Genomic DNA, 283,290 nt, shown 5'->3' on the forward strand with positions numbered 1-283,290 from the left:
CACATATTTCACACCCAAAAGGTCTCTCTCCTGTGTGAATTCACAAATGTACTTTAAGATCTGAATTTCTACAAAATGTTTTACTACAAACATCACAGCTTAAAGGCTTTACTACTGTGTGAACTATTATGTGGAGTGCAAGACGTCCTTGTGTGCTAAAACATTTTCCACAGTCCTCACAAAGGAATGGCTGTATTTATAAAGAACTTTTCAGTAACAAGATGATTCAAAGTGCAAATGTTTAATTTACAACGCATAACCTAATTCTCCCTTCTTCGATGTGTTGCCACAGAGCGTATCTGCCTCCATCCAGCCTCAACGCTAGATCCTGTACAGTCACAACGACTCTTTGCGTACAGGGTTTCTACCCGGTTTTAATTCAAAATTCCCATACTCAAGCTTTCATTATTCAGACATCTTAGAAGCAAAATCCTTTACCTGTTTAGATTGTAGCTGAATGTGCTTTAAATCAAAATGACATTTACGTTAGCATGAGATAAAGCAGTGTGGTAAAGGGAACTGCTTATTATTATTGGCAAGTTAGATTTGTTCCACTTACATCCTAATACTTAGGTTAAACTATCCAACACCAAGGGCAGAAGATTTAAAGCACAATTTCTGAAGGTTTTATATCTTTATTTTGTTCAGAAATAATAAAAAAAAAAAACAATAGAGGTTTTAGTGCTTCTTTCATGCTGACCCTAAACCTGGTTTTAAAACCACAAACTGGTCCATTATGAACTCTGATTTAAGGTCTAGACGTTTTAAAAAGGAATAAATGTATTTGATCTTTGTGTTGTTTTTTTACTTAGATCCTATAGTGTAAAAAGAAGAGAACAAATTTCTAATACCTGGCAAAAACATGTCATACACAGACAAGTCAGAAGGATTTCATAACACATGTAACACCAAACTGGTCAATAAGTTTGATATAAACCTCTGATATAGTAATTTCTAATTCTGTCCATTTTGGTCTCCGACCCAATGAAAATCTCAACATTTTTTGCTCTGTCTCCTGTCTTTTAGTTAGAGTAACAGTTTCCAAAACAAACATCTTAAAAGATGAACAGGATGTATAAATAAATTACTAAACATTAGGACTCAAGTGCTTATAAATATACTGGTTATATACATTGTCTTCCAATGTGCTGTCCAAAGTTGTCAAGTGCAGCAGAAAGACGATTATAATGTTACACAAGCATAATAAACTTTTTGGAGAAAAATAACAAGGGAAGTAAGTTTTTGCTTCATCTGCAAAATGTATTTTTTTTTTTAAATACCCCAAGGGTATAATGACTCACTATTATTTTACACTTGTCATAATGCAAACCAAAAGAAAAATCCATATTTCAACAGCTACAAAAGATAAAAAATACAAGTTGGTCATCATGGGCTAGTTTGGTCAGTTTTCCCTGGATCAAACTGGTTTCCTGAATGTGTTTTCATATGAGTTGTTAACTTATATTTCCGATTAAAATGTGTGTCACAGATACTACAGCTAAACCGTTTTTCTCCTGTGTGGACTCTCATGTGCTGTGAAAGAGATCCCCGCTCACAAAAAGCTTTACCACAAACATGACAAGCACAGGATTTCTCTCCTGTGTGCATTCTTATGTGTATCTTAGCATGTGAGCTTTGACTGAACTGTTTTCCGCAGATATCACATCCAAATGGCTTTTCTCCTGTGTGTACCCTCATGTGTATTTTAAGCTCTACTGGTCTGCGAAACGTTTTCGCACAAACATCGCAAGCAAAAGGTTTTTCAGTTGCATGGACCACCATGTGATTCACAAGACTTCCTTGTGAACTAAAACTTTTCCCACAGAAATCACAAATAAATGGTTTCTCCCCCGTGTGGATTCTTATGTGTGTCTTGAGATTTGCACTGCGGAGAAATCTTTTACCACAAAAACCACAGTCAAAAAGTTTCTCTCCTGTGTGAACTCTCATGTGAGTCCCACAATGTTCTTCTGCACGAAACCTTTTTCCACAAACATCACAGCTAAAGGGTTTCTCTACAGTATGGGTGATCATATGGGTCTTTAGGAGTGATTTAAAATTGAAGCTTTTTCCACAATCCCCACAGCTGAATGGTTTTTCTTGAGTGTGGTTTTGCATGTGCATCCTAAGACGTGACTTCACATTAAATATTTTACCACAAAGATCACAGCTGAAAGGTTTGTCTTTGTGGACCTTCATGTGTTTGTTAAGGTTCATCTGATAATAAAAGCCTTTTCCGCAAGTGCTACAGCTAAGTGGCTTTTCTTCAGCGTGTACTCTCAGATGCGCCTTATGGTCACCCATTCTGCGAAAACCTTTACCACAAACATCACAGGGGAAAGGTTTCTCATCTGCATGTATTTTTATGTGTGTCCTCAGTTGCACGTACTCACTAAAGGTTTCGCCACAACTTTTACAGAGGAAACGCTTTTCCCCAGAGTGGACCCGCAGGTGTTTCTTAAGGGACCACTTGTGGCGATACTGTTTACCGCACTCAGAGCAGCTGAAGGATGTTGGAGCAGTTTTACAACCTACATTATTTTTAACACCTGACTCGGGTATTACAGTCTGCTTCCAACCATTACCGGCGGTTTCTGGTTCAGATCTTGAACCGGCAGATTTTTGCCAGTAGTCGTTGCTACTTACATCAGTTTCTGAGGAGGCTGAATCATTTTCATTAGCATTAAGCTCTAAATTATTATTTGGATCAGGGTTCCTGTCCGGTTGTTGTCCTCGGCAGTACCCTCCTTCAGTTTCTGTTTTTATCAGCTCAGCTGAGCTGCTGGTCGAAGATTCTGCCTCCTTGTCTTCCTCAGTTTTGATCTGATTAAGCGGTGAGGAGGGAGGTTTTTCTTCATCATCTTCAGTCTTTACGGTTTCAGTTGTGGATGTGATCCTGACTTCCTTTTCTTCGTTTTTCATCTCCATAGTCTCTGGTTTCTGCTTGTGGAAGCTCAGGGGACCCTCTTCTTTTCAAGCAGACCTGAAAACCATGTATAATCAATCAAATATCAAACCTAATATGGTTGAAATAGTAGAATTAAATGTTAATGGCTTGTTGCTAAATTAGGATAAATTTTGAGAAACAAATGTAAGTATAAACTACAAATAAAACAAAAAACTAATCAATTTTACAACCTGTTTCAAAGATTAAAGCCCCAATGCGTAACTTTTGACCCACATATTAGCCTAATTTGAGATATATTATTCAGTTTTCCATGTCAATACACAGCACTCAGCGTGTATTGATGGTCTGTGTGGGCTGCCGTTCTCAAAAACCCAGCTATCTAACTTGGGAGGCGTGGATCCGTCACTCAGAACGTCATATGACCCAGAGCACCCCTTAAACAAGAGAGCTACCACATGCTGGTGGCCTACAGGGGCGTTGAACCTGGAACTTTCAGGTCTAGGTGGTCAAAAGTTACATATTGTTGCTTTAAATGGTTTTGGTTAATCATTGAAAGAGAGGAAAACTTCTAATTATCTTTTAATTTCAGTTAGGTGTTTAAACAAAGTCTGAGGAAATGTAAAAGACAAAACTAAATAATATTTCACTAGAGGTCTGCTTGTTGTGTGTATAGGAAGTCTCTTAGATAGGCGACACTATTTCAGCTTTGGGACGTGAGGAGATAACTGAGGGCTCATTGGATCATATAAGTTACTCTGTTTAATCTATATTGAGCTGCTGTATGTCAAGCATGGGTGTTCTACAAGCTTACTAGCTAAGAACTGCTTTCTTGTCATGGAAATATCACCAATTATAGTTGCTGATTGCTACCAGCAGCTCTTTCTGTTGAATGGCAGGTAGCAGAAACCATCTTAAGCGTACACAACACTTTATGGTGGCTTTCAACTCCAACTTTTAGTATTTTCACTGCAGGGTGATATAGAGCAGTGTTACAGCAGTCATTTTACAGTAATCCAGTTTAAATGTAAAAAAAAAAAATAACAAACACCTGAAATATTTTAGCTGTGGTCCTGTTTTTCATTCCTGTTTGGACAGACAATAAAAAAAATTACATAAAAATAGAATTAGCTGTCAAAACAGTTTCGGCATCCCTAAAAACAGAGGCCAGCCAATTCCAGGAAAAGTAGCTTAAGTTGTTCTGCCAAAGTGATCCTGCGAAAGCATCCTGATTTGATAATCCAGATGTATGAAATCTAAACTGTGCCTGGTTTCTTTGTCAGAACGTCATGCTGACAGAATTCAGATCAGCTTGACCCCGGCACTGAACTGAGGTTAAGTAGTTTCTAAATGTGCGAGAACTCCATAAAACGTAAACAGGTTTTATGTCTGTGGTGTGTATAAAACCATCTGATCTCAACCATGTTTCTTGTTTTGTTCTGATTAGATCTAAAGAAGCTGTTTGGTTGTTAAATTGTATTTCAGAATAAAATGATTCGGGTTGCAAGTCTTCAACAGCAACAATGACTTTGGAGAGCATTATGGTAAGAAAGTCGCAACATGCCAGGTTATTTCACATCTCTTCTCAGTAATGTGTTGAAGCGAAGAGGAGTTTTAGAAGTGGCCCAGTAAAAGCCAAAATATGCTTAGACGTATTGAGAAAATGTTGCATGACCTTGAAGAGGCTATTCAAGGCTTTAGTGGAAAATGACTAAAACCAGTTGTCAAAATGAATACTGCATTGTTGTTCTTTGTCTGCATTAAAATGTTAAAAGGAGATGCGAGATCTGCACATGTCTGCAGATTGAGCATCTTAACCAAAAATGTTTGGGGCTCCACTGGGGCTTAGCTCACAACGCATTTCTAAACTCTTCCAATGACTCTCTTATTGTGAACCTCATCACAGACTAGGACTTCCTGGACTAGTGCCAGCAGGTCAGTCTAGGGAAGAACAAAAAGATACTGCTGAACCGGTTTGTCACCGATTATGATAATTCTGTATCCGATTCTCATACTTGGCCTAGTTGTTAGAGTAGGGCACTTGTGTCTGGGAAGGCTGCAAATTCACCGCCTCAAATCCCAGAGACCTCCACTCTGGGTCCCTGAGCGAGACCCTCGGCCCCAGAAATGCTTCCCGGGCTGCACACAGTGGCAGCCCACTGCTCCCTAAAGGATGGGTTAAATGCAGAGTCCACATTTCATTGGAATGTATGTTGCAATGATAAATTAAGATGATCATTAATAATATTAAACTGACATCCTATTTACAAGTATAAATATGTATATGCAATTTATGGCACATTACAGATTCACATTTTAAGAACATTAATATTTTCAAGTTTATTTAGAAAAGATATTTTTTTAACAATTTCTTCGTGTGTATTTAATAGAGTCCTTTAGCTGCTGCAGCATTAACATTTCACTTTGTGGGACTATGCACTGAGGTCTAATCTTCTATTTGATCCTATCTTTGGATTTGGCATTCAATTAAAATTAAAAAACAAACATTGATGCGTCTTTGTCAGTTTTGGACATCAGGATACGTTTATCACTCTTATGGAAGCGTTAAACTGCCAGACGTGATAAATAAATTTAGGACCAATATTTCGTTAAAACGGGATAGTTATCTCGCAAGAACGAGAACGTTTCTCATTATAACGAGATAATTATGTGTTTTAACGAGATACCGTTTTATGGCATGACATCGCATTTCACAGACATTTGTATGTTAAGAAACGGAGATCGAGCCATTTTGTGCCTTTTTACTAAGAAGGAATCTGCAAGAGGATAGGTTTTTCAAAACATAGAAGTGACAAAGTAAGTCACTGAATGGTGGATGTGTGTTCATTCGGCCCAGAAAATGAGCGATCGCAGTGAATGTAGGGCATCCTGGGGAAAAAGAGACCTGCTGATATCACAACGGAAAGGTCAGGTGAGCTTTTTGCTGGCCAAACTATAGGCGGTCTATAGGCTATATCAGCAGGTTGCTAAATAAAAATTTTGTAGTAGAGCCTGAATTATGACGTGACATTTATTCATTTCATTTCCATTATCATGTAGGACTTAGTGAACCACCTGCTGAACCTGATGTCCAGAGGGAAGCCACCCTGGCGTCCTCCTCGGTGGTGGAAACGGGGACTATGTGGACAGTTGTTCAGTCTGCTGAACCTGCAGGGAGACCACAGATTAAAAATTCAATCATCCTCAAAACAAAGGACAAGTGACACCCCCCAAATAAAAAACAACAAATAGCTCTGACCACGCCTACAGTGCTGATAAAAAATTATCTCAATAAAATCCCAAAATCCTAAAAAAGACAACAATAGTGATGTCAGTGTTGCCAGATTGGGTGGGTTTGCATCCAATTAGGCTTCTTTTGAACACACTGAGCTGAAAAAAATTGCTTGTTGTAAAAAAAATTGGGAAGCTTTTCACATTTGACCTTTTTTTTTTATTTATTTTTTATTTTTTTAGAAAATCAAGACTCACCATGAAATTGTGTTGGTCGGCGTTATAAACGGCCCAAATGGAGTTGAGTTCTGCTGATCAACTTGAAAAAGGTTTCATCGCTGTGTGAAAGAGACATTTTGAGATTGATCTATACTCTGTAAGAGACATTATTTTTATATTAAGTTAGATTTACAACTCATGATTGGATGATATTGCTAAAACTTTTTCCGGTTGCTATAACGTGATTGTTAAAATGGTCTTGTGTTGTATTTGGTTACCTAACTGCACATTTTGTAGAGGGCCTGTCTACAAAATGTGCAGTTAGGTCACGTTTGCTTCAGTGCAGTTTGTGTTAAATAGTTCTATGCTTTTAACATGAGTCCAGGAGAGGCTACGATTTGGAACAGTGTTTTGTTTTCTCTCTTTTTTAGTTGGATTGGTTTTATGTTGTGTTTGGGCTGGAAACAGTCAGATCTGGTTCATTCAGTGAACTCAAAAGTCAAGCACAAACATGCGCACTGTGATAAACATAAGCGCTGATGTCAGGCTGCACACTGATGTAAAAATGAGTACTAGGAGATGTAACCACAGCAGCTAGAGGATCAGAACAAGGATCAGAACAAAGCAGTGATCCCTTCTACCTGCAAGTAACCCCGGTTTCTTTCATATGGCTCAGTCACTGCTCGGTTCTGCTCCTTGTGCTCCCTAGCTGCCACAGCTATCCCTTCGCGCATGAATGTTTACTCCAGTGTTGATTTCAGTCCTGACGATTCCAACAGAAATGAATGCTGCTGCTTTCAGCTCGCTCTCGTTTGCTCTCTTGTCATTTGTATTTATCGGGAAATACGTCTGAATATTCGAGCCGCGCCGTTTCTGTAGGCAACGACTATATAACCCAGTGAAACGCCCCTCTCTAGCTGTAATCAGATAGTGTGTTGGCTTCAGTCGTTGATTTGGTTGGCTGAATTGTATGATTGAAAAATCAAAGCAAGGACAATATAAAGTTGGCCACGCCGAGGTTAAAGAAAATAAATAAATAAAACCCCAGCTTCCAGTCCAGGGTGGGAACAGATTGGTCTGCGGGCGGGCACGCAGACCAATGAAAGTCCCGCAAAACTTACAAGGTGAATTAATTTAGGTTTATAAGCAGCCTTCAAAATGACCGCTTGGATTAAAACGGCTAAAAACCAGAAAAAGATAATCTTGTTATACCACTATCTCGTTATAATGAGATACTGCTCCTAAATTTATTTTTCACCTCTGGCAGTAAAACGCTTCCGTATTCTTTGATATCCCAAATTAATTTAATCTAATTTAATGAGAAAATGACTGATATTACTGTGCCTTCATGTAGGAACTATTGTGCAGGTTCCATTTCTTTGCTTGAATTTGAATCCTTACTATTAACTAAATGTTTCAGTGACATTTTGGATCAATTCATGTCAGAACCGGTTTCACACGCACCTGCTCATATGTGACGTCAGAAACCCTGGGTTATTTCACCGTAGGCCTATTCAAATTGCTAGGCATTTTTCCCAAGATGCAAACATCTACCTGCATGCAGCTTGTTGCAGATTCTTGCTCGTTAAAAATATGCGTGAACACTGATTACTGAACACTTATTTTGGGCTCGTAACTTACATCTGTGTTCTACAGCACAGAAACTCCACGCTGGCCTTCCTGTTTGCTTGTACCAGAGATCAGCGGATCAACCTGGTGCCAGTCGGTCTGATGGGCATCAAATCTGCAGACCTAGAGAAAAAGAGGAGAGATGTGAGTTGACCAAGTGGAGAATGTCGGAGGAGTCCCTATTTGTTGAGATTGCTGAAGTAATAATATGAACGAGCTGACGGGATTGGTCGAGTCAAAGGGAGTACCCTGAATCTAACGGTTAATAGGTTTCCCAAAGACATGGAAGCTCCACAACGCTCCAGACGACACTGCTCCCATTGAGAACATGGACTACAGGTGAGCTGCTATATGCAAACATTAAGGATCTGCTCTCCACCAATGGGTCAGATGTGGGAGTGAAGTGGAGGCCCAATGGAGAATTCATCTCTGCGGATATTGTTACCACTGAGACACAGAAAATAAAAATTCTTCATTTAATTGTTATTATTATTTATTTACGGCAAGATCTAAAATGAAATCGTTTGTGCATTCCTGCTACTCCAATCAATGTTCTCCAAAGATTTCAGTGTAAATCCAATATACATTGAGCCCCTTTTTAATTAAAAAAATAATGTATCTCCTTTTTAACCCGAGTAAAAAAATCGCAGAGGAACAGGACTCCCGTGTTGGCAACTCTGCTCACGTCCACGTTCTAACAATCAGCTCTTTACCTTTCGATCAGCATTAAACGATCCGTCTGACAAAACAATCTCTGCTTCATCCGTCATTACAGCAGGGAAATATGGCCACACCATGTTTACCTTTGTTTTCTCTCTCTCTCTCCATCTTCGCTGCTGTTCGGCCGGCCTCTTCCTCCGTTAGACGTGTTTGGGCTCCTAAAACAAACCAGACTTCAAACAGCTGCAGTCACTCAGAAGACACAGAGAAATCTCGGTTTCACCCAGGAGAGCGTTTCACCCGCTGTAAAACGATGGGGCAAAAATATCTACCGGAAGTACATGATCTCTGCCGGAAATACGTCCCCCGTTGTCTCTTTGTAGTCCCCCACATAGACATAATATAAGAGTAGACGCGTCGTTGGGCGGGTTCTGCCTATGCTGCGATGCGTCAGAGCGTCCGCCATCTTAAATGTGGCAAATCTGCAGTTACTCAGTCACTTAAACAGTATCAGAGGGACTTTAATCTTTGAATATACTTTGTATTCGTAGTATTTTTTTGTAATATTACAAGTTTATTTTCGTATCCCTTTAGCTTCATTCTCCTGAATTTATTCTCCTAAAGAATAAAAATATTTAAAATAATCTAACCTGGCCATATTACTCCAGGAGTGAAATAATTCTGCAAACTGTGATTATTCTGGAAATGTTCCCCCTTAATTCTCATAATATGATGTTTTTATCATAACATTATCACTTTTGTGTTTGTTTGTTTATTTTTACTTTATTGACCTAGGACTTTTTTTTCCTCATATTATTATTTTTACCTCTTTAATACTCACCCAAAAAGTCTGTTCCTAAAGGTTCACATGTGACACGGCTTTATGAAATAATGAAGACCACAATGTTTAGATTTAACAAATTGATCATATTCATAACACATTCACACACACGCACACACACACACACACACACACACACATACATATATATATATATATATATATATATATATATATATATATATATATATATATATATATATATATATGTTTGTGTGTGTGTGTGTGTGTGTGTGTGTGTGTGTGTGTGTGTATTTATTGCAGCACAGGAATGAGGCATCTTCTCTGATCCACGTTCACAATAACAGAACTCAACTTTTTTCTGCCACATACAATATGGCGGTGACGTTGACGTGCGAACCTGCGCCCTATGACGCTTTTGGCGACAGTCAAACAAACTCTGCGTCGCCGAGCGGCTGAATAGGGGAATTCTTGTTGACGCGCTCGCTACTCAAAACTTCAGTCCAAGCTGCGGTTAAGATCCTTTTATTGTTGTTGATCTTCAAAACACCAGTTGCAATGAAGCAAAAAAATGAATCCACAGGTTCAAGCCGTGATCAAAGGCAAAAAGTACAAAAGGCATCCAATGCTTAAAGCGGTCAGCAAAAAGTAGACATCCCCCATCACCCACTCACTGACAACTACTCAGGTGAGCAAAACAGGTGATCTTACAATCACTGCTGACACCACGTGATCAATACCACACCCATCCACCACATTCCGGCCCCTAATTATTACATCATTACACAGTAATAATTACACATCCAACACCATATACATTATATCAGAACACTGAATGAGACATTACACATTGAAATAGTCCATAAACTCATTTCCTTTTTTCTTCTTTTGTCCATATGTAGTCAGTCAGTCATAGGCCAGAGGTTACCAGCACTTAGCCTAATATAGTCAGTCTGCGATGTACATCTAGTAGTATTAAAGTCAAGTCAAAGAGTCATGTCAAACCAGGTCGAAAAAGTGTTGTCTTTATTGGTCGGATCTCTCCTGAAGAAGGCATATCTTTGTGATGGGTCTGCATAAATGGCTGGTTGGAGTCTTAACCCAGACCTGGCGTACAAGCCCCCTTTTGTCTGGTACAGTTTCTGTGATTTTGCCGATGATCCAGGAACCACGAGGTGCAGAGTCATCCACTATAAGGACCACGTCTCCAGGAACAAAGTTGCGTTTAATTTTCATCCATTTTTGGCGCTGTTGAAGCAGTGGCAAATATTCTTTAATCCATCGTTTCCAAAACAGATCAGATATGTATTGGACCTGTCTCCATCGTTTGCGTGCGTAAAGGTCACTTTTCTGGAACAAACCAGGTGGTAAGCACGGGTTAGACTTGAGCAGAAGGAGGTGGTTTGGTGTTAGAGCTTCCAGATCATTTGGATTGGTAGATTCCAATGTAATAGGTCTACCGTTGAGGATTGACTCCACTTCACAGAGAGCAGTTTGAAGTCCTTCTTCGTCCAAATGCTGTGTCTGCAGGGTGGAATTAAGGACCTTTCTGATGGAACGAATCAATCTCTCCCATGCTCCGCCATGGTGCGATCCAGCTGGAGGATTGAAGATCCATTTCACTCCCTTCAACAACAGCGTATCAGTGATCTTTTCCTGATTCCACTCTTCTATGGCTTGTCTCAGCTCACGCTCCGCACCCACAAAGTTGGTTCCATTATCAGACCGCAGCTCTTGAACTTGGCCTCGCCTTGCAATAAAACGGCGTAAGGCATTAATGAAGGAGTCTGTGTCAAGAGATGAGGCGACCTCAATATGTACAGCTCTAATTGCTAAACATGTGAAGAGAACTCCATACTTCTTCACAAGACTTCTCCCACGCTTGACTTCAAATAGACCAAAATAATCAACTCCAACAAAACTAAAAGGGGGTTTCTCAGGAGTCACTCTGCTTTCAGGCAAGTCAGCCATTTGCTGCTGGCCTGTAGCTCCATGAAGCCGTCTGCAGGTCACACACCTCGACAGGATGTTTCTAATCAAGGCTCCAGCACCAGGAATCCAATATTTCTGATGCAGCTTTGAGAGCATGTAGTTCCTACCACCATGACCCACACTTTTATGGATATGCTGAAGAATGAGATCAGCAATGTGAAAGTCCTTAGGAATTATGATAGGATGTTTGGAATCTTCAGACATGACAGCCTTGCTGAGACGTCCTCCAACACGCAGCACGTTATCCTCTAGAACAGGATTCAACTTGTATATGTGACTGCTTCGCTTCACGCTCTTTCCCTTTTGGAGACAGGAGATCTCTTCAGCATATCTTTTCCTCTGACAAAACTGGATTATCTGCATCTCAGCATCCTCAATCTCTCCCAATGAGAGAAAGTCATTACATAACTCAACCCTAGGATGAGCACATTTAGACAGAGCTGTATTAGATGCAGGCTGGAAATGTGTCTTGTTCTTCTTGCGATGTAAGAGCAATGTTTTGAATCTCAAAATCCAACTCATCACCCTGACAAGACGAGTCCAGGATGAGGTACGATGAATCAAGGAATCCAATGGATGGTCATGATCATGTGTGGGTGAGACAACCACAGAGGCACACATCTTGACTTCACGGTCTTCAGGTGAAAGTTCCTGCAAGTTCTCTGGGTTAACAGGCCAATCTGTCTCTGGCTGTGTAAGGAATGCAGGACCAGATAACCATTTAGTGTCACGCAGAAAAGATTCTGCCTTCATACCTCTGGATATAAGATCTTTCATGAACACAGTGTAATGTTTGTGGAAGTCTTTATCTCTGATGAACCTTTTCTTCAAGCTTAAGGCACGTTGTTCAGCAATTACACGGTTATCAGGCATTCTTATGTCTCTGTCTTTCAAAGGCAGGGCAATACTGTAGTGTCCATCCTTCAAGGTCACGGTCTTATTAGCCAACTCCATAAACCTAGAGTCTTCCTGTGACAGCCCCACATGCTCATCGTAGCTGCTCTCAGGGAAGTCCATCTTGAACTGTTGTTTCCATAACTTGTCCAATGTAACAGCAGATATCCTGTTGGTAGTGACTGTTAATGGACAATTTGGTTTTCCACAGCATTCTTGTTCAAGTGGCCCATTCACTGTCCAACCGAGCATCGTTTTAATGGCAAAAGGTCCGTCACCTTCACTTCTGATGACCTCCAAAGGTTCTAGAGCTCTGGGCATGTTCATGCCAATCAGAAGCTCCACCTGTGCTTTTATCTCCGGTAAATGAACATCCTTCAAATGTGGCCATTTATCCAGGTCGCTTTGCTTTGGGATGTTACTCAGGTCTACAGGCATTCTGTGCTGAGTGAAGAGGTCAGGCATGTCACAATACATATTGCTGTGCAATCCAGCGATTTCCAGTTCAGGTACAATAAAGCTGTCCATCACTTTCTCTTGTCCCATAGTGCGCAAAAGAATCTTTGTTTTTCTCCCAGTGAGATTCAGCTTGTCCATAAGACCCACTGTACAAAAGGATGCTGAACTCCCTTGGTCTAGAAAGGCATATGTTTCCACTGTTCTTTGACCTTTCTTTGATTTTACTTTGACTGGCACAATGGAAAGCTTACAGTCTTGTTCCCCGGCCCCAGTAAGACCACTAGTCTGGACTGTGACAGGAGTGTTATCTGCTTCAGTGTCAAGTTTAACCTTGTTCTTCTTGTGATGGATATGAAGTATGCTTGCATGTCTGAAACCACAGATTTTACATAAAAGGCGATTTCTGCATTCTTTGCTGATGTGCCCTGTGCACAGGCAACCAAAACACACATTATTCTTCCTAAGAAATAAAATCTTCTCATTATGAGGTTTCTTATCAAACACAGAACATAAATCCAGTTTGTGTCCACCTTTGCAAAACAAACAAATCTTCACAGCAGTCTGATGTTCTTGAGCCTCTGAAGAATTATTTCTCTCGACGGCAGAGATGGTTGTGCCAAAGCTACTTCCTCTAGTTCTTGGACGAGGACAACATTTCTCTCCATCACTTTTTTTGACTGTTAAATATGTTGATGGAGCGTCACATAGATTTCCAAAGACAGGATCTGTAGTAATTTTAACTTGACGCTCAAGGAAGAAAACGATGTCAATAAATGTAGCTCTGCGATGCTGCTTCTCCTGGATGTCACATGCTGCTGTTCGCCATTTATCTTTCAACTTATAAGGCAATCTTCTAATCACAGCAAGCATATTAGCAGGTGTATTTAATTCAGAAAGATCATAAACCTCCTCCATCGCATTGCAACATGCACGTAGAAACAAACAGTATGCCTGAAGAGCTTTTCCATCTTCTGATTTAATCAAAGGCCATGAGTGAATTTTATTCAGATAAGCAGATGCAATAATATGCACATTTCCAAAGTGCTCATACAACATAGTCTTAGCTTTTACATATCCAGCACCATCAGGCATATGTTGACAGCTTTTGACAAGTTCGCAGGGCTGACCCCTAGTGTACTGTGCAAGATAATGCAGGCAATCATCCGGATCGTCTGTCTTTCCTTCAATAACCTGCTCAAATGAACGCATAAAGGCCTGGAAATGAAGAGGATCGCCATCAAAGGGTTGAATTTCTCTTCTAGGCAGCGAAGAAAGACCTTGCTGATGTACCAACATACAAGTTAACTCGTTTTGTTTCGCCATGATGGACAACAGGGTTTCATTGGCTACTGGTTGAGCTGCTTCCTGCAGAGGCATATATGAAGCTGTCCTGGTTAGAGGATCAGGCCCCATAAGAAGAGGTGCAGGTTTTTCCCTTGTCGCATTCTGTTGCATTGTTTTTACTTGTAGCTCTGCATTTCCAAAATCTTTACTTCTCCTGGGAAGTGTCTGTGAAACAAAAGTCTTTGAATCTGCTTTAAGGAGCTCCAGAGCATTTCCTTCTGTTTTGAAATAGGATTCCATTCCGTTGGATTTCCGTGAAGCTGTGCTTTGCACTGAAGATCCAGTTTTCAGCACTTTTACTTTTGCAGCAGTTGCAGCTATTTCTGCTTCAAGCTGAAGCTGTTCTTTCCTTTTCCTCAGTTGCTCCTCTTGTTCTTCCAGAGCGTGTTTTTCTTTGAGCATATTTTGACGCGTGAGCAAGGCGGCCATTTCAGCTTCTGCCCTGAGACGTGCAGATGAAGTTGATGATACTTTAGAGCTTGACCTGCTCCCTTGATTTGAAACACTATCAGATGGCAACACATCCTCGTGGTTGTCATGCTGGGGATTAACAGACAATTCAGGTTCCATATGCTGTTGAACCTCCGCCTTTCCTTCTACTGGGGTTTTCTCTGACTGTAACATGCCGGAGGATGGCCTGCTTGAGCATTTATTGTTTTCAGAAAGCCATATTTCAACATCTTCAATAAACCCCTTGTTGTATTTAGTGATGCTTGAGAACCATGTGTTTTGCTTATGTTTCTCATCAAGTGGAATTAAAGTCAGCAGCGAGTCATGCAATGCATTGGCATCCTTGGAGAGGTGTCTTAACTCATCCAACTGTAACATTACTTGTGAATAATTTTCATCATCTTTCATTAGATCTTTGAGAGACACAATTACACCTTTCATTTTATTTACATGCCTTTTCCGCTCTGTTTGGATCGTTTCAATTTTATTTGCGAGAGCTTTCTCAGTAAGAACGATAGTTCTTTTATCCTTTTCAGGTTTTTCACCAACAGATGCAGCAGATGATCCACTCATTTTATGTCATTTGCCAAAATCCAAATGAAAGGAAACTTCAAAGCATCAGCTTGCTGAACTCACGCAGAGCCACGCACACACGCACGCCAAAATCCCGCAGCCACAGTCCAACAGCAAAACGTAGCGGGGGGCGGGGTGTGTCACAACAACAGCTTCACCTGGCGGAACCAAGCTGGGTTCAAACGGCACAAAAAACGCGCCGGTTACATACCCCCGTTGTCTTCTCCTTCTCCGTCTCAAGTGATCCGCTTTCGTAGGTGTAGGATGGCGGGGTTGTGCGGGCTCGCGTCACAGTTCCTGATGTGCGAGAAGCTCCGTTGCTGTCGATTTTTTGCTGACAAATTTTGGCGACAGTCAAACAAACTCTGCGTCGCCGAGCGGCTGAATAGGGGAATTCTTGTTGACGCGCTCGCTACTCAAAACTTCAGTCCAAGCTGCGGTTAAGATCCTTTTATTGTTGTTGATCTTCAAAACACCAGTTGCAATGAAGCAAAAAAATGAATCCACAGGTTCAAGCCGTGATCAAAGGCAAAAAGTACAAAAGGCATCCAATGCTTAAAGCGGTCAGCAAAAAGTAGACATCCCCCATCACCCACTCACTGACAACTACTCAGGTGAGCAAAACAGGTGATCTTACAATCACTGCTGACACCACGTGATCAATACCACACCCATCCACCACAGACGCGTCTACGTATATATGTCTGTGGTCCCCCACCCCAAAAACTAACTAAATAAAAAATGATAAAATAAAAAATAAAAATGTTTGAAAATGTCGGACCATGCACAAAACTTGATTAACAAAACAACAATGTTGGTCGTTTTTGGCAGCTGTAGGAGTTAGAAGCTTTTATACACAAGGGCAGAGGCTATGTTGATGTTAATTTGAGATTTTCAAAGCAAGAGTCTTACAAAAAAAAAAAAAATTAAATCTCAGGTCTGATGTATGCATGTATGTGAATATGTATTAATAAGCCCTATTCTCCTTAATAGCATATATATTTGACAAGAACAGCAGATTGGTAACAAATAAGCAACTATCTGAGCAAGAGTCAAAATCAATTAAAGACAAGAAACCCTCAGGTACAATGTAATGTTCAGATTCTGTCCCGAATTGCAGCAAGACTTGAAAACTATTATTCACAGACGCATTCACATTTTGATTTATTTTATTATGTGGATGTCTGTGGCAAAAAAAAAAAAAAAAAAAAAAAAAACAAAAAAAAAAAAAAAAAAAAAAAAAACCAGTGAACTAAACCTTTATTCTTTAAAAAAGCTGTTGGGTTGAATAACAATGTTAAGTGTGGGGACCACACAAATTCACATTTTTTCCCCCCTTTTTAATTTATTTTAAAATCTGATCAAAAGCTGTTGACGGATGCTAATGCTCTTTTTTTCTACAAAGCAAAACATAATAAGTTACCTAAAATGATTATAACAAGCTGTATGTAAAGAAATTATTTATCATTTAAGAGGCGTATGCCCCTTCTAAACTGTTTATTTGTAGCGTCAAACTATGTCCAAATATAATGCTGTTCAGCAAGAGATGCATTTTCCCTTCACTTAATAATGATGCAGTATTTTGTGAATAAAATTTAAGGTTGTAACATGACAAAATGTGAAACTGTAAGGCAATCGTGTTTTTTTGTAGTGGCCTGTGTAAAGAAGTAAAACATCAGGGATAGGAACCTTTAGTGAGGGTCTTTGTTGAGAAGGAATGGGGAGCAAAATAATGGTAGAACCGAGGAAGCTGGTGCTTTCGGAAGAGGTTTGCTTGTTTTTATTTCTGTTGGTTTAATATTTGGTGTAATAAGAAGTTTAAGCCAAAGTTAATGGTGTGACAAGGAGATCCCCGGCCACAATCCAATTGACATAGGAGGATGGAGGCTAAATAAACCCAGAAGGACGCTGAATCTTTGCTTAAGGATCGATGAGAGAGCGAGACCGAAGGACAAAATAAAGGTAAATACCGGCTTCTTTTCTGGCTGGAATCACTGATGAATACAGAAACATATACATAATTATCAGAGATCCCTGGTGGAAATCTGTGGAACTGAATGGGATCTCCATTTGTCACGATCTTTCTGATTGTGCTAATTAAGGGACAATAAGCCATATCGGGGAGGTATCTAAAGCGATGCCTGATTAAAATCACGTATAAACCGTGTGCCATACAGCCAACTGCTCAACTTCTTAAGGGTTAATGACCTCCATGGGCCCTGTCCAGCTCTCCCAGAGTAAAATCCTGTCTCCTGGAATCTTCTCCATGCTCCAAAGGTTTTCTCTGTTAAAAAAAAGCGTACCTTAAACTTTTTGAACAGAGTATATGCCTGTTATATAATGGAATAATGTGTTGAATCCAGCTATGGGCTTTTTAAAGCTCTCTTTTTTTTTAATTCTTAAAGGAAACTGCTTTTGTTCAAACCCGTGTAGTTCAAGCGAATCACATTATTAGCACTCCCATCTCAGAAATGTATAGGTGCAGGCTTTCTGTGTGAATAACGTTGCAGATGATAGCAAAATAATTTTTACACCAGCACTGACCTCTACCAGCATATGAGGCTGTAACAGGATTTATTTGTATGTCTGTGATTGTGTCATGTAGCGCCTGTATTGTGTCTGTTTCTGTTTGTTTCTGCAGCAAATAAGGAGGATCTTTTTGAAGCGCAGTCCAGACAGGCTCTGCTTTTAATGTTCCTGCTGAAACAAACATGTAAGTCATCAGTGAAAACATTTCTTTCTTTCTAGTGTAAATCAGAAGTTTCAGATTAATGAACAATACATAAAAGGAAATGCATGCGAGCAAAAACATGCTAAATTACTATTATTATCATTCAGAAATGTCAACAGTGACAGCATTTTTGCATTTAGAGCTTTGTTGCTCCATTTGTTTTTGGTTTTATCTCTTATTGTTTGTAATTTAGAATGTGTTACTGCTTAGGTAAAATAAATGTAAAGAAATTCTACGGTTCAATTGTTTTCATTTGCAACGGAGATATAATCCTCAGTATCTTACATTTTGTACGTAAATAATTATGTGAATGTTAAACGTTTTCAATTCATATACATTCTCTGAAATAAAAAGACCAGCCTTTAAAGACTCAACTTCCCAGAGGTCTCAGTCTTTGATGTTAATTTTGAAATATAAAATAGTGAAGTTCGATTGACATTTTACGATGGTCAGAACATGAACTAGGAAGAAAATATAGATGATGGATCGACAGATGGAGAGAAAAGCTTGCAGAGCAGACAAAAGAAAGCTGTGAGGAAGGATTAAAAAAAGGAAGATGGAATGACATGAGGAGGGCAGAAGAAATAAATACAAAAATACAGAATAAAACACAGAAGAGAAAAGGCAGAAACAGAAGAAGTGAAGAAAAAGGGATGGACATAAAGAAGGAAGTACATAATGGAGAGAGGGACGATGGGCAACATTTGGACAGGGTAACAAGGGTAATAACGACAAATATTTTTCCTCACCCTTTTTTTCATTTTTAGACCCGCCTAGAAAATACTGAAAGCAAATTCCATTTCTTTTCCAGAATTTCCTCATCTGCATAAGAAACGTGGATTAGTTTGTTTGCTTTTTTGCATTTACAGTTTCATGAAGCCCTCCTGCAACAGCACCAGTGGATTCAGCCTGCACATCATAAATTCTAAGTTTTTAAAACATTGTCAGATATGAACAAGAAAAGAAGAATTTCAGATGGATCCAGGATGTCTGAGATGATGAAGGTTGAAGCAGATCAGCCTGGAGGGCTCAGCTTGGTGTCTCCCATACCTGCAGCATCGTCATCAGAATCTGAGCAGAAACAAGACAGCAAAACTCTTAGTAAGTGACACAGATTTAAGCAGGCAGTTCCCAATCTTATAGTCAGATTTACTCTTGGAAAACGGTATTTGGTTGTCAAGCTTTTAAAACGAGGGAAAGCAAATATCACTACTGTAAAATGGATAATATATGATCATAGATTCATACCCGGAAAGTTAGATTCTTGATTCAGATAGTGGTCAGAAAGGGGGATTACAGCATGTGCTCAATTATTTAAGAGGGACAACTGTTAAGATTTCTGCATCTCAAAAATAAATATGGCCTCACAGATTAGCATTTCTGTCGATGTGTCTTTGTGTGAATTTGGTTCATTGTTGAAAGATAATTTAAGCAAATGGTCTCTCAGCCATGTATATTTGTGAGAGTATCAACCTCTAACTTGAAATGAGATCCTATAATCATAGCTGCACTCTTATCTTTCAAAAAGTATGAGAATGACTTGGAAAAAAATGGATTCTCGATTCATACATTTGTTTTGCTGATGCCTTTATTCAAAGTAAACATACAGCACATGGCCAAAGAAAGAAGAACGTAAGACATTCAGCAAAATGTTACTAAATTGGTAATCCAACCCCAGACAGCTGCATTGAGCGCTAATAGTCACTGCCTATACGGCGGCCACTCTACCGCTATACCACGCAACACTTCATAGACCAGCATTTTAGCTGCTGTATCAGCTCCACTGGTAGAAATATAGTTTAATTTGATATTGATCTGGTTGTTTCTACTGTGGCCTTCAAAATTGTTCAAATCAACAAACGTGCCTTTTGACAAACTCACGTATCAAGAAGAATCGAGAATTTGTATTGTCACCATGTGTTACCATGGTAACATTTTCTGTTAGACACTGTCTCTAGAAAAATATTCTGAAATTATGTTACGCTAGCTGTGCGTTCCTTTTTTGCTTTGGAGATCGGAAACTAACAAGTCACAGATTACATCATCTGTGCCTCTTTGCGTTCCAGTTAAAATGCTTTCTATGGTAGCTCTGTAAAAAGTTTCTAACCGCTTAGTGGAAAGTCAAGGAGGAAATCCTGAGGAAAACGTGCTTTGTCATCCCTGCTGCTGAAAAACTTCCCCACAGTGAAACATAGTGGTGGCAGCATCCAGAGATAGCTCAGGAAAACATAAGCCACTCTTAAGCTTTATCAAAGACAAATGTTTTAAGTTTATAATTAAAAGTAGACTAGATGTCTGCCTCATAGAAAAAAACTGGAAGCCTAAGACTGACAGTGATCAGTGGCGCCTCTGGCATGATAAGTTAAGTGGGGCACAAAAAGTCAACACCTAATAGCAGCAACAAAAGTTTTTGATGCATGCAACCTGACTGATCAATGTTAAATTAAACAGTTAAGTTAGCATAAACCAACACACTAGAAATACAGTTTTATACAAGCTAAATGTAATGTTTTATACAAAAAAAAAAGTTCACTCATATTGTTCATTTATTCGACCCTTCAATGAGCCAGCAAGGCCAACCAACGCTAGATGGTCTCACACTATCAGGCAGAACGTAAACATAACATGTGCAAATCCAGTATTGTGATTGGACGACCCGAGCTTAGGGCCATAGTATTTGTGACCCACAGCTGTTTGCTGAGAGCGGAGTGGGCATGCACACTGCGATTTCAGATGTTCATTGTTTAAACAAGCCTTGTTGGGCCGGCTCCAAATATTAAGGCACTTCAAGAGGATGTAGCCTACTGAGCTTGTCAGTATTCTGGCAGACTTAGATATAGACACAAATGTTTATAACAGAATTTTATTGTTAAGGGAATCTGTCCTTTTTACAATATTACTCTATAAAGAACAATCCCGTCTCATTGATTATTGTAAACATAGAGCTCCCCAGCGACATCTGGTGGTCTTTTTTTTTTTATAATATTGCTGTATAAAGAAAGATTATGGCCCCACTGGCCCCAAATGCAGAGATGCCACAGATAGTTATGCATTCTGCTTTAGTGATGCATTTTGCTTTGGAAAATGTTTAACCACGAAGTCTTCACGATGAACATTATTATATTATGTGATATTAAGCAATAAAATTACTTGTCAAGCCTCTTACTATGAGAAAATTTGTTGTTGTTTTTTTTGTTAGAAGTGTCCCACTGACAGAATTTGTTATTGTTTCAATATAGTAAAGATAAATGTTGAGTAATTTCATGTCAGCTGATAGTTTCTCTCTGCTGTATGTCTGCGTTTCAGTGTTACGTGAAGATGTCCAACAGCACACTGTAATCAAAGAAGAGGTTTCCTGGAACACTACTTTAGACCAGCACAGTTCAGAGCCTGAGCAGATAAAAGTGGAAGAGGAAGAACTCCGGATCAGTCAGGAGGAAAAACAGCATAATGAGGAACTGGGTACAGATATCAATGAATTCCCCTTTACAGTTGTTACTGTGAAAAGTGAAGTTAATGAAGAAAAGCCTCAGATCTCAGAGCTTATTCAAATTAAAACTGAAGACAGCAGAAAACCAGAACTTCCAACCAGGAAGTCAACCGAAGAGGTAAAAACAGAAAGAGAGGAAAAGAACAATGAGGGACCACAACCCACTAAAGATCCAGCTCAACTTAGTCATTCACTACCAAAGACATATGAAAAGACTTTAGACTCGTCCAACTCTACTGAAACTGAAGCCAGTGATGATGAATATTGGCAGAAATCTTCTGATTCTGAACCTGAAACTGGAGATGAAGATGGAGATGGAGATCCATCTGCACCAGTATCAGCTGAAATTGATACTCTAAGCGGGAACTCTGTAAAAATCACCTTCAGCTGCTCTGTGTGTAATAAGCAGTTTGGTTCAAAGTGTAATCTCAAAACACACATGCGAGTGCATACAGGAGAGAAACCATTTGGCTGTGATGACTGTGGGAAACGATTTACCCAAAACGCAAATCTCCTGAAACACAGGCTCATCCACACAGGAGAGAAACCATTTGTCTGTGATATATGTGGTAAAAGATTTAGTCAGAACTCAGCGCTCAAAACACACATGACTGTCCACACAGGAGAGAAACCACTTAGCTGCTATGTCTGTGGGAAAAGACTTGCTACAACCTCAAATCTTAGAGCTCACCTGAGTGTCCATACTGGAGAGAAACCATTCAGCTGTGAGGTGTGTGGGAAAAGATTTAATAAAAGAGCAAATCTTCGGGCACACATAACACTCCACACAGGAAAGAAACCATTTAGCTGCCATATCTGTGATAAAAGATTTACTCAAAGCTCTATTCTCAGAAGACACATGGAGGTCCACACAGGAGAAAGACCATATAACTGTGAGGTATGTGGTCAAAGATTTGCTACGACTGAAAACCTTGAGGAACATATGAACACCCACATCAAACCAACAGACTGTGACATTTGTGGTAAAATGTTTACTAAAACGGCAAATCTTCTGGCACACATGAGCACTCACACAGGGGAAAAACCCTTTGGTTGTGATATTTGTGGTAAAAGATTTACTCAGAATTCAACTCTCAGGAGGCATATGAATGTCCACACAGGAGAGAAACTGTTTGGTTGCAGTGTGTGTGGTAAAACGTTTACTCAAAACTCAACCCTCAGGCGACACATGAGTGTCCACCCAGGGGAAAAGCAATTTAGCTGTGATCTTTGTGGTCAAAAATTTGTCTCAACAGCAGATCTCAAAGCACACATTAGTACCCATGGAAAAAAACCATACAGCTGCGATGATTGTGGCAAAAGATTTATTCGAATCTCAAACATGAAGAAACACTTGTGCATCCAAACAACAAAACTGTCAGTTTCATGATCAGGATGCTGTTCATCTCTTTATTTAACATAAGATTTGGATACATCATCAGCCTTATTTGATCACTTGGGGATGGTTTGTTTCAAGTTTTTATGTACAAAATATATTGATTACTTATTCCCACTAATGTGAAGAAAATAAGCTTATTTGAGTTGATGTAATTTGTATATAAGAGAAATGTCACAAAACAAACAGTATTTGACCAAGAAGATAATCACCTCCTGCTGCCAAGACTCCTCTTAAACTTTTTTCTTAACACTCCATAAATTAATTTTAATTTGACTTTGTCTTCTCATAGAATCTAAGTCACTTCATTCATCAAATAAAATTGTCCCCACTGAAAAACAGGTATTATACTGAATTTGTGGATAAAAGTCAATGACCTAGTGATTAGACCTGGGTCCCTGAGTAAGATCTGTAGCTTTAGAATGGCCCCAAGGGGGCGCACAGTGGCAGCCCACTGCTTCCTGAGAGATGGGTTATATGCAGAGGATAGATTTTATTGACATGTGCAAAGTTTCAATGACAAATAAGAATAAAGATGGTTATTATATAGATTATTAGAAAAAGGGGATCACATCAAAGTACTTAAACAGTGAAACAGTCTCCTGGATTCAAACAAATAAAGCAAATCCTCCAGAGCACTTTTTCTTAGCTTTTATTAAAAGGAAAACTTTAACAGTAAAAATACTTGGCTGTATACACTCCAATGTATCTGCATTGCCTTGATTTCTGAATTGAGAGCTGTAGAATGCTGATTTTAGATTTCATTAATATAAAGGATGTGGCTACTGTTACAATCTGAAATACTTAAGCCCCGCCACCTCGAAAGCCTCAGTAGTGTTGTGAATGAAGTGCAATAGCAAAAAACGTTTAGTTTTTTTCTTTCTTTTTAATGTGGCCTGTCTGGCAGTGTAGCACTAAGAACTGCTTTCTTAGTGCCAAAGAGAGACCAACAAATTTAGTTACACAAGTGGAACATTACATAGCATTCAATGGACACAGATAAAAGAGGAAGAGAGAAAGATGAGGCAAAACATTAAAAGGGACAAATGGGGACAAAATAGAGCAGAGGAAAAAGAGGGTGCAAGATTACATCCTTGGAGTGTGTAACAAATGGTACATTTGCAGGAAACGCCAAGATTTTACATTTCCAAATGTTTTCCAGAGCGTTCTCCTTGTCTTGATCCCGCCAACAATGTTTTTACAGCAATCTCTTTGTTATTCTCCTCTCATTTTCGTCGTTTCAATTATTGCTGCCTTAATATTCCTTAAGTAAAGCAATACTTCTGTGAATTTACTTTTTAAAACTGTTTAGCAATTAAAGTTAAAAACCACTGCTGTGGTGCACCATGTCTTTGAATGGACTTGTGTCATTGTATGCATCAGTGGAATTAAAGGAGATTTATAACTTGACCAAAAGACTGAATTCATCCCGACTTTTATTGTATATAATTCAGGAGGTGCAACGCAGTTTCTTTACATTCAGATCAATAGGATTCTGTTTTCGCTGTGTGCTTGACATTTTCCTCTCTTCCATTTTCACGCCTGTTTTGAAATTAACGGTAAAACTGTGACCTATTTACTGACTTTGACTTTATGCAAAACTTCTGTTCTGTTGATGCTAAATGTGTATATTATTGGAATTGCTTATTGAAAAAAAATAGATGTTGTTTAAGCCCAATAATGTTTCTAAAGCCCATACTGATCTGGGTCCTTTATCAGATTATTTAACTCAGACAGCAACAAACCTGGATGTGAGACTGGATGATTTTAAACTTGATGCACAGATTAAACCTGTAATCAAGTCCAGCTGTTATCATTTGAGACAGTTGGCTAAAGTTAAACCTTTTAATTCACGGCATCATCATGAGATTTTAATTCGTGCTTTTCTTACGACTCATTTAGATTACTGTAATGGTCTTTATGTTGGGCTGAGCCAGTCTTTAATTAACCGACTTCAGCTTGTTCAAAACACTGCTGCACTAAACTCATACAGAGAAACAAGGACATATCACTCCTGTTGTGGCATCACTTCATTGGCTTTAAGTTCGATTCCGAATAGATTTTAAAGTTATTTTAGTTGTTTTTAAGTGTTTGCATGGTCTTGCCCCTTAGTAACTGTCCCACCTGAGTCAAATGTATGCTCCCTCACCGCTTACTCAGGTCGGCAGATCAGCCACCTGAGGAAGATGAGAGGTGTGCAAGCATTTTCAGTCACTGCCCTCAAACTGTGGAATAAGCTGCCTCTGCAAATCAGACAGGCTAATTCACTTGCTGTTTTTAAATCTTCTCCTAAAACACATTATTTTTCCTTGGCTCAGTTAGAGAAATTGTCTTTTATTTTTATTATATATTTTCATTTTATTGTTTTTAATCTATTATTATTAGTTTTATATTTCTGTATTTTATTTGTTTTTCTTGGTATACAACAACGGTGTTGTACTGTATTGTAAAACTCGATATCACTTTACAACAGGCCCAGTGTCTGTGGGTGGAATAATGAAGCAATAGTCCAGGTGGTATGCAAATTTATATTTCAAACTACCTAAACTCTAAAAGTATAAACTAGCTCAAATAAATTTTTATCTTGGATGGAATATATAATCAATTGTCACAGTATTGCACTGACTGAGTTTAGCCAATGGGTTTCTCTTCTATTTGACACGTTTCAATTTGATTTTTGTTGCAAAGTTTCTGTCATTCATGTGAATCTGTGTTAGTTATCAAAGAATGGGTTCTAAAATTTTGACTACACTTCTAATCTGGGTCACACAAGGTTGTTATTTGTCTCTAAAATCTTAGATTGCATAGATCCCAAGCTACAACATTGTCTTGTACGGTCTTTTAACCCATTCATTTAAGTCACGTGTGTGGCAGCTGGGATGATAACTAACGTGCAGTACAGTGGGTCCCCATGAACCACAAGTGAGAACCATTAGTTTAATCTTTATATTTGTTTTTTTAAGTGTTCTTTACCTCTGTTCCTACATTTGACAATAAAACCTCATTATTTATCACGTGTATTAATTGTGCTGATCAAATAAACTTGCATTGCCTTCTGCAAACATGTTACTGTGATGTGATGAATTTCACAGCTTGATCCAAACCTTCAGGTTCTGAACTTCTTCTTCTTCTTCTGTTGTTGTTTTATGGCGGATTGGCAGGCCAACGTAAAAGGTGCATTTCCGCCACCTACTGATCTGGAGTGTGGAGTGCACAATTTTGGAAGACTACAAAATTAATCAATGAGGGAAATAAGCAAATAATAATAATAATAATAATAATAATAATAATAAAAAAAAATCTACAACTAAATCCTATTCATTGTTCCTGTATCTTTTAGGTATTTGAATAATATTTCATTGACTCTTGTCTGTCTTGTCTCATTTCCTAACAACACTTTTATTGAATTACCATCAATTCCTATCCTTCTCAACTCTTGAATTACAGGTTCTGAACTGTTCAGAGCAGAAGGTGTGGAGCTGCAGGGCTGCAGGTGAACATGATGAGGGTAATTAGAGCAGCTGAGGCGCTGATATAAAGTCAGCTGCAGCCACAGAGCAGTTACAGCCCAAAGCTTTTCTCTTTCAGTGCTCAGCCTGGTCCACTTCTGTTGCCATCTCAGACGTCAACATGGTTCTTCAGGGTGGTTTCAAGTAAGTTGTGCTGCATATTCCTCAGTGGTTCATGTGTTTGGTCTTGTTCTTACCAAGCATCCTTATCTCAACAGGAGCTCCTGGATTTGCTTGCTGCTCTTCAGCATTGCAGCTTGTGCTCCTGCAAAAAAAGGCAAGTAAGCTACACATGTTGGTTCTGAGTAACTGGATTAATCAGGAAAGGTGGTATGCTTCCCTCTGCCTGCTATGGTGGCAGAAGTAAGCTTTTCATCTGAAATCTGTTTCAGGACTAGTGGCTGAATTGTCTTGTCAACTGTATTGCCTGGTTTTGTTCTCTCAGGTCACCCTAATGCTGGCTATTACTCTGGAGGTTCTGGCTACAGGAGAGTTAGACCTGGTTCTGATGCTGCTTCCTTTGGTTTTACGTCTGGTGTTGGCTCTAATGTGGGATCTCCAGCTGCACAGGATGCAGGAATTTCCCAGATGATTGCTGGTCTGATGGGCCTGAGCCCCTACGGCAGCCGACCTCTCCTCCAGTTTCACTGGAGCTCTCCCCAGGTTCCTCTGGACGTGGCTGAGAAACGTCCTGTGTACCCTTCATCCCTCATCATCCACTCCAACAACGGCTACCAGAGAGCAAGAGACTTCCGCTCAGACTCCAAATACACCAAGGAGACGTTTGACAACATTCCTCAACCTGGAAAACCACAGAACCCAGACTCTGGGTCTAAAGGACACTAGAAGAGCTAATGAGGTAAGGACTGACTCCAGTGTGAACTGGATGTTGTGTTGAGGTGGTAATGTCTGTTTCTTGCAGGTGAAACTGGAGGATAAGCCCATGGAGATGGAGGACAACTTAACAAAATAAACACATTTGTTATAAATTCTGTTTCCTGACTCAATGTTTAGCGCTGGGTATGCAGCTAATCCTTAGTCTTCAACGTTATATTTAGCTTACAACCGGTGGGGTGGTGGTTTCCATTAAATGACTGGGCTACAGCTTGGCTGAAGTACAAATGACTTTGCTTGTAAGGGTAAATCGCATGGAACAACCTAAACCTGTCCTGTGTGCCAACACTTGACAGTATTTTAAAAAGGTCTGGGCTAAAGGGTTCAAAAAATCTCTCAGCCTCTTGGCCATTTAGCTATTAAAAGGATTATCCAGCTTAATTTAAAAACTGCTATTTTATTTTTTTTTGGGGGGGGGGGGGGGGGGTAAAGGAAATGGATGGTGGTAGAATGTAATTAACTTAACCTGCAGCTGTGTTCAAACATCTGTTCAGCTGCCATTCACTGTTTAATGTAAAATTATTACAACTCCACCAAATTTACTGCACTGGATTTTAATCTTTCATGGCTATGCTTGTTTTATAAGATTGGTAAATAGCCTTACAAGTAAAGCATTTGTCTAGCTGCTTGTGCAGGCAATAATGTAGTTTTTTTTTTTTGTTTTTTTTTTTTTTTTGTTTTTTTTTTTTAGGAAGAACTTTACCTCCAGGAGGATGGAAGTTATTCACAAAACATCTTAGTTCCAAAAAACTTCAAGTAAGGACTTTTAATGAGCCTGAGTGTCTTACCCAGTGAATATGGCAGGACAGAGAAATATCCTCTGCACAGTGGACAACATGGAAATTATGACACTAACAGCTTGATCGTGCTGGGTTCATGTTAAGGTCAGGGATGAACTTCTGTCCCACCTGGTGTAACAGCATAACCCTGGAAATGAAGGTCCTCACAACATTGGTACCTGGCTCCAGGCTAAACGCAGCTGTGTAATACTGATGGGTTTGTCACAACCCTCTGTCAGAGTGATCAGTGAGACTTTAGCGGCACTGTCACAGCCTTGTATCGTGTCTCAATTCATTCACTTTACCCTGAAAGTGCAAAGTAAAAGGGCATTCATGGACATGGGTAGTGTCGTTGGCATTGATGGAGCTCATCAATACGAGGACGTGTATGTAACCAGACGTATCACAGCATCAACACGCAGATCGTTTTTGAAAATTGTCATTCTGGATGGGGTTGCAAAAATGGCCTGGCTCAATGGCAGAATCTTCTGAGACAGTTGTTTGAGAACCACTACCTGCCAGCTGATTGACACCTGTTAGGGGACAGTGGTTATCCATGCAGACCATCGCTTTTAATGCCATGTCTCCATCCAGATCCAGGACCACAACTAAATTACAACAGCTAATGTGTAAGATTGTAGCCTACATATAAAGAAAAAGCATGGAAAATATGTTTGTCTATGTGTTATGTTGTGTGTGTGCGTCCTGAGCCGGTGTCTGTCTCAATGTTTACTATGGTGCCAAAGATTCTTGGTATGATGGATTGGAACTAAAATCAAAAAAGTATGCGGAAATGCTTCGAATATAATACGTAGGAATATTTAGCTGTTATGTTTATCGTCAGTAGTTTGATAGTCAACGTGCTGTTTTGAGTCAAACTGTATTGTTTCTGGATTTATACAGGCCCCATAAGAGAGCTCGGGCAGTGGTTGAGACAAGTATTGGACAGGTGAGATGGAGCTTTCATGTGTTGCATGGAAAGGTGTACAAAGTAATAGCCCATGCAGTACTCCACAACATTTGTAAGGCCATGCAACTCCCAGAACCTTGAGAGAATGAGCCGGACGATGTTGACCGGCATGAAGATGATTATCATCAGCAACACGGGACTCTTGCTCTGACTTGGAATGGTTACAGAGCTCAATTTACTCAGTTGCACTTTAGGTAATGTCTAGTCAGTGTATTGATGGCTGTATTGAACCAATGCATGTGAACATTAGGAATGCATCAGAGCGCAGCATTCACAGAATTCTATTGCATTTTATTTTTTACTCTATTTTCAGGTTATAATATTCTTCCTTAAAAAGGAGTGTTTTGTATTGTCTGAGGACATCAATCTCAGCCTCCAACATTTTTTCCTGCAGTGATGGCGAGGGAGCAAGGGCATGCCTGTGCAAATTCTGTCAACTGGGTCCTCGCAACAGCAAACAGGCTTAAATTGGAGGCAACCAGCCTTTTGTTCAGTTCTTTCTGTCTTGCAGTCTCATCAACTCTGGATGCAGTGGGTTCCTGCATTAATGTTTTTTATTATTTGGTTTAGCTTCATGAATAAAAAATCCAGAGGCAAAAACATTCAACATGACTGTCAGGAGTGTGTCAAACACACATGGTCATAATTTGGCAAAAAGTTCATGAGAGTCAAGGAGAAATTACTTTTTCATAGAGTTTTTTGCACTCTGTTGAAAAAGAGGTTATATTATTAAAAAGGTGTCTTTCTGCAAGTGTATCAAGGACCAGAATCAAACAAAGGTAGCTTTTCATTTCTACTCTTTAGACCTCGAGCCAACTTCCCGATGATGTGAGAAATACTAATGAAGACATTGTTAATATTTACTGTAGCTTTCTGTAAAAAAAAAAAACAACAACAAAAAAACGAGGCAATTATTGCATTATCAAGGCAAGATAAGTTTATTATTATAGCACATTTCAGTAACAAGACAGTTCAAAGACAGCTGGTCATGATAAGGTGGTCTTCATAGGTAGTCTAATGATGTTTCAGTGACCTACAACAGTTTAAATTGAACATTAACATTTAAAGGCAATTCTAAACAAACAGGTTTTTAACCTTGATTTAAAGGAACTCAGGGTTTCAGGACTTTTCAATTCAATTTGATCATGTCTTGGCATTTTATTTGTGTTAAATATGCATTTCAAAATGTATGTAGTGCTTAAATTTGACTATTTTTTTTAACTTGTTTGTTGTTTTTAATACCTCTGTTCCTTTATTTGACTACGGACCTCTGTTAATTATGTGCATGAATTGTTTTGAACAAATAAACTTGCATTGCCTTCTGTTCTGAGTGTTACTGCTATTAAATTATAACATGATGAATTTCACATCTTGTTCTAAACCTTCAGGTTCTGAACTGATCAGAGCAGAAGGTGTGGAGCTGCAGGGCTGCAGGTGAACATGATGAGGGTAATTAGAGCAGCTGAGGCGCTGATATAAAGTCAGCTGCAGCCACAGAGCAGTTACAGCCCAAAGCTTTTCTCTTTCAGTGCTCAGCCTGGTCCACTTCTGCTGCCATACCAGACGTCAACATGGTTCTTCAGGGTGTTTATAAGTAAGTTGTGCTGCATATTCCTCAGTGGTTCATGTGTTTGGTCTTGTTCTTACCAAGCATCCTTATCTCAACAGGAGCTCCTGGATTTGCTTGCTGCTCTTCAGCATTGCAGCTTGTGCTCCTGCAAAAAAAGGCAAGTAAGCTACACATGTTGGTTCTGAGTAACTGGATTAATCAGGAAAGGTGGTATGCTTCCCTCTGCCTGCTATGGTGGCAGAAGTAAGCTTTTCATCTAAAATCTGTTTCAGGACTAGTGGCTGAATTGTCTTGTCAACTGTATTGCCTGGTTTTGTGCTCTCAGGTCACCCTAATGCTGGCTATTTCTCTGGAGGTTCTGGCTACAGGAGAGTTAAACCTGGTTCTGCTGGTGCTTCCTTTGGTTTCACGTCTGGTGTTGGCTCTAATGTGGGATCTCCAGCTGCACAGGATGCAGGAATTTCCCAGATGATTGCTGGTCTGATGGGCCTGAGCCCCTACGGCAGCCGACCTCTCCTCCAGTTTCACTGGAGCTCTCCCCAGGTTCCTCTGGACGTGGCTGAGAAACGTCCTGTGTACCCTTCATCCCTCATCATCCACTCCAACAACGGCTACCAGAGAGCAAGAGACTTCCGCTCAGACTCCAAATACACCAAGGAGACGTTTGACAACATTCCTCAACCTGGAAAACCACAGAACCCAGACTCTGGGTCTAAAGGACACTAGAAGATCTAATGAGGTAAGGTCTGACTGTTATGAACCACTGGACATCTATTGTGATATTGACATTACTTTTTTGCAGGTGACCTTTGCGGCTCAACCCTTTCAGACTTGGAAGAATTCTGACAAAACTGAATTGTTCTATGGTTTGTCTTTGCATTTATTAAACTAAACTACACCCAAAGTCAAGGTCTAATCTCTCTTTTATATGGGTTGCTCATGAAGAGATCAAACTGGAACACTTAACAGAACTAGAAGCTTAATATCTGGGCCAAAAGTAAAATGTGTGTGTGCTAAAACCAAAATGGTGCAATTCTCACAAAGGACTTTTTTTTTTTTTTTTTTTTTTTTTTTTTTTTTTTTTTATTAAATATTCCCCTTCTTCCCTCTCTGTACCACCCATTGCCACAACAGAGGCTGTATCATAGTGGTATGGCAACGTCACTGTGTAGATCTGGATCAGTAGTGCTATAGCCCTGTCCAGATGAAGCTGGGTTTATATGACAAGCTTTTGTTTAGTGGGTCCTCAAAATGGGCAGCCCAAAAACCGACTACAGCTGAAACCAGCTCCCAGAGTAGATAAGTTGAAGCCATGCCTCTGACAACCCTATATGGGTAACCTCTACTTTATCGTGCATGCATTGTCAATCTCCAGCAGACGCATGTGCAGTGTGGTCCTTTCCTTGCTTTGGGTACCCTGCCAAACACTGTTGCATACATATCAAACTTTTCTGTGTGACTATGGCCTAAGTCTTTTTAAGGGTGCACATATGATCTGACTAGCTTAACTGGTGTTCTACAGCACTCTGAGGCAATGCAAACTTTTATTTTTTCTAGAAATGTCTCTGGACTGAGAACCATTAAGTGGATTAAAGTTTGCATGGAACTATTGCCTCCACTAGAACCAGGCTTTAAACAATTGTCAGTAAAGACTGTCTTAAGTCTTCCTGACTTTAATCTAGACATGGTTAGATTTGAATGGAGGATATCTTTCTATTTCAGTGCAGCATGTAATGGTATGAGGCAAGGCACATTTATTTGTATAGTACATTTCTGTACAGACAATGCAAAGTGCTCTACATGATTAAAATGTAGGAAAATAAAACGGAAGCAATTGCATGTGATGCAGGGATTGGGAAATGGCTGATTAAAAAGTCCCATGTTACGCCATTTTCCATGAAATTTGGCAACTCTAGAGGGTGCTGTTTTGCTGACTCTTCCAGAACAAACATATTTCACCTCAAGTGCACAAAATGTGCAATATTACAACCCCAAAAGGAAAAATAACTATCAACCATAAGGCTTGATGACTTAATGATTAAGGGAAATGTGTTAGATTTTATCATAGGTAATTTCATTGCATAGCAGGTATCCTACAATGCTTTCTGTAAATCTGAGTATATGCTTAGTGTTCTAAACGCAAGCAACTTTTGAATTCATTATTTATGCAACTATTAAAATCTGATATGAGGTGAACATTGTTTTGCAATGGCTGTCTGCTGAAATATTCCCATCCCTCTACTGCTTTTCTGTTCAGAGTAATGGACGGGTAAGCGAAACAACACTGTCCCAGAATTTGATAGATCAGAGAAAATATATAAAAAAAATTGTTGCGATAGAAGTAGCTCCAAATGTTTTCTTTGAGTGTGATGTGCTTTAGTTCCTTTATAAGGCTCCAAAAATCAAAAGATGTTGCTTGTTTGGTTTGAAGTTTGACAAATACAACACATCCATTGTAGCATCAGTGATCAAACTCGTGGTCTCCTAATAAAAGCTGGGAGCAGGCATTCACTACAATTACTTAAACCTGTCTTGACATCGTTGGACCTTCTGAGCCTGGTTTGGCCTTTGTGAAACGGACATAGCCAGGATGCACTGGTCACACTACGTCGGGCCGAGTTTTAGCTCTTATCCTGGATTTCTATTTTCTGCTTTTGGAAACAGCCCTAAGGATAATTAGCAATTTCACACTCTCAGATCCTTTAAACAAGCTGAAGGCTCAAAACCCCAACCATCCAAAATCTATAGATAATGCCAACCCTGCACAAGCTTGGTTCCCACAGTGGGTGAGAGACCCGAGGTAAGTTACACCTGTACTTACACAAATTAAATATGGTTCAAGTCACCAGAGTGACCAAGTTTGAAAATGGCCCATTGTAAAGCTGTGACACCCGACAGGTGCTTTCTACAAATGCAAGAGGCATCTGTGACTTAAAAGCACCTTATGGTCCATGACATCAAGGGTAAAAACTGTTGTTGTGCTTCAATCAATCAAAGTTTATTTATATAGCACTTTTCAACAATCCATATGGCACACAAAGTGCTTTACAAGCTAAAAGGCAAACTTGCTGAGACAAAATAGATAAAATATAAAAATGTAGGATAGGAAAATAACAGTATAAAAAGAGATTAAAAACTAAAAGTGCATAATAGCACAATTAAAGAGTTTTACGAGCTACATTAAAAAAAAAATAGCCACAAAGGAAACGTTATCCACTGTTGTAGCTATGGTGGTAAAGCATTCCACAATTTAGGATTAAAAAAAATAGTAAAATAACGATCACTCCATCTTTTGCACCTAGTCCTGGGAACATACAGGGTTCTAAGTTCTGATGAGCGCAGAGCCCTGACCTTGTGGCGAACAGTTAAAAGTTCAGACAAATATGGAGCAAGGTGGTTTATGAGTTTAAAAGCAAACAGCAGGACTTTAAAGTCCATCCTAAAGCGAACTGGAAGCAAGTGGATCCAGGAGAGAATGTGGGTAATATGGGCATGTCTGAGAGGATTTGAGAGAAACCAAGCATCTGCATTTTGGAAGCTTGTGGAGAATGGACTGGCTTATTCTTGCATACAGAGCATCAGAATAATCCAGCCATTACAATAGTTCACAGCATGCTTAAAGGCAGCAGGGATAGTGCCCATCCTGAGACAACTGTGTATAAAATAGATGAGGCAGGGTCCAATGGTATCAATTGCCCCTATTACTATTGTACTATTGTGGACAATGTCCAATGAGCAGCTGGTGGGATTTAGAGACATGACTGGCCGTTTCAGGTATTTGAGTGAAATAGGATCAAAAATCTCAAAAACAAGTTGTACAGAAGAATCAGGCAAAATCTCAGCTCAGGCCTTGGGATTACCTTATCTGACAGACTAAACCTTGTCAATAAAGTACTGTCTGAAGGTATTGCAGGTGTGTATAGAAACCTCCCTGAAAGCATCAATGCCAGGATTTATAACATAATTTATGGTGTTTAAATAGAACTCTAGGCCAATGCTCATTTCCACAGATGACGTTAGATAGATCTTGGGACTTTGCTTTACAGAGTTTCGTTACGAAGCAAGACAATCTCGTAGTACGTTCAGTGACACGTGTAACCTGTCCTTTTTCAATCTACGCTCAGGTTGTCTGCACTGTCGCCTTAACGCATGGGTGAAGTTATTGAGCCACGGTTCTGGTGCACATTTGGCAGTTTTGTGCCTGATAGGGGCAACAGAAGCTAAGATTTGAGTACATGTAGAGCGAAAAGAAGACAGAAAATGATCTGGGTCCATGACAGATACCAAACAAGGGTTTGGGGGAAATTTCAGAAGCTGAAACCGCTGCAGTAAAGTCATCAGTTATTGTGGAGGTGATGATATGGCGGCGATGAGGTCAAATGTTTTCAGTGTAGGTGAAGGTGCAAGGACTTTGAACCTGATGAGAAAATTATCAGAGATGGGAATGTCCGATACATCAACTGCCACATCAAGCCCACGAGAGATGACTAGATCTAGCGTGTGTCCAAGCTGATGAGTAGGGCAGATAATTGAGTAAAATCCAGTGAATCCAAAAGAGCAATAAAGTCAGTCCCCATCTGATCAGAGGGGCAGCCAACCTGGATGTTAAAGTCACCACAAATCAAAAGATTATCAAATTTTAGTATATACTTGGCCAGAGAGTCAGAGAACTCAGCCAGAAAGTGTTTATTTTTTATTTTTTGGTGGACAATAAATTACTGCACATAAAATGACTAGGACTAGGTAAGGAAAGTACAAAGGCTTGAAGTTCAAAACTGGGATACACCTTGGTGGGGAATATATGACACTTTAAATGCTGTTTGTAAATAGTGGCGACCATCCCACACCTCCCCGCTGATCGTGGGGTACTGGGATATTCTGGAGGGAGGAGTTCTGAGAAAGCTCTGTTGTCACCCTGGACTTGCCATGTCTCTGTCAGAAAAAATAAATCCAGGTTATTAGCTAAAATCACAATTTAAAATGATCTCATTATTAAATGGTCTGGTGTTTAAAAGAGTTAAGCTAATTTGATCTCATTCCATATCCTTTAAGATAAACTTTAGTTCTCTAACTGCAGTGAACCAGGATTCACTGAATCACCCTGACGATGGTTTTTAACTATTTCATGTCCTTTTGTGTGTAAATAACTCCTTAGCTTCTTTTTTAATCTTAATTTCAGAGGGTCAAGTCTTTACAACCAGGTACATAGCATGGGCCTGGCTAGCTTAAAACTGCATTAGGAGCAATTTCTTTTAGCTAAATAAGCCACAGCCAGCCATATATACACACACTTTTGATTCAAGGAGGCTATTGGCACTTATATCCTGTTCCAATTAGTGTAATGTGTTTAGCAGGCACAGGCAGCTTTTAAGTAATTCTGACTTAAACACTTGTTCTTGCGCCAAACATTAAACATACCCATACCACATGGTTCAGTGTGCTGACCACTGAGCTATATAATACACTGGAGTGCTGATTTTGCTGAAAAACTGAAGTCACTAGCCGCCATCTTGCTACTCCCTACTCTCACAGAACCCCATAGGATTTGGTTGCAACAACAAGCAGTTTTCTGGCTGAGTGAAAACGTTTCATAGGTAATTCTACAGTCAGTGGATGTACTAACACTATCAACTACTAGGAAATTATGTGCTGAAATATTTTACATGTTATTCATATTAAATATATAAGTATGTGTATATACGTATACACATATGTAAATATGTTTTTGTATATTGTTATTTATACATTTATAAATGTTAAACATATATATTTAAATGAATAAAATGCAAAATATTTCAGCACATGACTTTCTCAGTACTTGATATTTTTAGAACATAACATAAAAGTATATGACATTTGACATTTTAAAAGTCTTAATCTCCCCCTGAACATGAGAAAATCCTCGTTATTCGATGCTGTAGCGCACATATTCCATAGTTACTGGGGGGGAAATAGGGAGTACCAATATGGCGGCTGGTGGCTTCAAAGCGACTCGTTCAAACAGACGGTGATTAGCACTCCAGTGTATTATATAGCTCAGTGGTGCTGACATAGAATTTAATTCTGCTACACTGTCAAAAATCAAGCAAAAACTGCTTCAACTAATATTTGTGTCAAAGGCTGATTTATACTTGGTAATATCCTTTTTATATTATAGATAAACATGGCAGTCGTATTTTGTCTGGAGTCTGGATGAGTGGCAGGTCATCAATACAACTCCTTTGCCTGTTTGACCGCAGGACTGGTACTCAACATCCCAGTCATGGGGATGTTTTACATAAATTGCCCCTAGCGACTGTAAACACGACCAACCACAAAAGGATAAGCTCCCCCCCGCCAAATCTGTGGGAAACTAAAGCCTGTGGCTTGCAATGGAAAGAGGGCCCGTCGATTACTGAAACCAGGTTGGTGGCCAGTTTCAGACAAACATTAAAAAAAAAAAAAAAAAATAATAATTCTTATTTTAGGTGAAATTAGACCAACCTTTGTGCAACAAAAGTGCTTTTAAATAAAAAGTCCCTTTATACACAGGACATGTTTATTACAGGACTGTAGTTTAGTTTCCATTATAGAGGCAATGGCAAGCCAGAGGGGATAATTCAGTTTTGTCAGAACTCAAGTCACCAAGGTCTGTTCTTCTGGGGGAGGGTCACCTGCAAGAAACAGACATCAGTATCACAATAGATGTCCAGTGGTTCATAACTGTCAGTCCTTACCTCATTAGCTCTTCTAGTGTCCTTTAGACCCAGAGTCTGGGTTCTGTGGTTTTCCAGGTTGAGGAATGTTGTCAAACGTCTCCTTGGTGTATTTGGAGTCTGAGCGGAAGTCTCTTGCTCTCTGGTAGCCGTTGTTGGAGTGGATGATGAGGGATGAAGGGTACACAGGACGTTTCTCAGCCACGTCCAGAGGAACCTGGGGAGAGCTCCAGTGAAACTGGAGGAGAGGTCGGCTGCCGTAGGGGCTCAGGCCCATCAGACCAGCAATCATCTGGGAAAGTCCTGCATCCTGTGCAGCTGGAGATCCCACATTAGAGCCAACACCAGACGTAAAACCAAAGGAAGCAGCATCAGAACCAGGTTTAACTCTCCTGTAGCCAGAACCTCCAGAGTAATAGCCAGCATTAGGGTGACCTGAGAACACAAAACCAGGCAATACAGTTGACAAGACAATTCATCCACTAGTCCTGAAACAGATTTTAGATGAAAAGCTTACTTCTGCCACCATAGCAGGCAGAGGGAAGCATACCACCTTTCCTGATTAATCCAGTTACTCAGAACCAACATGTGTAGCTTACTTGCCTTTTTTTGCAGGAGCACAAGCTGCAATGCTGAAGAGCAGCAAGCAAATCCAGGAGCTCCTGTTGAGATAAGGATGATAAGGATGCTTGGTAAGAACAAGACCAAACACATGAACCACTGAGGAATATGCAGCACAACTTACTTGAAACCACCCTGAAGAACCATGTTGACGTCTGGGATGGCAACAGAAGTAGACCAGGCTGAGCACTGAAAGAGAAAAGCTTTGGGCTGTAACTGCTCTGTGGCTGCAGCTGACTTTATATCAGCGCCTCAGCTGCTCTGATTACCCTCATCATGTTCACCTGCAGCCCTGCAGCTAAACAGGTTCTTTAATGTAGGAACAGAGGTAACAAAACTTACAAATAAATAAATAAAAAAAAATACAGATTAGACTAAACTCAGTTGTGGTTCTTAGGACCCACCGGACTACATGTGTTAGTTCCCAGCTGCCACACAGATGACTTAAATGAATGGATCAAATTAATGTACAAGACAATCTTACAGTTTGGGAGTTGCGAGGTCCAAGCTTACATGCTTATTGACATGGGGAAAGTAGTCTTTCACAAACTGGGTGGTACAGTTATTTGTGAACTAGCAAACTAAACCTATTCATCTAGATTAGACACGCCATATTCAGTGTATATTTTCATTTCTATGCCTGTGAATGTGTTGCTTACAGGTTGACTATCTCTCGAGCAAAATCATCACCAAAGTACACCACTAGTCCCACCAAAGATTTACTTCTTTTTGAACCATTAAACCAGGCCCAGAACTGCCAACACAACACTGGATGAGTCAAACGGAGGTAGGATTGGTTTTTAACCCAATGGGAAGGTTCTGTCATTCAGCCTATGATGACAGCCGGATATACTGTATCTGTTTCTGCTGATGACATTAAACTTGTAAATAATCTCCTTGAATGCCTCACTGACCAGACACGTCCTAAAGATGAGTGAGGACAAGACTGAGATTGTTCTCGTAGGCCCTGATAGTCTGAAGAACCCCATATGTCCTTATTAAGTCTTTGTTAGTCCTTGTGAGCATGCAAAGAACCTAGGTGTGTCTTTAGATTGTGATCTTACGCTCAGCCTTGATATATCATGGTCAGCATGTTTTCCACCTTAGAATCACATCCAAGGTCAGATCCATTCTGCCACAACTTGACTAAAAAAAACTTATTCATGCCTTTATTTCCAGTAGATGAAATTATTGGAATGCACAATTAAATTGACAATTGCTTATAAAATACTGCTGATTGTTTTTGAATATGCTCATAGGCAAGGCAAGGTTAATTTATTTGTATAGCACATTTCAGTAAAAGACAATGCAAAGTGCTTTACATGATTAAAATATAGGAAAATAAAACAGAATAAAAGCAAGTTGGAATAAAATGTAGAAACAAAATAGAACATGGAAAAATAGAAACTAAAAGCAAATATTAAAACCAGTTGGACTACAAAGTTGAAATAATGATGTTTCAGTAAAACAGTTTAACTACAGCAGTCGAAGTGAATCGGAAACAAGTGTGTTTTTAATCTTGATTTAAAGGGACTCAGGCTTTCAGCACTTTTACAGTTTTCTGGAAGTTTGTTCCTGATAAGTGGAGCATAGGAACTAAATGCTGCTTCTTTGTGTTTAGGTTCTGGTTCTAGGTATGCAGAGTAGGCTGGAGCCAGAAGACCTGAGTGGTCTGGATGGTTTATACGCTGATAACAAGTCTGTGATGTATTTAGGTGCTAAGCCATTCAGAGATTTATAGACTAACAGAAGTATTTTAAAGTCTATTCTCTGAGATACAGGGAGCCAGTGTAAGGACTTTAGAACTGGGGTGATGTTCTCTACTTTCTTAGTCTTAGTGAGGACGCGTGCAGCAGCGTTCTGGATCAGCTGCAGCTGTCTGATCCACTTTTTAGGCAGACCTGTGAAAACACCGTTGCGGTAATCAACTAAAAATAAACGGATAGATTAGTTTTTCCAGATCCTGCTGAGACATTAGTCCTTTAATCCTGGAAATGTTCTTCAGGTGATAGAAAGCCGACCTTGTAACTGTCTTTAGATGCTTTTGGAGGTTCAGTTCTGAGTCCATCACTACTCCCAGATTTCGGACCTGATCAGTGGTTTTTAGCTGAAGCAGCTGAAGCTGTGTGCTAACTTTTGATCTCTCCTCTATTTGTCCGAAAATTATTACTTCAGTTTTGTTTTTATTCAGTTGAAGAAACTTTTGGCACATCCATGCATTGATTTCTTCTAAGCATTTACTCAGTGCTTGAACTGGTTCATAGTCACCTGGTGACATGGTGATGTAGAGCTGTGTGTCGTCTGCATAGTTATGGTAGCTGATGTTGTTATTTTTTACTATCTGAGCTAGAGGGAGCATGTAGATATTGAAGAGGAGGGGACCCAGAATGGACCCTTGGGGAACCCCACATGTGATTTTTGTCATCTCTGATGTAAAGTTACCTACTGATACAAAAAAACTCCCTGTCCTTTAAGTAGGATTTAAACCAGTTGAGAGCTGTACCAGAGAGGCCGACCCAGTTCTCCAGGCGTTCTAACAGAATGGAGTGATCAACAGTATCAAATGCTGCACTGAGGTCCAATAGAACCAGCACGGTGGTTCTTCCACAGTCTGTGTTTCTGTGGATGTCATTAAACACCTTGATAAGGGCGGTCTCTGTACTGTGGTGAGCACAGAAACCTGGCTGGAAAATGTCAAAGCGGCTGGTCGTTGATAAGAAAGTGTTTAATTGTTGAAATACAACTTTTTCAATAATCTTACTGATAAAGGGGAGGTTTGAGATGGGCCTGTAGTTCTAGAGTAGTTGTTTGTCTAAATAGTTATTTTTTAGCAGTGGTTTGATAATTGCTGTTTTTAGGGAATGCGGTAAAACACCTGACAGAAGGGACGTGTTTATTATCTAAGTCAAATCAGACGCTATGACAGGCAAAACTTTCTTAAAGAAAGCTGTGGGGAGAACATCAAGGCAGCTGGAGGAGGAACTTAACTGCTGAATGATCTGCTCTAAGCTTTTGTAGTTTTTTTGCTGAATTGGGACATTTTGTCAAGATAAGTTCCAGTTGGATACAGCTTTGGTTCTGGTGTTGATATGGAAGTACAAAGTGATCCTCTAATTTTTAGTATTTTTTCAGTAAAGAAGTTAGCAAATTCATTGCAGACCCTGGTGGAGTGGAGTTCAGAAGCCACGGACACAGGAGGATTTGTTAACCTGTCGACTGTGGCAAATAAGACACGAGCATTATTAATGTTTTTCTTGATGATCTCAGAGAAGAAAGATTCTCTTGCATTTTTCCAGTTCAGTTGTAAGTTATATCTGTAAAGTCTCTCTTTATAGATGTCACGGTGAACCTGAAGTCTGTTCTTTCTCCACCTGCGTTCAGCTTTTCGACACTCCCTTTTTTCACCTCTAACTGCTGGAGCATTTCTCCAAGGAGATTTTTTCTTCCCAGAAACAACCTTCACTTTAACTGGAGCAATGCAGTCAATGATGTCTGAGACTTTAGACTGAAAGTTACTACTACTAGCTCATCAGCTGAGTTGCAGCCCAAGGTTGAAGTAGCAGAGTAAGCTTGGATAAAAGTTTCCGCGGCATTGTCCTTAAAGGCGCGTTTTCTTATGATGTCCCTTTGGCTAAATGAGTCACTGAATATTATGCTTTCAAAGGTAACAGAAAAGTGATCAGATCGGGCAACATCAGTTACACTGACCTTAGAAATGTTTAGACCTTTAGACCTTATAGATTATCTCCCTGACATGCCTTTAAGGTCTTCCAGTAAACGTCTTGTTATTATGCACAGATCAACCCTATAGATCTGGTCTTGGTTCTTTTGTGTCACTATGACTCCTTCCTCTGGAAACCTCTTCCACAACACTTCAGATCAGTTCCTACTGCGTCTGGCCTTGAAAGCAAACCCAAATCATACTTTTATGAAGCATTTAGTTAGTCGTGTGAATTTGGTTCCAGAAATTCATATACTGCTTGTTGTTTAAGTTTACTTCTTTGATTGTGTTCATTTTCATGTGTCCTTCCTGGACTGGCAAACTACCCAGCATGTATCCCGCCTCTCGCCCAGTCACTGATGCGGCCAGTCCCTGCTGACCCTGCAAGGATAAGTGGGCAGGGGCAATGGAGGGAAAGACATAAAGATTTATTTAATTTATATCCCGAATGGAGCGACGGATGTGATTGATCATGTGACAAGTGCTAAAGCCCTTGATGATGAAAAGGTAATGTAAAAAAAAATCTGAATAAGGTGTGTTGGAGGAGAGTCACACCTGGAACATGATGGATAGTGGCCCTCGAGGATCCACTGGTTTAATGTGATTCTTTTTTCTAATATAACTTAATGAAAAAATATTAAACTGTCAATGTCTTTTGCATTCATGTTATACTGAATGAAATTAGATTTCACATCTTGTTCTAAACCTTCAGGTTCTGAACTGATCAGAGCAGAAGGTGTGGAGCTGCAGGGCTGCAGGTGAACATGATGAGGGTAATTAGAGCAGCTGAGGCGCTGATATAAAGTCAGCTGCAGCCACAGAGCAGTTACAGCCCAAAGCTTTTCTCTTTCAGTGCTCAGCCTGGTCCACTTCTGCTGCCATACCAGACGTCAACATGGTTCTTCAGGGTGGTTTCAAGTAAGTTGTGCTGCATATTCCTCAGTGGTTCATGTGTTTGGTCTTGTTCTTACCAAGCATCCTTATCTCAACAGGAGCTCCTGGATTTGCTTGCTGCTCTTCAGCATTGCAGCTTGTGCTCCTGCAAAAAAAGGCAAGTAAGCTACACATGTTGGTTCTGAGTAACTGGATTAATCAGGAAAGGTGGTATGCTTCCCTCTGCCTGCTATGGTGGCAGACGTAAGCTTTTCATCTAAAATCTGTTTCAGGACTAGTGGCTGAATTGTCTTGTCAACTGTATTGCCTGGTTTTGTTTTCTCAGGTCACCCTAATGCTGGCTATTTCTCTGGAGGTTCTGGCTACAGGACAGGTGGACCTGGTGCTTCCTTTGGTTTTACGTCTGGTGTTGGCTCTAATGTGGGATCTCCAGCTGCACAGGATGCAGGAATTTCCCAGATGATTGCTGGTCTGATGGGCCTGAGCCCCTACGGCAGCCGACCTCTCCTCCAGTTTCACTGGAGCTCTCCCCAGGTTCCTCTGGACGTGGCTGAGAAACGTCCTGTGTACCCTTCATCCCTCATCATCCACTCCAACAACGGCTACCAGAGAGCAAGAGACTTCCGCTCAGACTCCAAATACACCAAGGAGACGTTTGACAACATTCCTCAACCTGGAAAACCACAGAACCCAGACTCTGGGTCTAAAGGACACTAGAAGAGCTAATGAGGTAAGGACTGATTACTATGAATTGTGGGACCTGCTGTTGTGATGCTGATACTTTGTCATCTGCAGGTGGAACTGGCTGAAATCTCTGACCTTGGAATCTAAAGATGATCTGAACAATAAACTTTAATAACTCACTCTGGTCTCTCCTCGAACATGTTTTTAAGGTGGAACACAAGGGTTTCACTAACTAGATCCTCCCCCAGCCTGACAGTTATAAGGTGATACATGTCAGTCTGCAACATAATGGGTCCCTGAACCTGAGGAAGTAATCTCAGTCCTCGCCAAGAGAAGATGTAATCAGACTACATATTTCAGGCAATGGCTCACTCTCAAGACAAATTAAATGGCTTTAGTTTGTACCAGACTGATTTCAGTCTACCACGTCATGCTACCTATTGATCTCTAAAGAACTTGTGAAGAAGACTAAGTAGTGTTGCGTGTTTTTTTTTTTTTTTTTTTTTTTTAAAGTCACGATACCTGGCTGTGCAGTATTGGCCGATACCATTTGTTTGAACTTGTGGTGTGTATAAAAAGAACTGCAAACTATTTAGGGTAGTAGAACTTTTTATTGCCTACCTGCAATGGGTGACAATAGTTGAATAAACTTTTGGCTCTCAAAGGCCAAAATAGTGCAACATTTGTGAAATTATAACAATACTAGTTGGGGGAGAGAAGGGTGCGTCCAAGTGACATACATACATCAAAATGGTATTGGTGCCCTATTTGTTTGTACATGCTGATGCCACCATTTTTAGTGCTGGATCTGGGCCCTGTCCAATATCTGTGCAATACTACTCTTTAGGCAAATTTGTTTTGGATCTACAATACTGTCTACATCCCTTTCCAACAGAAGCTTTATTTTTTTTTCTGCTGAGGGGGTGTTATGTGCTTCTGACTTAAATTCCACATCAAGTAGTAAAGTTTAGACATTCCAGCTTTGGACAATAGATGAGTATACCAAACTTTTTGTAATTTCACAAATGAGTAAAACTGAACTTGGCAAATAAGATTTTACGGATGAGGTTTATGGAGTTGATTTGTCAAATCCTTTAAATGGTGCACAGTAAGCCTGACCTTCATTCTCATTAATGCACAATACAGAAGCTCTGAGTGAGATAGTGTTGCTGAAACCTCTAATCTGGCAGATTGCTGTTAAACGGAAAAAACAAAATACCCAGTCAGGTGTTCCTGACTGGGTATTTTCATCTTTGATTAAAAATACAATCCTGGTCTGACCAGCAAATCAAGAGATGTCATAGTAGGAAGGTAGACTTTCTCTAATCCTAAATTGTCCTTTTTTTACTGGTACATATAAAATTTGTACCAGTAAAATTACATTTTTGTCAGATTAAGTCTGCAGATATTGGATTAAAATTTTATTAGAAAATTAGAATTGAAGTGAATATCTACATAAACTATAGGTAGCTATAAATAAACCAAACTGAGTCAGTACCCTGTCATAATCTGGGAAAAATTCAGTTTATTTTTTTTGCATGATCCTTTTTCATATAAAATGTACAACTCGGACTACTTTACAGGTTTGAATAATAAAAATAAACTTTATAGAGAACACAGACACAAAGTAAAGACGCCAGCTGCCTACTCCATAATACCTATGGTCAGGTAAAGCTCTACACCCGAAATATAAACAATGATTTACTGAACAGGGCGGATCTTCATGCTGATGGCCTTCAGGGAATACTCGTAGCCCTTCCAGTGAAACCACTCTACGCCCACGGCTCGGAAAATGCTGTGAGCGCCCCACAGGTAAGCACCGTTAGGGTTGGCGTAGTGACACGTTTTGTACCAGAAGGCTCCTTGGTACGACCTGGCACAGTTTCCCTCAGGAAGGTCGAACGTGGTGAATTTCTGTTCGCTGTGATACGTCAGAGAGTCTCCTGCAGAAACACAGAACGGCACTTTTTGTCACGTTGTTCTTGTGAGGGGGGAAAACAATGTTGGTTTGTTATCTGAGTATTTTACATTTACAGGACTGTCTCAGAAAATTAGAATATTGTGATAAAGTTCTTTATTTTCTGTAATGCAATTAAAAAACATGAATTGTCATACATTCTGGATTCATTACAAATCAACTGAAATATCGCAAGCCTTTTATTGTTTTAATATCACTGATTATGGCGTACAGCTGAAGAAAACTCAAAAATCCTATCTCAAAATATTAGAATATTTCCTCAGACCAAGTAAAAAAAAAAATTATACCAGCAAAACTAAATCAAACATTTGAAAATGTCCATTAATGCACTGAGTGCTTGGTTGGGAATCCTTTTGCACAGATTACTGCATCAATGCGGCGTGGCATGGAGGCAATCAGCCTGTGGCATTGCTGAGGTGTTATGGATGCCCAGGATGCTTCAATAGCGGCCTTTAGCTCATTTGCATTGTTGGCTCTGGTGTCTTTCAGCTTCTTCTTCACAATACCCCACAAATTCTCTATGGGGTTCAGGTCAGGGGAATTGGCAGGCCAATCAAGGACAGTAATGCCATGGTCAGTACACCAGTTACTGTGAGAATCTTATGTCGTCTCTTAACCACTACCATACTTGTGATTTAGTTTACTGAACCAAGCTGAGTGTTTTTCAAGGCTCAGGAAACCCTGCAGTGTTTCGAGTTAATTAGACGATTCAAGTGATTAGTTGAATAGCCTACTAGTATACTTTTTCACCATATTCTAATATTTTGAGATAGGATATTTGAGTTTTCTTCAGCTGTACGCCATAATCAGCGATATTAAAACAATAAAAGACTTGCAATATTTCAGTTGATTTGTAATGAATCCAGAATGTATGACATTTCATGTTTTTTAATTGCATTACAGAAAATAAAGAACTTTATCACAATATTCTAATTTTCTGAGACAGTCCTGTAGTTTTACACTTAAATATTTAATGTGTGCTGATCCTTCTTCATAACTTCTGTCTCTCACATGTTGGATAAATTTGCTAAGGAACTGTGGTCCTAATATTAACCCTTGCACTATGAAGGATCATTCTGTAAGCTAACTTGGCCCAAAAAAAAAAAAAAATCTAAATTGCAAACCCAGAAGGTGCCCCATTCCTGTTCTAGTTGTCCTCAGAGTCAAAGATAATCTGCTCCCCTTATGGTCTGAAAGCCTTGGACTCTCTTTCACAGCATGTATGTCGCTGCCAAACTTTCAGGCCTGTTTTTTCCCCCTAACTTCATCTGATCAGCTGTTTTATCTGAAGCAAAGTAAAGCTGAAAAGTGCAGAGCTGCATTGTTCTGCTAATAGTGTCTCTTCACTGTAAAATGATCCATTGGGTGAGCTCTCCAGTGACCCACCTGCGCCTCCATCACTGAACCCCGACACATGCAGCTTGTAGCCGTCCGATTCGGAATCGACGGAGAACGTGGAGTAGCGTGCGTGCACCTTGTTTCCTTCAAAGTCCTCCATGTCGACCAGCAGCTCATACTTTTTCCTCTGAGTGAGGTGGAAGAGATTCTCCAGACCTTTTAAATCAGATGGAAACATGCAGAAAGTCATCTTTCACACATTTCTGGCCTGAAGGGGCGTTTCATGTTGGGCTCTGAGTCTCACCGAGCCAGTACTCTCCAGCGGCGTTCCCAAAGCCCGTCTTGTACTGATCCCAGGGCCGATAGAAGTTAACTGAGCCATCCATCCTTCTCTGGAACACCTGAAGGTGGTAAACAGGTAGAAATGAGCAACGCTGTATCCAGACAGTCTGACTGGCCAGTTCATCCGTTCCTCACAGATTAGACCTCATCATGTTTGTCTGGTTAAGGTTCATAAACTTTTTACCATTTGAAGCACACAGTTCATTTAAGATGTGTTATACATAAACACAGGGACTTGCGTTGCATTAGGGTAACTTGGGACAGTACAGGTAAAAAGTAATTTAACCACTACCTTGAAAATTACATGATTTTAGTGATAAATCCACCATGCTAGAGAGTATTGGCATCTGAGCTTTGCTATATAATCACATCTTTTTACACTTCTTTGCTTGCAAATAGTCTTATTTTTTAGATTAGATCTTTGTTGTCATTGTCACATGATCAATGAAATTAAAAGTGCCATCAGTCAGTGCTGATCTGTTTTATGCACAAATACACATACAGAGATTGTACATTATCAGGTACATTTCATTTAATCGGGGTAGGCCATATTTAATCTGTACAGCTGTTTCACTTCTATGTCCCTTACTCGCTGCGGACACACCTGTATTTCCCTACTGTAAGACAATAAAGGACTGTTCTATTGTATTTCACTCTAATCACAGAGTGCAGATGGGAAACCAATTGGCTGAACCGTGGAAACTGAATCTGAACTTGGGGAAAAAAGCCACGGATGCACGGCTAAAGCAAGCAGAATTAGATCTCCAGTTAGACAAACCATTATTAACAAATCAGAAAAACATAATTTGAAATTTAAACTAAGGAACTGATGAATTTCCCCAGATCATGGAACCAGAAAAGTACCGAAGAGTATATTTTGCAACCAAACATTAAAACAAATGTGTCCACCGAGGCATGCCAATTATCAGCATGTGAATCATGGAGGGAGACAAATATGAACAACACTCACAGTCCACGCTCCTTCCAGAGAGTCCATGTCACAGTACACCTGCACACACACAGCAAAACCTTACGTTCAACTCTGACTGCAGCTCACAAGAAGCCCTCCGAGGAAACACGCTGCTGCTCTGGGCCTTCCCTGTTCCCCACAGCAGGACGCAGAGCAGCGGGTTTCTAACTCCTGACGGTGTGGGTGTGTACCTGGACAGCAGACGTGGCTCCGATCGGATAGATGGTGGAAACTCCGCTGGGTCGGCTGGGATTTCTGCTGTGAACGTCGCTGCAGTCCAGAGGAAGGACGAGAGGCGAGCAGAGGCTCATCCCGGGAGCCAGGAGGAGGAGAACCAGCAGCTGGAGTAAAGGAGCAGAGTTCAGGTTATTTCACCATGAAACATCATGCAGAGTGGGAGCAGCATGGTGGAGCTTCTCAAAGTCCATTCAGTGATCTGGAATCTACTGGGCGATGGTGTTGAAACAAGGAAAGAGCGTTCCAGGTAAAGTCTCTGCGTAAACTCACCTTCATCATGAGAAATACGTGGAAGTGAAATGATGAAGACTCATGTCTCTGAGCTGTACTTATATAGTGCCAGATAAATTAATAATTTGCAAAAACCGCATTTGGAAATGCCCAAGTTGAGCAATGAGACATCCATCAGAGAACACAGTGTGGCTGATTAACTCAGATAGACACCAAAGACAAATCTGCTTTCTACTATTACCAAACAATGGAAAGTTTATGGCTGAAAATCAGACGCAACGCCAGGCACAGTGCGCAGCTAGAGGATCCAGCTGCTGCAAAATAAACGCTTAAATTATTTACACTGATCAAACATCTAATATAAGAACTGAGTTTATCTGTCAACAGTTCACCTAAAGGGCGAACTGACTAGTTTTGAGATCTACGGTGATGTCTGAAAGAGGCATCTTCTTCCTAAAGCACACCCATTTGAGTCTGAACGGGATGAAATGATTGGGCCTTTATCAAGTTCATCTAAACCCTAAAATAAAAAACAAATTCCACACCGGCATTATTTAGTCAACAAAGCTGAAACCTAAATAGAAAAGTTGTATCTGAAAAATTAAGTGCACCTTATCAAATAAAAAGGCCATTGGGAAAAACACCATTATGAAATAAAAGAGGACAGTTTAAAGAATTACATTTTAAGATAAAAACTGCTGGAATTAAATGTCTCACTAACTTATTTTATTTTGAAAGATATTAATCTTTCTATAAATAAATTAAATAGTTAAATGTTTTACTACAAACATTTTTCAAAGAATGAAAAACATTTGATACTGAGAAGATACTATTACAAGCATTAAGTTATTTCACAATGTCATTGTCACTTTGAATATTTCTATCATATCTATTTAAGTAGACAGTAATTTCATAATGTTTTATTTATTTCATTTTGAGCACTATGGTGTTCCATAACTGAGGCTCAGACATTTGTTTCTGCACAGCCCTCCTGAAGTCCCCAGCTCAGCACTTCAAGCTGACAGTGGCAAAGATCCAGTCAAAGTCCAGATCTCTGTTTGTTTATGGAGCCACCTGGAACACGCAAAAACTCCTGCTTTTGTTCAGGTAGTCATGAAGATAGAATCTAGCGAATCTGTTATTTTTATTCTGTCCTAATCCAAACAGCCAGAAAACCAGGCAGTACCATTTTCTGGTATGACTAAATTTTCCAGTTGTGTTAAAATTTTTACACGATAACTCATTCAGACTGTTCAGATGATCCAGATAACAGGTTCTGATAAATATTCTAACTTCTAATAATCTAATCAAGCCAGTTAGACGTTTGGAAAACCTTTTGGCTCACATTTCTGGAGGCCCAGCTTGGTTTAACCAGAGCAGCTGCTGCCACTCCAGTATGGAGAAATTCAGCAGGTTTTCCCCTCTCAAGATGAGAAAACGTGAAATTTTCCCAACTTTTGTGTTCCTTGCCGACTGGGTATGAAATCACAGCAGATTCAGAGCAACATTCTTCTATAAAACATCACCCACTAGATGTTAGCAAAAAAACTGAGATAAAAGCATCTTCATCAGTCGTGTTCCAGCCTTCACACTGCAGCTGACGGCTCAAACTGGATGTTGTTGTGCTCGTGGAGCTTTGCAGATTCTTCTTTTAAAAATGCTAAATTTTATTGATATTGCATATTTCTGTGAACTGCCCCTAAAAAAAAAATGGACGATTTAGATTCCGTTTTGTCTTATGAAGCCAAGCTAAAACAAAAACTTGTCTAAGTGAGTTTCTCGTTCTATAAAATAAGTTTGACGCCCTAAAAATGTCACGTTCCAGCAAACTGAGGATTCTGGCCCAAAAAAAAAAAAAAAAAAAGAGGATTTTTTGTTTCAATTAAAGAACAAAAAAAAAAAAATTCTACAATCAAAAGGAAAACATAAATAACGAAACGTTTAATTGAACAAACATTTATTATTCCTAAAAAGGTTAAATAGAGATCACCAACACAGAAGAGTTTTCCCTTCGACACAGAGACGACACGAGAGCAAACACGACACAGATGGACCACACCCTATAAATAAGAAACTCAGTCCACTGATAATTTACAGAGATTGCATATTTTAAACAAAAATTATAAAATCTCCAAGAAACAGTGCAAAGATACCCACACCAAAAGATAAAAAAAAAAAAAAAAAAGGACCCTGCTCCACTTCCCACAGAACAGAAAACCCTTTGGTCTTCCTGTAGTGTTGCTGCTGCTGTCTGCGAGCAGCAGGAGAAATGCCATGAAGACGTGGGGGGATTGCTGGATGGCTACCTTTTGAACAGACACGTAAATCTCATGAGATAATACAATACAGGTTAAAGTGAAGGCAGCGTCAGTGTTTGACTGAGGAAACCGCTTCAAGTGCGCAACATTTAAAAATGTGAAACAAAGTCCGACGCGATGAAGCAAATTTCATCTCCAGTGTTTGTTGTTCCTGACTGACAGAGAAATGACACAATAATAAAAGACAAAAATGCAATAAAATCTGTTGGAGGTGACGGGAAACGGCAGCAGGAAGCCGCCCCCCCCCCCCAGGACGCTGAAAACCTGAAACAAATCAGATGATTTAACCTGACAACAACCTGACGTCCCAAACTGTTTACAAAAGGAATCTCCCTTTAACCCGGTGTTCTTTACCCTGAAGGTCATAAAAGAAAAAAAAAAAAATTACAATTTCTTGATAGGTATTGCACCAATGATGCACCTGCTTGTATGTTTACAGGTTTCTGTGGACACATCTGCAGAGACCCAGAATCGGTATTTACAGCATCACCAACACAGACAGGAGCGAAGCTGAAGAAATCCAACATCTGTGCGAAGCAAAGCGGCACCAGAGTGAAGACACGGGGTGTGAGGAACTCCTCAGAGCCGCGACGAAGTTAGAAAGGCTCTTTTCAGGCTAATCATCCATTCACAAAAAAACGAAAAAAAGAAAACAATCCTCCCAAAAAAAAAAACACTTTTCAGCTGCAGTGCTGCACGGCGGAGGGTAGGGGGCGCTGCGCTACATGTACTGGTGGGGATATTCCACAGCGGTGTCAGTCTCCCCTGGACCAGCGGAGTCAGGACACCGGTGGAGCTGCGGCGCCCCCCTCTGGATCATGCAGTGATGTTGCAACCCTACGAGGAGACGCTGAAGGCTTCAGAGACGCGCCGCTCTGGTTCCACCGCAGACGGATCTCGGTTGTCGTTTTTTCCACAAATGCAAACAAATAAAAAAACGTGTAAAGACGGGTCGCCTCCTCAAAGATCATAAAAGTCCAAAAGTTATCGGCAGACGTCGAATCCCTGTGAAGGCGCGGAGACGCCAGGAGGAAGAGGAGGAGACGTGGTTTTCGGCATGCCTGAGGAACGCCCACGCGTCGGTGCGATTCCGAGGAGGCGGAGCACCAGCGGACGAAGGTTTAAACACATGCACGGCACCACGCTGAGCGGCCACGTCCCCAGCCGGCCTGCCTCCGGGACTTTCAGAGGGCGTGCGGCGAGCGCCCGACCTCGGGCCGGTTCAGAGCTGGTGCACGACGCTGTCCGCCTGGTTGACAGAGACGGAGCCGTCCTGCCGCAGCCGCTGCCACTGGAAGGTCGTGCTGAGGGGTCCCACCACATCCTCGTCGTTTTCCTGCTCCTTGGCAAACTCCAGGAACACCTGAGAAATGTGAAGTGCAGGAAGTGATACACTATTAAAAAGGAGGAAAGTATTGTTTTAAACAATCCTCGGATTGGTAGACAAAAATAAAAAATAGAGACCCAAAGTTGAAATATGTTAAGCCTTGTTTTGCCAGGGTGAAATGATGGTCACGCATGCACAATGATTTCTAAAAATAAGACCTGTTGATTTACTGATTCAAACAATGGTTAAAGTTAGATATCCAGGCTCAAACTTAACCTGTCTCCAAGTAACGCTGATTGCTTTGTCAAGGCCTGCACTGGAAAAACAGACCTAAAAATAAGTAAAATGTTCTAAAAATGAGTTTATTTGTCCTTGATTTGAGCAGGTAAATAAGATATTTTGCCAATGGAATAAGATTTGTGGAATTAAAATAGGAACAACTCATCTCCATCATCTTATTTCAAGTGCAGGATGTCCGTCCGTCCGTCTTCTTCCGCTTATCCGGGATCGGGTCGCGGGGGTAGCAGCTTCAGTAGGGAGGCCCAGACGTCCCTCTCCCCAGCCACTTGGGCCAGCTCCTCAGGAGGAACCCCAAGGCGTTCCCAGGCCAGCCGGGGGACATAGTCCCTCCAGCGTGTCCTGGGTCTTCCCCTGGGCCTCCTCCCGGTGGGACGTGCCCGGAACACCTCTCCAGGGAGGCGTCCAGGAGGCATCCTGACCAGATGCCCGAGCCACCTCAACTGGCTCCTCTCGACGTGGAGGAGCAGCGGCTCTACTCTGAGTCCTCCCCGGATGACTGAGCTCCTCACCCTATCTCTAAGGGAGAGCCCAGACACACTACGGAGAAAACTCATTTCAGCCGCTTGTATCCGGGATCTCGTTCTTTCGGTCACGACCCAAAGCTCGTGACCATAGATGAGGGTAGAAACGTAGATCGACCGGTAAATCGAGAGCTTCACCTTTTGGCTCAGTTCTCTCTTCACCACAACGGATCGGTACAGTGCCCGGTTCACAGCAGACGCTGCACCAATCCGCCTGTCGATCTCCCGCTCCATCCTCCCCTCATTCGTGAACAAGACCCCAAGATACTTGAACTCCACCACTAGGGGCAGCACATCCTCCCCAACCCGGAGAAGGCACTCTACCCTTTTCCGGTTCAAGACCATGGTCTCGGATTTGGAGGCACTGATTTTCATCCCGGCCACTTCTCACTCGGCTGCGAACCGCTCTAGTGAGAGCTGTAGATCACGCCCTGATGAAGCCAATAGGACCACGTCGTCCGCGAATAGCAGAGACGCAATCCTAAGGCCACCAAAACGGATCCCCTCAACACCTTGGCTGCGCCTAGAAATTCTGTCCATAAAAGTTATGAACAGAATCGGTGACAAAGGGCAACCTTGGCGGAGTCCAACTCTCACCGGAAACGAGTCCGACTTACTGCCGGCAATGCGGACCAGACTCTGACACCGGTCGTACAGAGACCTGACAGCCCTTATTAAAGGGCCCGGTCCTTCATACTCCCGGAGTACCCCCCACAGGATCCCCCGGGGGACACGGTCGAATGCCTTCTCCAGATCCACAAAGCACATGTAGACTGGTTGGGCAAACTCCCATGCCCCCTCCAGGATCCTGCTGAGGGTATAGAGCTGGTCCAGTGTTCCACGGCCAGGACGAAAACCACACTGCTCTTCCTGAATCCGAGATCCGACTATCCGACGGACCCTCCTTTCCAGAACCCCCGAATAGACCTTACCAGGGAGGCTTAAGAGTGATTCCTCTGTAGTTGGAACACACCCTCCGGTCCCCCTTTTTAAATAGGGGAACCACCACCCCAGTCTGCCAATCCAGGGGAACTGCCCCCGATGTCCACGCAATGTTGCAGAGCCGCGTTAACCAACACAGCCCCACAACATCCAGAGCCTTAAGGTACTCCGGGCGAATCTCATCCACCCCCGGGGCCTTGCCACCGAGGAGCTTTTTAACAACCTCGGCAACCTCAGCACCAGAGATGGGAGAACCCGACCCAGAGTTCTCAGGCTCTACTTCCGCAACAGAAGACGTGTTGGTGGGATTAAGGAGGTCTTCGAAGTATTCCGCCCACCATCACATGACGTCCCGAGTCGAGGTCAGCAGCACACCACCCCCATTGTAAACAGTGTTGGTACTGCACTGCTTCCCCCTCCTGAGACGCCGGAGAGTGGACCAGAATCGCTTTGAAGACATACGGAAGTCTTTCTCCATGGCCTCTCCGAACTCTTCCCACGCCTGAGTTTTTGCCTCGGCGACCAGCCGAGCCGCCTGCCGCTTCGACTGCCGGTACACATCAGCTGCTTCCGGAGTCCCACAGGCCAATAAAGCCCGGTAGGACTCCTTCTTCAGCTTGACGGCAACCCTCGAACCTGCTGGTGTCCACCAGCGGGTTCGAGGGTTGCCGCCGCGACATGCACCGACAACCTTGCGGCCACAGCTCCGACTAGCCGCCTCAACAATAGAGGCGTGGAACATGGTCCATTCAGACTCAATGTCCCCCGCCTCCCTCGGGACGTGTTTAAAGTTCTCCCGGAGGTGGGAGTTAAAGCTCCGCCTCACAGGGGACTCTGCCAGACGTTCCCAGCAAACCCTCACAGTACGTTTGGGCCTGCCCGGTCGGACCGGCTTCCTCCCCCGCCATCGGAGCCAACTCACCACCAGGTAGTGGTCGGTGGAGAGCTCCGCCCCTCTCTTCACCCGAGTGTCCAAGACATACGGCCGCAGATCAGATGAAACGACAACAAAGTTGATCATTGAACTGCGACCTAGGGTGTCCTGGTGCCAAGAGCACATATGGACAACCTTATGCTTGAACATGGTGTTTGTGATGGACAATCCATGACGAGCACAGGAGTCCAACAACAAAACACCACTTGAGTTCAGATCAGGTGGGCCATTCCAGGAGGGGCACTCTCCAGTACCCCTTCCAAGGACTCCAAAAAGGGTGGGTAATCTGAACTGCTGTTTGGCGCATAAGCGCAAACAACAGTCAGAACCCGTCCCCCCACACGAATGCGGAGGGAGGCCACCCTCTCGTTCACCGGGGAAAACCCCAACGTGCAGGCACCGAGATGGGGGGAAACAAGTATGCCAACCCCAGCTCGGCGCCTCTCACCATGGGCAACTCCAGAGTGGAAGAATGTCCAGCCCCTCTCAAGGAGACTGGTTCCGGAGCCAGAGCGGTGCGTCGAGGTGAGTCCGACTATCTCTAGTCGGAATCTCTCAACCTTGCGCACAAGCTCAGGCTCCTTCCCCACCAGAGAGGTGACATTCTACGTCCCAAGAGCCAGCTTCTGCAGCCGAGGATCGGAACGCCAAGGTCCCCACCCTCTACTGCTACCTGTTACACAATGCACCCGACCCCTTTGGCCCCTCCGACAGGTGGTGAGCCCGTCGGAAGGGGGACCCATGTCGCCTCTTCGGGTGAGACCGGCCGGGCTCCATGGGCAAAAGCCCGGCCACCAGACGCTCGCCAACGTGCCCCACCTCCAGGCCTGGCTCCAGAGTGGGGCTCCGGTGACCCGCGTCCGGGCGAGGGAACACGAGGTCCAATAATCGTACTCATCATAAGGGCATTTTGGGCTGCGCTTTGTCTGGTCCCTCACCTAGGACCTGTCTGCCTTGGGTGACCCTACTAGGGGCTTAAAGCCCCTGACAGCATAGCTCCTAGGATCATTGGGACACTCAAACCACTCCACCACGGTAAGGTGGCAGCCCTCCCTGGGTTGCCACCTTACCGTGGGGGCTGCAGGATGTCTAATTATCTTATTTTAGGGGTCAAAATACTCATTCCATTGGCAGATAATCTTATTTACCTGCTCAAATCAAGGACAAATACACTAACTTTAAGAACATTTTACTTATTTTTAGATCCGTTTTTGCAGTGTGCTAACCTTTGAAAATAGCATTAAGATAGCAGTTCTGACGGTTCTCAATGATCCTGCATCATCCATGTCTGCATCTTGAAGCAGTAAAAAAAAAAAAAAACAGACGTTATCCTCCCTCTCCTCCCACTGTAGACTTTCAAAAGCTTTTGGAGCTACGTCCAAAACAACTGCCGACTCAAAGCTCTTCGGTTCAAACGGCTCTACAGACGAAGCTGGTCAGGCACGTCTTTGCCAAGGTCTGGGAGGAAAACGCTCCCCCCTCAGATGAATTAGGAAACTGGTTATGATTAAACGATGAAGGTCTACCAACATATTGGTTCATTTCGCCTCAAATCCACAGCTAGATGGTTGAAACATGGATACGGGTGGGTGAACAATGAACTCAAACACACATCTAGACCAGACTTGGATAACATAACTTCTGAAATGGCCTTCCCAAAATAGAGAATTTATGCTTAAAAAGCCTGGTTTATGCCAGCACCCAGCCACAATGATGCCAGCAGCTTGTTTATGGCTTAAAAAAAGGGCCAAAAAGCAGAGAAATATTTCTTATTATAACACTTAGTTCTCTTTGTCTCCCTGTTCAGATAATAAATAACTCCTGTTTTAGTCTTGTCAAACATCCTTTTTTTGGTATTTGCCCAGATAACACAGTAAAAAATGCTCAGTGCGACACATTCGGGTGCGTCTTGCTTAGTTTCTCCACATACCTGCTCCAATGTTGACTGGGAGAAGTTGTACTCCTCAAAGTTGAAGGTCTGTTTGGCTGGAAACGCAGAAAACGATCAGAAACGGCCGCTGCAGAGCCAGCCGTGCTCCAGATGTGGCTTTTGCTTTTTAAGCGAGAGCAGCAACTCACCGGTCTCTAACTGGGAGAAGGAATGGGCCAGCGACTTGACGTCCTCCCTGGGGATCTTATAAACCATCAGAGTGGTAAAGCTGGAGAGGAGACAGCAACGATGTATGTGAACGCAGCACATTAAAGTTGCAGCATGGCTAAAGTTGACCTCGGGGTGGGAGGGATGTTCTTGCTGAAAGGAAGCTACGTTCTGAGGTCGTGCACCAGATACGACCTGGCCTTCCCTCCAGCAGGAATCTTAAGAGGCTTTTTTGACTTGGTTGGTCGTACCTCTCCTGTCGGACGGCGTGAGGGAAGATTCGGAGAATCTCCTTGTGCAGCAGCGCCACCTGCTGGAGTCCTGTCAGCTCCTCTCTCAGTTTCACCTCCAGACTGTAGCCTTGACCGTATTTAGCTTTCAGATGCTGGATGGAGCCGATGCACCTGATTGGAGAGAAACGATTGAGAACCTGTAATCTGAAATAAATAAAATAAAAAATAATCCGATTCCAAGTGAAAGAGGAACCTCAGCTGGCCGGAAACCATGATGGCAACCCGGTCGCACACGGCCTCGGCCTCCTCCATGTAGTGTGTGGTGAGGATGGCTCCTCGCTGATGGTTCCTGAATGCAGCACGCATGGCTCTCCTGCAGGAAGACACGTGTGAGGCTAACAAAGTTCTTGTCTCAGTTTAAATCGGCGGCCGAAAGGAATTGAGTTAACGCTATTTAGCTGAAGAGTTCCAACACTGAGCTGACTTTACTGGTGTGAAAAGGCAAAAAGTGTTGGAAGAACAGCAGAACCGGCCCTTAGTTTCCCCGACTCCGCTCCATATTAACCCCTCTGCTTCAGCAAACCTCCCGCCTAAGGCCGAGGAACGTTTAGAGTCTCACCACATCCGCTGCTTAGACTTGGGATCCATTCCTGACGACGGCTCGTCCAGCAGGACGATCTGAGGATTGCCGATCATACTCAGAGCAAAGCACAGCTGTAACCGCACAGTTAGAGGCTGCTGGTGAGGACCGCTTTGCTTTCACCCAACAGAACAGACAATAAATCACACAGTTGAGCGTCCGGCCATTTAAACGGCGCTCTCACCTTCCGTTTGATTCCTGCAGAGAGACTCTTGGCCTGTTTGTTTAAATGCTCCCTCAGCTCCAAGGCGTTCGACACTCTGACAAAAACATCACGCAGCAGTTTAAACACGTGTAATCTTAGAGCTAAAACTGGGTTTAAAAAACACTCCCAAACTTAAACCCTACACGACTAAACAAGTTCAGTTTTAATAGTTTATGTTTTTCTTTGAATTTGAACGTTTTCATGCAAACCTGCTTTGGGTCTGAGGGGTTAGAAGACTCACCGTCTTATGATCTCCGGGACCTCCTGGCCCTTCAGGCCTTTGATGGCAGCGTAGATCTCCAGATGTTCCTGCAAAGTGATCCGGGGCCACAGAGGGTTCACCTGGGGACAGTAGCCGACGTGATCCAGGGGGTTTTCCACGGGACGGAACTCGGTGCTGTAGTCTCCCATCAGGATCTGGACCCAAAGAGAAGAGGGAACCTCAACGTCTCTTTACTTTACTTAAGTTGTATTATCTGGGTAAACAAAATTTATGGATTCTTTGCTTGAAAAAAAAAAAAAAAAAATTGTGTTTGGATATATCACGTCTCTACTTGTAAAATAAACAATGTGTCCCGTTTCTTTCGTTTACGTTTTTGTTTTTTAACGAATGGGGCTGGATGATAATTCAATAACAATACATATCGATCGATTGACATATATCGATGATAGAAAAAAAAGGGTAAATAAAAAGTTCAATAGAATAATAGTTTTTCTTTCTTTTGCATTCTAGCCACGTAGGTTAATATTAGAGTCATTACATCCTTCCAGCCAATCACAAACGTCCAGGACCGCTCCGCCCCAAACTCCGCCCCCTTCAAATACTTCAGAGAGCACACGGTTTTTTTTATTTTTTAAAAACTTGCAGTTTTTACTAAAAAGTTGGTTTAATAAAGGATTGAGTTTGAATATAGTGTTTGTGTGTTCTTTATCTAAAAATAAGTCACTAAGCAACAGCATAAAATGGCCAGGGCTGCACTTAAAATATGCAGCCCTGGCTGCATATTTTGCATATAATATAAGTATTTACTTCTACCTACCTTCTTTTGAATGTGAAAGTCAATACATTTGAAATAAAGAAACTTTACTCCCAGGTGTGCTAAAGACTGATAAAACTTTCAGAACTTCTTTGGCATTTTTCACAACGCATTTTTTGAAAACAAAATTTAACAAGCTTCCAACACATTATACATGTGCAATTTCGAGAATTATTCACACTGTTTTCTGAGTTCCCAGTAGCAAAAATAAATACGGATATTCAAACAAATCTGTGAATTTACTGTCAGACAAATGTCTGAAATACAGCATTTTTTTAATACATCAATGCCAGACAGATGATTAACTGTTACTCCAGAGGTAAAAGGGAAAAGAGAAGTGGCGGTGTACCTGGCCTGACGTGGGGTCGGTGTCACCGGACAGCATGTGCATGACCGTGCTCTTTCCTGCTCCGTTGGGGCCCAGCAGTCCAAGAACTTCCCCTGAAGAAAACAAGCAGGTTATTTCTCCCTGACATGAAGCCTGCACCTGAACCCCAACCCCTCAGCATATTTATTCCTCATCTTTAAGTGCAGCAGAGTTTGGAAAACAGAGAGGCACAGACGTCGTGTACCTTTGCGAACACAGAAAGAGATGTTCTTTGCGGCTACTTTAGTCTTCTTGGTGAAGGAGAAGCCTTCTTTCCTGCCTTGGTAGTGCTTACTTAGGTTGCTAACAACCACAACAGGTTTCTGAGGGAGAAACAAAATAAATTATTTGTTTGCGTTTAGTTCAAAATTTGATTTACAGACAAACTCAACCTTTTAGGCCAGTAATACTAAAACCTTTTTTTGTTTGGTCTGCTAAAAACAGCTCTTATTTTGAATTTTCGTCACCTCCTCACAAGCCTGACAAGTGAGCGCCTCCTTCACTCTGGCCTTCTCCATCTGAACGTCCTCATCTTCGTTCAGCCCTTCGTCTGGGATCCGCTCCGGTTTGGGCTTCGTCTTGGACGAGATCCTGTCAGAGTTCAGGAGTGAAGAGCCTCTTTAACATCATTACCAACGTTCTCTCTCACGGTTAATACGATCCCTTATAGCTCTGTGTTAAATTACTCTGCAGGGATCGTCCCTGTAATGCGATCAGCACCTGCAGAGCTGGTCGTTCTTCATCGCCCTCCCTCCGTATCGGATCTCCAGCCAGCGGAGCAGGAAAAGCAGAACGATGCACTGCAGATACGGCTGCGCACAAAACACACACACACACACACACAGTCTGTTGAAAGAAAAATCCTCCTGCGCGATTTCAGGAACGTCAAAAAGGCAAAAAGGAAAAACTTACGGCTACGACAGAAATGAGCAGACTTTTCCACAAGAAGTTCTCCTCGTACATAACTGGAAGGAATGTTGCCTGGGGAGAGAAAAACACGAGCAGCGATTCTTTAACGCAAACCTGGGGTCTGTGAAAATTAGCAAAAACAAAACTAAAAGTCAAAAAGGAGTTTATTCTTTGTTTTGAAATGAAGCTTTCTGCTTTTTAAATCTGAAAAGTCTGTCGTTGGCCTGTTAATTTGAAGGAACAAGAGAGCAGAAAAAGCTGCAGCGCTGGTTGAGATCAAGGACTAAAAAAAGGACCTCAGTGTTCAATTACTCTTCAAACACAGTTCAACTCTGAAAGGTCTGTGGGCATTTTCCTTATTTTTAAAGCCCATTCTCCTTTTTGAAGTACTTGTATTTATCACATTCACCTTGGTACAAGCAGAAAAGTTCGCCTCTCTGTTAGCTGAATGCATCCGGTAGTAAAGCACAGATTTTAGCTACCGTATTTTTCACAATGTAAGCCGCACCTAAAATCCTTAAACTTTCTCACAAATTGATGGTGCGCCTAATATATGATTACCGTTGTGCTTACCGACTGATTTTATGCAGTACAATGCGCTCAAATATCTGTCAAAATGACAGATTAGTTAGAAGCCGCTCTGAATGGATATTCGGAGCATTATGGTACACTGTGTCACTACCTGTTAGGACCCCTGAGCTGTCTACAAGACTGCCTGACTGTAATGTCTAAACTAGAAGTGCATTCATGTAAGGCAGGCCGTGCCAGGAGTACACACTAGCAACAATAAACCAAGTAAGTTAGATCAATATAAAGTTGGCCTTATGTTAGATACAGGGCAGTGTAGTCCAAATAATAAAAAAAAAAAAAAGGTGCTATATCTAAAAATCGTGCAGATAAATTTTATAAAAAAAAAAAACAGTAACACTGCTCATTGAGACGGCTTGCCTCTCCTCCTGTGCTTTCAGATGATGTGTATAGGTCTACTTTATATTGTATAATCATGAAGACATAAATGAAAAGACCAAAACGTTGCTCCTGACAGCGGTTTAAAGCATTCAGTGGAGAACAGCTGCCATGTTGCTCTCCACTCCTACCTTGGTGATGCAGTTGAGGCAACCCATCAGAGGATACAGGGGGTTGAGAAGACATAGGGCGTTGTGCAGAGTTCTCGTCAGGTCAAAGTTGTCGGTCACAAACGACAGCTGGACGATGGAGGCCGACACCACGCACACCTGCAGCAGAAGCCATTTATGTACTGAAAACCAGCCAGCGAACACATTAAAACGGCAACAGCAGGAAGGAGAGGCTGCATCACAGTGATAGATCCAGATGCCGCATCGCTTAAGTCTCACCATCATGGAGATGAAAGAGAAGAAGTCTCTGTTGCTCTGCACTCGTGTGAATCCGAAAGAAACAACGTACGTGAACAGGATCATGGCTGGGCCGAAGCCGACGGTGCAGAGGACCTAAGAGAGAGAAGAGGCACAGCAATGGTTAACGGTCGCCCTGCATCGGACCGGATGGGCCAGTGTTTGAAGCGGCAGCGCAGACCACAGCTGTGAGGTTGCTGGTCGTCGGCAGGTGTTCAGAGTGGAAGGAGAAGAGGATGAGGCTCATGAAGGACAGGATGATGTAGTAGAAGGGGATGTCCACGGCGGCCTGGCCGCACCAGTAGGCTGACGGCAACAGGCCCGAGATCCGCAGCGTCGAGCGACACTTTATCTGAGGAAAAGGAAACGAACGCTGTACGTCAAGTCCATGATTCAAAGCACAGATCGGTACATTAATGCTTCAGAGCTTCAGCAGGCGTTACTGTAGCAGCAGGGGCCAGAGCCGGATGACTCTGGCTTTTAACAACTTAACCAGGACAGCCACAGAGCTACCTCTAAGCAAAAAAATATATAATATTCTGTGTGTATTTCTATTCTATGTAAATGCAATGATATAGTCCCTTACAAAAGTAGTCACCCCTGCCCCCCTCAGGCTTTTTACCTGTTCGGTTACATTCTAACCTGTATTTTAAATGCTTTATTTTTATTTCATTGTGCACAAAATAGTCTAAGTTGGTGAGGTTAAAATGTGAAATATATATATATATATATATATATATATATATATATATATATATATATATATATATATAAAAAAGGGGGTTAGGGTGCATATGTATCCACCCCCTTTACTATGATGCCCCTAAAAGGTTTGAGTGTAACCAGTTACCTCCTAACCTCGCCTAATTGGTTCCACCTGTGTGCAAACCATGTGTCACATGATCTGTCAGATGTCGGAAAGGCCCCAGAAGCTGCAGCACCACTAAGCAAGAGGCATCACACCATGAAGACCAAGGAGCTCTCCAAGCAAGTCATGGACACATTTGTTGAGAAGTACAAGTCAGGGCGGGGTCATAAAACAATATCCAGATATTTGATGTTGCACTGTTTGGTGCAAACCCAATACATTCCATCACCCCAAGAACTGCATCCCCGCAGTGAAACATGGTGGTGGCAGCATCATGCTGTGGGGATATTGTTAGGCAGCAGGGACTGGGGAACTGGTCCGAGTCGAGGGAAAGATGGATGCTGCTGAATACAGAGATGTTCTTCAGCAGAACCTGTCAGTCTACCTGTGATTTGAGGCTGGTCCTGCTGGAAGGTGGAGGTTCACCTTCCAGCAGGACGATGATGCATCCTGCTAAAGCAACACTAGAGGGATTTAAGGGGAAACATTTAAATGTGTTTGAATGGCCTAGTCAAAGCCCAGACTACAGTCAAATCGAGAATCTAGCGTTAAGACTGGAAGATCGCTGTTCACACGTGAAAAACATCCAACGTGAAGGAGGTAGAGGAGTTTGGTCTTGAAGAACGGGTAAAGATCCCAGTGGCAAAATGTGGCGAGCTCACAGAGACATATCCAGAGCTATTTGCTGCAGTAGTTGGCACAAAGGTGGCTCTACAAAGTAGACTTTAGGAGGGGGTGAACAGTTATACATGCTGAAGTTTTATGTTATTTTGTCCTATTTGTTGTTCGCTTCAATTCAATGCAATTTTATTTTATTTATATAGCGCCAGTTCATGAAACATGTCATCTCAAGGCACTTTCCAAGTCAAATTCAATCAGATTATACAGATTGGATCAGATTATACAGAAACATTTCCTATCTAAAGAAACCCAGTAGATTTCATCACATCTTCAAAGTTTTAGGCATGTTCTCTAAATGACCTGGGGCAAACTGTTAAACAATCCACTTTAATTCCAGGTTGTGAGGCAACATAACATGAAAAATGCCAAGGCAATGTAGCTTATGACAAATAATGTACTGCATGGTGTGTTACCGTGTGATAATCAAAACACGCACTGAGCTGCATCCTTTAAATCACGGGTGGGAGTGATTATTACCTCACAATCTCGGGTGTGATCCATGGCAAAATATGCCGGCATTCCGGCGGCCAGCATTCCCAGCATGATGGCCTCTATGTAGACCAGAGCGTAGGACGTCACGTCCGGGATTTGCTGCAGAATCAAACACAGTTCACAGTCGTCCCTTTAAATCCCACATTGTCAATGTAGTCCCTCTTCTGTCGGAGACAGTGTTGTATAGTAACGAAGTAAAAATACTTCACTGCTGTACTTAGGAGTACCTTTTACTTTTCTCGAGTATAATTTTTTTGATAACTTTTACTTCACTATATTTCCAAACTTAATTGCATACTTTTACTCCGATACATTTTCAATGTTTGGTTTAGTTACTTGTGAGTGAGTGAGTGAGTGAGTGAGTGAGAGTGAGAGAGAGAGAGAGAGAGAGAGAGACTCAGCGGGGGCGGGGCCTGGTGCTCCCCGCAGCCAATCACTAACGCGCCTGGCCTTTGATTGAAAAGCAACTGTCTACTGGTAAATCACTGATGCACCTTACTGCATATTTGTTTACATTGTTTTACATTGTTTACATTTTAACTGCCTACTGTTCACTGCTGCACTTTTTCCGGAAGTCAATTGAAACTTATCCTGTAAGTGACTGCGATTTATCACTGCACTTTTATCCTGTACTGTAATTCACTGCAAGGTATCCTGTAGAGTTACTGCAATCTTTCTGAGCTGTGTGAAAACGAAATTTCATTCTGTATGCACTCTGTGTATACAAAATGACAATAAAGAAAGTCTAAGTCTAAAAGACCATATTTTGGCTGCAGTGCTTGCGGTTCTCTTCTGAAGAAAAGATGGCCTGGTGTGTGTGTGGTGTGGTGTGGTGGCGGCAAGTGTAAAGGGGGGGCCCAAAAAGACTGTTGCCCCGGGCCCTGGCACAGCTGTCAGCCTGCAGGTGTATCTATCAGCAGGTTTACCACTTCCTAGGTTAACTAAGCCTGGTTTATCACTTAACCATGTTTTTAGTATACACCCCCTGGTCTAAATCTTGCCTGCACTTGGTTGTGTACAATTTTAAAGTGCACAGCACTGACCTTGTTTGAAGAAGGAAAACTGAAAGCTTACAAAAAGTTTGTATTTTCTGTCTAAACTTGGTCTAAATTTCTCCAACACTTGGTTGTGTATATTATTTTAAGTAAATTCGACCTTCAAAGTTTACCAAAATGTAATTCAAACTGCATTTGCTTTGTTTTACTTTTTATTAAATTTCTTGAGTACATCTATTTTTACAGTAATTTTCATACTTAAGTACAAGACATTTCAGATACTTTAAGACTTTTACTCAAGTAACATTTCAGTCAGTGACTTGAACTTTTACCAAAGTCATATTTTGAAGAGGTACTTATACTTCTACTTGACTCTGAGATTTCAGTACTTTATACAACACTGGTCGGAGACTCACATAATCAAACGGTTTGGTCCAGGTTTGGATCTGCCCCGTTCCGTTCAGCCCTCTGAGGAGCGCGTTGCTCAGAATATTGACCGCCATGGGTAAGGAGTGGACTGTGGTGCTGTTGAAAGCCACGCTGTAGCTGAAACCCTGTCAGGACACGCCAAACAAGAGCTTTGTTAAGAGTTCTCACAGAAAACAGCCGTCCTGAATGAAACCACTAATCAGACGAAAGCTCCGGAGACCTTGGTGGAGCGGGAAACCTCTATGGCCGCGCTGTGCGGAGCTGCAGCCATGTAGTCTTCCTGTTTCATCAGCTCCACCATGATATCCTGGGATTCCAGGTTGTGGATGAAGTCGGAAATTTCAGAGTCTGCGGTGCATAAAATAACAATATTATTTTTTATCCAACAGTTTTCTTCAAGCAGAGGAATTTGTTTATCCTGCAGCTTTCTGACCAGATGAGTTTTTCACCAGGAGGCTTGTGGCGTATCTGTGTGGCGCTTGGCCCTTTTTCAAAAGGTAGCTGGGCTGAAACTGACGTTCCTGAGAGTGAATCTGGATGTTTCCCGTCACCAGCGACACGACGAGAACCGCGGAGACGAAGAGCAGGAACAGCACCACACTGAAACACAAGAGAAGACCACTCTGACACATCCTATCTACTTCTAAAAGAAGAGAGGCTGGCTGTCGGTGGCCTGGTGTTCTCTTTGCATTGCAGTGGCAAAAGCTCGCTTTTAGTCATTCAGGAAAGATTTTAATTTATAGTTTCTAAATATTTCTGATGCCAAAATTATTGCTCCACTTTGCCAGACTCAAAGGCCCAGAGATCCCAGTCCGGTTTGGATCATTTTTAAAGTTGGTATACCCAAGGTGATTCTAGAGCGATCAGGCTTTAGACAAAGATGAGACACGGATGGATGGATGGATGGATGGATGGTAGATGAATAAATGGAGGGATTAGCAGAAGAAAGGCTGGCTGGATGAATGGAGCAGGGATGGATGAAACGTTCATAATGCGAGTAGGGCTGGGCGATAAATCGATTTAATCGATCAATTCGAGTTTACATTTTGTTAAGAATACATTTTTGGAAAATCGGGATTTTTTTTTTTTCCAAATTAATCATTGGGCTTCCGTGAAGAGATCAGCACGCAATGCTGAATATATGTTAAGGAAAATATATTGTCAAAATAGTGTAAAAGGAAACCTTTTTTTTTTTTTACCGTAATGCGAGGCATTTTAATTTACTCATTTACTTATTTTTATTTAAACTTAGTTTGAAGTTACACAAGTGATGTGAAGCCTGCCCTTAAAAACAAGTTTTTACATTCATTTCTTTCATTTCTTTTTATGAAAAGAAAAGGAGGAAAAAATAAATCGATTAATCGGATTTGGTAAAGTAAAATCGGAGATTTTATTTTTAAGCCATATCGCCCAGCCCTAAATGCGAGATATGGGACCAGATCAGGGAAAACAAATATTTGAATTTAACAGGAAATGCTGTTGACAAGCTTTTCCAGACTGCATGGGAAGTGTTGTTGTTTACCGTCTGCATGTTGGATTACCTCAATGGACATGATACAAAAAGTAAACCTCTTCTTTAGAAGAACCAAACCTAAATTTAACCTCTATCAGTCCTTTTTACATTCCCCTTACCCCTTTTCTATCAACCAACAGAGATCTGGACCCTCTGTCCCTCACTAAGGTAAAACAGTCCAGGCTGAGCCGGCTTTGGGACGGTTCAGTCATGATTCTGCACCTGGACGGTTTTATCATCCTACCTACGGGGGACTCACGTGTAAACGAAGGCCTTCCACTCCCGCCGCATGCTGAGCATGTGCAGCCAGGCCACGGCGCTGAACTGCTGCCGCCACAGGGCGTGACCGGACACGGCGTCGGATTTGCTGTCCGAGAAGGTGAGCAGCCGCTGGTCGGTGTCGTCCAGCGAGGCCGCCTCGCCGTCGTCCTCTGCCTGCTCTCGGTTAAACACGCTGTAGTCTGGAGGAGGCAAATCACACAACAGAGCCGCCGTTACTCAGAGCCAGCGCTACGACTTTAAAAAAAAAAACAACGATGTTTCGTAAAACGCGCTCACCCGCTTGATCCACTTCAGCCTCCGACTCCAAACGCAGAAAAACATCTTCCAGCGTAGTCATGGAAACGCCGTAGTTGATTATCCCCAACTGCGGCTGAGAGTCGAGCTCCGAGAACAAGCCTGCGGAGATCAGATCGGGGGCCGTTTACCGAGGAGCACAGCAGAGTCGGGCACACACACCCCCCCCCCCGCTGAAGACCCGATCTGACCTGGAAACGTGTTCATGCTCTCAAAGGGCAGAGTGAAGGTCAGCTCTGCTCCGTGCTGCTGGGACAGCTTTGCTTTGGGGACGTGCTGCTTCATCAGCAACGCAACATTTTCTGCGTTACATCCCTCACTGATCGACATTCTGCAGGAGGGGCAAAACAACGTGCAACTCACTGGGCGGGCTGCTGAGAACGTACCAAAACAACAGAATTATTTTACGAAGGTTCATTCATTCATGAGGTCCAAAGGGTGAGGGGTGCATGCACACACACCTTAAAGCGGCCATTTTACCAAACACAGGGTTTCTGTTATGGTGCAGCCTCCACACAAAAAGGTCCGGGCTGGAATTCAAACCCAGGACCTCGTTGCTGTAAGGCACCACCATGAAGACGGCTCATGTCGACATGCTGCTGTGCCGGCCTCTCCATAACAAACACCGACCACCTACCTCAGATGATATCCGACACCACACTTGATCTTCAGATACAGAGAAGAGCCGACGCACTTCAGCTGCCCCTGAGAGATCACAGCTTTACGATCTAGAAGAAAGCAGCAGGTTTGGAACAGATTAAACCATTCTGAAGGGTTTGTGTATCAGACAAATATTAAGAAAGCTCATTAAGTTTCTTCTTTTTTTTAAATGCAACAAATTATGTTTAAACCCAACCAAACCAGTGTTAGTCCTTCATTTACTAAAAGTCTTTAAATGTTCTTTTTCAGGTGACTGAAAAAGTCACCTGAGGCTTAGCAAGTGATGCTGTCCTTTTGTTTTTGCCCCACGAAAAAAAAAGTAAAAAAATATATAATCCAAAGTTTTCTCTGGCAGACAACTGAACTCAGATCAGCGTCAATTTTACTTCTTTGTCTAGCATTGGTCATTTTATTTCTCTTTTCTTCTCATTGCAAAAAAGGGAATTAGAAGTAACATTTTATTGAAATGAGTGTATTTGACTTTGATTTGAGCAGGTAAATAAGATTATCTGCCAATGGGATGATTTCTAAACAATTAGATAATAATTAGATAAACTGTAGTTGAATTTTGTTCCTATTTTAAGTGCAAAATCTTTTTCCTTTGGCAGATCATTTAAACGTGCCTGCTCAAATAAAGAATAAATTACTTACTTTTAGTTCCTTTTTTGCAGTGTTTTGAAGGGAAAATCCTGAGTTTATAAAATATTCATAGCATTATCATAGTGTAGCAAGTTCTTTTGATTTTGCCACTAGTTTTGCAGTCAAGCTAGTGGCCACAAAGGTTTTGGTGGTTTCGCTTCTATATCTCTTATGATTTTTTTTTTAGCCTCCATGTTTATGATAGTTTGTACCAAAAACCCCACCCAAAGAAAAATGACAGAAAAATACTAAATAAAATATCATACAGATCGACTAAACTATGTTGAAATTGACTAGAAACATATCAGGGGGAATTAAAATTCAGTCAGGGCTAAATTTGGTTCTGTGGATCGCTGAGATAAGTTGGAAGATTAGCCGACAAAAATTAAAATTTGCATATGACGCGCATCCCCTTTCTTATCATCTGGTTTTAGAGATATCACTTAAAAAGCTTATTTAACTACATTTATAATCAAATAAAGTTATTTTGCGTCTGAAAATGCTTCTTTAATTCAGCTCCCCCCTAGAATAAATCTCTCACCAAGGTGTAAAGGAGCAATGCCATTAAATGATGGAGGCAGCATTTCTTTATGTTAGCTGATCAAAATGAAGTAAGCTTTAGTCAACTAAAAATAGCTATAGATGACCAAATTGCTACTAATACTAAATGACATTTTAGTAAAAAATAAATGAAAACGTATTAAAATGAACAGCGCTGCTTAATTTGTTTCTCTGATTTGTGTGGCACCCTGCAATAGTTTTATCTGACTTTTATAAATGGATTCAAGAAATTCTTGTTTCTCTGAATGGATTCAAGAAATTCTTGTTTCTCTGAATGGATTCAAGAAATTTTTGTTTCTCTGAATGGATTCAAGAAATTCTTGTTTCTCTGAATGGATTCAAGAAATTCTTGTTTCTCAGAAATTTTTATCTGAGACAAACAAGCCTGCGGACGAGACAAATGCTACAACTGTGTCATTGCACAACCTTCTATCTGCTACAGGGTAGATTTGTGATAAGACTCTACAGCAGAGTGCCACAGAGGTCTGTATAATTTACTTTAGCTGCAAACGCCAATTAGACTGCCGGTCGTTGTCTTCAACCAGGGACAGTTCTCACCGGCGAGGATGTCCGCCTCGTCCATGTAGTGTGTGCTGAGCACGATGACTCTGCCCGCCTGCCGGCTCTTCAACAGAGACCAGACCTGGTGTCTGGAGCAGGGGTCCATCCCTGCTGTGGGTTCATCCAGGAGCAGAATCTGAGGAACAAGCAATAAGAGCGAGCAGAGAACTGAATTAACCAAGCTAAGAGTGTGGATGAGGTAAAACTGAGTATTTTCTATAAAAAATAAATTTCAATTTATAAAAAGTTGTTTTTTTTTATATTTCAAACTTCTTTTGAATACTTTAGAGCAGGCGTGTCAAACTCATTTTGGTTTAGGGGCCGCATACAGCTTTATCTGATCTCAAGAGGGCCACATGAGTTAACTCATTGCAAGATTAAATAGAACTAATAAATGTGGACTTGTTGTTGATTTTTATATTAAATGAATTTCACTTTTACACAATATATTATGAATAACCTCAGCGTTTTTAAAAAAAAAAAAGTATGTGCAATTTCAACAATACTTTTACTCAGTTAAACATTTACTTGAGCATTATGCATAAGAACTGATCACAGTGATTATGCAATGTTGAAAAACATTTATTCACATTTTTTGGAACTTAAAAACACTGTCCTACATGACAAAATACATCAAACAGATAAAAATTAAGAAATGATTTAAATTTATCCACACCTGAAGCTTAATCTGCTAATTAAAACACAGCGCCCCCCGTGGACAATATAGGAACTGCATATTTTCAATTAAACAAAGTACATGTTTTTTTCAATAATTGTTTTATCATTCTCTTCCTTTTATCTCCTCTTTCTTTCACCTTTTGTCTTTTTTTCTTCTTGTTCTTCCTTTCCTCTCCTACTTTCCCATTGCAGTGTCCATATCATTTAAGATATTCCCCACATGAATCATAATAAAACTATTCACTTTCATAAATCAAGTGGAGCACTATGGCAAAAGCATTACTGCTCCACTTGTGAAAATCAAATCTGATGAGCTCTATTTTTTTTTTTTTTTTTTTTTTTAAATAATGATAAAGCATTTAGCCACAGGGCAGGACTAAATTGTTCGGATCTGGCCCGTGGGCCGTATGTTTGACACTGCTTTATAGGTAAGTTGTAGGTTTTTTGTTGAAGGAAACGGTTGATCTTTTGGATTTGGTTTAGAAGAAGCCCTTTGTCTATTTAGATCCAACAAAATAATGACGTTAAAAACACTCGTGAGACGTACCTTAGGATCTCCGAGGATGGCGATGCCCACTGACAGTTTCCTCTTCTGGCCTCCACTCAGATTCTTAGCCTGAGCCGTCATGATTTTCTCCAAGTCCAGGTCCTTCAGCACCCTGGTGACCTGTCAGAGAAACACAATCGGCTAAAAGGTTTCTATTTTTACTTTCTACTGCAGCCTCCTAAAGCGCGCCTGAGAATGGTCCTTTAAAAACGTTGCAACGTCGGCTTTTATAATCAGAAGTTAAAGAGAATACATTGACATATGTTTAGAGATAATCAGAAAAAGGGCACTAAATTAATGAGATTTTTGTTAAAGAAAAATTGGAATTAGTGTCCAAAATGGTAAATTAATACAATTTAGGTCTGATAATCTTAGCCTCTTGCTGGATAGGTGGATTTTGTGCAAAGTTCTTAGTTTCCTCATTTGTTTAGTGCTTTATCGTGATCTTCTGAAACATTTCAAGCCGTCTTTAAAAATAATCACATAGAAGATCTTCGTGCTTTCATCAACAGCCATAAGGTGCAAAATGAAAACATTTTAGTTAAACATATACAGAAATAAAAAATAACTAATGGAAGGAGGATGGGGGAAAAAAAAAAACTATGTAGAAACATGTCATGATTAAAGATTTCGATCACCCCGGTACCTCAGCATCAACGTCTGCAGGTGGGATCCCTTTGATGGCGGCGAATATCCTGAGGTGCTCCTCCACAGTCAGCACGTCAAAGATGATGTTGAACTGGGGGCAGATTCCCACCAGCTGCTTCATCTCTGAGCCCTCCGCGACCTCCGCCACGGGCGAGCCGTATATGGTGGCCGAGCCATTGGTGGGGGGGCAGATGCCGCACAGGATGTTCATGAGAGTGGACTTCCCAGCGCCGCTGTGTCCCAGCAGAGCTGTGATCTGACCCTCGTAGATGTCGAACGTCAAGCCTGAGGGGGGGGGGGAATTAAAGGTGCAGCGCATTGGTTAAACCAGTCACAAATCAGAACTACACGCCAACACTAACGCTGCGCACTCGGCTCTGTGCTCACCTCTCAGAGCTTCCACTGTGTTCTCCTTGTCTTTGTACACTTTGTGGATGTTGCTGATGCTGTCAGGAGACAAAGATAATGATCATTAAAGAGAAATAAAAACCAGAAAACTGCAGCTTCAGCAGAACGCTTCTTTTTAATGGGTTGCTTTACCTACAGCAGTGAGCAAAGGGTTTGATACAACGTTTATGTCTCGATCCTCTGTTGCACTCTTTTGTGACCCTATAAAGTGCTCAGTTTTCTCAGTTCTGCAGGTTTTCTTGAAAGTAGTTAAAGTTGTTTTTTTGCATGAATTGTGAATTGTGAGCTGTGTGTTGGAAAAGCCCTGTGGAATTCCCTAAGTTTAAGAGCCTTTTTTTTAAATCCTTAAATGACTTCTAGGTCAGAGTTTAGTGAATTTAACAAACATTCCACTGAAAAAAAAAGGTTTAAAAAAGTCTGAAAACCAACAACAAGTACTGTAACATTTCTGTTTCATTCTTTTCCATCGTGTTACAGCATACTTTACAGCACAGGTGTCAAACTCAAGGCCCGCGGGCCAAATTCGGCCCGTCAAGGTAAGTTATCTGGCCCTCAAGAGCCAAAAAAAGGCATATCATGTCATAAAGTAGAGGCACATATCCTTTTAAAGTGTATAAAGTGGCTAAAACTGTCCCTCCTGTAAGTGTAACTCACCCCAATATCAACTTTTTTTGCAGATAAACTGTATAAACTGGGCCTAAGGTTGCTACTTTTATGTTACTGCCAAAGTGGCCCCATATAGAAATGAGTTTGACACCCCTGCTTTACATGAAAAACCTTCAGTTTTTTCAAGCATCTCATTAGCATCTTACGCCATTATATCTCACAGATAATTACTAAACTTGGGTCAAAAAGAAAGAATCAGATGTTGTGAGTAGATGAGTATGACTGAGTTGTATTGTTTCCATTATTATCCTGGGCTTTCAAATCCACCTCCACACATTTTTTTTCTCCAGCTCAATCTGCGACTCGAGGTGACCTGTTTGACGTAATTTACCTTGTTCCTCGTGTCGTTTTTGTCCGATCAGATAATGACAAAACAAACGAACGCTCATTGTAAACACCATTCATCAGCAGGAGAGGAATTTTACCGGATTGCTTCTTTCCCCCTGAACTCGGGGGAAACGGGCTCAACACACTCGTCTCCGCCAGGAGCGCCGTTCGCCTCCGCATCGTACACTGAACTCACTTCAACGTAGCGCTTTCTGTGTTTGGACCAATAGGACGGCTTCAGGAAGTACAGCATGGACCTCTTGATTCCAAACTCACCTGCACGTCAGACAAAGGATAGTGATTTGAGTCCATTTATCTAAGACCACAAACAGGAACTCTGATCTCATAAGATACAGGCTCCACCAGGTTCAGCTGGTGGCTAATTTACAACTGCAGCCCTTAAAGTTGAAACAAAAGATGAATAAAATACAAATGTATATAAAATACTCCCCCCCCTCCCATTTTGTGACACTATTGTCTTTATATGAATTTTCCCAATATCAAGATTTTTTCAGACATAGATGATAGCATTGTGGATATTCCAATACAAAAAACATTATCTTCAAAATGCTTTAATAGTAGTATTCAGAAAATTTAATGGGCTATAATGTCTGGAAACTCAAACAGACATACTTAATTCTCTTATTTCCATTTTTTTTATATTTTTATTAGCTTATTTTTAAATTTTCTTATTGCGCTATTCAGATCTTTTTATATTTATAAGCCTGTAGGAAGCTGTTATGTATAAATCAATGCAACATGATGAATACAAGGACAAAACCGAGACTCAACCTACATTTTGCATGCATTCATCTTTTATACAGAATATGTACCTAATACTTAAAAGTTGTAAGAAACCAACAGAACCTGTGACAACAGGTTTGTCACATTATTCTAATCTAATGCATCAAACACGCTTTATCTCTAAGGTGATTTATGATGCATACAAAAATTTTAATCAATATTTTTGTCATTACAGTCTTTCCTTACCAACAAATTAGAGCTAAAACTATTCCTAAATATCTAAGTAGAAATTCTTTCCTTCAAAATAAACATCTAGAACATCTAGGGAAATGATTTGGTTGTAGTTCTGTTTAAAATAGGCAGTCATAGTATTCTTAAAGGTCAATTTGAGTCATGATAATTAAGACTAAACAGAGGAATTGTTCATTGTATGTGACAACATATACTGTATAAGTGACTTTGTCATCTGCATACCATGTAATGTCAATTTAATCACACTTCAGTGTGTTATAAACAAAATTAATAACAACTTTGTCCATATTTAGGCATTCTACAATCTAAATAGACAACAACAACTGAATAGACAAGATTTTAACTGTAACAGATTGTTTTAACAAGGTTTTATAAGCAACACTTAGTGATCAGCACAAATTATATAAGAATAAATATGCATTAGGAAAAAGTGTGCTGTTGTTTTTTTACTCACCAGGCAGCACCTGGTCTAGGTAAACAGCCAACAGAAGGTAAAGAATGCAGTCCAGAGCCAGCATAAGCAGAGGAACATAGAGTGGATGAGGCCCGTTGGTTAGGGAGGAAAACACAGCACCATCTCCCTGTGCCTCCAGGTAAACCACCTGGAAAACAAGTAAATTCCAGCCTAAATTACCGCATTAATTCCTTCAGGAGATTCAGTGAATTAAGAGACTAACATATTGGGATATTCTCATTGTTCGAGGCAACGAACTCTCCAACAAATGGCAGAAATGATGTGTGCAGAAGGAGTGTGCAGCTAAGCGATATTGCGAGGAAGTGTGCGGAGCCAACCTGTGCAATTCCGATTGAGAAAGCACTGGGAGAGAGTAGGCAGAGAAGCCAAACCAGCGGCTGTGGGAAGTCTTGCATCAGCACCGTGAACAACGACATGCAGCCGAACACCACCGTCAGCATGGAGCCCACGGTGCTGGCGAATTTCGGCTTTTTAAATAACGGCGTCAGCATGAAGGAGAAAAAGATCTGGAAAGAGAAAAGGAACTCTTAGGATGGGCGATACTGTAATATTACGTAGGTGTCAAACTCCAATAAAGTTGCAGTTGACCCTTTAACACTGGAGTTTGATAATTCCGTTGTAATATGACAGGTATTAAAAAGGCACCGCAAAACACAGTCATCTATTACTTCCTGTTTTGAGATCGACACGCATCTGCTTCATCGCTGTTAAGACCGTTGAGAGGGAGAAATAACGCTCTATGCAGACGACTCACGGATGATATTCCGTAGAGGAAGATGAGGAAAAAGATGACAAAGAAGTCGCTGTAAGGGAAGAGCGCGGTGTATGTGGCGATGACGGCCATCAGGATGGACATGGCAGTCACCAGAGCGGCATACAGGAGGCCCCATGATAACCTGTTGGGAGAGCACAAGAACTCATAGACAGGCATACGTGCTGCATTATTGTAGAGCTGAAACATAGACAGATGAGGGCTTTACCAGAAGGCTGTATCGTACAGCCCCATCATGGTCATGGTGTCCTTCAGGCGATGCTCCTTCTCGGCTGCCACGTTGACGATGAGGAAGGTGACGAAGGGTGTGAAGGCCAGCACCAGGTAGATGGAGATGAGGGCATGGGGAAACTTGTGCACCTCCACGGAGCCCGGCAGGCCCATCATTACCGCCTTTATGTCCAGCTCGCTCCGCACCGTCCGTTTGGTCTGCCTCTACACATGAAACGGCCACCATGAGGAGGGTGAAGGTTTAAAAAAAAAAGATAGTTTGAGATTAGAAAACATTTTAGAGTTAATATAAAGTGTTTATATGGAATATACCCTTTGTAGACGTGCTCTAATCTAAAAACGATCTGGTTTGTTGTTATTTTTCTCTCTTTTAAAAAGCCACACAGTTAAAAGCAATGGTAAAAAGAGTGTATTCCCTTTTTCCTCAACGGTAGCAGAGGGAGTACACTCAGCACAAAATAGAAATGAGTCTTTACCAGGTCCTAAAATTGATTGAGTTATCTGAGATAACTGCGCGTTTATGCGTTTGTTTAAAAGGGGAAATGTGTCGATAGTAGAAACAATGATCAGCAGCGCTTCTATTGGCTGTTCAGCATGGCCAAAGAACGCCCACAGTTTTTCTCCCAAGCAGAACAAGAGCTTTTAATGGAAGGTTATGCCGAATTTGGGTCATTAATTAAAACGACAGGGAACACCTCAAAGTCTGCTAAAGCCAGGAGAGAGGGCTGGCAAAAAGTAGCAGACAAATTAATGCGTAAATACTGTCCATGATAGATGTTTCTATCACTTTCTCCAGTATAAATTTTTGCATTTTAATAGTTTCATATTTTCTTTGTTCTTTTATATCCTCCATGGGAGCCACTAGAACATGGGGAAAAAAAGTGAAGTACAAGAATATTCTACAAAATGGTAGCCTTTAATTATTATACTGTATTTTAAAAAGCAACTTCTTCCTCTTTTTTAAAAGCCACTGTTAAATGAGGTCTTTGTCTGTTCATAACAGCCACCAATACGAAGGCTGAAAAAAAAAAAACCCAGGTTCTTTTTACTTTTGTTGCATGAGGAATGTTTCACTCTTTCTTTTTCCTTCACAAAATGACACAGGGTGCCATCCATTCCCTATATAAACGGCATCTTCAACAAAAAATGTAGTATTTTGACCTGAAAAAATTCAAATTAAGAGGAGAAATTGAACTCCACAACGTGAAAAATAGAAAAATTGCACTAGAGATCAAGTTGATTCAAAAGGACATTCAGAGTAAATTCTAAAACACCATTTTACACATAGTAGTATTACTGACTTTACATAACTAACTCTTATTGGAGACAAAAGATGACTTGCTGGCTTTTCTGATTATCTCTTTTCTTAAATAATTGTTTAAATAAAATGACAGGAACTAAGCATTATTTGTTTCGTATTTTATTAAACATTAAAATATGGTGTTCCACAATTCTGTTCCGTTTTCAGAAAGGTAATCTCACATTTAACTCTAGACATCTCTGTGGTTACAAAATGTCTACATCCCGTGGCCGCTGTAGATTACAGCAGGATGCAAATCTCTGAGTCTAAAGCAGCATATTAGCTAGTCATCATGACTCGTCAGAAAATCTTTGATCCCTCCAGCAATGCCAATGAATCTACAGTGCAGCATTATAAACGACTGTATTTGACCATTTAAAACAATTAAAGTAATTGCCTCAACCATGATCTGATAATCTGTGGTACACGTCACCCTGTAAACATCGTGGAGAAAAATGTGACAGTAGAAAATCATCTAAAATGTGCGGACTTTTATTTGAGAAATAAGCTGGCTTAAAGGCCTGTTTTATTTAATTTAAAAGGTCCTTTTTGGACGTCACCAGCTCAAGCATGAATAACACTGTGGTTTTGAATGCTTATAATGAAAACTAGCTGCAGTTTGGCTGTAATTCACCGCCTTAACCGCTGTAATATATATATATATATATATATATATATATATATATATATATATATATATATATATATATATATATATATATATATATATATATATATATATATATATATATATATATAAAAAAAACTTTGTGTGGAATGTTGTAAATATATATATAAAAATCAAAATGTTTGTATGTCTGGAGCGTGTAACAAAAGTAATTTCCCTCTGGGATTATTAAAGTATGTCTGATACTAATGCAAGCTTTATTTAATAAGACCCTGGATAATTTTTGTTATTCTAAATATCTAAAAATGATGGACAATATACGGTCTTTTTTTTTTTTTTTATTATCAAATCCTGTTTCACAATGACGTGTTCTTCCAGCATCATACGTCTTTTCTGAGCTCTGAATAATGATGAGGACAGAAACTGATATCATCGGTGGAGGATGATGTCCAGCATGCCTCACCTGAATGATCGCTGCATCGATCTGAGACTGGAGGCGGGTGAAACCAGAGTACCAGTAATCTGTAGCTCTGCATTTCAGCGGGGTTTTGTAACAGCTGGCTAAAGGGAGAAAAACAAAGAAACTTTAGACAAATTATTATTATTTTTTTAATCTCTTCTACTTATTGACGGGACTTTAAAAGAGTTTTTTTTACACCCGTGTAATAAGAGAGATTTATATAACGTATGCCCCATGAGATGAAATAATAGATTTTTACCAATGGACACGGTGTAATCACTGGGCTGGGGCAGATTGTGGTGCGGGAAGCGCAGTCTATAAGACGTGGCAGAGCCGTCTAAGAACACCACGCCGATGTAGCTGGACGGTTCGTACAGGCTGGCGTTCTCCAGATCCTCCTCGCTGGTAAACATCTCCAGACGATCCTGCACATCTGCGTACACAAAGAGTGCAAGCTATAATTGTCGGGCGAAGCTACTTTCTCTCCTGGCCTCCTCCGGGTGCAGACGCACACGTGAAAGTCCTGCAGGGAGCTGAGACTTACTTATGGAAACGGCCACATCTTCCATGATCTGACTGGTGATGTTGGTGATGGGTGTGTAGCCCAGGCCTTTGATGTTCTGGAAGAAGTCGACGCTCTCCAGCTCCTTTGTGGGGATGCTCCCATAATAGACATGTGGGTTCAGGGTGCTGATGAGAATAAGGAGACCCAGGAGCAGCAGAGGGAGGATCAGCTCCTGAACACACACACACACACACACACACACACACACACACACACACACACACACACACACACACACACACACACACACACACACACACACACACACACACACACACACACACGTTAATTTATTCAACAGTAAAATTCAAATTCTTTTCCTCAAAGCATGTTATGTACTTCTCATCTGATAAGAAAAAACTTTTTATTGCTTAAAAGAGTCCCTTTGAAAGGTTTTTAAAGTCTACTGCTTCCTCATACCCTACCCCTAAAGACATGAAGTCTAAACATTGATACTTTTTTTTCATAAAAAAAAAATTAATAATAATAATAATAATAATAATTTAAAAACAAACAAAAAAAAAAAAAAAACAGGTGACAAACTTAAGAGAAAACTTGTAACTCCAGAGAACCTCCGACTCCGAGTGTTGAAGGATGGAAAACTGAACAGAACCAAAGAATTTTTTTTTTTTTAAACCAGGAAATCCCAGCAATGTGTTTGTGTAAAACGAGTGTTTGAAATTTCATGAGAGATCTTGTTGCTACAGCTGTACACTTCAGGCCAACCACCCCTCATGGATTTATAATGCAGGATCCTATTAATGAATCCTCGTCATGCCTTTAACCCAAGCACAAACACAACCTCATTCAATTGTAGTCATTTCTCCTGCCTGGCTGTTTCTGTCCAAAGACGGCCCGGATCAGAGGCTTTAATTCCCTCAAATAAATAAAAGGTATGACAGAGACCTGTAATAATTTCCTCTTACAATGCTCCATGATTTATTATACTCAGATGAGGAGTCACTCATACCCCAAGTGTCAGTTTTCAAGAACTAAAAAAAAAAAATCATACATAACTCCTATAATATCACTTGAAATATTGTTGAATATTTTCCGTTGGCAGTAGTTTAGAATTTTCTCTCTCAGCTTATTCTCGTCACATCCTTGTTAAGAAGCTGAAGGGTTACTGCGTCAAATCTTCATTTGATGTTTGGTTCCTCTATTAAAATCTTGCCACAGATGGTTTTTGGTAATTTGTCAACTTTTTTGTCCCTATCCACTATCTCTGGAAAGCAAAAATACAGTACCTTGTGAACATATTTGGTAAGATCCAAAGTAAAAAATATTTTTCCTGTCTGTAAATCCTCCACAACGTCACACAGCGGAGTCTCTCTGATTGGTTGACGCCCCGCGTCCAGCTGCCAAAGTTCAGATTTTGAAACTCTTGCGTCAGCCGCTCTAGAGGCGCTAAACGCGCGTCAAGTAGGGCTGGGCGATAAATCGATTTAATCGATTAATTCGAGTTTACATTTTTTTAAGAATACATTTTTTGGAAAAATCGGGATTTTATTTTTCCAAATTAATCATTGGGGTTCCGTGAAGAGATCGGCACGCAATGCTGAATATATGTTAAGGAAAATATATTGTCAAAATAGTGTAAAAAAAAAACCACCTTTTTTTTTTTTTTTACCGTAATGCGAGGCATTTTAATTTACTCATTTACTTATTTTTTTAAACTTAGTTTGAAGTTACACAAGTGATGTGAAGCCTGCCCTTAAAAGCAAGTTTTTAAATTAATTTCTTTAATTTCTTTTTATGAAAAGGAGGAAAAAAAGAAATCGATTAATCGGATTTGGTAAAGTAAAATCGGAGATTTTATTTTTAAGCCATAATCGCCCAGCCCTAGCAAATTTGCGGCACGAAACGCGCAAAAAGCTTCGCGTCCACCACAGACTTTTGCGTATAAACCTGACGCCCTTGATGCTCAAAAGGCGTTTGGTCTGAACGCAGCACAGGGCCAAACCGACTCTCTGGGAAGGAAACGTTACTACGATACGAGCGCCACCTACAGGTGAGATGGTTTTGAGCAGAATTGAGCAGAAGGTAGGGGCAAGCGGTCGGTTTTACCCCCAGTTACAAGCAGCCGGCGTGCCAGGAGATGGAAACGTGTTCGGCGCAGACCGAAGAGCGCAACGAGAGATAAAGCAACGTTATTATTGGATCGCTGGTGCAACGTCTGAGTCATGGTTCCAGCCCAGTGAGACGCAGGTCTGGTAGCCGTGGGGAGCAGCGTTTGTGCGGCAGAGTTTATATAAGCCGTTTGTGGTGATCAAATCGTGTGTGGCGCAGGGTCAAATGCATATGTAGGGCAAAGCCATGCCTGCGTCTTCCTGTGGCGTTGTGTGCACACATATATGCACTGGTGACACTGGCTGGTTGTATTAATGTTTGAGGTTTTAACCTAGCTGGTTCAGTGCGAAGAATGCATTCTGTTCCTCACAGAGTCAAACTCACAAATCCCATTAATACACTTGCTTGAGTCTTGCCACCATTTTACCAGTGGGTCCACTGGTAAAAAGGAATTGGATCGATCCATTATAGGTTTGTAAAAGATGATTTAGTTCACCTGAGATGAGCAGACTACAAAAAAAAAAACTGGTTTCTTTTACAATGTCGCACAGCTAGGTTGTCTTTAAATCCTTGGTCAAATTCCAGACGACAGCAACAATAGAAGGCTGTCATCTCTGGGACGATGTTAACGAGACATTTTGTCGGAGGAGGAGTTTGAGAGCTCCTAGCTGCGAGTTCAAGGCTACTATGCTGGGCCATTAAAAATGCATCAGTGCAACTTAAAGCTGGTTAAAAATGCACGGCCTAGGACGGAGGAAGTGGAAATGTGAGGGAGCCACAGACATGCTTTCGCTCTGCTTTATTAAGAAGAAAAACAAGAAAACAATATAAAAAAGGTGTGCTGACTCAGCACAAAACTGCAATTTAGAAAAAAAAAAAATTGTTCAAAAGATATATGAACTGGATCTGAGGTTGGAACAGCGTGGAAACTAAGGCAAACAAACAAGCCAACAGCGTGCTGGCAGTGTGGGAATGAGCAGATTGTAACTCTGCGGTCAAACACACACACATTAACACACACACACACACGATGCCAGAGGTGATTTTTTTTTCTTTAGAGAAAACTGACTTTTAGAGGCATATACTGAATTACTTTGTAGATCTGAAGGGAACTTAAATGAAAAACACTGTTAACGTAAAGGTTTTATCCTAAAGTCAAGCTACCGTAAGTTACTGGTTTAGTTACTGGTTTAGAATAAAGCTGCTGTGCATTTAAATTAAGGCTGTACCATTTTGCCAAAAATCTAAATTGCGATATATTCAAAGATTCTTTATAGTCACTGCGTGTTACCGTTTCTTTCTGTACGCTCCAGCTAAGAGAACACAGAACGGACAACAGACAATGACCAAAGGTTACAGTTTGTTTGTTTTTGTCACATTATAGCATAGAAAAGATTAAAAAAGGATAAGAAAGATCAAAAGTTTGTATCGGAGAGCTTTGATATCAGTCCCTTCATGAGTGGTCTGAGCTATGTAACATGGCTCAGACCATTCACGGTTATTTCAACCATCATTACGATTTAATTTGGACTTTTCTCTGCATTAACCACAAGCAAAAAAAATGGCCTGTAGGGAAAAAAAAGGACTATTTTAAACAATAAACGTAACACTTTTTATCATCAGAATATTATTATTCAAGCTTTTAAGACAGTTTGACCGCTACTTAATGCTATGGTGAGATTCCTGAAAGTCTGGTTATATAAACTCTAAAACAAGTAGTAGAATTAGATTATCTCACTGCTGCAACTCTCTTCCCTTCCATATGGAGGAAAACCCACCTTAAAAATATATTACCATCGCCTAAACGATGCGTCTTATCAGTTAATTATTACATAGCCAAAAATTGCATACCTCTGCGATTGGGAAATTGTGTTTTTTTTTTTTTTTTAAAACAGCGATTAACTTATATTGCAAATACGATTAATAGTCTGGCCCTAATTTACCCACCCTCTTAAATAACTTAAAAGTAAAAAAAAAATATGCATGGGCAGCACAGAATGTGAATACCTGGAGGCTCTGCTGCTTGGTCCTCCACTTGATGAGCAGATTCTTGTAGAGAAGGCTTCGCGTTTGTGGCCAAACTCCGGCGTCTCTTCTGAAAACCGGCTGCATGCTGCCAGCCTTCCTCATGTGGATGCTGGACGGACGGGACGTGTCACTAAGGCTGGCCTCAGCTGGTAAAACAACAACGAAAATGTAGATATTATACAAACTCCACCACAACCATCCACGGCGAGACACGGGTGTAGTCGGTAACTTGTCTGGATCTGTGTGAAGGAAGCGGTAAACGGAGATGCGTTTCTTCATATTTTTCTTTCCAAAGGAAGGAAGCACAAAGAGCGAAAACACCATCTACCGGAGCCAACTAAAATGTCCTCGCTTCTATGCGTCTTCGTTTAATAATGCCAAATATCTGGTGAGCAGGAAAGAAGGCGACACCGTTAAACTCTGGCCGCAGAAATGTGAACACATCTGAGACTTTGCTGTTCCACACGGAAACCCGGTCCCCTTCAAAAGATTACACCAGACTACGTGCAGCGCAGACAAACAGAAGACTCCAGTGGGAAAATAACGAGACCATTCTGGTTGTATTAGGAGAGGTGCTCTGAGCTCGTTGGAGAAATCGATTAAATGCAATCCAGTCCATCTAAAAAAAATCAATGCTACTGGTCCAAGCACAGAACCCTGAGTAACTCCATAGCGTACTTCTGTATGTGACCAAAAGAACGTCAGCTAAACTAGCCTGCTGTTGTTTTGTTTAATTATAAAACACATTCAAACCTCTGTAGTTGAACAAGGATTAATAGTAACTTCTCAGATTCTAATTATTTTTGAATGATGTGGCTGCTGTTGGGCTTTAAAGGTTGTTGCATTTATAGAAATACCAAAGGAAATATCTCTTTATGATCAGAGGGGCGACACTGTCCCGAATGCTGTTACAAATGTAAAATATAGAAATACATACAGTGACCCAGAAATAGGTAACAGCTAAAAAACAACAACACATAAACTGGACAAAGGGAGCTTAAAAAAATAATAATAATAATAAAATCAGCCGAAAAATCACTGTTTTAAGCTAAGAATCCTCTTGGCTCTTTACCTGCTGTTAGTCTTAATCTAACACTAAATCAATGTTAATACAGTTCGAGAATCAAATTTGCTGAATCATCCAAGTTGCATTAATGCGGCTGAGTTTTTTTTTTTTTTTTAAATCAAAACATGTCAGAAACATTTAAGCTATATTCAAGATGCACTTTCAAACCTGCAACAGAGGGAGTCAATAATGTTTTATGCACCATCACGGCACCTCTCCATCCTTCTCACTCCTGGCTCAGAATAAAGCATCTCAGAAGAAAAGCCGCTGGAGTGTGGGCAGAGGGAGCTGCAGCAGCCCGAGGCGACGAGGTTTCAGCGTTACAGAAGGTTTTCAAGGAAGCTTCTCCTCATCACTTTGTATGACATGACAAAAGTATTCACTCCCCTGTTGCAGCTGCCGGAGTTCTACTTTACGAGGACTTTGCTGGGACCTGGGGAGTGTTTTCAGAAGACACCAGGAAGTGTCTGATGCAGATAAAGACGTGGGATCCTCCCATGAGTTGAAGGTCTAGTTTTGGAGTCAACATTCTTTTCCTATGAGTTTACAACATCGCAGCCAACCTGAGGTTCCCTGAGACCTTCCAGTGGGGAAATGTGGCGTGACATCTGGCATGGTTAGAGCAGATGGGTGTGTGCTGAGAGCTCTGTAACATTTTATTCTGTTCTCCCCTGGGAAGGATCAATAAAAGGGGCTGTGGGAGTGAAAAATAAAAGAATAAATAATAATCACTACAATATCCCCCCACTCTCAGGTCCACTCTGCTCTCCTTATTATTGCACTTTGCATTCAGGAGACAGTTTCATTCCTGAATGGGTAAATGAAGGCGGATTGGATGAAGCTTTAAAAGTCTTCCACATCGCTTCCAGAACCACCCATAAAGGCAACTTCCAAAGGCAACATGAACGCCTGCCTGCCTTGAAGGAAATATGAAGATGGGGCGATCAAGAGCAATGCACAGAGATAATGAGCCGAAACGTCCCTGGGAATCATGATTTAAATCATATTTGACGGATTTTCTAGCTGTAACCTGCAGTAACCGAGCTCCAACCTACAGAGAAACTGCGAATGAAGCAGCTTTTTATCTCAAAACAAACGCTTCTCCTGTTTTGCCTTCACGCCACAGAGCTAGCTGTTGTTAGCTTCCTGCTAGCCCTTTAACTCTGTCACCGACGAACATTTAAACGAGAGCGACATTGGTCTGTTTTAGTTTAATGTATGCTCCAAATCGGCCCAAGTGCAGCTGCCTAAACAGTATGTGCTGTAAATTAGCTGTCACGAGTTAAAGCTGGATTTTTGGAAGCTGAGCAGCAACAAGAGCGAAGGTAGCGCGCGTCATCCACGCTGCTTAGAAAATAAATTCCCCTACGAAAAAGCAAAGACTTGATATACTCACGTATGAAATACATTAAGGCATATCCGTCTTCAGTTTTTGACAGAACCACCTCGCAGTAGAAATTGCATGTTAAACCAAGTGAACGCCTCCAAAACGCGCTCGTTTAGACGGTTGCTAGTTCCAGCTGCCAACTACAATTCCCAGAAACCTCCGCGCTCAGCCAATCATATCTGCCCAAGCCGGTAAACGACAACTGATACCGCAAATCAGAATTTGGCCCTGGGCCTTTTATTTACGTTATTATTTATTTACGAAAAATATGATTCATTAATTTTTATTAATCAAAATATAGTATTATTTTTGGTGATTTTAAATATAAAATAAATATGTACACCAATACTTGCTTGGCAACATTAAAATTTGAATTCTAAAAAAATTAAGTACATTTCAACCACAAATCTATTCTTGTTGCTAAACAAGAAATAACATGAACAGGAATAATTTATATATTTTTTTCAACAACAACAGCAACAACAAAAAGAAAAAATCTACTATTTGCTTGGCAACATTAAGATTCAAGAAGCTTTATTTGTCACCGTATGTAATTCCTTTCAAGGCATACTCCGGCTTAGGGTACACACAATGAGCAACAGGCAATAAACAGTGAGTACAGGAAATAATATGGTAAACAGTGTACAGTTTTTTTTGTTTTGTTTTTTCCACATTAGAGCACGCAAAATATAAAAAAAAGTTTGTGTCAGAGACTGAGGGCTCTGTTATCAGTCCCTTGGAGAGTGACATGAGACCTGCTACATAGATTAGTTGTCCTTCATGAATCACAAGGAATGAGGTACAATGACTCTGAGGCTTCGTTTCCTGAGAGAAGAGTGTGCAACTAGGCAATAAAGTACAATGATTGTAACATATGATGGACTTCAACATATTTAACATTAGATGTGTTGTAACATATGGATTGTAACATATGATAGACTAACTTCCTCAACAGCTTCTTTTCACGTCCAAGCAACAGGGAACCTGAACATCTTCCTCAGCCAGAGAAGCACCATCAGCCTATCGTCATGCAGCTGCACCAAGTGACCTCCTCCTTGAAGAGAATCATCAGCAACAAGGCTGCAGGTCCAGACATGGTGTCAGTTTGGATGCTCAAATCATGTGCTGACCAGCTAGCAGGGGTCTTGCTGGACATCTTCAACCTCTCCCTGCAGCTCTCCACAGTTCCTGCCTGCCTAAAATTATCCACCATCCTACCTGTCTTAGAACAACAACCGTCCCTTCCCTCAATGACTACCGTCCTGTTGCTCATCATGAAGTGCTTTATAACTCCTACTAAAGTTGGAGTTATAAAGTTAATATCTTATTCTTAACTAAATTTAAGAATAAGATATTAAATCTGTCCTTGAAGCTAAATGTCGATGTCTGCTAGCAATCAGAATTTGACGTGGTGACTTATTTTAAATGTTTTTTTAAATGTTTAAATGTATGCCCATTTTTTCAGATGTATTTCTGTCTTTTATCAAGTTTTCAGTCAATATTTTTCTTAATTTTTTAAACTCATTGGGCTTCTGCACGATTAAACTACATTACCCTAAGTGTTTAAAGAGGAAAACAATTCATACAAAAAGTGCCACAGTTCTTTAATCAGAAACTCAAAGCAGACAAAATAATTATTAAAAAAAACATAATTTTATTTTCTTTACCACATTCGAGAAAGCCAAAAATCCTGAATATTAACTGGTAACAACATAAGGAAGTTATATGGAACATTTCCACAAGACAGACCAGTGCACATATACACTTTTTAGACAGTTATCTCTGTGGGTCCCATATGGAGTGCTATTTCAATGTGAAATACGGATCTCAACACCTTTAAATCGGCACAAGAGAAACAAAATGGGGAAAATCAGATTTACAGAACATGTCTGTGTTTGTGCGTGCTGCGGTGTCTCTCGATGCGATTTATGACAGGTGATGGCGGCGGGTGCGTGTAGGAAGGTTCTTGGACGTTCCTGAATTTGAGAAAATCACAAAGCGGAGGCGGAACAGGCAGCTGCTGGACTATATCGGTCCTCATCAGCTGATCCGGCCCCAGCACCTCCCGAACCTTCAGCCGGCACAGGTGGAAAAGACAGGGAACCGAATCTGCAATGTGGGAGGGGGAGGGGGGGGGGGGGATCCATCAGCTGAGTGTTGATGTAAACGACATTAAAGTAAAGCACAGATGATCAGAGTGTACCAAAATGAGCGTGTGGCTCCCAGGTCTTCTCTGCCAGCCTCTGGTCCAAAACGGTCTTCAGAGAAGGACAAAGAGTTGACCAGTTTACAAACTCAAGCAGAAAGTTCAACACATCACTGTCCGCCTTCTCCAGCCTGTAGGGAACAAAAGACAAAGAGCATCCGAGTTAATTCACGCCATTAATGGAAGGAGGATAAACGTGTAGAGCTAAGCGTGTTTACATATGCGGGTGCAGCAGCAAAGATGGTTCTAGTCCTTTGCTCAGAAGGACAGAAAGCCAACAGGAAGCAAACTCCACTTGGCTCAACGCTACACAGATCAGTTCCCTCAGCTCCTGTAGCTTCAGCGGCAGCTTCCCATGACGGCGCGATGCTGAAAAGCCCCCTTTTAAAGCTTCTGGCCGAGGGATCCACCTGTAGGCCAGGATCAGTTCCAGCAGGTCGGCTCTGTCGGTGGCTAGGGCATAAGTCCACTCCTCTGCATTTAAAGTTGCTCCCGCAGTGAGCAGCAGCTTTATTATATCACTTAAAAGAAAATGGACCAGAAAGACAGAAGATTTGTTATCACTCTGTACTTTGACTTGTTTTCCTGCTTTACCGAAGACCCAATCACCAAAGTCATGTGGGACCTTTGCAATCGCTGAACTGCTGATAAATTCCTCTGCATTTCTACGTAAAATATTCCAATAATGTTGCTCGCGAAGGGAAAAAAAAAAAACCCCGGCCAACGCACCTGCACGGTTTGGTGAATGTCTGATTTAACGCCAGGGAGAGCGGAGAAGGGAAACCCAGGGTGTCTTCGTATTCCTGAGCGTCTGGGCTGTAACCTTCCTGCAGCAGCAGCTCCACGCTGCCGGCCTGCTCGCTGTGGACGGCCACATACAGCGGGCTGACCATGCCTTCGCCCCGGTCGCACGTCCGGTCAGTCACCTCGATCAGCCTGCGTAGAATACTGGGTTGGCACGATTAAACAGTGGTTAAGGTCAGAAAAGAGAGCAAAACGCAGCCAGCATCTCATTGTTTTAGGATTAAATGGTGGTAAAACGCGACCGAGCTGAGAAAGGCACTGATACAGGATGGACTCTAGGAGAAGGCAGTCCGATAGAGTTACCTGACGTGTCCGAACTGAGCGGCGGCATGAATGGGGAACTGCGGCCACTCGGTGCTGCAGGCCATGTTAGGATCGGCCCCGTGATCCAGCAGCAGATCCACGCAGGCCTGGTGGCCTTCCTGCGAGGCGATCATCAGCGGCGTCGCCAGATCGGCCGCCTGCGTGTTCACGTCGGCACCTGGAGAAGAGAATTAGGTACGTTGGTATTTTGTTTCCGTTTCATTACTAGACATGATTTACTCGGAATTTTCTTTAAGCCTGAAGACTTTATCAGTGCTTGTTTCAGTATTTCAGTAGTGATGATAAATCTTTGGACTCTTAATCTATGGCCGTTAACACTTCAGCTGACAAGGAAGAAATTACAGACGCAGACAGCTTCGTCGGCAGGCTTCAACAACTGAAAATAAAACAGAAATAACTAAAACTGAGCCTGATTGGGTGGAACCGCTCATTTTATTTATATTTATAAACTTAAAATAATGGCATGGACAAAATAATAGTTTTTTTTGTGCATAGACTGCAGCGAAATGACTATTTTGTAAGAATAATAATCTCTTTGGTGGAAACTTCTGGTCTTACCAGAACATTTAGGAGCGCTGTACAAAACAAATCCCCTCATTTCACAATCTCATTTGCTTATTCTGTCACGTTCATGGAGTAGACAACTGCTTTTAACTACATCACTTTAATTTGTCTGCATCTGTACGTATTCAGGACAAAATATTGCCAATAATAATAATAATAATAATAATAATAAGAGTGAATCAACCATCACGTTGTCTCTACTATTAATGAATTAACGCTCATTCATGTACACCCATTATTAAAAGAAACATATTTACAGCTTTCAATATTTATTTATTTTTGTGTGGGCCTGGTGGATTCTGTAAAACAGGGGTCCGTTCTTCGTACGTTGCTTAAAACATCCGAGATCAAATGACACATCCAAGATGACTTCATCCGGCTAATCCTGATCCGGCTAATTGGGTTCTTCGAACACACCTGTTGTTTACGATTAGTATGGCTGGATTGAGTTATCTGAGATAACTGCGCGTTCATGCGTTTGTTTAAAAGGGGAAATGTATCGATAGTAGAAACAATGATCAGCAGCGCTGCTATTGGCTGTTCAGCATGGCCAAAGAACGCCCATAGTTTTTCTCCCAGCAGAACACGAGCTTTTAATGGAAGGTTATGCAGAATTTGAGTCATTAATTAAAACGACAGGGAACACCTCAAAGTCTGCTAAAGCCAGGAGAGAGGGCTGGCAAAAAGCAGCAGACAAATTAATGCGTAAATGCTGTCCATGATAGATGTTTCTATCACTTTCTACAGTATGAATTTTTGCATTTTAATAATTTCATATTTACTTTGTTCTTTTATGTCAGAGCCTCCATGGGACCCACTAGAACATGGGGAAAAAGTGAAGTACAAGAATATTCTACAAAATGGTAGCCTTTAATTAGTATACTGTATTTTAAAAAGCAACTTCTTCCTCTTTTTTAAAAGCCACTGTTGAATGATGTGTTTATCTGTTTATAACAGCCACCAATAAGAAGGCTGGGGGGAAAAAAACAAGTTATTTTTACTTTTGTTGCATGAGGCATGTTTCACCCTTTTTTTTTTTACAAAATGACACAGGGTGCCATCCATTCCCTATATAAACGGATTCTTCAACAAAAAAATAGTATTTTGACCTGAAAAAACACAAATTAAGTAGAGAAATTGAACTCCACAACGTGAAAAAGAGAAACATTGCATTAGAGATCGAGTTGATTCAAAAGGACGTTCAGAGTAAGTTCTCATACACCATTTCACTGTAGTATTGCTGACTTTACATAACTATCTCTTATTGCAGACAAAAGATGACTTGCTGGCTTTTCTTTATAAATAATTGTTTAAATAAAATGACAGGAACTAAGCATTATTTGTTTCGTATTTTATTAAACATTAAAAAATGGTGTTCCACAATTCTGTCCCGTCCTCTGCCACTAGGTGGTCCAAATGCACTGGCTGGACAGACTTGCCTATCTCCTCCGCTTATAAAGCTGCGATCTAATCCTGCTTACATGAAATAAGCCTGCTCACGAGCAGGTTCAAGCTTGCGCGCATGTTGCTATGACAACAAGTCCAGGATGAGTTTCGAAGAACCAAACGATCCAAGATCATGCCAAATCGTCAACAATCAAATCCTGCTAACTGAGTTAGCGACGTACGAAGAACGGACCCCTGATGTCAAATAAAAACTGGGCAAAAAAAAAATAAAAAAATGAAGGTAAAACAACCACCTGACCAGAACACAGCAAAAAGTTCTGCTGTTGCCTTGAGTTGGTCCTGGCCGACCCGCGGGGGTCTGTGTCAGTCCGCCAGCTGAAAGCAAACTGAACGCATTGGGTCGTAAAGGCAAGCTGCTCACCCGCCTGAACGAGGAGCTCCAGGCATTCCCTCTGTCCGTACTGTGCGGCCACAAACAGCGGGGAGATCCTGTGGTCATCCTGGGCCTCCAGGTCGCAAACCTTAACGAGAACACGCACAATGCTGCTGTGGCCCTGAAGGAGGGAGGACATCCTTCAGCCACAAACGTCGGAGAGGGCGCCACGGAGATCCCCACCTACGTGTTAATCTCATGAATTACCTTGTAAACAGCTTGATGCAGGCAGGTCCAGCAGGATGCGGTGTGTATCCGGTTGACCTCTGCACCTTTCCTGACCAAGAGCTTCACGACCTCCGTGTGCCCGTTGTCCACAGCTGGGGGGCAAAACAAACGAAGAGAGGCATCTGAATGCTCACGGGTCTCGTGCGATAGACATATTCATGCTAAGCTGAGAGGGTAACTCCTCACCTGCATATAAAGGACAAGAGAGGTCGTTGGTCTGCTGGTTGAGGTCAGCGTTGGCTTTCAGGAGGAGCCGGACCACCGGCAGGTGTCCCCGCTGCGCTGCCAGGTAGCATGCCGATTCCCCCTCATGGGTGGAAGAGTTTGCGTAATCCCGCCGACGTCTGGAGGAGCTCGCTGCGCACAGATCGGTGCAGGGTCACAGAGCGAAGGTTAGAAAGGATTATTACAAAGATGTCTGACAATAACAGCGGAGCTAAAGGACCTGACTGGTAATTCAATTCAATTCAATATTATTTATATAGCGCCAACTCATGACACGTGTCATCTCAAGGCACTTTACAAAGTCAAATTCAATCATATTATACAGATTGGAACAGATTATACAAATTGGTCAAAAAGTTTCCTCTCTAAGGAAACCCAGCAGATTGCATCAAGTCTTGACAAGCAGCATTCACTTCTCCTGCAGGAGCGTAGAGCCTCAGTCCTCTGCATTGTCCATGGTGATCACAAGAAATAACCATGGAAGACTAAAATTGGGGCGCCGCGATTCCAGAAAAATGCGTAAAATGCAACATCGCTGCTGGAAACGGTGAGAACGACGCCGATCACAGTTTCTTTTGTTTACCACTCGACGATGTCTCCGCCGCTATGCGTGAGCGTCGGCATCTCAGCCCCTAAAGGCGGACATCAGCTGTGGCCAGTAAGAGCACTTATGGTTCATCCAACCGGCCCAATATTTTAGCAACATTAAGAGTTTAAATGCATGGTAGCTAACATTTTTGTATCCTACCAAACATTGGGCACAAACCAGTCCTTTGCTATTCTGATATTGCACACGCTGGTATTTTGAAGATGACTGTGATTCAACATATTTTGCAACTCAAGCTAAAACAAGGTTGACAAGGTGACAAGGTTTACTGAAACTCTGGGCGGTTTGAGACTCTGGGCTTCTGTCTCTCCTGGAAATAAGACCGTTTAAGTTTTTGCAGAACCAGCTATCAATCTGATCCCGTTCTTACCGCTGACTGCAGACAACAACTCCTGCACACACTCTTTACTGCCGGCCGCTGCCGCCTCGTGCAGAGGGTTCCAGCCGCGGTTATCCCGACAGTCCACGCTGCAGCCTCTCTGGATCAGCCTCCTTAGCCGCGCCCTGCGTCCTGAGCGGGCTGCAGCAGCAACGCCGGACACCGTGTCTTCGTAGCATTCTGTGAAGTCCATCCCCTGCAACGGAGCAGCAGATGTTAGGGAGAGAACGCAACATACACAGAATATGTTTATCTCATTTCATTGCGGCACTCCTTCAGTAATATGGCAGCAAAGGGGGGGACTGCGTGGGAGCGGATAGCGAAAGGGAGCGGAGGAAGTTGTCAATCATCAGGCGGCATCATCAGGAGAATCAGCAGACTGCTACACAATTTTCTGCCTCAAGCCGTTTTGAACTGCTGTTAGGATTATTTACTTATTTACTATTTCACAACGTCCCGTGTTTTTTGGCTGTTTTTGTTTCTCCATTTAAATCTCGTTTTCCACAGTTATCTGTTGAAGATCCACGAGAAACTGTATCCCATACTATTGTTTTGCTATTAGATGCATAACTATACAGTGAAACGTCAGTAAATTGATTTGAGATTGACGATGAGGATGATTTGTGGTTAAGATTACAGTCCAGGATGATGCCACTAGGTTTGTGGTCAATCAGCAGTTTCTTCTCCATTTACGGTGATATGAATCACCAACATTTGATCGGTCTGTCTGATGACGTGTTTTTAGTCCAGCTACAAACACAGCGCAACAGATGCAAGATCTCGTGTATCTTGCCTCCACCAGCTTTGCTGCACGTAGAGACTGAAATCTCTGCCCATTATAATTTAAAAAATAGCTCAACATTAGTCTGATTGCCAAAAATCTGGCCACAGATGCGCAACTAGATTTACGGCAGGCCTTTGAACACGGATATGCTGTGATTTGAGCCATTCCTTCGCAGCTCTGGTTGTAATGTTTAGGGCCGTCGTCCTCGTGGAAGGCGAACCTCAGCCCGTCTCCAGTCTTTTGTTGTCTCTGCCTGACAGATTGTCTTTCAGGATTGATCCGTATATTTAGCTCCAATGCATGAACTCCGAGCAGCTTCCTGATCCACCATGATGAGAACATTCTTTATGTGTTTCGTCACTACTTGGATGGCATGTTCAGGTGGATTAGCAGTCTTGATGAGCTTTTCGATCTCTTTTTTTTTTTCCCCACTTGCTTTTATTCAGTTTTTATTTTTCGTTTTACGTTGACGTTTTAATCACGCAAAGCCCTTTGCATTGTCCTTATACAAACAAACGTGCCTTTGCCTTGCCTAGCATTTTGAAAAGCTGTAAACTTCGCTAGAACACTGTGGATGGCCTGCTTGGTGTGTTTCCTGGTCTTTTATGATGCTGATGATTTAACTGTTGTTCTCTAACATCGGTGGCCTTAATAGACCAGATGAATTAATACTGACACCAAAACCCATTGCACCTAATATAATACAGAGGTCCCTTCATTCGTGCATCATTTGAAATGATGCACGAATGAAGGGACCTCTGTATTATATTAGGTGCAATGGGTTTTATTCTGGAGGATCACATTAAAAAGGAGCGGAATTCAAATATTAGAGCTTATAGAAAGGAAAAACTCTCTCTAACACTCTATAATATCGCCTTGCGACTTTTAATAACAGCCAAAGGGGAAAATAAACGACTTAATTTATTCTGATACGCGACAAAATAGCAACAGATCCGCGATCCGTTGCTCTAACAGGCAAAACGCATCCAGAAAAAAAACATTCCTTTAAAAAGAAATAAGCGACAGGATAGGTTTCAATAAAGTTTAACGCCGATCTTTCTCACCACAACAAATACGCCTCGGAGCCAGTCGACGTCTGATGGCGTCACACCCCCCGCGCTGTCAGTCGCACGGGTTCCACGTCACCCACGCTTCCGATGAAGCAGGTCAGGAATCCGGGGATTGTTTTGTTTTTAATCGTATTTTCTTTCTGATCACCCCCCTCGTTTGAATCCCCGGTGGGTTGTCAGGTGTGCGTGGAGGCGTGAGGAGGATGTAGCAGCCCGAGGAGCCGAGGGGCCGCTGATCTGAGGCCGATTATACGGTAACGTGATCTGTTGGTGTTGGTGCTAGCAGCTCATGTTGTGGAGGTTTGCAGCGTTTTAAAGAAACGATCTGATTTAGAGCCGATCATAACTAACAGAGCGGCAACAAGAGACGGACCTTTAACCATCCAGCTACCCGACAGGTGTCTTCTCTGGTCAGAACATGTTATTATTCTTTTTGTTTTGGGCATTTTCTCTTAATCAAAACCCATTTAATCGTATCAGTATAAGCCTCATTCCGTAATGTTTTGTTTTTTTAATGAAACATCAAAGAAATTGATTAATGCAAATAAACTGAGCGACATAGGTTCCTTACGTCTTTGCTAGGAACCTGGCTGGCTGACACCCAGTGATCCTAGAGGAGAATTTTATATTTTATCCGGTTGAAGATTATTAATTCATTAATTATTTTTTTTAAATTTATTATATCATTTATTAATTTATAGTATTTTCAAAATACCAAAGATTTGTCTGGTTTATCAGGCCCTGGTCTGATAAGAACTATTTCCCTGATTAGAGCCAGTTGATATATAATAAAAATAAAAGACACAAATTATTATTATTTTTTTTTTTTAAGGACAGACCAATCTTTTAGAATCATGATGGATGCTGATTAAATGATTAAAAATTCCAAAGTTTTTACTTTCACAGAGTTAGAGAAACCTTAAAAATGTCCCATCCTGTTTGCAGTGGAGCACTGATTGGTTAAAGTTGCTCCATGGTTCTAAATATTCCATCTTATTAAGACACACATCCTAAAACCAGTTTATTCGCTTAATGCAGTTAAGCAACGCCCTAAATGCTGAATTGATTTCCTATTTAACCACTGATGGGCTTGTTGTTTCTTGCAGCTATGGCAGTGCCAGCCTGGTAACCGGAGGCTCATCACTTGGGCGGATCACCCTTCTTCAGTGTTTCGCTCCAGTAATCCCAGAACACCTCAGAGTGTGGCGGCAGCAGGAGGGACACCTCCCTGAGGCTTACCTTTGGCCGAGTGGGATCACATTATCATTTCCAAGCACAGGTTGGTTGTGGTTCTCTGGGAAGCTAAGATGGTCTGCTCTATAAGATGGTTGCTCCAGCCTGTGTGCTTCCTGAGCTGCGAGTGGAGAATTTGGTCTTTAGGCGTTGCATGGCTGGAAACTTGGACTGAGAGCCATGCTGGAGTCGCTGATCTTCTTAGCTGGACCTTAACAGAACAAGATTTATTCTCTACAATAATGTCCCATGAACAGAAATTGGATTTAGTTTTTAAAAGAACTAAGGTGCTCGCCTACCATGCCGGTTTTTCCCCAGCAAACGTCCTTACGATGTCAGTTGTCTCTTTATGTCTTCCTGATCTAATACCCTCGAAGGTCCAGCTTCAGCACCATGGTGGACATTGACGTGAAAAGCGGAGCTGCTTGGGTCTGTCAGACTCAGGGGCGTAACCTGGCTGACGTCCTGCTTCCTGTTCACCCCAGCGACAGCGAAAATGGCGACGATCTCAGTCAGTTTCACAAAGAAGCCGACCAGTAAGGGTTTTTTTTAACTACATGTGGGCGTTTTCCATACGGATGTCTGAGGAACCCAAGTGGCAGCTAACGGCGTGTCCACCCCTGCTCTGTCCTGTGCAGGGTCGCTCCGGTGCTGCTGGAGCAGGTGGAGGAAGGCTCGCCCTGCGTCCTGACTCTAAGCTGCGGGCCCGACTCCGCCGCTGCCGTCAGCAGCCTGATGGTGATCAGCGAGGCTCGGACCATGGAGGTCTACAACCAGCTGGGAGAATACTGTGGGACGGTGCGGGGAACGAGGGACGAGAGCATTCAGTCAGACAGGTACAGAAACCTACGCTGGGCTAACAGCAGACGGAGCGAGCGGCTTATTTACGTCCAATGCCTTGCAGATATATTTATTCTCCTTAAATGTTTTGACACAAATCAGACTTTCATTGTATTTTCTTGGGATTTTACACTAAGTGGGGCATTAAAGGGAAGCAGAAGAATAACAATACGTGGTTTTCAACATCTTTTCCCTTCAAAAAGGGGAATTTATTATCCCCCTTTACTCTGAAACCCTAGTAAGGTCCATTGGAACAACTGCATATTCGTGTTAGAATGGTCCTGTCAGGATCCAGACCAGGATCCAACTGAGAATCTGTGGCATGATGTGAAGGCTGATGTTCACACCTGTTCTTTCTCCGGTCTGAGCGTGACTTACGTTGTAAATTAGAAAAAGAAACCAATTTCCATCCACAGATGCCCAGCAAGAAATGAGCTAGAAAACCGCATTTCAACCGAAATTATTCACTCTTATCATGAACTTAACATTTGCACGATATTAAAGTAAAAGCACACCAGCGATTTTAGGATTTTTAGCTTTACAAGGGCTGGAAACATTATTATTTTGAACGTTACAAAGATTAAAATTAGCGGATCTTTTCAGGATAACTTTGGATTTTCTCCCACCGCCCCACACATGCTCTGACTGGCTTTATTTGTTATTCTTTGCATCTCATGTTTGTATCTCTTGCATGTAGGCCTGGACGATATATAGAAAAAAGCGTATCGATAAAATAGAAATCGTATTGATCGATATCGGTAATTATCAATAAATTTAAAACATTGATTTAAAGTGCAGCCCTGGGCATTTTATGCTGTTGCTTGGCAACCTATTTCTTGAAACAGAACACACACACACTGAATTCAAACTCAACCCTTTATTCAACCAACTTTTTACCAAACCTGGAAGTTTTTAGAAAAGAAAAAAGAACGCGTGCTCTCTGAACTCTTTGAAGGGGGCGGAGCGTTTCCTGGGTCTGCGTTGTGATTGGCTGGAAGGATGTAATGGCTATAATATTAAGCTACGTGGCCAGAACGCAAAAGAAAGGAAATCTATTATTCTATTAAACTTCTTACTGACCCTTTTTTCTACCATCGATATACATCTATTGATCGATATGTATCGTTATTGAATTATCGTCCAGCCCTACTTCCATGTATACGGATGTATTTTATAGTCTGACGGGCCATAAAATGTAAACTGAAACAATAACCTTGTTTCTAAGTTTGTCAGATGTTGGATGAGGTGTTTGTTTTTTGTTTGTTTTTTTGTCTCACAGCCCAGACAGAGGACCTTTCTACAGGAAACAGCTTGTTCTCGAGTGTCCGCCGTCAGCCTGTGAGGTGAAGGTGAGATCTGAAGCGGAAACGGCCAGGCGTCTGGACCTGCGGTCTCTGCCCGATTTGATCCGTTTCGGTTCTTTTTTCCCCCTCAGCTGCTCTCTCTGGCCGGCAGACGCAGCGTTCTGGTTTGCCGCGTGGTGGCGGGCCTGCAGGAGCTGCAGCCTGCTCCGTGCCGCGGCCCCGGCATAGACATGCAGCAGGTGCAGAGTCTGGTGGAGGAGATGGGGACGAGCTTGTCTCCCGGAGCTCAGAACCTCATGGACATGGTGCAGTTCCAGCAGACGGTGGGGATAAAACACCGAGGAGTTTACAGGCACTAATACATCTCCTGACCGGGGAAAAAGTTTCAAGTTAGACGTTGAGGTTAAATTCATTTGTTGTTGTTGTTTTTTTTTCCTCCCCAGAATCAGACTGGCTCTCTGGGCAGCTTCCTGCCTCTCCTGATGGGTGGCGGCGCGTTCTCTGCGTTGGTCGGAGGAGCAGGAATGTCTGCAGCCGCTGCCAGGAGTCCGCCTCCTCCTGCTGACCGCACGGTATCAGAATGATCTGCCCACCCACAGAGCCTCTGGGCCCTAACCGGGGCTGAATCAGTGCAGCCGTCTCTGCGTTACATTAGAACAGCCATGTGTCCGTTTTTTTGAATTTTTCCACTAAATCCTTATAGAGGCTAGCAAACTTATGATGAAACTTGCAGTTCCTGTGTCATTTTTGTGTATTTAAATATCTAGACAAAAGGTCTTTTTATTTTTTAACTCTATCCTCAGGTTCTTTTTGTGTATTTTAAATCAGCTAAAGCTAATTTTGTGTGGTGTTTTTTTTTAGCATAACTTTTAACAAGCCGAGCCGCCGTGGCAGGCAGAAACCACTTCAACTCTGTTTCCGGTTTCAATCGAGGGAAACGTTTAAATTCGGTGAATGATAAAACCTCCTTTGTTCTGTTTTCCAGCCTCCAGAGCCCTCCAGGTCTGCGGACCTGACTCCGTCTCAGAACGGAGGCATGTCGGAGGGCTCCACCTCCCCGGACCTTTCACTGTCCGACATCAGCTCTAACAATACCAGTAAGGACCCCGTTTTCTCTCTGGTTTACTGAAAATGCTCAGTGAATGCTCGTTTTATTTTTTTTCAGCCTATCCCCACCATCCACCAGCAATCTTCTGCATATTCACCCTCACCATATACCCTCTCCATCCATGTCCTCATTTCAATGGTGTACACTGTGCTCCCTCTGAACAAGTCCAAACCATCTCAGCCTCACCTCTCCAACTAATAACAATTTGGTTGCACATATTGCAGTTCACCGATCTTCCAGGGTTTCTACCCTGGAAACGTACAGCATCTGATTTAGGAAGGAGGTGTGGAAGGAGGGATAAATTCATGGGGATATTTATTTTATTTGCCCATTGAGTTTGGAAAAAAAACTGGAACTTTGATTGGAAAAACAAAATGTGTAGGAACCGTGATCTCTCAAACCATTTAGCTATTATATTAGGAAACCTAATTAAATGAACAAACAATGAACAAAATCATTACCACATAACTGGATGATTGTCCGGACCTCAACACCTCTCAGAAGAATAAACTCCTAAAGTTAGATATCTATGATGTTAAAAAAAAAAAAAAAAAAAAAAAAAAAGCAGGTAACTGTTGTGTGGTGTTATTTTTTTCTATTAAATTTAATTATTTCAGTGAGTTTAACTGTTCCTGAATCTTTCTGCAACTCGTCTTGTTGCTGTTCTGCACCGCCCTCTGGTGACATCTAGTGGCCAAATTGTATTATTGTCCCGGCCCAGAGATCAGAATCTGTTTGATTTTGTCTTGATTGGGGCCAAACGATGAACCGGCAGGTCAAAAAGTAAAATATCGGCTTTTCTTCTTGTCAATCAAACAGATCAACAATGAGAACTTCTTCCATTTCTGGTCTATAAACCCACTAAACCACAGCATGTACTTCTGATGCGTTGCTTTTTAACTTAGAAATAGATAAAGTTAAAGGGACGTGTGCTGTAATCAATTAATCGAGATAATCTCCTTATAAAAGGTCCCTAGACCTTTTCCGCCCTTGTAGAAAACCACTCCGTGTCTTTTCGCCACCTGCATCTTGTGGACTCAAATCTTGTCGTTCACCTGCAGCGAGCAGCGACAACGGAGTGCCGGTGAACCACGCCCAGCTGGAGGAAATGATGTCACACTTCCTGAAGGGGAGGAGCCACGGACAGGCGCTGAGCCCCGAGCTTCTGCCCGTGCTGCAGAGCGTCTGTGGACAGGTCGCCCAGCTTCGCCTGGACAATGCCGGGCCAGCGCTGGAGAGGGAGAAGATGACGAGGAACGGCACCTGGTGGGTGGAGTTCAGAGCGCACGCTCCATCCTGCTGGTCGTCATCCTTTAAAATAAGCAATGGTGACTCTTCCCTACATCAGTGAATGTAGTCATGGTTCTAATAAATAACAATAATAATAACAACAATAATAATAATAATAATAATTATTATTATTATTATTATTATTATTATTATTATTATTATTATTATTATTATTATTATTATTATTATTATTATTATTATAGCATTCTGAGGCTAAGGGTCTTGCTCAGGGACCCAGAGTCGAACCCAGAACATTGCACCCTGCTCTCTAACCTCTAGGCCAACACTCCCCACAGAGGACTGACCGCGTTCACAGCCCCCCAACCCCAAATAGGGTTCAGTATGCCGTTGGTCCACCCTTTGCTGCTAGAATAGCTTCAACTCTTCTGGGAAGGCTGTCCACAAGCTTCTGAAGTGTTTATGGTAGAGCTGGTCGATAAATCGATTTAATTCGAATTTACAATTTTTTTTTTTTTTATTAAATTTTTGGAAAAACAGGATTTTATTTTGCCAATTAGCTCATTGGGCTTCCATGAAGACAGTAGCAGGCAATGCTGAGTAAATGTCTTGGAAAATATCTTGTCAAAATATACTTTTTTTCTACCATAATATAAAGCACTTTAATTTACTCACTTACTTATTTTTTAGTTTGAAGTTACCCAAAAGAAGTAAAGCCTGTTCTTAGCTCATTGTGTAATACCACCGGCAGCAAACTTTTAGTCGTATTTTTATTGTTTACAATGGCAGGTCCGCCATCTTGTCTCACAAGCATGTTTCACGGCTTCTATTTAGCTGCACTCCCAGACGAAATGCTTGACATAAAAGCAAGTTTATAAAATAATTTCTTTAGTTTATTTTTGTGAAACGGAAAGGAGGGAGAAAAAAAACTATTATCATATTTTACGCACCATAAGGCGCACTGTGAATGAACATGTCTATGTGTGTCCTTGTCCACACATAAACTGCACCGGATTATAAAGCGCATTAAATATTCTTCCCAAGTGTGAAATATCACTCCGACCCTGCGCGTACACAACTCTCTCCTGAGAGGGAGAGCTATCCGTCTCTGTCAGGAGGACAGAGTAGTTGGACTACACTGTTTCTAACATAAGGCCAAAATAACACAGGGAGAGTCGTCTGCATTGTACATGGCTTTGCTGCAATCCCTCATACTGAGCAAGCATGAAGCGACAGTGGGAAGAAAAACTCCCCATTAACAGGAAGGAAAACCTCCGGCAGAACCAGGCTCAGTATGAACAGTCTGCCTCGACCGACTGGGGTTACAGAAGACAGAGCAGAGACACAACAAGAGAGACAAACAGCACAGAAGCACACATTGACCCAGTAATCTGTTCTACATTAGCATATGGGGACGACTTTCCTCTAGACCTAGAACGTGACGTGTGAACCGAACGGCACTTGCGCCGCGAGATGACGGCCTGCGGATGAAACAGAGACTTGTTTCTTTCCTGGGACAACGGTTTGGTTTTACTTTGGTTCGGTGTCTTACGTGGCTAGACCTGAAGCCGAAATGTGTTTTACCCAGAAAGAAAACTAGATGACGGCAGTGCGTATCTCTTAAAAAATGACAGAAGGGGTTAGAAAACCGACACACAATAGAGTTGATTTATGAGCTTTGTGTGAGTCACTAATATGTTGTGAAAAGGCCCCAAAAAGACTCTGATTGGTCCGCTGTCCCGCCTTCCTGCTCGCGCTGGTGGCCCGAGCCGCAGCTGTTTAAATGAGGCTCTTTGTCCGCGCTGAGCTTCCCCAGTGGGCCGAGAGAGAGAGAAGGTCAGCTGGGTCTGACTCCATGTTGAGGAGAGAAACGCAGCACAACGGTACGTCTTCCCTCCACAAACCCGTGAAACTAAAACTGTTTAAGAGTTTAGTTTTCATCTACTGCCTCGTGTTGCTGGGAAAACCTTCGCCGTTCTTATCATTGACACAAACGTTGCAGGGATTGGTAAGCGAACTTTCCACAAACGGCTCTCAGACGTACAGCTGCTGCTTTTGGAGGAACAACTCCTGTGTTTTTTAGAGGCTTGATTTTCATTTAGATACAGACATTTGGGGGTTTTGTCTGCTGAAATCAGTTTTATTGCAAACCAGGATTCACATTTTGGTGTTTTTTATGATCTATTTGAACCGTTCTATTTCCAGGCTGGAAGGATTATATAACATACAACTGCGATGGTTTTTAAAAACCAGAACTGGGGGCACAAGTTTGATTTTTTTTTTTTTTCTATTTTCTTATCTGCATCGTCTCAGAATTAAACGCAATGGCTTAAATGTATGCATACATCCTCACTAGTGTTTGGTTGAACGTCTCTTACACTACAAAAAGGGTACTAAAAGCAAGTAAAATATTCTTAAAATTAGCATATTTTTTCTTGATTTGAGCAGCTAAATAAGACTATTTGCCAATGGAATTAGTATTTTTACCCCTAAAATAAGATAATAAGGAATTCTGCTCTTGAAATAAGATGATGGCGATGAATTGTTCCTATTTAAAGTGCATAAATCTAATTCCATTGGCAAATAGTCTTATTTACCTGCTCAAATCAAGGACAAATACACTAATTTCAAGAAAATGTCACTTACTTTTAGTTCCCTTTTTGCAGTGTAGCAGGTTGCTCCTGGCCCATATTTTTTTGTTGCCAACAACAAGCATCTGGCATCATTCTGGTTGGATCCACTCTTCCTGGTTTTAATGGTAGAGTTTGGTTAAATTTGTTGATTTTATTTATTTATTCCCCCCTGGCAAAATGCATTTAAGCGCCACAAGTTTTCAGTTGGGCTTAGGTGGAGGCTTTAGAAAGACTTTTCCCATTACACAATATTAGCCAGCTTTCTCCAAAGTTTGTTTTTAAAGGTGTGTCTGCGATCATTGTCCTGTCACCATATATAGGGACAGTTTGGATCCTCCTCTAGACCTCATTAATGTGGCGACACATCTGAACATCTCGTACTTCTGTAAAATAGTTAAAACACGGGATCTTGGAATCTGCAATTGTTCCAAAATGGCCCCAAAATATTTACACCGCGTGCGAAATGTGCAGTTTCTTAAATCTTCAGAGTTCTCTGGACTTACCCACGACTCTAAATCATAACCACAAACCAGAAATTACCAGACGTTTGACACGTGAAATTAAAAAGTCTTTCTAGAAACTTCAGGACCACTTATTAAAACCTTTCATTGAGGGCAGATGTGTAATTTAGACGGGGGAGGGGTCTAAAATAAAGTCTGAGTGTTCAATCAAGTGCTCTAACGATTGAAGTTCTCTAAATATTCCACCTAAGAAAAAGAGCAGCTCACATTGTTTATTGAAAGGAGCGTGGCTTTAATGCCCCGGATTAACGTAAATCTCTGACCAGAACTGTTTAACCCCAAAAAACTGCATATCACCGGGTCTGTTAATGTTTCTGCTAAACCTCAAAATCATGCTCTCCGACCTGGACCGTTAAGAACAGGACGAACCTTTAGTGAGCCGTCTGCCCTCTTCCGATGTGTCCGCAGCGAGTTTGATTCGGTCATGGAGCGCCGTCTGGAGGAGATGGAGCGGAGGCTGAAGGAGCACATGGACCGCCGGCTGGACGCCCTGGAGCAGAAGCTGGAGAAGGCCCTGCTGAACGCCCTGAGCCACGGAGCTGCGGGCGGATCGCCGGGGGGAGCCGCTCCGAGTGGACCATCCGAGCACATCCACCCAACGCCGGCTGCGGACTGAGACGCGCTCACTCCGCGTGTAACCCGGAGGCCTTACAGCTCTCCAAGCAGATCTTTGTGTCAGAGTTACCAGGGATAGGGGGGGGGCAGAAGCACCCTATTAACGTGTAAAGCTGTAACAAATTTCACCTGGAATGTCCAACCTGATACTAAAACGGTCCGTTGTTTGTCCTCCTGCCGAGCCGGCAGCCGTCTTCAGCGGGATGAAGGGAAATCGATGAGACTCGGCTTTTCCAGCACCGAGTCTCCTAAACGCACCGCAGGGCATCCATCGTCTGGACAGGATGCAGTTAAACCTCGCATTGCTTCAGGAGTTTATGGTTTAAAAGCAATTAAATAATTAATAAACTCTAAATCAGAAAAAACTCCCACTGTGTGACAGGCTGCAGAGAAGTAATACAAATACAGCAGAAAGTTGTTCTTTTTAGCACAGCTGATGTATGCATAACACCAGCAGAGGGGTCGTTTTCCCACTTAACTCTTTTCACCTGTAAACATAACTACACCTGCAGAGCTGAAAACCGTTCATTGTGAACTCAGACGAGCAGCTGAGAGCGTTAACCTCCCTGAAATACAAAAAGTCAAAAAGAAAAATCCTCGAGTCTGACCTGTTGGGTTTGAACTGGTTGGTTTCTCCGGATCTCAGGGGAGCACTAAAGCAAGATGTAACTTATATTTTAACGGTCGCACTGTAAAGTTTTAAATACTGTACATGTCTGTAAGCTAGTAAACTTGTTTTTTTAACCTGGGAAGTTGAACTGTACTGATGTGAGTCGTGAATAAAAATGCGTTTAATACCAACGAGGCGGCAGTGGGGGTGTTCGGAAAGCTTTCAACGACTGGTGTTTTAAATGGAGAGAGAGAGAGAGGTAAGTTCATGGCAACGTTGGGAGAGCGGTAGCAAGGAAAGAAACGGATGTTTCACACAATGGAGTTATAATTTCAGTCTGACAGCAGCTTATCTCTGATGTAGCAACAAATGTGTGGAAAAGATCTCTGAACTGAATGGGGGGAAAAAAAGCAACATTCCCAAAAGAAACTCTTAAAGGATCTGCCTTTCTAGGCCAGGATGTCTTTAATCTACTTAGGAAATATAGACGAGTTTCTTTCTTCAGCATCAAAAAATACTTATGTTTCCACTTTTCTGATGAACTGCAGGCAGAAGGGCAGATGTGTATGAACTGCTGTAGAAAAGTTTTTACCCCTTGAACCATTTCTTATTTTCTTTCTTTTTTTTTTTTGTCAAGTGTTTTTTGGATCAGGGCATTTTTAACGTCATACAAAGATAACCCGAGTCAATACAAAAAGCAGATATTAAATCAGGATTGAAGTCCATAAAAACAGCTCTCCTAACCTGCGTCAAGAAGTAATCTGTAATCACACCAGGCCTGAGTAAATCCTAGAGCTGTAAAATAAATATGGAGATCTTAAAAAGCAACACATCGTGACACATTCTAAAGAAATCCAAAGAAAGAGACCTGGCAAAATTGGGCTCCATGAGAGACTTCCAAGGCTGCAGATAAAAAAAAGAAAATAAAGGCCTGAAAAAACAACATCTTGATAAATCTCAAGACCTTTGAGCAAGTTTCCTGTGGACTGACGGGACAAAAGTGGAAACTTTTGGGAGGTGTGCATCCTGTGCGACCGGTGTAAAAATAACAGCCTTTTTAGGAAAAGATCATAGCAACAGTCAAACATGAGGCTGCTGCTCCTGAAGGAGATTTTCTGATCATTTTATGAAGTTGAGCTTAAATGTTCTTAGCTTAAGATTCAAAGCACACCAGCAAGTGCACCTCTGACTAATAAATCCAAAATTAGGATTTTGAAATGGCCAGGTTAAAGTCTGGACTCAAATCCCATTGAGATACAGTTGCCTTACCTTAAAATCCTAGGTCAAAATGTCTAGTATAAGCCGGTTTCATATTATTTTTCATTTATATTTTTTATACATTGGACTGCTCTGAAAGGTCACACTAAACGTCTACAGAAGGGCCGATTGAACAGGAGTGAAAATCATGATGCTACCAAGGTGTTTAGCCTTTGGGTTTTAACCAAAGCCGTTAAAAGAAACATGTTGTCAATGTAAATGAGTGAAAACGTGCACTTTAGGTCATTTCCGATGCAAAAGAAGCACCAGCCTGTTGGTTCTTCAAAGTCCAGCTTCAGTGAATCCATTTTATTGCAACTCACACTCTTGCGGCTGAATTTCCTGTCACTGATTTGTTACACTGCTACCACAGCTTTCGGTCCTTCTGTCCAACAAAACAAATTTGAATTAGGAGAGAAAATAAAAGTGAGGTATCCATGTCTTTTAAAAGCTGAATAGCTCATCAAAATAAGCCTAAAAACACGACGTTTTCAGAGTTTATGTTGTACTGGTGGAGGTGTAGCCACATCCAGAGCTTAATGAGGACAAGGGCTACGAAATGGCATCAAATTTCATTTTCCCAGCTTGTCATCTCATTATCTCACCGAAAGAAAGAAAGTAGAATGATCCAAAACATCTGTAATCTGCAACCGTTGTGTCCGGCCTCCTAATGGTCTCTACAGGGAATCCACCAGCAGAGGGAGGCAGCCAGTCAGGAACTGGAGATGTACAGGAGGGATCTTCCCATATTTGAAGGCAACTCAGAAAAGAAGACCCAACTCAGAAAAGAAGAGGGCCAAAATGGGTCTGCTGCACAGCATTTAAACATTTTAGCAAAACGCCTTGTTTACCCAACTGTAGCAACGTCTACCAAACATATGGCAAAATGGACCCAATCTGTGTGAGAACTAGTATCCATAAAGTTCCAGTAGAGTTGACATTCGTTTGTCTGACCACCGTCAGTTTAGTCTCACTTCTCATGTAAGAGAGAAATAGATTTTTTTTCTTCTTCGTACCCAGGAGAAAAGACGTTTCTTCAGTTAATGCAATCAGATTCTCTGACGGCTATCAGAATATTGTGCCACTGGTAATCGTCTCCATTTCAGTCCAGCTTCTCTGCATCGTCCTTTGGAGGCATGATGATTGTATGGTCACAGAATTTGGTGCAACGGCAGCCATATTTGATGCCCCCCAGGTAAAGATGCCATAAAAAGAGGTTATGTTTGCGGCGAACAGTTTCTGTGATGACTCGGCCAATTGTTTGGGATCATCGTCCTGTTGAGAGACCCAGTGATGAGCCATTTTGAGCTTTCTGCCAAAGGCCACCAGAGTTGGATTTAAAATGTTTTGGCTTTTCCAGGAGCTCATAGCCATGCACTCTAACGAGGCCCCTCTTGGAAGAGAAACGGGGCCCACACCATGCTTAAAAGTCTTAATTTTCCTCATATTCATGTGTTGTTTCACAGCCGACCCACTCAATCTTATATGACAAAGGCATAAAGTTGCAGTAAATGTCTCAGTAAAGTTTAGCTTTTTCCTCACACGCCTCCAGAACAACCAATCGACACGTGGGCAGCATGTCGATTGGTTCTACTAGTTGTTCTGGAAACCTTGTGACGCCATGACGCCACTCTTTGCTGCAGTTCTCTAACAATCTTCTTCACTGAGTGATGTGGGAGATAAACTTGGGCCCTGATTGACGTAAAGACATGGAGCTAGGGCTGGGCAAGTTAACGCGTTAATTTCGCGTTAACTCATTAGACTATTAACGGCGATATTTTCTTTAACGCGCGTTAACGCATGTTGCTCACATGCTTTTATTTTGTGAAGGTCTGTTGCTGCGGTGTAGGGGTTTGAATCAGAACAGTAGGTGGCGATAATGCGTCAATAACCTCGCTGTCAGCCAAACCTCGGATTCAAAGAGGAACAAAAGTGCTGGCCGGAAAAAAACAAAGCTGACATGCGGAAGGCGGTGTTTCCCGCAGGAATTTGCTTAGGCGAGGCGGTGAGTTGGCGGCCGGAACAAGTTTTGTGCGGAGCGGAGCAGAGTCTGCATCGACGCCGTTGGTGAAGTCGCTTCTCGTTTCAAAGTATCCATGTGTTTTTGCCTGTTTTTCCCTGCCATTCACTATATGCGCGCGAGAAAGCAACAACAAAAAAAACGCGTGTTAACGTCAAATAAACGCAAGCAACGCAAGCATATCGAGTTAGTAAGCATTTCAGTTTAAAGTTCTTCCAGCATCGAATATGACAGAAACAAGGTAGTTGTAACCACTGCCAAGTTACACTTTGGTATTGAACATAAAATGGTAATGCTGCTCCCTGCTGTTACCTCAGAAATTGCCTGTTTTTGGTAGATTTTTTCCTCACAAAGAGAATTCCCTGTCAGTGGCAATAAGCTTTAATTTATTATTATTGCTATTTTTTGTTTTACATGTTTAAGTTGAGCTTAACCCCAAATATGTGTTACTGATAAGTGCTACAAATGTTACAACACTTTTGTTCATATGGCAGCAGAACATTAAAATAAAAGTGCTCTTTACACTACTTTTGAATTCGTTCTTGGAGTTTGTAAATACAATGCGATTAATCGCGATTAATCAGGCAAATTATGCGATTAATCGCGATTAAATATTTTAATCGTTGCCCAGCCCTACATGGAGCTCTTTGTTACATTTTCCCATAGAATCAGGAATTCATGGATTACTAACTGCAGGTTCCTAGAAATTCGGATCAACGTGGAAAAGTAATGCACAACCAAAATGCTTCAGCTCATTGATTCAAATGGATTAATGGTGGATCTGGTTATCCCACTGGTGACTTTGTTAATTGTTAAAGCAGGATTTATTTTCCTAACTGATGAATGTACGTATTGATATTTATTAATTTTTTTTACGTGGGATTACACCACTGTGATAAAAGATGAATATGTTTTCAGGCATTTGCTGATCTCAGCAACCCGTTGCTGAGATCAGAAAGCTGCAAGAACGGTCACAGAAATCGTTTTTTTTTTTTTTTTTCTCAAAAATAATTTTATTCCCCACAAAGACAAAAAGAAACACTTTAGCAAAATATTCCCTCATGAACATGAATATACAGTACATGGTGAACTACGGTGACCTGCAGTGACCTCTCTGTATTAAATATGTTATTAGGTTATAGAAGAGGAGTGGGAGGTAAATGGAGACTAGGGGAAGAGCTAACATGTTGGTGGTGGAACGCTTCAGTCTACAGAGTAATGGGCCTCTCAGAGGGGGGGGGTTAGAGAAAAGGGTGCAGCCTCGCACACAGGCACCCTCCAACGGGTGCTTGTTCATCTCAAAGTGTTCATGACTGGGCGAGAAGCTGTGAGGGCCAGCTCACGGTTGGTCGACCGCTCCAGCTCCCACGCCGTTTCGGCTGCTCCGTCGGCCGGAGAGGGGTCAAGGGTCGATCTCCTCGGGCACGATGGTTAGGATGACGTCCTCGTTGCCCCGCCTCACCACCGTCCGCAGCTTGTCGTCCCGCTTTATGGCGTCGCTGACGTCGCCGGCCGAGGTGATGGGCTCTCCGTTGATGCTGATGATGACGTCCTTCTCCTTCAGGCCAGCTCTGTCGGAGTCAAATCATACACGCTGGAGTCAGACGGCTGAGCTTCAACGCCAAGGCGACGCAAATTATACGCAAATCATGCACCGTTATAACGGTCCGGAAAAGTACCGGCCTGGTTTTAGATCGAATCATAGCAAATCCACTCTGCTACTGATTATTTGAACAGAACTCAGAGACAATATGGATCAGAATAAGGCTTCGGTGCTGGTGTTACTTTACCTAAATGCTGCTTTTGATGCTGTTAACCGCACTCTATGACGTGGTTTAACTCACATCAGCACTGGGCAAATTATTTGTAAATATAGAAAAATTGTTCCCCCGAATGTCATTATTTGAACTACAGCGTTCCCCAAGGATCAATATTAGGTCAAACACTCTTTACCGTTTTTATGTCACCGATTTCCAAAACTATGCAAATAACACACAGCACCATATATTGGATTTTTTTTTTTCCTGATGAAAGAAGACTCATTGATAAACTTCTTTAACTCTATTTTAGATCACAAGTAATGGATGCCTGAGGTTTTCCTTCCACTCAATCAGGTATAAACTCAAGTCTTTCTTATTAGCAGAGATATTTAGAGAGACAAACTCCCAGTGGAGATTTTGAATTCTGGCGAGGAATCATTCAGACCAGGTCAAAAACCCTGGTGTCATATTTGATTTCAACTTGAAGCCTTAGGAATCGCTCCCGAACACGAAATGTTTTCTCCCACCAGCCTCACATAGTCTGCCGGTGACTGAAACTGCGTGACTTGTAAATGACCTGGACAAAGAATCGGCTCAGTCCCCTCGGTGAAAACGTTTTTCGAAAAACATTCAGTCTGCTGAGAAGACCACGAACACTCACGCCTCAGCTGGAGTCCGGCTGATGACCTCGATGACGTACGCCCCCGAGGTGACGTCGGGGAAGTCCGAATGCCTCTCCTTCAGCTCCTTCGCCAGCCTGAAGGGAGGAAAAGCGGAGAGGGAGAAAAAAGAAAAAACGCGTCAACACAAACGGTGGGATTTCATGAAACTCAACAGGATGACGTTGTGAAGCATGGAAACTCTGAGGTTTTAAAACTCTGTAAATGTGCCCTGTTTATGAAAAATATGGAAATTTAAACCTGGCTTTTACATTTGTTTTACAAATAGAAATCTGAACAGTGTGGCGTGCCATTACATTCACTACTCTGACACCCCTGAATAAACCTTGAAAGTAACGTAAACAGGGGATCATCCCATTATAATCCAACCCAGCTGTTCGCTGGAGGCCTCACAGGTCTAGAGATCATTAGAGAACAAAATAGCATCACATAGATGAAGGAACACAGCAGGTCCGGGGAAACGTTGCGGGGAAGTTTCTAGAAAGTATTGACTCAATCTGGGCTAAATACAAATAGCCTCTGCACATTACGGGTGTTTATTCGTACAGAAACAACAAGAACAAAAAACGGACACATGCATTGTTTTCCTTGTACTTCCCAACTTTTTCTGGAGTTTGTGATGTGAATAACATAACAAAGAAGTTTGTGGTTGAAACGTAAAAAATAAAAAAAAGAGAAAAGTTAACACAGTATGATTACTTTGCAAGGCTATGTGAATTATGTGACAGAGGCGGTTAAATTTAAAATCATCTTTTGGGATCTGGCTGGCTCCAGATCAGAATCTGTAGCAGGCATCTAAAGCTGAATTAACACATCTTTAGTCTGATGAGAAAAAAAAAAAACTAATATCTGCAAAGTCCAGTAAGGCCTCATATAAAAGACCCCATCAGCTCACTGTGTCAAATTCAGAGGCGCCAGAAATCCAGCTGCATGTTTATTCCTGACCTTTGGAAGTCAACCATTAGCCATTAAAAAGTTTGTTTGTTGAGGCAAGTGAGGTGCATTCTGGGGCAGAAACTTACGTCGTAGTGAGGCTCATCATTCTGACACCGATGTATTTCTTCTTTGGGAATGTTTTCCCTGAGGGAAACACAAAAGAAGGTGCTATTAGCAGGCATGTTTTTTTTTTTTTTTTTTTTTTGAAAACCCTCCATTTCAATGCTACAAAGCTGGTTAAATCGAAAAGGATCATCAGTCTGCACCCTTTGCTTAAACCGCTTAAACCGTTTCGGAGACTCATCCTAAACGCAAGTCAACAAACGAGACTAAAGTGGAAAGCTTTAATGGCTGGAATAAATATGTTTCACTGGGAAAGCTGACTTTTAGCGCTGCAGCCAGCTGGGCTGATGTAAGGAGGCCTGATCCCTCTGATGATACACAGCTGGCTCAACCCCATTTAACCTCCCACCGTTGCCGGGTTTTTGGAGCTCGGTTATCTGCGTCATAGCTGCTTGGCTTGTTGAACGCCTTGTACATGTTTTGTGTTAATGTTAAGACAGCTATGAGATAAAGTGTAAGGATTCTGGGGGAAAGCTGTGTTGCTGTTTGGTATGATTTGGTGTTTTTGTTTTTTTGGCCTGCGCGCTCCTTTCCGCCCCCGCTGCCGCAGCAAATCAAAGGGTCGATGCCGAGCCGCGGAAACAGCTGAAGAGGCGAGGGGGGATCCGCTTCGGAACCCTTTTCACATTGATTCAGTGTTCACAAGGTTTAAAACAAGACCATCTTCCACTTAAAGGACATCCTGATTAGGAGGGCCAGAGGTGATCCCTCAACTTCACAACTTGTGATGCCGGATTTGGTCTAACTCTGACTCAAACACCCCAGGTCAGTCATATTAAAAGAAAAAATTGCGTCCGTCTCCACGGCTTCTGCATCTAAAATAAAGCCCAAAGAGACGAAATTTTCGTTTTCTTTTCCTTGATCTGTCTTAAGTGGTTGTGGCGTCAACAGGTGAGTGCGGCGGCGCAGAAATTATAATCAGCGTTAAATTTCCTCATCAGACAGGAGCTCAGCGTAACGGAAGCAAAACGAGTCAGATTGTGGAGCTCAATTTTGACTCTAGTAGCCGTCAGGTGATGTCTTCAATTGGAGGCGAAAGAAGAAAAATGTGATCTGAGCCTTTAAAACGGCTCGTTCATGGTGTGTCTCCCGTCTTATATCGTCCGACGCTAAACGTTCTTTGACCGTGGCTGTGCGGCTTTTCTTTTATGCCTCAAAGTTTTGTCTTTTTTGTGATCATGTGAAAGATTTTCATACAAAAAAAACACACACCCTGGAGAAAAAAAAAAGATTTAAAATGAACGTCAAGACGCCAAAACCAACTCCTGAGTAGCTAACCTGACTCCGCCTGGAAACCTTCCGTTGAAGTAATTTTGGGAAGGGGTGAAAATACTGGTTAGCTGATTGGCCTATGTTGGTGATAGACGGGCCAAATAAACCAATCAGATCAACGAAGCATATGACGTACTAACACGACAAGAGGAGCCAATTGATAGATCAAACTCTTGCCGAAACCAGTCGGGAGAAGAGCAAAAACATCTTTTCCTCTGAGAAAAGCCTCCAGAGCAGTGTTTTGCTCTTCTTTCAGTGAAGAAATACTCTGTAATTCCGATAAAACTTGCTCGATAGCCACGCTAACGCTAGTTTCATCGGCTGAAGCCGCCATGTTCTTTAGACTGAACTGTCGTGCTCCTCGTTGCGTCACACCTCAACCCGCCTCAAAGCCAACGCTGATTGGACGTTCGTTTGGTGAACGGCTCCAAATTTTCTTTAACGGAAAGTAGCCAGACTGATCTGCGAGTGAAACCTTGAAAGCTCGCGAGATCAGGATGGTCTCACGAGGCTACTGAGTAGCAGCCTCTGACTGATAGCTTTGTGTTTAATGGTTTTGGTTAGCAGCTGAATCGGCTGCTTGTTTCTGAAAAACCTGTGAAGAAAACCTTTTAAGTTTAAACCTTCTACAACAAGCTCCAGGTAACCCGTCACGATTCACACCGTGTGATTTAACTACATTTCTGGTGTCTCTCTGACATCAGCTGCGTGAGAAAAGTGCAGACAGCGCGGCGAACCTTTGGCCTGCCGGTCATGTGACTCCGCCAGGAACTGTTGGATCTTGTCCGACGGGATGGCGAAGGAGATTCCTGCAGTGACCTTCAGCGTGTTGATGCCAATCACCTCCCCATCCTGCAGGGGGGGGGGGGAAACGCAGCCTCACATCAGTTTACCAGCATTTCATGTAATGCGGCTGAAGATCAGGCTGTGGACTGATGTGGCCTGCCAAGTGTTTTTTACTAAACTGATTACTTGCTTTCCCTAATAAGGACTTAGTGGTGCTGGATGTTTGTTTGTATGAGTTGGCATGTAACCTCTGTTAAGTAATGTCTGGTTTAGGTCCAAGTTATAAAAAGGTTTGATTTTTGTTTTATAGACTTCATAAAGTCCATCAGAAAAAGGCCTTATGGGACCAAACCTCGTTTATGAGAGGAATGGGATCCAATCTGTGGAATAGTGAAAATGCTCAGTTAAATTGGAACCGTCTCTGATATCAAAAGCTAAATGTTTAAATACATGAATCGAAATCTGGTGTTCTGTAGTCTTTGAGTTATATTAATGCCAGGCAAAAGTATTCACACCCCAGACCTTTTTTTTTTTACAACCACAAATTTCCATGTATTTTACTGGCGTTGAACATGATAGATCCACACAAAGCAGCACATTGACGTTGAGTTGAAGGCAAAAGGATACACGGTGTTCAATTAGTTATTCTTTCTTTTTTGCAAAAAAAAATAAAATCTGAAAATTTTAGCATGCATTCATATTCACTCCTCTTTACTCAGACACTGAATTACAACCCAGGAGTTATCTAATAAACAGATGTTCTGTGAAGGCCATGTTATAGAGAGCATCAGTGAACAAACAGGATCATGAAGACCAAATGGACTGAACTTATATAGCGCTTTTCCAGTAATACTGACCACTCAAAGTAGGGCTGGACGATAATTCAGTAACAATATATATTGATCGATAGACGTATATCGGTGATAGAAAAAAAAAAAGGTCAATAAAAAGTTCAATAGAATAAAAGTTTTCCTTCCTTTTGCATTCTAGCCATGCAGGTTATTATTACAGTCATTACATCCTAACAACCAATCACAAATGCAGACCCAGGAACGCTCTGTCATTAAGCTCCGCCCCTTCAAAAAGTTCAGAGATCACACATTCTTTTTTTTTTTCTTTTTTAAAAACTTGCAGTTTTGGTAAAAAGTTGGTTGAATAAAGGGTTGAGTGTGAATTCGGTGTCTGTGTGTTTTGTATCTAAAAGTAAGCCGCTAAACAACAGCATAAAATGTCCAGGGCTGCACTTAAAATATATGTTTTGAATTTGTTGATAATTATCGATAAGTATGATTTCTATTTCATTGATGTGCTTTTTTTTCTATATCGTCCAGCCTTAACTCAAAGCACTGTACATTAGAGCCACATCCACCCAGAAGCACTCACTAACGTGTGCATTCAAACACTGATCAGTAGGCAACTTCATGTTAAGTACCCTGCCCACGGGCACATCAACATGTGACAAAGGGACGCTGGAATTGAACCTACAACCTTGGGCCAAGATGCCCATGGCAACTCTGAAGGAGCTGCAGAGATTCACAACTCGGGTGGGAGAATCTGTGGACACGACGGCTGATGGTAGCGCACTCCGTCAATGAAAGAGTGCTAAGAAGAAAGCCGATGTTGAAAGAAAGCCATCTGAAGTCCGGTTTTCCACATGTAAGGTACTTAAACTGGTGAAAGAAGATGCACTGGTCACCTTAGACCAGTTCAAATTTGTGTCTTACATGAAACCCTGAACGCTTTGGGGAATGCTTCTCTTGTGCTGGGACAGAGAAGCTGGGCAGAGCTGGTGGAACGATGGAGGGAGCTAAATTCAAGAGAATACTGGAAAAGTCTGTTAGAGGCTTTAAAAGTTAGGAGACTGGAGCAGAGTTTCACCTTCCGGCAAGACGACAACATTAGACATATGACCAGAGCTAAAGCCAAATGTTCTGTCTCTAGATGAGCGAAGCTGGTAGGAACAAACCCCGCAAACCATGCATCAACACGCAGCTTTGTGCTGGTCCATCACATACAATCTGAGGACAATTCACAGAAATGTGTGGTTGTAACCTGGATAAAAGTGAAAAATTCAAGGAATAGATGGTGAGTTTCTTTTAAGGAGGTGCAACATGTATGTAGGCGTATAGATATATGTATATATATAAGTATATATATATGTTTATTTATATATAGACCCCTATGAATGTAAATAAGACATCATATGCCCATTCCTATTTCTTGTTTTTTTCTTTTTTTGGTATTCTTTTTGATCCATTGTTTATATGAAGATTCACTGTATATAACTGAATGCACCTTCCCTACTCTGCACCTTCTTGTATGATCCGATGTGACGAGTGAATTTCTCCATAGTGAGATCAATAAAGACTATCTTATCTTATCTTATGGAAATGTAGTTCAATAAAAAAGTGAGTAATTTAAGGTGGCGATAGGTGTTTCTTCACATTTTCTCCACAAAGCAGATTTGGGAGTATGTTTAAGATAATTGGAGCATCATAGAAGTGTGATATATACGAGAATGTTGCACAAAAATAAATGCCAAACTCACCAGATTGACTAATGGTCCTCCTGAGTTCCCATACTGCAAGAAAACAAACAAAATGATATAGACTCAGCTCCGCATTTATTCATGAAATTTAAAAAGCAGCCGCTGTCTATAGCAGACTAGGCCTCTCCTCTTTCTCATCGGGACATTTCAAACTGATGTTATTTACAAATGAATTATAACTAAAGCTGGAAAGAAACACTACTTGTGCAAAACTTGCAAACTGCAACCGCTTACGTTAATGATGGCGTCCGTCTGAATGTAATCCATATCTGAGTTGCGGAGGCCCAGTTCCTTGCCTCCTCTCTGGGTGGTGCTGACGATGCCAGTGGTGACGGTGTTCTGCAGGGAGAACGGGCTGCCGATGGCCACCACGAACTCTCCGGGACGCAGGTCTGCGGAGCGACCGAGGAGCAGCACAGGCAGCTTCGTCTGCACCGGGCGAGCGAGCGCAGGGCGGACGAGGAAGAGGAGAGAAGGGTTAGATGAACCGTGAGGAACGAGTCAAACGGGACTGTCATAAAAATCAAAGCTTTCACTCGTCAGTCAGGTCCGAAAGAGACACAGGCGGGCTTGGCAAACTTTTGCAGATCCAGTCTTTATTTGAATGACAGCTCTTGTTTTAAAACCATTCTGATCACATCATTCGTTCATTGCATAGAGCCTTCTTAGCTTAAAAAAATGTTTTTCTAACATTGAAACATTTTCAGTGTTTTTATAACCTTTTTGCAGTATTTCTCTAGATACACCTCACCCCCCTCCAACTCCCTGTTTTTTTTTTTGGACCACGATTAAAAAACTAGCGAAAGAGGCCTGAAGATTTTGTTAGAATTAAAGACAATATCAGTGTGAATATTTATTGCTCAAACTCATATTCTATAAAAGTAAAAATAAAGGACAGGACAGGAAAGAGCTCCCCCCAGTGGTCGATGCACACCAAGCAGTAAGACCTTTTTTTTTTCTTACTCCCATGTGAGAGACAGACGCAGGATTCGTGTGAGAACGCCAAGTCGGTTTACCCTCTGGCCTCTAAATCACCCCAGCTGATGATACGCACTGAGGGAAAGAGGAGAGAAGCGGGAGGAGCTCAGGGGCGCGGGATTCTCGGAATGATCAGGACGTCCCGGCAATTCAGGAATGACGGTCCAGCCCAGGGGGCTACAAATCTCTGGAGGATCTTCCCTTCAACTGGTCGGGACAGACTGATCCGGGAAAACGGCAGATCAAGCCCAATGGAGTTCGGAAAAGGCGAAAACGGGTCTTTCAAAGCCGCTCTATCATCAGCTTTGCAACCGATTCCAGGTCTGTCTCCTCTGGAATGAGCATCCCTGGCCTAGCAAGGACTTGACAAACAAGGAGAGAGTCACAAACTGGAAGTTCAACAACACTGCTCTCTACAAAACACAGAAATGGCACAAAGATCTTCTGTGAAATGGAGTCGTGACGTGCTCAAAAGTTCAAGATGTCTCAGTACATGCTATAAAAACACGGAGGTCTGCCAACACAACAAGCCAAAATCAGCTTGTTCAGAGGGTGGCGTCATGTCCTGGGACGGAGGGAAGCGCTTCGTCATCAGGGAGGGGTCCTCCAGCCCCCGTCCCAGTTAAGGTTCGGCGGTAAAGATGGCCCCTTGATGGATTCAAACGCTCCACCTTAGATGGAAGTCTGAACAAACGCAGCCGGAGGATTTTTAGTTTTTTTTCTTCCACAAGCGTGATTAAATCTTTGGGTTTCACTTGTTTTCTGGGACAGTTTGGCACACCAAGAGAGAAACAGTGTCAGCTAAACATCACAGAAACTACAGAAGCATTTATCATTTGATCTACACATGGAAAACAGATGCATATAAACAACATACCGGATAAGAAAAAAATGCAAAATGCAGCATGCTCAGGGGATGAACTGGTCGTTGCTGTTTTGGAGCTCTTGTCAGCCCGTCTGCAAAAACTACTGCTTGAAAAAGAAACCTTGCCAAAAGAAAAAAAGGAAGGTAATCTCACAAGCATCCCATTACAAGGGAGACATGAGGGAGCGGCTTGGCTCTGGTGCAGTAATTAGGACAAATGACTTAAGTGGGAGGGCAGGCAGAGGTCCTGTAGGAGATCCTCATTATATTCAGATGTTTGTGTGGCTGCAGCTCTGTCTGCATTTCTGAATAACCTCCTCCACTAACACAAGCGCTCCCCCGTTCCTCAGCGCTATTTTCCAGCCTGAGCAATTAAAACGGCAAACGGCATCCTTCCGCGCTGACTTAAAGTTGCCACTAAACATCAGCAGGCCTGCGAAAACGACAGATTTTAGTGTCCGTTTTCTCCACATATTAAAGTGAGTAGATCTCACAATAAACACAGCTGGAAACTCTTTTCATGCTTATTCGGTCGTCATTTTACACCCAAAAGCATTTATGAAATAATAGACTCAAGTTTTTTTTTTCTTTAAATTTGATTTTGTTGTTTTTGATAAAAATCGTATAGCCACACAGATTATGTGCAACGGGAACTGAGGTTGACCCTTTAACAAACTGTCACACGGCTTTGGTTGGTCTACTTATAATCTAGTCACTCTTCCTATACTTCTTTGAAATTTGAGAGAAAGACAAAAGATGCCTGCATCGGTCTGCGAACAACTTTTCTCAAACTCATTGCATTGGGCCGGATACCTGCATATTAGCAAAATAAAACCTCTTCCTGTTCTGTTTTCCAAGTTTTCTTTATCCTGCTTTGCCCTTTTTGAGTTTCGTTTTCTCCTCCTTCCACTTTTTTCTGCCCTGACTTCTGAGTTTTTACTGCTAGTTCTTGGACACTGTTTGAATAGTTTTTTACTAAGCTAAATGTGATTTTTTTTCTCAGAGATGTGGTATAAAGAAGGTTTATCCATATTGGCTGTATGTATGGCTGTTTTAATGAGACCCAAATGACCCGAATTACAAGCAGACTGTTTATTTCTGTAACATTTATTGTGCCGTATAACTGAAGCAGCCATCTTGGAGTTTGGATTTGAGTTGCATTGGAGCCCTAAAAGGCTAATTATGACCATATTGTAAGACCAAAATTAATTTCTGGGATTGTTAGGAGTTTTAGTCATTGTTATTATGACTATCCTATGGCTTGCTATATCAAGTAGTTTTACAATAAAAAATATCATTTTTTTTTTAAATTCTGCTCAAACACAGTATCATCAGCATAGAACAGGACGCTAGTGCCGTGGATTCTCATGCCTCTGGGTCGTTTGGCCCATCTGACAACTCGAGAGCCTTTGCCTCCGCCTGCAGCTGCAGAGTCTGCAGGTCGGCCAAGGCCTTTGCGACTCCTCTGCCGTCCCACTGACCTATCCGTGTCCAGATGTGACGCGAAGCAAAGGAAAAACCTGGGACAGAAAACATCTGCGATGCTGACGCTGAAACTTTCGTCGGCTCCGCTCTCCGCCAAGCATAACAACCGTCTGTTTGTCTCCATGTGCGTGCATTCGGTTTGGCGGCCACACACTCACATGCCGCCCACTTCCTCCGTTAAATAACAAGCCTTCAGGCAGGTTACTCAACACGGGACTCTGACCTACTTTCTGGTGTCTGAGTAAGAAAGCTGGAGGTGAGGATGAGAGCATCTAGTGGTGATCATCGCTAAGGCCAATATTCTTACGCCAGTGTTTTAAGTATTGGGCAGGAAGACAGAAAAGGCCTTTCAGCTGTGGAAGCAGCCACTTTAAGGGGGGGGGGGGTGAGTGGGTTATGGTTGAGCAGACAGTGATGAGAGGAACAGACGCGCGCTGATGTGACAGACGTCAACATGTTTTCCATCTCAGGGCTTCTGGGAGGTGATGAAGGTGACTCCAGAGAAACTCTGACAGGCACGGAGAAGGAGAAGCGAGTCTGAATCCACAATCACTGCGAGTGTGTGTGTGTCTCAGTGTGTCTGAGGGAGACGGAGGGTTTGCGTCCTGCCGTCTGGATGAGTTATGGCTTGTGATGAAGCCGACTGACATTTAGAGCCTGAAGCAACAAAAAAAAAAAAAAAAAAAGGGTTTCATTGCAGCTGCACTCCTCTAGACCAGGAAGGTGACGTAAAAATTAGGTATCGTTTTATTTCTAAGAAAGATTTTCTACCTTGAATCATCTGTACTTTACTGAGCCCCTAAAGGAACATTGAAGGGAAATTTAAAAATGTACTTTCTTATGCTCACCAGATATTTTCTAGTGCCAAAAGCATCTGTTGCGCATGAGAAAGTTTTAATGTAACCTTTAGGGGCTCCGTAGTTTTATGTTGTTAGCTTGTTTTTATGATTTAGATTTTTTAAAATAGGACTGACAGCGACTGTTTTAAAGAATTAAAGACAAACCATGCCATGCCTGGCTCAGACGTCTCTCCCGAGTGACGCGTTCCTCTGTGAATGAGGCTAAATCTGGTGCGGACCCACTTATAGCAGGCTGAGGATTAGTTTGCTCAGACGTCATTTAAACGTGCACTAAGGTTCGTTTAACAGCGTGAAGGCAGTCTGTCCTGGGACACTGAGGGATCATCCACTGGGCAAAGTTAGCCCCGGTTAAAAAAAAAACCAACACTTTCTATCATCGGCATTGTCAAATTCAGACAACGCAGTAAAAATGCTTTTTGCGGTCGTTTTCTAAAAATCGACATTTGGATTGCTAAACCTTTTCAATTAACTCCTTGTTGAAACTTTTTGTCTATAAAAATGTCAAATTCTTTTGTCATGCTTTCATATTATTGTCTTTCTTTTTGATTTGGGCTACTAGGGCTGATTATGATTCCTGATCAAACCAAAAAATTATCAATCAACCTCCTGCAAAAAAACAATATTAATATGCTTGCTTTGAAATGTGAGTGGGTTAAAAGAAATGACTTTAAATTGGAGCCGCAGGACATCGGGAAAACGTGAATATCATTGTTAAACATTAACATCTAATCTCCTGTCAACCTATATTGGTAACTGATAAAATGATTTAACATAAGAATATTACTTTCATGCAAACGTGAACGCACAGCACTCAAAACACATAGATCAAGCATAACATTATGACCACCTGCCTAACAGTCCCGTTTGCAACCAAAGCAGGTCTGAAACTTTAGGGTATGCACTCCACTAGAGCCCTGAAGGTGTGCTTTCTGGTCCAAAGATGTCAGCAGCGCATCTTTTAAACCCTGTAAGCTGCGAGGTGATTTCTCCCTGGATCTGACTTGTTCCTTCACCACATCCTGCAGATGCTGGACTCAGATCTAGGAATTTTTGGAAGCTGAATCAATGACTCAAACTCCTTGATATACTTATTAAAACCTTTCAGAATCAGTTTAGGTGATGCATGTTGAAGTAAAACCCACATGGATGACGGGACCCCAAGTCTTTACATTGCCCAACTTACTTACATAAAAGAAAACATGTTTTCTGAAACCAGGTCCCCTCCTCTATATATCTTTGCTCGTGCTCTGGTGCTAATTCGCCCGTTGTTGGTTCTTTTAGGGTGGAGCAAGGGGTTTCTGAAGGGCTAAGGGATCTTTCATTCGTCACACACCAAGCAATAGAGCTGAGGCTATAGAGTTATACACATCAAGAGTTAAAACAAAAATAAACAGTGATGTAAAAATTCAGGAAATTCTTTTACCCTTTCTTACAACAGTTTAGGCAGCTGAAGTTATTTATAACTGGACTGATACATACAGCAGACCTCCCAATGCCGTTTGCTGTTCAGTGAGAGACTACATGTTTTAGGGAAACTCAGATCTGATCACTCAGGTCTAATTTCACTGCCAGGTACCCCTCCAAAGGAGGCCAAGGAGATAAAATGATAAGACGGATCATTTGAAGAATATTTCCATGAGTACTCCGAAAGGGGAACAGTGGAAGTTTCTCAAAAAGGTTCTGTCTACAAGAAAGTCTCTGATCAAAGCATAAACACAGTGAGTTCTGGTAATTAATGGGTTAAATTAGGTCCAATTAGAGCCTTGTTTCATTATCTGAAGAGAAAAGCTCCTCTCTCGGTCCAAACTGATCTACAAATACAGCTCAACCCTTCTGAAGTTCTCCTCCCACCAGGAAAACGACCATAGCTCCCACTCAGGCTGACAGCGTTTTGTCCGGGGTGAAATAAGAAAGGAGGCACGCTTAGTAATCACTTACCGACAGCGGCTGTGGAACAAGGCGACCAAAGGCGAGAAAACACACAAAAACAGGGCAAGCATCCTTTGTTCTCCTTGAGCAAGCCTCTGCTTTCCCTTCTGTCTGTCACTTATTCAAGTGAAGTGTAAAAAAAAAAGATTTTGTGAGGGTTCTCGTTTCAGTCCCCATAAAAACTGTTCATGAATGCCAAGTAGTTAACCTAATCACAAGCAAATAAATTATCTGTAACCCTCCTCGCATCCCGGGATCAACTTCAGAGCCACAGATTTATAGGTTTTGGAGAACTCAAAGCATTTTATAACGAGCCCTTAAATTACGCATGTTTTCCCCAATGTTTTCAGGCTTTGATACGTTCACTCAGACTTTACAAAAGCAGCTTTTTTCCATTTAATATGTGACAGATTTCCTCAAAAATCGGTCCGTTTGATCAACAAAACGTCGCATGACTCTACTCTCCAACAGAGTTCAGTTCCAAGAGTTTCTTTAAGCTGAATTTAGTTACATTTTCATTTTAAATAAGAAAAAAAAAAAAACTACTTGAAGTTCAAATTTGCAGAACGTTTCATCTGTTGTAAGATCAAGCGTTTAAAAAGTTTCTTGTTCTAATGTTTCATTGAGTTGTTTCCAAAGTGAAGAGGCAGATTTCTGCAAAGCGATGAGCGGTTGCCGGTGGCCCGCACAGAAAGACCAACGAGCTGCGGTGCCGCCTCACAGGGTTTAAAAATGAACCCGCAGGAAACTCCTCAGTCAGAAAGAGCAAAGTCAGAAACAACACATGGTTCACTTTAAGGCTGCGGAGCGCAGCGCCTCATCCTGAAATGCGGTGAAGGGACAATCTTAGATTTTCCAGAAGGGAAAAGCAAAGTCACAGCCGGAGCTGAATTTCCTCTTGTTCCTGCTAATGTGTTTACGGCCCAGCTGAACAGCCTCACTGTTGGTTATATTGGTTTCAACCATCGTTTATCCCAATTTGTGCATTAAGCCATTTCCAGCATACGCAGCATGCAGCGCACAGCACCTCAGTTAACCCTAGGAAGCTCAGCGGCGCTGCTCGGGCTCAGGAGCGTTTTCACAGCAGCGCAGAAAAACTCTGAGCTGTCTGTCAATGGATCCTGTTGTTTTAAATCAGAGGACTAGTGAGAACGCTGGAATAAAAAGCAGGAAGGTGGATAACCTGATGCAGAAACAGCACTGTTTGTTTCCCCTCCATGTCAAGCATCAGAACCGGCATTGGGTCGGGCTCTTTGCCCCTAATATTCATTATGCACTGATGCATTTTGCTGCAGCTAATTATTTTTATTTCATTCAGCATGCATGAACTTAAGAGACAGAGCACAGTTGTTTTTTGCATTTTTCAGAACTTCATCCTTCCAGAAGTCTTAGATCCCTTCTGGTGTTCCTCGGACTTTACATCGCCCGCTGCACACACGTATTATCTTTTTGTCCTCCAACATTTAAAAAATATCTCTCCTTTCTTCCTTTCACAGCAGATTTTTTTTTTTTTTTTTAAACATCAGGATTTACAAAGCAAGCAGAGATTTAGCTCTCCCCGAGGAGTTCACCGACCGGTTATAGGCTACTGCGCTGAAAAAGAAGTCGAGGGGGTTCGGTCTCTCGGTGCATCTCTTCCTCGTTCATCATACGGATCAGGTGCTGTCGCCGCTGTTCGCACACAGCCAGGTCTTTTTGAGCCAGAGATGTCTCGGCACGTGCCACAGAACACGATCGCGGCTGGACTGAGGTGGAATATCGCCACGAGGCCCCTCTGAATGATTAAAAAAAAAACCTCAGGAGCTCCTGTCTGCACATGTTTCAGGGGAAGGATGCTGCAGACGCAGCAAGTAAAGCACAGATGGAGACCTAGACGCACCAGTATCTCGATTCCAGTTCTTTTTGCTCCTGTCCACTGAACTAAATTTCTTCGCAGGCCTCTAGTAGGGCTGGACGATATAGAAAAAAAAAGCATATCGATGAAATAGAAATCATATTGATCGATATTGTTGCTCAATGGCCTATTTTTGAATAAATGGATTCAAACACAACCCTTTATTCAACCAAACATTTACCAAAACTGTATGTTTAAAAACATTAATTAAAAAAACAACACGTGCTCTCTGAACTCTCTGAAGGCTGACGGAGCGTTCCTGCGTCTGTGTTTGTGATTGGTTGGGAGGATTAATGGATTAATGTAGTATTAACCTACATGATAGCAAAGAATGCACTGTTCTTTTATTGAACTTTTTATTGACCCCCCCCTTTTTTTTCTCCATTGAACCACACTTCTATCGATCGATATGTATCGTTATTGAATTATCGTCCAGCCCTAGCCTCTAGACACAAAGCAGTTCGTCAGATGCTTTTTCTTAGTCCGGATTGGTGCAACCGCTGCGCTTTTTCCGCAAAAAGAAGTTTGCATCTACGCTGCACCAAAACACCGGTAAAATAAAGTTTGACCTGAAATGCTCTCTTCTCTCGGCAGTAATATAAACTTCTTGTCACGTTTTCAAACATCACGAGCGCTACAAAACGAAGTCTTTACTGAGAAGCGGATGAGCGAGCATGAGCGACGGGTGATTTAAACGTCTTTTCATAAGCATAAAGGCCAAGCTTTTCTGTGCCTGCAGCCACACGTCTGACTGCCTCACCTGCACGCGGCTCCTCACAGCTGCAGTCGCACACTGAAACCGATTTAACGCTGAGCCGCAGCATGTTCACACCTCTAGGCGGTTTCACGGGGACGAAGGGATTAGAGAGACCTGGGCTGCCAACAGAACATGTCACTTAAAAACCCCCACGTTTACAAGCTCGTTCCCTGTGATCAGAACTTAAATGCACGTTGTCAAAAAAGACAGGTAACCCTACCCACGCCCCCCTTAAAAAAAAGATCTGCAGATCTACATGTGCAGCAAAGTAAACATCAACTTGGGACATGTTCACTCATCTTCTGAGACCAAAATTATGTAGAATCAAATGAGGCTGAAGAAGCACTCAAGGAACAAAAGGAAAGACGGCATTTTAACACATGCGGGAAAAGTTTTAGTTTAGTTCTTCTACTCAAACTTACTTGGTATAATTGTTTTAAACTTACTTTACAAAATTCTGCGGGAGCCTGGAGAGAACGCATTCATTTAAAAGCATGTAAAACACACAGAACTTTGCTTCTAGGGGGCTGGAAAACGTCTTGCTCTGGTGGAAATGAAGGTTTGTTTTATACAGAAAACCTGCTCTTGCTACATGCTCCAGCAATCTAATCCACAGAGATAGCTGACCTATCATTTACATATTTTTTTAATTAATCAAAAAATAATAATAGTAAGGGCAAAATATCTAAGTTTTTATTGTGAAAAAGTAGCAGATAAATACTTTTTTTAAGATTTGAACAGTAAAAATTGACAAATCTGGTATCTGAATATGGATAAAATGAGATGGACGGGAGAATGATAGTGGTCCAGGTACAGAACCCTGGGCTACCCTAAAAGTGCGATGGAGGAAACAGCCACAGAGGAGGAGAGAAAAACTCTCACAAAGACGTCCCAGAACTTTTTCACAGTGCTGGAACAATATTCCCATTGAAAAAAATTAGTGTACTGTGAGCAAAGATTCAAACCCAGCTTTTTTGCTGAAGAACCAAATAGAGAAACAACACTGGGCACAGATCAGACAAAGTTTTTCATGTGCCGCTGCTCCAGTATACAAACATGATAATCCACTGATTCAGAAACATTCCCAGACAGACCAAAGCCAAACAGAATATTAAAAAAAAAAAAAAAACTTTTCTTGCAGCGAAAAAGGGACGAGAGCCTGTGTGAGTTCTGGGTGTGGAGTGCTGAATCGTCGTGTTTGCATGCAAACCAAACCAAAAAAAAAAAAAAAAAAAAACACCCAGTTCTAACAGTTTATCAATTTCTCCACATTCGCGTCCCAAAGCTCCGACTACACCCTGCGAGCTGCCCAAACACGCCAGGAACTCGCAGTCTGCGTGGGACCGACCAACATCCGCTCACATCCTGCAGCCTCAGCTTCACTGTTTGTTCTGTCTGATGTCAATCCGCCCGTCCAACATGTCCCCCCATGTCTTAATGGGATCTTAATCCGCACGAATAAAGGTAAAAAAAAAAGACACTTGCCCATCAGCTGGACCATCCGCTGAATTGCAAAGTCTGTGTGACCAAATTTACGGCACCGTTACCGATCCACCCGGTTCACCTGAAGGTGGCTGTTTGGAGCTAAGATGCCTCAACTGTGAGAATGAAGCCTGGTGGTCTAGGTCCGTTCTTTGCAAGAGATATGACAAGTTAAAACATAATGTAGCTGAAGTTTTAAAGGAAAACTTATCAAGAATCAAGTGGAATGCTGAGTGTGCATTTTACATTAGTTTTTTGTGTGATCGGGGAGGGGGGGGGGTCAAAAGGAACCCTATTTCCTGATGCAATGACAAGCAAACTGGCTAAAAATAGAGAAAAAGGTGTAGAAGTACAGAAAGTGTAAAAGTTTAGGGAGTTAGAAGAGCGTTTCGGATGTTCTGCAGCATTTAAAGTCATCTCCCCGGATAGAAAGGAGTGACGTCATATTCTAAAGAACACCCCCTCCCTAGAAACCGTAGCGACATGCGTAAATTATGCATTCGTTTTGGAAACAGGAAGTGTCAAACAGAAATATGTACTTCTATTGCAAGAGCGAGGAGCGGCCATTGGCTCTGTCTGTGTGCTTTGCCAACAGGGACAATATTTTTTTTTAAACTACAATGTAAGATCTGCAGCTAAATGAGGAGAAGAAATTGTGTTAAATTCCTGGTGTCATATTGGTTCTTTTATGCTTTTTTTCTCTCTTGGACCAACAGCTGAGAAGCCTGAATATTGTAGTGCAGACTGCAGACTTCAGTAAAAGGTAAAAACAGCATGAAAACCAGCTTGGGCACATTGTCGACGTCCTAACAGCCTGAACAGTGTGCTGAGACCCTGCGTCCATCCGAATACCTATAATAATAGCTTCTAGCTTCTGTTCCTTGACCGTTCACAGGGTCAACAGTAAGAACTCTGTTTCGGACTGCTACCTCCTCCCTTACTGACCACACTTTTTGAACAGCACTTATCATGGCGACTGCTGACATGCTCCCGCTTTGGCTAAACAGTCCTTACTCTTTAAGGGTATTTGGATTGAGCCCCCGAGAAGATGCCTCCATTCACTGCATGGTGACCTCAAGATAGTCTCCTAGGAAAAACATTTTCATGGATACATTTTTAAACTCAGACAGCCCACTCTAAAGTGGGCCACAATCACTGACTTAGCTTATGCGAAATGATTGTGCTTGTAATCAGGGCTGGTCCTAGGCACACAGATATGAGGGGGCATCATTATGCGATCATATTATGCTCCAGCAGATTTATGTAGTTGGTGATTTGTGCTTTCTTCTAGGAAATAGAGTTGTGTCCAACATCCAAGAGATGGATTGCACTTTAGTTACCCCAATACCTGCCAAGCTTGGGTGTCCCATCTGAAGCTAACACTCCTGCTGGACCACAATAATGTGGCAATCTCACAGGGGGGAAACAAAAAAGTTATAATAATGAATAAATAAGAAAAGAAAAACCTTCATCTAAGTTTTAACAGCCAACATAGCCAAACATATGTCTTATGGATGTCCATTAAGCAATTTTGTATCTTAAATTAAAATAACCCTAATAACTAACAATAAGCTTTAAAAAAAGATAATAAAAATAATCATAAAAATGACCAAAGCTGTTTTTTTGGCAGATTTGATTGAGGGGGGCAAGGACTTTGTTTGGGGGCGCAATGCCCCCTGTCGCCCCAGCGTAGATCCGGCCCTGCTTGTAACGCATTTCAATCTTTCCTTAAACCGTTTGTCCTAATCTAGACCAGCCATATTTCGGTGTCACAATTGTTTTAATCTTATTTTTCCTTCGGATCGCCATAGGACAGCTCCAACTCTGATCTGCCAGACTTACATTTCAACTGCCTCCGTTTTCTAGATTTAAAGAGTCATGAAATTGGACTTATTCTGAAAACGCTCCAGCTCAGGGTTGCATAACACGCTCTGCCTGCTTTCATAAGCGCAGCTGGACTTCATTTCCTTTAATTTATTGCCTGTTTGCTCCTCTGAGAGGCCTAGTGAAGAAGTGAAAAACACGGATTAAGCTGTGACGTCCAATTGCTGATATAAAACTCCACAAACCAAGAAATATCTTGGAATCTGGTTCTATGAAATCTGACCAATAGTGAGTTTTATAAAACTTTTGATATCTAAAGCTCGTCCATAAGAGACTGTACGTTGTACCGTCATTCACAATGTTTTGAATACAATAAATGTCTTCAATAATGTTATTTCAACACATTTTAAGTATGGATAGCCTTACACTAACCAAAAGCAGAAAGTGTCATTTCAGCTTAGTTTTTACTAGTTAAAACATTAACTTTGGAACCGTGTTAAATAGTTTGACTAATTCAACAATACTGATTTAACTCTAAAGAGTATGGAGCTACATAAACCTCAAAAAAAGTGTTGAAATAAACTCTGTGGGAGTTGTTTTATCACCGGTCCTTTTTTTTTTTTTTGCTGTGCAGGAATTGAGTATGGACAGGAAGCAGAAACACTAACTGCCCAGAAAGTCACCAAATATTTTGTTTTTCTGTTTTTTACCGCTGTATAAATGTGGTGTGAAACTTTGCTGAGACATCTGTGGACGAAAACAACGCGCAGTGAAAAAAAACAAAAAAAAAGGAATTTGTTCCACACAAACACGGCTGTGAGGGCCCGGTGGACCTGCGCCGTCTGCAGACGCTTTGATGAGTCATGACTTTATTTTCCTGAGTCACCTCGCCTCAAAAATCCCACCCAGTTCAAATTAAAACCAGCCTTCCCTTATAGCAAGTCGTTAAGAAAATCACACAAATAAATACTCGAATTAATCAGATTGTTTTGTAAAATAAGAACAAGGTAAGAAGGTTGGTAAACAAAGTGGAAAATGTAATATGAAGTGGTTGAGCGTCGAGTATACATTTGCCACACAAACTCTAAAAAATATATTTTTATTGGTCTGGTATCATTTAAATTCAAATGTATTCAACACTAAATGACTGCTGTTTAATTTCAGTCGTATGAAGATTAAATGAAGGTAAGAAAATGCAGATATAATTAGAACTCAGGGGCCAAGAACATAAAACTTTACTTTAAATATCTTCTTATTGCAAAAATAATATCACTGGTGCACACTGGTGGTGCAGGGGTAGTGCACACAACCCATATATGGAGGCCTGAGTCGTTGACACAGCCATCCTGGGTTTGACTCTCTGTCAGCCCACTTTAAATAAAGGCCACTAGTGTCCCAAAATAAATAAAAAAATGTATATTACTTCCTTAGGAAACATGGAATTGATCCAAATAATATTTTAAGATATTTTCCTGCTGATGAATGTGATCACTATCAGTGGAGTACTACCTAGGGTTAATAATAGGAAATTTTAAAAAATGGGCCTGTTGGTGGCGCTGTGACGCAGCCAAAGAAACATGCAAAAAAAACTGGCATGTGCGGACATAGGATCAGGCACAGGGGACACGCTGTGTAGAGCGGACTCGATAGACAGATAGTCTGAGGACAAAGCCGCAACAGCGGGCCGCGCCATCTTTGTTGTTCTGTGTAAAAACGAGGTGTATGGGGATTAGATAGAGAGGCAAAGCTACGACGTCATCATTGAAGAAAAAAAAAAAAACACAACTGGAGTGTACACATGGAAAAATGAAACCGATGTTTTGAAACGCATCCACTCGGTAACCTGGTTTCAGAAATGATCGTTCGCGGTCTCCCAAAACGCCGCATGCCTGTGGACGCACGGCCTGAATGATAAAATACCTTTGTAGGTACGCCTAATCTCATCTCCGTAGGGACGGGGCATAAGAAAGAGGCCACTTTAGGCTGTGGTTGTGCTCGGCGAGTACTGTTCAGTCATCCTGTGTATTTGTGGCCTATACGGGTTATGCTCAGGCTGGAGGAGCCTGTCTGGAATTAAAGTGGGATTGGTGTATGGGATCTGACTAAAAACAACCCATACTGACAAGAGCAACTGGACAACCTATGCAGGTCTAAGTTCAAAGAGGTATTAAGGAAATCAGAGCAAATTTCCCAACACATAGGACTCATATGGGTCCCACTTCTCCTTCAGAATTGGCCTATATTAAACCTGCAAAGGTAGTTAATATGGGGTCTTTATGTAAGCACTGGACAATCGCTCCAGGGGCCCATTATTCAACCCATTTCCTACCCACAAGGGCCCCACGTTTGTGAAATTTGTAAGGGTGCCGACTTGGAGATGTGAAAAACTCTGACGTCTTTAGGGAACGTTGGTTTAAAGGAGCATTGCACAAGTTTAAAGGTTAATATATATATATTTATATTTCCCATACATGCCCTTACAATTACCCGACGTGTAAAATGAGTTTTCCTCTATTTACCGCATCTGCTTCTATAGGCGCCATTAGTCAGTTCACATTAGAATGATTCAGGTTGTGTGCGTGGATGTGACAAGCTGTGCAATCTTGTTCACCTTGTTGAGTCTCCGCCAATTTGAGAAAGAATACAGGCGACTGTTTTTGAAGATGGATCACAAAAGAAAATAGCCACATGTGCACCAAACCCCATCATAAATTCCACACTGGAGTAAGAAAATAAAACTGTGTGACGAAAATGGAGTCTGATCGGCGACGGAATACGGCGAGAGTAAATATTGGGGCAGCGAAGGAAAAGGGATCCGCAGTTGGCCTCTGTTTTTTTTTCTTTGCAAAAAAAAGGTAAGACGCTGTGACAGAAATCTTATATTTATGACGAAAATGACGTCACATAATATGCAGCATATGCTTTTCCTCTTCTCCCACGCACGTACGCAGCACTGGTGTCATTTCAACTTTCCGCCAGAGGGGGGCAAACTTCTGCAAAAACCCTGGAACTTGCACAATGCTCCTTTAACTAAAAAATAAATCCGGAACAGACGAAACCAAAATGGATGAACCTAACTGTGAGATCTTAAACACGAAGACAGACAGAAGACACTAAGTCTATAGGAACTAGTTCCTTTCTGTTTAGCTCTCGTTCTGCTCACCGGTACGTCGATCTTGATGAGGGCGATGTCGGCCTTCTCGTCAATATCTTTGATCTTGGCGTCGTACGTGGCACCGCTCTTCAGCTCCACCTAGAGGACACAGAGAGAAGTTCTCTTAACCACCTCTTGAACTTTGCTATAATGGAAGAATTTCACCGCCACATAACTTTGCAACCTTTGCAAGCAAAATAAAATCGAACCATTTACTGAAAAAAAATTATATATATTTTTTTTTTTTTTACAAAACATGTAACAGAATGATTTTTCTTCCACGGGGTGACTTGTCATTGAGATGGATGGATGGATGGATGGATGGATGGATGGAAGGATGGATGGATGGATGGATGAATGCAAAAAAAAAACATTGCTTGGAATGCTTGACTTATGAGTAAAGTTATGGTGCATTACATTTTGTAAAGGAAACATTTAGATTTGCAAACCTTCACTCTGTGTTTATTGGCCACCACGTGAGCGTTGGTGACAATCAGTCCATCCTCGGAAACGACAAAACCAGAGCCGCTGGCGACCGCTACCTCCCTCTTAGAAAAGATCATCCTAAGGGAAAGAGGATTAATAGCACAAAAACAATGTTAAGCCACTTCCACCCACAGATGATAACTTAAAACGACCTAAACAAAGCATCATAATCTATATGATTGATTTTAAGAGATTTCAATGACAGTGTCGGGAGATCAGCAGCACGGTTGTGTAAAGCCACTCATTATCTACCAAGAACCAATGTCTTAATCATAGCATTTTGAATCAAATGCGGTTGTGTGAACTTTTTTTTTTTATTCCTTACTTGCGGAAGAGTTCAATATGAACGACAGCAGGGGCAATTTTCTCCACCACATCAGCGATGAAGTTGTATTTGTACCGCAGACTGTCAGGGTTCAGCTGAGCTGAAAGGGAAGAATCAGCATATCAACATGTGGCATCGCGGACAATCAGAGGATCACATGCGGTTCCGTCTCGAACCCAAACAACAGAGATGGAAGTGATAGCTGTGCTCCGGGGGTTGCCAGGTTGGACACGTAAACACAAGTTAACTTGGCTGCGGATCGCTACAGATGCGCCTGAACAGCAGACGGAGAGTTAAACGAGAGAACGGACGGAGACTGCAGGTTATGGAGTGAAGCTCTGGGAGCAGCTGATGTTTGACTGCTCCTTCCTCTGATTCCTTACAAAACAACGGAAGAGATTCCAAACGTCAGATGAAACGCAGACATGGCAGGAACAGAAAGGGGATAGGAACATGACCAGCACTGAAGCAGAACCGTTGCTCTCGTCTCATGCGTCTCTGCTCCTACTTGACTCCCTTTGAACATCTGTAAGAGATCCGTTGTCTGAAACAGATGTTGGAGGAACGTTTGCCCTTCCCAACTGGACCCCCGTGGGACCAACCGTTGGACGTTGTCTGCCTGTTTATCGCAGCCTGGACAAATTTCGCTATTCTAACACACTGTAACTATGAGAAATACGAGCAAACAAAGATGTATGCAACAATTTGAAACATTGCTGGTGAAGATTCTCAGTCATCCAGGTCATGGTCATTCCAAAAAAAAAAAAAAAAAAAAGGAAAAACAAAGCAACTGGACTTGTTTTCCGTAGTTGAAGACGTTTCGCTTCCTCTCCAGGAAGCTTTCTCAATTCAAAAAGTCTGGAGTAGTGTGGAGTACCAAGCTTTATACTACTGCCTAACAAAGGCCTTGTAATAGCTTAGATAACATGCAAATTCAACAGAAACAGGTCAACCCCTTAGTAATGGGCGGTCATCAGAGCCATTAAGCCAGGAGATTGGACCGAAACTTTGATGTTTGAATGTTTGATCACCAATATGATGGTGAGAACTGAGGTGATGATTGGCCGGAATTAATCCTATAGCTGTGTTGTATGTAGAGTGGACCAGTTTCGGTCCAATCTGCTGGCTTAATTGGCTCTAACGACCGCCCATTACTAAGGGGTGGACCTGTTTCTGTTGTATTTGCATGTTATCTAATTTGAAACATTGTTTCTTCTGTGCAGTCATGGTGGTTTCATCATCGTTGGGACTGACCTAATGTCATTTCGAATATAATTAACAGAAGTGTGGATGGACGTGTTCTTAGGATGTCAGCAAAGAGTTATTCAGAGCAGCATCGTTGCTGCTGAATTAAAATGAGACGGTTACGGTGGTCCGATGCTGTGGAGGTGATGTCTATGTGGCGTCCTTAGATGGATGTCTTCAAAAGAGGATACCGCAGGTAAAATCAGAACCCTCTGGAGAAACCAGATCTCCATTTTGAGATTCTGTGATCCACGATACACCAAAAGATTCCAGCATATTATAATAATATAAGATGGACGGGCGGATGGGTGGATGGATATAGATGATGCTAAGCAGAAAAAAAGAGCAATTTCCTTCAACATCATCAGGCTAAACAGTTTAATCGGCTCATTCATAATGGATTCATGTTTTATCAAACCTCTGATGTCACTCATTAAGCATGCCCTGAACCAGATAGGACAGAAAGAGGCCACAGTCAGGAAATGTCTCCGTTTTTTTTTTTCTTTCTTTCTTCACGCAGACGCCAATCAGCAGGATCTCACACTCTGCATCGTTTAGATCTCACCACAGGAAAACCCTTCAGCCCCTGCCGTCATGGCAACCACCTTGCTTCATTTCAGCGGTGCCGATAACTCGCTGTGGGAACCTTGAGAGGCAGAGTTATTCCACAGCAACTCTTTCTTTAACGACGTCGTGTCTTCGCCTCCCTTTCCCGAGGAATAAAACGTGCCGTGGTCCATTTGTGTTCATGTCCTGTTTTGTCAGCATGACGGTAAGAAAACTGGATCCAGACACTGAGTTCAAACCATCTGCTGAGACTTTCTGACAAACATTGAAAAATGTTGGAGAAACAGATTCAATCTGTTGCAGCAGTTTTTGTTTGAATGAGTCTGTGAGTCGACTAGGGCTGGGCGATATGGAACAAAATTTATATCACCATGTTTTTAGGCTCAAGGCCGATATGCGATATTTTTATCGATATGTTTTTCTTTTCCGTAAAGTAATTAAATCTTTATCCCAAATATCTCACAGGTCCATTTTTGTAACAAACAGCTGCAGATAAATATGAAAAATGACCTACTGGAATATATAAAAGTATAATTCTAACCCAAGGTAAACCATATATTTTTGAAATCTCGATATGTTGCCCAGCCCTAAGTGAGGCCAGTTCTGTTCAATCGATCCTTGTTTGTAATCAGACGTGCAAATAGCAAAAAATAAATAAAATAAAATCAGGTAAGAAGCTTGGATTTTGGTCAAAGGGGTGACATTTCTTAACAGAAAGCTGTCTGAGTGCTGATCTGAGTCCGTTCCATCTGAAGCAGCCGGGGTCGACAAACTGAAGGGCCTCCAGAGCTGCCGTCCGCTAACAGACTGAGCAGCGGTTTTGTTGAGATCTCTGCGGCTGAGCATCTGGAGGAAACCTGTGAGCGCTGGGCTGGACGTTTGCCTGCAGGATTAACGGTCCGCCAGCTGATGCAGCTTTGAAGTGAAATTAAAGGAGCTGTTTGGGCCGCAAACAGCCAGGCCGGCTGCCGGGTGTCAGGAACGGCTCAGCGCGCTGGGAGGTCAGGAAAAGACTCAGCAAAAAAAAAGAAATAAGTAAATAAATAAAACTGCTGCAGATGGCAGATCAGGCGTCCCTGAATGCAGCGAATGCGTTTTAAATGCTCACATTCCCGCAGGATGATAACAAAGTTCAAACGATGCGCAGGAGAGGAATCTATTTTCGCAGAACAATGCCGTCGTTTTCCAAGGGGATCATTTGGAAAAGAGGCCGAGGCGCCGGTCTAACGTGTCCTATTTGTTTCTGGATCCAAGCAGCCGACAGGTCTGCACATGCACTGCAAAAATAGACCTAAAAATAAGAATTTTTTTCTTGAAATTAAAGTATTTTTCCTTGATTTGAGCAGGTAAATAAGACTATTTGCCAATGGCATAAGATTTTTGCACTTAAAATAGGAACAATTCATCTCCATCACCTTATTTCAAGTGCAGGATTTCTAATTATCTTATTTTAAGGGTAAAAATACTCATTCCATTGGCAAATAATCTTATTTACCTGCTCAAATCAAGGGCAAATACATTCATTTCAAGAAAATGTTACTTATTTTTAGTTCTCTTTTTGCAGTGTGGACAAAGGAATAAGAAGCAAACGCTTTAATCTCCTGATCTGGGTTAAACAAGTGTCTGACCTACATCTGTCTCTGTTTAAGGAGTTACACAACCCACCAGGAGGTGAATCACTGGCGTCTCGCTGACCCCCTTCCAGATTTCTGTCCTGGACTTCGATTCAGAAACGACTGGTTTAGATTAGGAATCAAAAAAAAAAAAAAAATAAAGGGGAAGGGGGGGAAAGTAAAGGAATGACTCAGAAATGTGTTTTTTGGATGAACGGATTACAGAGTGTCAGAGAAGCGGGGAGGAGAGGATGTAGCGCGATGTTGTGGATTCTCTGGAGGAGAAGGAGAAAGTGGAGCCTGACTTTGACCCTGTTTGACTCCCAGTCTGAATCCCTCTGCCTCAGCAGATCGGTGTGTTCACAGCTGCAGCGATTCTGGGATGTGTTGCGTCTTTCATCACTCGCAGCTCTGTGCGCGTCAGCCGCACAGGGGCATTTTTTCCAGCAAATTATGACCCTGTTAAGATAACACGAAGGGCGTGTCTGAGAGCGAGGGAGTGTGGAGCTGGAAAACCGGCCCCTTTTTAGAGTTTGCTGGCGCCGCTAAGGAGATGGAGGGATGCCAAGGACACAGGGAGAGGAAGAAAGAATAACAGACAGGTGATGCTTTCTGTAAAAGACAAAATCCTGTCATGTAAACTGATCCATCAACTCACCGCATTGGGAAACCTGCTTCAAGGTTATTTGTGACATTTTATTCGAGGTCTGTCAACTTTATCTTGAAAAAATTTTATTTGGACCGTGTTGCAAATCCCTGAACTTTTTTTTTTTATCACATTGCACCCATTACTAGGATTTGCTGGAATACACCAACTTAAAGCAATTTCTACTGAGAAGGAGAAAAGAATCCTACAGGGTTTTGATAGCTCCTGTTTCTTTTTGAAATCTAATCAGATAAGGGCTTTGCTGCGATCACTGTAAGTCCTAAGACTCAGAGCTCTGGGCTTTGACTGGGCCGTTCTGACCCATCAGAAAGCTTTATTGTCAACCATTCACCACCAATGTTCTCCAACAAGCCTTCCCGGAACAGCTGCATTTATCGCAGGGACAATCAGATGGACTGTTTATCAATTAGGTGACTTCTGAAGGCGATTGGCTGCAGTGGAGTATATTTTGGGGTACCAGTGTAAAGGGGGATTCAAATAAAAGCATGCAACGCCTCAATATTGGTGACTCTGTTCTGAAAACCATGTACAATTTTAATTCCCTGTCACAGTAATAAAATACATTGACGTTAGTGACATTTGAAAATGTTTGAGTATGAATGACTTTCTACCTCTAGATGGCAGCATAAAATACATGCTGCTGCTCTAATCGATCAGTTTATATAACCAAGGCACCATTACAGCCAGACACAGTTTGTCTGTTATTTAAATTGTCGTGTGGATGTGAGCTTGCGTAATGAGCAGCATTGGTTGTGGTCCAATGTGTGTGTGTGTGTGTGTGTGTGTGTGTGTGTGTGTGTGTGTGTCCCTCCAAAGGGAGTGGACCGGGTTGTTGTTACAGGAACAGAATAATAATTTGACGGGCGACTGTTATTTTTCAATGTTCTGCAGCAAACTGCGCCAAGAGAAACAAGACCGAAAAAAAAAGAAGAAAATATGGATTGGTGACCTAGGAGGTTGGTTTAAAAACATTTAGCTTTCACAGTTAATATCATTTTAAACATCAAGACTTGTTTTTTTTATCACGATGTTTGGGTGTTTCATTACATAAGAGCGTTTCAAGTCTGGAGCGTTAATTGAAATTTTTTTTTTTTTTTTTTTTTTTTATCTGATTAAACTGAAGCTCTGATGACCTGGAGTTTCACTTGAAGCAGATAAATGAATTTGAATTTTGTAAAAAAAAAAAAAAAAAAAAAAAACAGAATCCGGGCTGTGCTGGCTGCTGTCAGAGTCGCCCTATAAAACTTAGGGTCCCCCTAGCAGAATTACATTGGAGGGCTCAGCTCTTTTATTTCCCTCATGTGAGATTTTTCTTTGTCCCTTTTTTTGCTTTTTTAGATTTAATACAGCTGGTGAAAGAAATTAAAAGTGATCGTATGACAGGGTGCGGTTGCCATAACAATGTCATTACCCAATTCAAATGATCCATTAAACAAATAGCATTTAGGATAAGCTACTCTTGTAATATTTTTATTTTACATTTTATTTGCGCAGTATATGTAAAAGGCCTCCCTGACTTTAAACAAAAAAAAAAAAAAAAACTTGGGATGGAAATGATCTGATGGGACATTTGATTTCCTTCCTGTTCTTTAAGTACACAGTGAAGTCAATCTATGTGAAAGAAAACATGGGGTGCACTGGGTGTCTTTGACACACTGCTGACATGTGCACAACTTTTCTCAGGAGTAATGATTACATGAGTTTTAAATAAGAGCTGTTTGTTTATTTATTAGTACACTACCAATCAAAAGATTGGACACACATTCTCATTTAATAGTTTGTCTTTGTTTTAAGCTAAAGTCGTCTTTACTGTCATTGCAGCCTTCTGTACATTCCAATGAAATTTACCCTTCAGGACCTAACCCATCCCTTAGTAGCGGTGGGCTGGGGGGGCTAAGGGTTTTGCTCAGGGCCCTGCAGAGGCAGCCTGTGGGATTCGACCCAGAAACCTTGCAATGTCTCCAGGAAGCCACTAGGTCACCACTCCTTTGGGAACTCAAGACTGAAAATCATTTCAGCTGACTAATTAGCAGTATGAAGTAGCTCATGCATAGAACACCAAGAGTGTGCAAAGCAGTAATGGAAGCAAACGGATGCTGTTTGGAGGAATGTAACTTATAAAAGATTTGTTTTAGTTATTTTACAAATTTTACCATTCCATGAACGCTTACTTCTTTGTCCTGGTGTCTTCCCTGCATCTCTACAACACAGACTAATAACAATGATGAGGTGTGTCCAAACTCTGGACAGGTAGTGGACTGGTACCACTCTGCATTTATCAGTGTGCTCTGGTTGGGGCCCCGGGGCCACGAGAGTTTCCTACTCGTGAACTTTTCTCCTACCCCTGGCCAACCCTGGGTGCCCTCCCCTCACACTGACTTTGAAAGTAGTTCCCTTTTATTTCCCCTCTTCCTTGTTTTCCCCTGAGATGTAATTGGGCCAATGCCCGCGCGTCGCTCTCACCCTTCCCGCAGGCTCCTCTCTGGATGAAGATGACCGGCGGCTGCTGCAGCTTCATGGCCCGGTTGCTGACGCGCTTCAGGTCGCAGATGTTCCGGTAGGAGACGCCGTCGCTGCCGCACACCGGCTCGGAGCTGCTGCACACGCACACGCCGGCCTTGCCCCGCCGCCTGACGGTGGCGGACACCTCCACGCCGTCGGTCACCGAGCACTCCATCCCCTCGGCGCAGTCCTGGTCCCCGGGGCCGCCGCACTGCTCGCCCTCGCCGGACGCGCAGACCGGGCAGCAGTTGCAGCGGTCCAGCACGTCTCCGGCCAGGCAGTCCGCCGGGATCTGCGGGCACTGAGACTTGTCGCAGCTCTCCGGACAGTCGATGGCGAAGCGCTTGGCGACGCGCGCCTCGGACAGCAGGCAGGAGGAGGCGATCAGCAGCGCCATTACGCAAGGAAGAAAGCGGTGCTGCATGACGGGACTGTCCGAACAGAAACCCAGAGAGAAGAGATGGAAGGATGGAGTTTCTGTGAAGAGCGGAGAGGAGTTTTTTCTTAAGGTTTTTTTTTTTTTTTTAGAGAGAGATCGGTGTACTGTGGATGTTACAGCACCATCACCGGCAGGACAAACTGGCGCAGTGGGAAACTTTCACCGGCACTCCGGTTTATACGAGCTGCAGGATAAAACCTGGAGGTGATTGGTGGAGAGAAGTGACGTCAGTCTTAAGGAGGGAGGTGGGGGCATTTTCAGGGGCAAATAAACAACAAGTAGAAGGCCACTTTGCACAGGTTTGATAATCCGGGGCGAGAGGTGATCCTCTCGTGTAAAATAAAGTGTTGTTGGAAGTTTCTTCATCAGCGTCTGGGCAAAAACTGAAACGGGAAGGGGCTTCATGAGCCGCAGAAGTAGTGTCTAATTTGGAGGGGAAATCTTCCTCAGTTTTTAGATTTATTTAAAAAAAATTATAAATGAAAATCTGAATGGTGTGGTGTGCATTTGTATTCAGCCTCCATGGGGCAACTCTTTGTAGAAAAATTAGTGTTTTGCATGTCTCTACCAGCCTTTGTACGTCTAGAAAATGTATTACCCACCCTGCTTTGCAAAAAAATGCTTCCCTATCCCTATCAAGCATGATACAGCATGCTTCTGCCACTACCGTGTCTTACTGTGGGGATTGTGGATTTAGTACAGAAAACCCTAACCTAACCACTCATAGATTTTTGCATTCAAAAAGTTCAACCTTCATCTCATTCAACCAGGTCTGGATTGCGACTGGGACATCCTACTATACAAATAGGACGGTGATGATGATGATGTTGATGATGATGTTTTTATTTTCCAGCGTTGTTCTATATTTAGCAACATCCACCTTCCCATCAAATGTGTCCAGCACACCTGTCACGCCTGAAGAAAACAACAACAGCATTCTGATCATCCCCGTCGGAGCCCCTACTTTCACATGTTTTCTCCAAAGGGGTTGTGTCATTTAAAGGGCAAACTTCAAACAGGACTGGGGGCTTTCTTTCCACTCCTCCGAGTTGATTCGCCCACCTGAATTGGGGATCTCTGCAGCTCATCCAGAGTCACAGTGGGTTTCTCTGTTTAATACTCTTGTTACCCCAGCCACTTCAGGTGGACAACCATGTCTGGATGGGTTTCCTCTAGAGCTGCACTCTTTCCATTTTCGAATGGTTGATTCAGATTGAATCAAGCTCTGTTAGACCTTCAAAGCTTGGGATATTGTAAATAATACTTTAAATATTTAATTTAAATACTAAATATACAATAATCTTTTCATTCATCTATGCTGAAACCATCAACTCAAATTGAATAGTATTCTCATTCTCAATAAAGCAAATATCCAAATTTTGGATCTATGGTAAATGGTCAAATTCAAACATTTATGGGAGGGTCTTACAGGCTTGGGGGCCCTACGTAGCAGCTTAGTTCACTTGTGCCTTGGGCCGGCTCTGCTCCGGGGTTTACACTGGAGGTATAACCTTTTTTTTTTATAAATAACAAACATGTTAGATGGAATGGATCCGGCTCTTGTTCCAAATGACCCCTGATGCCGTAGGGTCTTTCTAACTACTGTGCTCCGACTGTAGTCTGCTCTCTGATTGACCTACCCCCCCAGCAGAGGTGGAGAGCAATCGTCTAATTGATTTTTCCAGCCGAAGAGACTGGAAAGTTCAGATTCAGTCTCTGTGAGTCCATGTGGTGTTCTTTTATTTATTTTTTGCAAGAATGTTTTTAAAGAAAATCCCGAAATATCTTGATTTGCTTTCTGTTGTTCTGTTCTGCCCAAATGACATGTTCCATGTGAATCAATTTGTTGCCATTATGTTTTTGTTTTACAACTGTGATGAATGCCATAATTGTTTTTACTAAGCTCATTTCCCTGTTTTGACATTAAAGAAGGCATGTAGCTCATACAGTCGTTGATATAAATTATCAAAAATTCTCAGTGTCTTGTTCCAGTTTTTTGTCATTAAAGAGTTCATCAGATGATGAGAAATTAAACGCGTGTAGTGCCACAGACTTGTTAAATAACTAAAAAAAAGGTTGAACTGATCACTTGTTGCTCCATTAGAGTTTAATAAATTCATTCTAAACATTTTAATGTTTTTTTTTGTTTGTTTTTTTCTTAGCCACAAATTCCAGAAAACACACTTCATTGGTGCAAAACTCAAAGCTGGCCCTGGTGCCGGTTCCTCTCATAAAAGTGTCCTTGTACAGATTATCAAAGCTGATGAAAATGTTAACTATTTGGTTACAGACGACAGCTTCATGTCTGAGGCTGAATAATGAGAGCCGGCGAGTCGGCCGTTAGTCTCAGTCAGGGCTGAGGCAAACCGATATGTCCCGGGCCGGAGCTCTGTTTTGGAAACTATCGATTGTTTTGAACCCAGAGCAATCGGCGACAATATCTATGACAACACATGCTGCTTCATGTGATTATTATGTCACTACTGGACATTTCTGGACCCGACGCATCCCCAATGGCCTGCTGGCAGTGGTGTTTGGTCATTAATTTGTCTCCAAGCTGTGGAAAAGTTTGTTCAGAGCGAAGTTACTGTGCTTTTTTTTTTTTTTTTTTTTTTTTTTTTTTTTTTTTACACATCTGGAACATTCATTTGTCAAGAGAATACAAAAAAAAACCCGTTGTCTTTCAGTGGGGACATTTAGGTGTACCAGCAGCAAGGGTACGTGTTAGCAATGGCACAAAAACCTCACATCTTTAATGACCTCATTCAGAAAAAGAGAATCATACATGTTGATTTTGAATTTTTGTGAAAGTCTGAAGGAGAGGCACTAGGCGATCATTGATCTCAAGAAAGAAGGTGATAGGGTGCTTAGAGAGGACTCGGATCTGTAAAGAAGACAAAAGAGAGGCAGGAAATAGCTAGACAGTGTGACAGCGGTGAGGTGTGAGGGAGGTGGGACAGATGGGTCCAATCCCAATGTGGGATTAGATCAGAGATCTGCACCTGAGATGATATGATACTCACAGATAACATTTTGACGTCTATTGTGCGAAGAAGCTGAAGGGTGTGTGGCCAAGTGAGAGAGAGAGAGAGAGAGAGAGTAGAGGCGAGTTTGAAGCAAGGTGGAACAATGAATGTGGTCGCTGGGGGAGATGTGTCACAGAAGGATCTTTGGAAGTGTGAAGGTTTTCAGGAGGGCGAGGAGACCTGCTGTGATGAACGGTGGGGAGACAGTTTTACCCCCTTAAAAGACAGGAGACAGATGTGATGATGTCCTATTTCTTATTGAAATAAGTCAAAGTGACATGGGAAAAAAAGGACCATAAAAACAGTTTATGGATGAAGTGAAGGAGGATCTAGACCGCGATGATCCTGGTGTGCTGGAGTAGAGCGGGTGCGGGTTCTTCTGCCAGCAGAGGCCGGTATTTTGGACTACAACAACTTGCATCCATGTCTACACATTAGATCAAACCTCTCATGTTTAAATAAAAAGATCATGCGGTTGTAAAAGGTTTCGGAGGCCTGGAATTGATCAGCAACTCTTGGATGGATGCTATTTGACATGAGGAACTGCTCACCAGCCGCAGACCCTGGAGGAGTTGGAGTTTTCAATAGCAAATGCTCGAAGGAGGAGGCAAGCATAGCGTGTTTATTTTGGCCCACAGTTTGTTGGACGCTTTGTCGGCTCATGCATGATTCTGTCGGAGATTGGTCAAACAAAAAAATTTTTTTTTCCCTTTTTAATTAAATTACAGTTTTTTTTTTTTGTTGAGAAAATGCAATATGGCAAGATATATGACAGATTCTCCTTGTTGCCCATTTTTGTGCAAATTGGATTCAACAGTTTGACAACGCCCTTATAAATCCTTAATTGTGTTAAAAAAAATCTTAAATGAAAGTGTCTTGTTGCTGTATAGCTGCACAAAGTTGGTCCACGACCAGAGGAACTTGAGCTGAAGTCATCGATGTGAGTCAATGTTATGTAACCTGAGCCACGATAAACACAAACCAGATTCATGTGGACGAATGAACAATGGCCTCAGTGGAAATGTGCTCAGCTTGTTGGACTCGAACCTCCCCGGTTCTATTTGGACCAGGAATGAATCCCATTTGTGACATGAAGACCACTGGAGGCTGATTTAACTGCTCTGCTCTGGCCTTTCCCAGAAACACGTCCCGATCTGAGCGTGTGGCGCTTCAGTCTCATTGCATTCATGTCGAGTCAGAAATAATGTTTTCATTTATTCATGTCCAAGTCACACAGAGAGCAAACGATTCAAAGTCGGAATGGCAAAGACGGAGCTGGCTTTGGTTGGTGGACATGTGGTTTGGGAAACGCAAGGAGCGTATTTTATCTCCGAGATGACTCAGACCACCAAACAAGTCTGCTGAGGTCCACGGATCTGAGCGTTGCTGGGACGTTGTGTTCATCGTGTGTCCAAGTCCACAAAAACATCAATATTTTGTCTTGATTTATGGACACCGAGACAAACAGGGATGAAACTCATGTTTCATTATTTTCTGGTAAAAAAGGACTTGGTTAAAACCTAAATTGAAGCAGAAAGGTGACCAAAGAGAGGGAGAGAGAACACACGAGAGAGAGAGGACCAGGTAACAAACCTAAACATATAAAATGTCCACGTAAATGAACGTCAACGTTTTTTTTTAATGCGCATTTTGAAGCCTCGCTTTGGAAAAGGTTGATGGAAACGGCAAAATTTGAATTAACTCACTAAAACTTCACAAAAAAAAAAAAGGTTTTACGCTCACTTGAGGTGAAAAACAGTAAATGCACTGATGGGGAAACATTGGTCGAATCAGTTCAGACGTAGCAAACATTGACCTCACATAATGCTCGAAAACATGGCTGAAAGCAAACAACAGGTATGTGTGGACCGAAGAAGAGACTCAACCATTTCTTAGCGTCATCCGTGAAAAAAGAAAATCATCACTTTCATTAACGTCTCACTCCTTTACTGATCTGTGTGTCAAGGCATGGCAACCTTTTGCCATCACCTGGTTAATTCGGTACTAACCAGTAGGTGGAAACACAACTGATACACATTTTCTTCTCGCGACACGTTACAAGTTCGCTCAAAATTCGCATGAAAATTGGATCGAAAGATGATGCAGATACAGGAGCTTTACTGACCATATTTATATTACGCTCAAACATGCGGTCGCCTTTTGTTTTTTTCGTCTGCCAGCCTGAGAACGTTCCCCCGAACAACACTTATGTGTTTATCTTCTCTATAAAGAGGGTCTCATGTTTTGCTCTGGCTGTTCTCCACATTTAAAACTTCCAGCAGCGGCTCCGGGTCAGGGGTGTGGCTGCCGGGAGGAAACGGGGGTATTCTGCCATTACGCATATTTTTTGACAACAATGAGCTGGTGAGAACCCTGCCATTTTAGTTCATACCAGTGTGACCTTTGCTTTTAGTTCATTAATTTCTCTAAGATTCTTTCCACCTCAGCTCATCTGTTCTCACTGGTCTCAGCTGCTCCTCCTGAGTACCTTCACCTGTTTCTACCGCAGCCTCCCTCACACCTCCCTCTGCGTTTAAACTGTCTGGTTTCCATCGCTCATCTAACGCTCCCAAGCTGCACGGCCATTTCTTTTCTCCCTTTGCCCGCTGTAAGTTTGCTTTCCATTTCAAATTAAATCCTCGTTTTAAATCATGTGGCTTCCGATGGTCGAGTCTGTGTTTTGGTCACAGCACGACACCTTTAGGGACTTTGCAAAGAAGACCAGGAAAAAGAAACTCCATCTGTAGCTGTGTAAATCTGGTCGAGACTCACCTTGCACTGGGTCCCTGCTGCTCTGCCTTGTAATATTTGTCACAATGTTGTGACATTTGAGCTGGTCTGTTTCCATCTTTACCAGTTTGGCCGCTGATCATAAACAATTTTTTTTTACTGTTAAAATTTTTGTTGTTTTATAAAACACCCTTGAGCTGATAGAAATCATAGCAGTGCTCAGTGTGTGTCGGTCTGTGTTTGTGCAGATTTAAAAAGTTGCCTTTGTCTCAGTATGATGCTGGAGGTCAGAGGTTTGGTGGTCAAAGAAGAAAACGCTTTAATTACTGTCAATATCTTTTAATAAATAGAAAAAAAATGGGTCTTAGAATCTCACACACACGCACATAGAAAAAGGATCAAACGGCTCGTTGTGTTTTTTTTTTTTTTTTAAACCTACTCTTTAGAAAGATTTATGCAGGAACTTTACCCGGCTTACGTTTCAGAAGGAAAGACAAATGTGGGGGGTTGCAAACATTCATGCACACGTGTTCATAAAAATACAGTAAACAACATATATGTGTAGGTTCATCACTCTTTAAAGTTAATATCAATACTAAGGGAAACAAAAAAAAAAAACTAAACCACAGAGCCAAGAGGGGAAGTGACCTGCAGAACGGCCCAAGTCCCAAAAGCTTTCCCCTCCAACCCTCAGGTCAACGTGACGGCAGGTACAGCAATAGAAAGATAAAGCGAGGCGAGCGGAGCCGAGCTGGTGAGCAACGAACAAAATGTTTCACAAGTTCCACACTCAGGGCGGAGGCTGACACCTGTCAAAGTAACAAACGGCTTCTGCTGCTTCGAACGGCACCGAAAGTCCAGTTTCTGTAACGGAGACGGGTTAATGTAGGAGTGAGAACGCCGCAGAAAGAGAAACGCGTTTAAATAAGTCAGATCCTGTTCTGGCACGCCGTGCTCGGCCGTAAAAAACACAAAAAACTCTGGGGATCAAATATGCTTTAAGAACATTTTGACCTCTTCCACTTATATGAACAGATTGTGTTTCTCCTGCTTAGTTTAACGCTGCTATTATTCAAAACTATGTTTACTTTCCAATTAATTGTGTTTCTCTACATTTGTTCACATGCATTCTCAGGCAAATGTTGCATCACGTGTTTTTTTTTTTTGCATGTAAGACGCCGTGAAAACATATCGTTTCTATGCAGCCTTATTCCTGCTTCTTTTTCTCCCCTATCTAACTTGTTTGATCTCATTAGTTCAGGAACAAACAGAAAATACACAGGAAATTTCAATGTGAACAAAAGATAGCTAAAGCAAATGTGAGCGAAGAAACAACAACAACCGTATTGCTATAGCAGGTGTACACGCTAGGTGCTAGAGTCTTGCAGTGCCTTCCTAACGTATCCATACCCCTTGAACATGTTAAAAATCAGTATTTTATTAATATGTTATGGATCAAGACCAAGTATTGCATCACACGAAGAAGAAGAAGAAAAAGAGCTGCATGGTTTTTTTTTCTGTATTTCTTTTTAGAAATAATAATCTAAAAGATTTTATGCACATTTGTGTTTCAGCACCCTATACTTTAATACCCCTAAATGAAAATCAGCGGCAGCCATTGCCTACAGAAGTCACCAGGTTGATAAATACGGTCCACCTGAGTGCAATACATTAGACCTAATGCAAAAAGCTGTGTGTGTGGAGGAAAACTAAGACTGCACATGGCCCTAAATATGCTACGCCCACAGTAACACACGGTGGCGGCAGCATCATGCTGTGGGAAGAGCATCTTTTGCAAAGCAGAATGGGCAGAAATCTCAGTTTGTAGATGTGGAAAGGTGATAAGAGACTTAATCTGAAAAACAGAGATCACTGATTGGGGAGTGGTGGGGGGGTGTCTGGACACAAATGCATGCCACACTTTTCAGATTTGCACTTGTATAATGATAACAATGAATTAAAACCATGCATCGTTTTCCTTCCCCTTCCCTGCTGTGTGTTGGTCTATGACATAAAATCCCAATAAAATATGGGAAGTTTTTGCAAGACATGGTATGTTTTACTCTCTCCATCCTCTTTATCTGTCCACGAGAGAGAAAAAAAAAAAAAAAAAAGAAGAAGCTCAGCTACAAAAGTGATCCACATTTGTTGAAGGATGCGGCTGCAGATTAACGAAGACCTATTCTGAGCTAAATCTTGACCTTCCGATGAACCCAGGACGACAGGGTTTGCGATTCTAAAATCTGAAGCCGCCCTCAAACATTTCTCTCTGCATCAGGGGACGTTAAAACGCTCAGAAGGTGAATCAGTCCCCCCCCCCCCTCCTGTCGTTGAACCCCTGCTGTGACATACTGTGGAAAAACACTCAGGAAGACGGGGTGGAGGGAAAAAAAACTGGTCCCGGGAAGCTCAGCGGGGAGAACAATCAAAAGATCAGCTCGGGTCACATCCGAGTGGACAGGGATTCGGGCTCCTCCGCGTTCAGGTCGTCCTCGCCGCCGGCGCGGACGACTGCACCGACTCCTGCAGCGAGAGGCGGGAGCGCGCCGAAGGCAACGGCATCATCACAGGCTGGATTCCACTCAGCCGCCACGGGAGAAGGCCGAGGAAGTTGTCCTGGTGGTGAGTGTCCAGCGTGAGGCTGAGCACCCGCTGAGGATTCTGGGTACTCCGGGTCCGCGTTAATGGGGTAGTAGAAGGTGGAGGCTGGGGTGGGAGAGGGAGAGTCACTGTGCTCCTGGGGAAACAAAGAAGAGCATGAGAAGGAAGTGAGAAGCTGAAGAAGTGGCTGGGAATGATAGATGGGCTGGTTAATATGATAGATGGCTAATTAATATGATAGATGGGCTGATTAATATGATAGATGGCTAATTAATATGATAGATGGGCTGATTAATGGATCAAACTGATTGATGGTTCTGTGCACAGAGGGATGGATCGATGAGCTTGTGATGGAAAAGAAGAAAATCACAAGGAAGAGGAAAATAGTTTGTTATTAAGTTAGAAATAAGTTTCTGATCGAAAACGTGCGCCAAAAATCAGGAAATTTGTTCCGTTAGGATTTTCTTTATATTTGGATCATTCTATGAAATATTTTCCTGAATTTAATCTCTTTTCATTTAGAAATCAAGATTCTACAATAGAAAAGCGATCATCTGCAGAAGAAATTAGGGATTTCCTTCATTTTGGAAATACAGACACAAACACATTTAGCCCCCACCCTTTCAAGAAAGAAATGTGTAAAAATGATCAAACATGAATACATTTTCGCAATACTGGGATCTCACACAGAAAATTTTTGAAAAGTCCATTGCTGACCCTGAGTATATTGATTCTTTGAGAGAAAAAAACCCATTTACAAATAACTATTTTTAACAAATGAATAACACTATCAAGCAAAACCACCCATGTTGGAACCTAAACTTTCCTCTAAAATACATGTAATTACTTTACATGGAATTGTTTTTGTAAATGAATACTTTACTTTTTAGAGTTAATTAGACTTTCTATAAACTCCTAAATAGTAATCCAGTGTTTACAATACGTCTGGGGAATTCTTCAAAATGGGAATGCCAAGAGAACATGGCATTCACAAGTAAAGCAGTTTTGGGGTTGGGCGACATTAACCAAAAATAATCTATCAATATTCTTATGCTGAATGTAGATATACAATGTTTCTGTTTCTCAATATGTTTTTCTTTTCATGAAGTAATTATAAAAAGGCGTCTCTTAATTAAAGCTTTATCCCAAAAGTCTCACAGGCGAGTTTTTTAACAAACAGCTGCAGATAAATATGAGAAACGGCTGAAAAATAACCTACTGGAAGATATAAAAGTGTAAATAACGCAACATAAACCATCTAGATATAAACGATATACTCTCATTGTATATATTTTAAAAAAGAAATCTCAATATTTTTAAAATGTCTGTATATTGCCCAGCCCTAGGCCATTGCTACACAAATATAGAGCTCTAATAACGTTCCAACTTTAGGAAGTGTTACAGAAGACTACGAGGAATCAATAGCAGTGATGACATTGTTTTTGACTTTCAAATAAGGCTGGATTTTTCTAAACTTTTCAATGTGAGATTATGTTACTGAAAGATGAATTTACCTCATGTCTGTTTTTACACCTCTTTCCAAGGACCTTCCTACATCTTTGTCCACATCACTTACGATATTGCTTTCCAACTCAAATTAATACAACATGTAATTTCCATTTGAGAATCATTTTTAAATTGAACTGATTTGCTCTGCACAGAAGTGTAAAAAACAAACAAACAAACAAACAAAAAAAGGTCTGAAATGTAACTTTCATGCAGTTCCACGTACGAACGAGTGATGCTGCTGTTGCCGGGGAAGAGGAAAGGATGAGGCAGCGGTTGCTAAGGAAGCTGAGAGGCAGCGGGGCTTGGTGATAAAGACGATGAGCAGCAGTGGGAGGGAACAGGAAGCAGGCAGCGGGGCTCATTTGGGGAAGGTTATTGTGTCACTGTCACACCTTACTCTCTGGAAAACACACACACACACACACACACACACACACACACACACAACAGGGAGGAGAAACAGAAAGACAACATGGTAGACGGTTAGCAGAAAGAAAGTAAAGGCTCAGGATGAGTTTGCTTCCGGGGGGCGGGGGATCCAGCTGCGAGTCTCAAAGTCTGCAAAGGTTACTCAGAGAGACAGTCCGGAAGCGGTTCCAAAGAAGCAGATGGATGGAAACACGGGTCCAGATGTTGTGAAAAAAATATTTCAAAAAGGAAAACGACGAGGAACTACGACATCCGTGTGATTGTAATGCAGCTGGCAGCATTATTGACCTTTCATAAGCTGCCCTTACAGTCTGTACCAGGCTCAGTTTCAGAGGAGTGCTAGGTATAACTACATCTGTTTAAAAAAATAAAAATCCACACGATCTGGACTTTTATTTTATCCAAAGTCAAACGATTTCATGTTTCATCTCATCAGCTTTATTTCTTTTCTTTTTTTCCTGTTTCCATCATAAACCGAACTTTAGATGTTGACTTTTCACGCACAAAATCTATGCGGTCTGCTGCCCACTTCAGCTAGCTACCTGGATTTCTTGATTTAGCCAAAAACAAATTCTTAGTTTAGCTGTTCGTTAAAGATTTCATTTAAATAGGTCATTTATTTTAAAAACAAGGGACAAAAACCTATAATAGTTCCACACATTATTTCCTCCCCCGACAGCTCGCTGTCATGCTTGACCTGAAGCCCGCCTCTGATTGGCTGATCAGTCTCTTGTGATGACTCCTCCCCAGGAAGCCTCCTGAGAGGCCGTGCCGTGTTGAAAGACCAATGGCTAGTGACAAATGTTAGATTGCAGTTAGAAAAAGTCGCTTGTTTTTTCAGTGAAGCGCTGTACGACGAGTGTTTTTTGCCTTCAGTAAATATCCAAGCGTAAAAAGATGTCCAGGAGGCTCAGAAACCGCCTGGACATCTAAAAAAAATACAGTGGTATGCAGATATGTCTGACTATTGCCCACGTTCTCACTGTGTGACGGTCAATCCAGACACATCCGAGCCCAAACAGGTTGGTCGTTGCCGCTGGACGAGGTTAGCGTGAGGCTTTTTTTTCCCCTGCACAGCAAAGTTTGTGACTGTAACTCCACATTGAAGCTGTGCCATTTAAGGGTTAGGAGATCACGCCTGTCACTCGTTGAAAAGCTCCCTGAAATCCGCCCTAATCTTTCTGTGCAAACGTTTTTGTTTTAAATTAGTTCAGTGATCTGATGCCAAATTGAAAACCCTCTGAACATCTTTGCTCCTCCAAGACGCTGACTTGTAATGGATGATGCTTGGTTTCATACACCCTGGGGTTAGAGACGCTGATTGTTTTCTGATCAAATGATCAGCCATAGAGTTATTTAACCATCTCAGATATATTGATGTAAAGGACATATAATCATGAGCTTGTAAACTATAGAAATGAAACTAAGTATCTTGAACTTCTGGACTAGCCTCTGTCCCTAATACAGTGGAAATAAGTATTAAACACGGCTGTTTTTCTGAAGAGAACAAATATCTAATGGGGCTTTGCAAGGAATCCATCCTGCATGTTGGTAAAAACCCAGGTAATCCAGGGAGAGAAACCGGTCAATGAATAATAAATAATAAAATACGGGGAATAAGTTTTAAACACGTGCAGAAAAGAAGCCGCAAAAAAAGGCAGAAAGCCAAGAAAAATCACTGACATTTGTCAACATTAAGATCCAATCCTGCCTCCTATAGGTGTTACTTAGTATTAGTCCTATTTGACGGCCTAAGAAATGGTCTGTAATTACCAAGGCACTGGAAATAAAGCTCTCAAGACCCTCACCGCCTAATTTGTGCATTCGTTGCAGACACATCTTTGTAATACGGCAACAGGGTCTCCAGGAAACGACGACAGATGCACACCTTACCATGTTTGCTGGAGGGAACATGGTGGTGTGGGGCCGTCTCTCCCCATTTGGTGCGGGCAGACTTCATATATTTAAAAGAAGGGTAAATGAAGAACAGCAGAACAGCAGTTCTTGATAAGAATCCAAAGATAAAATGAGACTTTTCAGCAACACGATGATCCTAAAACGCAAAACCGGGGAAACCCTCGCATTGTTTCGGAGGAAGAAAAAAATGAAGCTGCTTGAATGGATCGCTCAATCATCCGCCTCGAAGCCAGAACCGAGGACCAGAGATGAGAGAAGAGTCCCGCAGGACGTCGGGAACAGCAAGTGTGGAAGAATGGACCAAAGAGCCCGCCTGGACGGAGCATGGGACCGGTTTCCCCACAGAGGAGGCATTTTTAAAGTTTCATTATCCAGCAAGGCTTTTCTGCTCTCAGCACTGAATTACTTCCAGTCAGCGTGTTCAAACAGCTGTTTACTCGCTTGCTTCATTCCACTTTAACACGCATAAGTGAATATATAGACCAATGGGGTTGATTTAGTGTGCAGCTTAGTTGGACCGTTCCTGGCCTCTGGTGTAAATTTCACAACAAAGGCTTAATTTGAAGCATATTTAGCGAGCAAAATGGTCACAGTTAATGCTTAATGCTTAATTCTAGTCGCGCTGTGAACGGTCCGCCTGACGCCTCTGCTTTCACCCTATAGGCCAAAAAAAAAAAAAAAACGATCTCCAGCCTGAACCCGTCTGCAGAGCCGCGGGGGGGTAAATGCCCGTTAGGAGGAAGCAGCGATGGATGTGGGCGGAGGAGGGAGGGGTTAGGGTTAGGGTCGGGGGTCGGGGGTCGGGGTGGTCACATACGTGCGGGACTCGCCGCTGCAGAACGGAGTATACCTCTGTATACAGGGGCTGGACAGCCGCCGCGCCTGACGGATCTGAAAACAACAGTTGACAGCTCAGCACGGTTAACAGAGAGGCAGAGAGCTCCTTTCCAAGACGACCCACCTCAAACCGCAGCGTGACGCTCCGTACTCTGACCTGCAGGTGGATAGAAACTACGTTGTTTGCACAAAACAACAACAGGGCCACACATGCAGGAGCCCTGTGTAGTTTTATAGGCAACGCTAGCAATCTTTTGGCTTCTTTTATAGGCAGAAAAAAAAAAACAGAACATTTTATCACAATAAAATGTTCTTAACTTTGCAGGAAGTTGCCAAAACTTCTCTTTTGAAATTTCAAACAGCGTTGTGAGATAAGGAACAGAGGCCGGTTTGTGGTGGATCATTGCTCAAGTTTTGGAAAGAAACTCTGGAAGAGAAACTTCACAAGCTCTGAGTGTGTGTGTGTGTGTGTGTGTGTGTGTGTGTGTGTGTGCGTGTGTGTGTGTGTGTGTGTGTGTGTGTGTGTGTGTGTGACAAAAAGAGAATCAGTAGAAACCCATCTATGCGATTTCATTCCAGAAAATGTGCTAAATTCCTGCGATTCTGCAGGCAAAATGTGTTTTGCCTGCAGAACAAATCAAAGCGTTGAAGCCTTCTCTGTCTCTGGTGCACTTCGTCGTATCAGCCACCAGGTGGCGCCGCCTGGCTGGCTCACAGAAAAATCAGAAGTGCTGCGGGTCAGCAGAGACGGCAGCAGCCATGGCCTGTTGTTGGCGCCGGACCCAACAGTGGCTTCCTGCAGACACTGCGAGATACGCACCGTGTTGGCTGAGCGTCCGGGCCCGCGCTGGGCGACGATCGCCCCGGAGACGGCCTTTATCCAGCTGTGCATGTCCTCTGGACTGTCAGCCTGGAGGACACAGACACACACACACACAAGCGTGATTTCAGCTGATTCCCACAAGCTCAATTGGTGGTGATTTAAAGGCTTCACAGCTGCACAGAAGGGCCCCTGAAGAGTAAAATGATTGATAATCCCATCAATCCTTCTGCTAATCTGCAGAAGTGATGTCCGTTCAGCAAACTGAAGTCTGGAGTTTACATCTGCACGCGGTCGGATCATGCCTGTCATAAGATAACCCAGACACAGCCAGCAGCTTACAGGAATCATCGGGAATTTGTTAAAACTCTTGGGATTTTTCTCTCTTCGTTGCACACTTTAAATGAACAGGCTGCCGGGGTGATCATTATAAATGATATTAATATGGCTGCAATGATAGTTCTCAGCGGGGAGGCGTTCCAAAGGGTTTTGATGTGGCTTGAAATCTTTGCCAGCACATCGTGCTGAGCGTTTCCTGACGTCCACGTCACCTTCTGCCTCCTTTCTCCTCCCCACAGGAGCAACAACCTGCGGCAGGAAGCTCCAGGAGAACCTTAAAAAGGAGCTAAGCCGTCACGGGCTCCAGTCGGATCCACTGGGCCGAGGGCGACTGCTGGCATGCATTCGTTTGGTTTTCATAAACATCTGTGTTACTTTATAAGAATTAATAATTTAACTTTATTGATCTAACAATGGAGAAATTCACTTCTGCATCTTAACCCATCCTCTTGGGGAGCAGTGGGCTGCCTGGGCTGGCACCTGGGGAGCAATCAGGGGTTAAGGGTCTCGCTCAGGGACCCAAAGTGTCGTTACTGGGGGTAGAAACCGGGTACTTGCATCCTTCTCTGAGAGCAAGCGCGCTGCTCTAACCACTCGGCCACGACCCACCCCCTTTTTCTCTGCATTTAACCCATCACACTTGGGGAGCAGTGGGCTGCCACTGTAGGGCCAGGGAGCAGTCGGCGGTTGAGGGTCTTGCTCAGGGACCCAGAGTGCAGGCAGTTGGGATCGAACCGGGTACTTGCAACCTTCTCTGAGTGCAAGCGCGCTGCTCTAACCACTCGGCCAGCACTCCCCCTTAGGTGGATAGGAGTGGAGCTTATCCATTACCCCCTCCTTTTAGATAAGACAGTGTCACCGTGATTTTCTGACTATGAGGCACACTTAAAATTCTTAAATTTTCTCAAAAATTGATGCCGCCCCTTATATATGGTTACCGCCGTGTTTACTGGCTGATTTTATGTGGTACAATGTGCTGAAAAATGTTAAAATGTGTAAGTACGACTGTGTTTAGCAACGAAGCCGCTCCGCTCAGTGGATATTCGGAGCATTACGGTACACTGTGTCACTGCCTGATCAGACCGCTGAGCCGTCTACAGGACTGCCTGACTGTAATGTCGAAACTTGAAGTGCATTCATGTTAAAAAAAAACAACAAAAAAAACATAATCAGGCGTATCTGTTTGTTTGCTTCCGTTCCCCTGCTTGAACAGCTGCTGCTGCGGTCAGTAAACCATTTATGAGGGGTTCAACTTTCAAACCGTTTGCTGGGAGCAAAGAGGAACCCGGCCGCGTCACCTGTATGTAGAAGGTTCTGGAGTTGGTGACCATCTCAAAGAGGTTGTCTCGCATCATCAGCTCGCTGCAGAACACAGAGCAGAACAGAGGCGCTTTTTTTAAAACACCGTGGCCACAAACCGAGCTCGGGTGGATTCAGCTGCTAACACACCTCTGCTTGCATTCCTGGACTTTCTGGATCTCCTTCAGCGGGATGACTCTCAGCGCCTCCCGGTCCTGAGACAAAGAAAAGGTGTCGCGTAAACGACAGGCAAAGGCTCCCGGCCCCGTATAAAGATCCTTTCTTTGTTTCATGTCGTTTTAATCTGCTTCGTCTCAAACCTTTTTTCTGGACAGATTCTAAACTAATGTAATGCCCTTAGACTGTTCCCACATGCAAAACCAATTTGATAAATGCTAATTTAACTCGTTTTTTTAATTTATTTTTTAATAAAACACACTTAAAGTGCCTGGTACACTGAAAAAACGGATCTAAAAATAAGCAAAATGTTCTTAAAAATAGTGTTCTTGTCCTTGATTTGAGCAAGTAAATACGATTATCTGCCAGTGGAATGAGTATTTTGACCCCTAAATTAAGATAATTAGACATCCTGCACTTGAAATAAGACGATGGAGATGAATTGTTCCTATTTTAAAGGGCAAAAATCTTATTCTGTTGGCAGATCACCTTATTTACCTGCTGAAATCAAGGACAAATACACAGATTTTCAGAAAATGTTACTCATTTTTAGCTCTGATTTTGAAGTGCAGAACAATTCACCTCCTTAACCCTTAACCATCTATGTAACAGTCACAAACTGAGACACGGCAGTCCACCTACACAAAGAGCCTTAATGAGAGACGCAGCCAAGGGGCCAATGGTAGCTCTGGAGGAGCTGCAGAGACCCGCAGCTCAGTTGGGACGACTAATATTTTTGCACTCCTGAAAGCCCCGTCATGCTTTCCTCATCAGGGACGGGGAAGCTGCTCATAGCTGCGGAAAGACTTCAAGGTCGGCCTTTTTTTTTTTTTTTTTTTTTTTAAACAGCAGCCCTGATTTCGTCAGCCAGATCACGTGACCACAGCTACGTCAGCCGAGAGAGGAACGCGCCGCCTGAGGGCACGCACTCGCGCTGCACTCTGGGTGTGTCTGCATGGGCTCCGACAGGTCCCGGTTGGGACATCGTTCAGCAGTTTGCTCACACCCGCCTCGTGTCAGGAGGAATTCAGGGCGGCGTGCCGCTGCCTGCGGAGACAAACAACCCCCGGCTGGAGGGAAAAGCAGCCCTTTGCATTTAGATCCTCATTAAAACGGCGTCTCAGCTCCGGTTAAACCCCAACGCTTGCCTCACTTTAACCTCCACTCCTTAAACCTTAAAGGGACGGGTAGTAGGAGCAGAAAAGGGGCCTTAGGATGGGACAGACACACCTACACGATACCCTGCTTATACGAAGCCAAGGAGCCGCACTGACCTTCTACTAAAAGTTAAATGACACACAGCTCAACCCATTTCCTCACCAGGTCGGATTTGTAGTAGCTGAGAGCGTTTTCGTCCAGGACAAAGTACCTCCTCTTCCAGTTCCTCATCTGGAAAAAAAAACAAAAAACAAACCCGGAACAACGTCAGCCCTAGTTTCTGGTCGCTGAGTCGTGCTGAGGAGGACGGGGAAGCCGGAGAAGGTCTCCGCAGTGTGTTCGCTCTTACCACGGCTCCCTGTTTAACGCAGTAGCCCGCCTTGATGAGAGACTGGTCCTGCGCTCCTCTGGACAGGAAGTACGGCAGCTGGTTCTGAGCCCGCTTCCCTCGATCCGAGCCGTTCTGGCCCTCGCTCTGCTCCTGCGGCAAACACGTTCGCACGTTCAGCGTTCGTCCCGCACGGGTAAACCCGCCGCAACGTCTTCAGCCTTTGCCATGCGTCTTATGTTTGAAACCGAATCCTTAAACTCTGACACCAACAAGTCCTGCTGGGTTGACCCAACTCCTTCAGACTGTTTCTGTCCGGTGGCAGCGGCTGATATGCTTCCCTTCTGCCAGCAGGGGGCGCAGCTACCAATCATTTGACTTTAAGCTCACAAACTCTGCTTCGGGACCTTTGGTATCTTTTGCCGTCATTTTCCTTGTTTTGTGGAAGGCAGTGCTCTCCTCCCTGAAGTTTCTGGACCAATCTCTTGACTCAGTATGCCACATTTCTAGCGAGCAGTAAAAAAAAAAAAAAGGAGCATCAACAACCCGGGTATCTGAGCTTTTTTTATTCCCAGAGCGCTTGGTCTTCCAAAGGAAGGCCTTGCTCGGTTGCATCAGGTGTAGCAGAGAGCTTTTCTGACTAGTGCACGCGTGGTTAAGGGTTCAATCATTTTCAGACAGCAGTAGTGACTGATTTAATGTCAACTGTGAATAAAATCCTTCTTGTAATACTTTTAATTGACCATCTAATCTTGTTTTGATCAGTTAGTTTGTTGCAAACAACGGAACAGTTAGGAATTTAGCCGAAGCACGTAGTTTCTCATAACCTGACTCTCACCAGATTGATATCGCTCCGCCTAGCTTCACTCACATCCATCTGGGACATCTCCCATAGAGTGATTTCTTCAACCAATTTTATTGTCCAGCCAATCAGGACGCAGGGCTGGAGTTTCATAGATGTGACGTAGTGGGGAAGCGACCGTGACGTGAGACTGTTTTGATTCAGACAGCAATGGTGGCTCGCATCGAGGAAGCAAGCGTTGTCATTGATGCTGCTATTTCTTCCGTGTTGTCCAATCTATCTGATATTGTTTCATTAAAAGAACATCAGAGAACGGCTCTGAAGGCTTTTGTTGGTGGAAACCATGTTTTCGCCCTTCTCCCGACCGGATTTGGCAAGTTTTGTTTTCCGGGGCGCGTCCGCAGCGGACATCTTGTCGGTTAGCGCAAACCATGTTAGTAGGCCTTTAGTCCTCAACGCGGTCAACCTGGTATGGACTTCCGACCCGCGGCGCTTTGCTGCCTGTCTTCCCCCCTCTTCCTGTCAGCTCACTGTCAGTAAAACGCGTGCCACTAGAGCCGCAAACACATTAAAAAAATTAAAGTTTTGTTTTTTCCTGCATCGCTCTCATCAACGTCATGGGTTAGCTTCGGTGTGAGTGGTTGAAATAGCACGTCGATAAAGATGACAGACAAGTGGCTTATCCAATCACATGCAAGGATTTTTGATAAGGCCCAGCCTTCTGAAACGCCATTCCTATGGATCTGTCCCAGATGGATGAGTGGAGCTAGGCGGAGCGACATACATCTGGCTAGAGTCATGTTAAGTTTCTCAGGGCAGTGAACACATTCACGAGGGCTGTCTTCGCGACAAAAGTCAAAAAACAACCAGCAGAAGTTACTTTGTTATATTTCTACTATTAAGAAAGATGAAGAAAAAAAAAAAAATCAAACGGCAGAATAAACGTTCCGTCCCTAATATGTAGGAATAGAAAGCGTATTTAATGCACCGATAACCTGATATGATCAGTGTGATCGCCTCTATAGAAGCAGAAGTCTTTGGCTGTTTTGCTGGAGGTGTGCTGACAGAACAGGAATAAAGTGGAACGATAGGAGCGTGACCCCCAGCAAAGGCGCCGATTTAGCCCATCAGGCTGGTTAAAAAGCCCCGTCTGGACCAAATCATGTCAACGGAGCATCAGGTCCAGCTTTGGGACGTCAGCTTAACGTGCACAAGAAAAGCTTTGTGTTCGTTTTAGCATCCATGGCTCTCAGCAGCTGTGAGGAGGACAGCAGAGTTTCAGACCAGTAAAAAGTCAGAGCAGCCGCCTGCAGCCCGTGTTCTCTGCATACCTGCGCAGGCAAGAACAAACCTGCAAGACTCCCGCGGATAAATAACGCCGCTGACTGTGGAAGAGTTACCTGCGTGGCTGTGATGATTGGAACGCCGCCTACGATCTCGGTTTTGTAGGAGACCTGTTTCATGGCACCCAGAACTTCCTGTGGGGTCTCCGCATAGGCCGGCTGGCTCTCCCCACACTTTGGCACCTGAAACCCAGCAGGACAGGAACAGCTTAGTCCTGCAGGAGGCCAGGATAAATGTTTGCAATTCTTGTTAACATTTATTTTTTTTATTTTTTTTAATAATCCATAGACGCCCGCGGTAAAACTACAGCTGGGTGACGTTTGTTTGACTCTCCCTCCGGCAGTTTTCGTGCTGCGGAACTTACTCTCAAAGGGCATAAAATGGAAACATGAACCTGAAATATTGTTTATAATGTTTTATCATCATCTTTGCATCCTCTCGTTGTTAATATGCAAAAAAAGAACCAAAAAAAGAAAATGTTTGTATACTTGACCAACAGACCTACTATAAACATTCCCTAATATTCCAAAAATTGTAAAATATGTTCTAATGAGGGTTGTTGGTCAGACTAAAATAACCTTTAAGCAGGTAGTACACATATTTTTCAGTAAGGCCACATATCTGTATTAAAAAGATATTGTTTTTTGGTGGATCTGATGTAATATTCTAACCTTAAATGCTGTGTTTTCCTCAGCTGTGAGCGAAAAATCATCAGAATTAAGAAATACCGGCTTGAAAACATCAGTAAGTTAAAAATTAAAGAAATGAAAGAAGGCACATCCTGTCTGTCCATTCCTCAAAATGGGAAAGACAAGCGAATATGTTGTTGAAGAAAGGCAGATGGGTGCCGTTTATTACACGTCTACCTGCTGTTTATTACTATTTACTCAACATGAAGCCCACAGACTACTGCGGTCGTTCAGAGCCGGGAGGACCTTAAACTCTGATGAGCTTTTAAGAGGCTCCTCAATTATGGTAAAAAAAAAAAATCTCTGCCACCATTAAAAATCTTACATCCAGGAGCATGCAGTCATTAAAAACAACCAGGGACCCTGCATGTACCTTCATTTTAAAATTAGGCTATACGTTCTGGTTCACCAGTGAGTGGATTTATGAAGTCTGTGGCAAATTCATTCCAGGCATTTGAAGTTAATTTAACCTAGTCTGCCAGCTGGATGAGGTTTGTGACTGTGTGCTGATAAACAAATGGCTGGGTTGCAGGCCGGACGTCCCGAGGTTAGGAGAGAGAGAAACAGATCGTTTTGCAGATTTTCTAAAACAAACTTTGACGAAGAGACGGTCTGAACTGGGGCTCTGGCGACAACCGACTGGAGTTCCCATGGTTACACAACAACATCTCCGTATCTGTGTAACACCTTGCTTGTGAAAAGCAGAGCGCATTTCTTTACAGAAACGGCCCTAAAGCTTCAAACTTTGCAGGACCGTTTCTGAAACCTATCGTCCGCGGCTTTCCCACTGCCGCGACAGGCTCCACAGGCCGGGCATGATGGGAGATTTTCCATCTGCTGTGGCCCGAGGCTGAGCGCAGAAACCGGGTCAACTATGGATCCATCTGTGTGCGCCCCTGTTTGTGTGCGTGTGTGTGTGTCTCTCACTGTGATCTTGGTGGCGTTGTTCAGCACGCTGATCCATTCCACCAGATCCTGCTGGTCGTTGGCCTGCAGGTAGAACTTCCTCATCCCTGCGTTGATAACTGCGGAGAGATGAAAGGGAGGCGCGTAAACGCTCCTGATTCTTCCAGGCCCGATAAAAAAAAAAAATCTAAAAATATCTGCTTGTTTCTGGTCTCTCAGAGGCAAAGAGGATGTACGTCTCCGTGTTCACATCCCCTTTTAGATGCACACACACACGTGCACATGTCCGTACACAAGCACTCGGTCATTGTCGCTGCGCGGCTTCCTCCCATTGAGCGACAAAGAGCCGCCGTTCCGCGCAGGAGGAAAAACAAGCCGCGCGGGACAAAAGGGAGGAAGTAAACTCAAGAGACGAGGAAAAGGGGGAGGAAGAGGAGGAGGAGGAGGGCGGAAGCGGGAAGACGGGGAAGCTGAGAGGGAAGGGAAGGGGATGGGAGAGCTGCGCAGAGAACCCGAAGTGATGGAGACGGGGCTCAGAGGCCGCCTCCGCGTCGGGACAGGAGGAAGACGCGGGTTTGAGGCTGCGGACACAGTGAGGGTAAAAGAGAGACGAAGGAAGCAAGCGACGAACTTACCAAAGCAGAACTCCGCCTTCGGCCTGAGCTTGGTGGCGTCGCTGACCTGGAGGCAAGAGGGACGGAAAGGGCACAGAGGTCAGAACAGTAAGGCGGCCGTCAGAGGGATGGCAATGCCTAAAGTTACGGTCAAAGCCAAATGTTTAAAGCTGAGCCTCAGTGAATCCCAGGAACACCGGGAAGACACGGAACCCCACAGAGGCAGCAGGGTTTGTGCAAAACAAAGAACTGGGTCACCCATGGATAAGCGCGGTGCAGAATAAAGTTTTAGCACGACCTTCCTCTTTATTCCATGCAACTCTGTACCCTGATCCATCCTTAAGCCCAACTCTCACTGAAGATTCTCAACATTTTTGTAACTTCGGTTGTATTCTGACCTTTATTTTTATATATATATATATATATATTTTTTTTTTTTTACAATAGTTCAAATCTTGCGTATGATTTATAAAAAGACTTCCAACCGTTTTTATGTGAAAACTTGAAGCTTTGGCTGTCTGGGTGAGAAACTGACCTTGGAGATGTAGGTGAGTTTGAGGAAGCCCACATTGTCTGCACCTTCAGGCAGATTCTGGAAGCAAAAGGGATTGAGAATACCATTAAGCTCATCCTCCTTAAATCGGAACAGGGTTCATTTTAGAAGCAGGACGACATCGGCAGTGATCGCATCAGCAGACGGATTACTGAACAACAATTAAAGACTTCCTTCGCGCCTCGGTCTCCCTTCGTCTTTGTGTTCCAGCGTCAACATGAAGGGAAAAATGCAGCAAAATGTTAACATCTCTGATATTCAGTGAAACTTTTCCCACAGTCATTGTTAGAATCCCGCCGTAAATTACCAAATGAAATAAAAAATATCATCTTCAGAATCATCGGTGTGTTATAACTTTGATCAGTGACAAATAAAAAAAAATTTCAGCTCATTCTCGGCCCGAAAAACGGGTCGAGGATTATCTCAGAAAGTCAGGTGATCTGATTTTGTGATGATGCTCCAAAAACACAACTTCACTGGTCAGAAATGGCTTTTTTTTTTTTTTTAGATATTAAGATATTAAATCCTGAAGCTTCAGCAACAGCAAATATGACAAAGTGAAACATGCATCCATTTGTCCATCGATTCTTCTGGTCAAATATGCATTCATCATTCCATCCATCCATCAGTAAGTAAGTTTATTAAGCGCCTTTCACAGACAAAGCAATCACAAAGCACTGTACAGAAAACAATAAAAATAAAATAGAATAAGATAACATCATAATAAAAAATAAACATTCAATAAAAGGCCTGTTTGAAAAAACACAGTTTTTAACTGCTTCTTAAAAGAGTCCACAAAGTCACCTAAACGTAGCTGCAGAGGTAGACTGTTCCCCGGACTGAAAGGCTCGCTTATTTATAATCTGTTACGTGGAACAACTAACAGAACCTGCGCTTCCGAACGAAGGGAACGAGTAGCCGTATATTTTAGAAGAAGATGGCACGAGTAATCTGGGGCCTGCTTGTTTGGTGAGAGAAATTTGGTGATCACCGAACGTTGTTTAGGTACATTAAACTACGTTAAGCCTTTTCATATAGCCAGCCTCTATGCCTATTAAATACTTAATGTCATATAACGTCCATAATAATTGGACTTTGGTTTTGATTTTTTGATAGTTTCATGTGCTTATGAGGAGCAATATATGAGAGAAATTTGGTGATCACCGAACGTTGTTTAGGTGCATTGAATTGCATTAAGCTTTTTCCTTTGCCTCAATGAAGCAGCAACGCTTAATGTCAGATAACGTCCATAATAATTGGACTTTGGGTTTGACATTTTGACAGTTTTATGTGCTTATTAGGAGCAATATGAAAGAGAAATTTGGTGATCATTGATCGTTGATTAGGTACATTAAACCACGTTAAGCCTTTTTTTCGCCATAGGCGCCAATGAAGAAGAAAATGTTAATGTGAGATATCTTCTATAATCGTTGGATTTTTTTTATTTATTTTTTTGACAGGCTTCATGACAAGATGTGGCCATGCGAAATTTGGTGATGATTCCTCGTTGTTTTCCTACCTTAAGCCACGTTAAGCTTTTTCACGTTAAGCGTTTTAGAACGTCCCCGTTTTCAGGGATAACAATGCGCTTCCACGCCTGGAGGAAAACTTGCCCCTCATTTAAGTTCTTCTGACTGAGGCGTCTTCACCCGATCCGTACGACCCACATCACCTTATCCCTTCTGATGCAGAGGAGCCTCAGCTGGACTCGTTTCTAAATCCAACACGGTCTCAAAATAACCGTTGAGTTCATTTTCAAATTTATTTGATTGGTAAATTTCATTGCCAGCTCCGGCTCAAACAAACACAACGTTCTGAATCTCACGACTGCGGGGTTTTCATGGAGCAGGTTCGGAAACGTGAACCTCCAGCTGCGGAGCTCTTCCATCATTTCCTGCCTCCTTCCTGCTCGCCAGCTTGTTTAAACACACCGCTCTGAGCAAACGTGACGAGCTTCATGCGCCCGATGTCGTTCCATCAGCACACAACTTCCTCCTTGACTTCATTCCAACCTTCTCCTGTTACAGAAATGCAAACTTGCCATCATTCCCCCCCCCCTTAGGAACGAATCTATGGGGAGGCTTCTGAAACATGCTTTGTTTCTGTTCATTTCTAAAACTCCTCCCGGGTTCATAAAACCGGTTGAAGACTGTTTTTGCTCCTTCTCTCGGTTACTCCCTCCTAAAAAGGTAGGGCTTGCAAACTATGACAGCTTTGAGACTGGGAGGCGTGGGGGGGGGGGGGGGGGTTTCAGAGAGATTTTATTATTAGACAGCAGCAGGCTGAAGGCTGAGCGGTACCGACGGAGCAGAAGATAAAAATACGCAGCAAAAAAAAAAAAAAGAGAGAAACCAAGGCCTGGTCATGCAGCTGCAGATATGTGGTTTTCAAAAGCAGTTTCCAAAAACAGATCCGAACAGTGCGCGTTTTTTTTATTTAGCCCCTCTGACTCTGCTGCTCCAACAGATGCTGAAACAAACGGGACCCTCCGGGAGGAAAAGCCTGATGGAGGCAGCAAAAGACCGGAGACTGGGGCGGAGCTTCAGCCTCCGGACAGCAAACCTCAGCAATATAGCAGGAGCTTCCATGGGATGGTTTAGATCAGGGGTGTCAAACTCATTTTGGTTTAGGGGCCGCATACAGCTTAATCTGACCTCAAGAGGGCCACACGAGTAAACTCATTGCAAGATTAAATAAAACTAATAAATGTGGACTTGTTGTTGATTTTTATATTAAATAAATTTCACTTTTACACAATATATTATGAATAACCTCAGCGTTTTTAAGAAAAGTATGTGCAATTTCAACAATATTTTTACTCAGTTAAACATTTACTTGTGCATTATGCATAAGAACTGATTACAGTGATTATAAAATGTTGAAAAACATTTATTCACATTTTTTGGAACTTAAAAACACTGTCCTGCATGACAAAATACATCAAACAGATAAAAATTAAGAAATTATTTGAATTTTTCCACACCTGAAGCTTAATCTGCTAATTAAAACACAGCGCCCCTTGTGGACAATATAGGAACTGCATATTTTCAATTAAACGAAGTACATGTTTTTTTCAATAATTGTTTTATCATTCTCTTCCTTTTATCTTGTCCACTTGTGAAAGTCAAATCTGATGAGCTCTTTGTGGCATCTTATTGCCACATTGCCAGACAGGACACTTATCATTTTTTTTATATAATGATAATGCATTTAGCCACAGGGCCGGACTAAATTGTTTGGCGGGCCAGATCCGGCCCGCGGGCCGTATGTTTGACACCCCTGGTTTAGATTCCCCCCATCCCAACTAACTGCGTCAAAAATTATTCTTTTTGGTTTTAATGCAGGGGGCTGCACAGTGGAGCAGTGGGTAGCACTGTTGCAGCAAGAAGGTTCTGGGTTCAAATCCAACCCTGGGTCTTTCTGCATGGAGTTTGCATGTTCTCCCTGTGCATGCGTGGGTTGTCTCCGGGTACTCCGGCTTCCTCCCACAGTCCAAAAACATGACTGTTAGGTTAATTGGCATCTCTAAACTCTCCTTGTGTGAGTGTGTGTGAGAATGGTTGTTTGTCCTGTTTGTCTCTGTGTTTAAAATCTGTAACATACCCCTGGGTTCATTTCTAACATAACAATGCTTTCTGACAACTATGATGTTTCAACATCGTCAAACTTTTTGAACAATATTAACAAGCACACGAATGGCTTTTAGCCCGACTCGTACCCGACTCGTACCTGCAGTCATCTTTTATCTTTTTATCTTTTAACTGGCTGTGAACTTAGATATGGCAAAAAATAATACCAAGCCATTAATCGTAAAGACAAACTTCAGTAACATTAAGTTTTGTACTTTTTTTTTTTTTTAGAAGTTTATCAATAGTATTTCTCATACTACTGACCGCAGGTACAGACCAAACAGCAGGGGGTGCTGTTTTCACACGTGGAATGATTTAGAAGACCTGTATTTTCTGGATTGGGGTAAGAGATTTAAAAGACATGCATCATTTTCCTCCCACTTTACAGTGTTCTCTTGGTCGGTCCCATAAAATCCCATGTAACTGAGCTGTGGTTCCAAGGCGTCAAGGTCTGAACAAACAAACGTTTCTAGAAGCTGCCAGACTCGCACGCCTGACCTCTCCCGCTCAGCTCCACGCACCTGAGGGTTGTCCATGTACCACAGCAGGTTGCCCTGCTCCGTGTCCAGGATGAAGTACCGGCGCAGGAACCTGCCGCTGTTCTCGTCCTCCTCGATGTCCAGGAAGCCACAGATGCGATTCTGTCGGTCCACGTACGGCATCGCAACCCCGGGCAGCTCGGCCCGCCCTGGGGCATCACAGGGACTCTGCAGAGGGCGGAGGAACAGGCTGGAGTTAAAGGCACGGCCATGACGGGCAGGCTGCAGGCGTCCTGCCAGAACCCCCCTGCTCTAATTTATGCTGAATTTAAAAAAAAAAAAAAAGAAAGAAAAAAAAAGGGGGCCGTCATAGCTGACCTAAACTGAGGAATATGTTGCTTTACTTTGACGGCGCTGCTTGGTGGTCAGCTTGAAGTAAAACACCAATTTTTTTATTTCTTGCCATTTTCATGGCTGCGACTTAGAGATCGCGCAAACCCAAAAATTCTAATTCAAAAATACTTCATTCATCTTTAACCTATTCGTTAAAATGTACAGAATCATAGAAAAGCTCTTGTCTATGGGGTTCCATTAGTGCCAAAATTAAGTTTATGCGTCTTCTGACGTGTTCATGTGTCCATGTATGCATCTACGTAAGGTGTGTATGTATCGTGCTTATGTAATGGAATACATAGACACATACATGGACACATGAACACGTCAGAAGAAGCATTAAACATAATTTTGCCACTAATGGAACCCCATACAGATGTGCCCGTGCCCGGATGCAGCAGCATCTTTCAGCCCTTCGTGACCTTCGACTGTCGTCTCAGGTGAGCGCCGGCGGAGCTTCTCGCGAGAAGAAAGAAATCAAAAGGTTTCCTCTCTGTTCCCCTTTCCGCCACAGAGTCCCGAGCAGAACGAGCTCACGGCCTCAGCGACGTCAGCTTTCACTTTGCAAAACTTTGCAGGCTCTGCCTCGCCGGCAAAGAGTGTGGAGAACAGCAGAGGCAGCGCGCCGGTTCTGCACAACTCAGACAAAAAGGAGGCCAGGCATCATGAATGTTGGCAAATAATTCACGTCATAAGGCTTTTTTTGGGTCCCTTTTCCGCCTTCTTTTTTTTTTTTTTTTTTTGCATCTAATTAGCCACAATAAAAGACAAGCGCTCAAACAGTCAGACTTGAGAGACTGGTTTCAGCGTCAAAGTTACTGTTCAGTCCGAGCTTTACACTTTGAAAGGACTTTAAGAAGTGCAGAATCAGATATTTGCTCAGATTACCATTGATTTCCTAGATTCTTTAAATTTGGACATTGTGCTTTACATTTTTTTGTGCCATTTTTGGTCTATACAAGATAAAAATCAGCTAAATAAGGTTATGCTTTTTCCAAACAAGTAAAAGCAAAGAGAAATGTTGATGTTTGGAAAACCATAAACCGGCGAGCCTCGTGCATCTGTCCAGTTTCTTGTGACCAAACGGACTTGTTTCGTGGGAGGGGCAGATCCCAATCTGCAGGAATGAAGTCCTCCAAGCTTCCTTAGGACATCAGCTGTTTTTATGAGTTTCTTTTGTCCCCTGACCATTTCCAGAGGAATGTTTGATAGTTTGATTACCCATTTACCTGGGGCCAATACATCATTCAGGCATTAGAAAAAAAAAGGCTGAATTTAACATTACAGCCACCAACTTCTGTTTATTTTATAGGGAGTTTATGTAACAGCTCATAGTGCATAATTCATTAAGAAAAAAAATTACTTTTAGAACATTCACTTTTATTGAAAATAGCTAAAGCTCAGACTGAACATTGATTTTCAACTCTTAGTTGGAATTAGGTCTTTACTTTGACTGGGCCACCCCAACACATGGCTATACTTCAATCTAAACCATTCTGTTATCCCTTTGACTGCGTGTTTAGAGTCTCTGTGCCGCTGGAAAATAAATCTTCATGTCTTTTTCCGCGACATGGGGCACCATTATTAATTAAGTTGAATAAAAATCCCAAAGGTGCGGCAGTTTGACAGACTGACAATGGGACTTTTGGTTACAACCAGTGGCTCAACCAGAGGGTGCCCAGGGGTGGCCATGCCCCCCATGCCATGTCCTGGCCACCCCACTGGCCAGTGTAAATTGTAGGCAGCCGATCTTCTATCGTGCTTTTATTTGCATCTGCCAGTATCTACTTTTCCCTAGTAACTGTTTTGTTTTCCCATAAATTAATAAATGTGCACCTTATTCTAAATATAATTACACAATAAAAAGGAATTGTTGTTCAACTGTATATGTTTACTGTACTGTTATTGGTCTATGCACATTAGATCATTAGGAACATTAAAAATCCAAAGAAAACATTAAAAACCAAAAGAGTAGTAGGCGTTTACTTAAGTTTTTCACATAATTTTCTCCAGGCAGCTTAACAGTAGAATAAAATCCTGAAATTGTGGCTTTTAGTTTCAGTGTGCCACCCCAAGACTTTGAGTGGCTCCATCTGGCCACCCCTATGAAAGGTAACGAGGAGTAATAGGTGAGTGAAAACAGGATGACAGGAGGAGGGGGGGGGGGGCTCAGAAAAGGCAGAGAAAGGGGATGAGGGAGGGGATAAATGAACTGTGAGGGCAAAGGTCAAATATCTCCAGCGGGTGAGCAATATGTGGAGGTCATCTCGGACCCATTTAGAAACCAGGACCTGGAGGATGTTTCATCCTTCAGCTGGATGCCAAGCTGACAGCAAACAGCTCAGTGGAAATCCCCCACCTTTGGACAATCTGTGATTTCTTTTGGGCTTTCCGTAGATTCAGAATGCACTCTACTAATTGGTAAAAATAAAAAAAAAACAATTAACACAACGTAAATCTAGCCAACACATTGGACCTCCTTTTCTAAATCCTTCCACAGAGTAACAGAAAGGACATAAAATCAGCTTATTTTAGCTGCTTTCCCTCATGAACCAGAACAAAAACAAACCCCCACACCCCCCTTAAATAAAAAACCCTCCGCTGCTCCTCCGTATGTCTCCCAGCAGCTCCCGTCCTGCTGCGATCGCGCAGTAAAAACGCGGTTCGGGTGGACGTGAACTGGGATCAGCTGATGCCCCCCCCCCCCCCCCCAGTCTGCCATCACTGCGGTAAATCAGCGCGTTCAATCAGCGCCAGCGGCGCCGCGATCCCTCCCCTGTGTCTCCAGCTGCTGTCACTCACAGAGGCCTCGCTCATCGGCCCGCTTCCCCGCCAATAACCGATCCCCCCGCCCCCCCTCCTCAGGGCCCGAACACGTCCGGATCGCCGCGGCGGCAGGTTCTGGTTCTGTGCGGCGCCGACGGGATCGGACGGCAGCGGGTTTACTCACGTAGTTCGGCTCAGTCCGAGTCCAGTGTGGAGGAGGAGGCTTTCCAGCACCAGCGTCAAGCTAGAGGTAGAATGACAGCGACTACTTCCGGTTTAAAGCGTTTAAAAGAAAGGGCTCCCTCCACAACGCAGCCACTTCCGGGTAGATTTCAAAATAAAATGCATGATCCGAAAAGGACAATCCAGTGTTTTTTTCCCTTTACAAGGTTGATTTGTATGGATGTGTAATACTTCGTAATGAGATTCATTAACACCTCTGTCCATCATATCCACTGCCCCTCCTCCTCTAGGCTAAAGCCACCCCTGAAGTACCCACTCCTGCCCTTTAGCAACCCTCAGTGACAATCAGAACGTGTCTAGCGCCTCAAGTTCTGAAACAAACATCACAGCTGGTCCCACTGCCATGTTGGAAACCTTTCGTCCTTGCAGCTTTCTGTCCTTCACAGCAGGTTACCCCTCCCTGACGCTCGTCTTCATCCACTTCTAATTGCATACGCTCTCCGTTTGGCCTCTTTCGTGTTCTGCCAGTTGCTTTTTGGTGGCTGACCTGAGGTGGACCCATCAAACCTGAAGCTTTGCTGATCTTCATATCTTCGTCCCATTTCCCACATGCTGCTGATTCTCTCTGACTGCTAATTCCTCCTCTCACCTGGGCTTTGCACGACAGCTCGGAGCATCTGCAGACAAATCACGGCTGCAAAGAAAACGGCTCTCGGAGCTAATCCTAACCGCATGTTGAACTCCTGTGTGTCCCTCCCAGAGCACACCTCGCCACAGCCTCACTGCTCTGACACGTCCTACCGCCACACAGTTCCTCACCGCACCTGGCGTCCTCAAAGAACCGCTGTTTCTGCGCCCTATTGTGCGTATCGCCTTCTGCAAACATTACAGTCCATTACGACTCCTCTGTGACCTCATCTGTGAACCTATCCATCACCGGTGCAAACAATACGTTGCTTAAAACTCATTCCCGTCGACACCTTCAGAACTCACCTCACACATGGCTGCTGGTTTGTTCTCCTTGCTCCCGTTGTGTGTGCTCTTCTCGCATACTTCCTCAAACAGCACCACAGTTCCTCTCTTGGCCCTACTGTGTCACCGCTTTTTCTCTTGATCCAGCTTTGCGGCTACTCCCTCTGACCTTATCTAAAGGTCTCCAGCAACACCGTCGGAGCAGACATCGTATCTGCCACTGCAAAAAGAGAACTAAAAATAAGTCGAATTTTCTTGAAATGAATGTATTTGCCCTTGATTTGAGCAGGTAAATAAGATTATCTGCCGATGGAAGGAGTATTTTCACCCCTAAAATAAGATAATTAGATATACACCACTTGAAATAAGATGATGGAGATGAATTGTCCCTATTTTAAGTGCAAAAATCTTATTCCATTGGCAAATAATCTTATTTACATGCTCAAATCAAGGAAAATACTCTCATTTCAAGAAGATTTTTTTTTTATTTTTAGTTCTATTTTTGCAGTGTGTACGTAACTTTGAGCCCCACAGACCGCTGCTCTTCCTAAATGAGCAACTCGTTCCCATATCTTCATAAACTTTCTCTCTCTGTCCTCTGCTCACTCAAGCTTCAACTGTGATGAGAACCCCAAACAGCTATGGAGGGTTGAACCACATGAGCCCATTGGATCATTTCTACCACACACTTCGCTAACGTCTTGCTGTCTTTGTAAGTCTCTGAAGACACAAGCAAATAATATTAATATATATATATATATATATATATATATATATATATATATATATCATTAAAAAGTGAAAGCATCATTTCAGAAAATAAAATCACAAAAGCTTTTATGAAAATCTGCTGCTTTTACTTTGTAGGAAGAATGTCTGCAGCAGCTTCCTGGTGATGAGATCGTTGCCCCCTGACAGGCTCTGGCTCTGCAGTGAACTATGGGAAACGCAGTCTTTCTGGAAACTGAGGCCTCAATCCGTTCAGAGGGAATCAGATGAACTGAGACCCATGCATAGGAGAAGCAAATGGCAGGGATGTTGTTTTTGTTTTGTTTGTTTTACACCTGGAAGCAAACCTGAATATGTGTAACTGTGATTTAATAAATCTTTAACCACTGTAAATCTGTTAGTCGCTGAACACACACACACAAACAAACACGCCCATTCTTGTTTTATGTACATAGTGAGGATCGTGCCGTGACTTCCATACACTTCCATTCATTTTCAAGGCTTTCTATGGCCTAACCCTAACACTAAACTAACCCTAATTGACACCTTAGTGCTACACCTAACCCCTAGCCCAGAAATAAACGTCCTCACTTTACTAGTAGAATGTGTAAAAAAAAAAAATGTTCTCGCTCAGCTACAGGAGCACACACGTATACAATCACGCACTGTCACAGCTCACCGGCTGGAACCGAAACAGTCACGAGAGAAGGAAACGGCATCTGGTGTAACGCTTCAAACAAATCTAGGGGACTTCCCACAGGTCCGTGTGGCCTTAAAGTGTGTGTGGGTGTGTGTGTTGTAGAATGCCGTGGCCCTTCCACCTCAATCAGAGCAATTTCCTCGATGGGCCCTCGATGTGCATTTTTATCATGATGAAGAGGAACTAAAAGAAAAGGAAAAACAAAAGAGAGCAGCTTTAAAAAAAAGGGCAGAATTTCCCCCCCCCAACTGCTTCCTGTTCTCTCTTCAAATTTCTGTTCTCGCCTCTGATTCGATACAGATGAGAGCTGCCAGCGGTTGTCCAGCTTCTCAAAGATGCCATGTTTGCCCAACTGTTTCAGTGATTGTGGTTTTAACGCTCTGTTTCACGCATCAACGTCTGCGAGCCATAGCTGCAGCTTGTCCATCTAGTGTGATGCATCAATGCACACTGAGTGGCTGCCTGTGCAGGGATCAGTGCAGTGAGGATATGTGGACGAGGCAGCAAGCTGACTGCGGAGACATTCTGACATCTAGTGGTGGGATGCAATCCTCCCAGCCCCTCATTTTGCTCTGTGCCGTGGTCAAAAACCTTTGCCATTGAGTCAAATGTTGTACTATTTTTTGAAACTTTGAAAAGTTCTCATCTTTAGACGTTTTTATTTGATACAAATACTATATTTGAGTAAGTTGAGCGAAAAAAAAAGTAAAATGTTAAATCCATACCGCCATGAAACACATTAAAACTAAACAGATTTGCAAAAGACTCCTCCGATCTTTGGTCCAAAGTAAACAGAGTTTCTGGGTTTGGGGGCCACAGAAGAACTATGAGAACATGGAACTATGAGAAGTATGTTCTCTGGACTGTCAGTGAACCTACCATCGGCCCCGATGACCTGCTGGGGGAAATATGGATGCAGAACTCTGATGGAACCCGGTGTCCGCGGTGCGGAGCTTTCCTAAGTCAGAACGAGAGCCTTAAAAATGGATTCTGACCTAAACTGGGTGCTTATGTAGTTGCATCAGCGGTGGAGTCACGTGTGAGAACTTGGATGATTGTGTCAGAAGCATTGCAGCACCACTTCCAAAGAACTGCAACCGCTCAGCTAAGACATGTGTTGAGTGCTCTGCAACAACAATACACCAGATGTGACAGTAGGAAAGTCTGCATAATTATATCCAGCTCTGGATGTGAAACTGTGAAGCTTAGTTTGGCAATAGTTCTCAATGATCCGCCAGGAACGAAGCAGAGACTTGACACAGAAGGATCCGGTGTAAAACTTGACTTATAACAAGGTTCCTGGTAGATGATGGTAAATCTTTCAGGGCAAAGATGTCAGTGTTTTCTTCTTTTACTTGAAGCAAACTGTCAGCCATCCACCGCTTGACTGAATCTAAGCAAGTTGATCCTTCCTCTTCTTCATCTCTAAATCCTCTCCGACCTTACGGATATCAACTTCAGGACCAAAACCTGACTGATGACTGATTCTCGACTTCTTGGCACTTGGAGTTGATGCCAGTTTGTTGGCTCCAGGTTCTAAAACTGCTTTTACAGAAAATTCAATTCTGGGGAGTTTCACAGCCACATGTCCAACATCACAGCGTCCCGATGCTTGGTCAGCCAACCAAGACCTTTGATTGTGGGTTACTCCTGTTCCTTCTTGTTGTCGAGAAGAATTGGGAGACATCATATGGATTTTATCTGGAAATTCTATTGTTAGGACCATAGTGGACTCGTGGTAGATCTCATTGTTTGTTCTTCAGAAGTCCAAAACAATCAGAAAATGGCTTCAGCAGAGACAATGGCCAGCAGTCTTCTGTTGTCCATCTTTGGCTTTCTTGTAGAATCTCAATCTTTCCTGGATGGTTTCTTGAACAGATGGGACCTCTTTGCCGCCCATCATGTCCGGTAGTTTTTCATCTCTCCATGCAGGTAGATGTATTCACACCCGCCTGTGTTGAACAAGCTCTGCTCTGGTGGTAACACAGTTCTATGGTGCCCTCCTCATGAGAAATCAGTCCTGGGGATTCCTGGATCCTCTTGGACAGCCGGAGTCTTCTTGAGTGCATCGCGTTTGCCACAAGTGTTCGATAACAAATCTTCTTTCCTCTGGGTCTGTTTCTACTTTAAAAGACAACATACAGCATCGCAGGCTCATACTGCACAAAAATGATCTGCTACATTTGTTATTTGGATAACAGCATGGTTTCCACCTTTCATTTCTTTGGATTTTCAGTCCTGAGAATCTAATTTTCTTGTAATATCTTTTTTTTTTAATTAAAGGTTTAGTAGTGCTCCAGACTTTTCGAATTGTTCCCTAAACTTTGACGGCTTTTCCGCTGGTTTTCAAGGGAAAGTGAAAGCGGCGAGAGAAGTGTTGATATGCAGACGACCCGGTTTTGTTTTTTACATTCTGAAAGCCTGAGGTACAGACAACTAAAAAAACAAAAAAACTGTGTTGTCTCTGCACCATCATCTCCGCAGAGATGCTTGTTGTGGAAAGTCATGTGGCTTCCCTTCACTTTGTCTCTGCCAGATATCATCTTACTATCTGCTGCATGTCAAAGGCCTAATTGTTTTTATAGAAGGCTCTGCCAGCGCTGACAGCAGCCGCTGCGCAAGCCCATTCTTTGGAGCTGCATGATGCCGAGACACTCCAGGTGCTACCACCAAGCTTTGCCAGAATCCCAACAAACAGCTCCCGTACCCAGGGAGCTGTTTGGCAGTGTTGTGAAGAACCCAGCTCCGTTTCTTATTGTCAGCATGACGGAACCCGTCTTGGTACAGTAACATCGGTCTGATGGCTGGCAGGAGGGCTGAGGCTGGCACGGAGGTGGGGTGCAGCATGCCAGTCTGAGTCCTGAGCCAGGCTTAACGTCGCTGCTGGATCTGATTTTGAGGTTCAAATATCAACTTTTGTTTGCCAGGATGGCCCGACAGCCCCAAAAGAAAAGGACAGCCACAGAAGGGTGCACGGGGACTGAAGTAGGTCCAAAAGGTAGGGCGACAAGTACTAGGCATGAACAGAGATGTTGTTCCTCAAGATGGACGTGAAACAGTCCATCTTGGATCAGCAATGCTTAGGGACACTAAGCATTGCGATGGAGAGGGGCATGTCAAACACGGTCATAACGGCAGGATGATAAGAAAATGACAGAACGAGCATGACTTGTGTGAAAGGTTCAAGGAAAAAGCCTCTTTCCTCGAAAAAAATTATATGACAACATGGCTTAAATTTGCCAAACTGCATGTTAATAAATCACAAGATGTCTTGAACAAAGTACTTTGGACAGATCAGACCAAACAGCAACAAGTGTGCAGAAAATCCATCCATCCATCCATCCATCCATCCATCATACAATACAATCAATGCAGGGGGGCAGCACCTGTCTTTTGCACTTGGGTGAAAGGCCCAGCTCGCTTCGTCGCGTCATCAAATAGGACTATCATTTCTCTGTTTGCAGGTTCCTCCCTGTCTGTTCAACTCACAGTGGTGGCCATGGATTTTACAGAGCGAGTCAGGGTGCTGTATAAAAATGTAGAAAGCTGAAAAACAGCATCATCAGCACCCCTGGATCCACCAGATCCTCCATGGACGCTCCCAGTTCGGTGAGTACCCACCACCTGTAGCTGCGTCCGGATGGCGGTAGCTTCCAGGGGGACTTCCTTGTGTCCAGGACCCAGCATGAGGAACTGCTGCCCCGTGTCGGGGACGGATCACCCTGCGGGACATGAACTACAGGCATATTCAATCAGTAAATTCATCATTGCTCAGTAGAAATATAATAATTGCACTGTCTAAATATGTAACATACAAAAACATTAAGGGTCGTGCCCTTAATGAGAATTGACAAATTGACAGAAAAGTTCGGATTATTGAACTTGAACGAATTTTCGCTTTACTCTAGACGCGCGTCCACCGCACCTGTTTGCAGTTTTGTTGCACTCTGTACGCTCAATTTGCGCCATTCACACCATGGACCGTTAATTTGCTCCTGAATAGGCCTCTACATAGGGACAACATGTAAATCACTGCCTGTTCTTACCTTTAGGGCATCTGTGAAAAAAAACTAAAAAAGGGGACTGGGTACAAATAATAGGAAAACAGGTGGTAGTGGCGGCTGCTGTCTTTGTAAACCCAACTAGGGACATCATTTCCTAATTAGTTTGGGCTCTTAATGTCTTAATTGTGTTGGCCACTTATAAGTGTATAAGTTAAGTAAAAGTTAAGTAAAAGAGGGGCAAATGTTTGTTTTCGAATTAAACTAAATGTATGCGTAAAAATATTTCCCTTCACACCAATTTATATCTGATTTGTGAAAAGAATTTCATACTGCTTTTACTGGTTCTTAAATTTAAATGTCCAATTTCCGAGCTTAAGGAGGCCACTGGAACGCAGCATCCGCTGTCGTATATGAGCAGCAAGTACAAAACAAATTCCGGTTCGGTTTAATAAAATAAAACAACAATGGTAACACGATGTAAATAAGTAACATTGAACTAAACCCTATATTAACCAGTGCGTAGATTTAAAAACGGCCTCCCAAAAACTCATTTCAATCCCCCCCGCAGCGCTCCGACGTAAACCCATTTCAGGGAACTTTATTTGTGAGGCGCCAGTTTTCACCAATCGAAGGCGTCCATTTCCGGTTACGTGCGGTTGTTTCGGCTCAATCTTGACGCGGTGGGGGGAGTCCAATGGAAGCCTTCGTCGTAAACTAGAGGAGACAATCGAGTCTGAATTTAGGCAGATAAAGCGAGACGAATTTGTTCGATGTGCTCCCAAATTTAGCGTTTGCGCCTCGGCCCTGGACCCGCCGGGTCTCTCCCGCGTGCCCGGGACGCTGGTATCCGCCGGCAAGCGCCTCTGCTCGGCCTTGTTTATACTGAACAGCTCGGCTCAGGGAAGCAGCAGGCCCCGGCGGCGCTGCTGCTGCTGCTTGTCTAGCCCTGTGAGGCTAACGGCCCTGTGGGCTCAGCTCTCTGTCGGATGCTGATATCGGCTCTTTAACTCGGCGGGTAAGTGAAGATAGCGGAGGGGGGGGGCGGGAGACTGCGGACGGCTCCGGGTGGGACCCGCGAGCGGCCGGAACGTCGGCGTAGAGTTATTGTTAGCCGTTAGCTCGGGACTCGCTCCGGCTAATCCGTTGGATTGATGCTAAAGCTAACGGCTAAACTCCAGTTAACGGTGGGAGATAACTTCGGACGCCCCACGGGAAGTCCCGGTCTCTTTTTTTTTTTAAACTTTTTTTTGGGTATCAAGGCGCGTAATGGACGTGCCGGATCTTTGCCGGACTCACAAAAATGATTTAGATCTGAGCTCAAAACAAACAAAACAGGCGGCTGTGTTCGCAGGCTGTCAATATTTATTAAACAAAGATGAGCCAGGAAGAAAAAAAATAGCCACCTTTTGCTTATTTCTGAGTGTTTTTTTTTTTTTAGAGTTAAAGCAGTAGCTGTTGATCAAATAATAATGGAGACTCTTACTGGTGATGCTCCATCATCTTACTAAGAGAGCATCTCTACAAGCAGGAGCTCGGTGCCTTTGCTCCTCTGGAGGATACAGGTGTCTCAACCCAATGCCAGGGCGGAAAGTACAAGTCCTGACACCAGATGGGGCGATTCTCTCCTTTAATCCCCCATCACTCTAGATTCTTTCCACCTATTGAACGAATCTAATGTAGAAAGAGGCAGGTTATACAGGAGGGTTCTCCCCTGGAGCAGAGGTCCCAAGGTCAGACCCCTTTCCTCCGTTGTTGCTGTGTGTGAGAAAGACGGGATAAAGCCGGACGGAAGTCTGACAGCCGAGGGTCACGGTTGTTGGAGATGCGGGCTGTTGGATGAGGCGACTTTGTTTATGCAAACCAGCTCCGTTAAAATCTATATAGCTCTCCTCGTGTAGTCCGAATATGACAGGAAACGCGTTGTTCAAAGCGCGTCTAGTTTAAGGCTGACTTCAAGTTACCCTGAGTTTTTTTCTTTTTTTAAATCAAAAATCCTACGAGGTATAACTGTAGTGTAATGACACAAAGAATATAAGATTAATTGGTGTCTGGCTGTCTGAAACAGAACCTCCTAGTGATGCAACTCTTTTGTGATTGTATATGTCTAGATTTAATTGTAGAAGTTCCATCATTCTGTCCCTGAGCTTTCTAAATGATCTTTAACCTCCAATAAGTGAGACGTTGCTCAAATTGTTGGCCACAAATTGGAGCGGCAGCTACCTCAGTTAGGATGTTCTGACCCACTAGCACTCACGTCCCTGTGTTCCTTTTCAGAGAACATGAACCAGATGCAACAATGACGTCCAGATTTGGGAAAACCTACAGCCGCAAGGGAGGAGAGGGCACGTCCAAGTTTGACGAGGTGCTCTCCACCAAGAGGGGCACCCTCAGCACCAAATGGGGCGACACCACCTACAAGGCCAAGGTGGGCGCCAAGCGCGCCGGCGCTCCCCGCAACGACTCGGTCCTGGAGGTGTACAAGAAGCCGCGGCTCACCGGCGACGGCCTGGACGACCCGTTCGGCTTCGACAGCGACGACGAGTCCAAGCCCGTGTCGTCCCGGGCCGGCGGCAAGTCGTCGCCCTCCAAGCCGGCCTCGGCGGAGCCTCCGCAGGCGGAGAGGCCGGGCCTGCCGCTGGAGGCGGGCAGCCGGTCCAGCTTCCAGGGAGGGTCGCACGCCCCGCTGTCGGCGGCGGAGACGCCGTGCACGTCCGGCGACTGGAATCAGCTGCGGCTGATGGAGGACACGGCCCGCTTCTTCAACAGCGCCGCCCCAAGCACAGGTAAGACGCGGCCTGGCCCGGGCGAGTCGTCACTTTAGAGTAAATCCAGAGCCGTCTTAAGGGGACGGGTGTCGGGAATCTTTTTGCGGCTAATGAGCGGTGTGCTCTTGATGCTTTGGTCGGCGGCGTCTTTATGCGATTCCTGCTCCGCTCAGGAGAACCTGGATCTATTGGTGCCGCCTCACAGCTGGTCGCCGCTCATGTTATCATAGTCGTCTGGATAACCTGCAACCTGGTCGAAAAAACTCATTTGTTTTGGTAATTCGACAAGCGAGTCGCAGATTTCGGCTCGCGAGGTGCATTATGGGTAAGTTCTATAATGCAAAGCATAAAGAGAGAGACAGAACAGTCGTAGGTTTTAAGGCCATATGATGTGTAACTGTAAACCTAGAGCCGGACCATATGGCCAGAACTTAAATCGCCATATGTGTCTTCGCTTCGGTCGATACAATATAATTACGGTATTGATAGAAACAAACAAAAAGCCTCAGAAAGACTGCCAAGAATGGCCGCAGCTGGAGAAACTTATGACAGTTCTTTGCCATGTTTCTAAAACGTCTCCAATAGGACATTTTGCAGATATTTGCTTTACAATGTAAAACGCATAAAAACCAAATAAAAGCCAGAACCTCTGTCAGTGACAAACTGTAATCAGACTGTAATGTATATTGAAATATTGGACATGTAAGCTTTATTGAATAGTTATATCGCGATATGTATTGATGTTGAATTATTGCCCTCCCCTATGTGAAACCCAACTGCCTCTAATGAAGTGGTTGTTTTGGTCACATTAACGTGAGCGAAGCCATATTGTCGATAATTTAGTCAATCCATCACATGTATCAACTTTTCTGTTATTCCTGGACGCGTTTGAACGACTTAAAAAGTGACAAAGTTTCAAAATCGAACTTCTGTCAGGCTGGTTCCATGTTCTGTCTCTCTGCTCTCCTCCTCTGTCGGTTATTGCCTACAGGGCAGCCCCTCTGAGATTAGATGACCTTTAGACAAAATAAAGGTGTGCAAAAAACAAAAAACTTGCAGGTTTAGTCCATCTTTTACATCCGTCTGGATCTTCACTGCTGGGAAGTCGTGAAGACTGAACGGACGTTTTACGACCGCATTTCTTCTTTCCATCTTTGGGTGAACTCTGATGACGACCCCAAATTTTATTTCTTAAAACTTAAGAGTATTACATCAGACATAATAATAATAATAATAATAATAATAATAATAATAATAATAATAATAATAATACAATAATAATACAATAATGATAATAAAGCATGTTTAATACAGGACTGCGGAGGAGTGTGTTCATCTAGTGGACAGTACATGTCCCCAATACTAGGTGAGGTCTTCTTTACATCAGTTCCTGCCTCAGTGCGGTGTGGCACGCAGCGGTTTGCCCCTCTGACGGGTAAACATGGCCCCGGCTGCCTTGGTAGCGGCGAGCTGGTGGCTCTGCCGCGTCTCATCTTCCTCTTAAACGGCGAGAACTCAGTAGATTCTCCGTGGGGGTTCTGGTCTGCCGGCCGGTCCAGCATGGAGTGCCACTTTGGTCATTCAAAGCAGATGTTAATGCTGTTGGCGGTGTGGGTGGGTGCCAGGTCAGTGCTGAAAAAGGAACTCGGCATCTCCACAAAGTTTGTCAGCAGAGGGAAGGTGGGGTGGGGTGGGTGGGGGGGACTGAAGGGCCACCAGTGTCCTGGTAGGTGGCCGCCCAGACTCTGGACTTGGGAAAATGGCACGGCTCCTAAAGTCATCACTGATTGTGGAGACTTCATGCTGGACCACAGGCAACTTGGATTCTCTGCCCTCTCCAGACTCTGGGACCTCGATTCCCAAAAGAAATGCCAAATTGCCTTTTCATCTGTTAAAAAAAAAAAAAAAAAAAAAGGTTTGGACCGCAGAGGAACGGTCCAGTTTCCCGTTAGCCCGGCTCAGGAACGGCGGCGGTCGTGGCCCAGCTCCCAGACATGTCTGCGTGTGATGGCTCTCCAAAGTTTGGTTACAGCTACAGTCGTGGATCTCCCCCGAACTCTAGTGTGTGCTTTAACGACCAACTCCAGGCTGGGGCTACATTAATCCGTGAAACTGACATGACATAATGTTTCTGTATCAATAATCCCTTTTATTTATCATTTGTTATGCGGGCTAAATCTGCGTCTTCGATGTGCGGGGGGGTGTGCCTGGGTTCAAATCCCAGAGCAGCCCAAAGGACTCGCTCTGAATATTTTTTGCTAAGCAGATTTTGAGGGGCTTACCTGAGCTGTAAGCCAAAACGATCAGAACGTACAGAAATAAACACTTGAGGCATATCCTTCTGTGTGTGTAATGGATCTTTCACTTGAGGCATGAGCCATCAAAGTACCTTTTATAACTGCGCGCTGATTGAGGGAAGACGAGTCACGCTTTGCACGACAAAATCTCCGTTCCCGTTTGAAAGTTACCGTTTGATTGCACCTCGATGCCATTTGTAATGTGCAGTTTTTGGCAATTTCTTCACTTTACCTCCCACACAAGCTGGGACACTTGGATCATGATGTCACATTCGCCCCATCTGGGTTTAAAAGCAATAATTGATTGCTTTTAATAGTTGATCGATAGACGTGTATCAATAATAATAAAAAAAAAGGTCAATAAAAACTTTGATAGAACAGTTTTCCTTCCTTTTGCATTCTAGCCATGTAGGTTAATGTTACAGTCATTACATCCTTCCAACCAATCACAAACGCAGACCCAGGAACGCTCCGTCACCAAGCCCCGCCCCTTTTAAAGAGTTAAGAGAGCACATGTTGTTGTTTTTTTTTTTTTAAACTTGCAGTTTTAGTAAAAAGTTGGTTGAATAAAGGGTTGAGTTTGAACGCAGTGTTTGTGCGTTCTGTATCTAAAAATAGGTTGCTAAGCAACAGCATAAAATGACCAGGGCTGCACTTAAAATGTATGTTTTGAATTTGTTGATAATTAATGCTTTCTATTTAATCAAAATGCTTTTTTTCTTTATATCGTCCAACCCTAGCAGACCCTATTTATTTTCACTTGCCTGTGGAAAACCAAAAAGGAACGTCGGCGCTGAGCAGAGCGATCGTGTTCCCAGGAAGTGCCCGTGTTTAATGACCAAACAGTGACATTGTCAGTGTCGTATCGTGTGTGTGTGGCTGGTAACAGCCGGCTCATCTATCTGCTGTGTGGCAGGATGGGTGTCCGTCCAGATCACGTTCTGCAGTGGTGTCAGCACAACGCAGTGTTTTAAAAAAGACTTGGGGAGCTCATGTGGATGTGTACTCGGGATGCGAAATTTACACAAACAGGCTGATTAGCAGCCGCGTTCTGATGCTCCACACTTCGGCCTGTTTTCCAGAACGGCCTGCGGATGTCTGTGGCTGACAGATGAATCGGTGCGGAGGAGGAGCGGGGCCTAAATTCCTCCTGGGGCTGCAGAGTGTTGGGACTTATGTCATCTGTTTGTGTGGGAGGGTCTGTCCTGCAGTCGGTGTGGGATCGGGGCGTTAGTTGGTTTGTTTCCGGGTAGATTTAGGGAAAAGCAGATCCTCGGATTTAATGACAAATTATCACAATCCTCTTCTACATCTAAAGTCAACGCCGACTTCCTTCCGTCTGAAACCTTCCACCACTTACCGCCTAGGGCTGTCATAAACCATTATTTTAGTAATTGATTATTCCAACGATTAATTGAGTAATTGGATAAAAAAAAGTACGCATACTGCTGATTTTTCACATAATTAGCGTATTTTATGAGTAATAGAAATAAATGGGGAAAAATGCTAATTAGCTATTTTTATTATTATAATTAATTAGAAATGCAATTATTTTTTTAACAAGGATAATTCTGCAGCTGAAAAGTTCTAGGACCAAAATGTTAAAAGCTCAGCCCTTTCTGCTTGACTTAACATCAAAACATCTGCTGCCTCCGTAGTGAAAATGGTCACAAACGAAAATGCATAAAGTTTACTAGCATTAAGGATTGTCTTTTAGATTAAAAAACAGAACCATTCTAGTGTACTCGAGGGTTAAACTAAGCTTTTAGTTGTTTTTTTTAGTCCACAAATAGACTATAAAATAATTACACATTCATCAAAAAGGTAAGCAGCTAATTTAAATTCAGACATAATAAATACTGCCTTTTTCAAAGGACTGTCTCAGAAAATTAGAATATTGTGATAAAGTTCTTTATTTTCTGTAATGCAATTAAAAAACATGAAATGTCTGAGGAAATATTAGAATATTTCCTCAGACCAAGTAAAAAAAAAAATTATAACAGCAAAACAAAATCAAACATTTGAAAATGTCCATTAATGCACTCAGTACTTGGTTGGGAATCCTTTTGCACAGATTACTGCATCGATGCGGCGTGGCATGGAGGCAATCAGCCTGTGGCATTGCTGAGGTGTTATGGATGCCCAGGATGCTTCAATAGCGGCCTTTAGCTCATTTGCATTGTTGGGTCTGGTGTCTTTCAGCTTCTTCTTCACAATACCCCACAAATTCTCTATGAGGTTCAGGTCAGGGGAATTGGCAGGCCAATCAAGGACAGTAATGCCATGGTCAGTACACCAGTTACTGTGAGAATCTTATGTCGTCTCTTAACCACTACCATACTTGTGATTTAGTTTACTGAACCAAGCTGAGTGTTTTTCAAGGCTCAGGAAACCCTGCAGTGTTTCGAGTTAATTAGACGATTCTAGTGATTAGTTGAATAGCCTACCAGTATACTTTTTCACGATATTCTAATATTTTGAGATAGGATATTTGGGTTTCTTAAGCTGTAAGCCATAATCAGCGATATTAAAACAATAAAAGGCTTGCGATATTTCAGTTGATTTGTAATGAATCCAGAATGTATGACATTTCATGTTTTTTAATTGCATTACAGAAAATAAAGAACTTTATCACAATATTCTAATTTTCTGAGACAGTCCTGTATGTTTAATATAATAGAAATATCTTTACTGTCTCACAGTGGGGAAATTCGGGCCAATAAGTTCCCTTTCGTACAAGACACCTGACTTACACACGCATTAAATATGAAAAAAAAAAGATTAATTTAAAGTTAAACTTTACAGTAGAAGAGAGAGAACTATACTGTGCAATTATTAATAGATAGTAAGGCATATTCTGATAAAAAATTAAGTGAAGCTAAAAATTTAGGGAAACATCAGTTGATTTACAGAACTATATACTATTTGTTCCTCTACTGTCCCTCATAGTTCATTTTATAGAACAACCTAACAAACTCACCCTCTACTTTCTGTTTTCACATAATGGTGTAGCCCTCACGTGATTGGCCGCATGGCCGGCATATTGACCAATCAAAACAAGCCCAGGCAAGAGCTGGAAGCTGGGGACCGAGCAGCGAGTAGAAGCGCTAATCTTCGGCACCTAGAAGCTCAGTTGGCACCAGGCAGCTCTTAGCACAGTTTTCTTTTCTGTTAAATTTAAAGTGTCCCTACACCTTTTTAAACTTTTTGTTTTCTCTGCGCTGCTTTTTGCCCGTTGCTTTCTGTCTCCATAGCGGACATCCATGTACTAGCAGGCTAGGCTATCGTTAGCGTTAGCCGCCTGGCTGGAACACAGTGCGCTGAATAAATGAACAACGTGACGAAGCTTCGAAGCAGATAAATTTGCCTCGATGAGCTATGTGAATCGAATTCCTCGAATCTTTGCTGAATCATGACAGTTTCACAGCACACACAGTATCTAGCGTAAGTTAGAAACGGAAGCACACATTTGGGGAAAAAGAAGAATAGGTATAACTTATCAGTAATATTTTTATCATGTCGTATCTTCATCACCAATACGTGCAGAATATTTTTGTGTGCCTGGACAGACGAGCGCTCAGAATTGACGTTCTCTGGTTACTGGTGGAGAGGACACTATAAGTCCCAGTTCATTTGTTGTATCTGAGCTTTAAAGTAGACCCTCATTATCGTCATGATAGCGAAATTTTAAACTCAATGCCATTTTGGATAGTGCTGTGGCAACAGGGTTCTTTGTAGTTAATAGCCAAAAATGTAATCACTTACAATACGACAAAATTGTAATTTTCCTACTTTGGGCAAAACCAGTAAGCAGGAGACAATAAAACTCTCGCCCAAAGAAACACTGGTTTGTTTCGCTATTTAGTAGCTGATTAAGCTGTTGCCAGGTAAAAATTTTCCTAGAACACCGTTGCCTGGTGCAGAACTGCGCACCTGAGACGTTCAGGTCAGAGGTTGGGCTCAGACCGACAGCACCGTCATCAGGCCGTCCGTACTTCACTGTTGCATATACAGGAGCTGTACTGACCTTTTTCAGTTGCTCTCAGACCTTAGTGTTTTAGCGTTAGCATAGCTCATTCAGCATTTCATTTTTTTCCCCCCCCGTCTCTCTCCATGTCTGACTTTTATTCAGTTCAACAGCTCCGTCATTATGAGGAAGCAAGGGGAGGGCTGAAGCTGTTCTGATGACTTCTGTTGAACTTTAACTTTTAATTTACCACGTGCTGCAACCAACAGCCGGATGGATTTGAGATGACCTACTTTTAAAGTCTAACCCGGGGCTTCTGTTCAGAGCACAGACAGTACAGGGGTGTATCTTTTTATGTAAAACGGTTTCCTGTTTTTCTTCTGTGGAGCAGCCGTAGTTAGTTTTTCTTTTTTTTTTTTTTTTTTTTTTTATATATCCAGCTCAGTTATTATTGCTGTAGTTAGAAAGGCCTCGACTCTGCCAGATTCTGATTTTCTTGCAAGGAGCTTTAACACAACCAAGCTGACCTGTGTGAACTAATTTCTACAACTAAACCTAGCGTACGCTTGAAATTAAAGGTACTGCAAGTTTGATAGAGGTTTCAGTTTAGAACCCAAGTGAAGATGAAGATATTACAGGGTTATCCCCTTCTCAGTGTTTGCCCCTAATCTTCATAAAGTTTTTTTTTTTTACTTATTTCCAAACAGCTTCAGAAACCAGGATGTTTGTGCTTAGACACCATTTAATTTTTGACGCGTTTAATAAACCGAAGGAAAATCAGATTGACCTGCCAGTCAAGGGAACTTGTGCAATCTGTATTGTGTCCCGCATCGCTCCGATGTGTGTCAATTTGATAATCATCTTAAGACGAGGCTCTGTTGGATAAAAGCAGCAGCTATCAGACGAGCGTCGCTTTGGCCTGGATGCTGGTTGCTGCTCGTGTCTGGTGCGGCTGTATGACCTGCTTGCAGAGGTGCTCTCTAAATCGGGGACGTCTTGGCACCTGGGGACGTTTTGAAAAGAAGACGTTTTCTGCACATTCGACACAAATCGACACACTGTCGTGGCGTTTCTGTTCTTTCGTAAGGCGTCCCGTTTCAGCGGCGCATTTCTGCTTGGGACGGGGTGTTAATTAAAAAAGATGTCAACAAGTTGGCGCCTAGTTTATTTTTAAATCAAATGAAAGCAGTGAGCGAGACGACCAAAACAAGGTGTCTGACTTTTATAATCGGTCTCTGTCCTGCTGCCGGGGTCTTGAAAGGTAACTGTTTCCTCTCAACTCATCACTTTAGGGATAAACACTGAAAGCATTTTTCTCAAATGGTGAGGGATTCTCTCTAAACAGATTTACCCTTAATTAGAGATGCCCCAATCAGACTTTTGTGGCGGATTTCTGTTCTCCAGTTTTTTTGGCCTGCTGATAAATTGTAAATAGTTGTAAAAGTTCTCTTCAAAGATTAACATATAAGAATAGCATTCAAACAAAGTACTTCTTTCCAGTCTTCCTTCAGTGATTGCTCATTCATTACTTGCCATAGGGCAGAGGGGATGTCACACTGTGTGAGAGGGCAGTACGTGTAAAACTGGATGTTACTAATATTTTTAAATCAAATAGTTGTAGTTGACATTTGAAACAGTTTTTGGCATCCTGCTTTACTTTTTCAGTTTTTTTAGTGGTTAATTTTTCAAACAGTAGATGGACAGGAAAGGGGGTTTGAGAGAAGAGGGGAAAGATGTGGCAAAGGACCTCAGGCCGTAATTGAATCCGGGTCAGCCACGTCGACGACTAAAGCCTCCGTGTATGTTTGTGTGCACTACCCCTGAACCATTGGAGCACGCCAACCCTCTTCACTACAACAGGAGTGGTGGCGTTGGGTTTTTTTTGTTGACAATATGATCCATTTTAAAAAGTCTTCCAGTGTCCAAATCCAGCAATGTTTCACGATAGAAGGGCTGAAAGTAGGGCTGAATGATTTTGGAAAATAATCTAATTGTGATTTTTTTTTTTTTTCTTAATATTGCGATTTAATGTGATTTTTTTTCCCCCCAAGTTTAATTTATCATGTTTTAAAATATATACAAACAACAAATCAATTTGTTTCCTCACCATGTGGATTAGTTGCTAAAAGACCCACAGCATCTAAACTTGGAGCAGTAAGGATTGTGTTCTGCCTACAATATATTTCAACCAAAGTTGCAATTTTGACTTTTCTCTGCATTAACCACAAGCAACAAAAATGGCCTCTAAATAAAGATGTTTGTAAACAAGGACCATTTAAAACAATAACTTTTAATGTTTCTATTGATCAGAATATTATTCAAGAGAACAGCTTTTAATTTAATTGGACATCAATCCTTGTTGAACATAAAGTGCAAAGTCCAACCAACAAGCAAGTCTATGTATTAAACTGATTGACCAGAACTTGATGCTGTGTATGATTATATAAACTCTAAAACAAGTAATAAAATTAGATTATCTCACTGCTGCAACTGTCTTCCATTCCATGTGGAGCAAACCCACTTTAAACATTTTACTGACACCTAATGGATGTGTCTAATTCCCTAATTGTTACATAGCCAAAAATTGCAGACCTCTGCGATTTGGAAATTGCGTTTTTTTTTTTATTATATTGAAAATGCGATTAATTGTTCAGCCCTAGCTGAAAGTTAAAACAGATAAATCAGACCAACTCTGCCGAGCCTCCGCCCTTCCTGTTATCTGCTGAAAGTCTCGCTCTCTCGCAGGCCAAGTGAAAAACACGCGTAGAAATCCCAGTTTTCCTCTAAACAGCTTGTTGTGTCTTTGCTCCCTCTGCCTGTATCTTAAAAGCATCTCTGATGTTGAAATTGGAATGAAAAGTCTTCTTCCTTCAGTACTTGACTGGAAGAAATGTCATTTGGGATAAATTTGATATTTCGTTGTTTTTAAGATCCGTTCCCTTTCGATGCAATATTACTAAATAGTTTAGTTAAATTTTAAAAAAAAGCTGAAATCCTAGAGACCTGTTGTGTTTGAGCTCTAAATGTGATATTTTCTTCCTTCTTAGGAACGTCGTGGCAGAGCTTGACATCGTCACAGAACCTGAACAGCTACTCGTGGTACCAAAATGCTACAGACAGCGACAGGAAGCCCCTGGCCCAGACCACCACCCTAAAGACGGGCTCCAAGGCGGAATCCGCGTACGACTCCTGGGACGACATCATGGGCCTCCGCCCACCATCGCCCATCCAAGAGCCCCGCAATCCGGCCCCCACGCTCTCCTGGGGCTCGGCTGGCGCGGGCGGTTTTCACTCGGCGCAGAGTGCGCACAGGAAGCCCCCCTCTCCTCCGCGGTTGCAGAGCCCCAGCGAGAGAAACAACGTAACCGGGCGGTCTGACCTTGCCGAGACGTCCAAACTCTCCCAGACTTCCGCGTCGCTGTCACTTGAAAGGAACTCGAACTGTCGGACGTACAGGAGGCCCAACAAACTGGACTCTGGCAAAGCCTCGGACTCCAGCAGCGTGGACGACGCTGCGTTTGCCACCGGCCTCCCCAGGTCCACAACCGAAGCCAACGACACCAAAACAACAGGCGGGGGAGGGGGCAGGGGCAGGACGAGGGACTACACAGTGCTGCAGCCCTCATCCACGTCGATGTGTAACGTCACCAACCAGGACCGGGGCAGGGAAGAGTTCGTCAGCGACGCGGCGCCCGCTAGTGGTGCGGATGGCGCCGCTTCGGGCAGCACGACCGAGCTGGAAGAGCTGGGCTGGCAGAGGAAAAAGATTGAAGCGCAACAGCCAAGGTAGGACGTTTGTTTCTCTTAACTGATGGGGCCGACTCCCATGAAACCGCGAGACACCAAGGTCTCTTCAGAGAGAGGCTGTGTTAGAGGGCTGAATCGCTGACCGAAAACAACAATATTTATAGCATAGCGCTAATTTTATGAGCCTTTATTTACTCCGTTTAGTTTACTGTCAACCACAAGTAAAAATATCCTGCGAGACAACTTATCTAAAGGTTACAGACTACAGGACAGTGGCCCGTCACTTCAGGAAGTGAAGGAGTGCAGAGATCCTCTGTACAGTGAGATGCATGCCTGCTGAACGTTTTATAGCTGTATGGGCTGTCACGTTTGTCCTTTTTTAAGTGGTGAAATGATTTTAATGCACTGAATTTGACCAAAGCATCGACTCATCTGTTTCAGCGTCTATGGCCATTAAATATGCAATATTTTGCTCTTGAATAGTTGAAATATGTAGAAAGCATTTGATTGAATACTTGAATTGGCTACATTATAAAGAATAAAGACAAATCTAAATGGGCAAAATTTTTGTTTTTAAAACAAAATAAAACTTGTGTTAAAAAACCCAGATATATTTCATAGGGGCCTACTCAGTTAACCCATTAAATAAAAGTAATTATTTAGATTGTAATTGGTGAGAACTGGACAGGCAGCACTTTTTAGGGATCACGTTTTAATGAATGCACTGGAAACTCAGGTTGTTGTGATACTAAAACTTCCAGCATTCATTTTGAAGAGGCACATGGTTATTTTTGGTTATGAGTAAAATATATGGAGGAAAAAAAAGCAATCATATTGATCGATATCGATAGTTATCTACAAATTTAAAACATACATTTTGAGTGCAGCCCTGGCCATTTTATGCTGTTGCTTAGCAACCTATTTTTAGATACAGAACACACAAACACTGAATTCAAACTCAGCCCTTTATTCAACAAACTTTTTACTAAAAAAGTTTTTAAAAAAATGAAAAGGAAAGCTTTTTCTCTGAACTCTTTGAAGGGGGCGGAGCTTAGTGATGGCACGTTCCTGGGTCTGCTTTTGTGATTGGTTGATATGTAATGACTGTAATAATAACCTACATGGCTAGAATGAAAAAAGAAGGAAAACTGTTATTCAATTGCACTTTTTATTGACCCTTTTTTTTCTATCATCGATATACGTCTATCAATCGATATATATTGTTATTGAATTATCGTCCAGTCCTAATTTTATTACAATTGCTCGTCTCCAGCGCGCCGCTGTGTTTCTAGTTGCCTGTCAATTTAATGTGATGCTGAAAAATGTTTCTAGCTAAAAATGAAGAGTCATTATTAGCTAAAATCAAATGTTTCAAAGCGAACATGGATCTGGCGCTAGGGCTGTACCATTTTAACATGACTCCGCCAGATAGATTTGCTCCGCATATCCATCTGGAAACCTTCCGTTGAAGTAATTTTGGGAAGGGGCGAAAATACTGGTTAGCTGATTGGCCTATGTTGGTGATAGACGGGCCAAATAAACCAATCAGATTCGTCGTCGCTTACGAGCGACGACGAAAACACAACCACAAGCCAAGCTACTCTTGCTGCTGCAGGTAAAGGCTCGTTAGCTCAGCAAAGAAATACTCTGTAATTCCGATAAAACTTGCTCGATAGCCACGCTAACGCTAGTTTCATCAGCTGAAGCCGCCATGTTCTTTAGACTGAACTGTCGCTCCTCGTTGCGTCACTCCTCAACCCGCCTCAAAGCTAACGCTGATTGGACGTTCGTTTGGTGAACGGCTCCAAATTTTCTTCAACGGAGAGTAGCCAGACTGATCTGCGAGTGAAACCTTGAAAGCTCGCAAGATCAGGATGGTCTCACGAGGCTAGTACCATTTGGCCAAAAATCCAAATTGCGATATATTTCAAACATAATGGTGATTTTTAATTTAGACTTCTTTCTGCATTAACCACAAGCAACGAAAATGGCCTGCAGAGAATGTTATTTGTGAACGAGGACTATTTAAAACAAGAAATTTAACTGTTTTTATTAATCAGAATATTATTCTAGAGAATAGCTTTTAGTTGAGTTGGACTTCAATCCTTGTTGAACAACCACTAAACAAGTCTATGTCTTAAAGAGTTTGACCGGTATTTAATGCTATGGTGAGATTTCTGGTAATAAAGTATGATTATGTAAACTCTAAAACAAATAATAAAATTTGATTATTTCACTGCTGCAGCTCTCTTCCCTTCCATGTGGAGGCAAACCCACTTTAAACATATCAAAGACACCTAGAGGACACGTCTTATCCGATAATTGTTACATAGCCAAACATTGCAGACCTCTGCGATTTGGAAATTGATTTTTTTAAAATTATATTGCAAATGCGATTAATTGCGATTAATTAAGTATTCGTCTTTCTGGTCGTTCTGCATAATCTTTTCTTTTGGTGATCGGCTAACAGCAAGGTACGTTTCTAGGTTCCTCCCTCTTTTCCTGCTCTAATTTTCAGCTTCAGTCTGTCATTATCGACCACATTAGCCTCCAGTAGCGTTACCAGTAAACGGAGGAGAAATGAAGGTTTCACAGCTTCGCTATTCATTAGCTGACTGAACCTAGCTGATCAACATTTTCTGTACCGCAGCGGAGTGGAGTGGAAGCGCATCTCGATGGGTGGAGCTCAGACCGACAGACGCCCGTCGCTGAGCTGACTGTGTCCATGAGGCTGATATTTAAACAGATGGCTTTAGCTTATGTCGTCCTGCTTCACTTCCCTCTAAATATAGGAGCTTACCTGACCCCCTTTTGCTCTCAAACATCACTGTTACCATTAGCTTTGAGTGTTAGCTTGGAGCGAAGCACGCGGTGTCATTTAGCATTTCTTTAAAGCGAAGGTGCCTCGGTTTCAATAACGAGGGTCGCATATTTTCTTCTGGCTGCCCTCGACTTGTTAGCAGAGTTTAAACTTCCAGCAGGAGATCCTTGGTTCTTTTATGTTTGTAGCACTAGTGGCCTTTGTTTAAAATCAGGCTAAAAGGAAATGGGGTTGAGAGAAAGGGAAGACCTTGAGCAAAGGTTTACGAGCCCGGACTCTAACCCGGGATAATTTCTTCGAGGACTGGGGGCGTTTGTGCGAGTCGCGCGCTCTACCCCGGATCATTGTTCAGATGAAAGGGTCAATATATATTAATTTTGACTTGTATCGATTTATATAGAGGTATAGATAATTTTAACAAATCCGCTGAAGACCAGGGAAAGCTCATTTTTTTTTTTTTACACACTTTCCAAGCAACTTCGATTAAACAAAATATTTTTGTTTAATCTCAGACTAACCCTCGTTTCACTCAAGAGTAGGGACAGGTATCATTTGAACCGGTACGGTACTGATACCCAGTACCTGGGAATCGATACCGGTACTTAATGGTGCCTATTATCAGTACTTATGTGTGCCTATGTAGTGATAAATGTTAGTTTATTAATTGGATCTCTAAATGTTTCAATTTAACATATTTATTTATCAATATATAAACTTCTTTGGATATAGAAATGAACCTTTATTAAATAATTTATTAATTTTATTACATTGACTGAATCCACAGCACGTAAAACATTTTTTATCTTACCAAAACAACAGTGATCAGAGGCACAGAGTGAAAGAGGTGAATATGGGACTGAAGCTGTGTGAATAAAATTCAGGGAATTTCAGAGAAAGAAAGTTTATTTTTTTATTTTTCTATCCCGCTTTGTAAATCAGGGCGAGATACGTTTTCAATGAGGGAACAGAGGCTCTCCTCTCTGCAGCTTAGGGCTGTGCATAAAAATCGATATAAAGATTAATATCGATATTTTTAAAAACGATTTAATATCGATATTCTGGCTTTCAATATCGATATACCTCCCAACCTCTAGGGGGCGTTATTACAGCGCAACCATTACAGTTCACAGCGAAGGAGAGCAAGTGAGACGAATTTGTGGAACGGCCGACAGGATTTTAGAAGCTCCTTTGTCCCTAAAATCAGATGTTTGGGCACATTTTTGGTTTCTGTGACACGTTAAATGCATTGAAGCAAATGCACTTTATTTTCCTGTTAATATGTCTGTGATCAATAAATAGAACATAAACATAATATTTGGCTGATTTTGGTGATTGAATCACTGAGCATTAATTCAAAGTAATAAATATCGATATTGGAATCAAATCAAGCTGAGCTGTGTATCGAGAATCGTATCGAATCGGCTCATCCTAGATGATACCCAGCCCTACTGCAGCTGCTGTCTGCCTGTGAGACAGCTTGAAGAGGTGGGAACGGGCTCACAGCAGCACTCGCCGCTCTCTCCAGACAATAACTCCACAACGATTGGTACTTTCATGGGAACTCATCAATAACAGAAGAAAGTCGCTCGAGTTTTCGCTTTTTTTTTTTTTTTTTTTAAAAAAAAGAAGAAAAAAGGTAACTGGACAGGTCAGAAAATTTGCTAAATATAGCAAGTAATTCGCTAAATTGTCAGCAGTGACCATGTGCTTCCTCAGATTAGAAGTGTTTCTGCCGCTGGCTTTGCTCTTCGCCTCACAAATATTGCGGCGAGCGTAATCTGCAGCGCGTTTTGTAAAGTGGAGCCATGCTTTCCAATGCTTTATATCAGCCATTCTTGCTTTGTTTACTGGACCAGCAGCTACTGACGTCATCACGCTCTGGTGTTGTGCGTAAAAAATGCTGTATTCATGTTCGGCATGGAAAATCCTCCACTCCTTAAGTCCCTCAGTCTCACGGTGATGCGTTTAGGTACCGAAACATGGTGTTATTTGATTTTTGCGTGAACTGGAACCCGGTAGTACCGACAGGATTCGGTCTTGGCCTATAAGTTTTGAATTGGGCGCCCATCCCTACTTAAGGAGGTCAAAAGTGCAGTAGGGGGTTGCTTTGTGATTTAAAGAAATTAGTCTCAGCTGAAATTTTAAATGAAGAGTGGTTCTAAAACTCCACTGATTGTGTTTTTGTCCGAATGAAAGAGGAAAAAAAGCCTTTACTTTTTCACATGTGATGTTCCCTGCGCAGGCCCAGGCAGACCCAGGCCAAGCCGAAGAAGGGGGACCTGTTCGGCTTCGACGACACGGACTTCCACCAGGAGGAGAACAGCGGCGACGGCGCGGACGGCAGGTCCAGCTACAAGATCCAGTACTTCGGCTTCGACGACATGAGCGACAGCGACGGCGCCGAGGACGACTCCGAACCCCACGTGCGGAGGAAGGTCATGCAGTCCGCCGTCTCCCAGCTGTCCCCGCCGGCGGCCGCGGAGGAAGCAGCGATCGACGACGACCCGGACCCGTTCGAGAGGCTGGAGAGCCGCGAGAGTCAGCAGATGTGGGAGAAGCCAGCGGCCAAGGAGAGCAAGAGGACCTCGGAGAGGCCGGACAGGAAGACTCACAGAGGTGAACCCTGGCGGAAGACCGGCCAGTGATCCGCGTGATCGCGTTTTCCTAGATCACAGCCGACGCTTATGTACGCAGCAAGGCTGGATTTCATGTTTGGATATTAGTTTATCTAATGGTCTTATCTAAAGATCATTAGATAAGTTAACCATCAAAAATCGCCTTCCACGAGCCTCCAGGCCAGGCGTGTCAAACTCATTTTGGTTTAGGGGTCGCATACAGCTTAATCTGATCTCAAGAGGGCCACACGAGGTACCTCATTGCAAGATTAAATAGAACTAACAAATGTGGACTTGTTGCTGATTTTCATATTAAATGAATTTCACTTTTATACAATATATTATGAATAACCTCAGCGTTTTTAAGAAAAGTATGTGGAATTTCAACAATACTTTTACTCAGTTAAACATTTACTTGTGCATTATGCATAAGAACTGATCACAGTGATTATACAATATTAAAAAACATTTATTCACATTTTTTGGAACCTAAAAACACTGTCCTGCATGACAACATACACCGAACAGATAAAAATTAAGAAATTATTTAAAATCAATTTTCCACATCTGAAGCTCAGTGCTACCATCTGCTGATTAAAACACAGCGCCCCTCGTGGACAGTATAGGAACTGCAGATTTTCAATCAAACGAAGTACATGTTTTTTTCAATAATTATTTTATCATTCTCTTCCCTTTATCTCCTCTTTCTTTCACCTTTTCTTTTTTTCTTCTTGTTCTTCCTTTTCTCTCCTACTTTCCCATTGTAGTGTCCATATCATTTGAGATATTCCCCGCATGAATCATAATAAAACTATTCACATTCATAAATCAAGCGGAGCACTATGGTAAAAGCAGTACTGCTCCACTTGTGAAAGTCAAATCTGTTGGGCTCTTTTTGGCATTAAGACAATTCTTATTGCCACATTGTCAGACAGGACACTGGAAAAAAAAAAAAGATTGTTTTTTTGTTTTTAGTTTTTTTTAATAATGATAATGCATATGTTTGACACCACTGCTCCAGGCAGGCTTCAGGGTATTCTGACTACAGCTCCGACACAAGTCTTTTTCTTTGAACGTGTCTGTGTACATGTAAACGCGTCACTCATCCTTTGCTCCAGCAGAGATAACCTTGTTGCCTTTGTTTGGGTCTAAACACTAAAGTTGTGTTCCCAGCTCTAAAGTGGTGTCACTCTGCCATGATTAAACTACTTTAACGGGAAACCACACAACCGTTGTGAGGGATCCCTGCTGGAAGTGTCGCTCACCTTCGCATTCACTGTCTTCGATCCGTTAACTACGCTGTTCAGGTGCAAGAAAAAATCGTTGGGGGGCCAATTTTTTATTTTTATTTTTTTCCACCGGCAGATATTCTGGACTTCTCAGACGACAGCCTGCGGGTCCTGGCCAGCGGTCCGAGGCGGGCGTCTCAAGGCAAAGCGGCTGAGAAGAACCCCGACACTTTCCGGAGGATCTTCAGCGCACACAAGAAGGTCAGACACGACGTCACCAAGGCAACCTAAGGGCTCACGTGCCTCACAAGTGTGAACTGTTCACGGTGCATAGGAACGTCATGACAAGTCTTTGATCCGGGGCAGGAAGGGACAGCATGATCAGGAGTAGTGGCAGAAAGGACTCGTTTTCTAGTCTAAACGCTGAAACTAGAACTAGTCTGGGAAGGCTTGCTGAAGCCGTTCCCTCAGTCCTATTAAAATATATATTGACTATATTTGAAAGCTGGGTCCGTGCCATGAAACACGGCGGTTTAAATGCACTTAACCATTTCAGATCAGGGTAAGTGGTCAATTGAGCCAGAACTCAATGATGGCTTTAAAAGGTGACTCAGCAAATTGCTGAGAGTTCAGACTCATTTAAACCTAGGGCTGGGCAATAAATTGAGTTTATTTATTCATTTGAATTTGCTATTTATGAAGATTTAATTTTTGGAAAATTAAGATTTTTTTTAAATTTTTATAAATAAGTAAATAAATAAAATTAATGAAAAAAAAAAAAGCGAAAGAGATCGATCGGTTCTGAAAGGGGAAATTGTTTTGGCAAAAGTTTGCAATGTTGAATATATGTTTCGGAAAATAAATTGTGGAGGTACTTTATAGAAGAAATTATTATTTTATTTTATTTTTTTACCATAAGACGAGGGTTTCCGCTACATGTATTTAATCGTGGCGTGTCTCTACACGCTGGCTAGTCATTCCAATGAATTGTCCGAGATCAACTCAACCGTTTCATGTTCCATTTTTATTTTAGTTCCCCCTTTTTAAAACCAACAAAAAAAAAAAGAAACGGTCATTGATATGTGTTCAAGTCTTTGAAATGGTAATAAAAACATTTTGAACATTTAGGTATTTTTTTTTTTATGCACCCAATGGGTTCTGTTTTGGGATTCTTGCGTCCGTCCATCTCTCCTAAACCTGAGACTCAGCTATACATCTGTCTTTTTATCTCCCCATGTAGAGAATAAAACCTCACCCCTGAGCCTTTCCGTCTTATTAGAGCCCCGACTGTGAAACCAAGCATGGCTTGTTAGAATTAAAGAGGCGGGGACGAGGCTGTCCACCTCCGCCCGGTCTGACTCAGTGCTGAGTGTATCGGATTTGTGGCGGTGTGAGTCGGCGGAGTTGAGAAAGATCAACCCTTTTCCTTTTTTTTTTTTTTTTTTTTTTTTTTTAGGCCTCAGGGCTGCTCGTCTTTGTTTTGCCAGCCTGCTAATGGCCTGTCTCTCCACGTCCCACAGGCTGGCCTCAGATCAGTTATCGATCAGCGTTTTTAGAGCTCGACTCGGATCAGTGGCATCAGAGCAGAGCGGCGGTTCCGTGTAGTTGGAGGGAAAAGGCTGGTTCAGAGAGAGGAGGAGGAGGGTGCAGTCTCTGATGTCTGCTCTTCCAGCTTTTATCAAATAAACAGCCTGAACTGGACCAATAATTGGGTGCAGTCTTGTCATGCAGCAGGAGTGTTTTTTTTTTTCATTAAGTCTCTGCCTTAACGAGCTCGGCAGACCCATCCTCATCATAACTCTCAGGTAATTGGGTTCTTTTTAGATCGCGGCTATCTCGGCTCTGGCGCAGGTGAGGTGGCTTCATTGTTGCGGAGACAGAACAAATGTGTGCGTTCAAAAGTATTTCCCCATTACAGCTTTCTTCTGTTTTCCTTTTTTGTCACGAGATTATTCAATTAAGGGGGAAAAAAAGCCCCTTTAAAGTCACGGTACAGCATCTCAAACGGATGTAAGTGCAGACTTTGACTAGGCCATTCCAAAACTTGAATTAATATAATCATTTCTTTGGAGCCATACAGAGGTTTACTTGTTGGTGAGCTTTGGATCACAGTATTGCTGTTCTTCCAGCGGACCCGTACTGTAACACTCCCACCACCATGCTTGGCTGTCTCTATGATGATCTTAATCAGAAATGTGGTTAGGTTGACACCAGCTCTAATGGGATGCACGTCATAGATCACTGGGATCTCCGAGAGGCTTTCTGGTAAATGTCAGACAGGCCTTTATGTCCTTATGGGTCGGCAGCGGTTTTGGCCTCGGAAATCTCCCATGGTGCCATTTTATCCTGTGAGTCAGAATTTGCGGAAAACCGGAACTGGATCAAGTTAGAAACCCGCATCGCGTTCAAAGTGAGCAAGGCGTAACTAAGGCAAGGGAGGTCTGTGCTGCTTTAGAAGTTGCTCTGGATTCTTTGATCTCCTGGTCGAGGCGTTGATGTTCTCTCAAAGTAATTTTTATTTGCCGACGACTCAATGGAAAGCTCAGCTCTGTTCCCTGTTTTCTCCTTTTGTGGATAATGGCGCTCACAGTGCTTCACTTGCAGTTCCAGTGACTCAGAAATGGCTTTCCAGGCTGAAAGACGTTAAATACTTTTTTTTCCTGTTTTTTCTCCAGGTGGAGTCGCAATGTTTTAGTTGTTGAGATCTGTTGTCCTACTTCGTGTTGTCGGTTCGGTTCTATTTAAGTAATTTCTACAGGTCTGACTGAGGCTAATGAAGTTGATCTCAGCTAAATGTGCTAATCACTGTCTAGCATTTAGAAAATGTTTCCTTTTGGGCCAGGATAGATTTTTTTTTCTATTTTTTTTTAATCCAGATTACTTTTTAGTTTTTGGGTCAAATCCGTTAACCCTTGCTTAAAACAAAATCTACCATTACGGTGTTACTATCAGCCTAATCAAGGTTATTTTGAGGCTTTTTGACAGATTTTAACGTTAGTTTCTTGGTTTAAAAATGCTAAAGAATCAACAGATTTTTTTTTTCCTCCTCTGAAATGGCAAACAAACCAGGTTCCGTACATTATGGTAGCACGATAGAAGCCCACAAACATTTAAAGGATGTGTTCCTAAGGGATCTGCTGACCCCCATCATGGTGTCGTCTGGTATCACGAACACCTTTCTGCTCCAGAGCTGATCTCTGGCGGCCACAACTGTGGTGAAACGTTTCTCCTTAAGCACCTTAACTTTAACCGGCTAAAAGCTTCTTGGCAGAAGATCCTAGCAGAAGCAGAGCAAAGATGTGTCCGGGGGTCTGATACTTTGGTGCAGCACTGGATCAAGAAGATGGTTTGCAGTTTTTGGCTAAAGGCGCGCTCAGTGGCCGGTTTAGGTCCTCGCTTTCCTTTTCTGCTGCTAATGTTTGGACTTTGAAATCTTATCGCTGACTCTTCTTCACCTTCCTCTCCAACCTTTCCATCTGCTGTCCTCCGGTTTTAACACGCCTTCACTCCCGCGGTGCTGTATCACCCAGCCCTCCGTCTTCCTTTAGGATCATTGAGTTCTGAGTTGAGCTCCTGATTAAAAAAACAAAAAACAAAACAATAAGCTCTGGAAGTGGGAAGCCATCGTCTGAGAACTTGCAAAAAAAACAGACCCTCAACGCTGTCGGCTTATTCAGCCGGAGTCAGCGGGAACCGTTTCCATGACGCTGGCTGTTGGGGACTTTCAGGTGAATTCGAAGCGGCCTGTTTTTGATGAAATGTCCTCGAAGGACCCCCCCTGTGGCGCGCCCTGCTCCCGTAACATCAGCGTCCTCCGTGTGACGCTAACGTCCACGAACCGTGTGACCCCGGCCGCTCAGGAATCCCCTGGCAGTGAAGCGCTGCTCCGCAGCTGAAGCATGCCCAGCAAGGCGTGAACCGCGCCTCTGTCTTCTTACGCCGGGGGCTGCCCACCGTCCTGCCTCGGCTTTATCTGTGCCATGCTGCTCAGCAGCAGGTGGGTGGGACGGCCGTTGTCTGCCTGTGTCATTCACATGGCCGTAGCGGGCTTTAATTTGCTGTGTTGACGTTCCAGCTCTGCGCCGCTCATCCCCCAGCTCCCCCCTTTGTCTCTGCTTATTAACCCCGCGAAAAAAAAAAAAAAAAATACGTCTTCCTGCCAACTCTCTTTTCTTCTCCTCTGTCCGTCTTTTGTTTTTCCTCATGAATGCCGTGGCGGCCACCGACCGCAGGTTTTGGCAGCGGCCCACCAGAGATGCTGTGTGTTTGTTTGAGGGGCGTCCTGCTGCTTGATCAGCGCTGGCCCGCGACTCGCCAGCCTCATCTGCATCTTCGCGTCCCGTTCCCTCCTTTCACCTCCGCTTCCACTCTCCGTTACTCCGGCCTCCGCTTTCTGTTTCCGCTCTGCATCCGTTTGTCTCTGCGTTGCTCGTCTTGTTACGTTTAGGTTTGGACTTTGTCAGGGCCGCTCTAACACTTTAAAAGGCATTCAGTGCTTCCATCTAGACTATTCTATTCCTGCTCTAGCTTTATGTTTATGCTTTATTGTTGCTGTCCACTGCAAAATGGGAACTAAAAGTAAGTAAAAATCCTCTTGAAATAAGTATATTATCCTTGATTTGAGCAGGTAAATAAAACTATTTGCCAATGGAATAAGATTTTTGCACTTAAAATAGGAACAACTCGTCTCCATCATCTTAATTCAAGTGCAGTTTATCTAATTATCTTAATTTAGGGGTAAAAATACTCGTTCCATTGGCAAATAGTCTTATTTAGCTGCTCAAAACAAAGGAAAGAATACTAATTTTAAGAAAATTTTACCTACTTTTAGTTCCCTTTTTGCAGTCTCCCGCTTTATCTGGGTCGACTTTGCTTTGTCCCCTGGATGACTTGTGGCAACCCTCAAAAGATTTCTTAAAGCTATTTTTCGTTTTTATCGCCCGTGGCTTTCTCTTGACCTATCGAGCCCAGATATACGAAGGGCGGAACTGAGCCGTGAATCTCTGCAGCTCCTCCAGAGTTACCACACACCTCTTTCCCGCTTCACTGATCGATGCACTCCTTATCTGACCTGTCAGTTTAGATGGGCGCCCACGTGTTGGTAGGTCGGCGGTTGTGTTGAGCTCTCTCCGTCTTAAGATGATGGATTGACCACAGCTCTGGGCTCTTCTGAGATCGGTGCCGTTTCAGAGCGTAACCCGCTTTAAAGGTCTTCCTCCCTGACCGCTCTGCTGTGCTCCTGGGTCTCCATCGGTGTTCTCTAACAGAGTTCTGCACCGAACCTCTGCTTTATTGCGCGGGAGAAGATGCGGAACGGTTTGAAGTAGGGCTGGGCGATATGGCTTTAAAATAAAATCTCCCATTTTACTTTGCCATATCCGATTAATCGATTTCTTTTTTCCTCCTTTTCTTTTCATAAAAAGAAATTAAAGAAATTAATTTAAAAACTTGCTTTTAAGAGCAGGCTTCACATCACTTGTGTAACTTCAAACTAAGTTTAAAAAAAATAAGTAAATGAGTAAATTAAAATGCCTTGCATTACGGTTAAAAAAAAGTTTCCTTTTACAATATTTTGACAATATGTTTTCCTAAACATATATTCAGCATTGTGTGCTGATCTCTTCACGGAAGCCCAATGATTAATTTGGAAAAATAAAATCCAGATTTTCCAAAAATTTATTCTTAAAAAATGTAAACTCGAATTAATCGATTAAATCGATTTATCGCCCAGCCCTAGTTTGAAGGAACGCTTTAGCGAAGAAAAAGCAGCCGAGTGTGAACGCAGCACACAGTTTTAGCAGTGAAACGAAGCATTTAAAAGAAAATTAAACCGGGGCCTTAGACGTTTTGATGCCACAAAAAGCTTTTATGATGAGCTTTTCTCAATCGGGTAACTGCACAGAGGCCTCGTGTGCCTTTTTTTAAAAAAAAAATAAATCCTCCTCATAAAAAGGAAACAAATAATGTCATCATATGATTCCCATCACCATTTCCCCTCTAGCCCCGTTGACCCAGTGTGGTACTGATCCGTTTTCATCTGCTGGCTGCAGGTGGATCAGACGTGTTCCCAGCTAACATTCTCCCGTCTCCCGTATGTCTGTGTTTCAGTCTCCCACCAAAGCAGTGTACAACGCCAGACACTGGACCGTGGAGAGCGAGGAGGAACCGCCGCCGCCTTTCTTCTCCCGATCCCACACGAACCCCGTAAGAACGAAACGCGCAGCGTCTCGTCCGCCCCCAGTTTGTGGGGCGGTGTACCGCAGCAAAGCCTGCAGCCATCATCTCACGCCCGCTTTCCTTCATCCTTCCAGGCGTCTGTCACGACCGGCGGCTCCAGCAAGGAGCCGGCCCAGTCCCAGAAGGACGAAGGGGTCTTCAAGGCTCCGCCCCCTCCTCCAAAGGTCACCAAGTGTGTCACCGTTCCCACTGAGCCGTACCAGGACACCGTCACAGCCCTCAAGTGTCGTAAAGAACACAAAGAGGTATATTTTTCTGACGCTTACCTCTTTAAAAGGTTGTCCGTTTGTTCCCTTTCACACTGATGCACGCAAAGCAAAAGCTGACAACACCACTCTAACGATACACGCGGCGGAGCGAGATCTGGATCTGCCGCCAGGATGGTGCCCCGTTGATCAGCCCCGTTCCACTCGGGTTACGTTTTTATTCGTCCGCTCGTAGGTTTTGTGCATGTTTGACTGAAAACAGGAATGACTGTTAAACCTCTCTTCCCTGATTGGACACTCCCCCCCCCCCCCCCCCTGTGTCGGCAGCTGTACACGGTGGTCCAGCACGTGAAGCACTTCAACGACGTGGTGGAGTTTGGAGAGAACCAGGAGTTCACCGACGACTTTGAGTACCTCGCCACCGGCCTGAAGAGCGGGCAGCCGCTCAACACTCGATGCCTTAGGTAGGAAAACGGGCTCGTTCCCCCCCCCCCCCACACCCCCCGAAAATACAGCGGAGGGCGTTGTGAACACCGTTGTGCTTGCTTCCCTCAGCGTGATCAGTCTGGCCACCCGCTGCGCCATGCCTAGCTTCAGGATGCACCTCCGAGCCCGAGGGAAGGTGGCCCAGGTCTTCAAGACGCTGAACGACGCCCCCCAGCTCCCGGTAACTATCAGTCACACGCAGACACCAGCTGCCAGGAGAGTCACACAAAAGCCCCGTTTACACTACCCTTGTTAAACCGATCCGAGTTCGGACCGAGCTTGGATCAGTTAACCGTGCCGAGCTTGGTTCTGACGACCATTTACACATCACGCTAGCACGGTTCCTCGCCTCCTAGTGACGATCTACGGTACTACGGCTCTCTAGGATTGAAGAAGGGAATCAAGCAAATCAAAATGGCGGCGCCCGTAACATTCAGGAAGTTATGCTTGGTTATAATTGTGATATTGGTTATAGTTGTTTGCGGAGAGTCAGGCGAAGAAGGCAACCTTTGGTAAATTTACTTGACGGAGTCGGCTTTTGGGAAATGGATGAGACAAACGGACGTCTAATCAGGGCTTACAGACGCTGAGCTTCATCACACTGCTAATCAGAATCATCACTGGAAACTGTGTGGAATGGTAGGGAAGCTAGTATTATTATGAATGTCTGAAACTTCTGACTGTAAGGAGAACCGAGCCCACCCATCGAAATGGTTCTAGATTTAGTGCAGTTCGGTTGTGTCTCCATTTACACTCAGGGCTTGGAACCGGTTCAAGGAACGAAAACGAAAACCGGGAACTTTTTGTATTATACAGGGAACAGAAACGAAACCGGAAACGTTATTATTTTTTATGTTCTGGAACTGGAACACTTTTATTTTAGGAACGAATTTTATGTCGTTCCTCAAAGTTTTTAGTTGCCTAATTAACTAAAAAAAAAGTCATTATTTTCCTGCGCACGTTACCATGACGGCTGAGGTTCACTTCCTGTGTGACGTCACATCACACATTCGCTGACTGAATGGAGAGAGAGGGCGGTGTCTCCACTAGAGCCACACATCTTAAATAAGAGGTAAATTACGATCCATCGTTAAGTAAAACGCTCATTTCAAACACAATATCAATAGCTGTATTTGTCAAGCGAAAGGAACGAAATTAACCGTTCCGGGAACAGTATTTTTTTGTTCTAACCGGTTCGGGAACGTCAATTTATTGGTGGAACTCATAACCGGAAACGTTATAATTCCGTTTCTGTTTGGAACGAACCGATTGAGAAAAAAAAAAATCGGTTCAAAGCCCTGTTTACACTCTATAGTTATCTCAGTTACCGAGCTTGGACCGGTCTCGGCACGGTTAAAACGGGGTAGTGTAAACGGGGTAAAAGACTCTTTGAGGCCCGACCTCTGCGTCGCACGGCAGGCAGAGAGTCGCTGGGTCTTAACCGTCAGCTCTCACCCTCTGATGCTCTGTCTCTCGCTGCAGAACCTGGCCCTGTGCACCGCCGCTCTGATGTACATCCTGAGCAGGGACCGGCTGAACATGGACCTGGACCGCTCCTGTCTGGACCTGATGATCCGGCTTCTCGAGCTGGACCAGGATCAGGGAGCCGCCACCGAGCCGGACTCCAGCGTCCAGTTCAGTGCCAAAGAGCTGGCCAAGATCAAGGAGAAGATCCGGAAGCTGTGCGACACCGTGCACAACAAGCACCTGGACCTGCAGAACATCACGGTACCGGTCACTGCTGCTGCTGCTCTGTCTCTGAAATTTCATGCATTCCCAGTTTTCATGTTATTTTAAGATTTGAGACGCGTTGAAAACAAGCTGCTCCTAAATCGGAGTGATTCAGAACACCCACAGGTTTCAGGGTATTTCTAGCCGCTCGATTGGAGCTAAACGTGCCGTAAACTGAAGCCGTTCCTCCTCTTTCCTCCCCCCTGCCGCCTCCAGACGGGTCATCTGGCCATGGAGACGCTGCTGTCGCTGACCTCGAAGCGAGCGGGGGACTGGTTCAAAGAGGAGCTGCGGCTGCTGGGCGGACTGGACCACATCGTGGATAAAGGTGTCTGTCTCAGAGTGACAGGGTTGTGACTGTGTTGTTCCTTTGTTTTTGTTTTTTTAACGCGCCCGTGTGTCCGCCTCCACAGTGAAGGAGTGCGTGGATAACCTGGACCAGGAGGACCAGGAGGAGAAGCTGGTTTCGTCGCTGTGGGGCGCGGAGCGGTGCTTGCGGGTGCTGGAGAGCGTAAGTGCTGGATTAGATCAGGGTTGATCCGTTGGGGGAAACTTTTCTCCCTTCATGACCTCCTGGGAAGCTCCACTTTAGGAGTCAACCCCAAAATTAGTTGCCGCAATGAAACGTAAGCCTTGAACGAACATGGCAGAGTAATCATCTCAGCTTCCACCTGGGCTACAGATCACTGACTGTTTGGCTTCATGCAGGTGACGGTCCACAACCCGGAGAACCAGAGCTACCTGATTGCCTACAAGGACTCGTCCCTGATCGTCTCCTCCGCAAAGTGAGTAGACCTGTGAGCTGAAGCCGTCCGTTGGTGTCTCTCTGCGGCTGCCCGCAGAGGCCTGAAGGCATTCCTGGGTCACACCGCATTTATTTTAGCCGCTAAAAACACGAGCTGCGTGCCCCGTTTCCGCGTGCGTCACTGGGATTCTACGGCTAGAATGTGGGTCATTATGGGGGTTTTGTTGCTCCATTTCCTGGTTGTGACCTCCTGTCAGTCACAGCGGTGTCCTTTGACCTCTGCCCTCAGCCGGAGGAGAGACTGACGTCACTCTGTCTCTCCAGCTTTGTGTTTTTGTCTTCAGGTGCTGCGGCCTAAAGGTTTCTCTGTCTCTGTTCAGCAGAGACGTTTAAGATGCTCGTCCCAAAAACTAAAAAAGGGGATGAGATCCTGTTATTTAATCCCATCTCATCAGCCACCATCACCACAAGGTGGCGGTAATTCACAGAGTTGTTTGCCGACCACGCAGAGTTCGGCACGTCCTGCCAAGGAGACGGGTTCCTGTGTCCTACTGATGGCTGGTGCTGTGTGGTAACACAGCACCAGCCATTCTCTGCCGTTCTCTGCAGTATTATTGTTGGGAACATGTGAACCAGCTGAAACGGCTAACTTACCTCCTGACTGCTCCTCCTCCTCTTCCTCCTCTGGCCTTTTGGTGACCGGACGCTCAGCCCGCCGAGGGGTCTGCAGAGAGGGGTGGAGGTTGATGAGGCGGAGGAGTCCACAAAGAGCCGCTGTTTGTGAGGTCCACACAGGCTTCAGTCTCAGCCTTCAGCTGTCCGCTGGTTAACTCGATTAACCCTGAAATCTACGGGGTGAGCCGGAGAGCGAGCGAGCGGCCGGGCTCTGCTACCTAAACCCCCAGACAGCACGTCTTCATCCGTGCGCTTCTCACTCCCGTTCCTCTGTTTCTGTCGTTTGCTCTTCTTTTCCTCCCTTGCTGCAGTTTCCTGCTTTTTCTTCTTCTGAGATTCTTCCTCTCTGTTTTCTCCCGTTCATCGATGAACCCGCTGAAGAGTCTCTGCTGTCCGCTTCTGAGGGCTTCAGCTGCCTGCAGGCCTAATCTGATCAGCCCCAGCCAGCCCTGTTAGGAACACAGAAGCTCCTTCTCCTGTTTGGGGACCCTCACTTTGTCTGGGCACGGACAATTATTACAGACTCTTAAAGTCCGGAGCAGGCAAAATGTGGACCTGTGGCCGGAGGGCCGCCGGCTGTGTTCAAGGCCTTTACCCTGATACCGCAGAATCCACCCAAAGCTGACAGGCTAAGTGAGGGGAGAACCAGGGCTTTGAACCGATTTATTTATTTATTCTTTTTTTTTTTCCTCAATCGGTTCGTTCCAAACAGAAACAGAATTATAACGTTTCCGGTTATGAGTTCCACCAATAAATTGACGTTCCCGAACCGGTTAGAACAAAAAAAATACTGTTCCCGGAACGGTTAATTTCGTTCCTTTCGTTTGACAAATACAGCTATTGATATTGTGTTTGGAATGAGCGTTTTACTTAACGATGGATCGTAATTTACCTCTTATTTAAGATGTGTAGCTCTAGTGGAGACACCGCTCTCTCTCCATTCAGTCAGCGAATGTGTGATGTGATGTCACACAGGAAGTGAACCTCAGCCGTCATGGTAACGTGCGCTAATCTGACTCCGCCAGATGTATGTCACTCCGCCTAGCTTCACTCACATACTTCTGGGACACTTTATTGAAGGCTGGGCCTTATCAAAAATCCTTGCATATGATTGGATAAGCCACTTGTCTGTCATCTTTATCAACGTGCTATTTCAACCACTCACACCAAAGCCTAACCCGTGACGCTGTGAGAGCGACGCAGGAAAAAACAATTTTTTTTTTTTATGTGTTTGCGGCTCTAGTGGCACGCGTTTTATTGACAGTGAGCTGACAGGAAGAGGGGGGAAGACAGGCGGCAAAGCGCCGCGGGTCGGAGTCGATCCCGGGCCGACCGCCTTGAGGACTAAAGGCCTCTTAACATGGTTTGTGCTAACCGACAAGATGTCCGCTGCGGACGCGCCCCGGAAAACAAAACTTGCCAAATCCGGTCGGGAGAAGGGCGAAAACATGGTTTCCACCAACAAAAGCCTTCAGAGCCGTTCTCTGATGTTCTTTTAATGAAACAATATCAGATAGATTGGACAACACGGAAGAAATAGCAGCATCAATGTTAACGCTTGCTTCCTCGATGCAAGCCGCCATTGTTGTCTGAATCAAAACAGTCTCACGTCATGGTCGCGTCTCCACTACGTCACATCTATGAAACTCCAGCCCTGCGTCCTGATTGGCCAGACCATAAAATTGGTTGGAGAAATCACTCTATGGGAGAGGTCCCAGATGTATGTGAGTGAAGCAAGGCGGAGCGACATACAGCTGGCGGAGTCAGGTTGAACGTGCGCAGGAAAATAATTACTTTTTTTTTTTTTTAGTTAATTAGGCAACGAAAACTTTGAGGAACGAAATAAAACCGGTATTAACCGGTTACAATTATTTTTAAATAAGTGTTCCACAACATAAAAAATAATAACGTTTCCGGTTTCGTTTCTGTTCCCTGTAAAATACAAAAAGTTCCCGGTTTTCGTTTTCGTTCCTTGAACCGTTTCAAAGCCCTGGGGAGAACTCGCTGGTGGTAACTCTGTAGGAGCTGCAGGGATCCACAGCTCAGGTGGGAGAATCTGTTGACGCGATTACTATTATTTAAGCGTTCCAGAAATCTGGCCTTTGGTGGAGGAATGTCAGGAAAAAAGCCGTTGAAGATGTGGAAGAAGGTGCTTTGGTCAGATGAAAACTGGACCTTAAGTATATCTGACATGCTCTGGGTGGAGGAACATGAATGGTCCTCTCCCACAGTTACGGTGACCGTGAACTCCCCTGTAAAGTAACCGAGAGTGAAACGCGACGCCGTCTGTCCGACAGCTGGAGCTCGGGCCGAGCCGGCTCATCTGCCGCCAGCGATCCCAAAACTCTGCAGCAGACCCGCAAAAGACCGACTTAAAAAGAAAAGCATCAGCACGGTTCGACAAAACGTCGGGTTTAGACGAGGACGGGCTGTGTTTGTGGCGACCGAGGAGTTCCCCCTCCTCCCTCTGAAGCTAATATCGTACAGATGTTCCTTTTGTGTCCTTCCTTCTGTCTTGCTTTGCATCCCGATGTCCAGACTCCGCTCTCTCCGCTCTGTTCATTCACCGCTGACATTTGATCTAATTTGGTTATTTACATCAGACTGCTGACCCACTGCAACCCTCCCAGCTGCTGCAGCCTGAGCTCCTGCACACCCGCAGCGCTTTCCCTGATTTCTGGATCTATAGTTTACAATGTCGTGAAAGAGTCCTGTTCAAAAACCCAAATCATGTAGCCTGACAGACTAGAACGGACGATCGGAGCTGTGATGGTTATTTTTTTTTGTTTTAGCCAGACATTTTTTTTGTAAATTTAAGGATTTTAATCGATGACTTTCAACACTTTAACTGAAAGAAACTTGGTTCAAGCGCGGTTTGGAGCTGAAGCCAGGCGCCGTTCTGTGGTTAAGCTTTACACCCGGTGTCTCAGGGCCCTGAGGAGGTGTGAGCAGATGATCCAGCGATACAGCAGGCAGACGAACTCGGACGGCGCCATGGTGGGCAAGGCGGTGGAGGACTGCATGAGGGCCATCATAGGAGTCCTGCTCAACCTGACGCACGACAACGGTGAGAGCCGCTAGCACGCCGGCGCAGAGCACGTTTTAAGCTGCGAGGCAGTGAGAGAACCGCTGTGTTCCTGTGGCTTTTGCAGAGTGGGGCAGCACGAAGACGGGCGAGCAGGACGACCTGATAGTGACGGCTCTGAACTGCGTTCTCAAGGTTCCTCAGTACCTTCCTCAGGAGCAGAGATTCGACATCAGAGTGCTGGTGCGTATCACACGCCTGCAATTGCTTAGCTGGAGGAGAGCCGTAATAATGAGCCACATTGTGTTGTTCTGGAATCCAGGGTCTGGGTCTGCTGATCAACTTGGTGGAGTACAGCGCCAGGAACCGGTACTTCCTGATGGAGATGGAGATGGAGGGGGGTCAGGGGCCCTGTGACTTCACCGTCCTGCTGAACGAGCAGCATCAGGACCTGAGCGGCGGCGGTGGTGGCGGCGGGCCTCTGAGCGCCATCGCTGCTCTCGTGCAGGTACCGTCTCTATCTATTGCCATCACTGCAAAAAGAGAACTAAAAATAAGTACAATTTTCTTGAAATGAATGTATTTGCCCTTGATTTGAGCAGGTAAATGAGATTATTTGCCAATGGAATGAGTATTTCTACCCTTAAAATAAGATAATTAGATATACTGCACTTGAAATAATGATTGAGATGAATTTTTCCTATTTTAAGTGCAAAAATCTTATTCCATTGGCAAATAATCTCATTTACCCGCTCAAATCAAGGGTAAATACATTCATTTCAAGAAAATTTTACTTATTTTTAGTTCTATTTTTGCAGTGATCAGATGGCTAAATTCCAGGGCTTTCCTTTTGTTCTTCTGCTCTTAGATTCAAGTTCACTTCAAGACAAACGGTGGGATATTGGTGCATCTGGTGCATCTGGCATTTAAAAAAAAAATGATAGAAATCTGTTGGTAATGAAAACGAAAACCTCGGATAACGGCGTATTAATTTGGTCAGGGTTCTGCACAAATCAGCCTAGAACTGAGGAAAGAGAGTCACATTTATTGTTTGGAAACCCAATGTTGCTCTGAAGTGGTCAGATGTTCAGATTGGCAAAGATTTGATGTAATAAACTAAAGGAGGTTTAATCCTAATCTGACCGATCTCCTCCTGTCTCCCTTCAGCTGTTCCTGCAGCGCGAGCGAGCCGCCGTGCTGGCCGAGGCGCAGACCGATGACCTCATCAAGGAGGCGCCCAAGCCGGCGCTCGACCAGAGTGGGGAGTGGCAGGAGACCGGAGGCGAGATCCAGTGGGTCGCCAACGACAACGCCCCGGACAAACAGGAGGAGGCCAAGAAGAAGAAGAGCGAGGAGGAGGACGAGCCGTTGGACCTAAACAAAGGTAGGGGCGGAGCTCGGCTTTCACCTCCGAGCAGAGCTGAGCTGAACTGCGGGAGTAAAATGTCCCCATTTGTCCCCGGTAGCTCTGCAGCATGCTGGGAAGCACATGGAGGACAGCATCGTGGCCTCGTACACGGCACTGCTGCTGGGCTGCTTGTGCCAGGGGAGCCCGGTGAGTCTCCCTCGGTCTGATCCGAGAGTCACACGTTTCATGTTTCAGTGCAGCAACGAATAGATTCAGCTTCTAGACGTATGGTTTCTGTTAACCGTGTCTGTGCTTTTAACCCCCAACCGTCTATGTTTCCACCAGATGAATGTGACTACTGTGAGGGAAAACCTGCCAAAGGGAGATTTCTCCATCATGACAGAAATGCTGAAGAAGTTCCTCAACTTCATGAACCTCACTGTGAGTCGCTGCCCTGAGAACCTTTTTTTTTTTTTTTTTAATACCGGAAAATGAAAACCCAGAATTTGGGTTTCAGCTGAGGCTGGTTTCCTTTTAACGATGACATGAGGTCCCTTCTGCTGCGAGCAGCCTTCTATATATATATATATATATATATATATATATATATATATATATATATATATATATATATATATATATATATATATATATATATATATATATATATATATATATATATATATATATATATATATATATAATCTCTGAGCATAGCCGTGTGCTAGAAGAGCTAATCAAGTCTGCAGCCTTCCTGTTATCTGTTTGAACTGTGGCTCTCCCTCACCCTAACCCTCAGACATGTCTCCTAGAAAACACATGATTTTCCACTGCTCAAAAAATGAATAATAATCAGATTATATTATCCAGGTAAAGTGCTGGAGTATTGATCTGGTCATTTCAGTAGTAGACTGGGGTCGATGGTCCTGATAATGAATATAACAGCCGCACTAAACCAGTGGTCTTCAACAGGCAAAGACTGGCATTTAAGGATCGGTGGATACATAAAACAAAATTCGATTATCCGATCAGCATAAAAATCGTGGCGTTTTCTAAAGATGATGTGAATAAGAGAATAAAAGTATAAAGTGCACACACTAAAAAAAGGTCCATAACGGCGTATCAGTGGGAAGCCTTGAGGTCGTTTCTCTGCTGAGACGGTCAAATCTGTGGGCGATGCGTGTTGCCTGTGTCCGCCTCGCGCCGCAATTTAACTTCATGTCATTTTCAGACGGGCAAGGCAAGTTTCTTTTGTGCGGCCCATTTTAGTAACAGGGACAATTCAAAGTGCTGAACACGACCAGAACATGGAGAACCAAACGTACCGAGGAAAGCACGTTGCAGTGGAGTAGCAGCAGTAGGTCAAGACGGGTTGGACTGCAAACCTAATCTAAGGCGGTTTCACTTAAACGACAACGATTTGATTTGAATACTAACATTTAAATGCAATAAACAACTAGGTTTTTAACCTTGTTTTAAAGGAACTCTGGGCTTTCAGCACCTTTGCAGTCCTTTATGTCCGCCGTCATGTAGCAGACCTGCAGTTACTCTAGGAGAGCGACCCGTCAGCAGGACTGGCACCTGCTCCTTTGTACAAGCAGGAACAGGATGAGTACTGCCATAGCCGACCTCCAGCGGACCACTGGCTTGAATGTCTCTAACCAAAGCATTAGAAGCAGACTTGCTGAGGGTGTCCTGAGGGCCCGATGTCTCTCAGAAGGCCCCGTGCTCAGCGCCCGGCACCGTGGAGCTCAACTGGCATTTTACCCGAGAAGGCCTGAATTGGCAGCTTCAGCGCTATCGGCCCCCGTCTCCCTGTATCGTCGGAGAACTTACATAAAGAAGTGAGCTTTATGCCGCCTGCAACGCGGTTCAGCACGAGCGCTTTGGTGCCGGGTCGGTGTTGGTCTGGTGAGGCGGGTCCATGGAGGGACTCAGACCTGTTCAGGATAAACGATGGCATCAGAATAAAATCCTTAGTCATTGTTAGGCCCTTGGCTGGTGCAGTGGGTCCTGGGTTCCCCCTGGTTCAGGGTAATGGCCTCATGTGAGGAGCGTGAAGGCGCTCCCATTGGCCGGCCTCGTCACTCGCCTGACAAACATCCAACAGAGCATCTCTGGGACGTCGTATTCATCCGACGCCACCAGGTTGCTACTCAGACTGTCCAGCGGCTCACTGGTGCCCTGGCCAGGATCTGGGAGGAGAGACCCCAGGACACCATCCATCATCTCATCAGGAGCATGGCCCGACGATATGTGGAGTGCAGACAACCACCTGGGGGCCGTAAAAAAAAAAAAAAAAAAACTAGCGAGTTTGAGTGGCTGCAGTTATATTTCAGCAATCTGGACTAGCCTGCCGCCTCAGTTTTTCAGTTTCACTTCCTCTGTGACTTCAGCTTAAACCCTCTGCGGGCTGGTCCTTTTCATCCACGCTGCGTCTTTGTGCTGCCAAAGCGTTACTCGTTGCATATCGGTCTGGAATATGCAGCAGTATTATCAGTTGAGGTCTGATGTTTGATCATTTTCTTTGAGCAGATTCTAACATCCAGCTTCTTCTAAGTTCAGACCTTAAACACCTCACTGACTCTAAAACTGCTGGAATAAGTCTTTGTTTCCCATTTGAAATACAGGACAAGCGCACTTAAACTTTTATTCTGGATTTAGTTTAGCTTTCAGTCGATGAAGTTAAAATGATTTATAACAGTGATGATGATGATGATGATGATGATGATTAAAGGATATCTCCTTAAATGTTGAAACTCTGCTCTCTGTCTGCAGTGTGACGTCGGCACCGCAGGACAGAAGTCCATCTCCCGCATCATTGACTACCTGGAGCACTGCTAGAAAAGCTTGCCCCCCCACCACACACACACACACACACACACACAGACACAAAGCGGGCCATGCGGCGCCCCCCCTCCTCCCTCAGTCAAAGGAGCCTCCCCTCCCGTCGCTCTCTGCGATCATCGCTGGATGATTTGGTTCCTCCGCCTCACCGATCCGAAGCGTCTCCAGACCAGCGTTACGGCTCCCCGGTTGCTGGTTGTTTTAAGGTTCCTCGGGATGTTGTTTTTATCTCCGATCACACTTCTTTTGCCTTTTGTAATGATTTATTTTATTTTTTTTTAAAGTTCCTTACAGTTCAGCTCCCGTCTGTCTGACCTTTCCCTCTGCTTAAAAACTTCTCCGTGTTGATTGACGTCAGATTGGAGCGCAAAGTGTCCATTTAATCCATCCAGTGTTCAAAGCTTCAAACATCCTAAGATGGGGGGGGGGGGGGGGTGGTAAGAAACGTCCAAAATGATCCTTTTGCTTTGAAAGTGACATCCCCTCTCCTCCTCTCACGCTGTGCTTCTTTCGCTCTCGGCTCCGTTGAAAAGATGCTCCGGAATCAAAGCCATTGATCTTTTCTGGGTCAGAAAATGGTCTGAGCTGCAGACCGATAAGAAGTTAGAATGTGATCACCTGGAAATGTTACCGACCCGTTTTCCTCTTTTCATCAGAACCCATACAAGCTTTTTTTTTTTCCCTCATTTGGCTTCCTAAATCAGGCTTTTTATTTTATTTTTCCTGCCATTTTGGAAATTGGCTCCCCGTAAGTCTGTTAAACCACAGAAACCTGACAGCAAACTCTTTGCCTTTGTTTAAAGTATTTGCGCGCGCAGGCTCCAGGCGTCCGGGACTGGTCAGATTCTGCAGGATCAGTCTGAACCTTCACGATCTGTCCGGATCGGTCCGAGTTTCTACGACCTGCATACTGACTTCTCTTCAATTACAACTAACAGAGAACCAGAATGCGGGGCTTTAATCGATTTTTATTCACGATAAGCTCTCTGTGGTCGTCTTCTAGATGTAACTCCTGTTTTTCCTTGTTGAAGTCGGGAGGTTTTCATCAAACGGCTGGAGCTGGACCCATATGAAGGAAGTTAAAGGGAGATCGTCAGTATTCAACATGGCTGAGACGAGGAGAGGAGCTGAAACTGACACCTATATGCCCTGAAGTCCTAAAACTTTGAGACGGGCTTCTCCATAAAGCTTATTTTGGGTTTTTAAGACTTGAGATAGTCTGTTTATGAAGTTAGAGGGTGGACTTCCAGGAGCTCAGAAGCTGATTGGCTCGTTAGATCCTGATACTTTGAAGCTGGAAGAAATCTAATCCTAGCATAAACTTTAGGATAAAAACTGTCACCGAGGGGAAGGATCATTTTTTTTTTGGCTATTCGTTTCCAAATTTACCTTCAGAATCAAGAGGTTTTCCACAGGGACCTGCACCGCTGGGTCCGTTCCTGCTCCTTTAACTCTGCAACATGTGGTCTTGTGTTAAAATATGTTTTAAGGTTTCCAGGTTAACTTTCTACTGGATAGTTTTTTTTATTTTTTATTACCAAATTCAGGTTCTTTAAAGGTTTAATTGGTTAAAGCCATGTGTCATCTTATACACACGCACGCACACACACACACATTTCAACCCTCACACTCCTTTAAACAGAAGTTTACAGAGCTTTATTCCCGGACGTCTGCAGAATGAATGGAAGAGCTTTCTGTACATAGTCCCCCTGTACATAGATTGATTCCCTGGTGTAGGAGGAACGCAATGGGGAGGGAAAACAGTGGGTGGGTTTGGGGTTATAAAGGGAGGGTTGGGTGGGGTGGGAGGGGGGATTTAATTTTAGATGCTAGACTTTTCTGAATCGGACTCTATTTTTCATTTTCTAAAGCTGTTTTCTCCCAGTTGTGTTGTCTGTTTTGGGCGGATGGACAGAGCGTTTCTGCAGGAAAACTTAATCTTTGTACCAATTTCCAGATTTGTGTCTTTGGTTACCTGTATATAATTATAAAATAATAAAAATTGCTACTTTCAGTAACTAACGGGCTGCTTTTATCACTGTTCGGACTTTTCTCTCAGGACTTAACATTTTTAATCATTACTCTGAAAAGATCATTTTGAAGAAAAAAAAATCTGAACCATCTAAAACGATCTGAATATAAAACGCTGCATCCAGGCACAAACCTTATTGCAACATTTATTTACAATCATTAAAAAAAAAACAGCAAAAGCAAAAGTTTGAGTCCTCGGTGTCCCTCAGTTTCTCTCCCGGTTATCTGCTCCTCTCCGCGTTCCGGGCGTCGGCTCCCGGTCCGGTTCTGTTCGGTTCCGAAGACCCGCACGTCCCGGCTCCGTCCTGCAGCAGCTCGGTCAGGGTGCTGATGTAAATCTGGGCCATCTGCAGAGTCTCGGATTTGGACAGCTTCTTCTCGCTCTCCAGGTTCGGGATGACGCTGCGCAGCCGGTCGAAGGCGACGTTCAGGCCGAGCATCCTCCTCCTCTCGCGGGCGTTGGCGGCCAGGCGCCGCCGCCGCTGCGCCCGCTCCAGGGCGCACCTGTCCGGCTGCAGATAGCGCAGCGCGCTCCCGGCGGAGCCCAGCCGGAGCTCCACGATGGCGCACGGAGCCTCGCAGAAGTCGCGGCCGTCTCTGGAGCGCGCCGCCTCGCTCTGCTCCTGCGCTCGGGACCGCTGCAGCAGGGCGTGGATGTCCCCGCTGAGGTCCGCGGGGGCCGCGCAGCCCACCTCACCCTCGGGGGATCCCGGGTTGAAGGGCCCAAACAGGCTTTTACGCGGTGGCATGGCTCCCTGGCCTCTTCCCCTTCTGAACCAGAACCAGAGAGCGCCGGGAAGGAAGCCTCAAGTTTCAAACCTCTCCAACTTGGGGACGGGAATTTATGGACCCGAGGGGACACGGGGACGCGTCTAGCGTGATCCGGGGGCGTGGAGAAGGTCGTGTGCTGCCTAATGAACAGAGCCAAAGTCGCTGCAGGAGGTCCATTAACCAAGTTCATCAAAAAGGGATTAGAAGCGAGCCAGTGCGTTGTTGAGGGCCTATGCAAGGAAGCAGGAGAGGAAACATGCCATTTTATTGGACCAATGATGCGCGGTGCGTTTTTTTTTTTGGGGGGGGGGGGGGGCATTTAAGATGCTTCAGGTCTTTGCATGTACATCTACATCATAAATAATAGAATAAAGCATGCAGCAAGTTCTCCGCTTTGTCAGAAAGATATTGTTTTCTCTCTTTTTACTAAACTTTTCAGCCCTGCAATCTGTGCACTTTGCACGTTTCAACAAAATCTAAATATTTTAGCAGTTAAATTTTAGAAATCCTGAATTTTTTCGGATCCCTTTGGCTGCTGTCAGTTTAAACGTCTGAGAGCGAATTTGGAAAATACATACATTTTGAAACCAAAAGACTAAATTGTAAAACCACAGAATACACTTTAAATTAACTCCCCCAACTGGGACTAAAATGGCAGGATGTAAATGTAAAACCTGCCAAATGGATGCATTATATATTAAACTGGAGAAAACTCTAGGGGGAAAAAAACATCAATGGAAACAAAAAGACAAATCTTAAACTGAATGAAGTGCTGTTTAAATTGTAGTTTTAAACCAGTCATGCTTTTAAAATAATATTCAGGACCTTTTTTTGTCAACTTTTCACTGTGACCTTTCTGAAGACTTGGTTTTGTAATTTCAAATAATTTTTGACTTTCAGGTTATTTTCATGCACTGGTTATTTTTTCAACTTGTGATTTTAAAATATTCCGTCCTCTTTCTGTACAGAACCAAGTTTAATGTGAATAGTTGGAGTGCAGACCTCAATACTTTTCATATTAATAGTTCTGTTCAGTGTTGACGATGGCAAAACAGTTTAGCTTTTGTTTCAGATCAAAGCTGCTGCAGTTTTATTTCCACCTTTTCTTTTTCTCATGTTTCAACATTAAATCAAACTGAAACTTTTATTTTTTAGTTAGGATTACCAACAATAATTTCTATTTGCTAAATGCCTGTATTTCTTTTTAAACCCCGTGGATTAATTTCCATAAAATGTAAAAGTTAAAATCATCATTTGGTAGAAATCTCCTTTTTAACTGTGTGTTTTTTTTATGGTTTTGATAGTTTGCTGTAATTGTGGCCTGTTCCTCCTGACAGAACTGGTGTGACTGGGTCAGGTCTGTAAGCTGCTTTGCTCACACACCTTTTCAGCTCTACCCAGACACTTCAGTGAGATCAGGGCTTTGCGTTGGCGTCGACTTTCTCTGGAAGACCCCTTTGTAGCTTGTTTTGTCAGCATGATCAGGGTTATTGTCCATTGGGGGGCGCCATTTATTTCCAAATCTTGAAGTTTCTGGTTGATGTCTAGTAACGTTATTTCAGTGTGTCGACGTAATAGGGTTCCCCCCCATGATATCTAGTATCTACAGTAATCTTCAATCTGCAGTGAAATACCCCCAACAACCTGATGCTGCTACTGTCCCTCACAGTGTTCTCAGGCTTTTAAGCTCATGCCTTTTTCTTCCAAATCTAAAGATTCTCCATTAACAACCAAAAATCTGAGTTCTGGTTTCCTCAGACCACAGGATGCTTTTCCAGAAAAGTATTTGTCCCTGAATGCATTTGAGTAATCAGCGTTTTGATGTAACGACTTCTTCCTCTCTGAGCGGCCTTTCAGGCCATGTCGATACCGGACTCTTCTGACTGTGGATAATCACCGTCACGCTTGCTCAGGTTAAGTCTTTAAGGGTAGAGAATGGCTGCTTCTACTCGCTATGTGATTTTCTTTCGTACAGGTGAACGTGGCTCCTTCAGGCACCTGGAGATTTTTACCCAAGGATGAACCGGATTTCTGGAGGTCCTCGATTCATATTCCGATATCTTGACTGATTTCTTTACATTTTCCCACAATGCCACAGAAGGAAGCAATGTGTTTTGAGGCGTTGCTTTGAAATGCATGTGCAGGTGACCATGTGTTTAACTCAGATGTAGCTCACAAAGCCACGGCAACGTCATCTGGGTTTTTATGAATTGTTTAAAGGAACTAAAAATATTCAAAAAATATTTTTTACCCCCCTGCAGATTTAAAATAATTTTAATAATCCCGTATGACATGAAACAAGAAGGATTTATTCTGAAATAGTCTGAGGGGAAAAAAAGGTGTTTGTGAACATCTGATTTCCAGCGTATTTTCACTAAAACGGATTTTAACATCTTTGTTTGGAATAAAATGATCCAAATTTTCAGAGTTTTAATCAGTTAAAGCTGGAGGTTTTGCAGCAGTGAACTAAAAAAAATCAAATGGCCTCATGTCATGTTGGGAGTAGGGGTACCACTCGCTCTCCTTTGCTGCTATGTTGTTTTTCAGAGTTTGAGCTAAAAGATAAAGTTTGGTTAAAAAAAAAAAAAGAAAGTTAACTGATGAAGTTAGGAGCTCGTTATGTTTTTAACATCTCCGCTGGTTGCGGCCTTGTTGCGACGCCTTAAAGCTCGTCAGTGTGGAATGGAAACGTGCATCTTGTTTTTAGAGTTAATTAAAAGTGCTGCAGCTTCCTGCAGAGAGGGCTTCATGATGACTGACAGTAACTGGCTCTCTCTGGACAGACGCTAATGGGATTTAGCAGCGTGTCCTGAGCACCGTGTGCCAGAGCGCTGCCGGGCCGAGCCGGGCCTTTACAGACACCACAGTGTGGGGCCGGGCCGGGACACACATGGAGCATAATGGACTCCTTATGGCCGTGCGGACCCTCGCCATCTGAGGCCGGGGGGTTTGCCTCTTTTTTGTTCGGCTGATCTGGAGCACGTGGGGAGGTTTGGCTTCACGGCTCCGATGACAGTTGTTGGCACGCTCCGCTTTATTAAACCCAATGAAATGGCTCATTGCAGCCAGCGGACGGACACAAGCCGCAGATCAAACCCTCCCACAGCGGACCCCGGGCCAGCCAGATGACCCCCACTAAACGCCACATGGTAACTTTACAGGTTCTGGTTTTAGATTGTAAACTTTTAATACATTTTAATAAACGCTGGATAGAAAGTCAAACTGCAGAGTTTAACAGTGCCTTGAACATCTTCAGATTTTTATTTATTTTTTTACTTCACATTATAACCCTGAATTATGTTTTATTGGGGTTTTATTTTTATGTGACAGTTTAAAGCTGGGTTAGGTCATAAAATTACAGAGCTCTGTTCAATCCGTCGTCTGAAAATGGAAAGGGTCAGTTATGACTGTAAGCCCGCTGTCTACCTAAACCAGCGGGGGTCCTAACGTTTTCCCCACACAGGCCAAAATCAAGTCTAAAGGGCTCACAGGCCACAAAAAATATAGTTTTCTTTAAAAGAAAATCCTAGATATTTTGAATACTTGGTCAGCTGCTCAACAATTAACTATGCGTGCAGCATTTAAGTGAGTCAAATTGTCAATTCAATTCAAGGGCCACAAATGGGTGTAAAAAAATGGCCTAGTCAAAGTCTAGATCTGAATTTGGGATTCATCAGGCATATAAATCCTTTTTCCTAGAGGCTTGCCATCTAATCTGACTGAGTTGGAGGTGTTTTGCTAAAATGATGGAACAAAATGTCTCCAGACACACAAAGCTGGTATTGACCCAGAGTATTAGACTCACACTAAGAAGTGCATATCATATAGACACCCCTATTGAATTGCATTGAGGCTAGTTACAAAATGGGGAAAAGTGATTAGTACTATTATTTTAGCAAGGGGACTAACTAAACAAGAACTCCTTGTGGCGATGCATTGCTTATAGTTTAAATATGGTATTTTGCTTGTGAATAAAATGTTATCTATCTCTGTCCTCCACACATTTATTATCTTGTTTGCTTTCATTTTCACAAGTTGTTTAAATAAAAATGTTCCATAATGCGCTGGAGACAGGATGAACTTTTAACTGTCTACACTTCTCCAAAGCTGCTGTATTTCTCATTTTAGAGACTTTTTTTTTTTTAATGAAATGCAAAGTGTCACAAAAAAGCCTTTTTAGAAAATCTGTTTTCCCTCATCCAGCAGTCGGAAAACTAAACACTCCTAAACCTCACTGTAAACTTAATAAGCTCTGGTTGTCAGCTAAACAAAATGCTATTTATTTCTTATTTTTATTTGGAGCAGTAGATTGGTTTTTAAAAGAATCGTCTTGTGGTTTCCCTCATTTTTATCCACACAGATCGTTTACATCAGGTTGGGTTCTCCATCCTTCACCGTGTTCTGCTGGTTGGTATCTCAGTGCTTCAGATTTAAAGTTTTAAATAAATTCAGTAAATCCCACAAAGAAAGAAACCATTAGCTTCAGGACCGTTTATTTTGCAGGGCTACAAAAAATAAGAAAAAAAATCTGGACGTTTTCTATAATGTTTGTCTTTTGTGTGTGTGTTTGTATGTGTGTGTGTGTGTGTGTGTGAGTGTGAGAATCCTTTTGTGCTGCTGTTTGTTCCTGCCTTTGCTTTGGAAAAGAAACAGAAACCCTGGTTGGTTAGGGGAGGTTTTGCTCAGCTGTTAACACGCTTCGCTTTATTAAACCCAATAAAACGGCTCGTTGCAGCCAGTCGACTGACACGGGCTGCAGATCAAACTGATCTCCTGTGAGGCGGCGAGGAAACATCACCAGCCACACTGCTGCGTCGAACATGTTTCACCTGCTTTAACCCCAATCCCCAGTCCACTTCCCTTCCTGGTGACGGGTTGCCAGATTTGTTTACGCGCTAACGCTGCGAGCCAGGCCGAGTGAAGGCCTAGCAGAGGGACTTGTTCTGCTGTTTCTGTGCATAAAAACCCACTTTAAAGGATCTTTGAATGGAATGGATCAGAGTTTTGTGGAAAATGTAAGAATATCAAGTCGTTTAAATGTCTGGAATCTTGATCTGATCAGTTCAGTAGTAAAGGGGGGCTGCACCAAAAGGGCAACAAGGAGACAACCCCAGAAACGGGAATGGTTTTGCAGGTGGAGGCCACATACTTTTTGTCCATCCTTCTCCTTTACTGCTTTTCAGTAGTTTTTCCATTTGACCTGGGATCAGTGGTAGCCTGTGAGGAACCTGGTCCAGCTTCACCAGGATGGCACTGGCAATATGCACCATTGCCAGAAGATTTGCTGGGTCTCCCAGTACAGTGTCAATAGCATGGAGGAGATTCCTGCAGGCCAGCAGTTACTCCAGGAGAGCTGGACAGGGTCATTGGGGGGTCTTCAACCCATCAGCAGGACTGGTATCTGCTCCTTTGTGCAAGGAGGAGCAGGGTGAGTTCTGCAAGAGCCCTACAAAGTGACCTACAGGGGGCAGGTCTCACGAGGGTGGCCTGAGGGCCCGATGTCCGCTAGTAGGCGCCGTGTTCACTGCCTGACACCGCGTAGTTGGACTGGCATTTACCATGGAACATCTACGGATGTTCAGCACTGGCACCCTGGTCTTTACACAGATAGGAGCAGGTTCTCTCTGAGCTCATGTGACATGGTCTGGGAGGAGATACCCTGGGACATAAGTCAGTTCAGTAGTAGAAAGAGTTGTCAGGCATGCACTGTCTTCCATTTATTTGCAATCATGTCGCAGGGACAACAGGTCCAGGAGGGAACCTCTGAAGTCCCTCCCCCCCATTGACATCATCCAGCTCATTCTGGGGGACCCAAAGGTGTTCCCAGGCCAGAAGGGATATGTAGTCCCTCCGGCAAGTCTCAGGTCTTCCCCGGGGTCTCCTGCCAACAGGGTGTGCCTGGAAAAGCTAAAAAGGGGAGGCGTCCAGGGGACATCCTGATCAGATACCCGAAAATCAATCGGTTGCAGTAAAAAAGACACGTTGATAATGCATTGGATTAGAAATAACCCCTTCATGGCAATCAATGGCAAATGTTGGTTTAAAAGTCAAGTGGAACCTCATTCAGGCCGCAGAACGATTTAACATGCTATACGAATAATACTCGGTCTATTCGGACTGACAGAATATTTGGTCCAAAGTTAATCTGGATCTGTTCCTCAAATGCGGTGATAAAGGCAGGACATTTAGTCTGGACAGTCCTCAATCAGCTGGAGGAGGCTGATCTCCTTTCCCTGGGTTACCCCTGCCCCTCAGCCTCCATTCATAACCTTGCTGTTTCATTCATAGGGTTGTTTAAATATTTATTTAAGAGTTGAGACAGCACTGTCCTAATTAATATGTACATATTTTATCAAACCTCCATACATTACTTTTTCTTCTTCCAGGGATGAACAAAAACATAATGCCTAATGTTCCCCACTGAAAAACCAACCTATTTTTTCATTACTTTAATATAAACAGTGCGCTGAAGAAGTGATTTCCCCTTACAGATTTCTTCAGTTTTTGCGTTTTCATCACACTTAAATGTTTCAGATCATCAAACTACTAGTGATATTGGAAATAATTGATCATGTTTAAATGAAATATGCAGTTTTACCGTCACAATTTGATTCATTAAAGGAAAAAGCTATTTAAACTGATCTGTTCAAACCAATATCTCCCTGTATGAACAAGTACATTTGCGTCAAATCATGAATTAACTTTTGTCGAAAATAGAAAAAAAAGAACATCTTGATGATTCCTAAGATTTTTGGGAAAATATTGCATGGACAGGCAAAACAAAAGTATAATATTTTAACAGGTATGTGTCCTGTTACATCTAGAGTAAAACTAACACATAAAAAAAAAAAAAGAACATCATGTCCAAATGGAAATATGTTGGTGAGAGTATAGTGGTCTGGGGTGGCTTACTGCTTCAGCATGGTTGTTGAATTCTGCTCTTGACCCACATGACCTTAAGCTCAACCTCACTTGTGTTATACAGCACAACAGTAATGCAAAAAACACCACCCAACTCTGAATAGCTTAAAAATCAGTGGTGGTGGGGGGGTTAAAGGGTTTAGAGTGGCCCAATCAAAGTTTGGGCTTAGATCTGAATGAGATGTTGTGGCAAAACCCTAAACAGACCTTTTCTGCTTCAAAACCTTCCAAAGTGGCTAAATTAAATCAATTCTGCAAAAAGGAGTGGACCAAGAGTCCTCCTGAGAATGCTTATTAATTTCAGTAATTCATAAAATGGACAATCAACACCATAAGAAGACTGGCAAAAAGTTTCTCTACCACTCTGAATCACAAAGAGCATGGTTATTTTATTTGAAAATTGTGGACAAACTAAGTGTTTTTATTTAAATTAAGGATATTTAAAAAAATAAAACATTGAAAGCCACAGTAATCTGAACAGCAACCCCCTCAAAAAAGTACTCCTGTATTACAGTGTGACTACTAGGAATGGGATGTTTCAGATGGAGGAAGATAAAAAAAACAAAGAGTTAAGTTAAAGGTCAATCAACCAATCGGAGTGCTCAGAGGAAGAACTCCAGGTGACGGTCGTCGGCATGGGGTCCAACAACAGCAGAGCGGTTCTTTGATGTTGTTGTGATTGAACAGAAAACACAGATCACACTACCGGTCCGATCAATAAGTCAGCAGCCACACAAACAGAACAATGACCGGACACACCTCTGAACACACACACACACACACACACGGAGAACCGGACACACTCGTTTCTCTCGGTTCACACCAGCGCTCCTCATTGTGTCTCTGTTCACGAACGCGGTTTAGGTTTCACAGCACCTCCTGCCGCTCCAATCACCAGTTATCGATCAGGCCAGCTGTGCCTGTGTCTCCGTGTTAGTGGGAGACCACCAGGAGTTTATCAGCCGTCGTTCCGCTGATAAAGTCCCCCGTCTGCCCTCAGGACTTTCACTGGTCCAATATTCACAACAGATGAAATGTTTCCTTTGGTATTTTCCTTAAAATCTTCTTACTTTTTTTTTTTTCTGTTATTAGTCATCGTCTTGGCCATATTCTTCCATCCATCAGTCCGTCCATTCGTCTATTTGCATTTATGAATGGGTAGTTAATAGAGAGCTGGCTAGAACATGGAGGCTACTTTACACACTCTATGTGGGACAGTGCTTCATTTTAACCTGATCCAAAATTCGGATGATTCTCTCCCCCCCCCTTACATTACATATCAGGTTAAGGGGGCTACAGGAGGAGGGGTTAGCCCGGGGCATCATTCATGCAAACACTGCCCCTGCATCCATCCAACCATCCGGATTGATCAGCTGCTGCAGACTCCGGTGCCGTGACGTCTCAGGGTGTCTGTATCATGCGATCACTGCCTTCCTTCATCCATCCGTCTTCATTGGCCTCTTCCCTCGTTCCCTTCGCTCCGAATCTTCCACCACCTTCCCTAAGCGCACTGCGGCCATGACAGACGATGCGTTTAGCCTTGTTTTCCTCACCTTGATAAGTTTGATCTCTGACCTGCGACACCAGAGCGCGCTGTGATTAATTACAGGCTCGGGAGGCAGAGGAAGCGCCAGAGCCATCAGCTTAGATTATGAAAACTGTCTGGAGAGAGAGACGTGAGGAGGGCGAGGAGCTAACTTATAAATAAATAGCGAGCCCTCTCTTCTTCTCCTTGTTGTTGGTGTGTTTCTGCTTCAGTTGTTTTTTTTTTTTTTGTTGTTTTGTTTTTTATCTGAACAAAAAGCTTGATTTAATTTTTATCAACAGCAGCAGGTGAACAATGTCAGGCTGTCAAATATTCAGGAGTCGAGACCTGAAAGCTGCAGTGTGCTTCGTCTGTGCGCAAGGAGAAGTTATTTAGACAGTCTGGAGAGCTATACTGCTGTAAAAACCAAAAAAGAAGAAGAAAAAAAAAAGAATAGAAATCAGATTCTAATCTGATTTTTGCTGACGCGGATCAAAACTGAACATAAATTGCAGAATAATATAATTTAAAGTAAGAAGTTAGGCATGCTTTTCCCTCTTTAGTATTTCATACAAACATCTCGTCTCTCTTTATATTCATGTCTCCCTTTTTCAGCTGCTGCGTCGTTTTCCTCCATTTGTTTCTCCAACTCCCCCCAGTGACCATCTTCCTCTCTGGCCTGTACCACCTGGTTGCTTAGCAACAGGCATGGTGCCAAATCTGCGGCGTATATATCGACAGACCAACGTTAAATAAATAAATAAAAAATAAAAACTTTAAAATATTCAGCGGTTCGGCAGGGGCAGGAGTCTGTGCGCGCTGGAGGAAAGTTTGCCTGAAAGTGTTCAGTCTGCATTCTGAGTGAAAACCCAGAGAGAACCAAACCACTTCTGGTTTTTGTCTGAAAACTTTGCAGAGGTCTTCATGTCTCAGCTCTGAACCTCTTTGCCATTGGAGTGGCTTAAAACGCACCGGTTCAGATTTAGTACAGGAAGTAAAACGGAATCGCACATGTGACCTGGGATCAGTGGGGGCATCAGAGCAGGACAGGCGGAGCGGACAGTGAAGGCATCACGGCCCCGCTGACAGCACCGCGCCTTGGTGTAGATCTGTTCTTGGTCAACAGGGGTCGCTGTTTCCTCGCAGTTAGTTTGCCTCCTGTGACCGGGAGCTCTGTGTGATTGGCTGACAGCTGTAACAGTTTTGTGGGTTCAAAACCCCCAAATTTAGGATGCGTGCCTCTGGGGTTCTGTGTGACAAGCAGAGAGGGAAAAAAAAAAAAAAAAAAAAAAAAAAAAAAAACAGCTCAGAGGATAATTTAAAGAAAATATTGGTCCTCTCAGAATGAAATTTTCAGGAAAAGTTCAACAGATTCAGAGACAGAGTATATTTGTGTTAAAATCACTTATTTTTCTCATTTTGTCACATCATAGCAACAAACTTTTATGTATTATATTGAGATTATTTTTTTTGTATCCACACACCGTTCGCTTTTCCACATTTTGTTAACTTACAGCATACCAACGTCTAACAATCTAATGAAGTATCATGGGTGTGTGTGTACATATTTAAGACTGCATGTTTAAATAATTCCAAATGGTTTAAAAAAATCCCTGAAGAGCTGTTAGATAATCAGACAACCTAGAAAGAGGGAAGATTTAAATGCGTCATTATGTGAACGGTGATGAGTTGCTGCGCTGTTGGCAGCTCTGTTGCCTTGCAGCAAGCAGGTCCCTGGTTCAAATCCCGGCCTGGGGTCTCTCTGCAGGGAGTTTGTAAAGCGTTCATTATAGCCTATCCTCCATTAAAGCCTGATCGGTGGAGTGCGTTAGCAACGGTCGACTATCTGGATTGTTTTCCCTCATTCATAGGTTAACACTGGAGCTCTCTCTCAGTGACCATTGGGTTCTTGGTCACCTCTCTGACCAAAGCCGTCGTTCCCTTGATACTCACTCTAATTGGACAGCTAAGTCTAGTGAGGGGTTCTGGTGTTTCCAAACGTCTTTCATTTCCAAGTAATGAAGACAGCAGTGCTTTTTGGGATGTTAAGTGCTGCCAAAACCTTTTTTGTATCCTTCAGTAGATTTGTAACCTGGCATGAGAACTGAATTCCTGCGGCATAATGGCACCCCCAAATTTCCAAAAACACCTAAAAAATAAAAAGCATATACCCAGATTAAACTAGATGCTGCTCTTGAACCCTTTGGAGAAGAGGCAACACTTTAAGTAAGAAGTCCAGTATGGTGTTCTGGTAACCAGTTTTTAGTTGGAACACACACCAATGTTTGACATTTTTGCTCTTTTCCTTGTTTCTTTCTTTGACATGCAGCTGCAGGCTGATGCAAGGAGATTCTATCTGAAAAATAAAGGAGCCAAAAAGAAAGTCTTTTGTGTGCCAGGTTCAAATTTGAATTCAATTTATTAAAAATGATTATTCAAGACCTGTTTTCCTGTAGATATCTCTGGCCCCTCTCCAAAACTTTTCTGATAAGCTCCACTGCTTCTTCTGTTGCCACCTGGGTCCTCCCAGAAGCTTTGCACGTGTTTCCTGGTAAAAATGTATGCCCAACACCAAATGCTGGCTTTTACACACAAGGATGAACCGAGAGCGCAGCGACCGGATGAGCTTTATGCATGCTGTTGGTATGGAGTTTTAAACGTCCTGCCCCCGCGTGCGATACGTCCACGTGACTGTAGTTTCGCTGGCTTCAATCTCCACATGTCGCAACGAGCGTCTAAACTGACTGGTCCAAGCAACGTACCTCAAAACAAGGGGAGGTTAGGGTTTTGAGAAACGAGCTACGGTGAATAACATCGGCTCGGGAGAAACTGTGGATCGGCACAGTCGGTCAAAAGAGGAGGAGGGCCTAGACCAGTGGTCCCCAATCCTGGTCCTCGAGGGCCGGTGTCCCTGCAGGTTTTACATGTGTCCCTGATCCAACACACCTGACTTACTTCCCCAGTGTGCTGTCAAGTTCTCCAGAGTCCTCCTGATGACCTCATCATTTGACTCAGGTGTGTTGAAGCAGAGTAACAAATAAAAGTTGCAGGACACCGGCTCTCGAGGACCAGGATTGGGGACCACTGGCCTAGACGACCTTCTCGTAACAAGAGTTTTTTAAAATGGAAGGCTTTGAAACCAAAAAAACCTCCTCCCACCTCAACTGTTCGAGAATTGCCAGCTGTGATGAAAACAATGGTTGCCTAACCCACCGCTGCTCCAAAACAAACATGGCAGTGCAGGAGGACTCACTCGTACCTGCTGCTATCATATCTGTTTTGTCAGAATCCCTGATTGATTAGTGCCAGACTTAGACATCCTGTCTGTAAAAAGGAGCGCTACCGCAGGTCATTCATTCCTGCTGCTATCAGATTTTACAATGCTGCACTGTAACTGTGACCATAACTGCAATAAGTAATGTGCAATAACTAATGTGCAATAATCTAATTAATACACTGTACTACAACCCGTGCAATAATCCTGATGTAGTGACTTCTGCTGCTATCAGCACCTGAACATAAGTCAGTACACATGTATGTATGTATGTACAAATGTATACAATGTATATGCACATATATACGCGTAGGTACGTATGTATGTAGGCGCATAGATATATATATATATATATATATGTATATATATATATATATATATATATATATATATAGACCACTAAGAATGTAGATAAGACATCATATGCCCATTCCTATTTCCTTTTTTGTATTTTTTGGTATTCTTTTTGATCCATTGTATATATGAAGATTCACTGTATATAACTGAATGCACCTTCCCTACTCTGCACCTTCTTGTATGAGCAGATGTGACGAGTGAATTTCGCCATTGTGAGATCAATAAAGACTATCTTATCTTATCTTGTCACTAGCATCACTATCCAAATGAGCGCGTCTTGACCAGCGTAACTTGTCGTGGTTTCTCATGCCGCCTGCCCCTTATGACATTTTCATTTGATGCTGTTGGCTTTAGCGTTTGATAGTGCTCAAACTAACCTTTGGTAGGCGGGCACCAGGTGTTGCTTCGCCCAATCAGCATGGAAAGTTTTGCTGAATTTCCTTTTTTTTCTCCGAACAGATTCGATGGGAGCAGGCCCAGGTTGATAATGTGCTGAACAGAGAGTGCTACGTTAGCAATCTGGCTTGCCAGGTTAGCAGCTTTGTGCTTCAACACAATCTGATCTCAAACGTCTCCAGATGTTTCCTTCAATGTCACTGTCTGTCTTTTTTTATGTTTGTTTGCTTCGATTTGCTTCGATCAACTATGACTAAAACTTGTAACTGAATCTATGACAGGTGGATTCCAACCAAGTTGTAGAAACCTCCCAAAGATGAGCAGAACAACCAGGATGGTCAGATGACCCCCCCCACCCCCCAAACTGTTTCAAAATGGAAAGGGTTAAAATAAATTTAAACCACATTTTTCAGATCGTATTTAAAAAAAAAAAAAAAAAATCATAACTATGTGCTTCTTTGTGGTCTTTCACATAATATCCAAATAAAACATTGAAATCTGGGCGCATGACACAAATGACTAATTTTAAAAACCTTGGCTAAAAAGCTCTTTTCATCGAACTGAGCTATCAGGAAGGACTAAGAGGGAATTGAGTTTTCATATCTTGAGATTCCCGAGGAAGGTCACCCTTTTTTAAAAGCCGTCCAGTGCTTCAAAGATATTGATTGAGCTCCTTGAATCAATTCTGCAGCAAACTGGCAGCGAGGTTACGGACCTACAGGGGAGCGACGTCGTCTCACTTCTCGCTTCGTGTCAGAAGTAAGAGGACGGCCGTCTGTCCCGCTCTGAGATAATTAATGCTGTAAAAACGTGAAGTACAGCTGAAGGGATGGTAAAACGAAAGCCCGATTGATTCTAAAACGCCACATCCTCCAGCAGGGCCGTTCAATTAGTCGAATAAGTTGATTTAAAGATCCAGCGATACGAAGCGCTTATGGGTTACATTTATGGCTCAGTCAGCTTGTGAATCACTAAAGCAGGGGTTGTGGACAAAAGGATGTTGGGTTTGAAGCCATCGGGATCTTCTGGTTTGCTTCCTGTAGATGATGAACTTCGATATGTACTGGATCAGTTCACAGTAGAGTGCGAGGCCACCAGGATGAGTCAGGTCCTCTGAGGTTTTCTCACGTTGGGAGGGACAATCTGCCTCACCAGGAGGAGTCCAGGTCTCACAAGTGATGGCAGGTTGCGGCATGAGATGGACCTACTGATCTTGGGTCCGCAGACATGGATCCGGACTGAAAAATTAAATGGTAAATGGTAAATGGACTGAACTTATATAGCGCTTTTCCAGTCATGTTGACCACCCAAAGCGCTGTTAATTAACTATCGAACTATGCTTCCTTAGAACTAAATCATTCATGTTGGATTCAGGAATGCCTCAGAAACCCCCAGGAGGGCCTGAAGAGTGTTGCTGTGTAGAGGGACGTCTGTTTCCCTGGAGGAGGAATCACCTCTGCAACCCAAACCCAGACAGGTGGAAGATGACTGAGTGCCAGAAGATGCGTCAGTAACACTGAGATAATGAGCTACGTCTGATTTTGGTACATTTTAAAGGTTTCTTCGGGCACGTTTTCCAGCTGTTTAACTGATTATAATTTAGTCACACTTTATTTATAGTAGCCATGTTGTAGCGGCCAAAGTGGACTTTTAGTTTAAATAAATAGAAATCGTTTAAAAATGCTTAAAAAGACAGATAATAATTTAATTTGAATTTCTAATTTCATGGATAGATATATTTTATGATTAAAATGATAAATATTATAGATACAAGGTTAAAAGAATAAGAATTCATGTTATGAGGTTACTTGGATTTTTGGATTAAAAATGTGTACTGTCGCTTTAAGGACTGTCGAGCCGGCTTCCGTAGCTCGCGCTTTTTGTTGGCAGATCGCAAGGAACTGTGGAAGCAAACAGTCTTCTTACCTGTTGCTCTTCAACTTTATGACGGACTTTAAACCCTTTTTATTTTGATTATAGGATATTTTTGTTAATTCATGCACGTTTTGTAAGCTTTAAGAAGAACACTAAACTTCAGTTTTCATTACAAGAAGTTGTGGAGTGAATTTTATTTCAATTACATGGACACTTCAAGTGGAAACAGTAACGTTGGCTCGGAGAATAACAGCGTAAGAAATAGCACCTTTTTTTTGCGGTCTCACCAGGATTAAACCTCTACATTAGTAAGAAGACTTGCTTGACATTGGATTACAAACGTTAGAGAGGCTTTCTGAAGGTGGAAAGAAGACTTACCGAGGGACTAACGTTAAAAAAGGCATCATGACAGATGAAGAAGGAAAGACGGTAAGCCCTGCGGGGGAAAAACGTTTGGTTAAACCAACACAAGCGTCATTGGAAAATAATTTGCAAACAAGAATCAGCTCCAGAAGAGCCAAGCTAGGCAAATTGACTGAGAAAAGAAATATAATGCTTGCTTTAATGGACGATGATGCAAACGTGGAAATCATAACGCAGGAAATGTTAAACAAGTATGAAGAGCTGATAGAAGAGTTCAGTAAAATAAATGCCGATGTCAAAGATCTGTACAGCCAGCTTGGATGTTTAGAGAACATGAAGGCAGATCAAAGCGATTGGTTTCAGCCAAGATACGATGAGCACAGTAATTTTGTGCAAGAAGTTAATTCATGGATAAAGGATGCAATGCTTCGCATAGAAGAGTCAAAAAATGTGAACAATGAAGTGAATCCTGAAGATAGCGCTTCAGCTACATCCAGAAGGAGTAAAAAAGCTAGGTCTGTCTCCTCTGCTACTGTGATGTCAGCAGTTTATGCTGAACGGCTAAAAGCTGAATTAGAGCAAGTTACCTTGTTAAATAAATCAGCTACATTGAAACAAAAAAGAGCTCTGGAGGAACAGGAGCTAAAACTTAAGGAACAGGAGCGACAGCTCAAAGCTGCAAAAGAAGAATTGGAATTGCAAGCAGAGCTTGATGAGTCAGATGCAAAATTAGCCGTGCTAAGAAAGTATGAAGAAGGCTCACGTGTGTCACGAGGCTTTAAAGGCAGTAGAGTGGAGTCACTGATGGCTACTCAGAGACAACATGTCAGCTACAATAGGAATAGTGGGGCTAGCAATGTATCTCAACACAGCCATAGTGGAATAGCTGTCAATGCAGTGCCTGTTGCACAGCCAGTGTTTCTTGCACGACCAGCGTCTGCTACACGACCAGTGCCTGCATCAAGACAAGTGCATGTCACTTCAAAGGGCAATTCAGCAAATGCAGATAACCTAGTTTCTGTCATGCAACGCCAAAACGAAATAACTGAGAGCTTAATAAAGCAACAAAAGCTATCTACATTGCCATCACCGAACATTCCAGTGTTTAAAGGAGATCCAATGGAATACTGTCTCTTCATGAGAGCTTTCGAGCATCGCATAGAGAGCAAAACTGAACACAGCATAGATCGGCTTTACTATTTGGAACAGCACACAAGCGGTCAGCCTAATGACTTAGTGCGCAGTTGTTTTCACATGGACCCAGATCAGGGTTATTCTGAAGCTAAGAAATTATTAAAGGAGCGCTTTGGTGACAAATACAAGATCTCAATGGCATACCTTGACAAGGCTCTAAATTGGCCTACTATAAAGTCAGATGACGCTAAAGCACTTGAAGCATATGCTCTTTTTTTGACAAATTGCAACAACGCAATGTCAGACTTGGAGTACTTGGATGAGATGGAGATCGCCGCGAACATGCGCACAGTCATCTCCAAGCTCCCTTACAGGCTGAGGGAGAAATTCAGGAGTGTCGCCATTGACATTCAGAAAAAAGATCGTCGAACAAAGTTTGAAGATGTGGTGTCATTTGTTACCAAACAGGCTGAAATGGCAGCGCACCCAGTGTTTGGTGAAATCTCAGGTCAGACTAAGCGCCAACCTGAAAAGCCAGTTGTCAAGAAAAACATCACAGCGTTAGCCACTGAAGCTAAAGAGCAGAAAGCAGTGAAACATGTTGCTGGTGCTGACAGCAAGCAAGTTAAAGAGAAGAAACCAAACATGAACATGGCTTTCGTGAAACCTTGTATCTTCTGTCAGGGTGATCATACGATGGAACAGTGCAGGAAACTTCAAAAAAAGTTGCACAAAGAAAAGTTGGAATTCCTAAAAAGCAAGGGACTCTGCTTCAGCTGTCTTATCGGAGGACACATGAGCAGTAGTTGTGAAGAAAAAAGGAGCTGTGAGTTGTGTTCAGCTAAACACCCTACACTGTTACACATAAAGCAGAAACCTAAAGATTTACAGAAAGAAAATGCTTCACGGGAGGAACAAAAGGAGAAGTCTTCACAGGAAGAACAAACTGTGATCAGTGGATTTGTGGATGCTGGAGAAACTTGCTCTCAGACTGGGGCCGGGGGTACAGGAACCGTCCTTGCCATTGTTCCAGTGAGAGTGAAGGCAAAGAAAGGTGCCAAGGTGCTGACTTGCTATGCGTTCCTGGATCCAGGCAGCAACGCCTCCTTTTGCACTAACAAGCTAGCTAACAACCTTAACTTGCAAGGAACAAATGTTAAAATCCTACTTACCACCATGGGAGACCAGAAGGCCGTCTCATGCAAAGTGCTACCAGATCTAGAAGTCAGCAGTCTGGACGGTAAAGACTTTGTCGAGCTCAATGGTGTATTCACACATACCTGCTAGTCAGGAGAACATTCCAACTCAAGAAGACGTGGATAGGTGGCCACACCTACGAGGTGTGCGAATTCCATCAATCAAGGCGGATATCGATCTTCTGATTGGGACTGACGTCGCAAAGGCTTTGGAGCCAGAAGAGGTAATCCGCAGCGTGAAAAATGGTCCGTATGCGGTTCGTACTGTCTTGGGGTGGACAGTGAATGGGCCATTGCGTGAAAGCATCCGAAGCTGGTCAAAGGAGGGACACCCACAAATCCAAATGAACCGGATATCGGTGGCTCGACTTGACGACTTGTGGACGCAACAATTCAAATATGATTTTCCCGAAAATGCTCGAGAAGAGCAGCTTGAGATGTCAAAGGAAGATCGACTGTTTATGGACGGAGTTACCACATCCACAAAGCTGATCAACGGTCACTACTCTATCGGTTTGCCGTTGAAGAACAAAGACGTGAAAATGCCTAACAATAGAGCAATGATAGAGCAACGAGCGCTCAACATGAAAAAGAAGCTTCAGAAAAGTCAGACATTCCGAGAGGAATATGTCAGCTTCATGAACCAAGTGATCAGCAAGGGATACGCTGTCAAAGTCCCAGATGAAGAATTGAAAAGGTGTGATGGAAAGGTGTGGTTTATTCCACATCATGCCGTCTATCACCCCAAGAAGCACAAACTTCGAGTGGTATTCGACTGCGGCGCTTCATATCAAGGAACCACGCTAAATGAGCAGCTACTGCAAGGCCCTGACATGACCAGCAGCCTGGTTGGTGTCTTAACGCGATTTCGTCAGGAGCCAATCGCAGTCATGGCTGATGTGGAGTCCATGTTCCACCAGGTCAAGGTCCCACCTGAAGACGCAGACCTTCTCAGGTTTTTATGGTGGCCTGATGGGGACCTATCGGGGGAGCTGCAGGAATACAGAATGGAGGTGCACTTGTTCGGAGCCACCTCCTCACCCAGCTGCGCGAGCTATGCGCTGAGAAGGTGTGCCGAAGACAACAGGAGTACATTTGATGCAACAGCTGTGGAAACAGTGTTGAACAATTTTTACGTCGACGATTGTCTAAAATCTGTCAACTCAGAACAGGAAGCCATCAAGTTACTGCACGACTTGACAGCCATCTGTCAAACAGGAGGCTTTAGACTCACAAAATGGATGACCAATAGTCGAAATGTTCTGTTAACCATTCCACTTGAAGACCGAGCGACGGAAGTCAAAGATCTCGATCTCGACCAGGACTCACTCGTCATCAAGAGAGCCTTGGGAGTACAGTGGTGCATCCGGTCAGATCAATTCAAATTTCAAGTCAACATCGAGCAGAAGCCTCTTACCAGGAGAGGAATCCTGTCAACAATGAGCTCAGTCTACGATCCGCTCGGAATGTTGTCGCCAGTCATATTACCTGCAAGAAACATCCTGCAAGAATTGTGTAGACAAAGAACAGGCTGGGATGACACCGTGCCAGAACATCTCGCACAACAATGGACCAAGTGGACTGAAGAACTCAAACAGCTCACTGACTTTGGAGTAATTCGATGCTTCAAGCCACCTGAATTCGGCAAAGCTGTGCAGGCTCAATTGCATCACTTTTGTGATGCATGTGAAACTGGCTACGGTACTGTCACATATTTAGTCCAGAAGAATAGCAGTAACCAAGTACACTGTTCATTCGTCTTGGGGAAGGCGAGGGTTGCCCCTCTGAAACCAACTACCATCCCGCGGTTGGAGCTAACGGCAGCTGCCTTAGCTGTGAAAGTGGACGTTATGCTGAAAAAGGAGCTTCAGTTGCCACTGACAGAATCCAAGTTTTGGACGGACAGTACTGCCGTACTCAAGTACTTAGCCAATGAGAACATCAGGTTTAAGACCTTTGTTGCAAACAGGATCGCCATTATCCTGCAAGCATCAAACGTGCATCAATGGAGCTATGTCAACACTCAGTTGAATCCTGCTGATTGCGCTTCAAGGGGTCAAAGGGTGAGCGCCTTCATGAAGAACGACGTCTGGATTGCTGGACCTGGCTTCCTATGTAAATCAGAAGGGGAGTGGCCAGTCAACCCCGAACATCAAGAAGAGCTCATGGCTGAGGATCCTGAGGTGAAGAAAGGTATACTGGTTAATGCTACCACAGTAGAAAGCACTGATACCATGCAGCAATTAATCCACTACTTCTCTTCATGGATACGGCTCAAGAAGGCTGTAGCGTGGTTCACACGAATCAAGCACACCCTGTTGAATCTGTCTAGGAAGAGAAAGGAGTTGAAAGGATTGTGCAGTGATGAACAACAGTTGAACAAGGAGATGCTGAGCTACAAAAGGAGTCTCAAACATACTTACCTTACTGTGGATGACTTACAAAAAGCGGAAATCGACATCATTGGTCATTGCCAAAACAATAGCTTCAAAAAGGAGATATCTGTACTCCAAAGGAAGGACTCCGTCAGTAAGAGTAGTCAAATTTTCAAACTCAATCCACAGCTTGAAGAGGGGATCCTTCGCGTTGGAGGGAGGCTCCGCCGAGCATCCATGCCAGCCGAAGCCAAGCATCCAATGATCATCCCCAAGAACCATCACGTGGCAGACTTGATTCTCCAGGATGCACACGAGTGCCTAGGGCACAGTGGACGTAATCATGTCCTGTCTCACGTGCGCCAAAGGTACTGGATCATCGATGCTCCCTCGTCAATTCGAAGAATGCTGTCTCGGTGTGCTACCTGTCGAAGACAACATGGTGCACCAGGTACACAAATGATGGCAGACTTACCAAGAAACCGAGTTCTGCCTAATGAACCACCCTTCACCAGAACTGGTGTGGATCTGTTCGGGCCATTTATCGTCAAGCGGGGAAGAGTGTCTGTCAAAAGATACGGGGTGATATTCACCTGCCTTGCATGTCGTGCGGTCCACATCGAAATGGCAACATCATTGGAAACCGACTCCTTTATTCAAGCTTTACGTCGCTTCATCGCAAGAAGGGGCCAGGTGAAGGAAATGAGATCTGACAACGGGACCAACTTTGTCGGAGCTGACCATGAGCTGAAGAAGGCAATAAAGGAGTGGAATGCTGCACAGATAGAGAACAGCATGCTTCAACGCGACATCAAGTGGTTGTTCAATCCACCATCCGGATCCCACCACGGAGGAGTGTGGGAAAGGATGATTCGTTCAATTAGGAAGATCATGAATGCTACCTTGAGAGAACAAAGCTTGAACGAGGAAGGTCTTCAAACGTTCTTCTGCGAATGTGAAGCCATTTTGAATAGTAGGCCTATCACTACGCCATCCAATGACATTCATGATCTAGAAGCTCTTACCCCACAACACTTACTCTTGCTCAAGACTAACCCCAATCTACCACCGGGAGTCTTCGACGAGGACGATGCTTATGCACGCAAGAGATGGAGGCAAGTCCAGTACATGAGCGATCTGTTCTGGAAACGCTGGACCAGAGAATACCTGCCTCAACTCCAGAAAAGACAGAAATGGAACCATCCAACGCGTAACTTCAGCCAAGGAGACGTAGTCTTGATCGTCGACGAATCAGCCCCCCGAGGATCATGGCTGATGGGCAGAATTGTGAAGATCGTTATGGATGAGCAGGGAATCGTCCGCAAGGTCCGAGTCAAGACGAAGACGAACGAACTTGAGCGGCCGATCACCAAACTCTGCCTGCTTCAAGAAGCAGAATGAAAAGGACTGTTAAGCATTATTTTTTTTTTGTTGTTTTGTAATTGTTTCTAGGATAGAAAGCAATAAGGGGCCGGATATGTAGCGGCCAAAGTGGACTTTTAGTTTAAATAAATAGAAATCGTTTAAAAATGCTTAAAAAGACAGATAATAATTTAATTTGAATTTCTAATTTCATGGATAGATATATTTTATGATTAAAATGATAAATATTATAGATACAAGGTTAAAAGAATAAGAATTCATGTTATGAGGTTACTTGGATTTTTGGATTAAAAATGTGTACTGTCGCTTTAAGGACTGTCGAGCCGGCTTCCGTAGCTCGCGCTTTTTGTTGGCAGATCGCAAGGAACTGTGGAAGCAAACAGTCTTCTTACCTGTTGCTCTTCAACTTTATGACGGACTTTAAACCCTTTTTATTTTGATTATAGGATATTTTTGTTAATTCATGCACGTTTTGTAAGCTTTAAGAAGAACACTAAACTTCAGTTTTCATTACAAGAAGTTGTGGAGTGAATTTTATTTCAATTACATGGACACTTCAAGTGGAAACAGTAACGTTGGCTCGGAGAATAACAGCGTAAGAAATAGCACCTTTTTTTTGCGGTCTCACCAGGATTAAACCTCTACACATGTAAATTAACAAAAGATGACATTTTAACGATCTGACCGATCAAGCACAACATTTTTAGCCTCGTGAGACCATCCTGATCTCGCGAGCTTTCAAGGTTTCACTCGCAGATCAGTCTGGCTACTCTCCGTTAAAGAAAATTTGGAGCCGTTCACCAAACGAACGTCCAATCAGCGTTGGCTTTGAGGCGGGTTGAGGTGTGACGCAACGAGAAGCGCGACAGTTCAGTCTAAAGAACATGGCGGCTTCAGCCGATGAAACTAGCGTTAGCGTGGCTATCGAGCAAGTTTTATCGGAATTACAGAGTATTTCTTCCTTGAAAGAAGAGCAAAACACTGCTCTGGAGGCCTTTCTTGTTTTTGCTCTTCTCCCGACTGGTTTCGGTAAGAGCTTGTGGTTGTGTTTTTGTCGTCGCTGTTAGTACGTCATATGCTTCGTCGATCTGATTGGTTTATTTGGCTCATCTAGGCCAATCAGCTAACCAGTATTTTCGCCCCTTCCCAAAATTACTTCAACGGAAGGTTTCCAGATGGATATGCGAAGCAAATCCATCTGGCGGAGTCAGGTTACAACATTATGACCATTTGCCTGATAATGTTTTGATTTCCCCTCTTCCCTGCCAAAAGAGCCCTGAAACCTCGATGCATAGACCCCAGAAGGTGTGGTATGGTATGAGGCACCCGCCTGAAAGCCGGGGTTGTTCTCTGGTCCCCACTGTTACCTCCTGGAGGCACAGATGCTGACCCACACACAAGGAGATGTTCAGACTCAGTCGCCTGGGCGTCACAGTTTTTGCCCTTTTCAAACTTAAAAATCCTTATGATGGCTCATTTGTTTTGGTTTCTAACACATACATCTTGGCACATTAGGTGCCACGATGGAGCGTTACTCAGTGTAATTCAATCCCCGTATTAGTGGCTATGATGGTATTGCTGATCGATGTCAGACTGGTGTGCCCTCTCTTCCAGACCTTCTCCAATTAATTACTCTGATTCCAAAGCTTTTTTTTTTTCTTCTCCAGACCTACAGATGTCTGTTTCTTCAAATTGTCACCAAGGTGCTCGTTTTGCTGCTCAACTTTTGTACATCATAAAAAATAACAAAGGCAACACTGCGCCTGTAAAGGGATTCCTGAACGTTGCCAGGAGGTTGTGCAGCTCGGCTTTTTTTTGTGTCTCTTATGCTATAAATGACTGCGTTAACTTTGCCACATCTGCAGGTATTGTACCCTCAGGATTTATTCCTGCGCTTGTGTGTTCTGCTCGTTTTTAAACGTGCTTTAATATGAGATCCGCTCGTTTCTAATTGCAGCTCAGGTGTGAGTTTGTCGGGTTCCTGCTGAAGGTGAGGTGAAACTAGGAGGGAAGCTGATGCGCCTGCAGCTTCATGTTTGTGTGCGGTACCCGCTGCCAGACTCCAGCTGGGAGCGAGATCCTGATTGCTTGAGGCGCAGGTGTGAAGGTTCAGAGGAAAAGGGAAACAAAAAAACAAACAAGAAGAAAAAAATAAAAAATGCGGCTGAGCCAACAAATTCTGTTTCAAGAAAAATAGTTGACAAACTTTTCACTGTACTGACAGCTGGAGTGTCCATACCTATATACCTATGTATGTATGTATGTATGTATGTATGTATGTATGTATGTATGTATGTATGTATGTATGTATATATATATATATAAAAATTTATTTTTCCTGTAAAGAACAATTCTGTTACAGATGGAAATAGTAACATTCATTCAGCACATAAAAATTTCACTTTTTCACATATGGCTACATTATGTCCACCAAATTTTATTATTTTTGTGTGGATTTTATGTGACAAATCTACACAAATGATTGCTTAATTGTGAAGCAGTAGAAATATATATATATATATATATATATATATATATATATATATATATATATATATATATATATATACACACACACACACACACACACACACACACATACATATATGTATGTATGTATTTTATGTGACAAATCAACACAAATGATTGTTTAATTGTGAAGCAGTAGAAAAATAATCCCGAAATAAAACCAAAAAAAGCAGAAGTGTGCCTTGCATTTGTATTCGGCTTCTGTAAATCAATACTTTGTGGAACCGCCCTTCACTACAATGACAGCTGTAAGTCTTTTTAGGGTGCCTTCACCACATCAGCCCATCTGCATGTTCAGGCTCAGATTGGATCCAGAGCATCCAGCAGCACAACTCTAAGTTTTCCTATGACTTCTCAGATAGATCAGAACAGCAGATTATGCTTCGATCTAACTCATTTCCTTGTATAAGTTGCTGTGTGTTTAGGGTCGCTGTCCTACTGCAGGTTGATCTAAAACTTCTAACAGGTTTGCTTCCAGGATTGTCTGCATCTTTCTGTTGCTCGGTGGTTTCATCCACAGACAGCTGAGTCTCTATGAGCTCTGCTAATAACAGCTGTAAAATATCCCACCACAGGCAGGACCACTTTTGCACAGACAGGAACTGACACCTAATTTTAAATACCATGTCCACTGAAATTAAAAAGATTTCAAAACCTGGATGCCTAAAGTCACAAAATCATCCAAAAGCAAACAAACTCAGTCACCATTATTTTATTTATTTATTTATTTTTAAAATAAGCTCCGATTTTCAGCTTTCTGAGAATGTATTGGTGAGCTTTTGCACACATCATATAGAGATATTATTGAAATTCTGTACATTTTTATTATTTATCTTTAAAAGCCAAGTTAGGGACTACTGTTGCTAAATATACTCTTTAGGCATAACATCTGAAGTATAGCCACCATGCTTAACTGCAGTGTCCCTAAAACATAAAGTCTAATGTTAATAGCTCCATCCATCTTCCTGTTGTCTCTGACCAGCATCCCTGTTCCTGCTGAAGGAAAGGGTTCCTACAGCTCCATTTTTCACCGTATCCGTGTTGCGTTTTGGGAGCTGGGCAGGGTTAGGGTTAAGCTGGGCATACACTGTATGATTTTTTTGCCCTTTTGGGCCCATTCTTCAGTCGTGCGAGAATCGTTTGAGCTGCATCGAGCGTCCTGCATCACTAAAATCAAACATGTTTGAAATTCAGTCGGCCCTCGTGAGGCGATCGTGAGCACATCCTGCTGTTGAAGCAGAGCTACGAGACGATTTTCCTCCAACCTCGCGCACTGCACATGTGCAAACAAGGGAATAATTCTCCTTCTTCTTCTCAGACGAAAACATAGGAGCGAAGAGAAGCACGGCGGCGGTACGTGTGACATGGAGGAGCAACTCTAAGAATTGTGTTCTGTTCTGCTGAGCCTCATATTTGCCAGCGAGCATCGACACTTCCGTGTTTTTCTTTTTCTGCTGTTGACATTTGGCATCTGGGTAGACGAGTCCGACATGCGGCATCTCTCTACGGCGCTGAGTCGGATGTGTGGTTTTTAGACGTACAGTGTGAGCAGTCATGTCGCATCAGAGCGTCGGGCCGTACAGTGTAAGGACAGAGATCGTGAGCAGTGAACTTTTAAACCCTGCGGTTTCGTCCTACAGTGTGAGCTGCATCTGAGACGATAGATAATATCGTCCAGTGTATGACCGCCGTTAACTGTTCACTGCGCAGCGTGTAGATGAAACCTTTTCAGATTTGGTTTCATCTGGTCCGAGTGTCTTCTTCTATAAGTTTGCTGCGCTAACAGGCGCGGCAAACTATGCTAAAGCTGTTCATCTGCTTGTTAACCTCGCAGATGATCAAAATGCACCAATACAAACACAGACACACAGAGATTACGTTTTAGATTTCAGTGCAATCAAGAGCCTTGGCCTTGTCATCTTTGTAAAATCATCAGGAATTAAACAACTTTTTTCTAGCAAAAAGAAGCTGACCAATCACAGTGAGTCTGTGCATCAGTCGCTACATCCTTCCAGCACCATTGAACATATTAGCAGATATTAAACATTGGTTTAATGTCCACATGGACGTCTTTAATGCAGAGGTTTTAGCCTTTTAAAGCTCACCCGTCCTGTAATTTGTGCGCGGGTCCCTGCTGAGCGCTGGAAGTGGAACAGCAGCTGCTTTCTGCCGCTCTCTCAGTCCGTCAGCTCGGTTATTAGACATCACTGGCTCACTGGCACTCTGTTGTAGAGCCACGGGGGAAACGACCGCAAGGACATACACGCCAGCGCACGAGGGACGGCGTCAGCGCCGGGCTGCAACAAACTCTCGGAGACACAAGCTAACAGATCAGAAGGTGTGGTCAGAGACGAGCTGCAGATCCTTTTATCGGTTAAAAATGGCCTTTTCTGTCATCGGCATGCAGACAGCCATTTTATTATCACAGCGGCATCGCACCGCTTCATTTCTATACTAGCGTGGCATTTGTGTGACTTTTGCAGGATTGAGAGTGTGGTGTCTGATTAGCTATTTTAGTTTGACCTGGAGTAACATCAGCGGGGTATAAACAACAGGTTAATCTGTGTGGAGACTAAAATGTAGGCTCTTTTCTGCTACTAGTTACTGACTGCTCCAAGGCAGCCACCAGCCACCATGCGGAGGAAGCTCACGTCAGATTGCTGCGTCCAGAAACTTATTCCCTCGGTTAAGATCCGAAACTCCATGACCCTAGAGGAATGCAACGTAGATTATTAAGCGAATCAAGAGTTCACCTATCAGCTCAGCTCCTCTATCAAGACAACCAGAGCGATGTCTGCGTTACTGCATGTGAAACCCCGATGCCTCTCCCTCTCCATACTGCCATCACTCAGAAACAAAATGGTTGGATTTGTTTATCTTAGACAGAGACTTACCTTGGACCCCCCCTCCGAGAACCATGACCTCTGGGAGCAACACAGATTGACTGACTAGACGCTCAAACGGAAGCCGCTCTGAAGGTCGTGGCATGAAGACGCCAACGGAACAACATCCTCAGCAGAAAACAAAGCCGAGACCCTGAACCCAGTAAATCATTTTAACAGCAGCACCTCCAGCTTGGGAAACTGCATATGCATTCTCCAGAAGTCATCCGGAGTGTTGCCACCTTTTTTAACCCGGAGCGAGCGGCGGTTAAATTGGCTCGTCTCTTCCCTCCAGACTAAAACGAATCGTCTTCTCAGTTTAATGGGCCGCTGACAGCTCTTCATGTTTCCCTTCTCTCTGTTACACATGGCAGACGGCAAGGGCTCCTCTCGAAATTTTTCAAAGAAACATCTCATACGTGATTCCCTGTTGGGATAATGGAGAGGCTCAGCAGGGATGTGAATGCTAATCCAGGGGAAGAAGGAAGTAACCACAGAGACGGAGATGTTTGGGTTTCTTTTTAAAGATAAGATGGCTGGTTTGCATCCGCGCAGCATCTGCTTTTAGCGTGCTGATGCATCCGATTATAGATTTATGCATTTTAAATATAAAAATAGTTCTTAAATGTATGTGTCGTTCACATAAATAGTCATTAACAGATTACAGATTTTAGTTTTTGCTGCATTTAAAGTAACATTCTGTATAGAAGGTTTCTTTTGGTGGGTATAATGTGACTTTTTACCTGCACACTTGGAATTTTAAACCATAACAGGGATGCATTTATAGATGAGGACAGAATAAAACCGTGCAGCCAAAACCAGATGGCAGTGATGCAAACAACAACCGATAAAATGCAATCTTATACGCCGCTGCTTGCGCAGCTGTCAAGTTGAAAGGATCCATGTGATCGGATAGCAAAGCAAACCACACCAAACAATCCGGCAAAATTTGACGAAAATTTCAGGATCCGAGGTGGAGATGATGGCAGCATTTTTATTTTGAATAATGGCAGCTTTAACAGAAAAATCAAAACATGCAATTTTGAGTTTCAACAAAGGTTTGGCTTCAGCTCCCTGCTGAAACCCAGCTCTGCCTTCTGCATCGCTATGCTGAGAGATCGAGACCAAACTGGGAGCGGAGAAGCGATCTGTCAGTCAACACATCTGCTGGGTGTGGAATCGAGGTCGCCGCGGAGTCAGACCTGGAGTTAAATCCGGGATGCACAGCAGGAAAACATGATTTAAATTGGACCTTTTAACAGTGCTGGATAAAACGCTAAAACAATGTGAAGTGTTCCGATTTCATTAAGGTAAAAAACACATCCCTAACCTTGTAATGTATTCATGCCCCTTCCACGTTTTTTTTTTCATGTTGCATCTCCAAACCTTAAATATATCTAATTCGGATTTCATGCAAGCGACCAACACAGAGTAGTGCAAAACTTGCATCGTGGAACGGACATGATGCATGTTTTTCTAAATAAAACCTGTGAAGTGATCTGCTCATTTGTCCTCAGTTCCCTTCACTCCAAAACCTAGTGCAACCTCCTGCCTTTTTCACCATCGTGCATTTTACATATATATTACATTTGAGTTCATGCTTGCATGATGACTGGAGGTGAAAACATTCATTGGATAGGAATAGTTTTTGTATAGAACTGTGATAGCGACTGGGTAAAGAAGCAATATTCATGAGCAAAGAGAATTTTTTTTTGGCTGTTCTCCTGGACCTGCACAGTCTGACTTTCGTGCGCGGCTCCAGGGGGAAAAGCCAGACTAACCGGAGAGGATCCTCACATCCTGTCATGCTCCTGCAGGCCCGTCTCCAGGAAGTTTGCCTTTCTGACTGAGTTAACCCAGTTTCCAAAAGTTCTTATAACAAGTAGCACCTAAGTAAATACTAAGTTATCAAAGTACAACTGTTGTGACTGACTTGTTATGGCAGCAGTAATGAGGGCCGTGAACTTTTTCAGTTTATTTATTTCTGCAGTGAATGTTTTTTTGTACTTACTTAAAGGGTAAAAAGAAACTCAATCAGTAGGGAATTACTCAAATGATGTCAAATTACTATATTTAGACGCGTGCGTTGCGGCCATCTTGTGGTCGTACAAGCAAGTCAAATAGTGAACATATCTGTCCTGAATAATCGCCTCAACAGACATATTGTGGCAACAACAAAACACCGCTGCGTTGGTATCTGCTGGAGTGACTAGGGTTAGGGTGATCGTGATCATATGAAGGGAGTTTTTTTCCATTGATTTTCCAAAACCCTGGAGGATTGCGGAGAAATGTCAGTGTCGGATACGAGCTTGTAACCGAGAGAACTCTGTGGAATCTGACCAAAGACACCCAGATGTGCTCTCTCCATTTCCTCGGCTGTAAGGAGCCAACAATTCAACGTCCAGACCTGAAACCAGCGACTGTAGCATTTGGGCACGTAGGCAACGTTTATTTGGCTTTTTTTCAGCGGCTTTTAAAGGTATACTATGCAACCGGGGTTGATTTTCCAGCGAGGCTCCCCCCAGAGGGCGAAAGTAAAAGTGCACTGTCATAAAGATGCTTATCTGTTCTGGTTTCTCCATCAAGCCAGGCGCGGTTGTTTTGAGCTTAGCAGACAGGCAAACGCAACGAAAAGTAAAAAAAAAAACGGCAGTACAAATAATGACTAACACAGTGAAAGTATGAACATCAAGCTTCCCGCAGCGCTATCTTGACGAGGCGGCCGCCTCGTCAAACTCTCGCTACCGCCTCGCCAACATTCAAAAAATAAATAAATAAATAAATAATAATAATAATAAAACTCGATATGCTTGCATGTTTATTTGATGTTAACACGCGGTTCTTTGTTGCTTTCGCGCGTGCATATAGTCAATGGCAGGGCAAAAACACATGGAGTTCTCGCCGTAAAGCAAGACCGACTCTCGCGGTCTTGCATGAGACTTCTGAGCCTGTGGGTGCGGGCCGAGGGCTCCTGCAATTGCAAGTACGGTATTTCCCCCACAGACCACCAGGGCGGCCTAGAAAACCTATGTTCGACCTGAAATGACTCATTTAATCATCCAAAACGGTATGGAACACATTAATTAACTGAAAAATGTTGCATAGTATGCCTTTAAGCTTCATACAATCCATGAGGGCTGTTCATGTGTCTTCAGTGTTGCATTTAGTTTCTTATTATCAACAACTTTGTGCGTGTTTTTCTCTAAAGTCACTTGTAACTTTTGTGAGTTGCGGTTTCTTGTGGTTGTTTCTCAACATACGGTCGCTTTTTTGGAGATTCACTTTTTTCAGACAGAATGCCCTTTTTATGGTTAATTCGCCGCGCAGCAAGAGAGCGGGGCTCAACCTCCCCTCCCCCCGCGACAACTATTTTACAAGCAGTGAAAGTCCCCGTGTGTATTATTACCAGCTAAATTTGTGCATTTCTGATGATTAGAAGCGGGATGATTGACTGTTTTTAAGTCTATTTTTTGCAATGAGCTCTATAATAAAATAAAACATAGGCCTATAATGATACATATCTTTTTTCATCAGTATTAGCTGTAAATCTAAGTGGATTCAATAGATTTATTCCTTACGTTTGATCCATTGTGAGAGAGGAGTAGAAAACATCTTCTACCATTCTACTAATACTGCTTTCTTTCCGCTCACTTTGAGCCCTCTACATTTCAACCAATGTTTAAGCTGTATAATGCTGGGTTTCTCGATTGAAGCAGGTTGAAATGAAGCTCCCGGGACATCCTCATCTTCCAAAATGATTAGTGTTGCGGTCGTTGCCAATTTGCACTCTTCCTGTCTGATCTGTGCGGACAGTAATAATGTCAGGCGAGCGACAGCAAGCAAAAGTGGCGACATTGTTGCAGAGTTTGCATTTGGTGGGAACGTACCTTTGGACTTCTGTTAATACTTTTCAGTATAAGTCAAGTATACTTCAATATACTATTGATATGTATATAAAATATAATTTATAAAAAGTAAACTACAAGTACACTGAAATTGAAGTATGTAGTAAGTGTACTCGTAGTACACTTATTTTTGTCAAAGGCTGACTAAATGCAGTGCTCTTTATTTCATACTGGGCGTTACCAACATTTTCACCACTTCACGTCTCTTATGAGAAGTTACTGATATAATCTATGATGCAAACCTATAGGATCCAACACTGATAACCGGCCCGGGTCTACCTGAATCAACATTTTCCTGTTGGGAACCTCTCCGTATGATGGATAGAAGTTCTGATCTTAGATCTCCAGCACCTCCTTTTCTGAGCTGCTTGACACTGGATAGCTTTCAGGATTTCTGATTTACTGCCTGTATTGAAGTCGTTCCACCCGCATGCTTCACACCTTTGAAGAACAATCACAGCAAATGCCTGATCAATACGTTTTCTGTGGAGCCTCTCAGGGACAATAAGGAGGTTCTGTTGAGAGGAATGAGCAGAATAACGCTGAAAACTGTAAATTACTGTGAGCATTCAGGTGCTACACTTCACATGCGTAAACTGTTATGTACCATTTGGATCTCTGAGGATGTAACAAGGAGCAAATCAGGTGTTGGGTGTTGGCTCCGGAGATGGCAATTGGAAGGAGAGTGGCTGAAAATGGACAGGAGATAATGAATTACACAATAAAGGAATAATATGGGAGAGTATATAACAATATTTAAACCAGTAAGGGAACATAATGGAGGTGTAACACCTGACGATTCAATGATTTGGAGGAATGAGCCATCACTGTGGGCAATATAGTGTGTTTAGAGAGATACTACAGTATTGTGCTCAGCTCTGGCCTATACTGAAGACAACATCTAAAGCTTGACAAAACAGGAGAAAGAGAATTTTGTTTAGGCTAGATAAGGAAAAAAAAATCTTATACAACACCTTCTCAGGAGCACAACATCCAAAGAGATTTTCAGAGATGAAAAGGATATGAGAGACAGTTTCCAAAGACAGGATTCAAGCATAAAAGGGCACCAGGTAAGGGCTGGAAAAAGATATTTAAAAATAAACGACGGATGGAAAAGAAGAAACTCCACAGAGTGTAAATTAAAATGAGGCCTGGCTGACGTGTAAACACGCTGACTACTCTGTGGCTTGTCTCACACCTGCACTGCAAAAAGGGAACTAAAAATAAGCACAATTTTCTTAAAATCAGTATATTTTTACTTGATTTGAGCCGCTGCATAAGACTATTTGCCAATTGAATGAGAATTTCTACCCCTAATGTAAAATAATTAGACATCCCGTGCTCGAAATAAGATGATAGAGATGAATTGTTCTTAATTTGAGTGCAAAAATCTAATTCAATTGGCAAATAGTCTGATTTACCAGCTCAAATTAATGAAAAAGACACTAATTTCAAGAGGATTTTACCTACTTTTAGTTCCCGTTTTGCAGTGCGTGTGGTTCTTCCTGCACATCATGAAACTGTAAAACAGCCTGAGTCCTTTTTAATTCCTGTCAGAGTTTTTTTTTTTTTTTCTCTCTTACCTGAAGATCACTTCCAGCGTGTAATCATTTCTCTCCTGGGCCAGCACACAGACAGTCAACGCTTTTATCAGCTGCAGACTGGACTGAGGCTCTCATTTCAAAACAGTTTCACAAGCTGCTTCAAAACACAGCTGCTCGAAAGGGAATGCAAAGCAGAAAGTTAGCATTTATCTTCGCTGCACTGGCTGGTTGTTACAATCAGGACGGATTTTATGGTTTATATAAAGCTCTTTAAGGGTCCACCAAGTACCCTCAGTCTGGTTGTACATTTCTGATTACCCCAGGAGTCAGAAGCTAAACATTTTGTTCCTGGCCTCCATTAAGACTCAAGGATAGTTGAGAAATGGAAAAAAAAAGACAATCAAATCTTTTTAAACAGCTTTTTTGATCTCTTAAAAATGTGCTCTAATTTAACTTTAAAATGTGCTCAATGTTTTTTTTGTTTTACCAATTTGTGTGTGTGTGTATATATATACATATATATATATATATATATATATATATATATATATATATATATATATATATATATATATATATATATATATATACTACTAGGTGTTATTGATACTTATTGTTCCTTTAAGGCTTTTAACAGTTGATTTAAACTGGTCCCTCATTTTTTATGAGCAAACATTAGGTGCAGTAAAGATATATTGTTTGAGGGTTTTTTTTTTTTTGGTAAATTACACTAAATCTGTATAATCACAACGATATGGTGTTATTCCCTCTCTTTCTCTAAAACTATTGCTTTGATAAAACTTTTCATTTAGTTTCAACCTGCAGTCCTCTTGTGCTCACGGCTGCCATCACTCATTGGGACTCTGATTAAAATGAAAGGAAGTTATGCTTTCTTGGTAGGATTTATCTGACGTTTGCCTTCGAGAAGAAATTATGAAGAAAATACGGCACGCCCCAAAGCTGATGAAAAGACAAGACAGAAACTGGTTTGGGAAGATGCATACCCCGACTATCTTAAGAGATATTCAACATGTTGGATTGTCTTGACCCGACATTGCGGCGTGTGGGGCAGCCTGTTGAATGTGACGTGTATCCAATCAGAAAGCAAGGTGAAGGAAAACTCGAGGAAAAAAGCACAACTCATCGCCATATCATAGTGTAGCAAACGTAGATTAATATATATTGAATTTTTCCCACACCGCAGTAGGTTTAAGCAAACATTCAAAGTATTAAGCAAAAACTAGACAAAAAGGAAAGGAAATGTACGTTTTAGAGTCCAGAGCCAAATCTCTGAGGCCATCTGAGGACTGTCATCAAAATTGGTCCTTGGCCGCACAAGTGCACAAAACCATTTGTGTTGAATGAAAAGGGATTTACAATTCTAAACCTCTGTGTGTGTGAATGGATGGCCATGTGAGTGCAACACCTGCAGCCTTAGTTTGAACAAAGATCCCATCATCACTGACAGTTTTCAAGGAGATCTGAATTTATAAACGGCTCAACTATTCAGTCAGAATAAAATACAAGGACATGCAGCCGTTGCACATTCCCGACAAGAAAAACCCGCAGCAGAGAGAGAACTTGTTCAGCCTGAGCTCGGTTTATTGGCATCTAGTAGAGCGGCTCACCGCCGAGCTGGAGCTGTGAAACTGTGGCTCGATTCCGGTTAATCAATTCTTCTGCACATGCCTGCAAAGGTTTGGTGCAGCTCATCCAAACTGGTGTGCAAAGCGTATCCGCGAGCGTCTGATCGATGATTTCAGGAAATCAGTAGACTCAGTGTTGCCTGGCTGGAGCTCAGATAGAAAAGCCAGTCATAGACACAAAAAAAGAGATGAAATATTTTGAAATATCAACTTGAATACGGAGTTAAAGGCAGTTTAATCTAGATAAAAAAATACATATTTATGAGAAATGTATTCATGAGCAGCACTTGAACTGTATTGCAGGAGGAGAATAATCTTTAGTCCATAAATGATCCAGTGTTTCCATTGCTGAAGAAGACGGTGCAGAAACTTGTTTACTTTGTTAAACAAAAATCACCTGCACTATTGGCAATCTGTCCAGATCTTTAAAAAATAAAACTTGAACAGAGATGGACCGGACTGCAAAACCTGACATAAAACTGCATAGCTTCAAATCTGCTCTACGTTAATAAAAACTGCGACTAAATAAGAAATAATGGATATCAGAAGAGAAAGCGCAGCCTCCACTCAGGTGTCACATTTGTTTTCTTGCATTTTTACTTATTGATGTCTTTATGAGCACATGTTGACCGCGTATTTAAACATTCAGCAGTTCGGTCGAACCCACTGCAGCCCGGCTGGATAATAAACAGAACTGATGGAGACCTTCTACTCTGGCTCCAGTAAAATAATTATGAGAGAAGCTGGAATCTTTAAAAAAAAAACAAAAAAACGAAAAGCAAAAAAAAACCCCCAAAACAATGAAATATTAAAAAAGTGATTTAATTCACTGAAACATCCACGAGTCTGGTTGTGGAGGCCAACGTTAATACTCATCCCGCAAGTCATGCGAGCGTTTTCTTTTCCTTGTTTCCGTATTTTCAGAGGGATCGAAAGTAATTAGACATGTAAAGTTTGTCTTCTCTCAGCCCAAATGTGATGCGGTGCATGCGTTTATGTGTGTGTGTGTGTGTGTGTGTCTGTGTGTGTGTGTGTGTGTGTGAGCTTGTTGTTGTCTTGCAGAGCCCGGCAGTCTGCTGTCTGCAGTGGCTCCGCGGTGTGTTCAGATGAACAAGGAGTCCTTGGAGATTTGAGTTATCTCTCCACGTCCCTCAGCATGAAGCCTCTGGGGGGGGGGGGAGCAAAGAAGGGAAGAGGCAGGGGATGCTTCATCAATAATTTAAAGTGCGACACGGAAATCTGTCCCCGGTGGAGTTTAGTGTGTTGGGAAAAGTAGGTTCCCGCCTGTCCACGGTTTTAAAAAGCTGGAGCCCGGATCGACAGAGGGACAGACAGACTGTTGAAGGGGGAGGCCGAGGCGAGGGAATTCAAGTTTCTGCAGAAGTCGGAGCAGCTGCTGCTGCTGCAGAGATGAAAACGGGGAAAAGATGGAAGAGAAACAAAGCAGCCGAACATCGAGAGAATTCAGACAAAACAATGCAAATATTTTGGCTCAATGTGAATGAAGGAGGCGTAAAATACACTGCAGCTGCACTGCATGTCTAAATATATTAAAATATTACCAGACTTGTATTCCTTAAAAGAGATTTAACGAGTTTGGTTACATTAATCTCCTCGCATTCGGGAATATTTGCATTCATCCCAAAACTCAGGCTGCAGTCAGACAGTTTATACACAACTGGGAATAAAATACATGGTTTTTCTGCAATGGAAAAAGAAGATACTGCGTGAAAAGATCCCTATCTGAGTACAGAACCCATCCTAGACAAAACTGCTCCTTTTGAATAAACAGGTTGCTGAGTTTTCACCGCTGTTGCACAGACATGCTGTAAAGTTTGAACCACTCAACAAATGGTACCGTTTAAACAGAAAAGTCTTCCTTTTGTTTGCGAAAAAAACACAAAAAGTGACCCCTTTTATGCAGATTTCCAGTAAAGCTTCCATGTTGAATTTTCCCAGAGAACCACGGTCCTTTTCTCCAGCCTACTCAGAATCTAAGGCGTACCCACAACAGCTGACTTGGACTTTAACACCAATGACTCGATACTTGGATTGGACTTGAACCTGTTTGCTTGAACAGACTTGATATTTTACCCACAATCTAAAGCTTAAGACATCTATCATTTAAAGTGTGCACCATTAATTCATCTCACTCAGTCAGTATCTCAGAAAATCTGTCTCTTTCCCAAATCTGTACGTATGTCTGCTTGAGCTGCAGCGCAGCCAATCAAATTATCCAGATTTTTAAACAAGGAAAAGAAAATGTGAATATGAAGTTCTGCTGTTGCATTCTTCACTGAATATTCTGGAAAAATATAGTTCAAAGGAGGACTCTTCTTGATGCTTAGTTTAATTTTACTGTTTTGTAAGGTCAGCTGCACTGGTCTCATCACGTTTTGAGATAAGTACTGATCTAAGAACACATGCTCTATTATTTACATCATTTCAACATTATTAAAGACTTGAAACGACTTGAAATTCGAAGACTTGAGAAATACCCATTTTGACATGAGACCCGACTTACACTTGGCTGGCCGTACTTGGGACGTGACACGGGACTTGAGGATAAAGACTTACTTAGGACTTGCAAAACAGTGACTTGGTCCCACCTCTGCTCAACAGATATATATTAATGAGATCAGGAATTTCTTTCTGATCTTGTCTGTTTAATTCAAAACAAAGAAGAAATAAGGAGAGCCCAAACAGTTTTCAGAAAAGACTAAAAACAGAAGTGCTGTATTGTTGAAACACAAGAGAAAATGGAAACCAGTGGATCAGAAAGTGTCTGCAGTCGTTAGAGATGGCTCCCAAAAACCTCCTTCTCCTGATGGATTCTGACTCAGCAGACGTTTCACTAAACAGAACCATGGTGACATAAGTCTTTGCAACGTCAATATTCCAGGATGTTTCATTTCAGGCTGGACACAATCCTCCGCATGATGTGTACAGCCAAAAATACTCTGTAAGTGAATACCGGAAACCAAAAAAACATGTATTACTGGCAGCAATGCGTATAACTTGTTCCAATAAAAATGTTTGGAAAGGTTGAAAATCAGTTTTATGGACAAACTAGGCCCTATTTTCTACCTGGAAGAGAGTCCAAATGTGTAAAAATGACCAAACTGGCCAGATTTTGTTGCCTCTTGTAGGACACTGTTGTCATAGTTCCAACAAAAATCTTAATTTTTTTAAGCATTAAATGCTTTAGTAGCTACCTTTCGCTAACACTGAAAGGCCTGTTGACAACTTATTCCAGTCAGTCGTTTAGCCGGGTAGATTTTCTTATTGTTTCAGTGGGAAAGAAATCAGATTCTAACAGCCGAACATCAGAACTTAAAGCCAAGTTCAGTGATCAAAGCTCTGAGTCAGAGAAGACATTAGCTGAGGTCTGGTATATTTATTTAGGTCATTACTCCAGATTCAAACTTCAGAACATTTTGCAGAGCCGTTTTCAGAACATTCAGCAAGGCTGTACAGCTAAAGCACAGCTAAAATAAATCTGTTTCTTCATCTGGGAAAGGTACTAGAAAACGATTACCCGGGTCACAAATCAATACAACTTCTGTCAGACTGTCTCGTAATATAATGTTTGAAAACAGACCCTCGGAGTCCTTTTTATGGGAGGAAGGTCTCCGTTCTGCAGAAAAAAAAAAAATTGCACAGATTTGATTTGCTCCCATAAAGATCGTCAATATCAAAGGTCGCTCCCTGCTATACATCACATGCGCTCAAAGCTGCTTCTGAGGCGCATCGCTGGAGAAACGCTCAATCGACACAACCGCAGCTCTCCGCCAAACGCACTGACTGCGCCCATTGTCCAAGAATCTCACCAAGATATGAGCTCAAAGGAGCCTTGAAATCTCTTGATCGTCTCTGCTCCCTCAGCTGGGAGCGGATGAAGGAGATTCCCGACACAGGGAGACAGATCACTTCCCCCACGCGCGGCCGCCTTTTGGTGTCCGAGAGGAGTTCAGATTAGACCCGCCGCTTTTCTGCTTAGATGCATCACAGGGGGAGGTATTAGATCACGGCAATGAGGCATTACAGGCTGCATGGACTAAACACCTCAAGGTAGTCGTAAAAACCCCTGAAAGCCAGCTACAGAAGCCACTGAATCTGCCGGGTCCTTCAAGGGCCTGATAAGCAGAAGAAATACATGAAAACGAAAGGAGATACCCGTTGACTAAAGTGTGTAAAAGCTTGTAAATTTCATCCATCCATCGTCTACGGCCCCCTTATCCTCGAGTGAGGCGGGGGACCGGGACAGGTTGCCAGCACATCAGAAGGCAACACAGAGACACACACAAGACAGAGCATGGTGCTTACACACACACACACTCACTCATACTTAAGGGCAATTTAGAGAAAGCAGTGCACCCAGCAGTCATGTTTTTGGACTGTGGGAGGAAGTACCTGGAACATGTGAACTCCATGCTGTCTTACATGCTGTAAGACTCCAGGTTGGGATTCAAACCCAGGACCCTCATGCTGCAAGGAAGCAGTGCTACAAACTGCTCCACTGTGCTGCCCAGCAGATATTATACAAGTGAAAATAACTAACAGTATGTAAAGTCTAAATACGAAGATGTTGGTGTCTTTGCAGAGAAAAGATTTAATGCTGGTATGATTCCTGTCCACCCACAGAAAGGTAAAAATATTAATATTCCACACAAGCCATTTAAAAAGCCCCCCCCCTCCCCCAACACACACACACACACACTGACTCACAAATTATCATCCTATATTAGAAATAGGATTTTGTATTTCCACTGTGGCCATGAAACCTTTGGCCTTCAACAATTATTCTAAATTAAACTTGTAGTGGAGAAAGTTTTTTTCTAATTTGTTTGAACGAGGAACCTATTTTTCTTTGCTAATTTCGTACATGAATTGACCACATCAAGTAGAATTGGTAACGAGGACTGGCATCTCTGGCATGATAAGTTAAGTGGGGCACAAAAACTCAACACCTAGTAGCAGCAACTGTGTTTTGTGATGCATACAACCTGACTTCAATCAATATTGAATAAAATATAAATTACAATAAACCAACACACTAGAAAAAACGTTGTATACAAGCTAAGTGTAATAAAAATGTTATACATAAAATTACAAATAAAGGCTCACTCATAATGTTCATTTATTGAACAGAAAAGATTCACATCAATCCTTCAATGAGCCAGCAAGGCCAACCAACACTTTCCGGCAGAACGTGAACGTAACGTGTGCATTTCCAGTATTATGATTGGACGATCCGAGCTTGGGGCCGCAGGATTTGTGCCCCACGTCTGTTTACAGAGAGCGTGTTGAGCGTGCGCACTGCAATTTCAGATGTTCGTTGGTGGGCTGGCCCCAATAGCAAGGCACCTCTAAAGGATTTAGCCTGCTGAGCTTGTCAGTTTTCTGGCCGACTTAGATATATAGACACATATGTTTCTAACGATTTAATTGGTAAGGGAATGTTTTTTTTTTTTTTTTACAATATTATTCTATAAAGAAAGATCCTGTCCGATTGATTATTGTGAACATAGAGCTCCACAGTGATATCTGGTGGAGCCAGACAAAAGACATTACAGGCACATGGAAGAACATGGAAACTCCACACAGAAAGGCTGGGATTTGAACCAAGAAACGTTTGCAAGTAAATAGTGCTAACAACCCTAAATCATATCATATTTTAATTTTCATCACCTATTTGATACGTATGAAAGGAGTTCAGCTAATGTTGTGTTAACTTACATTAGATATTCTTATTTTACCTCATTTAGCAAGTTTTATCAAAGTTTCTTATAACTTACCTTAGTTTATTTTAGTTTATGTTATGTCAGCTTACTTTAGCTTAGCTTATGTTACATTAGCTTACTTTAGCTATTTTTTTTTTACTTACATGAGCCTGTCTTGTCTAAGTTTATTATAGCTTAGCCTACAACAACCTAGCTTATTTATACTTTGTGGAAACAGAAAAAAAATAAAATAAATTGTTTTAGCTTATCTTATATCAGTGTATGTTTTGTTATCTCACTTTAGCCTTGCTTATTTTAGCTTATGTTTTGTGCGATTTTATCTTATTTGTAAGATTTATCTCACAGTAGCTAATTTTGACATGGTTTATCTTGTTCCAACCATATCTTATTTTATATTTATTTAGCCCAGTTTATCTGTGCCTATCGTATGATACTAGCCTTTCTTGTATTTTTGTTTTGGCTCATTTTAAATTATCATCCCCTTACTTAGAAAAGTTGCTATAATAATCCATCCATCCATCCATGGGAGAGAGGCGGGGTCCACCCTGGACAGGTCGCCAGTCTATCGCAGGGCAACACAGAGACAAACAGGATGAAGAACCATTCACACACACACTCACACTTAAGGAGAATTTAGAGAGACCAATTAACCTAACAGTCGGATTACCCGGAGAGAAACCACGCATGCACAGGGAGAACATTTAAACTCCATGCAGAAAGGCCTAGGGTGGGATCCGCTGTAATAACATTTCTCTTTTTAAAAACTACAACAACAAAGCATTCCAGGCAGTGATTTCTAATGAAACCAATACACTTACTATTTCAACCATTGTAAAGCACTACATCAACAATTCTAGTGTTTTTATTTTATTCCCTAAAACCTCCACTAATAAAAGTTTTAAAGAAACCCTAATGCTGTTTGGTAAATCTGGGCATGCCTCCATCAAGCACGAAGGAGTGCACAGATTCTCTGTTGTGGACACATTTTCACACCCACACATGTATCTGCATGATCAAAGCCAGAAGTGATTTTTTTTCTGTCTCACATACGTTAGCTGTAATGACGAGGAGACACGATGAAGCCAAGAATACACACACACACACACACACACACACACACACACACACACACACACACACACACACACACACACCTACACACCTACACACCTACACACCTACACACCTACACACACACACACACACACACACACACACACACACACACACACAGTCCTCCTGTGGGATTAGTGTACAGATGAATTAATCATTGAAAGACAAACTTGCTTTAGGCATGGCCTGCTGCCTTGAAATGAATATTTCACCAGATAGTACATCTCTGTCTTCATCTTTCCCCCTCTCTCTCTCTCTCTCTGTCAGAATTTCTCGATAAATACATTTATTCTTTCACTCCTCAGGTATTCACTGCCTGGAGCAACACAGCACCCACAAACACATGCTCTCACCTTCATCTGCCACAAAAAGAGGACTCTTGTCACACAGATGAGAAGATGTTTCTCAGCGTGTTGTTGTGGCACAAGCCGACACTGCAGGGTAGCGGCGTAGAGTCAGGGTTCAAGGCCAGAGACGTAATTGTATCAGCAACAAGGCACATAAGCGCCCGTGAGTGTGTAATGAAAAGGAAAAGAGCCAATGAGGCTGCAGCGGTGTGCTTGGTATTCTGCTTCAGCGTTATCCGCTCTCTGCTATCGACGATCGAGCGGCGTTCTGCTCGGCCGCTCAGGCTGGGATGGAAACTGACTGCAGAACAACAAGCATCTGAACGAACATCTTCTTCCTAATGCTAAGCTCATGTCTGAATTTAACTTCCCGAGCATTTCTCAAACTTCCTCTGGCAGGACTAATTTTGTCTGTCGTCGACGATGACGGCAGAAGGGACAAATAAAGGAGTTCTCCTGTGTGGCTATGATATAAATTTTGAGTTTTCCCTATGGGTGTCTGTGGCTGCTTCACTACCGATGCCTCTTCCCTGTCTGAATATCCCCCAGTTGAAAGCAGCACTACGTCCCGCAGAGACGTTTCTTTATCTCCTTTGGTTCTTTCTAACTGCCCTCCTTGGCTTGGTCTCCAGCAGTGGGCAGCTGTTTACAGATGATAAACCCGGCACGATGCGCTCTGCCTGCTCTGCAACGACCGTATGAGGATGCAGTTAAAACTACTCATAAACAGCTTTAAGACTTTAAATCTGCTCCCCCCCCCCCTCCCACACACACACTTGATACTTAATTCTTTTTAAGCTGAGGGATGATTTTTTTTAGTGGGCATCACATAAAATCCCTGCCTTGGGTTTAGATCATTTCAAGTCGTTAAGAAATTTGCTTTTACGGCCTTTACCTGTAATCGTTTTAATGCAACATTTAATGGAGTTTGTTCAATAATTAATGATTTATCGGATTTTATATCAGAAAATGAAACGTAGCTGACTAATTTAGCCATTTTCCACGGAGGAATTCAATTTATGTGATAAGGATAATTAAAGAATCATATAAAATGTAGTGAGTGGTTTACATACACTGACCACATTTGTGGTGGGCGGCTGCAGATTTCAAACAAGCTTGAAGGTGTTGATCTTAGAGCAGGATCACATCTCGGTCTATGGTGGGCCAAGATTGCGGAGCGTTCCACTGGTGTTCCAGTAATTTCTTATAGATGACAGGCTTGGCCCTTGGTGGTTCCTGGGGCGTTTCCAGACGTCTAATCCAGCTTCCTTTCTGCTGAAGAGAATATTTAGGGTCCTCTTCCAGACCATGGCAGGCCAGCTGACAGCTTTGCTGTGACAGGGCTGTCTTTTTTCTGACTGGTAAGTTTGAATCCAAGCTTGTTATGCTGTTTTACATAGAGCTTTCAGCAGGGTGCAATCACTAGCCTAGCCAGCTAAAGGTAAAGCCAAGGATGTGTGAGTGTTTGTGTGTTTATAGGGGAGATCTGCTTATGAAGTGCATGAAACCAATCAAGACAGCCTTACTATCTCTCGGATGAGGAAACGGGAGCGTGAACTTAGAGTTAACCGTGCTGCTGCTCCTCTTATATCTCCCACATCAGATGTGGACAAAGATGCATGCAGCATCCAGAGGGGTCAGAGCAATGTGGGACATGCATTTTATCTAAATTATTGAGCTATGAATTTCTGTGTTTTTCAGATTTATTATTTCTACAATTTATTTTTAACATTTTATTGCAGACACAGGAAACTCTCACCTGTTACTTGCTTATAAGGCACAATTCAACCTGGAGAGACTCACACAGACAAAAGAGGCAATTAGAGATATTCATTGCGCTCGGACCCCGGCGGAAGGTCCTTATGAAAGTTGCGAAAGTCTATGAGGTTGGATGCTCATTTTAGGATTAGGATTAGTGAAGTCTTCCCCCCAGGGTCCAGACACTGTTGGTGGAGGCTAGAGGAGACGAGGAGGCAGGTGGAGCCTGCAAGTGTGAAGGAGGAGATGGGGTGGAGGAGGGTCGAAGCTCAGGTGAAGAAGAAGAGAATCCGTGGATGGAGAGCCTATTAAATAAAGTCTTGAGGGATGATAGGGTGAGAGCTTGACGCAGATTGGCTGGGGCACAGGCACAAGACGAAGCAATCGGTTGGTTGCAGGAGCGGCCGGGTGAGTCTTCCAGTTTGAATTTACGTCTAAACTTCATAACATCCCGCTTACAATTTATAGGCAGTCAACTCTTCCCGTTAATGCTAGTTAATATTTTAGTTCTTTGGCTATATATGAAACAATATTCAAGCTACTTTAATCAGACCATAATAATTACTGATGCCATGTCTAACCACTTCTTGATTTAAAGTCTTTATCAATGACATTGCAAAAGTCACATTCACAGTGAAAATAAGGTACCAAGGTAAAATACAATGTGCAAACCCAAATACTTAAAAATACATTCAGTTTCAGGAAAACGTTTTAGCCGTGCATAATATTTTGCCAACTTGATGAACATAGGAGTAAAGCCTATGGCATTTGCCTGTGCTAATTTGACCTTCCTCAATCCTTTAGTTCAGTACACCGCCTCATTAGTGCAGGTTTTTGAACCTCTCATCCTCACAGCTATCCCAGTCTTAGAGATTACTGCTGCAGCATGTGAGCAGCATTCTACCACACCAGCCATGCAGGTACAATCGGTGGAATCGACCTTGCCACTGGCATCAAGAATAGCCCAGGTTTTTAGTGGAACCACGCTCAGCTGCTGGGAGTGCAGAACCGGGGCTTCAACAGATTTGCATTTAGAACAGGAAGGAGGACAACAGCCATGTAACAGCAAATTATTTTGCTTACCAAAATAACTAAATAACATAAGAGTAATGTTAATGTTTATATAGTATATCAATGGTTATTGATAGTGTAAAAAAATCATTTCATTATCCATATAGCATCTAAACCCCGCCACCTTGCGAGCCAAAGAGGCTGGGAGAAACATCAGAGACAGGCAACACAGGAAGCCATTTTAAATGATGAAGCTACTGCCACTGCTGCCGGTACCGAGTGTGAAATCACGAACCCGACGCCGGACCTTTGACCAGACTCTAAACAGGTAATAACAGACAGAAGGCCAGACTGATCAGATCCTAAGCAAGTGTTATTGAACCTGCCACCGGACACAGAGCACTACTTGTCAGGATAACAAAGCCTTCCAAGCGGTACGTGTCATTCATTGTTTTTATTATTATTATTATTATTATTATTATTATTATTATTATTATTATTATTATTATTACTTTGTCATCAATTTAAATGTGCTGCGATTCAAACTGAAATGGTTTCATCACTCATTGTTGTTTTGGCTGGATGGAGCTAGTGCTAAAGGACCCAGTATATGTCATTTAACCATAATGCATTGCAGTGTAAACAACATGGCAATATCCGAGTGACAATATCTTATTTAAATTTATAAAAACGAAACATTTTACAGTATGGTTTTTACATTTAAACTAGATATTTCTCAAATAAAGTCTATTTTTACAACTAATCTCGGATCTCTTTAAACACGCAACATTTCTGTATACATCGCCGGTATAAAAATTAACTCCATTCATGAGATACAACGCAAACTCAGCTTCTGAGAATAGAGGTGGGCGGCGGGCGGGAGATCATGTAAATCCTTTGTCCAGTTGTCATGCTGATATGGATCAATCCCACTAATCCTAGAGATTGTTTTGAGTTGGCGAACCTTTGGAACAAGGTCTACCTTGCCTCGGTGCAGTTCATCCCCTTTCTCTTTGGTACAGTCCATTTTTCAAGCACTTTGATTCTCTATCTCTCGCAGCACGGTGTCCGAATCAGCAACTTGAACAACAGCTGTTGCCCTGTAAAATATCGACCGCATCCCACAATGCATTGCGAAATCACATGCCCTTTTCGAGCTCAATTAGTCAATCCTATGAGAGGTGTCATAGGATTGAGAAACTTCCATCCCGACTTAATAATGATCTCCGATAGGAAGTTAATGGTCCTTGGTCTTGTTGAGAGAAAGACCTCCACTCATTAAAAGATTTATTAAAACTATGAATGTATTTGACCTTGTGTTGATTAAAGGAAAACAGACACCAATATTCAGTCAGTTTTTGTCTTTAAGAAGCACTTAAGTTCAGTATTGCGTAATCCTTCCACTCCCCAAAAAAGGAAACATTTAAATTCATAAATACTATTTACAAACTAGTCAATAAACACTGTTGGATGATATTACCAACAGGTGTCAATAAATGACAACAGCTTCTGTATAAACTTTCTATTTGCTGGTAATTTTCGATCAAAGATCAACACTGAGTGTTTGGATTCGAAACATTGCTCTGGATCACCATCTGTTGTTTAAAACAGCTTTTTTATTAAATGAAGCTGGTGATAGCCAGACATATTTTCACTAAAATAACAAGTCAAATCCTGTGATCTATTTATATAACTTATCTCCCTGTGCTTTGAACCATTTCAGACACTTAGAACACAAGACCAGGAGGATCCAGAACGATATTAGGTAAGTCTGAGTCATACCTCTGGGTGGGAATAAACAAACTGCTTCTTAGCTGTGTTTTCATGGAACCAGTTAAGAACCAGCTCTTTCACCAGCCTTTGACGCTGGAAAGGCCTTCTGAATGATGCATGCCTTACCTACCAAGGCAACTGCAGCAAAACTCCCAGGTTGGTCCTGCAACAGGACTCGGCAGCATGGATTAGCGGGCAGAAAAACACGCTCTCGTAGAGTAGCTGATCGACAGTTCATTACAGAGATGCATCTTTAGATTAGCGTCTGGAGGGTCTTTTCATTTGGCTTCTTTGGAAAACCACTAATTTTCCCCATTTGTTGAAATCTGAAAGCAGTCTTTCATCTGTGACTCTACATCCTTTTGTGATTGTCATTTTGTGACACAGAACCACACAATGCTGATCCACAGCAGGAGAGCTTGAAAAGGCTTGATTGTGTTATTTGACATAGTCAAAACTTGTTTTCTGCCCCGTCAGTCTCATTGAGAGACTTTTGACGAATGCCAGCATGTCCCTTCAACAGTATTTGGACTAAGACGTGACAGCACAGTGTGTTTGTCTGTGGACAGATAATAGGAAGGTGCAAATCAAAGTTCTTACGTGATGGACGTATTTCTGCCCTTTGATTCTTTTCTGTTGAAAGGCTTTGCTGCTTCAATTTTTGACTGTAGAACTTTTTTTCTTGTTACAGATGTTTGGGAAACAACTATAACAAAGGTAAAAATTTCAAGTTGAGCACAATAATGAAGACATCTTGAAAATAATTTCTAAAATAACCAAGATGCTTGACCTCCTCTGGTTGAAAGACAGACTTGCAGCTGCCCAGAGGGAACATTCCTATTTTTTCTAGTAAAAAATAGGTAGAATAGACTGCCTGAAGGGGATATCCTTGTGTTTTTTTCAGGAATTGTGTCAGAAAGGAGAAGGAGCTTCTTAGAGGACTCTGGGAAGCAGATGAAGATATGATGAGGGGCTCAATTATCTGTGAGAATCTTGCCGTAGAGCTGCTGTTCTTTTACCATATTACCAGCTACCCAATATCAAAAGTATAAAAAGGAAACTTGTTTTTATGATTTCCTGAATTTGCCCTCCTGGTCTCACCGCGTTATACATATTAGGACCAAGAACAAAGTGCTCAGGAATGGGTTGATAGCAGTGCTGCACCACATAGCTCAAACATATGTATGTATCTTCATTGCAATATTACTATGTGCAATATTGATATTACAAATTACTTTCTGGAATGCAAAAATAATTAGCTAATATATTTCAAGTGTCTAGGAATGTCTTACTGCAGAAGACCCCCCCCCCCAGAAAAAATAAATAAATAAAAATAGATAAATAAAAAGATTACAGCACACAAAATGCTAAGGGGCACAGAGGGACTGCAGTATTTACTGAGACTCTTGGCATTCTGTGATTTTCTTTTCTTGTACAGCCCTAGTCAGCAGTTCCTGCAGGAAGGAAAACTATAAAGCTATAACATTAAAAGAAGTCAGTCAGGAATATTTACTCAGCGGACTTTGTTTTCCCACTTTGAATACATCATCAGATTCTGTTAACATAATTATCTGGGCTATTAGATTATTGAGGTAAAAGAGAAATTAGTTTTATTCATTTGAGGACACATCAGTGTTGGATTATGTATTGGTACCATTTGAAAAAATAAAGAAAACGTATCCACACACCAGGGATGTGTGTTTTAAAATCTATTCTGTCGAGCTGTTACTGTTTGAGTCAAGTGGCAGTGCTGCTAAAATAAGTCAGATCGTGTTCAGTGTTTGCAACATTATTGTGACGTAATGCACACTCTCACACTGCAAAGCATTCTGGTGAGTGAGCGTGCATGCATTAGGACTTTTGGTCTTACTTTGTGCACCTGTGCGTGTTTTTGCCCTGAGGCTACTCCCACCTGTCAGTGTGTGATTGTCACATTAGCTCCTCGCTGCCCACTTTTATCCTTCTCATTGCAGTCAACGTCTCAAACTTTGCTGACCAACACTTAACTTCAGCCCAAGTTACTTCTACAAAACTCTACTCTCTGGGCTCGCTGGTTAATTCCTTCAGTTTAAGAAAGTGCAGTCAGTTGACTTGACTTATTTAAAACGTTTGCTAAGGTGTGTGTGTGTGTGTGTGTGTGTGTGCGTGCTCCTGTTTAGGTATCAAAGTGAGGACCTGTCTTTATGTGTCCTGTCTTGTCAGTGTGGCATTAGGAATTACTGTCTTAATGCCAAACAGAGCCCAACAGATTTACTTTCAGAGGAGAATTACTGCTTTCGCCATAGTGCTCTGCTTAATTTATATATGCAAAACACTTTATTAGTTTTTATTCTGGGACTATTTCATGTTCAATGGACACAAAAATGGGAAGGTAGAAGAGAAACAAAGGAAGCGAAAAAGATGAGACAAAATGTTAAAAGGGGGAAGGTGACAAAAGAGAGGAAAAGGAGAGAACAAAATAACATCCTCAGAATCTGCTTCTACACCTGCGGAGAGATACATAAGGAGAACAGTAAAACCAACTGATCAAGTATTACATGTACAAACAACCAAAGCCTTGATAACATCGTTGAAAAATATGTGGTATTGTTTAATACGAGATGTATAAAGTGACAGGGGCTTTCTGTATAGAAGTGAATCTGTAAGCACATGGATCCAAGCACCTGTAGATGTTTGTGAGACTGCACTTGTGTATGTAATGTTTATCCATAAGAAAAATGCTCAGTAGTGGTTGTAAGGAGCCAAAGACCTGCCCCCGAGAGTGCTGAGGCAGACACCAGGGAAACCAGAACCACAGATGCCTGAAAGGACCCCCAGAGCAAAGGGGTCCAAGAGGGACCAACACAGGGAAAGCTGTGTCCCCAACCCCAGGGAAGAGCAGAGAAGAGCCCAAGGAAACCTCCAACAGCCACAGTGCCAAAGCCCCTGGGAGCTGCAGTGACGAGCCCGCAGGATCTGCCTGCAGCCAGCAACACCGGAGTGGATCCAGTCATGGACCCAGAGACCTGAGGCCCAGGGGCACCCAGTGTGGCCCCAACAGGCCCAGGCCCTGTGGAGCAGCACCCATCTGAGCACCCAGCCACGAAGACCGAGGACCACCAACAGACCAGTGGGTCAAGGTGCCAGCCAACAGAGGGGAGCTGGGTGGAGGGGATGTCCTCCACACTTAGTGGAGACCTGAGATGTCCCAGGAGAGGGGCCACTAGCAGAATGCACTCCCTGACCAGCTTCAGAAGCCTCAAGTCCTGCCAGCGCACCAGAGGCCCTGGGTAGGGTCAGACACCTGGGTATGCATCAACCACAGCGACATACTCAACAGGACCAAGGCCCCAAAGGCCCATCCAGGACTCTTGCCCAAGGGTGGTACACCCCAGGAGTCCTGATACCCACACCCACCAGGGAGCTACACTGCTACCAGGTCAGTAATCCACATCCACCAGCACAGACCCCAACAACCCTCCACCCCAAGAACATCGCAGGTAGCCACCGGAGGCCCCCCGAGGTCCCCAAAGCCCCACCCCAGCAGTGGCCCAAGACCCTAGCGCCAAACCCACCAGACACCCCACTCTGTTGATCAACCAGACACCCAAGATCCAGGCACCCCCCCCACAACGCCCCACAGGGCATATCCAACGGACCTCCACTCCCACTAGGTGATGGAGTCATCAAAGCAGCACAGAGAGATTGATCCAAAGTTGATGCAGATGCTGTCTCAAGACTGAGAACCATTTGTACCAAAGGGAGGACACTTTGCTGGTCTTCCCATTGTATTTTGCTAATGGTAAGGTTTAAGGCTAAGGTGTGAATTGGTTCAGGTTAGGGTTAGCACTGGTTAGGTATGCACTGGTAAAGGTTTGCTTCAGGATTATGGTCAGGGTTAGCACATAGAAAGGATGGAAAATGACTGAAAATCGATGGACACCAATGGGAGTCAACAGATGGTCGTCACAAATAGCAAGGCGAGGATGTGTGTGTGTACTTGGAGTTGGGGCTGAGTAAGAATTTTTTTTATACCCCCTTTACTAATAAAGTGAGGACTTTAATGTAAAGTGAGGACCTGTTTTTGGTCCTCCGTTTTTGTCTGAGCTAGGGACAAGGTTTAATACTAAGGTGTCAATGAAGTTTAGGGTTAGCGTTAGGGTGAGTTTGGGTATATACTGGTAAAGGTTAACTTTAGGGTTAGGAAATAAAAAGGGTTGAAAATGGATAAAAGTCAATGGATGTCGAGGCGCGGTCCTCACTTTGTATTTTAAACAAGGACGTGTGTGTGTGCATGTGCATGCATGGTTTATATTATTGTGTTCATCCATGATAGGCTAGTGATCTGTCCAGGGTGTAGCTCTGCAACTTGCCCACCAGCACCCTGTGGTTCTGACAAGGAATAAGGATGGATGGATGAACTTTGATAAGTAGACGAACAACATTTTTTCTTTCCCTTTTTGAGAAAGAGGTGCATGTAAGCTCTGAGCTAAACTGTTGGGTAGAGGTAAAACTGCAGTAATACATCCACAGATCCCGTGCAGTTTCCCCTGTAATAATAGTACTTGGTCACCTGAATCATGATGAGACTGCTGATGTTGCCTCTTTGGAATCAGGTGACCAAGTACTCCACTCACACCAGGCAATGGCATATAACAACCCAGGACAGTGGCGGGTGGGTCATTGATTTGCATCTGACTGAGAATGCGCCTAGGAGGATGGGGCTCCATGTCCTTTCAAACAGCAGTGCACCAAGAACAGGTTGCTTAATTACGAGACACCAAAATGCGGTACCGCGCGCGAGCTATTTTTAGAAACACAACGTCACGATGACGTCACATCACGTGGTACACAGTGGGGCAAACTCCGGAAAGCAGCCGTTGTTTCGCTGTAAGAGACGTGCGTTAGCCTAGGTTTTACTCGGTAAACGACTGCTTTTTCCAAATCTGAGACCATGGTTTTTAAACATTGTTGCTATGGAACGTGCAACAGCGACTCGAGGTACGCTGATCGGCCGCATATGAAGGATGTTTTCTTCAAGACTGCCAAGGAGAAATGTGTACGCTTGGACCGGGGCGGTCGGCCTACACAACAGTTCAACCCGGAAAAAGTTACCAAATTCAAGTACATATGTAGCAAGCATTTTGTCGGAGGAAAGGGCACAACCGAAGAACATCCTGACCCAATTCCAGCGACATCAAGTCAAGGTAAGAGTATTTTGGTGGCCGACATGTTAATAAAGTAGCGCCTGCTACCATGACAGCATATAGGCTATCATGGTAGCAGGCGCTAACATGATAGCCTGCTACCAGGCTTACTCAAAAACATTTCAAATGAGACAAACATTAAACATATACCCATTCCTGGACGGTGATTGCAAAAAAAAAACAAAAAAAAAAAAAACGGCCGACGCTGCCATGACCGCCGCGCAGGAAAAAAAAACAAAGCTTACCGTTCATCAACTCGGCCAGTTTTCCAGTCTTTTTAAGCTCTCGAACCTCAAGCCATCGTTTGAGCTGAAGGTTGGTGTGTTCTTCCACAGTGCGACCAGTAAACCGTGCGCCTGGGACATCGTCTTGGGAAAGTTTAACGGCTGTAAAGTCGGTCATATCTGTTATCCGTGCGTTCTCTCCTGTATGCGTTCTCTCCTGTATGCCATACCTAAGCGGCAAAAGGGGCGTTGCTCTTGAGACGGTGACGTCACGTGCGCGGTACCGCATTGACAAAGACTCCTGGATAGATGTCGAAACGTTTTCAGAAAGAACTGAATGGAAGGCTAGTTGCCTGGATAACTGAGAATTTGCACAGGGCTAGAAGGAGCTGTTTCACTTTCATTCAGAAAATGGTTTATTGGACTTTGATCATGCAATGCATGTGTGTTTTGTGGGCCTACAGAAGGCTTTATTCCCCAGGACATTTTCTGGGTAGTGTTGGCTTTCTGGTCCCTAAACCCAAATTAAGTACTGTCAGGATTTTAGCCACAAAGAAAAGCTCATATCCGGTTTATCATTTGTCTCTGATCCTGTTTGCTGTGTTCTTGGACAGGTTTTCAATGTGTGGCGATTGTGAGGAGGATTGCTGGTTGGAAACCTTGGTGGTCTGGATGGGAGTCAGCTCTTCCATGGCGGAACTTCCCCTCAGGATTGAGACTCTGCCCCATGCAGAGGAGTTCAAGTATCTTAGTTTGTTGGTCGCACATCTGTAATGTTCTGTACTGGTTTATGTTTATTATTTGGTTAGGTTTTAGTGTTGTTTATTTGTGTTTTTGAGTGGTTGTTGAACTGTTTTAGTTGAACCTGTTTTCACCTGCCACCTGTCCAATTTAGCTCAGTCCCATTTCCAGCTACTTCTTTCCTTGTTCAGCTCCGCCCACTCTAGTAATTAGATTCACTCTGCTCACCTGTTTTCTTGCCTATTTATACCTGGTTCTGCCAAGCCATCTCTGCCAAAAGCTCATCATTGTTTCTTTGGTCCGTGTCTGCGGACCACAGCTATGTAATCTGAGTCAGATTGCTGTATCCCTGCCTATAATTCTGGACTTTGTTTGCTATTATCCAGCCTGTGTTGCCCTGGACTCTGGACTCTGTCAATCTGCCTGCCTCGAACGGGATTCAGCAGTAAGATTTTCTGTTTGCCTGTCCGTTTGTTCAACTATTCACTCCTGCAATAAATCCATAGAACATTTACATTTTGTGTCTGACTGAATACCGGGTTCACCCGATGAAATCATTACAACATCCTGGGAAGATGGAGCATGAGGGATTGATGGATTACTTTCCAAACCACACACATTGTCATGAGATCTAGATGAAGACTAAAAGAATGTGATCCAGGAAACAAGCAGCTGAAATGAGTTTCAGCTGGGACCTGGATTAGAAATAAGGGGAGTAGCTCCATCCTCCAGGAGCTCAGAATAAATTTGCTTCTTCTCTCCAGTGAAACCAATCAACTAACATGGTGTGGGGCTGTAATAAGGATGCATCCTCTCTGAGGTTTTGCAGCACTCATTGGAGTACCATTGATCCCTATTTGGCATAGGAATGTCTCTCCAAGACGAGCCGTAGAGAGGGATGTTTGGATTTCTGTCTGAATTTTTCCTCTGATTGTTTGTACTACAGCAACCCCCCCCCCTCCAAAAAAAAAAGAAAAGAAAGAAACAAGAACAAAACAAAATAAACAAAAAAACACCAACTTATTACTGTTCTAGTTTATGGATTTTTATTTTGAGATACTGAAGACTTTCAGCTGAAATTATTTTTCTCTTTTAAATCAGGCGTTGAAGAGGTGAAAACAAAAACCTAACTTTGAGGCACCCTGAATGGCAGAGCATCAGTAAACCTCAGAGTTTGGGATTATGTCGATATTTCAGAATCAATAATTCATTCTCTGGATTTGTTCTGCTCCGCTCTCTTTTCTCTTCAGCTGTGTCTGAATAGCTGTTTACAAGTTTCCATTAGACTGTGATAATATGTTGGGTCTAAAAACAGAGCCTCAAAAAGTAGAAGCCACTAATAAAAATCACTATAAAAAGAGCAAGCAACTGAGATCATCTGATTTCTGTCTGTAGAACAGACAGAATGGGACCACATCTTTATGCTAATAATCTAAATACATTGCAGAGTTTTAGACAATACACATCAACTACTTGGATTTGGATTTATGTAACTGAGCTACAAGACACTCCACAGAGCAGTCAGTTTGTTTCATGCACTCATGGACATGAATGTCATATTGATTTGGAGCTTGTAAATGCACATCTGAAACATTATCTGTACAAGGTGGAGGACTTATACAACATAAAGCAATGAACTCCGTGCACAAGTTTGAATTAGGAGTGGATCTTCTCCAATCCACAGTGTGAAAATGTTACATATTCAGTTGTATACAGTTCGTACCATATTTTATATACACCGTTTAAAAATACCGATATCCCATTTCTTCCAATCAAATATTGATCTCATAGTTTTGTAAGATTCTGAGGTTTTGAGTTAATTGGAGGCAAACCCAGTGGGATATTTTAAGGCAACCCTTCAAAAACACTGCTTCCTTGTGGGACATTGTGAAATAAAAAAAAAATCTAATGAAAACAGTTGAGATATCAGTATAAAAATGTGGACCTCTTATAAGTCTACAATTTCCAGATTCAATTCAGTTAAAAAAGTACTTTATTGATCCCAAAACGAATATAGTTAGCTTTTTGCAGCTTGTTGGCCTTTTTGGAGTCACAGGCTCTGACGGTGCTACCTTAACAGATGATGGTAAGCAAGATTGCACTCTTCAAAACAGACTTATAGAAGATATGATATTGCTGCAATAACCAAAGGACTGAAGCTTCTTGAAGAAGTACAGTCTGCTCGGTCCCTTCTGGTAGATGGCTTCAATGTTGCATCTCCACCGCAGTCTGTCATCCATCCAGGTGAATGCAGTTGTATTTATATTATCCCCCTACATCAACTTCTTCACACACAATGTAAATTATATTTGACATATTCATGTTTCTCTTGAAGTCTACGACCATCTCCTTTGTTTTGTGTACATTCAAAATAAGATCCTTGATTCCACACCATGTAACAACGGTCCACCAGCTTTCTGTACTCAGCTTCTTGTCCATCTCTGATACATGCTAGGACTGCAGAGTCACCAGACTTATTTTGTCTGATGTTTTGTACTACTCTGAGGTGTACAGAGGAAAAGGAAGGGTGAAAGAACCCTGTGGTGCTCCTATGCTGCTCAACATCTGGTTAGACACATGGCCCTACTGCGGTCTGTCTGTCAGGAAGCTATTGATCCAGGTGATTGTTTAAGCCTCCTAGACCTAGGCCTTTGGGAGTTTCTAACAAAGAAAATCAGGTAAAATGTTAAATGCAGAGTCGTGATAGTTGTATGTTTGCTTAGTCAGATGGGCCAATAGGAGTTATTTTGGCCCTTCATGAAGTGGTAAAGCATGGCAGCAAGCCATTCAGCAAGGAAGAAGCCGTTACTCAAAGCGCAACATACAAAACAAGAATGCAGTTTGTAAATGCATTTGGAAACAAAAACCTCAATATCTGGAGACATGTCCTGTGTTCTCATCAAGCTAATTTTTTTTTTTTTTTTTTACCCATTATGGCCATAGCTGCATTTGGAGAAAAAAGGAAAATTTGCGAGCCTGAGAACATCATCATGACTGTGAGGTATGGTGGTGGCAGCATCATGTTGTGCAGCTCTTTTGATGTATGAGGGCTTCCTCATGTCACAAATAAGATGACGATACGAAGAAAGAACATTATAAGGCAAAAAACAAATAAAAAATGGAAACAATTTCTCTAGGAATGGACCAACATTTCAGCAAACTACTGGGAGAATCTGAGAGAAGGATACCACACAACTTTGACAAAAGTAATACAGTTTAAACTGATGATCATTTCAAATAAAATCTCATTCTAATGCGTTTAGCCAATACTAATAGACTTTGGTAATCATGCAAGTCAATTATACATTTTTACACACTGTTGTATTCTGGATTTTTTGACTGTTGCAATGAAACCACTAAAACCGAGGTTTGTGAGCGAATAAATATTTATTTCTATCACCACAGGAGAGCAAAAACAGGTAACCTTTGATGTCAATTTCTGGTACTACATTGCCTGATTGCTATTATGTTGCAAACACATTCTTACATGTGTCTACAAAAAGGTAAACATTTTTAGTCTTAACGTTATTTTAGATGATCGATAAAACTTTGAAACATAAAGATCTATTTTATGTATTTTATCTCAATAAATGAAGACTGTGGAGGCTGGATATTTGAAGTATTCAGGCAACAGATGCAGCTGCGTTATAGTAAATCATTTACGAAGGGGAGATCATAATTCATAATTTCCTTGAAAGTTGCATCACTTCTTTTCAAACAGGGGTTTATATTTCTTACCCAAAGATCTCTGCGCTGCTCCAGAGATGGTGAAGCTGCAGCGGTTGCTGTTCAAAGCCAACTTCCAGCAGATGTTTTTATTTTCAGAAGCTTTGTTCTTACAATGCAGTCCCATATAAATCTATCTATCTATCTATCTATCTATCTATCTATCTATCTATCTATCTATCTATCTATCTATCTATCTATCTATCTATCTATCTATCTATCTATCTATCTATCTATCTATCTATCTATCTATCTATCTATCTATCTATCTCTCTATCTCTCTATCTATCTATCTATCTATCTATCTATCTATCTATCTATCTATCTATCTATCTATCTATCTATCTATCTATCTCTCTATCTATCTATATTTACATCTTACACAAAAGAAAATGCTTCACCTGAAAAAAAAAACAGCAGTCATTCTTATTGCATGAGCAGTTCACCTCCAAATTCCTTTCATGGTAATGCTACAGCTGCCCCAAACTCAGCCTTGTTCCAAAGAGTCCTTGCTTGTCCCCACCTGTGCCAGAGGTTCACGGTACAGGCTCCAACTCCAGCTAATAAAAAGTGAATGCTGTTGTCAGGCCCGATCAGACGGAGCAGCAGGGTGATGGCCGAGGAGAACGGGGACCGGAGAGTTTGGATCAGATGATCATGACGAGCGTAAAGCAGTTTGGTTCTCATTGATTTACTTCTCATTGAGTTAATACAGGCAGAGTTCATCTAAGCAGAGGATCAGGTTTGACCATCACATTGAACAAGCCCCAGTTTAGGTTCAGCCTGTTAAACTGGTTCTATTGGTCTCTGTAGTTGCTCCCAGAACCTGATCCTCACCACTTTTTTGACTTCCTGTTTACTGTTGCTAAGCAGCCTGAGTTCACCGCTGTCAGCAACGAACTGAGCCAGTAAATCAACCCGGCCGGCGCTCACCTGAAATTACGAGCAGCCCACATGTTTTCTTTCAGGCGATCTCTCAGAGAAAGTCTCGGGCAGCTTTGCGGTTCCCCGGACCTGCTTTCTGGTTAGACTGTTCTAATGCGCTCATCCACCTTAGTGAATTAGATTACTGAATGTTTATTTATTGCAGCACTCGCAGCGCTAAAAAGCAATCGCACAAAAGCGTCGAACAGCAAAAACGTGAAACGAAACAATGAAAACAAATGACGAAAAACAGCAACCTCCAGTAAAAATCCACACACAAGATAAAATACGAGAGGACTTTTTTTTTTACCTAAACAAAATCAGAGTGAAAGATGGGAACCTTAATAATCAAATGTGGCGTATAGGAGACGTATGAGACACAACAAAAGAGTCTGAGTGGGACTGTGACTCTCTTCTCCCTCCTTTAAGTTGCCATGTGGTCTTTTTCCTCCATTTCTTCCTTTCATCTCTTTCATTTTATGTTGTGTTGCTGCTGTCCACTTCAGGGACACTTCAATCACCCACGCTTTAGATATCACCGACGCTTGAAAGGCAGAAACTCACGGGCGATTCACTTTCAAGCAGAGTTCAAGAGGATCTCTCGATGTTTTTTTTTTTTTTTTGTGTGTGTGACTTTTTTATTTGATGTGAGGAATGGAGGATAAGCACGGAGCTGATACAGACGGCGAGCGAAGAGGATTTGGAGATGTAAAGGGAGCAGGAAGATTCTGATATAAAGATCTCAGTGCCCCAGGGAGAATCCTGATTAACTTTTCAAGAATCTGATTTTCAAAGAGATTGACATGATTGACATGTCTATCATTTTAGGATGTGGAGGCTTTGGTGTAAAGACTGTTCATTGGGTCCCCCCCAGTTAAAGATGAGAAACGAGCCATGTGATTTTATTTGGATTTGAGTTTCTAAGGGACCCAAATCTTAACCGCCAGAGGAGGAGATCAGCTCATCATGGACAACACAGAGTTACCCGATTTGACATACTGCCTGGGCCCATCATGGCCCCACATGGTCATATGGCCAATAGCATACCTGCATTTTGTGATGGGGACTACCTTGGACCACATCATGTATTTGAAGCATTAGCAATAATTATAGTATCAAAAAAAAATCCCAATTAAACTTTCCTATTTCCACAAGCGGCTATCGTTATGTTGGAATTTAATACATCAACATAACTTTTCCCCACAGAAATACTATATTTGGAATGACAAGGACATCTGTATTAAACACAAATCTATTTTTATGAAAACGTGGTTTGACAAAGGCATTATCTCTGTACATCAACGTTTCAATAAAGAGGGTAATACTTACTCGTCTAATGAATTTTTGACTAAATATAACTTTTCTGTACTGCCTAAAGAATTTGCAGTTGTGTTTGATGGCATTCCTTCAAGGGTGAAAATGTTGATGTCAACTTCTGTTCAACAACATACTGACTACGCGATAGAGCAATTATTTATTGGCAACTCTGACCCATTCTTAAGTAGGAAACCAATAATAAATACATTAGAGAACTAATAATAAGTGACCTGTTTCTTAATTTTTCTGGGATAATATTTACACTGATAGTTGTTGGAAAAATGTTTCGTTATTGCTAAAAAAAATACTTTATAACTAATAAGATTTGGGAAGTGACTATAAAGATTTTACATAGATGTTATCCGGTTAATATTAAAATTTCCAAATATCGCCCAAATGTAGACCCATTGTGTTCATTGGGCCACTTTGAGGAAACTCATTCCTCTTTTCCGGGACTGCACTTATACCCAAATGTTTTGAAAAGATATATTTGTGTTTATTAAAAGAAAATTGGAAATGGACTTACCCATTAACTTTAGAAGTATATTATGTGTTTTTGTCTCTTTGAACAGCTCAAATAAGAAAGTTTTTGTCATAAACTTAATATTAATTATAGCAAAATTCTACATCCACAACTGTAAATTATGCATATTTCTTGCCTTTATATCTTCATATCTGTCCTTAAAGTACTGTACCGATGCAAAAGCCTTAAATATTTTAGCACTCTATACTGATTTCATAATGTAATCTGCCAAACCTTTTGTTTGCCATCTGCCAGTTTTGTTGTTGTCTATATTCTTTGTGCTCTTACCTGCCTTAATCCTTCACTTACTTTGATATATTCTTCTGTGTAATGTGTTTTATATACTTTGTACACATAATTGTCTGAATAAAATAACTAAATAGATTAAACTTTAGGCCACCGCTTGCCATGGAGAAAGAGTGGGCGGGTGTGCAGGAGTTTTAAACACCCCCACCGAACCCCTAATTAAAACACAGCATAAGGGAAAATAAAAGGACTGAAACATTTGTTTTGTCTTGTTGTATATTTAATCTGAATTAGTTGGGGGTAAACTAATATGGCTTATTTGGAAGAGTGGAATGAGAAAGTCTCTTTTGTCTAAAAATAACAGCAGCATGACTCAGGTTTGCAAAGCTACATCTGAATAAACCATGAGACTTCTGCTAAAATGGAATTAGGACAGATGAGACTGAAGTACAGAGATTTGCCCATTTTTGGTCAAAGAACATAGAGCGTGTCAGTGCAAACACCTCCTTCTGACTGCCTAGCATGCATGTGGTGCACTGGGTGACGTGGCCTTGTTTTGCAGCCACAGGACCTGGGCACCTTGCAGTCAGCGTGTGGAACATGAACTCCTCTGTATCCCAAAGTTCTTCTAGAGTCAAATGTGTTGATCCAAACTGGGCCATCAACAAGGCAAGCGTCCCAAACACAAGAGGGAGCTGGGGTGGGCCCCTTAGTTCCAGTGAAAGGAAATCTAAATGCTTCAGCAGACCAAAGGATTTTGGACAAGTCGTTGCTCCCCACAATAGTTTGGAGTTAGCCCTTCCTCTTCCAACATGACTGCGTCAGTGCACTAAGCAAAGTCCATAAAGACATGGGCTCCATCCAAATACCCTTAATTATAGCTCCTAGCTCCTGTTCCGTAACCTTTCATGTGGTCAACAGTAAGAAGTCTATCGTGGGGAGGAAAGGAGCTGCGGCCTGCCGTATCCTTAACAGCATTAGAGATAATAAGCTGTAACAGGTGAACTGAATGAGCTGGATTGCATGGTGCCACAAAGGAGGAAAGAGAAGGAGAAAAAAAAATTATAGACATGAATGAGACTGAACAAGAAAACCATAATAAAAAATACAACAGGAAAAATCCTGAATATATAAAGAACACTGGAAAACTAAAGAATAACCTGACCCTAATACGATAAACGTCAAACAAACAATGAGCGCTGAAACCTGAACTAAAAAAAAAAGAAAAAAGTCAAGACTTAAAAAGTACAATAAACAAACAGAAAATTAAAAACTTGAAAAAGAAATCGTGGCAAATATCCAAATCCAATTTGTTGTGGTAAAACCACCTAGACATCGAGTAAATGTCATGAGATGACAAAGATCCTTACATTTCATCCAAAATTAAAATCTGTGAAAATCTTCATAAAAGTACAGAATCTTTCCACGTCACGTAATGTTTAAGTAAAGCTCCTAACGTGGCACGATGTGTTTTGTGGTCCATCATAGTGAAAGTTTGTCTTGCTACTTTAATGGATGCTTTCATCCAAAAAGTGAAGAGCAACTCCTGTTTTGCGGTCACACGACTCCCCTTGCCTCTGCTTTGAAGAACAAGGCCACATTTTTTGTCTGCAGCAACAATCAATAACTCGCCGATCAATAGACGTCTTTGTAGTTGACATGCAGAGCTGAACCATGAAACTTGGTGACAACTTTACCTGAAAAAACATTAACAAATTAGGTCAGGTATGTCTAACTTGAAAGCACGTTTCGTTTAAATTAAACGCGGCGTCCGTGCCCACAGTACAGCTTTAAAGGGATTGTGTGATCAGAAAACAGTGGCTGTTTTTCAGTCTTTGAAACCAACCATGAACACAATTGACTTATCAAGGAAGCTGGACGTGAACTGCAGTAATCACTGATTTTATATTCTGGTTCTAATTGCCTCGGGTATTTTGAAGATTGTTCCTTGTAGGACCGTTCTCTTTAAAATGCTCAGCACACCTGCTCGCAGAGGCAGGTGTCCTCGAGTCGCCCTTCATCCGGCAAATGAAAAATTCAGGAAATGAGAGGAAGCGGCTCCTTTCATGGTTCAAGCAGTGAAAATATCCTCATAATGAAGTAAAACCTGAGAAGTTTTACTGCTAATATTGCCGTAAAACTTTTAAAACCCTTCGGAGAAATGGAAAAGATGCTCCTCTGGACAGTTTAATAACCTGTCAGATGAGTGTCTTTCGTCTGTAGAAATTGAGCAAAAATGTATCTTCCTGGGAGGCGGCAGAAGGACGCACGTGATTACTGTGTGGAGCCGAGTGGGACGCATAATTAAGAATCTCTTTCTTGATAAAAGCGCAGGGACCACCAGCATGAACACTGAATATTGTCAGAAATCTCACCCCCTTCTGGTTATTAAAACAAATATTCACCCACGGATGCTTCTGCACATCTACAAAGACCAAGGTTTAAATCACCAACAAATGATGCTATTCACGGTAGTCGTCCCTAGTTGTTTCATTTCTTTTTCCATTATTCAACTCATTTCTCAGTTTCAGGTTACTTTTTATGTGTCTTTACAGCTTTTCCACTTGTCTGCGACTGTGTTATGTAGGTTACAGCTTCAGGAAGGAAACCCAGAAATCGTTCTCCCCGGAGACACTTTGCAAGAGGACCAGCAAAATGTGTTCCCAGTCTGGTAAGGAGATGCAGGGATGTTGGAGGGAGGGGGTTATTAGTCAACAAGTATATTTGCATGATCAAAGTTACAAGCAGGGAAAAATGGGTGGCATAAGGATTTTAGCAGGTTAGACCAAGAATGCCAGGGCAGAGGGCCGGGTTTTTGGGTTGTCCTCGATCTGCAGACGTCAGGATCTGCTAAAAGTGGGATGAACAAAGAGGTGAAGTTTTCCATGTGTGAGGATAGTATACAGAACAGAGCAACTCAGCCTAGACTGAATTTATAGACTTTTGTTGTGGATGTTTAACCGGAGGCTGAGTAACCAGTTCCTCTATCAAAACCTGCTGTTACTTGATAGTCTTATCTTCCATGTTACTTGGACACATGCCCCCCCAGAGGTTGTTGCACACCATGCACGCCCTTTCAGTATTAAAACAGCATTGCCCCGTGGCTGTGGTCTCTTTCTGTAGGATAAGGCTTCCTGCTACACAACAATTATTGGTTCAGAAATGTTCTAATGGGCACAACAATGAGTTTGAGGCGTTGACTTGGTATCCAAAACCCCCCAGACCTCAATCCAGTCTAGCATCTGGGGATGTGCCGGACAAACAAGTGGGATCCATGAAGCCTTTACCTCAAAACGTTGCGGACTCCATCTCCATCTTCATCCATATGCTGCCAGAAAGCTGAAGTCCTTTGCTTGAGGCAGAGACTGACTCCCAGCCCAGAGGGAGCAGTCCACCTTTACCTGTTAGAGAACCATGACCTCGAGAAACTGAAGTTTTCTTTTTCTTCAATGGAATCTGTTTCTCACTTACCTATACATTCTGTGCACCTTTCCATAGTTTTACTACGTTTATACTGAGTTTCACTAAACCATTGTCTACCTACTACTTTAAGATGAACAAAGAGGTTTACTGTCAGCCAGGCGGCATGGATGAGACTCTTCCTTTGCTCAGAGGCTATTTAGTTCCTTTTCTGTAGCTCTGTCTGTTTTACAGCCATGCTTTCTGCCCTCTGTAAGTCAAGCCTCTGTGACTAATGCAGTGGGTCCACGAGGAAGGTGGCTGTTACAGTGCAGGCCCCACCATGTGCCAATACTGCCTCTGTTTGTGAGGAGCCACTGAGGCAGAAAATGGGTAGAATATAGGAAGAGAGGAGGCTAGACAGATCCCTGAGAGCTGGGAGCGAGGCGGAGGGCGATGAGCCCAACATTGATGCACAGAGAAAAGGATTCAGATCCAGATCAGTATCGGCCTTTTCGATAAGTTCCTTATTCTTGACACACTAATTCCTAAATTTATTTTGGGTGTTTTTAAGACTTGAAAGGTGTTTGAAATATGGATGAAGTTCAGAGACCCCCAAACCTGTCCCTGTATGGATTTTGTAATACATTTATATTGGGTTTAATGTTTTTTTTTTTTTTAGATTAAATGATAAGAGGGTTGTGTACATTTTGAAAAAAAAAAAAAAAGGTCATGAAACTTACAGACTATCTTTGGCTTGCTCAGTTGACACGAGCTGGGGGGGAGGGGCAACAATTTTGGGCTCTGGAATAAAAATTATGTTTTGTGTGTTGCATTTTGGTTCTCAGTTTCTCCAGCTGATTGGAAACAGCACAGTAAAAAATATGCAAAAGAGTCTGGATTTAAAAGACGACGTCCAACTTCTAAAGATGAAGAGATGAAAACAGGAACAAAGTTCTTCCCTATCACAGTTTTCATGGCTTATATTTTGCTAACTTTGAGGCTTTTTTTGTGTTGAAATGTCATCTTTCATGTTTATTGCACTGCAGCCTTAAATGTAGATCAACGTATTGCAGAGGAGTCTCTTTTTTGCTCAGCATACGATTTAAAGAAAATGGATATTTTTTAATATTTTCCCCCATAAATGTTCGGCTAGCTTTATTTCAGTACAAATATTTCATCACCAGAGGAGAAGCTGTGAAAGAATCCCCCTGAAGTTATCGCTTTAAAAACCTCCACCGAGATTATTGCGGCTGAAAGAGCTTCAAGAGAGAGACGAAGGCTCGACGACATCCAAGAGCGTTCAGGAAGCTTTAAGACCTTCTGTCTTGAGAACTTTACCTACAGAAGTGCCACCAGTGTAGAGCTTGCTCAGCGTGGCAGCAGGTGGGGAGCAGTGCATCTGCACAGAGCGAGGAGGAGAGTTTTCTCTGTCTTCTATCCAGAAGAACCAGAAGATCTAAATCCCATTCAGGATCTGTGGTCAGAAAAGTTAAGTGACTCCAACTAAGCTGCATGCCATCAACAGCAGGAGATGGTACAACATTTTCTACAGTTCTTTCAGTTTTTACTATTTATCATACTGATGTTTTTTTCCCCCGCACTAATGTTTCAGATAATGGGTTTTTGGTGTGGGAAAAAGTCTATATTTTCATGCTCAACTAAGTCTTTTGTTTCTATATCAAAACAACTCAACAATACAATCTTTATATTGCCTGTTTATTTATGAAAACACAAACTTATTTTTTTATTTTTCTTGGAACAGCAAATATTCTGTATAAAAATACCAAAACATCATACATAACCACAGCGTGCTTTGATAACTGGTCAAATTATTAATTTTGACAATCCAATCTTAATTTTTTTGTTTCAAATAAACAACACAAATAAATGAGAATGAAAAATGAACATGGTTTTCAACCTGAACGTCTTACATTTACTCAACTTTAAACTCTTCCTAAGCTTACGCTTTTCCAGTATGTTTAAATACAGACCTGTATAAATTCAATCTGTGTGGAACACATGTTCAATATGTTCAGCTGGGCTAAATGTTGTCTTCTCTGCTCATGTGGAGCACCTTTGCTTCAGTAAAGCTGATAATGAATTATATCGAGCTGCTGTCTGCTCCTCATCGACTGCAGTCAGACTCACAACTGGCTTTAACCTGAGGCGATGAGCTTGGCTGAACTTTGAAACAAACTCTTTCCAGCACTTTATCTGGAAATATTTTCCTTCTCCTCAGCGGAAGGCCCTTTTTTTAACTTGTGATGAAGATGCAAGCTTTGGTAGAGCTAGGAAGCCACAAACATACATTCATGAACAACTCAGCAGGAGAAGAGTTGTAAAGAAACTGAGGGATCTAAATAACTGAAGATGATGATGTGCTTTTTTTTGTGTCCCAGGGACATACGTTTCTTTTTAGAGGGTTTTCTTGGTGTCTGTTCTCTGACATCACTGATTCGCCTGAAGCAGATTTGACTGGTGTGGCTTTTATGGAAGAGCGGCAAGAAGAAAGTTATTAAAAAGAAAAAAGCCAAAATGAAGTCCTGTTTGCAGTTTACACTTGGACATGGTGAGTTGGAGACATAGCAAACAGAAGGTGCTGTTGTCAGATTAGACCAAATTTAAAGTTGGAGACTACATAAAAAATGTTATGTTGAAAACTATTACCCTGAACACAGCATGTCCACCAATAAACATAGTGGCGGTAGCATCATGTTGTGGGGACGTTTTTTTTTTTTTTTTTTTTCCAGCAGGGATATGTCACGATTTGGGTTTTATTTTGATCTTCTCTTTATTTAAATCAGCAAGCTCTCTTTACATCTTAGTCACCAACCAGTCCTGTTCTGTTCTCAGTCATCAGCCATTAATCAGAAAGCTCAGTTCACATCACAGCCACCAGCCACAACCATATCAGTTTGTTAGTCACTCCTCTGTCACCAGTCACCAACCAATCAGTTCGGTTCACTTTTAGTCACCACTCTGATTTACCCTTCTGTCATTCTACCAGTCATCCCTATTCTGACCCTACATCTGTAGCGAAATAAACCTTCTTAAAACATAACCTGATTTTCTGTCTGCATACTGGATCCACCAGTATGGATAAGGATGTTGGTCAGAGCCAAGGAGAAGTTGGATGGAGCTAAACACATTACAATCCTGTTTGAAGCTGCAAAACACTTGAGAGTGAGACGTGTATTATATTCCTTTCACTTCATTATACATATTTAAAACGATTATATCTCTTAAATTGTTTGCCATATCATTTGTGCATTGTGCATTTAATCCAACTTATAGGCATGTAGTGAGCGAACAAAAGATTCATATCCAAATATGTTCTGCTTGACAATAAGTACAGTGCACTTGGTATAGCATCTTTAGATCATAACGTCTGTAAATAAAGCTGCCTTTTGTCTGACTTTGTTATTTATATAATTTAGCAGTTGTGTCCTGTTTACATCCTTTCAATACAATGACCCGTTGTCATGATGTCGGGCTTGGAGCTGGACCAGAATGTAAACAGGAGAGCGCGAGCCACAAGGTGAGTTTCAAGATTTAATGAAGATAAGGTAACTCAAAAAGCACAAGAGCAAAGTGGTCGGCATTACGGGGAGGAGTACTCAGGATGCTGGTGAGAGGAAGCACAACAGAGGGCAACACGGTGGAAGGTCTGATGCAAAGGAAAGGAACAGGCTGTTTAAATGGAGAAACGGAGACGAAAGCAAGGGGGGGACATGTGAAGGACATGAAGACCTGACAGGGCAGATAAAGGGGGAGAATCAGAAACACAAGGGAGGAGAATCAAAACAGGAGCAAGACCCTCAAACATAACTAAATCCATAAACGATGCAAAAAAGAACCAAAGACAGCACGATCAAAATATGACAAAATCCAAACACAAACACCTAGGGGTCATGACACCTGCTGTTTTTTGTAGAGTCAAAAGGAGTGGACCAAATTTAGTCGCTTGGTCTTTAAAGCAACTGAAAGCAATTATTGATCAAGATGTATTTGAAAACAACAGTTTGCTAAAAATGTGAGTTAAACAGCAGTCATGACTAAAGATGTCTGGTTGATTAATGACTGTTAACGCTCCTCTCAAAGAGTGAAGGTTTTCTTTTATCAGTTTGGCAACCAGTAAATTTGTTTAGCTGTTATAATCTTAAAACGTCCACCCACCTTCTGTACCTGCTTAGTCCTTGTTGCCCTCCATCTCCAGCGATCAGAGAGAGCGTAGTAGGGAACATGCTGGACAGGTTACCAGTCAATCACAGAGCAGCACAGCTGCAAACATACATGCCTTAGGGCCTTTTTAGAGGCTAATGAACGTAACCTGCATGTTTCAGGACTATGAAAAAAAAGCCAACATTTCCTGATGCACATGGAGAACCTGGTAGGACTTGGAGCCAGAACCTTTATAACCTCACAAATATAAAAAACTTTACTTTTGTTTATGCATGGTATCAAAGTAATGTTTTAAAATGTGTTTCTTTTTGGTAAGCAAAAGGCATGTTGAGAATTCAAGCACTTGTGGGGTCTAGGAGGGCAAAAGCTCAACATTGTGTTACCTTTGGGTCACTTTGCAAAAAAACCCAAACAAAAACAAGTTCAAATTAAATTACCAAAACTTGTAGTTGTAATATGACAAAATCTGGAAAAGTTCAAGCTTTGCAAGACACTGGAAATGATCAACATGGTAGGCTTTATTTAGATTTACATAGGTACGACATACAGTCGTTGGCACAGTTGTGGAACTAACTTCATTCACCGCATTAGCATTCTCGTTAAGCTTAGAAGCTGTTTGCGGACCGGTTAGCTTCTACTATATTGGGTTTCCATACCTGTAAGTACTCTAACATCATTCACCTGGTTCTCACAACACATCCACACAGACCTCTCTACAACAGTCACCGCTCTACGAAAGACGATTGTTAACGGCTGTGCTGTTTTCTTCTTACCTTTCTTCTTCTTGTTATGACGTAGTCCTTATAATATCGAGGAGTTTTCTCCCTGCAGCTCCACACCGCGCACATTTCGCTGTCTGTGCAGTGCGGAGCTGCAGGGGAGACACTCCTTGATCAACCGGCATCCGTATTTTGCTTTTGAACAAAGCTTTATTGAACACTTCTAGTAACAGTTAAATTAGCCATTACTTTTGTGAACAGTGTGCTGCTATGTGACGTTTTCTTCTGTTACATGCATGTCGGTCGCCACACAAAGATCACTTTATTGCTTTTTCTATGCAATGTGGTTGATTCTGTTTTGGCAGAATATGTTTTTGGCTGTGTGAGAGAGATAAATGTTAGCTTGATCTACACTGTAAGTTGTGTATATGTGTGTGAGTGAGTGAGAGAGAAGAATGTATATTTTTTAAAAGACGGTCATCTTAGCAGTTAGCTAAGATGGCTAGTGGCTGAGTGGCTAGTGCTAGCTACAGCTAATTTCTCTAACATTTTTAGGGGTTTAGCTTTAGCAAAGCTAATATTTTATTTAGTAAAACAAGGGTTAGTGAAGCTAACGTTTTGGCTAGCTATGCCCACCAGTAGTATTACAAAACAATAAACAAATCCAGGATCTTTGACATAACTCAACCATAGGCAGCTGCAGTAGTGATGGAAAAGTTAGGTTATCATTTTTTTATTTTTTATTTGAAGACTCAAGGAGCAAAGCAGCACCATCACCAGTAGATTTGGGGCCAGTCTGTTTAATTATTACAACACCTTTTGAAGTTCTGCTTCCCTAAAGTATCATGGTGACGTTATAGTCAATATTAAACAAGGCTTCTTCTGTTGTTATGTTTTTTTCAGGAGTGTCATTAATAAATATATTACTGACATCATGGACACTGAGTTGGAAACATCGAAGACATAAACTTTATGTCTTTTTCCTGTCTCATAACAGCAGAGTTTGTAATTAAAATAATGACAATTTTGATGAATGTAAGTAGAAAGGAACTGTGTCTCTGTTATTAAATCCTATTCAGTTGGGGTGATAAACTGAGCTAAAAAAAAAAAAAAAACATGAGCAAGCATGAATCTTTTCAGTGAATAACTTCATTTAATCTCCATCAAAACAAATTAACATCTGAGATGAGAAACTTTCATAAATGGATGTCTGGCACAAAAGCTTCTGTTTAACTAATTTTCCATTTTCATTACCTTTGGGAGGATCTGTGTTAAACGCTGGAACATATTCTATTGCTAAGCTGGATTGATTATATGGATAATGTGGGCTGGGTGATTACAAGAAGAAGACAAACAGCTTAGGTGATTTCTCACAAAGTGATATGCATAGAGGTACATTAAGTTTTCTGCAGCATTTTTTTAGGAATTGCATAAAACAGAACAATGGCAGGTAATTTTCAAAAAAAAAAAAAACTATGAAAAAGGAGACATTCTTCACAAAAACAGCCATATATCTAACATATTTTCCACAGCTTGTTCTGGATGAGGGCACGAAAGAAAAAGAGCAATCACCAGATCTCCGAGGAAGATGAGTCATGATTTTCAATTTTTTATTACAAGAAGCATTTTAAAGAGAATATAATAAGACTTAAGGGAAATATTATAGCTTAGACTAGCTATTTACACATACTATGTACAAACTCAAATGGCCATTTATTTCTTACTGTCAAACATTAAATCAGGTTAATTGTTTCCTGGTTTAGGTCAGCTAGGAATCCCAAAAGGATTTTTCTCTGCGTGACTCCTTTCTCTCTGAGTGGCCTTTAAGCAAATGTCACAACTAATTTCTTGGGGGATAATGACACCCTCTCACCAGGTTCTGCCCGCATCTTCACAAGGTCTTCTGCTTTTGTTCCACGGTTTATGTAGGAACTTCATAGCATAAGGACGCAGAACTCGCCTCGTTCTTGAGCAAACGATGTATGGACATTCCCATGGTGCTCATAATCCTGGATAATTGCTTGAACACATCTCAGACTTGTATTCGCTGTGATTTGTTTTTGCACCAACGTTATTGAACGAAACTGCAGATTTTTCTTTTTTTTTTCTTTAGGAGTGAAGTTTGAACTTTAAAGAGACTGCGTGTTTCATTGTTCACAGATTGTTGAAAGAATGGCATGAGACCAGTAAGAAGAGCTTTTTCTGACTGAACAGAACAACTCTGTTCTTTCTAAAAATAAATATGATCAAAGCCTTTCTGATCTAAGACGAGATGGGATTATTTTAGATCAGATTTAAACCTGCTCAGTAACAGTGCAGAGTATTTATATCCCTGAAACAGGAAAAAAAAACTTTTTGTTTCTTTTTCATCTCAATGCTGATGGATTCCATCTAATGTCAGCCTAATTTGTGCGACACTATTACTTCATTTGGATGGTAGGTAGGTTTTTCTGTAGCCAAAGGGCCCGGTTGGTCGAATTCATACAGTTTTTTCTGTCTTTAGATTGCTAATGTTCAAACTTCCACTCAAGTCAAACCAGGAGCTTAAAACAAAATGTGATGATTGAAAAATAAGGACCAACCAACTTGAAGTCAAATATAACAAGGCAGACATTCACTTGAACACTACAGTAACTAATTCAGTTTAAATAAGCTGTTCTGGTCTCTCCACTGTCTTAGTTTCTGCAGAGTCTGCACCTCCTGTTCAAGATGATGAGAGCTCATGTTTGCTCTTGCCTCTTTCACCCCTTTCTACAGAGACCCCCCCCAACCCGCACTACTACCATCATGCTGCACAGTACTGAGTGCTTTCTCTCTACAGACAAGTGCAAACACCCTGCACTTTGCCCTTGAACTGTTTTTGCAGGTTTACTGCAGTGCTGTACACTTTTTTTTTTAAATTGAATCGTAAAATGCTTGAATTTACTTTATCAATTCATTGCAATATTTGTCCCATGTTTTTAGCCAAATATTGAAAGTATGGAGACTTACAAAGGACCAACTATCAAAGAATGTTTTTTTTTTCACCACAGAAATGTAGTTTGATGGTTTTCTCTTTCTCTGTCCAGTGAAGAGACTTTTTATACTTAAATCTATAACATGCAGAGCTGGATGTGGAGGAAATTCTGCTCTCTGGTTTTCCTGTCATGTACTGTGAGGTTTTCAAAGGACTAAAATGCAGATAGGACATCAGAAGCCGCATGATGTAAACAACGGTTTTAATAAAATCTTAAAAAAACAAACTTAGAAATGACTTAAGGATAAAACATAGTGCATGGAAAAAAATAAAGTAACATGGGACACGGAGTTAAGGATAATACAAGGAGCAAGAGATCAA

At 42.5% G+C, this 283,290-nt stretch overlaps 10 protein-coding genes and 1 long non-coding RNA gene across 27 annotated transcripts; 4 read left to right on the forward strand and 7 right to left on the reverse strand.

Moving 5' to 3' along the window:
* Positions 1-225: 225 nt before the first annotated feature.
* Positions 226-8,973, reverse strand: LOC105923073 (gastrula zinc finger protein XlCGF57.1). Of its 3 annotated transcripts, none has more exons than XM_036142307.1 (4): positions 8,788-8,973; positions 7,997-8,099; positions 5,981-6,073; positions 226-2,983 (listed from the first exon to the last, which is right to left on the reverse strand). In XM_036142307.1, the coding sequence occupies exon 4, from the start codon at positions 2,926-2,928 to the stop codon at positions 1,387-1,389; it is 1,542 nt and encodes a 513-aa protein (XP_035998200.1). In that variant the 5' UTR covers positions 2,929-2,983; positions 5,981-6,073; positions 7,997-8,099; positions 8,788-8,973; the 3' UTR covers positions 226-1,386. The 3 variants fall into 3 exon arrangements, with proteins under 3 accessions (XP_035998200.1, XP_035998199.1, XP_035998201.1); XM_036142306.1 differs by having other exon boundaries at positions 7,997-8,107; XM_036142308.1 differs by lacking the exon at positions 5,981-6,073 and having other exon boundaries at positions 7,997-8,107.
* Positions 8,974-16,886: 7,913 nt separating this feature from the next.
* LOC105923074 lies at positions 16,887-43,292 on the forward strand. Of its 6 annotated transcripts, XR_004931811.1 has the most exons (6): positions 16,887-17,120; positions 17,800-17,871; positions 18,759-18,990; positions 21,196-25,885; positions 26,223-26,428; positions 26,503-26,554. XR_004931811.1 is itself a non-coding variant. In XM_036142303.1 (5 exons), the coding sequence occupies exons 1-4, from the start codon at positions 26,406-26,408 to the stop codon at positions 43,143-43,145; spliced, it is 483 nt and encodes a 160-aa protein (XP_035998196.1). In that variant the 5' UTR covers positions 26,391-26,405; the 3' UTR covers positions 43,146-43,158; positions 43,224-43,292. The 6 variants fall into 6 exon arrangements, 5 of the variants coding, with proteins under 5 accessions (XP_035998194.1, XP_035998196.1, XP_035998197.1 ...); XM_036142303.1 differs by lacking the exons at positions 16,887-17,120; positions 17,800-17,871; positions 18,759-18,990; positions 21,196-25,885; positions 26,503-26,554 and adding exons at positions 30,596-30,654; positions 30,823-30,888; positions 42,811-43,158; positions 43,224-43,292 and having other exon boundaries at positions 26,391-26,428; XM_036142302.1 differs by lacking the exons at positions 16,887-17,120; positions 17,800-17,871; positions 18,759-18,990; ... (1 more) ...; positions 26,223-26,428; positions 26,503-26,554 and adding exons at positions 30,415-30,521; positions 30,596-30,654; positions 30,823-30,888; positions 42,811-43,158; positions 43,224-43,292.
* Positions 42,308-42,584, forward strand: LOC118564376. The gene is made up of 2 exons (XR_004931812.1): positions 42,308-42,452; positions 42,527-42,584. It is a non-coding gene; the product is annotated as an uncharacterized LOC118564376 (long non-coding RNA).
* A 1,331-nt stretch (positions 43,293-44,623) lies between the features above and the next one.
* Positions 44,624-48,372, reverse strand: LOC105920344 (microfibril-associated glycoprotein 4). Its single transcript, XM_036142310.1, has 6 exons — positions 48,248-48,372; positions 47,932-48,081; positions 47,741-47,779; positions 46,733-46,829; positions 46,477-46,644; positions 44,624-45,055 (listed from the first exon to the last, which is right to left on the reverse strand). Exons 1-6 carry the CDS (start codon positions 48,254-48,256, stop codon positions 44,814-44,816), a joined length of 705 nt encoding a protein of 234 aa, XP_035998203.1. The 5' UTR covers positions 48,257-48,372; the 3' UTR covers positions 44,624-44,813.
* A 2,538-nt stretch (positions 48,373-50,910) lies between these two features.
* On the reverse strand, positions 50,911-84,796 carry abca5 (ATP-binding cassette, sub-family A (ABC1), member 5). Its single transcript, XM_012855920.3, has 38 exons — positions 84,649-84,796; positions 82,166-82,332; positions 78,068-78,260; positions 77,783-77,956; positions 77,527-77,624; positions 75,113-75,339; positions 74,887-75,028; positions 74,450-74,638; positions 74,112-74,259; positions 72,760-72,937; positions 71,648-71,706; positions 71,259-71,545; positions 70,613-70,732; positions 69,385-69,523; positions 67,604-67,694; positions 67,158-67,297; positions 66,949-67,068; positions 66,650-66,851; positions 65,311-65,477; positions 65,098-65,225; positions 64,865-65,002; positions 63,439-63,552; positions 61,594-61,764; positions 61,395-61,508; positions 61,137-61,274; positions 60,043-60,111; positions 59,851-59,942; positions 59,598-59,721; positions 59,336-59,453; positions 59,113-59,204; positions 57,968-58,143; positions 57,706-57,781; positions 57,501-57,595; positions 57,135-57,254; positions 56,900-57,052; positions 56,630-56,709; positions 56,481-56,536; positions 50,911-51,889 (listed from the first exon to the last, which is right to left on the reverse strand). Exons 1-38 carry the CDS (start codon positions 84,659-84,661, stop codon positions 51,749-51,751), a joined length of 5,049 nt encoding a protein of 1,682 aa, XP_012711374.2. The 5' UTR covers positions 84,662-84,796; the 3' UTR covers positions 50,911-51,748.
* A 1,477-nt stretch (positions 84,797-86,273) lies between these two features.
* Positions 86,274-93,771, reverse strand: asb3 (ankyrin repeat and SOCS box containing 3). The gene is made up of 10 exons (XM_012855923.3): positions 93,665-93,771; positions 91,808-92,012; positions 90,792-90,962; positions 90,585-90,697; positions 90,366-90,498; positions 87,953-88,130; positions 87,575-87,793; positions 87,064-87,366; positions 86,843-86,976; positions 86,274-86,748 (listed from the first exon to the last, which is right to left on the reverse strand). Exons 2-10 carry the CDS (start codon positions 92,007-92,009, stop codon positions 86,516-86,518), a joined length of 1,686 nt encoding a protein of 561 aa, XP_012711377.2. The 5' UTR covers positions 92,010-92,012; positions 93,665-93,771; the 3' UTR covers positions 86,274-86,515.
* Positions 93,772-93,804: 33 nt separating this feature from the next.
* c10h10orf88 (chromosome 10 C10orf88 homolog) lies at positions 93,805-103,974 on the forward strand. 2 transcript variants are annotated; one of them, XM_021312525.2, is made up of 10 exons: positions 93,805-93,924; positions 94,777-94,949; positions 95,281-95,439; positions 95,542-95,739; positions 97,023-97,092; positions 97,179-97,370; positions 97,491-97,619; positions 98,033-98,144; positions 99,217-99,421; positions 102,966-103,973. In XM_021312525.2, exons 3-10 carry the CDS (start codon positions 95,297-95,299, stop codon positions 103,171-103,173), a joined length of 1,257 nt encoding a protein of 418 aa, XP_021168200.2. In that variant the 5' UTR covers positions 93,805-93,924; positions 94,777-94,949; positions 95,281-95,296; the 3' UTR covers positions 103,174-103,973. The 2 variants fall into 2 exon arrangements, with proteins under 2 accessions (XP_021168200.2, XP_012711380.2); XM_012855926.3 differs by lacking the exon at positions 93,805-93,924 and adding an exon at positions 93,936-94,080 and having other exon boundaries at positions 102,966-103,974.
* A 4,068-nt stretch (positions 103,975-108,042) lies between these two features.
* On the reverse strand, positions 108,043-138,368 carry htra1b (HtrA serine peptidase 1b). Its single transcript, XM_036142311.1, has 10 exons — positions 137,759-138,368; positions 131,204-131,303; positions 130,842-130,956; positions 130,402-130,491; positions 115,399-115,593; positions 115,165-115,197; positions 112,568-112,682; positions 110,522-110,579; positions 109,481-109,576; positions 108,043-108,630 (listed from the first exon to the last, which is right to left on the reverse strand). The coding sequence occupies exons 1-10, from the start codon at positions 138,219-138,221 to the stop codon at positions 108,462-108,464; spliced, it is 1,434 nt and encodes a 477-aa protein (XP_035998204.1). The 5' UTR covers positions 138,222-138,368; the 3' UTR covers positions 108,043-108,461.
* Positions 138,369-144,315: 5,947 nt separating this feature from the next.
* On the reverse strand, positions 144,316-167,872 carry plekha1b (pleckstrin homology domain containing, family A (phosphoinositide binding specific) member 1b). Of its 9 annotated transcripts, XR_004931813.1 has the most exons (14): positions 167,618-167,651; positions 164,465-164,650; positions 160,297-160,353; positions 159,783-159,828; positions 159,169-159,266; positions 157,609-157,734; positions 155,428-155,559; positions 155,241-155,309; positions 153,894-153,958; positions 153,743-153,806; positions 152,106-152,195; positions 151,266-151,339; positions 148,326-148,502; positions 146,598-146,729 (listed from the first exon to the last, which is right to left on the reverse strand). XR_004931813.1 is itself a non-coding variant. In XM_012855927.3 (13 exons), the coding sequence occupies exons 2-13, from the start codon at positions 164,603-164,605 to the stop codon at positions 146,474-146,476; spliced, it is 1,218 nt and encodes a 405-aa protein (XP_012711381.2). In that variant the 5' UTR covers positions 164,606-164,650; positions 167,766-167,872; the 3' UTR covers positions 144,316-146,473. The 9 variants fall into 9 exon arrangements, 5 of the variants coding, with proteins under 5 accessions (XP_012711381.2, XP_035998206.1, XP_035998205.1 ...); XM_012855927.3 differs by lacking the exons at positions 148,326-148,502; positions 167,618-167,651 and adding an exon at positions 167,766-167,872 and having other exon boundaries at positions 144,316-146,729; XM_036142313.1 differs by lacking the exon at positions 148,326-148,502 and having other exon boundaries at positions 144,316-146,729; positions 151,299-151,339.
* Positions 167,873-174,812: 6,940 nt separating this feature from the next.
* On the forward strand, positions 174,813-212,257 carry LOC105920348 (wings apart-like protein homolog). The gene is made up of 20 exons (XM_012855931.3): positions 174,813-175,184; positions 176,444-176,952; positions 186,246-186,984; positions 192,009-192,382; positions 193,747-193,871; positions 199,719-199,814; positions 199,922-200,092; positions 200,381-200,517; positions 200,609-200,720; positions 202,022-202,267; positions 202,487-202,598; positions 202,684-202,781; positions 202,979-203,055; positions 206,621-206,757; positions 206,843-206,958; positions 207,038-207,223; positions 207,883-208,099; positions 208,182-208,270; positions 208,409-208,504; positions 210,842-212,257. The coding sequence occupies exons 2-20, from the start codon at positions 176,466-176,468 to the stop codon at positions 210,905-210,907; spliced, it is 3,681 nt and encodes a 1,226-aa protein (XP_012711385.2). The 5' UTR covers positions 174,813-175,184; positions 176,444-176,465; the 3' UTR covers positions 210,908-212,257.
* Positions 212,258-213,162: 905 nt separating this feature from the next.
* On the reverse strand, positions 213,163-214,008 carry atoh1c (atonal bHLH transcription factor 1c). Its single transcript, XM_012855919.3, has one exon. The coding sequence runs from the start codon at positions 213,688-213,690 to the stop codon at positions 213,163-213,165; it is 528 nt and encodes a 175-aa protein (XP_012711373.2). The 5' UTR covers positions 213,691-214,008.
* Positions 214,009-283,290: the final 69,282 nt, after the last annotated feature.

This window comes from Fundulus heteroclitus, chromosome 10, assembly GCF_011125445.2.
Source record: "Fundulus heteroclitus isolate FHET01 chromosome 10, MU-UCD_Fhet_4.1, whole genome shotgun sequence".
In the NCBI taxonomy this organism is placed as follows: Eukaryota; Metazoa; Chordata; class Actinopteri; order Cyprinodontiformes; family Fundulidae; genus Fundulus; species Fundulus heteroclitus.

What these genes read in the sequence shown, in the direction of transcription:
- plekha1b (XM_036142312.1), bottom strand. An exon ending in GTCCAGGAATGCAAGCAGAG is followed by an intron (nt 153,807 to 153,893) that starts GTGTGTTAGCAG and finishes TGTGTTCTGCAG; the next exon opens with CGAGCTGATGATGCGAGACA. An exon ending in CCGGACGCTCAGCCAACACG is followed by an intron (nt 151,340 to 152,105) that starts GTGCGTATCTCG and finishes TGTTGTTTTCAG; the next exon opens with ATCCGTCAGGCGCGGCGGCT.
- asb3 (XM_012855923.3), bottom strand. Translation starts at nt 92,009, where the DNA reads ATGGACTTCACAGAATGCTACGAAGACACGGTGTCCGGCGTTGCTGCT. An exon ending in GCTCAGTTCGGACACGTCAG is followed by an intron (nt 87,794 to 87,952) that starts GTAACTCTATCG and finishes GTGCCAACCCAG; the next exon opens with TATTCTACGCAGGCTGATCG. An exon ending in GGAGCCACACGCTCATTTTG is followed by an intron (nt 86,749 to 86,842) that starts GTACACTCTGAT and finishes CCCACATTGCAG; the next exon opens with ATTCGGTTCCCTGTCTTTTC.
- c10h10orf88 (XM_021312525.2), top strand. Translation starts at nt 95,297, where the DNA reads ATGGTGGACATTGACGTGAAAAGCGGAGCTGCTTGGGTCTGTCAGACT. An exon ending in GAGAGCATTCAGTCAGACAG is followed by an intron (nt 95,740 to 97,022) that starts GTACAGAAACCT and finishes TTTGTCTCACAG; the next exon opens with CCCAGACAGAGGACCTTTCT. An exon ending in CTCCTCCTGCTGACCGCACG is followed by an intron (nt 97,620 to 98,032) that starts GTATCAGAATGA and finishes TCTGTTTTCCAG; the next exon opens with CCTCCAGAGCCCTCCAGGTC.
- LOC105920348 (XM_012855931.3), top strand. Translation starts at nt 176,466, where the DNA reads ATGACGTCCAGATTTGGGAAAACCTACAGCCGCAAGGGAGGAGAGGGC. An exon ending in GCTTGCGGGTGCTGGAGAGC is followed by an intron (nt 202,782 to 202,978) that starts GTAAGTGCTGGA and finishes GGCTTCATGCAG; the next exon opens with GTGACGGTCCACAACCCGGA. An exon ending in CAACCTGACGCACGACAACG is followed by an intron (nt 206,758 to 206,842) that starts GTGAGAGCCGCT and finishes TGGCTTTTGCAG; the next exon opens with AGTGGGGCAGCACGAAGACG.
- LOC105923073 (XM_036142307.1), bottom strand. Translation starts at nt 2,928, where the DNA reads ATGGAGATGAAAAACGAAGAAAAGGAAGTCAGGATCACATCCACAACT.
- abca5 (XM_012855920.3), bottom strand. An exon ending in GCCTCAACTGCATCACCAAG is followed by an intron (nt 60,112 to 61,136) that starts GTAGGAGTGGAG and finishes TTCTCTCCCCAG; the next exon opens with GCAACATTCCTTCCAGTTAT. An exon ending in CTGCAGGAATCAAACGGAAG is followed by an intron (nt 57,596 to 57,705) that starts GTGAGAGCGCCG and finishes GTGCGGTTACAG; the next exon opens with CTGTGCTTTGCTCTGAGTAT.
- LOC105920344 (XM_036142310.1), bottom strand. An exon ending in CTCTGGAAGGAGCGTGGACT is followed by an intron (nt 46,830 to 47,740) that starts GTGAGTGTTGTT and finishes TACCACCTTCAG; the next exon opens with GTGTTCCAGAGAAGGATGGA. An exon ending in CGCTGGAGAGTACTGGCTCG is followed by an intron (nt 46,645 to 46,732) that starts GTGAGACTCAGA and finishes CTGATTTAAAAG; the next exon opens with GTCTGGAGAATCTCTTCCAC.
- htra1b (XM_036142311.1), bottom strand. Translation starts at nt 138,221, where the DNA reads ATGCAGCACCGCTTTCTTCCTTGCGTAATGGCGCTGCTGATCGCCTCC. An exon ending in CCAATAAACACAGAGTGAAG is followed by an intron (nt 130,492 to 130,841) that starts GTTTGCAAATCT and finishes TGTGTCCTCTAG; the next exon opens with GTGGAGCTGAAGAGCGGTGC. An exon ending in TCATCAAGATCGACGTACCG is followed by an intron (nt 115,594 to 130,401) that starts GTGAGCAGAACG and finishes CGCCCGGTGCAG; the next exon opens with ACGAAGCTGCCTGTGCTGCT.
- atoh1c (XM_012855919.3), bottom strand. Translation starts at nt 213,690, where the DNA reads ATGCCACCGCGTAAAAGCCTGTTTGGGCCCTTCAACCCGGGATCCCCC.
- LOC105923074 (XM_036142301.1), top strand. Translation starts at nt 26,406, where the DNA reads ATGGTTCTTCAGGGTGGTTTCAA. An exon ending in GTTCTTCAGGGTGGTTTCAA is followed by an intron (nt 26,429 to 26,502) that starts GTAAGTTGTGCT and finishes TTATCTCAACAG; the next exon opens with GAGCTCCTGGATTTGCTTGC. An exon ending in TTGTGCTCCTGCAAAAAAAG is followed by an intron (nt 26,562 to 26,729) that starts GCAAGTAAGCTA and finishes TTGTTCTCTCAG; the next exon opens with GTCACCCTAATGCTGGCTAT.